At 38.0% G+C, this 288,358-nt stretch overlaps 18 protein-coding genes and 1 pseudogene across 28 annotated transcripts in view; 8 read left to right on the plus strand and 11 right to left on the minus strand.

The window, feature by feature from the left end:
* The first annotated feature begins 374 nt into the window (after positions 1 to 374).
* Positions 375 to 12,273, plus strand: LOC139971005 (uncharacterized). 3 transcript variants are annotated; one of them, XM_071977127.1, is made up of 7 exons: positions 375 to 543; positions 6,190 to 6,389; positions 6,813 to 6,909; positions 7,122 to 7,332; positions 9,161 to 9,369; positions 10,053 to 10,218; positions 10,698 to 12,273. In XM_071977127.1, exons 1-5 carry the CDS (start codon positions 530 to 532, stop codon positions 9,176 to 9,178), a joined length of 540 nt encoding a protein of 179 aa, XP_071833228.1. In that variant the 5' UTR covers positions 375 to 529; the 3' UTR covers positions 9,179 to 9,369; positions 10,053 to 10,218; positions 10,698 to 12,273. The 3 variants fall into 3 exon arrangements, with proteins under 3 accessions (XP_071833228.1, XP_071833229.1, XP_071833227.1); XM_071977128.1 differs by lacking the exon at positions 375 to 543 and adding an exon at positions 1,043 to 3,191; XM_071977126.1 differs by lacking the exon at positions 375 to 543 and having other exon boundaries at positions 1,991 to 6,389.
* A 135-nt stretch (positions 12,274 to 12,408) lies between these two features.
* LOC139971007 (solute carrier family 35 member G1-like) lies at positions 12,409 to 16,714 on the minus strand. The gene has a single exon (XM_071977129.1). The coding sequence runs from the start codon at positions 16,182 to 16,184 to the stop codon at positions 15,111 to 15,113; it is 1,074 nt and encodes a 357-aa protein (XP_071833230.1). The 5' UTR covers positions 16,185 to 16,714; the 3' UTR covers positions 12,409 to 15,110.
* Positions 16,715 to 24,504: 7,790 nt separating this feature from the next.
* On the plus strand, positions 24,505 to 33,066 carry LOC139970980 (uncharacterized). Of its 2 annotated transcripts, none has more exons than XM_071977088.1 (10): positions 24,505 to 24,660; positions 25,198 to 25,324; positions 25,924 to 25,976; positions 26,763 to 26,874; positions 27,452 to 27,688; positions 28,522 to 28,688; positions 29,736 to 29,834; positions 30,448 to 30,555; positions 31,112 to 31,205; positions 31,661 to 33,066. In XM_071977088.1, the coding sequence occupies exons 2-10, from the start codon at positions 25,205 to 25,207 to the stop codon at positions 31,688 to 31,690; spliced, it is 1,020 nt and encodes a 339-aa protein (XP_071833189.1). In that variant the 5' UTR covers positions 24,505 to 24,660; positions 25,198 to 25,204; the 3' UTR covers positions 31,691 to 33,066. The 2 variants fall into 2 exon arrangements, with proteins under 2 accessions (XP_071833189.1, XP_071833190.1); XM_071977089.1 differs by having other exon boundaries at positions 26,766 to 26,874.
* On the minus strand, positions 31,913 to 46,419 carry LOC139970982 (protein MEMO1-like). Its single transcript, XM_071977096.1, has 10 exons — positions 46,261 to 46,419; positions 45,100 to 45,181; positions 44,594 to 44,662; positions 43,915 to 44,027; positions 42,204 to 42,315; positions 40,145 to 40,287; positions 39,964 to 40,040; positions 39,180 to 39,284; positions 38,468 to 38,625; positions 31,913 to 36,947 (listed from the first exon to the last, which is right to left on the minus strand). The coding sequence occupies exons 1-9, from the start codon at positions 46,307 to 46,309 to the stop codon at positions 38,485 to 38,487; spliced, it is 891 nt and encodes a 296-aa protein (XP_071833197.1). The 5' UTR covers positions 46,310 to 46,419; the 3' UTR covers positions 31,913 to 36,947; positions 38,468 to 38,484.
* A 1,261-nt stretch (positions 46,420 to 47,680) lies between these two features.
* LOC139970981 (enoyl-CoA delta isomerase 1, mitochondrial-like) lies at positions 47,681 to 56,658 on the plus strand. Of its 6 annotated transcripts, none has more exons than XM_071977092.1 (8): positions 47,681 to 47,815; positions 48,595 to 48,759; positions 50,117 to 50,244; positions 50,912 to 51,058; positions 51,687 to 51,785; positions 52,668 to 52,749; positions 53,366 to 53,482; positions 55,608 to 56,658. In XM_071977092.1, the coding sequence occupies exons 2-8, from the start codon at positions 48,618 to 48,620 to the stop codon at positions 55,784 to 55,786; spliced, it is 894 nt and encodes a 297-aa protein (XP_071833193.1). In that variant the 5' UTR covers positions 47,681 to 47,815; positions 48,595 to 48,617; the 3' UTR covers positions 55,787 to 56,658. The 6 variants fall into 6 exon arrangements, with proteins under 6 accessions (XP_071833193.1, XP_071833196.1, XP_071833191.1 ...); XM_071977095.1 differs by having other exon boundaries at positions 47,708 to 47,726; XM_071977090.1 differs by having other exon boundaries at positions 47,712 to 47,852.
* LOC139970978 (CCAAT/enhancer-binding protein zeta-like) lies at positions 55,986 to 83,248 on the minus strand. Its single transcript, XM_071977086.1, has 24 exons — positions 83,039 to 83,248; positions 82,121 to 82,293; positions 81,264 to 81,639; positions 79,664 to 79,772; positions 79,051 to 79,307; positions 78,009 to 78,125; positions 77,519 to 77,608; positions 76,716 to 76,800; positions 75,817 to 75,901; positions 72,323 to 72,419; positions 71,056 to 71,149; positions 70,011 to 70,125; positions 68,678 to 68,819; positions 66,918 to 67,049; positions 65,019 to 65,139; positions 64,057 to 64,139; positions 63,074 to 63,233; positions 62,360 to 62,474; positions 61,571 to 61,710; positions 60,134 to 60,281; positions 59,551 to 59,774; positions 58,062 to 58,216; positions 57,354 to 57,435; positions 55,986 to 56,883 (listed from the first exon to the last, which is right to left on the minus strand). The coding sequence occupies exons 1-24, from the start codon at positions 83,129 to 83,131 to the stop codon at positions 56,729 to 56,731; spliced, it is 3,348 nt and encodes a 1,115-aa protein (XP_071833187.1). The 5' UTR covers positions 83,132 to 83,248; the 3' UTR covers positions 55,986 to 56,728.
* A 5,088-nt stretch (positions 83,249 to 88,336) lies between these two features.
* LOC139970531 (protein yippee-like 5) lies at positions 88,337 to 90,296 on the minus strand. The gene is made up of 3 exons (XM_071976310.1): positions 90,263 to 90,296; positions 89,021 to 89,208; positions 88,337 to 88,555 (listed from the first exon to the last, which is right to left on the minus strand). Exons 1-3 carry the CDS (start codon positions 90,294 to 90,296, stop codon positions 88,337 to 88,339), a joined length of 441 nt encoding a protein of 146 aa, XP_071832411.1.
* Positions 90,297 to 94,292: 3,996 nt separating this feature from the next.
* On the plus strand, positions 94,293 to 112,109 carry LOC139970994 (zinc transporter 6-like). Its single transcript, XM_071977114.1, has 10 exons — positions 94,293 to 94,758; positions 96,565 to 96,701; positions 97,560 to 97,644; positions 98,250 to 98,358; positions 98,913 to 98,993; positions 99,472 to 99,651; positions 105,164 to 105,283; positions 106,072 to 106,222; positions 106,795 to 106,908; positions 109,140 to 112,109. Exons 1-10 carry the CDS (start codon positions 94,572 to 94,574, stop codon positions 109,728 to 109,730), a joined length of 1,755 nt encoding a protein of 584 aa, XP_071833215.1. The 5' UTR covers positions 94,293 to 94,571; the 3' UTR covers positions 109,731 to 112,109.
* On the plus strand, positions 99,666 to 105,147 carry LOC139970995 (zinc finger protein 862-like). Its single transcript, XM_071977115.1, has 6 exons — positions 99,666 to 101,571; positions 102,576 to 102,735; positions 102,854 to 103,077; positions 103,197 to 103,411; positions 103,532 to 103,655; positions 103,824 to 105,147. The coding sequence occupies exons 1-6, from the start codon at positions 100,895 to 100,897 to the stop codon at positions 103,873 to 103,875; spliced, it is 1,452 nt and encodes a 483-aa protein (XP_071833216.1). The 5' UTR covers positions 99,666 to 100,894; the 3' UTR covers positions 103,876 to 105,147.
* Positions 112,110 to 115,674: 3,565 nt separating the features above from the next.
* LOC139970999 (E3 ubiquitin-protein ligase NRDP1-like) lies at positions 115,675 to 117,720 on the minus strand. Its single transcript, XM_071977118.1, has one exon. It carries the CDS (start codon positions 117,396 to 117,398, stop codon positions 116,412 to 116,414), a length of 987 nt encoding a protein of 328 aa, XP_071833219.1. The 5' UTR covers positions 117,399 to 117,720; the 3' UTR covers positions 115,675 to 116,411.
* Positions 117,721 to 138,091: 20,371 nt separating this feature from the next.
* On the plus strand, positions 138,092 to 146,174 carry LOC139971001 (uncharacterized). Of its 2 annotated transcripts, XM_071977122.1 has the most exons (4): positions 138,107 to 138,306; positions 139,612 to 139,729; positions 140,437 to 140,528; positions 141,144 to 146,174. In XM_071977122.1, the coding sequence occupies exons 1-4, from the start codon at positions 138,302 to 138,304 to the stop codon at positions 141,319 to 141,321; spliced, it is 393 nt and encodes a 130-aa protein (XP_071833223.1). In that variant the 5' UTR covers positions 138,107 to 138,301; the 3' UTR covers positions 141,322 to 146,174. The 2 variants fall into 2 exon arrangements, 1 of the variants encoding a protein (XP_071833223.1); XR_011794277.1 differs by lacking the exon at positions 140,437 to 140,528 and having other exon boundaries at positions 138,092 to 138,306.
* Positions 146,175 to 146,307: 133 nt separating this feature from the next.
* Positions 146,308 to 162,329, minus strand: LOC139970996 (uncharacterized). The gene is made up of 11 exons (XM_071977116.1): positions 162,136 to 162,329; positions 159,519 to 159,707; positions 159,212 to 159,290; positions 157,698 to 157,824; positions 157,419 to 157,494; positions 156,422 to 156,628; positions 151,946 to 152,075; positions 151,121 to 151,234; positions 149,054 to 149,109; positions 148,549 to 148,670; positions 146,308 to 146,976 (listed from the first exon to the last, which is right to left on the minus strand). Exons 1-11 carry the CDS (start codon positions 162,244 to 162,246, stop codon positions 146,853 to 146,855), a joined length of 1,335 nt encoding a protein of 444 aa, XP_071833217.1. The 5' UTR covers positions 162,247 to 162,329; the 3' UTR covers positions 146,308 to 146,852.
* Positions 162,330 to 177,237: 14,908 nt separating this feature from the next.
* Positions 177,238 to 208,580, minus strand: LOC139970988 (neuroendocrine convertase 2-like). Its single transcript, XM_071977107.1, has 10 exons — positions 208,171 to 208,580; positions 194,075 to 194,182; positions 191,006 to 191,191; positions 189,809 to 189,917; positions 189,266 to 189,469; positions 188,140 to 188,315; positions 186,821 to 187,036; positions 185,854 to 185,954; positions 181,527 to 181,754; positions 177,238 to 180,986 (listed from the first exon to the last, which is right to left on the minus strand). Exons 1-10 carry the CDS (start codon positions 208,330 to 208,332, stop codon positions 180,308 to 180,310), a joined length of 2,169 nt encoding a protein of 722 aa, XP_071833208.1. The 5' UTR covers positions 208,333 to 208,580; the 3' UTR covers positions 177,238 to 180,307.
* Positions 208,581 to 212,323: 3,743 nt separating this feature from the next.
* Positions 212,324 to 218,271, plus strand: LOC139972150 (sodium/bile acid cotransporter 5-like). The gene is made up of 3 exons (XM_071979125.1): positions 212,324 to 212,427; positions 214,926 to 216,340; positions 217,866 to 218,271. Exons 1-3 carry the CDS (start codon positions 212,377 to 212,379, stop codon positions 218,245 to 218,247), a joined length of 1,848 nt encoding a protein of 615 aa, XP_071835226.1. The 5' UTR covers positions 212,324 to 212,376; the 3' UTR covers positions 218,248 to 218,271.
* A 5,516-nt stretch (positions 218,272 to 223,787) lies between these two features.
* Positions 223,788 to 238,719, plus strand: LOC139970992 (transforming growth factor-beta-induced protein ig-h3-like). The gene is made up of 13 exons (XM_071977111.1): positions 223,788 to 224,017; positions 226,092 to 226,256; positions 227,070 to 227,170; positions 228,334 to 228,500; positions 230,110 to 230,268; positions 230,892 to 231,045; positions 231,976 to 232,113; positions 232,731 to 232,940; positions 233,745 to 233,875; positions 234,165 to 234,332; positions 235,907 to 236,002; positions 236,843 to 237,077; positions 237,823 to 238,719. The coding sequence occupies exons 1-13, from the start codon at positions 223,887 to 223,889 to the stop codon at positions 238,092 to 238,094; spliced, it is 2,127 nt and encodes a 708-aa protein (XP_071833212.1). The 5' UTR covers positions 223,788 to 223,886; the 3' UTR covers positions 238,095 to 238,719.
* LOC139972679 (U2 spliceosomal RNA) lies at positions 235,412 to 235,628 on the minus strand (annotated as a pseudogene).
* A 6,382-nt stretch (positions 238,720 to 245,101) lies between the features above and the next one.
* On the minus strand, positions 245,102 to 254,547 carry LOC139970990 (sushi domain-containing protein 2-like). Its single transcript, XM_071977109.1, has 2 exons — positions 254,453 to 254,547; positions 245,102 to 250,495 (listed from the first exon to the last, which is right to left on the minus strand). The coding sequence occupies exon 2, from the start codon at positions 250,480 to 250,482 to the stop codon at positions 246,961 to 246,963; it is 3,522 nt and encodes a 1,173-aa protein (XP_071833210.1). The 5' UTR covers positions 250,483 to 250,495; positions 254,453 to 254,547; the 3' UTR covers positions 245,102 to 246,960.
* Positions 254,548 to 257,237: 2,690 nt separating this feature from the next.
* Positions 257,238 to 288,358, minus strand: part of LOC139971000 (copper chaperone for superoxide dismutase-like) — an 82,465-nt gene continuing 51,344 nt past the window's right edge. Inside the window, exons 5-8 of one of the 2 annotated variants that reach the window (XM_071977121.1) lie at positions 261,841 to 261,901; positions 260,980 to 261,057; positions 259,278 to 259,381; positions 257,238 to 258,822 (exon numbers count right to left, since the gene is read on the minus strand). In XM_071977121.1, coding sequence (XP_071833222.1) covers positions 258,666 to 258,822; positions 259,278 to 259,381; positions 260,980 to 261,057; positions 261,841 to 261,901 — 400 coding nt within the window. In that variant the 3' untranslated portion in view covers positions 257,238 to 258,665. Of the gene's footprint in view, positions 258,823 to 259,277; positions 259,382 to 260,979; positions 261,058 to 261,840; positions 261,902 to 287,052 lie in introns of those variants that run through there. The other variant, XM_071977120.1, reaches the window with a different exon arrangement.
* On the minus strand, positions 270,997 to 277,381 carry LOC139970991 (sushi domain-containing protein 2-like). Its single transcript, XM_071977110.1, has 2 exons — positions 277,254 to 277,381; positions 270,997 to 276,609 (listed from the first exon to the last, which is right to left on the minus strand). Exon 2 carries the CDS (start codon positions 276,597 to 276,599, stop codon positions 273,084 to 273,086), a length of 3,516 nt encoding a protein of 1,171 aa, XP_071833211.1. The 5' UTR covers positions 276,600 to 276,609; positions 277,254 to 277,381; the 3' UTR covers positions 270,997 to 273,083.

The following is a 288,358-nucleotide window of genomic DNA, read 5'->3' on the forward strand; positions in this document are numbered from 1 at the left end:
AAGAATATACTAATCATAAACGGTTCGTTGGATCGACGTCGGTTCAACTACGGACAGGCGACGTCGCACGGTAAATGTCTCTCCGACTTAATCATTGATATAGTTGGTTGGATCGACGTCGAATGAAGTGTCGACAAGAGACGCCATATTAAACGACGTTAAAACAACAATTCAAAATAGACTAATCATAAACGATTCGTTGGATCGACGTCGGCTGAACTAGTTCGGTGTTGGAACGGCATTGGCGGTAGAAGTATATAAGCTTCCATCTTTATACGCTCCAATGACTATCTAGAAATATACTATATCATAAACAGTTCGTTGGATCGGTGTCGAATCAATTATGAACAGCGGGCGCTTACGTGAATACGTATACCTTCGACGTTTAATACAGTTTGTAAATATAACGTAAAATAAACATTTCGAAATACGTGTATCCGTGACATCCAACTTAACACTGGCAATCATATGCGACTCAGACGAAAGCTGTGAAAGTACCGTCAGTATATACAACAACTTCTCGCTTATCATGCCGTTATTAAGGTAAGTAAAACTTAAATGAATCCAATAAAAGGAGACATATTTTCAGTAAAATGAAACTATAGAGCAATGTTAAACATGTTAACAAGTATATTGCAAATCTACACTCGTTTTCTTCCATAACACTTGCACTGCGAGTGAAAGAAAGAACCATATCTGGTGCAGTAATATTGAGGTAACGTTTAACTTAAATAATTGATTCGGCCATGGCAGCTCCATATAACAATTATGAATCAAGTAATCGTTTGACGCACTAGAGCATACCTCGTTATGCCCCATCCCATATCCTCACAAACACATCCCCGACTACGCTTTTATAACACTTCCGTAGACAAATGTGCGTCGGCAGCGCTTTCATCTTCTGCTGAGCCAACGTGAAAGAGGAATGTCAGTTTTCCTAATATGCGCTGTCCAAGACTATGGTAGCGCAGAAGGGACATTGCATTGAACAGTTACCGACTTTTCTAAACCACAAACAACGGTAAAATTGTCGAGTTGACGAGACGATAACGTCATAAAATTCACAAACTTGGTATTGAATGTTGTTAATTTATTAATTTTCTGTAATTTGCTGAGTCGCACACTGAGTTGCTACTATCTCAAAAATGACAGAAATCGGAAAATGTTGACGAGATAAAGTATCTCCTTCAAGTTTCTGCAAATTGGCAGGTTACCAACTTTAACAAAACTACAAATATCTGAAAAATGTTGAGATGGTAACGTGATTCTAGAAATTGCCGTTTTGACCGTACAACCGACGGATCTCATCAACGGATTAATTTTCTGTAATTTGAAGAGTGCCAAACTTTTTCAAAGAAAGTCGGGAAATTAAAAAGAAAATTACTCTTCAATGATTTGACGAATTGCACTATACTAATCTCGCGAACATAGCATTATATAATTGCGTTGAATTTTGGTTGCTCCATAGTGGAATTCAGTGTTGTTGCTTGTTCATTTTTTTAATAATATTTACGAGTTGTAATTGTGCAACACGACACTTTAACGGTGGTCATAAGGGGACATGTCTCACACATTATAGAATAACTCAACTTCTTGCCAAAACTCGTGGTTCTGTCGGGTACCGACGCTTTCTTGACATGTCTGTCAAAAAGCTTATACCTGTACCATTGGTTTAATTCTAGGTAGACTGGCCACTGTTTAGCCATGTAGTGCCCCCCCCCCCCCACACACACACACAGAAACACTCATTTATAGGGAGTTTCATCCGCCATTTCCGGTCACAATCTGTTTGTTAATTTGGTGTGGGCGCTAGGGCTGTTGCCACGGCAACTCAATTTTAAATTGGAATTAATGTAAACAACATAAAAACAGTACGACTCTTTCATACCGTTTTATATTTTCACAGCACAGCAGACTACCCCCAACCTCCGCATTAAATCTCATGTATAGGCTGGGTCATGTAATGTACGATTAGCCATGACCCATGATAATTGGTCATATAGGCCCAATAATCACGTGCAAATAAACAAAGGGTCAAGTTTTTAATGCTTTAGTATAGGTCAGGCCCATCTTTTAAGTGTTGCCGAGGCTGAAACTTCTAGAGTGTGGGACCTCCTTTATAGCTACTGGTTATCTGCTAACTTAGGTAGATCAAACATAGCTCCTGCGCCAGAATGCGATCTATTTTCGCGGTTATAAAACACTACCGTATTTTATTCTTAAATACGATCGTGCAAATGCCGAACCTGGCTTAAGAAATAGAAAAAAATTGACTTCTCGTTCAAAACGGTCTTTTAATGAGTCAACCATTCGGACAATTGAAAATACAAAAGATTACATTTTCTTAGCACAAAGTACGTCAGTACAAAACTGTAAACATGCAAAATAAAGCCTACATATAACGTTCGGACATTCGGTGAATTAAAGGCTGTTGACAAAAGGATCCAAACTAAATTAGAATAAATTACTTCCAAATATTTCTTGTGCAAATAGTGTGAGCTATATCACACTAAAATTTGATAAAGATCTAAGCCTTAATAGCACGATTCTGTAGAGCTGTTACTGTTGAGTACTTGAGGCAAATTAAATTTTCCTTGACGGGGGGGGGGGGGGGTAGTATAGCGATTACATGGGGGGAGTGCCTCTTCGACTTGCAAAATGTGTGCAAGCAAAAAGTCAAACAAAAGGTTTCATTCGACAATATTTCACACCTGCAACTTTCCATATTACACTACTTGTATAATATTTGGATCAGTATCAAATCTTTAGTTAATTCTAATTTATTCAGTTTCCGGAAACGGGGACCAAATATGCTACGTGTATCATCCCTTGCTCGTATAACTGATATGAATCCCACACGTTAGATAAGTCACATATTCCCTTTAGTGCAAACACACGCCCTCACATATTCAACATTGAAGGTTTCCCGCGTAAATATTAACATAAATAATCACTCTCCTACACAATGACCGGCTGGTCGAATCGTACGTACGTACAAGTATGATAAGTTGCTGTAATCATACACGTTTTACATGCACGTGTTTGATCTCGCAGCTTGCGAGGCATGGACTATACATTGTATATATGACAAACATTCCACGTCTAACATACATTAACCGGCCGTTATAGCTATAACAAATTGATCAGCATCAAACAGGGATTTGCGGTTACGAGATTTTTCGGAGTACAAGGTTTTTATATAATAAATGCAAAACTAGTGGCAGCGGTCTCAAAAAAACAAAACTGCCAAGGATTCGATATAATTTGTTGAAAATAAGGACCTTGCTCTGTATACTTATGTTGTTATACTATGTATAGCCTATAGGCTCAGATTTATTTACCAACCTAGTGTATGCTGTTGTATATACTGCACAGGCGGTAGGATGTTATAGCCTAGGCCTTGTCTGTTTTTTGTTGATTCCTCGAATTAAGTTATAACCTATACTGGAGTATAGCAGAAACTGAAATGATAACGTCCTCATTGTGTTCCTCTTTATGAAGTCGGACAAGGCCTAGACGTAGGAGGTCAATTTTATTTTTTCAAACATTAAAAGGCTAGGGCCTAGGTCTATTCTTCGAACGGTATAACAATAAAGGTAAATAATTGAGCTTAGGCCCAGGGGTTGCTACAATTTTCGTCCCACTCCCAGTTTCAAACTGCCCCAAGCTAGGATCACCCCCCCCCCCCTCCTATATCGTATTCTTAAACATTACCAAAAAAGGCACCAAAAGTGTTTTTTACCATATTCGATACTATCCTAGACTAGGGCCTAGAGGCTAGTTCACAATCCCAAAGAAGAGAATGCCCAGGGACACTGGGATATTAATTTAACAATAACAGTTTAGGAAAGACAAAATCCCCACACCTGTCTTGAATACTCAATATAGTTCCCTCTGAGACTAAGAGGATATTTTAGGCCAGTTGAGCACAACTGCCCGTAGCTTAAGTCTCGAATTTTCAACATTTCTTCTTTGCTATGGCTTATGTAAAACCAATATCGTATTGGAAAATAAGACGTAATGTACAATTTCAACTAAAGCACCACCCCTATCTCAAAATAGATAAGAGTAAAGTTCCTAAACAGATTCAAGAGCCCAGCAACTTAGACATTCCAGTCACAAATACTGCACTAAATTTTACTTCTAGCCCCACAGTATCACAAACAGGCCATGACAATGTTAGGCTTAGCACTAGGCCTTCTGAAAGCAAACACCTCTTCAACAATACATTAAACAATCCTGGAGTTACCCACAGGCCTAGTAGTAATTCTGAAAGTGAATTTGAAGAGCTTTCACAATGTTCTAGTAGCCAGTCAGATGTTGATGAAATGAGCCTCTCTGATCAGTTGGGGGAATGGGCTACATCAAACAACATATCACAAACAGCAGTATCTAGTTTGTTAAACATTTTAAAACCATACCACATAGATTTGCCAAAGGATCCAAGATCACTTCTAAAGCCCATTAAAGACATTTCTTTTGAAAACATAGCAGGGGGCAAGTACTATCACTTTGGCATTGCTAACTACATTAAATCAAAAATGCAGTTATCACAGCCATGTAAAGAATCTATCTCAATTAAAATTAACATTGATGGTCTACCCCTGTTTCGCAGTTCAAATATGCAGTTCTGGCCAATTTTGGGGATCACTGATCAAATTTTTGACAGTACACCATTTCCAATTGGAATATTTTCTGGAATGTCGAAACCATCTCCAGTTAATGAATTCTTAAAACCATTAATTGACGAGGTTACAAGTCTCGAAGAACATGGTATTGAGCATTGTGGGGCAAAATACCAATTTTCAATATCTGCTGTTATTTGTGATGCCCCGGCTCGTGCCTTAATAAAGCGTGTAAAAGGGCACTCCTCCTACAAAGGCTGTGATCGGTGCATACAAACTGGAACTTGGATGGGAAAAATGGTGTACAAAGAAAGTGCAGATAGTTTAAGAACTGACGAAAGTTTCCAACAAATGCTTGACGAAGATCACCACCTTGAACAATCTCCATTTTCATCTACTTCTATAGGATTAGTTTCCCAATTTCCATTAGATTATATGCATCTGGTGTGTCTGGGTGTTACTCGTAAACTGCTGGGTTTGTGGATGAAAGGTCCGCTCAAAACTAGAATGCCAACCAGAGTGATCAATGCAATTTCTGAGAAGATGATTTCACTTAGAGAGTTCATGCCAAGAGAGTTTTCAAGAAAACCTAGATCACTCCGAGAAGTTGATAGATGGAAGGCTACGGAGTTCCGTCAATTCTTAGTCTACACTGGTCCATTAGTCCTTTCTAGCCAAATACCAGTGAACCTTTACCACAACTTCATGCTGCTTTCCGTTGCAGTTCAAATTCTGTTGTCACCAAGGCTTTGTAACCAATCATCATTGATTGATTATTCTGAAGAATTATTAAAACTGTTTGTTGCACATTTCTCCAAATTGTATGGCAAGGAAATGGTAGTGTACAATGTACATTGTTTGCTTCATCTTGCTGATGATGCACGTAAATATGGTCCACTAGATAATGTTTCTGCATTTCCATTTGAAAGTTATTTGGGCACATTGAAGAAAATGGTGAAAAAGCCATCACTGCCACTGCGGCAAGTAGTTGGGCATCTGTTGAGAAAGGGGGAAATTCAGAAAAGCATGAAGAACAATGAGTGCACTATCCTCAAACAAGAACATTCAAATGGGCCAGTGCCAGAAGGACATTTAGCTATGTCACAGTATGCCTACTTTTATCACAAAGATTTGAATGTCCATATAACTCTTTGCACTGGGGACAATTGTGTTCAAATAGGGAATGATGTGTGCCTAGTGCAAAACTTTTTTGTTACCAATGATGATTTGTATGTGGTTTATCGATCATTCACTCACAAGGAAAATTATTTTAGCTATCCTTGTGAATCAAAGTGTATAGGAATTTTACAAGTTGACAGTATAAGTGAAAATCTACAGGTATCACATTCGAGGGAAATTTTCAAAAAATATGTACTTTTACCGCATAGAAATTGGTTCATTGCAATGCCTATCCTTCATTAAAGAGCAAGTTTATATTAAGGAGACTTGAGGCCAGTTACTGTTAGTTTAAGTTTAATGTTAAATACATTTTAACACTTCATTTACTTACATATATGATCATCACTTTAACATAAATTAGAAAAATTATATTACTCAATCTTAGCATGGACCCATTGTATCACATTGTGGAGTTTACGGACTCTAAGGAGATAGCCATCATCAATGAGAAATGGATGGTTTCTGAGGGTACTTGTTTGTGGCCCCCCTTCAAATCTTCAGCAAGTTTGGCAAAGGCTCTGAAGACTACCACAGAGCCCGAGACAAGTTGGAAGGCTTTTAAAATAAGAAAACTATATGCAACAAGTAAGTAAAAATTATGTTAAATATAATTGAAGGGTGTGTCTTCATACTCTCTATTTGCCCCCATTTCTAAGTACTGGTTTTAATACTTGTTGCTAATATGCTACACAGCCCAGCCCAGAAGTTTGAGATGAAATGTTGGAGAACAGTAATAAATTAATGCAGTAACTACCATTGAACGCACTGTTTCACCACGATGGGCTATGAACTCACAAGTGCTCTGTCCAGTGGTTACCTAATCTATAAGGACCCCCTCCCCCTCACCCTGTCTCATGCCCTTTGTTTATCCTTCTCATTTTGGCTGGGTTATCCAACTGTTTCCTGATATTTTTCAATTTACCAAGGAATAAAATAAAAATGTAACTTCACAAATTCAAAGTAAAGGTATTCAAATACATGGGGCATATTTTATATTATTCCATACAGATTCATATGACAAGGCAGTTTCCAAACTAAGGCAGGCTGAAGATGAGTCAGACCTGCAGACAGGAGATGAGGAAGTAACCATAGGAAGAAAACAAAAGTAAGTCCCAACACAGCAAAAAGACTGATAGAGTCACACATGTATACAAAGCAGTGAAGCACCAAAGTATAATTATCACCAAGTTTCTCTTTTCAACTGGGGTGGGAGGGTGATTTGTTAGCGTAAAAGTGGTCAAAGTAAGATAGATTTTAGGTTATCATTATTGTATTATGGTAATTTAATTTTTATTTTATTTTTTTATTTTATTGCAGACCTAATCAATGTTATATGGTTGAAAGCTCGAGTGATGAGGAGTTTCCTGCCTCACCAAAGCGACCCAGACCACCATCATTTCCATCAACTTCAACACCTGTAACTCCGCTTGCTCTATCTCCTGCCCACCGCGCTCTCCAACTTGAACCCCACCTTGCTTCCTCAACCAAACTTTGGACAATAGTGCAGCCTCTTCTTTCCATTGCCCTGGTAATTTTCTTTTAACTCTTTTCAATTATTTGCAAGCATTGTACATTAGCTCTATTGATTTACAGAATTTTCAGCTTCATTAAATTAAAGCAATTGACACATGTTTCAATTGTTTCAATTAAAACCAGAATGCAAAATGCATTGAGGTTTCGATGACTTCAATGCACTAGACTTCTGCTTGTTAGTATATAACCAGAACTAGCTGTTACAATAACACTATGGCATGCTAACACAGGTCAGTCTGTACGTGGTTATACACACCTCCATCAAAAACAGTAGGGTTCTTGTACTCAATGTTATGAATCCGCACACCAAGTATTACAAACCAAACCAAATCGCTAATAACTTTGCACATTAAGGTTGCAGAGGAGTCCACTTATGGACAATTTAGATTGGAATATGCCCACGAAACTTGAAAGAATCAACTTGAAAGAAGCTAACACAGGTCACTGGAGGTCAACCTGAGGTCAAAGGTCACCCAAATGCAGGTCGACTATTGTATTACAATAGCGTAACTCCCAACCTTGATGGACATTTGGTTCTCAAGTTATTGCAAAAATACTAGTTTTTGACCCCTGATTGACCTTTGTTGACATTGGATCACATGACTGTTATGTTTTGAAACAATCCCTTACCCCATTCACAACTAGTCCCAAAATATCAACCTTGTTGGAACCTGTCAATGGTAGTTTCACAAGTTGAGAAAAACTAGGCCAACATTACAGCCAACTCCATGAAGTGAAAACAAATCTCAAGTTCACAGGTGCTTGACCTAGTTTCTCCTTGGCAGCTGGCCAAGAAATGTTTTGAAATTCGTGGTACCTGTGCAACTTACATCCAACCAGAACTACCAATGATCTACAAATATTTTCTAGAGAAGGCATGCTTCGCCATTCAAATGCACTATTCCATCAAAATCACATCAACTTTTTAGCAAAATATCCATACGGATGAGTGACAAGTGTTGCAGTAGCTCTAGCACTTTTATATATCTATGGTCTGCAAGCAAGCCTTGGAAGACACTGTTTTACACACACACACACATGTATGTAGCTATGTACATAGTAATTCAGGACTTCTAGCGACACACTTAAGTCAATGGGGATATTGTCGCGAGTTCGGATTCAAATCTACGGATGCCCGTAAGATCATTTTCAATTGTCAATAGGCTCTCCTATTCTTATGAGGCGAATCGCCCATGTCATCTACTTATAGGCTGGACGATGGGAGATACCTATATTATGAAAAGGTTTTTACAAGTTGACCCCTGGTGACCCTAAATGACCTTCGACATCCACCAAAAACGATAGGCTTTTTGTACTTAATGTGGTCAACCTAGATACCAAATATGAAATCAATCCAAGCTTTGCTTCTTGAGATATCATGTTTACAAGCTTCTCACTATTTGACCCCTGGTGACCTTAAATGACCTCTGACCTACACCAAAAACAATAGGCTTCTTGTACTCAATAAGGTACTCCTATGTACCAAATATGAGAACTGTCCAAGCTTCCCTTCTTGAGATATCGTGTTTACAAGCTGGGCGTCACAAACGCACACACACACGCATGATTGCAAATGTTACGATTATCATCGAAACCAAAAATGCTAAGGTATGAAGACAAAGTAATATTTGTTACTATTTAATATTATTTATTTATATTCTTGTGAATTGTTATTTATTATTAAATTGATGCTAAATATGCAACAACAAAAAATGAAAGACCTAATGTACAGTATAATTTTTAAGGGAACACAGTTTTACTATGACACATGGAGTTTATAGGAATGTAACTAAGTTTATTTTGTTGTTGTCAACTTTTATTAGATTTTGAAAAAAGGGTAATCTCGATGCTGACGGAGATTAAGGCGGAGGTTCAGCACAACAAGTTGCTGCTAAAAACACTGACTGAGGCAAACGTCCTACCAGAGAGTGAAGAAGACGATTGGCTAAATGAATTTCCTCTAAAGTCCCTTGAAGGTATAACTTCTTTGGAGGAAAAACTTAAAAATGACACAGGATCAAGGAAAAAACTGGTAAGAAATGTTTTTTGTGTGTTTTTGATTGCACGTTTTTAAAGAAACCAGTAGTGTAAGCGTTCTATGATTGAGTTTTTGACTAATTTTAACTTGCTGTAATTTCGTGCTCCATCAATTTGTAATATAAAGTTAATGAAAACCTTTTCACAGCCATATTAAATAGACATATGATGCTATGTGGTCTATAAGTCTCATATTTCAACCCAAGTTATAAGTGTAGATGGCACAGTTTAAAATTTGCTCTATGAGCCTTATAATTGCATATTGCTTTAAAAATTGCACTACTTTTTTTTCAACTGGGAGTGGTAGGAGTCTTACAGTTTTAAACAATCTTGCCAAACTCTTAGATACTTATGCACCCAGTGACCCCACTCCTGTCATACGTGGTATGTCATAAGTCATACCTCTATCTGAGATATATTTGCATTATTTTTTTGAAAAAATTGTATCTCTGTTAACTACATACATTTTGAAATATATTACTTTTTAATTATACTTCTTGTAGTAATGTTTACCAAATACATATTTTTAGAAAATAAATTAATTACAACTAATGTAATACTAATAGTAGTGTGGTGGTAAATAACAAGTAAACAATTCATAACTTATTACAACTGGATAACATAAACTTTGTTCCTTAATAAATTTCATTTTTTTTTCGCAATCACCTCCTTATATAGGTCCAGAAGCTGTCTATGATAGGTGGGACCAACTTGGATAGTAGTGTGAGAAGGATTTTATCATTCCTAATGAGCAGTGCCTTGGCCACAAAATTCAACTGGTTAGGCAGGGGGAGTGCCGAAAAGAAAGCCTTTTCTACCCTTCTTCTGAAAGATTTGATTTTTAGTAAGTATACAAATGCCTATAATAAAAAAAATAAAATCGTCCCAGTTGTTCAAATGGTATATATACTGTGACAAACTAACAGTGCTTCAATGATGCATCATGTTACATGTAGAAAAGCTTCACACTGAACTACACACAAACATTATGCATTGTATACATCTTTCCCAAAAGGCCAAGGCCCATATTTTAACCATCAAGCAACTTTGTGTAGATTTAATGGTTTTGTCAGACTGCAATGTGTGACTGTAATTCATATAAGATAATGTACTCATCTTTGCAAAGCGCTGAGCAGAGCAGTAAAATTGGACCAAGTTGATAAGTATCATCAATGCCCTCCAATCATTTGGGATGAGACTTGCCTGAAATAAACAACATAATATCAATTAAGCCATGCGGTCAGTCATTAGATTACATTTTCTCTTGGTTTATTCATGTGATTATACTTATAATTGCTCTTCGTTTTTTCCTATTGTCCCTAGGGGCCATCTCAAGAAACCCTTTGACAAAAACAGCAACCCAGTCACAGGTGGAAGCAGTCATTAAATTATGGCCAAAACATGCTGCAGACCGGACTGGTGCCCGCAAGGACAGGCAGGCACAACAGCCAGATTGTCAGCTTGATTAAAGTCAAATACTTTAAATTCAACATAAGCCTAGATCATCTTTCCATTATCAATATCAAGACTGCTTTCCCATTGTTTAACTTTAGTGTGACACTTTTGAACTGTCATTAAACTGTTCCTTTCACTTAACATGCCTTGTAAATATTAATGGCTATATTATAGTCTTCTAACACATTTTGAAGACTATAGCAGTAAAAGTAATCAGTAAAAAAATCTTGCAGGGTCTACATCCTTGCATCAAATGCAATTCCATTCTCCTAGTGAAAGATATTTTATTACAATTCAAAGTAGTCCTTAGCCTCATATCAGCCCAAAGTGCCTGCATGACATATAAACTACATGCTGGAGCCTGGTGGTATTCTGTTTGCTTCCTGGTTCCTCCAGTGCCTTTCCCAGAGGATGGTGCTACTTTTTTTCTTACAAATTAAGAGTGCTTAAATACAAAATGGTGAGTTATTATATAAGATTGGTAGTGACCAGAAGCCATTCTGGCAATTTTCTTATCCCACCATACTTTTGGTGACTATTATCAAGTTACCACCCCCAGTTTAAAAGTAGTCTGCATAGGCCCCAAATTATAGCACTTTATAATTGCTAGACATTTTCAAAAAGTATTTTCCTGGAGGTCGTTATTCTCCAAATTGTTCTCGGACATTTTCTTAATGAACACCCAAGACGAAAGAATTTCTCAGTGGGGTAAATTTCTTCGAAGGCGGTAATAAAAACAATTTAAGAATTATGACCAAAGGTGACCATATTTAAATTTCTGGCATAATTCGCGGAAATACTGCATACCTTTAAAATTAGCACTGCTACATGCTGGTCGATACGCAGACCGACTTTACAACAACAAAAAATTCTTACAAAGGAAATCCCGGCCTGAACTTTAATCTAAGTTAGAGGGTGTTGGGATTCAGGCATTAGCCAAATATGCTACAAATAAAAATAGTATATACAAATATTGTACTGCAACTATATACCAACTGCTATTGAAAACATCGGTTGATACTTGATAGGTCCACGGCATATGCCCTTCCCGTACCGACTGTAGTGTTATCCAGGGCATGATCAATTCGGTATCTTATTTCTACTCTGCAGTAATTGACTAAGCAACTGAGAACGAGTAACATGATAATTAAACAACTGATGGGATAAATATGTACTTACCTATCAACTCTATCGATACTGCTCATTCCGTGTTTTTGGTAGCACGATATCTGTATTATTGCGTTTATTCTCGTATTAATTGGAAAAAAAATTATTAGGCTGGAATGGCGATCCGTAACAAGTGTTATGAGGCGGTTTACTGCTACGAGTGTGACGACGCCTTGTGAGCTCGGTATAACTGGTATCTCGATTTCTCGCCCTTGCTCAAGTAAATGAGTCAAATATTCCGTTGATTATAAGATTACCTCTCTCGTCTCTAAATTAAAGTCCAATTAGCGTTGTTAAGTTACTTCAAGATACTGATAAGAAACCATGTTTACTTAAATAGCCGGTACGTCCGCAAACAACGATCACTAGCTAAGAGCGATTGTTTCGACTAACTTTTCCCTACTGACATGCCTCTGAAATAACAACTCTTGGGCTCACTCATGTTCGGGCATCTGGTCACTCATTGGTTCAATGTTACCTAATTCATCAAATCTGTCATTGAAAGGACCAACCAAGAGTGAGAAAGAAACGTCACGTGCTGTTTATCTTTTTATTGTTTTTTTTCTGAATTGACTAGACGTCTGAAATAGCGGGTCAAGCAATTTCTTATGTTTTTCTTTTTAAGGGATTGTGGGAACCAAGGGAATGTCAAAAGTGCAACGAGGTTAATGACCTTACATCTTGTAGATAGACAGAATGTGGTATATGCACAAAGGCACCGACATTTCCAATCTACGTGTGTCTAGTAACGACTCCAGAACTGATGTAAAAATATTTATATTTCGAAATTTCAGTTGTATTACAGACTAGGCAATCACTACTTGTTTTGGATTGCTGTTATGGGAAAATGCTCGTGGCTTTCAATATTTATTTTTTACATTGTTTTATTTTGTTGGTAATTTTCCTTTTTGTACTTCTCGAGTGTTTTCGGGATTTTCCCTACCTCTAGTGTAGTGAATGCGAGAAGGCATATTTTGATGGGAGATTAGTACCGTGACCTAGCGGTGTCAAACCTATTCTACTTGTAAAATGCGATACCAATAGGACTGCATGGACTATTTTCTTTACATTTGTGTAATGAACCGTAGGCGGTTGCAGTGATATTACGGTAAATCGTTACCGCCATAAGGGCGACAGAAATTTTTTGTTTCTTTCTTTCGATTGCGACAGCTTTTCTCCATAAAACCCACCTGGTCAGAGTGTATTTAGGTTAAGAAACGTTGGAATCTAATTCGGAAGTTTGTTTTCTGAAATTCATGAGGAAACTATGAATGGGACTTTAACATATGGCATTTCATCGGCGGTGGGGTGTAACTCGTACGACAATGTACATGTAGAGCGCTCCTTTTTACCACAACGGTTTATGTTGACAAGTTTGGAACAACAGTCAACAACTTCCATTGCCTTTTAATAAACATGCAGCTGTAGTAACATATAGTCTGTGCTATGTAGCGCATTTTACCTCTATTAACTTTATAGTAGACTTTTCTTGTGACTTTATCATATTATTGTAATCAAATATAAAAGGGCCGTTTTCTTTTAAAACGAAATATTTCAATCAACTCATGTTTTTCATTTTTCGATTTAAAACAAACTTACCATACATTGTTAGTAAACTATAAACCAAGCCAGAGTCAATCCGACGTTAAAATGATGTGTTACAAAGACGTCCACTTAACGTCGTTTGGTATATCGAAGAGACGGCCAAACGTCGGACCAACGAATAATGGACGGTTTCATCGACGTCAAATCAACGTCGACATTAAATGTTGGAAAAACGTCCAATGAACGTCGTTTGAACGGTATACCGAAGAGTCGGCCAAACGTCGGACCAACGAATATTGGACGGTTTCATCGACGTCGATTCGATGTCGACATTAAATGTTGGAAAGACGTCAAATGAACGTCGTTTGAAAGGTATACCAAAGAGTCGGCCAAAGGTCGGACCAACGAATTGTGGACGGTTTCATCGACGTCGATTCGACGTCGACATTAAATGTTGGAAAGACGTGAAATGAACGTCGTTTGAACGGTATAACGTAGAGTCGGCCAAACGTCGGACCGACGATTATTGGACGGTTTTATCGACGTCGTTTCGACGTCGACATTGAATGTTGGGAAGACGTCCAGTTAACGTCGTTTCAACGTATACCGAAGAGTCGACCAAACGTCGGACCTACGATTATTGGACGGTTTCATCGACGTCGAATCGACGTCGACATTAATTGTTGGAAAAACGTCCAATGTACGTCGTTTTAACTGTATACCGAAGAGTCGGCCAAACGTCGGACCAACGATTAATGGACGGTTTCATCGACGTCAAATCAACGTCGACATTAAATGTTGGCAAAACTTCCAATGAACGTCGTTTGAACGGTATACCGAAGAGTCGGCCAAACGTCGGACCAACGAATATTGGACGGTTTCATCGACGTCGATTCGACGTCGACATTAAATGTTGGAAAGACGTCAAATGAACGTCGTTTGAAAGGTATACCAAAGAGTCGGCAAAAGGTCGGACCAACGAATTTTGGACGGTTTCATCGACGTCGATTCGACGTCGACATTAAATGTTGGAAAGACGTGCAGTGAACGTCGTTTGAACGGTATAACGTAGAGTCGGCCAAACGTCGGACCGACGATTATTGGACGGTTTTATCGACGTCGTTTCGACGTCGACATTGAATGTTGGGAAGACGTCCAGTTAACGTCGTTTCAACGTATACCGAAGAGTCGGCCAAACGTCGGATCAACGAATATTGGACGGTTTCATCGACGTCGAATTGACGTCGACATTAATTGTTGGAAAGACGTCCAATGAACGTCGTTTGAACGGTATACCGAAGAGTCGGCCAAACGTCGGACCAACGAATATTGGACGTCTGAATCGACGTCGAATCGACGTTGCCCCACTTTGCAAACGGAAACGTGGGAGACGTCGGTCCGACCATTTCACGCGACCCAAACCCAACGTCGATCCGACGTCAAAATGTTTACTGGGATATAGACTACTTATGGAAGTTCTAAAAAGGAAAACTCGGAATTTAATGAAAAGAGCAAATACTACTGACATTAAAGGATGTTGGTATAACATAAACTGTGTAAAAGATTACTTTACAACTCGTCTACTTGCCGTGAAGACAATCCGATACACGACAGTAGAATACAAAAAGACCCTATCGCTGAAAACCAGTGCGGGATTATCTTAATAATCAATATCTGCAGGACAAACGTGAAAACTATTTCTGAAGTCAAAATGATTATAACCACGACAGCTCGTTCCATTTTGATTGCCAAGAACAAAGTTATCTGGCTAAAACATGAGAAAACCCCAGGTGTCAATGATACCGCCCAATAATATGATGGAGTGGGTGCACGCCATAGTTTCATTACAGTACAAATTGTAGCATTGATTAAAATCGTTAGTAAAGAATTAAAAAATAATATACACAGAATATGTATACCCATATCTTGGAGCTTTCTACCGGCTGTGATGGCAAATCCAAAGCAGCAAGCCGCTCCTATTGCAAACAATACGCCGATTAAATCTATCCCGTCGTTTTGACTCGATTCTGGAAAGATGAATGAAGGCCGTGCGATTAATACAACTCCTGCGATGCACAATATGCCAAAGATAATATCGAGTAACCGTAGCGACTGCTTCAATAGTATCCAACCAAAAATACCACCAAAAATGGGCATACAATTTAAAATGGCGACTGCGTCCCCAACGGGTATTTTACTGATTGATAATGTGATCAACGTTACACCAGTAGCGTAAACTCCAGCAGAGACTACAAGATAAAAATACTGCTTTTTGCTGTACAGTACTTTAACTCTTGTGGCAATTATGCAAATCAAAGAAATTATCATGGTGACGTTTGGATATATAGCTAAAAGAAGATGTGGATTAACTCGTTGTGTTGAAAGTTCGATCGATACATCCGCACAGGAATACAAAACGGACGACAATAGTGCCACCAAAATTCCTCGAGATGGAATGAATATTTTCAACAAGGATGAATGTCCTTTATTTTGAGCAGAAATGTCTTCGTTACCAGGGAGCTCCTTATCATCAGCAATGTCGTCATCGTCTTCGATGGGTCGGCTGGGACCTTCAGCTGTGTTCGTTCCATCTTCCACAATTGGTGTAGGAGCCAGCTCCAATTCTACAGCTGGATTATCCATGATTCTTAATATCTATTGGCTGTCCGTTTGTCATCAAACGAAAACGCTATATATTGTTAGTAAACAGTAATGCATCTGACCACGTACGAGAGATGATGTTCACAGTATGTAGTTTACATGCAAGTTAGGTATACTATTCATATATGCACTGGATACGTTTTGATATGTAGCCCTACTGTGGAAATTCCATGCCATCATAAAAACTTGCTGTTGCCACACATAATTGTGTTGCCGTGTATAGTAATACCAAAGTGTGTACACAAATTGTGCCGGTACGCGCCGAGTCGGCGGTTCAGTGATTTCAATCACCATCCGGCATGCATGTGTATAGCCTTCACTCAACTGGCAAGGCGCCCAATCCTACGTAAAGACAAAATCCATCGACCAAAATATAAGATCACGCCCTTTGACCTTCCTACATGGAACAGCTGTGTCATTATTCCTCATGGTAGTGGTAACGCTTCTAAAATATAAGTCTTTTTATGATGTTATTGCTGCCAGTTGGATACCTGGTCAGATGTGGGTCGGTGTAATTTGTTTACTAATAATAATAATATGTGCGATAGTTGTACAACGACACTCGACATCATGTCATCAATGTTGCAAGAAGTTTTACAAAATTGTGATGAAATATATTTAGTTTATGTAGCTTTACTGTATAGAAGAGTTAAAACAGAAGAGAAAAAGATGGTATTGTGGGTACATACTATCTTGCAAAAAGGACAGATCTCGGCTAATACCACAAACTGGTAGAAGACATTTCGTTTGGATGGAGGGCGGAATGTGTCAGGGACCGTTTAGTCCATCCATAATGAAGGCCGTATCTTTCGATATGATCCTTCAAAATTGACTTTTGATAATGAAAGCCTTCAACTTAAATGTATAGGTGTATGCACATATATTGGTATGTCGTTGAAATTTCCATTTCAAAATCTAATACGTTAGCTCAGCGCTTGTATTCAGCCTGTTTGCAATTTCTTTACAGACATTTCTTGCTCGGAGCCCCTGTATAATCTGCTGCGTACATATATCCTTGGGTAATCCTAAATAAACAGGATTATATTTTCTCAGAAGCAAGACTGGCAGTTGCTTATAGCTTACACGTGATTAGAAATATATTAACTTTTTAGCCTGCTAATCATGATGTGATCTTACGGAGGGTAATGATTGGTCACACGAAAGAAGTCGCTCGGCGACAAGAGTTTATTTTTTATTAACTCAATTGACCTCGCCACGTCGCGCCTAGTGTGCAAGTAATAACATTATCCCAACTTTTCTGTTTTCACGACGCGTCGCGTCTATGGCAAGCCACATGTGCGTTAATTCGATAAACCCAGTTTTTTGCCGTTAAACTCTGTTTTTCGATCGATAAACCGAGTTTATCGACTGGATAACCGTGTTTATCGATAAAAAAAATAGAGTTTACGGCCATAAACTCGGTTTATCGAATTATTGCACATATGGCTTGCCATACGCGTCTCGTCATGCCAAGTGTGAAAGGGCCTTTACACGGTACTTTTGGTTGTACCATATGTACCCGCTTAAATTTCTTTTATGATTTTTCAAATTGATATCAAACGCAATATAATAAAGGTCTATTAAAAATATGATAAAAATACCAAAAATTCTACTAAAACTTCCTGGCAGTAAATTGATTAGTATATAATAACGTTTGTGAAAAGCTTGTTCACTGCATAAACTGCGTATTACCTTTTTGCCCAGACTAAATGTATTCCACTTGTGTTACCAAATGGCGAATTCAATGTCTGAGCACGTACTTGATAATACTATATAAAAAAAAAGTAGGCCAAAACGCTACGATAGGAAACTTCAGCGAAACTTTGGTAGCAAACAATGCTCATTTATTGTCGAAATAGAAAATTGTGCATACACAAGATGATTCCAACTAATTATCAGTGAATCAATTTAGTGATTTAAACAAAGAGTGTCTGGTGAAAAAAAAAGCATGCATCAAGTACAGCTACAAGGTGGTCTGCTGATGCAGTTAAATATCAGTAATGATGTCAGTGGCGTAGGAAGGTACTTTTGAGTGGGGGGCTGAAGACTGATGGCCGGCCTGGGGGAGGGGTCTAAGGGGAGGGGGTGCCCCCTCCCCTTTGGATTTTTTTTGCATTTCCAGGTGGCCTCAGATGCAATTTGGTGCAATATAGCACACTTCAACCCACCCACTCCATTTTGTATATAATTTTGCATTTTCACCTGGCCTTAGATGCAATTTGGTGCTCCAAATGAGATTTTTTTCTCATTTGGAAATGAAAAAGGGGTTTTCTGACTTGCGAAGCGGGGGGGGGGGGCGGAATGATACTTCCGCCCCTCCATATTTTTCACTGGGGGGCTGGCGCCCCCAGCCCCCCGGTTCCTACGCCCTTGAATGATGTATCAAGACAAACTGAGTGAGCAAACTGTATAGGCTGAGCTGGATGCTTGATCATTCACTTTGTTTACTAAGTTCGTGTGTTTGGGCCTGTGGTCAGTTCTACGAGACTTTGAGATGCGTAATTTCACGAGCTAAACTGTATATTTCCATATACTCCAAGGCTCACTCAGGGACGTAGCTAAGGCCTGATGATTGGGGGGGTGTAGTGTCTGAAATTCCAACTGGATGGTTTTGGAGCAAGAAAATTCCGACTGCTGCCTTGTACCCATCCCCCCACCCCACCCCACCCCCCCCCGTACTACTCGTCAACATTAACATGTCGAACGCGCGCGTAGCGCGCGTAGCGCGCGGAAATTTTTTTCGATACATTTGTACACAGGCCCTCACTTCACAAACATATTAATCACTCTGGCTAAGCAAGTTAGCAACTGAGTAAAGTTATCTGCTTCTAGGCTACATAGACTACTAACTACAAAAGCTATGTTAATGTAACAAAGGGGAAATTGTTTTGCAACAAATTATATTCGACGACATAGTGAATTACCAAAAAATACAGTGCTTTTTACTAGCACGCTTAATATTGTTTTCTTGGGGAGGGGGGGGGGCTATTTATCACTCACATGAAAAACTTTCAATTGTGCACTTCATACCAACTGAGCATTCAGAATGAAGTGAACAATTAAACATTTTGCAGAAAAATGTTGAGTTGACGAGATATGATAAGTTGTCAATTAAACATTTTGCAGAAAAATGTCCAATTGACGAGATAGGCTATAATAAGTAATTGTCAATTAAACATTTTCAGAAATTTTTCAATTGCTCAGTTAAAGCAACTGAGCAATCCAACATTTTTCTGATTTTGATAAGATTTTATCTTGTTATCTAAACAATTTACTGAAAAATGTCAACTTATGGGGCAAAGTTTTTCTTATTGATGGCACTTTTAAGCTTCCGTAGATTAACATTGCGCGTTTTAATCGTATACCATACAATGTATATCCTGAACTTACTTGAAGCTAGCGCACAGGGTCAACCCAGCCAATAGCAAAATTAATACATGAATTAACCGAATTGAAGCTGGCAAACTTTGTACAGTAGTTCTATTAGAATTTTTTTTTTTTTTAGAGTATTCAAAATCATACGAAGTTTTGTATGGTGGAGTATAAGGATCGCGAGATACAATTTCTCAATGTGACAAGGAAAACGTGGTAAATATCACTGATCAAAGGTCAATTTTGACCAAAAATTTTAGGTCAATCAAAAATTACAAGAATATGTGAAAATGAGAGTGCGACAGTCGGAAAATTAGAGTGCGACAGTTGGAAAATTTAGAGTGCGACAGTCGGAAATTCCGACTGTGGCACTGAAATTTTCCAACTATCGTCAGTTTTACCAAGATTGGGGGGGTGAGACACCCCCACACCCCCCCTCTAGCGACGTCCCTGGGCTCACTCGATCATCTAAGCCAGGGGTTCCCTAACTGGGGTGCATGAACGCCCAGGTGGTGCGTGAGTCCATCCCAGGGGGTTCGTGAGACGTTTCTGAAAGTCAAAACTAGTACAGACTTTTGGTTCTAACTAAAATCTGATATATCATATAATTTAGTAATGTACAAAAGTCGTACCTATATCGACAATCTCTTTTCGTGTTCCATACGCATATGTTGCCATAGTATACCGTACCGTGCATGTGATTGAAAAACGGGAGCATCCGTCTTATCGTGTGTGATGGGTGATCGATGCGTGATATTATTCGTGATCTGATCTTTAAGTTTCCAAATAAATATTTGTTCATCTCTTGTTCTTTTTATTACAATATTCATCATAGGGAAAGTTATACCAGACCTTTTGGAAAAATAAACCAAGTCAGAAACATGAACACACAAACCAAATGAACATCACCAAACTGATACACCTTCAGCCCTGGTTTCCATACATTGGGATTGTATAGGTTGTTTGACATATGAAAGGAGAAGGCCCTTGCTGTTCCAGAACGGAGTATACAAGCCACTCGAAGAATCCATGTACTGCATACATCAAACATTTTATTAATCCATGATATTGTGTCTCATTTACATTGTAAGGAAACAACTATAACAAAGGGTCTTTTTTTTTTCTTGACTTTTCTTGCCAAATCAATTAATGAATGATCTTTCACGATTTATGAAAGAAACACGGCTTATTCATTGGCTGGCAAAATGTCTTCAAGGATGGTCCAGACATGTTAAGTTGAATAAGGGGTTATCGGAGATATCGGAAATAAAAGTTGTTGTGCCTCGGGAGGGGGGGGGGTAGGGGTGTCCATTATTTCCTATATTATTTACTATATATACTGATAAAATTAAGTCAAAATCACAGATTTCTGATACAAAATGTGCCAATGTTACTGCTGTATCATGCACAATTTCTAAGAGCTTTGTTGAAACTGACCAATTAAATTATCAGTGTACTGTAAATGACATAGTTCCAACATGTGACAGCAAGAATTTATTGCTTAACCCCCCCCCCCCTTCCCCCCCCAAAAAAAAATCAAAGGAAATATGTTTTGAGAATAAAAAACATAAAACATGATGGTCTCGTTAGACTCGTTCTATCAAAATCGCAACGTATTATTATGGGATCTGAGGTGGCTAGAAACCTCCAAAACTGAGTACTACATCGGAGTATATATATCGATGACAGTTTGACCTTTTCTTGTCATGTTTCAAAGGTATTATATTGCAAACAAAAAAGAAGAAGGGAAAAAAAGAAAGACAGAATAATGAAGTTCTTAAATACACATCAGTTACATTTAATTTTAGGTTACAATATACTTTTAGAAAAAAAAGTTAAATTCTGTTACAAGAATTTACAAGAGTTTACAAGAATTGCTAAAAAGATTTACAGTGATCAGAATCACCCTTAGTTTGTATACTGTATACTAAAAAGTCTCCTGCACAAATCGCACAGAAACCTAAGAAATCCCCACATCTTGCCAAAATACAGAACAAAAGTTTTACAGAATATCTTTTATATACTAAGTGCTCTGATGGAATGTATAAAGCAGCACTTTATACATTCCATCCGAGCACTTAAGAGTGTTTGTTGTGGTCTGTTGTTTGTTATATCGTTTTATGTATGAACTTTTGTATGTGTAGATTGTAGATTTTATATGATATCCTATTTTCCCCCTTTTATATTATAGTTGTTCTTCTTATTGACGTATTATATGACTCCTCTTTATCAATTTTATATGTATAATGGAAGGAATTAAATAAATAATAAAAAATAATAATAATATTAACTAGTCTTATATAGCTTTACGGGTGCTAAAGGTTGCAAAAACTAAAAGATTTGAGAGGTAAGAATTTTTTTAAGACAGCGCCTGAACTATAGAATCCAAAGTTCACCTTTAAGTTCAACCGGGACGGAGTTCCATAAACGCGGTGAAGCATTCAAAAAGCTACGGTCATCGAACGATCTTGTACGTGACATTGGAACATGAAGTTGAAATTGATAATGCGAACGTATATTGTTCTATATTTTAACTTGCTGATTTAAGAGAAAATTAATATAATAAAAACATAAATAAAAAGCAGGAGCCACATAATACATTACAACTTTGAAACACTTGAACAATGGCACAGTTGTTTCCTTCTTGAAATTTGAGGATTCATGCGAGGTTGGGTTGGATATTATGAATGTGCCTGTGAGCGTATAAGAACAATTTTACATCCCGTTTAAGGGGATATATATAGTATAGTGCAAAAGCTTCCTAAACGTTTGAAGGATACTTAGAAACTATTGTCAGAGATATTTCACGTAATACACTAAATTGAAAATGAAGAATTGCACACAATTTTTCCGTAGTCTGTGTGCTTCATAAGAGTTCCGACTTAACAGATTACGCCAATGCAACGTCACATTTTCATCACTAACGGAATAAAGAATACCACATTATGCTTTTACATAAATCTAAGCAATGAAATTGTTTATGATTTATCACGGATTTTTTTTTTAATCAATGAAATATTATTGAAAATAAATCAGAATATTTCTGTCTATACTTAAACTTTAGTTACATTTCATAAACAGGCGGTTACAAGCAAAAATTAATACATTTATCATGTTTAATCATGATGCGTTCCAATTACGTCATGTATATGTGTTCATCCACTGGGGTGCAGAACGTATAGGAAGAATAAAAAAGGATACATAAGTACTTTAGAAGTTATAAATAATATAACACTAATAGCACACCAACGATACAGAACTTGCGATATACATCATTAAAGGCACGGCGCGCGTATTTTTTTTTTCCCAGGACGAACGTGGGCATCGGCCAATCAAATCCCTGGATTCCAAACATGTGACGCTTTTTCAAAAAACATGTTGTGAATCTTTTTTCCTAGTTTTGACCCCAGATTATGAACGACAATCCTTCGTTTTCATTGAAACTGGAACCCTAACCCACTTTCTAAACCCTATCCCTGATTTCAAACGAATTTGTAAATTCCAGAAAAACCTGAAACCCACGTTCGTCCTGGGAAAAAAAATTACGCGCACGGCGCCTACCAATATAATGTTTACTGAGCATTATAAGGATCCACACCTTTACACCAGCGAGTATATACATCCCATCATGCCATGCAAATTGACTTCCTAAACATTTTCATACACAATGTCGTAAAGATGTAGGGTTTTCGGCCCAGAAATGGAACGTTAGAGCCGGGCGATGTGGGGGGGGGGGGAGGGGGGGGGGGGAGGGAACGATTACATAACATCATTGAACCGCATTAGGATTTGTTAATTAATATCTTAATGGATTAATTAACCTAGATAAGTGGTGACGAATTCCTATAGAGGTTCTTTTCAATGATACAGCACTGAACTGTTTTTGTTTTAAGATAGACTGATGTTAGGGGATAGTTGTATTAAAGTAGCGGCCTAACTGAATTTCACAACGACGTTAAATTAACGACGTTAAATCCATGTTTTACAAACTTATTCATTTCCTTGTCAGCAACCGGCTTTGTTTGCCCTCTATACCCCTTCCCCTCACCCTATCCAACCCCCTACATGCCACACAAGGAAAACATATACTAAAACACGTATGTTGATCTATGTGCATAGCCCATGCATGCAAAATCCCATGTCTATTTTTTATACATATTATATTTATATTTATACATTGTAGAAAATCGTGGGGGTTCTTTTAAAATAAGACCAACGTACCACCCCTTTCAGCAGCCGGAACTCCTTGCGAACTACTAACTTGTTGTAGCCTTGTATAAGTTTCGGGGTCAATCATAATTAATTGCAGCATAGTTTGATGACATAGATTTATAATATACATATTTGCTGGTTAAATTTGAAAAAGCGGAGTATAACAAAGAAATTAAGAACACCAACATAAACACTATAAAACGACTGCTGGAGAGGAGCAGAACCATGAATCGACCCCCCCCCCCCCCACGCCTCCCTCACACGACTCCATCAAGTCGCATGTTGAAGTGTGCAATTCAAGTCACAAGGAGATTTAAGGACCCGTGTGATCTACATATGTATACAGTGCACAACTGGTACTATCTGGAAAGATTCAGGCCCGTAGGCCACCCCTTTCTGAAGCTTCATACAGTATGTATGTTAACAGTACATGGCTCTAAATATGCTATCAAGTCAAATTGTGGTCACTCATCTTCGGAAGGCATCTTATATTACCGACCTCAAATTTGTTTCTTCTCAGACTGAGACACTGATTGTGTAAATTGCTACACTTCTTGAGATGTCGCATGAACATTGAACAATTTGCTGGGCATATGTATCAATCCAGATATGGTGCATGTCTTTGTTGTTGTTTTCGTTATAACCAGTCGAAATTATAAGAGCAATAATAAAGTATGTTCTCCATTGTTATTCTAAGGATAAACTACGCCGCATTGCGCACGCCTCGAAAACTTTTCAGTGCAAAGGTCAACTACGTCACTGAATTCAAATTTAACAGCTGAAAACTGTAAACAAACTAGGCACTGTTCGTATTCCTTTGAACTGATGTCGGACTCGCTAACTTGTGATATTAATAATTCCTCAGGTCTTCCAAGTTAGTTTTAAACATTTTAATATTTCATAAATCAATTTAAACCTTTTATGAGAACAGTTTAATGTGATAACATTCATAAAATTCACTGGCGAGAAACAGGTTAATCAAAGGTTTCTTATCATCGTGTTACCTGGTTACGTGACACAATGTCGCCTACCGTTGGGTCTACGCTTACCGTTTATATCATACCATGTAGGCCTAACGTTATTGACGACTGCCGTAGCTCTTCACTATGCGAACACTACACCGTCACATTTGTCTCTATTTTCATTCAGATTTATCCTTTCCTCAGAACAGTTGAACATGTCGCTTGTGAACGTTTTCACACAATTTTATTAAGGTACATTAACTCAGAAATCATTAAACAGTACTTAATCTCCCACATTTGAACCCAGAGCCGTACAGTATATATGTAAATTTATGGCTTTGTTAGAACCAATATGACAGTGCCCTAAACTGAATCGTTGGAGAGCCCTATTACACCAGGTGCCATTCATGGTTTAGACTCTCCTTAATATTACTTTGCCCTCCAATCAGATTATTAATGGCTGCTCCCAGGGACTACAAGAGTGTGATAGATGGTGGTGGAATGATCAGATGGGACTGGAAAAATAACAAATACGTTTTCATTAACAAAGACCAATTAAACAAGGAGTTGAACAAGGTACAGTACTTTTTAGTTTTAATATTCAAATATGTTATCAGCAAGAAACCAAATAACAATACAGTACAGTAGGTGTCAAAAGGAAATTGTCTTATGGTTTGCTGTTACAGGAAAATATATGTTTGTTGTCTTAACAGAATGTGTTGAGAAATAAAAATTCTGCTTAAATGTCATCCTCTAAGAAATTACCATGATCATTTTGACAAATTATCGAAAGACTACAAGTTTTCTTCCTCATAGTTTATAACTAAAAGATATTTTCTGTCAAAAGTGTTTGTTAAAATTATGTCAGAAATGAATGATCATTGGTTAACGCTGGTTCCTTCCAATCATAAGTTCCCCGGTTCGAGTCACGCCAAGATTAATGTATGTCGTCCAGTTACAGAGTTGTTGACAATTCATAATCATGGAGGTTAAATATGAATGTAAGACTTCGGTCAGCTTGCAGCTTTGATAAGCCAATGATGGCTTCTTCGTGAGTTCCTGCTTGCAGGAGGATCTAAAATACATACATACATAAATAATAGTCTAACATTAAAGTAGGATTGACGGTAATCAAACTAAATGTACATTGTGTTTTATTTTGTTAAATCCTTTAGCTTGAGGTTCATAAACCATCACCCTATGAAGCACATGCAAGAATACAGAAAAGGTGAGTCAGAATTCATACCACACTGTACAGAAAATAATTTATCTAGTATCGAATAGCAAAATGCTACGCTATATATGCAAAAATTCTGGGCAATTTAAGAGCTACTGCAAAGTGCGAAGATGTATATCTTGTATGTTCAGTACACACAGAAATTATATGAGATTTTATAAGAGACTATAAGAGATTCAAGAGTCTGTAAAACTGCTACATATAAATTTAACACCAAATTATTTCCTGGCATATTCTAGAAATATTGTCATCTTTTCTCTTCATATTCAATCCAATCAAATGCAGCTGGTTGCATTAACTTGTACATAGCATTATTTTTAGCCATCAAGTATAAAATCTCAAAATAATGCAAAGCTTTCACATTTTATACTTTTTTATACAGTAGTCACAATTTCCAGATGCTGACAACTGTTACGCCGCAACAAAAATTTCATTATGCCAAATTATAACAACAACAAAAACAATGTATGAAGAAAATAAAGACCTGTATCAAAACAAAAAACAGGAATAGCACTCATCAGTTTCACTGTTGTTTTCATCGTAAAGCACCATTTTACATCGTCAGCAGTTTGAGCGCAGTAATGGGAAATTGCCCGTACTGGCAAATGTTTGTCCGTACTGGCGAAGTTTGTGGGAAATTCAGTAAGGTTTTCCAATGCAGCCACGCACCTAAAAACTAATCTAGCTATAGATGTCTTTGGCCCAAACTCAGGTTGTCATCTGCTCACATATATAATTCTGTAAATAAGCCACCAAATTCCTTTCTGCTCTTCACAGCAGCAGTAATAGCAACAGATACAGAAGCAACCACAGACCATCTTATAGGATACAAGGCAAGCATGCCTGCAGACCTCTAAGACAGCAGAACAACAGATCTAGGAATGATAAGGTGAGTACTTTCTTCAGATAAAAGGGATATAAATTGTTCAAAAGTTTGGATACGGTTTTTATTCTGATTTAAAAATGGAAAAATCATTTCACTGTCCTCCTGTTATTGTAAACAGTCGCTATTACTGAGAATCATTCATTCCACTTTAGCCACGACTTGCTAAAAACCCTGTCGCAAATTTAATAATTTGGCACGGTACGCTTAAAATACGTAAATCATTGTCTAAAATTTAGTATTACCAGGAGTGGATCTAGGATTTAACAAAGGATGGGTGTACATCCCCACCCATCCACTAGATTTGTTCAGTTTTTGAAATTTTAGACATCAAATTGGACATTCTGAGGGATATTTAGAATATAAATTTGGTGTAAATGCAAGCTTGTGTGTGATTGAAAAGGTCGTGATGGTGGGGGGGGGGGGGGTGGGTGGGGTACACCTGTCAATCCTCCCCCTCTCACTGGATCCTTGCCTGGTTTTTGGAGTTAAGTAGAGTCTGGGAAATTTAATGAGTTTACTGATATTTTATCATTACCAAGGTTATGATCTTCATTATGTTCATCATTTTTTTTTTTCCCAGCTTCTGTCGTCATCAGGGAAAATAAAGTTGAAAGTCCACAGCCCAAAGAAACAACTGGCTGTGTTCAAAAAACCACCAGCAGTTCCTGATATCAAACCAGTCCAGAAGAAAGACAGAATAATCGTGCACGGTAAAGAAAATATGCCACTGGTGCATGATGGGAAAGGAGATGGACCTGACGCGGTGGAGAGAGTCAGCAAGCCTCGTCAGAGTGGAATTGGAAGACCTCCTAAAGAGGTATTGTATAACAGCACAGCATCGATATCTGCAAAGACCTCCTAGAGAGGTATTGTATAACAGCACAGCATCGATATCTGCAAAGACCTCCTAGAGAGGTATTGTATAACAGCACAGCATCCATATCTGCCAAGACCTCCTAGAAAGGTATTGTATAACAGCACAGCATCGATATCTGCCAAGACCTCCTAGAGAGGTATTGTATAACAGCACAGCATCCATATCTGCCAAGACCTCCTAGAAAGGTATTGTATAACAGCACAGCATCGATATCTGCCAAGACCTCCTAGAGAGGTATTGTATAACAGCACAGCATTGATATCTGCCAAGACCTCCTAGAGAGGTATTGTATAACAGCACAGCATCGATATCTGCCAAGACCTCCTAGAGAGGTATTGTATAACAGCACAGCATTGATATCTGCGAAGACCTCCTAGAGAGGTATTGTATAACAGCACAGCATCGATGTCTGCTTTCTTTTGAGCAGTTAGTATAGCCAGAGGAACGTTTCTTTGAAATATAAATTGATCTATCTTCCCAAAGAGGTTTCCAGATTTGTAGTTAGTATTCAGGAAAATGTTCAATTTTGATGTTTTGGTACAATATCTAATATAGCATATGTATGGTTGGGGTATGGGGGTTGCTGTGGGGGATTCCCCCCCCCCCCCCCCTTGAACTTTGGAAGGTCTTCATCTGTTTAAAGTATATAACATAACATACAAAATGATAGCATTTGTCAAGTTTGTTCAAGACACAGCCAGGTAAATTAGTCCCTGGTGGCACATAGCACTTAAACTTCTCTAAATCACCTATCGTCTGTTTTTTCTTTCTAGCTTTCCTGTGAACATGCTACCTTCACCTCAATTATATCCAGTCGACTAATTCACATCAAAGCAGCTAAGACCTTCTGGAGACAGTCACCGGACGCCTTCCTCTCGTACCTCGTCAAGACGGAAGATGATGCGGTCACAGTGGATGTGCTACCCGTTATTATACACCAGTGAGTACATTAGACCGACAGAAGATGTAATCATAACGGCCAGATATGTTCCAATGAGACTCTCTCGGTTTAACTCGCGTCATTAAAGGAGTCCAGAACTAAGCATTCAAACCTAAAGTATCTTGTCATTGGCAGTTTTCTCTGTTACTTCTACATCGTTTCTTTTTTAAGTATTGAATATTGGAAGAGAAAGTATTTCGACCAAGTACTCGATCAAACAATTTATAATATGTGCTCATTTTATAGTAATATGGCGGGTAATAATTTCTCCGGTATCGCATAGCGGAATGCTCAGTAAAATTGGGATTTTACTATACTAAGTGCAAACATGTATGTAGCGGATTTTGTACATAGGATGAAAGGAAACAGTATTTTAAAATAGAAGGTAAACTGCTTTGAAGCCTGCTTTTACAAAGATTAAACACTAAATTATTCTGTGTCATGGTTGCTACTTTATTTAAAATTCAATTGCAAGTTTCTTAAATCTGAAGACCAACTACTTTATTCAAACTTTGCAGTAAAATCTGATATTCATGGGGCTGTCAAGTTTCACATCTATAAATGTATTTAGTTCATCTATGTTTTGTGTTAAATTTATGAAATTCTGCAAAAACTAATCCCCCCTGCATTGTCATTCCAAAGCAAACTTGACAGTCACAATTTCCAAAAGACAATTTGAAATGCAAATATATCGTGCAACCTTAAAGGAAAAATGAATGGCATGAATCGAGGAATTAGTTTTCTTACGTTGTTATATGTTACAAAAGTTGAGCTTTGAACCCAGTATTGTGTTCTAAAGTAATGCGGACTGATTTTGACAGCTATGGTTCGAAATATAATGGTATTTTTGTAGCCTTGTTTTAATAAAGAAGTCACCTTTTCACTGGTGATTGAGGGTATTTATACAGCCCTGCAAAGGGATATATAATTTTTCTTCTTAATTCATACCTTATACCCCATTGAAATTTAATTTATATTTCTTTCTTTTTGGTGCTAATTTTGAATTAACATATTTTTCTTTCCCTTTTTTGTTGTTGTAAATAACAGTTTACAGAATGGCACTAGCACTGCAGAGTTGGTAACGATGGGGGTATGTTTAGAGCTCATCCCTACTTTAAGGAGGTTATTGGACAGCAAGATAGAAGAGTGAGTATATTTAAACTTCAAACACTTACAACAAGAGGCACAGCATCATCCCGGTTATTATAGAATTTTTTTATTTTTATAGATTGCTAACTAGCATGAACGCTTTGGGAATTCTGCAAATTTCTCCCATTTTGGGCTCCCATGACAATTTGAAACAGGCACTTGTGTACCTACCCCCTCCTTCAGATTACAAAATATAACCAGACTAACTTTGGTGTCTCAATTAACCCCATGTGGTTAAAGTTACAGTACATTATATAAGCAACAGAGTACCTCCAAATATAATCATCACACATGTAGCCATTTTTGCTTTTTCATCACCATTTCATTGTCCTAGTTATTAACGTTCTGTGAGTCACAGAATTTTATTTGTGTATTAGCCATAACCTATTTAATATCAAAAGTATGAAATATGGGATTGGTGGGATCACAGGTCATTTGACAAATTTATAAAATATGATCACTTTAGGTTTTAATAATGTATTTCATATAGCCAAATCTGTTGGCAATATTTTTTAACTTACTACAAAAGTCATGATTTAAAATTGTGATTCATTTTCCTGTTCATATTTACGTTATACTTTATGCTGTTTTCTTTTTTTTTTTACTGCAGCTATGTAAAGACCAGCTTAGATATGCTGAGAACTATCCTGAGATACTGGTGGAACGATCTGAAGACTATGAACAAGGAAAAACCGGGACAGAATCTGTTACAGAGCAGGTTTGTACTTTATTACAATTTAGCATTATTTTGGGATTTAAGAAGAATAATGTTTACTATTGATTTGTTTAACTAGTAAGTTACCTAAAAACTGATAGGATCTGCATCTGACAATTCACTCTGTACATGGGAGTAGAATGAGTCATATGTTGAGACCAAGGGGGTGGGTGGGGGGTGGGGGAAGAATCTGAGCTGGTGTTATCATTACTTAGAAGTGTAGAATATTCCACGTTATGTTCTTGGTTCCTTTGTTTATATTGCAAGTGTTCTGTGACACTATCTGATCTATCATCGTGTTTAAGAACTCAAGAATTGAAATTCTCCCTTAATGATGTGGTGCATTTAAGAAGCTCGATTGTGTATATGTAGGTTTAATAGCTAAATAATTTTCTTTTCTTTTCTGTTTTGTTACATACGGCATGTTGAGAACATTGTACAATAAGATGTATCGAGTTAGGAAAACATTGCAAGATGAAGAAAAGTAAAAATTTTTAACTTAACCTGGAAACTGTAACCTCGACTTAAATGCAGCCTGGCATTTGATTGTAATTCACAGGAGTATTCCAGAAATCTACACATCAATAACAGCTATGCTTGATAAAGTCCATTCATTAACCAAGAGGAAAGCTGAAGTGGCTTCGAAAGCGAAGGTATGTAGTTACACCAACCTACTGTACAGGCAGTTAAAGTAACCGGCAATCTGTCAATATTAATTCCTATAGTATGCTGGGCTGTGTATACTTCTAATGCGCTGATGATATAGTTTACTGTTCTCTGTCTCTAGTTGGTCTTCTCTATCAAAGCAAGGGTGTCTCCAACCTCAAATACTTTGATGTTTTCAGATAAAATATACTGTCACTCCCAAATATGCTCATCGATTATACACACAATATTTATGGCACAGTCTCAACTCAAGGAATTCACCAAGCGATGATCTGTCGACCGATTCAAAAGCAGCTATACTCATTCTGAACCACATAGAAATATATACAAAAAAAAATTATGGAAATGATAACTCTTCAATGTGCTATTCATTGAAAAGTTTGTTATTAAAACCGGTTAATTTCCCCTGGGTGCTGACAATTTCTTCTCACTTTGTTTGCAGATCGTCGAAGAATTACTCCAACGGCTGTAACCGGATCGTAGCTTCGGTCTTCCATTTTGTCTGTGCCTCATCACATTCGTCCGTCCCAGAGCGCAATTTATTTAACATTCCAACATACTGCCATGCCTTGTTAAGACCGTTTAAATATCTATAATATATCTATCTGATTTATTGTTAATTTGGGTTAATTTCTTCTAAAGTGGAAGCTTTTTCCTTTTTCTTCTGTTTGGCAATTTTCTTTAAGAGAAAGAATCAGTGAGATGAAAATGCTTTTCAAACCGTATGGTCCAAGTTTGAAACTTTTTTCCGGAGTACCTAGAAAGTTTGTCAGCTTATACTGCTTACATACAGTTAAGGGACAATTTGTGGCTGTAAAAATATGACAAATTTGTTAATCTCTTTTCTTGATTCTGAGGGTTTGTGTATTAACAAACAAATTCTTCACACAAAGACTTTGTCGCAGCGATACAGCAATTGATGATTGTATAGACCTCTTTATCTGCTAGATTGTAACTTAAAATATTCATGATATTATAAATAAGCTAAGTTTAGGGAGTCTCTCTTTGTGTGTGTTTTCAGAAAATGTTAGATTTTTAGTATTATACTTTGTTTTCCTTTCAGCTGCTGTAGTTCATTTTTATGATCTTATGTAAATAATAAAATTTCTTTGATCATGTACTTAACATGGTTATGGCCAGGCTTTACCTTTAACTAAGAACAATTAAGTCCAATGTTTCTACTTTGACAAACACAGAGTGATATAACAACAACTTCATGATGAGCTCTTAGTCTGTGATTAATACTAATAAGATGAAGAAATGTTACAGTTAAAATCTGTCTTGATAATGAAAACGAGTCATTGATTACTAGCTAATTATCATTGTTCTAGTGAGAAAGTCTTGAAGCATGACTGTCTTAGGTCAATCCATCGCCAGTTTTATTTTGATTAGTACTAGGCGGGTCTGGTGTTGAAAATTGGCAATTGCAAAAATGTAATTTGAAGAACAACTGATGCCAATTGAAATGTTAAATTTCTTCTATGCAAATTTTTTTTAACCATTTGTACATAATTCTTGTTTATTAAGTGATAGCTTGCCAACTCATCTACTGAAGGATAAGAAATATTTCAAAAAATTAAACAAAATTTGATGGTCCCACTGTGTGCAAGAATGTCATTAAGTGAAATTGTTAATTTACATATTTTTCGTTATTTATTTGTTATCGCAAAGTAAGGATAGTATTGTATGTATCTTATAGTATCCTTCGTTAAAATCAATGTAAATACAGAACACTGAAGATGGTGTTGTCATTGTCTGTTCATTCATACTTAGTAAAGATTCCTAAATCCTATTGGTCCACTCAGGTCAGCTGACCGTGGTTAATCCTGTGAGTAGCGCACGGTAAAATTACAGGGCATCACTTTAATAAATCTTTGGTTATATATATGTAACCAAAAATGTTTTGTTTTATGATTTTTCCCCCACACAAATGGTAGTGTATGAATGAACGGGGTTAATCAACGGTCTAGCGTGCGTTACTCACATGATTAATGCACTCCGGGTGTTAATGCTATCGCTGGATGCACTCCGGCTCCGCCCTCGTGCATCGCTTGCATTATCCCCCGATCGTGCATTAATCCTGTGAGTAACGCACGCTAGACCGTTGATTAACCCCTTATTGCTGTATCGATAGAAGTACAGAATCCATCTATAAAATGTATCAATGTTTTTCAGTCTTAATAAATCATTTCATCTTTTTGAATCTATTTATATTGCCAGTCATAGGTCAAACTAAAATGTGTGATTTTCTGCATTGACCAGGGAAAAACCAGAAGATTAATTTTCTTTGATGCAAAATCTTTTATGTTATGTCATATAGATTATGATCATGTTGGATTGTTTGTCCATATATAAATATTATTTGGCATTGAATATAATACATTTCATGTTATTCCACTTCATATAATTGCATTTCATATAAGAAAAAATAAGTCTTAAGCTTTTCTGTTTACTACACAATGTCATTCAATATCCTGCTAGGTTGGATGGTAGTTTTAGCTAATTCTTGTCTTTTAGGGAGGGAAACTTAGTTGGAGAAACCAAAGTATGCAGAATCTGTAAAAATTTTGAAAGTACACCCAGACAAAGAGGGGGCATGGCTGGCACAATTTGGACATTTGGTGACCCTCCTTAAAGGGGTTATGCGGGGTGAAACTGACACTTTTCTGAATTAAGATGACGTGTTTCATTTTAAACAGGTAATCACTTATTAGCACACTAAAATAAAGAAGGAAAGTAAAATATTCAATTTGGTTTTGTAACATTCTTTATTCTCGAAGCCACCCAATTTCAAATTTGCATAAAGTACTTAGTTAACGGGTCCACATTATGAATATTCATGAAGGTAATCACTCTTTATTAAACATCTCTACTGGTAATCTGCAATATATGTCAACTTTTGAACTACGTTGTTGGCTTTGATGTTGTACATAATAGGCGAAAATTCTGCCCCCGGCTTAAAATCGAGACTTTTTAAAGTCGAACGAAACTCCTTTATTTAGGATACGAAAATAACAGCAATATCATCAGAGCCTGCAGGCAGCCTCTGATTCCATTTCATAACTGAGATCATATCAATCCTACTTCATACAAATCCAACCCATTTCTAATTCTCATAAGAATTACTACTGAAATTCTCTTTAATATCTGAAATGACACATTGTGGTCTTATGGCATTAAACATCTCTTGCAACAATAACGGAAGAAACTAAATATTTTCTTGGTGGTAGCTTAGTTAGTGGGTCAGGAAACATTTCACTGCAATAAAGCTGTAACCAAGCTGTAGGTTAGTTCGAAAACCCTGTAAAACCTTAGAAAATTTCAAACAACCAAATCCATACTTTATGTATTGCATCATGTTGTGCATTTTCTCATTTTTTTTTGGTCATTTCTCTTGGAGAGAGAGCTAACAACCCGCACTTAGTGGTAATAAATATTATATGAAGTTATACTTCAAAGATTCCATAAGTAACAAAACTCTTTAAGCAGCAATTGAAAATTATTTGCCAAAACCACTTTACTTCCGAAAAATATCCAGCTAGGTTTGAAATGTAGGGCCATCTTAACGTTGTGCTCGAAAAGCTATTTTATAGAGTCAATATAAAAGCTTGATGGTAACTGCAAATCTGCCTTTCACTTTGGTTGCTACAAGAGAACATTAAAAGTAAAACAGTAAACCAACACATGTGAACTAAAATTTCAATGACTAGTGTACAAGCATGTCTGTAACAACTTCCGTATTGACACTTCCACACTTTAGAAACTTAACTTCGGGGACTTGAGAAAAATAACTTCTGTAACTTCAGAAATAAAACTTCCATACGTCAGAATTATAACTTCCATCCTTCAGAAATGTCACTTCCATTTTTCAGAAACAAAACTTTCAATATTGAAAACAACTAAATCATAACTAACCTCCATACTTGAGGATAAGAACTTCCATACTTCAGAGACAACTCCCCCGCCCCCACCCCCCCCAAATCTTCTCTTACGTGCTACAGTTTTACAAACTGTATATTTGCCATGACGTCACTACAAAATTCTCGAGCTGGATACCTAATGAATTTTAAAATTGTGCTTCTCATGGTTCTCGTGCACTCTTTGAGACTATTAATGTCGTACGTAAATCAATTATTCAATGTAAACTACTGGAAATATGAAATCATAAGAAAAAAGGAAACAAAATTGATATGCTACACAGAAAGAGGTTACTGTATATCACACACACACACACACACATACATGCGGAAGGGGAATAAGAATCATAATTTGGTATGAGTCAACTCCAAAGGGAAAGCGAACCCAAACATCATCATTAATGTTACTTGATTAAAAAGATCTTATTCTGTTTGGGAGGTTTACAAGTTTATACTAGATTGGAAGACATCATCAGAAAGTTTTAACATGATATCAATGGTGGTTGAAGATTTTAATATTTTCTTTTAATAATCTTGGTTCACAGTAGCATACTTTTCAAATGTTGACGATAACATGGATGAAGCATTTTTTGCATTTTAATTTACTTTCAAAACCAATACAGCTTGTTTTATAATGCCCAATAATTTTTTTATTAGAAAAGCCTAACGAGAGTTTGTTAACATTTCAAATCAAGATGATGATTGGGTTTGCTGCTCCACTTTTGTCAGTCTAAGGATTTTATCAAATTGGTGTAAAGCTATTCAAGAGCTTGGGTTTCTTAGTTTGAGCAATTTTTAAAGAAACCATGATTGCACTTCTGAACAGGGTGGGTATTTGAAGGAAAGTGTAACTCTAACAAATTCATTTTTAACTACAGGCTGGACATAAATTGTATTCCAGTTTTTTTTCTTTCATTTTGTTAAAAGTTTGATATAAACATACAACGTTTTAGGATGGTGGAGAAATAAATTTAAAAATGACATCCTGAAAAGAACAGAGGACCACATTCACTATTCAATAATTCACAGGAGATGGAATTTCATGCAATGAATAGTCAAAGCCAATTAATAAGCATTTTTGCTGTCACCAAGGAAGTTAATCCAAAGGTTGTCCTGATCAGCCTCTAAATAAATAAATAAATAATTTAATAGGAGCTCAATTTACGTATATATATATATATTCATATATATATATATATATTCATATATATATATATATATATACAGTGGAATTACGACCTACCTTACCGGTTTCGAACCTCTGGACATACAACCAGCGTCCATAGCCTAGTTGGTTAGGGTGTCCGCGTACAGAGCGGGAGGCCCGGGTTCGAATCCCGGTGGAGGCTGTAAGTTTTTTCACTGTTCTTGATTTTCCAACTCATTACGATTTTCATTAAAATATATATATATATATCTATATCTATATATATATATATATATGCGTGTCATCAATGACAGACCTTCCGACTTGCAATCAAAATCAACTGGTTCAACAGTGTGATTGAATACTTTGAAATATTACACTCACTAAAAATTATCAAGTTAAAATTTAACACTCCCCAGTGGGTGACAAGAAATCTGATTCCATTGGTCCCGAAAAAAGAGGGACGATTAGCTCTAAATGGTTGCATCTGTGACATCAGCCGTGGGCTAGAGAGTAACTCAAGTTAGAATGTTGGATGTAAGAAATGAAAAGAGCATTTTGTACATCAGATGGCAAAATAATCCCAGATTGGTTCAGAGGTTTGCTACTCGGGGCCTTTGAAGTTGATTTCTACCATAATGTTGTCCAAGGAGAATGACACCAATCTAGGTTGAACCAGCAGGAAAAAATTGATAGAAATTAAAGCAGATGTTTGCAGTACATTTAATCAATATTTTGACTTGGAAATATCGTTATATATATATATTTATATATATATATATATATGTATATATATATATATATATGTATATATATATATATATATATATATATATATATATATATATATATATATATGTATATATATATATATATATGTATATATATATATATATATATATATATATCCCATAATAGTAAAGGTTTGGTAGCTCGACATAGTCGAGGTCCGATATGAAGAAAGCAAAATTGTCTTGATTGTTAATTTTTTTTTTTTATCATTTGCACACTCAAGAAAACAAAGGGCTCTGGGTGACAAAACAATATCTTAACAGTTATAGATAGAGCTCTATCATTACTTATTTATTACCTAAAATTCATCTGGAAATACAGGAGTAAAAGTAGGCTTTCTTAGTTCAACAGCAACCTCATTTGGGAGATATACAAAACCATTCTCCATCCGTAGTCCCATAGGGGGCATCTTTCCTGGTGCGATATACAATTTCGGAAAAGCGGTGCCTAAGTACTGAAGATTACAACATGACAATATTACTGTTCATGAGAGCAAAGTAAGAGTCACAGTTCCACCAATTTTAAACAAGTGGCACTCCAGAATTTTTATCAAGACAAAAACACATTCTATGGTTTGTTATGAAAGACTATGAACTAATGATGACCTAATGTTAAGCTTGCTTTTAGTAAGTCTACAACTGTAACTCTTGCAAAATGTATGCTACCCTTATTCATTAGGTTTTGGTGTGGGGTGACATTTAAATAGCCAAGAACCTCAAACAACCCAAAATGGTTGTACCCAAACCGTTGCACCACACTTAAAAAATCTTGCTTGTGTAAGTCAAACCGTATAAAGAGACTGAAGAGTTCAAAGGAGGATTTTACCCACTTTTCCAAACTATACGACAAAATTTCAAGGACTTTCAAGAACTAGAAAACAGCCTTTCCTATACCCTTACCTTACCCCATTTTCCAGATCACTTTGGAAACATGCAGAACAATTCATCAATTTCAAGACCAGAATTCACAGTCAGAGAGTATGGTAGTCAGAGAGACTATTTTCCTGCCTCACAACACAAATGTGGACTCCCCGTCATTTTTTTGTTTTTTGGATGAGGGGGGGAGGCTGTATTTTCTTAATGATAGAGAAAGTCTGTGTCTACTTATCTTTCAATTACTAGAAATCAAAATAAAATAAAACTGTTAGCAGACTGCCTATCCACTAGAGAGCCTGTGTAAGAGAATGTGTAAAAGTAAGTTGGCCTGACGTTTCGATCCTAGCAGGATCTTCTTCAAAAGCTAAAAAAAGTCAGGTTAAGAAATGTCAGGCCAACTTACTTTTACACAATTACTAGAAATGTTAAAGATACACACAATGACAATTTACAAACCATCTGCAACTTCTCCTGGAAATTAATCTCAGTTGACAAACACCAGTACGCTGTTTTCTTACCTGTTGCTTGGCAACTCTCAGCTGAAGACCAATGAAGCTGCTCCATAACTAACAGAGCTGTCCTGCATAGACTTCACCTGATTGCTTTGGGCATACTTCAAAAATTTCATTTCCAAATTGAGCCCGTTTTTTTGGCCAGAACGAATTGTTTCTACTGCCTGTCATTTGCACACACACACAAAAAAAAAGAGAAAAAAAAAGCTGTAATAATCAAGATCATAAAAAGTTCCTTGCTTTATTACCACGACAAAATTGGAGTGTATTGTCAAAGATATTTCCTAGCGTAACTATTTGACAAATGGTGAAAGATGATTTTATTTGACAGCAGTAACAGATAAAATACCACACCGGGTTGCTAGAAATAGTCAGAGGTCTACTTTTTGTTTAACTTATTTTCACAGGTAAGTTCAGCCGACATAAAGCACTCAACTTGCCCTTGTACACAGAACAACATTAGCAACAAAGTGGGTTCCTTTTCTTCCAAAAATTAATGACCGATCTCCGGCCTCAGAATTCTAAGCATCGCTATTTGAATAGACAAGGGTCAACTATTACATTGAAAACTTCACGCCCTTTCAGTAAATATGAAAACTGATTTCCCATTTCCATGTCAAAACAAAACGTCTGAAAGTAATACAACCTTTTCCAAGCAAGAGAGTGACAATTCTTTTTTTTAATCTTACAAATTGGATTGTTATGAATGGTGACTCACATGAAGTAGCACTGAGATTGGATGGCGCCCACAGATAGTATTTTCATATTTCTTGAGGTAAGCGTGAAAACTTTGAGGATCAAGTTTCTCGATCAAAGCCATACCCTGGTGAAATGAATGAATTTAGAAACGAGGAAAGAATGTAACTGAAAAATAAAAGTCGCGGTAGAGAAAAATATAATGCCTTTAAGAGACAAAGGAAAACAAAAGAAAAGGTTTTTTTGCTTTGAAATTTAAAAAGGACCTGTCTGGTGGCAACATTTAATTGGTCTACTATAAAGATCAAAGTTTGTGGGAGACTTTTGATGCTGGAAGAATGGAACTGCCACATAATTAAAAATAAGTGAGAGATGATAACGAAACACATTTTTCAATTTTTTTGACTAAAATTCACGTTTGCTCTTCAACTTTATGCGACACATCAGCTTATTCAAGACATGGTCCAGTATTTCCCTTCTCAGACGAGAAGAGAAGAGTTATTTCGATTCTCGATAGTGACTACTTGAGGATGATGATTCTCGATAGTGACTACTTGAGGATGATAACAGTTATTGGTCTGTTCTTCTTACTGAAGTGACATGTTCTCACTTGACATTTATCACAATACATAAAACAATATGAAATATTAAACAATTTTCTACTTAAATTTGTTCTTGAAAATATATGACTATGGCCATGTATACGTACAGAACTAAAACATTTGCGAAGTAAAACACACGGTGCTATTTCTTGGTTTATAAAATTTCTTAAAACATCATATTAACCACCGGTAGAGGTAACTGACCTGTTTATCCAATTGTTCTATGGACTCGTAAATTTTGGAAAATGATTTGTCATAATACTGATAACTGAATCGTCGTCCTGAAAGACAAAGAACAGACAGAAAGGAGAAAGTTAATTGCTCGAGTTAATTAGCGACGTGATCATCGAGCGAGTTCTCCCCCCAAAGTACCGACTTTACTTACCCCAATGGCAGAAATCTGACGAGACGACAAACAAGTTAGTAGGATCCTCTAAGTACTTGCTGAATATTCGACCATACTTGGCTTCTTTGTCCGGTTTCAAGGCACCGACCAGGACTGGAATGATGGTGAAACTACCACGTTTCCTGTCAAATGATTAAGGAGGGGGTTTTCCATTACTAATAAATTACCCAAAAACAATCGGCCAAAAAGGAAGCTTAATTTCACACTACCACCCCCCCAAAAAAAAACGAAAAAAAAAATTCTATTCTTAGTGTGTTTTCTTAAGATTAACTAAACTTTATGTATGTTGACATCAAAAGAATAGATATAAATAGATATGAACAGATGATACGACGAGAGAATACTTTAAATAATCTCACCAACCAGGGTTTTTAGCATACTACTAAAGCTACTAGAACCAATATCCAAGAGTGTAGATAATATATATGTGTATGTAAATAAATACATACTACTAATTTTCTATTTAACTACTAGTTTATAGCCACAGTGTAGGATGGTTTACAGTAAATTTGTGTTTGTTGATAACAGAACAAGTGCTGTCTTTATAGGTCAAAGGTAATCATGATAAACGTCTTTGATTTTTACTCTGTGGCTTTAAACAGGTTTATTCTTCAACTTAGTCATTTCATCAAATTTTGATCACATTTCACCACAATTTCAAATTTCAACTTTACATGAATACTGGAATTTTCAGGAACCCCTCTCCCCCCCCCCCCCCCGCACCTGTCTAGAAGGATTTAAATCATTGTAGAATAGGGAATATGCAATCAATTAGCGAAATTTTTTCAAGTTTCACCCAGTCCAGGGTTTGTTGTTTACATTTACTGCAGCCAGCTAGTGCAACAGTGCAACACGCCATCGCAGTGGAATCAATTTGCAAACTGACCAGGAACCCTGTTTTTTCTGTAGCATGGATCCCCTTTATTATATACTAGGACCAATCATCAACTTTCAACTGACTTAGCCTAAAGGGCTTTTTAAGTAGAAGTCATTCTACTCCCAAATAATCGAAACCATTCTGTCTTCACATTCTTTAGTACTTGAGTCCCATTCCTTTAGAAATATCTTCCTCACTGGCTCTTTTGTCTCCTGACCTTGGGTACATTCATGGCTCTCTATGCATTGCAATGGTAACAATGCTTCACTTATGGAGTGGAGTGTTTCACTAGTGGAGTGTTAGTTCAGTTGTTAACGCCGGTGCCTTCCAATCATAAGGTCCCCGGTTCGAGTCACTCCCAAGATTAATGTATGTTGTCCATTTGCAGAGTTGTTGACAATTGACAATTCATAATCATGGACGTTAAATATGAATGTAAGAGACTGACTTTGGTCAGCTTGCGGCTTTGATAAGCCAATGAGGCTTCTTCACGAGTTCAGGAGGATCTAAAATACATACATCACATACATACATACTTATCAGCCATTCCCTGGCTCCTCAACATAGACAACTGATCCTCAAAATACACTAAAAAAAAGAAGAAAAAAAAAAAGAAAAAATATGTTGTCTATTCTTTCATAACACAGCTAATATCCCCCCACGGGACCTCTCGCGATGTCCATCGAGGGTTAGACTCCTTTAGTATTGATAGTATTCTATTCGCATCTAGGCTGAACTCCTTTAGTATTGATAGTATTCTATTCGCATCTAGGTTAAACTCCTTTAGTATTGATAGTATTATATTCGCATCTAGGTTAAACTCCTTTAGTATTGGTAGTATTCTATTCGCATCTAGGTTGAACTCCTTTAGTATTGGCAGTATTTCTATTCGCATCTAGGTTAAACTCCTTTAGTATTGGCAGTATTCTATTCGCATCTAGGTTTAACTCCTTTAGTATTGGCAGTATTCTATTCGCATCTAGGTTGAACTCCTTTAGTATTGGTAGTATTCTATTCGCATCGAGGGTTAAACTCCTTTAGTATTGATAGTATTCTATTCGCATCTAGGTTAAACTCCTTTAGTATTGATAGTATTCTATTCGCATCTAGGTTGAACTCCTTTAGTATTGATAGTATTTCTATTCGCATCTAGGTCTATACCTCTGCATGACTCTGGCTATGTACGGGAGATGCATCTCGATGCTATGCTCTTCTTCATCTACTTTGTGTTCCATCTCAACAAAGTCACCACAGCTAAGTAATTCGGCATTGACTGAAATAAACAAAACAGAAAAGCAATAACAAAACGAAAAGAAGAAAAAACACCGATGTTCATTCATACTTAGTAAAGATTCCTAAATCCTATTGGTCCATTCAGGTCAGCTGACCGTGGTTAATCCTGTGAGTAACGCACGGTAAAATTACGGGGCATCACTTTAATAAATCTTTGGTTACATGTAACCAAAAATGTTTTGTTTTATGATTTTTCCCCCACACAAATGGTAGTGTATGAATGAACGGGGTTAATCAACGGTCTAGCGTGCGTTACTCACATGATTAATGCACTCCGGGTGTTAATGCTATCGCAGGATGCACTCGGGCTCCGCCCTCGTGCATCGCTTGCATTATCCCCCGATCGTGCATTAATCCTGTGAGTAACGCACGCTAGACCGTTGATTAACCCCTTATTGATGTTCACCACTTCAAAGTGCTTTTTTTATGTTTTGACTTTGGGTTGTACAGTTTACCAAGCCATGTGATTATTTACAAGTAACAAAATACTTGGCAGCATACAGTAAGAACTCTATGTGGTTAAGACAATTTGGCTAGTCCTAATGCACCAGATCAATCAATCAATCAATCAGAAACATTTATATAGCACCAATATCAGCAGAAGTTGTTCAGAGCCGCTATGAGACAGTGACATGACTTTAATTATTGTATGCTTGTTCAAACAGGTAATGTTTTTAGCAGTTTCTTGAAAATATCAATAGTCTGAAAATTATTCAAATACAACAGAAAATGCTGTGCCCTGTCAGTTTAATGTCATGTTTTAGTAAATTGGCAAACGTGTGAAGTTTTACATAGATCTAATATCATCGTTTTTGGTGCATTTTGATGAATTGAGAGCTGATAAATAACTTTCTCTGGTATAATTATCGTAGGGGAAATATATACTTATAGTCCAGCAAATATTTATTTTTCACATTTTTTTTTTTTTTTAAAAAAACATTTAGGCAACCTCCACTCTAAAAGAATAGAAAGGTTTAGTATATATATTCCCCTAATTACTGTCGCCATACCTTTTAAAAAACAAAGGCTTCATTATTACTAGAACTAGTGCAAAAATTCTGTATACTGTACAATAAAACAATGCCCAAATGTCCATACTGTATGTAGTGCAGCAAACCTTTTGCACGAAAATAAATTTGGTCACTGATGTTGGTCTTTTTACTATACACACAAAGTTTCCAAGTTTCACAAGAGAGCTTTTGGCTTGAGCATGCAACATAATTCTAGAACCTGTAGTTTTTGGCGAACACAAAAAACGTTATTAGGTCCCCCACCTTCAATAAAATGGCAGAGTCTGGTTGGAAACAAAGCTTGAAAAGAGACAAAGGCAAATATTTATCACTGAAATGGACCACAGCTCAGCCTGGACCCAATAGGGTACACCAAGTATGATATGAGCCACTCGGTTAATTTTGATGGAACAAACTGAATACCTGAACTGCAACAAAATTAATTTGTCAGAGACAATGACATTCGATCAAGAAAACATCTTTGTAAAGCATTGGTGTACACTTTTTCACTCATGTTCGTGAATAAAAAGTAAGAAGTTAACAGTGATCTGACAGATTTGATATCTTACTTTCTCTGTCCACGTCAAGGTCATACAGGGGTGTTCGATATTTGACACAGCGAGTGATAGCACAGCCTGGTAAGTAGGCATGGTGAGACGGTCCTAAAATGAAGACACGCTTGCTGCAAGAGATGTCATTGAGACAGAATCAAATGGATGCACAAATGGTTTTAAATAGACAAATTATTTACAAGACAACCAGGGCAAATTTTTAAGGCTCGTCACTGGTTGTCCCATTGACCATCCAGGCCTTACATTTCGGTTGTCCAAACAGCAAATTTGGTTGTCAAAAAAAAAGGGTAGTAAAACGAAAATAACCAAAATGTCAATGTAGGATGTACACAGTAGTAGAGCTGTGTACAGTAGGATGGTGAACAGAACATCAGCTTTGGGGGGGTGATAGCAATTTATCAATCTACTTCTATGGGGGGTAAGGTCTTCTTTAGTTATAATGCAATCTGAATTTGAACTAGTCGTTCGCCAGACAACCTCCACAACAGATTCTGGTTGTCCCAAAGAGAGATTTGGTAGTCTGGCACTATCGCACTCTCAATAAAAAAATTTGTTTGCAATTGAGAAAGAGTAACTTATGGTCTTGATTACAAATTTGGACCAGCTACTCTGCAACTGTCCTAAACATTATCATGACATATAAAAGAATATTACTGCATAGGCCTGTAGTACTCACATGTTAGAAGGGTCAACTTGTTTATAAGCATGTCCACCACATGCACCACAATAGCTGTATCCAGCATGACTGACGAGAAAAGAATAAAACAAACACTTTACTTGTCAATTCACTTCACTTGTGATGCAATCACTGTTGCACACCAATTGTCAATTATTACTCACTGAAATATTATGCTTTCTGTCATCAAATATGTCATACCTGTAAATAGATCTTTTTCATGTTGAATTACAAAGTTTCACATGAAACTATGTGTTGGCATGTAAATTGACAGTAAATTTCATTTTCCATACCTCTATTTTTCATTCTTGGTTTATATAACATTTAGTTTCCTCTAATTCATTGCTGATTGGTCCAGTTTAACTGTCTGTCAATCTGTGTCTCTTACTGTTTTCTTAGTTTGTTTTTCGAATCCAGTCAGCCTAGCTGAGAAGATCCTACGAGGATCGAAACACCAGGCCCTCTGACTTTTGAAAATGAATAATTTGTTCACAGACATGACTTACGGAGCAATTATAGCCCTTGCTGGACGATGCTCGGTGTTGGCTGCTGCCAACCAACCATCTAATTCCGAGCCCAACGTTGTTCCTAAATGGAAAAAAAAGAAGAACAAGAAGCAAAAGCACAATGCAATGAATTATAGTACAACATTTGGAAATATTTAAACTTTAATTCCAAGTATCTGACTTCTTGAATTGATTTGCTTTCATAAGTTGACTTTTATCTTGCTTTACACAGAATTGGCATACTGTACAAGGGCGAATGCTACTGGCTCTAATGGATATATATATATATGTAATAGAACATACATAAACAGTACCAAATATGTTCCATGCATATAAATCTAAGTAAGAGCTCTCTTTGAATGTGCCAGAACTTTTTAATCTATTCATGCCTCTTTTTCACTTTAACTGAGCTACATACTGAACTTGTAATGTGTACAGCTCAGAGTTGATTTATCATCAACAGTGACCTACACTCGGTGATATGGCTTCACTGGGCCTACAGTATGTGTAAGTCTTTTTATCACTCACCAGTCAGTATACAAATAATGCGCCTCGTTGAATGGAACAAATTACATCTTTCAACGAATGAAATATTTGCACTATTGCACGAATGGAAACCATTCATTATTTGTTTTACACAACACCTTCAAATTTGGATATAATTGGATGTAAAATGCACTCATGCAACAGATTGTTTTGAACAGACAGGTTTCTCTGCTCTCTTACCATTGAAAAAAGTGCTATCAAAGAAGTATAACCCATGGTTCTATTTCATAGAGTGGAATAGAGCGGATTTTGCATGCAATCAACGAGCAATTGACTAATCAAATGACCAGAATACAATTAGGTGTTGTATAATGGTGGATACCGCATGGGCGCTATGCCTCACGTCTGGCTTCACTCGGCCTTCTATCAGATACCATCAATACAGATAACACTAAGGTTTGCCTAACTAAATGTTCTGCCTCCGGCCTTACGTTAGACCAAGCCGACTTAGTCTAGGCTTATGTAGTGTAGGTTGGCTAGGCCTAGCCTTGTAGTTACAGTAGGATTATTATTGTAAACACTACAAAGATCGGTAAACAATGGTTCAGTTGAACTTGAGTCTTGCTTTCTGTCTTTAGCCCTTTGAGATACAACACGAAAGAAAGTCAAACGAACCTGAGCTTGAATACCAACTACCAGCATGATAAGCAGATCTAACCGACATGATTGGGTTTTGTGGGTTTTGTTGTGAAACTACCTGGAGGACAATGTAGTTCAATAATGTATCATACTGATTCACAATGTACTGAATCAGCTGATGGGATCAAAACAACGACAAATGGCGCCCTCAATAGGTGACTATCGCTCTCTCATACCTTTGTCATTTGGTTCGAAAACTGACGATATATATTGCACTCTGTTCTGTTTCACATCTCAAGGCCAAACTGTAGGTGTAGTTCTGTTTTCTTTAGTTCTAAGCTATCGATGTGAGCTGTAATGAGGTCGATCTCAGAATGCTGACAGTTAGTGTCACGATAAACCATTGACAACCTTTTGCAGTTTGGAATGTTTCCGAGGGACAGAGACACACATCGAAGTTAAACGGCCTTACGGTTTAGGAGTAGTTCACAACACATTGTTTTGATTAAAAGGTGTGAAGACTCGCGCAAAAAGAAACGTCTAATGCCGGTAATCTGACCTAGTTTCGAATGAGGTGTAACAGAAGTGTAAGACACCACCATCGATCCCAGGAAATACACACACAGCTTGCTACCGTCGGTAATTAGACACAAGTGTACAGTCAGTAAATACAGCTGCGGTCAATACCCACAGCACAGTGTACAAACGATACCGCGATGGACATCTAAGGTCCAGCTAAAGATAACAAGGTATCACGTTTCATTACTGTCTGCATTTTGTAGCGACAAGAGAAAAACTTCACTTGCAAGCAACGGAAAGTTAACTTTTTCAGAGCTCAGCACACGGTTTGGGGCAAGTCTTCAATGCCTTTAAGCATGACAAGAACTGGTTTGCAGAATAATACCCCATATCGCAAAAGCTTAAGAATGATAACAAATATTTTCTAACATTTGGTTATATTCTTACCATAGGCATAGCAGTTGGCGGTTCATTGAACTAGGGCCCGATGTCCACGGGCCTCATTGTCATTGAATGGTTCCGATATTTTGTTTCGGTTAACATGATTGCCAGTAATGTAAGATAGAAAAGACAGAACTTTTCACATTGATGGTTTTGTATATATATATATACATACATACATATATATATATATATATATATATATATATATATATATATATATATATATATATATATATATATATTTTGTCACGGTAGCAACTGTGCAACTCGTCAATTTGCAGAAAATTGATGCATTGACGAGATCCGTTATCTATTCAAAATGTCAATTTTCTGAATTTTGTCACGTTAACATCTCGTCAACTCATCAATTTGCAGATAATTGTCGTTTTGTCAAGTCGGTAACTCGTCAATGCAAAGTTCCTTATATGCTTCCGTAGATATGCCAGAAAGTGTCCGTACCAATTGCGCGACATGAAACAGCTGATGGGGTGCAGTAAGCCTACAGTAACCCAGGGTAGTCCAATCGTAACGTTGAGCTTGTGAGCGAATCAGCTAAATGTTATGAGGGTACGGGTGGAATGGCTGGAGTAGGCTACATTTTGCACCTCTGGCAGACTTTTTGTAACACGTATCTACATTTCCTTTCCGTGACTTAACTTAGTACAGTACGTAGTCATATGGACAGTTGCTAATTTACACGTTCAAAATCAAAGTGAGAGAAGTGCTTACTGTACTAGCCTAGTAATTAGTTGCATACTGTGTCTGGACTATGCATTGTGCTGTACGGTATATTTAAATGTTTCTGATTGAATTAATTTAGGGCTAGAAAACATATCGATAGGGTAAGGGGGGGGGGGGGCGGGTGGTGTAGGCAGCCAGTTCGATACTTCATTAATTAACAGATTTCCTTAATGGCACATGCTAAAAGTTATTCTTTGAAAACAGAATGGGGCTCTCGACCATTTCAACAGAGAGTGTTGTCAAAGATTCTAATGTGTTTTGTCTGTACTGTTTTCAGATCTCAGACTCAAAGTAACATGATTGCATAAAAATGTTCATATGTATGGGAACACACCAGGTGAACCTGCTTACCTATGATCAGGGTGATTGACCAGTTGAAGATACCCCTTGTGTCAGCTGTTTTGCCAAAGAAAGCGGCTTAGAAAACACAACTTTATGATTATTCTTACAATACGTTGATAAGTTATGCTTACTGTAAATGCTATGAAAATAGGTGTAATTATGTTTAAAAGAAAACATGACGTATAGCATATGATCCATCGGCTGTTATACTAATGGCACAAGGTACTGTAGAAATGTTTGATGCAGTATATCCATGATCCAAGATGTTAAAACTGCTTTAATACCATTAAATATCTGAACTGTATTTTTCTCAACATATGCCAGCCTCATACAGATTACCACTCAAAATGGTTCCGCATCAATTCAGCAGGTGTCATAGCATTTTGAAGATGTTAGAAAGAAGTACTTCAACGACTAATTCATTCACACGGAAGCTGTCTTCGGATAGCAGTTCCTATGTTTCAGTCCAAGATGATGAAGAGATTAAAGGTCAGAACTTGAGATGTGACCAGAAGAGGACATGTCAGTAAATATGCCAGATTTTGATCAAGGGTTTTGCCAAGCCCAGACTGCTTTTGTAGTAACCCAAAAAATGTATTGAGGGATTATGACAGGCCTACTGCATATTCCCCATTTTACAAATGAAGATTATAGAAGTTTACTCTTCTTCTTTTTCTTGGGGGGGGGGGGGGGGTCAGTTGTGGGTAGCAATATCAAATTTGATGCACCATTTGCTATCAGTACTTTGATCACTAATTATTTCAAGAAATTCAGAGTGTAATGCATGATCATCAAGATAGTTTTGTGCTTGGGCAATCTGCAACAATATCCACAATGTTAGTCAATTAAGTGTATAAACTTGCTGGTGTGTAATGGATACATAATAGGCGTCTGTTATATATATGTAGGTCACTGTAATATTATTGAAGCTAGACTAAAGTATCTGCAAATTTACATTTCACCCTAAATGAGAGGAATCTTTAGAAAACACATAGGATACGTTTGCTTTTTTTTAAAACGTATGTCTTCGATGCCTGGTATGTCAATGCATACTATGAAGATTAGTAGCGTTGATGCAGTCTTCATTTTGTTTTCCCTGTTATTTATATGGCTTTGAATTAGGTGATTGTCATTTCAAGAACAGTGTTTTTAACTTCTAACCAGATTCATTCAAGTTTCTTGACTAATTCTAGATGTAAAGTAGTGTAGGTTTCATCCAATTAGCAAATATTTAGGGCTATAAAATTTAATGAAAATAATGATTCACAAGCTTCAATTCTTGTATGCAAAATAGGATAGGTAACTCAAGTACGAAAATTTGGTAGGTATAAAAGAAGCGTCTATTTTTAATGTTGCAAAAAAAAACAGCAGAAGTTACCAAGACTTTTTACATATTTTAGTAGTTTTAAATTCATTAATCATTTAAGCAACACTTACAAAAAATGCTGTTCCTGAAGGTATATTTCATCGGAAGAAAAGAGTAAGCAGTTTCAACCAAATGTGTTAAGTAACTATCGTTAAACGTGTTTGTTTTTTCAAAAACCTATATGAAGAAGTATTCAACTGTGGACAGGTGTGTGATGTGTTGAATGCATGTATTACAGTAGGCTATGTATTCAACACACTATAACCACATACATGAATAATTGAACAGACTGTGTCATGGCATATATTTTATCCAGTACTGCAGTATTGATTTGCAAATTGATATGTACATATTATGCAAAAATTTTGAACACAGGAACTATAGTATTTTATAAGACATGCATTTTAGAGTCTTCAAACTGCTAGACGAAAATCTGAACACTAAAAATGATTACCCTGAGTCTATCTTTCTCTCCGATAGAGTTGGCCATTCTAACTCTTCAGAAGAAACCAATTAACACTTTTTGTCCAAATTTATTGAGAGATTTCACTATTGCTATCAAGAACATAGAGCAGGATAAAATCAAGAGGGCAGTTATCATCACTTCTGTGAGTATATGAATTTTTTTCTTTTCACTTTGCAGGCAGGGTGGGGGAGGAGGGGTGGGTGGGTGGGGAAAGGCAGGTATAGGGATATAGGATGAATGTACCTTGATTGATATCAATGGATATCGACTGGATCCTTCCATCTTTGGACTGTTTGTTTGAGCATCAGCAGAAATTTACTTCTTGGGCCATGTATCACATGACTTTGTTTCAAATTGATGGCTTTCAATTGTAGAATTGATTTCCTGCTTGTGTTGAATATTCGGATTTAATTATACTCAACATTCAGAGGTTGGTTCCTTATTGAGGACCATAAAGAGGAGGTTTTACTTTCTGTGATGGAAATTTCATCCAAATTGTTGTTTCATTAATGGTATTTTGTTAAAAGTCATTTTATCAAATTTTTGAGACCAAAATGGAAATTTGTCAGATTATGGGATATGTAAATCAAAAATTTCTCATTTTTATGTACCTGTCACTATTCTTGCTAATATTAATTTGTAAAGGATCTTACTGATTGTCTAGTGCTACCATGGAAGGGAGGGCAGAAACAACCCCTTCCCATCTCCATCCTGAAAATCAGGGGGAGGATGGAAGCAGCCACTTCTTGCCCCCCCCCCCAAGTGTGTGAAAATTTATATCTAATTGCTTTGCTGTCCTTTACATACAGGCTTTTCCTGGGCAATTTTCGGCAGGCATAGACCTGCCCTCTCTCCTGGGAAAGACATTGGAAGAAGTAAAGGAACTTTGGAGGTGGCTTCAAGCTTCTTGGTTGTCTGTTTATGGAACGAGATTGGTGACAATAGCAGCTATAAATGTGAGTAATCAATTTTAAAAAAGAGAACATTTCCCAGCATCACAAAAAAAGCTACCCAGCTGGTGAGAGTTTAACCAATTGATTGTGTTTCACCAAATTACTCTGTTTCAGTTTCAGAGCTTGCTCTGTAGTGTATCCTTAAATCTCAGACCTTTAAAGAAAAAGAATGACTATATAGATTAAGGGGTATCTGTACTTTAGGCCACAATGCCCAAGTGTTTAAAGCTTGAGTTTCATTATCCATCAGGTTTTCAGGTTTGCTTAGTATATTTAACAGTCTTTTTTCTTCTTCTTTCTTGTCTGTTTTTTCTCTACCAATGCAGTATTACTGAAAATAAGTATTGAACTGGATCAAATTGCTCCTGGGCCTTTTTACACATTATGAATGTTAATTACGGCCATAAGTTTCTAAAAAATGGATTCTTAAAATTCTGTCACCAAGATATATCTTCATGCCAGTACTTAAATGATACATAGTAATCAAATTGGAATTTATAAAGCAGAAAAATTAGTGTCTCTATATTGTTTCAAATGTCTTGTTTACAGAACTGTATTCTCCTGGGATTTTTTAGCATCAAAAAGCCTTGAAAAGGTGCTTGAGTGTTTGGTTTTGTATTATTTTTTGAAGGGTCATGCCATTGCAGCTGGGACTGCTTTTGCTATTGGATGCGACTACAGAATCATGGCAGAGGAGGACTACTTGGCCGGCTTGACAGTTATAAGAATGGTATTTCTTTCGATTTTGATCAGTGGTGTGCACCAAGGTGGTGTGGGGGGGGGGGGGGAGGTGGGTTGACTAAGGGTAAGGCTACAAAATCTACAACCCACAGCTTTGAAACTCCAAAATAGTGGGAGTTGACTTTGCCATGGAGTTTCATTTTCTTCTTCACTCTTAAATAATGTAGAATTATAATAGTAATAATAGCAATAATGTTGATTTATGAAGCGCTTTATACCAAGGTTTCAAAGTGCTTTTTAAAGATGTTATATTACCCCTGGTCAATGATAACCTGTCCTGGAGACAATCTCTCCAGTCGGCTGCAGTTGTATACTGCGCCCAGTGACAAGTTACCCCACAGGTACCACTTTAACCCCTGGGTGGAGAGAGGCAATTGAGATAAAGCATCTTGCCCAAGGACACAACGTAATGAACTAGGCAGGAATCGAACCAGAAAATCTTGAATCACTAGTCCGACGACGCCTTAGCTAATTGGGCTCATCAGCAAGAATAATTGTAAAAAGATTAATGAAATGATTACTATATAGATATAATATAGTGAATAAATTGTATGTCCATTGCTTGTTAAACATTTAATAATTAGGCCCTCTGATTCTGGAGCTAAACTCTGATCTGTTCAAGGTTAGGGTTAACTGCAAAATATCTTGCAGCTCCATGGGAGACTACTCTTATGGGATGTTATTTAAAGGGCTGTCCTTATTAATTAAAGGACACCCACTTAATTCCCTTAAAATTAGTACTGTTAAGGAGGAAGATGCTGAACAGGGTTTAAAAAAAAAAAAGAGTAGGAAAAAAAAAAACGGTGTTGAAGGCCTAGAAAAGACAAAATGTGTTGATATTTCTGTGTACGTTTGATCTCATTCTCTATAGGGAATACCTGTTCCATTCTGGCTTTCAACTCAGATGGCAAATCTTCTCGGCAAACAGGAGGCAGCCAAGGCAGTTCAACTGGGTGTGTGGCAATATCAACTGGTCTTATCTAAAAACAACTAATGTCATTTTTCATTTAGCAGAACACATTGTCAAAGGTTTAATGGTTAATGAGTTTGAATTTTTGAACAAAACCTCTTTTTTTTTAAAAGTGATTCTGTACGAACAATTTTTCGTTTTGTTTTTAAATTTAGCGACCTCCCTGGCTATCTAATTTATGGTTATTATAAAGCCTAGTCTAGTGTTCAAAGCCTAGTGTTCAAAACCTAGTGTTCAAAGCCTAGTGTTCAAAACAATGCTCAATGAAAGGATGAGGATGGGTAGATTGACATGGGAGGAGGAATAAAATTGGGATCATTCTAAAGGGATCATTCCGAAGGGTGACCCTGCATCATGTCGGGTGCCTCTGCATCATGTAGAGTGACCATGTGTTATAAAGGGTTATCCTACATTACATAGGGTCACCCTGCATTATGGAGGGTGGCCCTGCATTACAAAGGGTGAGCCTTCATAAGGTTTAATGAATATCATTATGCATGGGAATGAATAGATCACCTTCTATAATTTTGAACAGTTTCAAATCACCATTCAATACTCAATCTGAACGTGCATAGCTTTTAACTTCTCTGTTTCTCCAGGAACTCTGTTTACAAGCCATCAAGCTTTGGAAAATGGTTTAGTGGATGAAATTGTGCCGTTGAACCGAGTATTTGAAAAAGCAAGACAGGAGGTGCCAAGATGGCTAGAAATACCAGGTAAAAATAATAAACATCAAATGTCTCAAACCAAATTACAAAATTTATTTCGCTTTATGTCAGACGGTCACTCTTTTAAAAGTTAAATCATTCAAGGGCAGTCCCTTATTTTTCTCCAAACATTCTTGATTATCATTTTAAAAATTATTAGTGAACAATTGTTATGAAATAGTGATACCATCTCTTTGATGTTACCGAAAAACTCCATCGAGACACCTTACAGGCCTCTTATGTATTTATCTAGGTCATGGATTCAGTTTTCCCACGAGAAGTTTTTAACTATCTTATTGAATCTTGGTACAGGGCCTTTTCCCAAAATAGATTCCATTATGTCTGTGGAACATTCGAGAAGGTTCTCTCACGTGGTATGGAAGTTTCCATAGAAAGGGGATGGACTTCCAAACTCCCAACCAATCAGGGCAGATCAGTGCCAGCGCACTTATTTTTATATCGTTAAGTTAATACAGGATGGTCAGGTTATTGGCTGCCTACTGATTATGCGCAGTGAGATTTTATGGAAGTAAGGTTTAAAAGTAAAAGGGGGCCGAAAGTTTCATCACTCCGTCAGCGCTCCGTGATCAGCTCGTCGCTTCGTTACCATTTCATCACTCCTTTTAATTGCTTAATTGACGGAGTCAAGTCAAGTCAAGTCAAATCATTGTAATTTAGTTTTATTTGTAAAGAGAATCGACAGAGAAGAAATTATACCGAATCATTAATCAAATCCTATCTCGTCAAATTGCTTTTCTGTGAACTCATTGTTTTCTTCCGTTCGAGACATCTCCTGAAGAAGCATAAATACGGCATCAAGATATCCCAGTACCTTTCTATCGCGAGTCCCGATATAGTTTTACTATCGGAGGAAGCGGGCTCGTCACAATATTACACAATATGGAAGGTCTTGTAAATCATCCTTTGGGATTACCAAGACGAGTGCAAGACATTCATGAGCTATGATTAAGAGAGAGGATTTGATTCTGCAATTCTAAAATAAAATATATCCCAAGTGCATTGTCTTCCAGATGATTGTGTCTTTGTTTTGTAGCAAAGTTAACTTGTTGACTTTCACAATAAAACTTCATTTTCCATAACTCATGTTACAAATGCACCATAGTGTACAAAGTCTGGTAAACTTTTATTCTTATCCAAAAAGACTCAAATTGGTGTATGTAATAAGCAGTGGTAATCTCTCCCCTCCCCCCTCCGATCCCCCCTCCCCTCCCCCACCCCCCAACAAGAGAAACAAACTAGACATTTAGCTCTAATTCATGTATGCTGAGTAAAACACTTTCTCAAAATTGTACATATTTGATATAATGCAATTATCAGTAGGCTCAAACAGTGTTATTTCACACTGCAAACACATCCAACTGCTTACTGGCAACTGGTGTCCTGTTGTATGCAAATGCTGTTCTCACCAACTCCCTAGACTCCCAACCCAGCCCTGCAACCCCCCCCCCTCCAACCCACACCAAATTGGTGCAGATCACTTAGAATTAGCCAGATGGTTTACTGCCATCCAATTTTCTCAAAGGCTACTCATAGCTGACCCTAGGTAAATATTCTGTGAAAGTTTTTTGAGAACTTCATGAGTTAAGAAATGTCAGATATCAATTTTTAATACATTTTCAAGAATACAAGTAACCTTTACAGGCAGCCCAGGGAACACAGACAGACAGTGCTAATGTCTTTGACACAGTCTATATTATTGCAGAGAGGTGATATATATGTAAGACCCAACAATTGTTTCTACGAATGTAACTTTTTAAATCGCTCTCTCACCTTGTAAGCTCAGATCAGTACAGGTGAGGGGAGTGCTCAAAATTATAGAATTACTGAAGCTAGATGCTGAAATAAAATGTGTTGCCACTCTTATTTTAAATGAACCTTTTTCGGGAACAAGCTAACGATCTGAAATCTTTCTTCAAATTTTTGTAAGGGTCAGCTCTGATGCTTAAGATGATATATCTAGGCACCTTCCAAATGTCTTGATAACCTTAATACAGATGAAAGCTGAAATAACCTTCTTCCATATTTTGCCACAAATAATATATTTTTGGTTATCATGGTTATCTCTAAAAATAACTGCTGATTATTATCATTATTATTATCTCTCTCCGTTCAGATCATGCCAGAGTGGCCATAAAGCAGGATCTCAGACAAAGTTTGATCGACCGAGTCAACGAGGTAAAAGATGTAGAAGTAGATCAAAATGCTGCATTGGTAATGCAGCCTAATATACAAAGGAATATAGCTCGGGCTTTGAAAAGACTGAAGGAGAGGAAGAACAACAAACCTAGTTAATGAATATCCAAACAACGTTTGGTACAAGGAGTTTGAGAGCCTGGCGTTTTCGATTCCAGCAAGATCTTCTTCTAAGTTGAACTGAAATAAACACAGTCCTTTTCTATCATTTCCTACTGACTAGGATTTTATAATCAACTATTCTAAGTGCCTAGAAGCATTGAAATTAATTGACTACATTTTTACTATTTGTTAGATAAAAGTATTTGTTTGATCAATATAACAGACTGAGTGTAATTGTGTTCTCATCTTTCTTTTATGCATTTTTGTCATCATTGGTAGATTTTGACCCCAGCAAAAAAGTATCAGAGGATACAAACTTGGGGGGTGGGGTGGGGGGAACCCTTCTGAAATGGCAATGTGCATTAGAAAGCAAGTATGATATATTTGAGCCAACCAAAAAGATCTCATTTGTTTTAATATCATGATGATGTTAGCATCAATCTAAGAAAAGCTAGTCGTTGCAAATAGTTTTCTATTCTCAGAGGATTTTGTTCAAACTAGAGCACTGTTGATGCCCATTATTCATCAGTAAGACGACTTGAGCAGGATGCCATAAAATCATCTGTTAGGGTTAAACAGTTATTTTCAGTTTTTCATATTCTATCATTTAATTCTCAGTTAGGGTCGTTGATATAACGTTGTTGTGACGGCTTCTCTATGTGTACAAAACTGTAGCATGATGTTGAAATAGTTTGCTAGCTTCAAACCAGAACTGACTTCATGTACCATGATGTTCGACACATCTTCTTGCTTCAAAACTGCGACTTCTTACAATTCCAGTCTACATGTATATATATTACCATCTGTAATCATCGCTTTGGTTCCATCATTGACAAAATTTAAATGTCCTTTTCAACAGCTATGGAGACGATGCAGCATAATACCTCTCGTATCTTCAGCTAGAAATGATTGCGACAAAGTCTAGAATCCAAGATTCCTTCATTTCTTGTTGCCCTTGGGTTTGCCGCCCTTTCCCTTCTTACTGAACCATCGGTGTCGTTTGTTGCCGCTTTTCTTGGCAGCGATGATTGATTTGGTGTCTCGACCCTTGATCCACTTGTGTCGATCCATTTCCCATTTGAGCTGTTTACGGTCTGCGTGAGGAAAAATTAAAGGTAGTGGAAAGGTGCACATCTCTCTTTCTGTTCATAGAAAAGACTTAACCAGTCGCACCAACGTTACAGATCATCAAGCAGGCAGTAACAGATTTTCCATACAGATTTTATCTCATTTCTCTTTCCCTCACAAACTTATGACGATCAAAGTTGGCGTCCCACAATCACACAACTGAACTCTGCTAAACAATATTAGTTACATATGAAAAGTAATAGGAAAGTATCTATTCTTCACAAATGTAAAATTCATATACAAAACACCCAAAAAATGCAATTCTTAAAAAAATGAAAAAAATTAATTATCATAGTAAGTAAAACATGAACAATCTTCAGCAAAACAAGTATTTCACAAAAAGGCAATGCCCTGCAGAGGGCAAAAATGCTGCAGTTCTATGAGTAATCTGGTAAATTATACACACACAAAACTTAAAAAGTGAAACAGCACTTACTTGCATTGTCCTTGTTAGATAATGCTTCCATGGTCATGTGATCAAACTTAGCACTGACATTCTCATCAATCAAGGAAGAGAACTGTGGATTCAAAAAAAATGAAATGAAAAAAAAAAGTCAACAATAAATCTTTGTATCGTAAACAGATGATCACTAGTTTTAGTTTTTACTCCAGTAGTTGTTACTGCAAGGTTTCACATGAACCACATGAAAAAAAAAATACACTTACTCCTCCCCCACTCCCCAAACATCCAAGAAGGAACAAAATAACTGGAAATGTTAGCCCTATTGCTGAAAAACCAATGCACAGACACATGTACTAAAATAAAAGCCTTTGTAGACCCAAGTATAAATTATCAAGTATCTTGTGAAAGGAAGAGGCTGCTGATACTGTTGAAAAAACAACAACCCCAACCAGTGAAGTAATTATTCATATTTGTGGATATCAGATTGAATTTAGATCTATCATTAAAATGCACAATTGAAGGCATCAACAGTTCTCTTGGGGAAATCCAAAGGGAATCGTAATTGCTGGGATGTTTAATCAATATTAATGACAGTGACAGAATCTGCATATTTCTGATTTTAACATGCACTGTAGGTTATTCTGCAATGGACTTGAATAGTAGTAGTAGGGTATTTCTACCGATGTTAAAATGATAATAATACGACCAACGAATCAGTTTCTGTTCAAGGAGTTCTCTAACCTTGTCAGCGTTATCTTGGAGCTCTGGGTCTTCACCGACGGTCGTCGTCGTCTTCTTTTTCCGTTTTTTCTGTCCTCCCTTTTTCTTGTTTCCACCTTTGTCAATGTTTGGGTTTGTTTTAGTTTTCTTCTTTGGTGGAGGAAGATCTTTAGTTTCTAAAGTAACAAACAAGTGAGATACATTTGAGGAATGAAGTATAACACCGTGATTAAGTAGCAGTGCTACCTCCTGTCTAATATTTTCCCCACATTGGAAAGAAATTTGCTCTTTGCAACTTATACAGGGTCCATTAAGTTTACCCATCATACTGACAGTGCTGTTCTCTCTCTCTCCCCCCCCCCCCCCCTTCCTATGAGGTTTACATGGCTAGTGAAGCATGATCAGCAGTGCCGAGTAAAGCACACAAAAATGTCTGAAGTCTGATCCACGCTCAGTTGAAGAAGTTGACATTTCACCAACTTTTTATAACTTACTGAAAATATTTGCATTTTATATATTTTTGTCAAGAATAGCTGTTCTATCTTGGAGGTAATCGTAGACGTTGGGAATCCTCATCGTTCTAGATTTGTAATTCATTTTTGGTTTCTATGATAATCGTAACCTTTGCATTCATGATGGCATATGTGTGTGTCTATGGGAGTGTTTGAGTGCGTTTGTGATGCCCAGCTTGTAAACACGATATCTCAAGAAGGGAAGGTCAGACCAGCCTTATAGTTAGTGTGTAGAAGTACCACATTGAGTTCAAGAGGCCTATTGCTTTTGATGGAGGTCAAAAGTCATTTGGGGTCACCAGGGGTTAAAATGTGAAAACCTTCTTAAACACGGTATCTCAAGAAGGAAAGCTTGGGAGGACCTCATATTTAATGTGTAGAAGTACCACATTAAGTACAAGAAGCCTATTGTTTTTGGTGGAGGTCAAAGGGTCATTTGGGGTCACCAGGGGTCAAATTGTGAAAACCTCGTAAACACGATATCTCAAGAAGGGAACCATGGGCAGACCTCATATTTGTGTAGGAGTACCACATTGTGTAAAGGAAGCCTATCGTTTTTGGTGGGGGTCAAAGGTCATTTAGGGTCATCAGAGGTCAAATCGTGAAACCCTTGTAAACATGTACACCCTCACTATACATTACGTCAGATTCATGAAGAAACTGCTCATGTAACATCATCGAAACCACAATGCATTTTTGCATTCTGTTTTTTAATTTTTTATCGTTGAAAATTGAATATGAGACGCCAAATGACTTGCGTGAAGTCATTGGCTAAAGACACTACTGTATTATAAATATCTATTGGTAAGAAAAACTTGACTGACTTTTCTGAGTCACTTCACTCTTGTAAATGAGCAAACTCACAGTCACGACTCCTCATCATCACAACACTGCAAATTCCTGACCAATTTCAGAATGACAAATTTTTTCATTTAACGCACAAATCTCTTCCAGGAGGAGAATAGATTTTGACATCTATTGTTCAATGCAACACTTACCTTCATCATCCGACTCTGCAAAGCCCTCCTCATCAAACTCTGGTTCATCTTCGTTGTTGCCTTTGACGACGGCAAAAGTGCCCTTTTCACAGTCACCGCCTTCGTCAACGTCACTCTGGTCAAAGTCATCCTCTGAGAGGACAGAGTCATCTTCGCTCTCTTCATCTGAAGAACTCCCATCTTCTGCCCCCTTCTTCTTCTTTGCTCTCTTTGTACTGAGGTCTCTGTTAGAGAAAGGGAGGACAACAACAAGTTCTAAGCAATAAGAACATTTCCATCTTTATGTTATTCTATGTATAGAGAAACCCAACTACTATGAGGGTAATGAGTTAACAATTCATCGCAGAAAGTTTCTTTGCTGTTTGGTATATATTGCTACTCCAATCTGCGGATTCTGCGCATAGAATGGCAAATCTTACCACACGTATTACTTCATTGACTTAAGATCTTCTACTATTTTGATGTCAATAAACCCCCCAACAAAAGGTGAGAGGGCAACTATCAACTTAGACCTCTCCCCCAAGCCTAGACAAGCTGACCATCAGATAAAAAATGGTATTCTTATGAATGGTTGCTCTCTTACCGGGCAAAGTCCAAGCCATCTTCCAGGTCATCTTCATTTGCAAAGTTCTTAAAGTCATCAATAACTTTATCCTCATCTTCATCATCGTTGCTTTCACCTGCTGCATCATCAGAGTCGACCTCTTCCATCAAATTATCCAGCTCTTCCTCTGTGAGTGACAAACATGTTAATTTCATCTACAGAGCTCTCAAACGTCTGCCTATGTCGAGACATTTTACAATACCTACGATGTGTCTAAATTGCACAGTTCACACGTAACCTGTACCAACATCTATATATAAATATATATGGCTAAAATATGACACATGTCGACATCTTTCTATACGTACGGTTCAATGTGACATTTATGCCAAATCTCTAAATATATATATATATATATATATATACATATATATATATATATATATATGACTTATATATGATTCATGTCCACATCTTTCTATATGTGTGGTTTACAGGTGACTTATAAGCCAAACATAAGCCCCTCTTTAAATATATAGATATATACATATGTGTGTGACATAAGTCAACATGTTTCTATATATATATGGTTTAGATGTGACCTATACCAACATCTTCCTATGTGCATAGTTCATATGTGACCTATGCAACATCTGTCAACTAATATCCAAGTCGTGCATATGACTTTTAAACAGGTGACGTACATGCCGACATCTTTCAAAGAATACACAATTTACATGTGACCTCCCACACCACCTTTTCTATGTAACCATTTTACATTTGATCAGGAGCAACGAACCAGATCAACGTCTCAAAATGTTCAATGTTATCAACAGTGTGCTAGGTTTTAAGTTTACTTAGTGTTATGATGTTATCGATAAGTGTAGCTGAAGAATGTGGCCATGCAAGGTCATTGAATGTTTTTGAGATAATGACAGTGGCTGGAATCCCTTGTTCCTGGAATCTTGTCTCTTAAAATAGAAAACACATTGGATTACTGTCTGGTTCTATTCTATTGTATATTTGTATTGTTGCAAATGTAAATATATTTATGTAAATATATGTAAATATATTTAAATATTTATAAATATATTTAAATTCAATGAATACCATGAAAACAAAACTCTACTTTAGTATCTCTGTAGTTATACTATCTAAGAACCTCATCTCAGTAGACAGGGAACCATTATAAGAGTTCAAATTTTGCGTAGCAGTTAATTGAAAGCTCTGATTTTTGTCTCTTAGTAAATGCTATGGTTCAATTTTGCATAGCGTTTGGCAATGCAGTACCTGGATAAATTATTCCTGGTAGATGTAAATTTGCTTTGAATTAATTTGCTTTGCCTCTTCGTTTTCCTCTTTGTGGTTGAATGTAAACACAGTTTACAGTATCATCCTGCCTATCTAGATTTCGAATCACATTTCACAGAGTCACCCATACGGCCAGTCTCTTCAAAGAAAGCTTAAAAAGCTCACCCATGAATTCCTCAAACTCTTCATCTGCTACGCTGGAAGCTCCGCTATCATCGTCAGAGCCGACCTCTCCTTCATCCAGCCTTCTTTCTCTGGCCTGTTCCTTCTTCTTCTCCGCAAGTTCTTTCTTCTCGGAGAAATATCTGATCGGATGGAATCGATAGTGAGTGAATCAAATCTTGTTACATCATGGATGGCTTGCAGTACTAGTGTCATACAATTCCAACACTTTGATGCACAGATTTCAATGCTTGGGCAATCATATCAAAACAGTGCGTACACCGGTGTTACCACACAAACAAGACTCACGGTGAAGGTAACTTCCGTGCATTCCCCATCGACTACACAACATTAAGCTCTGAAGGTTAGCAACGACATGTTCAATTTTCTCAAGAATTGATCACATGGTATTTAACATAACCAACATAGGTATTGAATGATGACAAAATGAAAGAATTTTAGCCTTCCTTTCATATAAGATGGAACTTTGTGACCCTCTGCCAGATATGTTTGCCTGTTCAACAGCTTCTGTCAGCTTCAAGTCAATGGTGTGAATCTTATTATTATTATTATTATGACTCTTATGCTTTCAAACCAATATAAATATCACTATGTTTTAAATATTTAAGGAACTCCCTGTCGCACTTAACTATGCTCCATGTCGGTTCCTTCAGGAAGAAACAATTTCCATGACTTCCTGCAATATTCCAATTTTTTGTCCCCTCCTTCCCACCTCCCCACCCACCCCCCAACTTCACACCCTCGGTCATCAACTGATTGCACAAAACTCACTTGTGGAAAAACTGGACATCCATCGGTATGCTGTCCTGTGGCAAAGTCAAGAGTTTCGAACTGTTCACTGGAGCTTGGTCTTTGGACACGGCAGCCTTCTTCTCAAAAGGTGCAGCTACATAAGCACAAAATAGACAACGGTCATAGTTAAATGAAACCAAATTTGCTAAAACCTTGACCAGAAAAAAATTCGGTTTGGACAAAGGCATAGTGAGAGTTTTTCAATTGACAAAGAAGCCAGCAATTCCTGGTCGAACCTGTTGCGTTACTCAAAGACCAAGGCATGTTAATCTTTGCACAAGACGTGGACTGTGACCTTCATTCGAACTTAAGAGATCTACGTGGCTGCAAACATTCCATTGTTTCTCATTAGCGAGTTATGGATAAATCAAATCTACTAATTAAACTAGAGTGTCCCACTAACCGACTAATAATGGTTTGAATATTTTCAGACGGAATTCTATGAAGTTTACTGTACATCTCACATTTATCATTCCTGGTGCGAATTCTGGAGGAAGAAAGAGATGGATTTACGTTTCCTTCGGGTAACCTTAAAGTTTCTGCCGATAATGGTTGCGTGTGGTACCGTCGAACCGTTTTACTATGAGTTCAACACAAGACACGACTTTAAAAAGGCTAAAACTCTATGACAAAACCATATCATTGCGAAATTAGGTCTCTTTATGACAGAGGGTGAAGAAGGTCTTTACCAACCTGCAGTTTCCGATCTAGATTTGGGGTTTTTATACACAAATCTGTTGAGAAATTTCATGATGGTGAAATCGTCCAATGGGTTGCCGTCGTACATGATCGTCTCGCCAGTCAGGATCTTCTCAGCAAATTGAGATACAGACGGATGAAAGTGTCCTGCCAACTGTGAAATCATTCAAAGAAATTTATTTCAGGATTAATTGTTGCTCTTAAATCAGTCGTGAGTACATCAAAGTGTTACAGACACTGTAGCCAGTTTGCCCCATATTCAGTACATCTGTTGTTGTGTGTGTGATAATCTCATTCAAATTCTGTTGAAATTTTTTTGAAAAGCTCTTTTTCGTTTCCAAGATATGCACATTTGAAGTTTTGATAAATCTGGGAAACTCATTACATATGTGCAAACTATGAGGTAGGAATGTTGCGCTCATCAAAATTTTCTCATTTTAGCCCTTAATGAGTTATTGTCTTGGATTGATGATAAATTGGTACTTTCTTTTAAGTAAGTCTTAGGTAGGTTTGCTTTAATATTGTTAAAATTTCTGACCAAACTCAAAGAACTGCAAGGAAGCACACATACAGAACAAACTGATACAAAGTATTGTTAACTCGTTAAGGATTAATTAACATAAGAAAATCATGCAAAAGACTACATTGCAATTCACTGGGTAGATCTACTCATCCAACTAGTGTGTGCTGACTATTATAATAGAGAGTTTTTTGCCAGCTTGGAGCATTCTTGTTTCAGACAAAGAAAGACACAATTTCTTCATAATTTTGAATTGCATTCAAGGTTCATCATTTGAAATTCAATCGAAATATGTATTGTAAATATTGTTTTTTTTTTCAATAAATTGTGTTGTATCATAACGGCTTCTGGTGTCATGCCACGACTTCCTCTCTCTTAGACACATCAATTTAACAAACTCTGTAGCTATAGCAAAAGAAAAGGGAATACCATAAGGTAAACCTGAGATCAACCTCACCTTCATTAATTCCCAGGGAATTGCCTTTTCTGAACCACTGAAAACAGGATTCCTCGCAAATGCATCATAGACCTTTGATTTACCTGAGAAATTAAAAAAACCAACGGCTGCTCTGACAAGTTGTCATAAAAATGCAGGGTCTTAAGGGGGCGGGGGATGGGGGCAAGACGAAACAGATGCTTTGTCGAAACTAACAAGATGAAGCTTGCTAAAGTTATGCCTTTCTAGGAAACAGCATGCAACCTTACCACAGTTCCAACTTATTGCTTCAACTTGCATCTCCCAAACTTCACAAATGCTAAAATAATTTTGTCAGCTGGACAACATAGGCTGCAGATTGGTTGCTCTCTTTGACAATATAATTCATGCCAACCAACTGTTTATCCACAGAAGAGACAGAAAGATACTCATCAAACTTAACCTACCTCTAAGCATTTGGCAATTTTTAATGAGATAAATAACAATAAATTCAGGAATAGCTGAACATGGATACAATCTAACATGTTTGTCAGCAAAATCAGGAATTATTTTTTTCAAGTTTGAGCAAAGTTGATGATCAATGGAAAAAAACAATATATTTCTGACATTTCCCCCACTTTGCTATTAATTTGGAATGGACGATGGATCACTTAGAGTCGGTTGCCGTGTCGCAAAGTGCAACCGCCAACCCATGAGGGGGTCTTAATTGTACCAGTGACTAACAAAGACAGTTTCATGTGTTGTCCATGTATTACATTGTAAAATATGGTGCAAAAAAGGAATGATTTCAGGTCAAAAAGAATGAAGCAAATTTAGCAGTTTCATCTCAGCAACTGAACAAGCTTGGAAAAACAGGTCCTAACTACTTCTGTACTCTTTTAAACCTCAGACTGCTTCCTGTAGGTTTATAAAAAGAGAAATAAAACACAGAGCAAAATATCTTACAAAATATCTGATTACAAATCGTCAAGCAGGCTACTTACATTTCACCATGGGTTGTTTATGTACCCAAGATGAGGTTCCCTGCCTCTCTGGTTTGCTCTCAGTTTGGTTCCCCTCGTCCTCAGATTTAACGTCTTTAAAGGTTTCCTCTTCGTCTGAATCCTGCGGGTTGGAAGACAATGAGACAAGCCGGTAGAAAAGACAATAAGAATTAAAAATATAAAAGGTCTACGTTCCCTCGGCAACGTCTAGAGTGAGGGTTCTCGAGTCACGTTCCTACAAGGGTCAGAGATAAACATCGCTCGAAGCGATGTGTGTCAAAACAGAATCAAAATTTCAAAACTGAAAGTGAGCAAACCTGTAGGGTAGGATGGTAAGGTGCTGCATATTCAGCATATTCAGATTAGGGCAAGGGTTTGGGCTGATATTTCTGCCGGCTGGGTTGAGATCTGTAACAGACCCAGATACAACCGGCAGGCTGCTCAGTAGGAACCTCAGTCCTAAAGTGATACCAGGCACAAGCATACATAGCATATACAAGCATACACAAGCATACCAGGCACAAGCCAAAAATGTATGTTAAATCGGCTAACACTTGAAATGATTTCATCGTTAGTTAGATAAACAACATGATTGCATTTATTTTACAATCATACTATCTTAACGCATTTCCATATTGATTATTTGATTCCATATCTTATAGTATTTGACAGTTTGGTTGCATCTCAGAAACAAGTTAACCATTCAATTGCATCCAATTTATATCATACTATCTTAGCACATTTCCATATTGATTATATGATTCCATATCTTATAGTAATTGACACAGTTTGGTTGCATCTCAGAAACAAGTCAAACATTCAGTTGCATCCAATGCACTATCATACTATCTTAGTGCATTATCATATTGATTATTTGATTCCATATCTTATAGTATTTGACAGTTTGGTCGCATCTCAGAAACAAGTCAAACATTCAATTGCATCCAATGTTCTATCATACTATCTTAGCACATTTCCATATTGATTATTTGATTCCATATCTTATAGTAATTGACAGTTTGGTTGCATCTCAGAAACAAGTCAAACATTCAATTGCATTCAATGTACTATCATACTATCTTAGTGCATTATCATATTGATTATTTGATTACATATCTTATAGTATTTGACAGTTTGGTTGCATCTCAGATACAAATTAACCATTCAATTGCATCCAATGTATTATCATACTATCTTAGTGCATTATCATATTGACTATTTGATTACATATCTTATAGTATTTGACAGTTTGGTTGCATCTCAGATACAAATTAACCATTCAATTGCATCCAATGTATTATCATACTATCTTAGTGCAATATCATATTGACTATATGATTCCATATCCTACAGCCATTGACTAATTGATTGCATCACCTGCAAAGAGTTAATCAATTGATTGCAGCTCACACAGAAGTTACTGACCATCAACTCTCTTCTCTCAATTTACATGATGGCTTGACAGCATCACAAACATGTTTATGTTTGGATGCAGCATGATTGAAGAAACCAATTGTATACAGATTGACCATTTGATGACATATCTTATAAAAGCTTATCTATTCTCTATATTTTGTCTTCTATCATATTCATATATCTGATCTGTTTTGATAGCATCTACAATAACACAGTACAGTATTTCACAGTACCTTAAATATTTTGATAGCGTCTGTTATAGCAGTTGGTTATTTCACTGCCTCTTTTGAACAGCTGTTACAAAGCATACCTACTATTTCCATGCAGATTTCATAACAGCATAAAAATTCTCTTTTTTGATATCTTCAGTCCTTTGCAAACCCTAAAGGTTTCATTGGAGAAGAGTCTTCATACAAAACAAATACAAAAACTACATTCCACACAAAAACAAGGTATTAAAAACCATGAAAATGATTTACTTACATCTTCTTCAATGATATCAAATAATTTCAAGTTTGGTTTATTCCTCACAACTTCAGATATCATAAACAAAGCTCCACAGATGAAGGGCGGTGACTGACCGTGGCACACCTGCAGAGTCCGCTTGATGAAGGCCTATACATATATGAAAAAACAAAATAAGATATTGACCATACTTTACAACTGTTAATGACTTCGATGCAATAAAATTGGCAAGTGCTTACTATATATAATCTGCAGTAATCTAGGCTAGGCTAAGGGGGTGATGAGGCTTTATGTAATTTAGGCTAGGCTAAGGGGCTGGTGAGGCTCAATGAATACTAGGCTAGTCTAAGGGGCTGGTGAGGCTCAAAGAAATCTAAGCTAGGCTAAGGGGGCTGGTGAGGCTCAGTGAAATATAGGCTAGGCTAAGGGGCTGGTGAGGCTCAATGAAATATAGGCTAGGCTAAGGGGCTGGTGAGGCTCAATGAAATCTAGGCTAGGCTAAGGGGCTGGTGAGGCTCAATGAAATCTAGGCTAGGCTAAGGGGGCTGGTGAGGCTCAGTGAAATATAGGCTAGGCTAAGGGGGCTGGTGAGGCTCAGTGAAATATAGGCTAGTCTAAGAGGCTGGTGAGGCTCAACTAAATCTTTCTTAAATTTTGTACACAACTTTCAAAACAGTTAAAGTTTAACCAGGTACTGGGCCTACTAAATGAAAACATATGATATGAATCAGTAACTAAAAGGCGGTCATTTAATGAATCAACTACCGAAAATTGAACATTTAGCTGACACGATACACCATGGGCATTGCTTCAAGTTAGATGTTGTATTGGACAGGTGTAAAGATTAACTGTAAAGGTAAGCTGAAAGGTATTAAACATATGCTCACTTCACTGCTGTAGTGAATCTACCAGAGTAACAGGCTAGACAACCACCATACGAGATCATGTATGAAGCAAGTACTCTCTTATCTCCTTCATCTCAACCTAACAGGGGAAGGGGGGGTGGTGGGGGAGATATGTCAGGGCAATCATGAAGGGACCTATGTCATACTCCCCCTGTCCAGGGGGGGTTGGTCTGTGAATATTTCTTCAACATTCCTAAGGGTGGATGGTAAAAAGTTTGACAACCTAGGCTTTAATTTAAAGCTGAGCAGTCACATATACTTGGACAGGCTCAAACTTGATACAGAATGGACAGTCGAGAGAATTGTCAAACACGGTAGTGGTAATTTTTTTATACAAGGTGCACAAGTGCTGTGCATTGTAATTGAAATATTCTACACAACTCAAGACTTAAAGGGTGTGATGACTCGCGCAAAAAGAAACGTCTAATGCCGGTAATTTGACCTAGTTTCGAATGACGTGTAACAGAAGTGTTAAACACCACCATCGATCCCAGAAAATACACAAACATCTTGCTACCGTTGGTAATTAGCCACTAGTGTACAGTCATTACATACAGCTGCGGTCAATACCCACAGCACAGTGTACAAACGATACAGCGATGGACATTTCAGGTCCAGCTAAAGATAACAAGGTATCACGTTTCATTACTGTCTGCATTTTGTAGCAACACAAACAAAACGTCACTTGCAAGCAACAGAAATTTAACTTTTTCAGATGGCCGCACGCGGTTTGGGGCGAGTCTTCAATGCCTTTAATATGGAGGAAGCCACTACTGTGACTCATAACTGGCAACTCAGTGGTTTTAGGAATGTTTAGAGAAATGCTAGAATGCAGTCATACTTTTTAAGCTAAAAACACTTTCTTTCGCTCACCCTGACTCTCTTCAGATCTTCGTCATCTTTCGTGGCTTGGAAGATCAAATTGAGGAACATCGCCTGCCGATGCGATGTCGCTAATCCTGGGTCCAACAGTTTCCGATAGAGCGCTGAATAGAACCGATCCGTCATAGAATGCCTGCATGTGACAGAGAAATACCATATGTTTTCATTGCTTAATCTTTACAACTGTGAAATTTCACAGCTATGATACCTCAATCTAGATTAGCAATGTAAATAATGATAATAATAATACATTTATACAGCACAAAACTCTGCCGAGCATTCTTATGTGAGTTAAAATCAAATGAAACAAAATGTTCTTCAACTGCAAGGCAAAAGGAAACAAGTGTATCTGGAGCTTGGACTTGAACAAGCTCTGAGTGTCAATGGAAAAACGTATAGAAGCGCAGTGAGTATCACTCCAAAGGGTAGGTCCTGCATAATAGAAGCTAGGATCGCCGAGAGTCGTATATTTCACTTTAGGGATGAATAGAGCAGGCGATACATCGTAGTGCAGCGAGGGGCACATGCGTTTGGACAGATAATACGGAACTTCATCGAGCAACGATAAAGAACAAAAACTAGAATTTCAAATTTGAGCCCATATTTCACGAAGAGTGTTTTATCCATTAATCATAATTTAACCGGTATTAGGTGGAAGAACCAGTGGGAATGCAAAAGCCTATTACACGGGTAGGCCTTAACATACACAGTTATAGTCCATCTTTGGATACTTTAATCAACCTCTGGATAGAAGAAGTAGGCCAATGCATTACCTTCCTGTAACTACATACTTGTCTACATAACTAACTTCTTCTTAACTAACTTCTCTTGACAATATTTGGGCTACTCCTGGCTTTTGACGGTTATTGTGAGAGATTTGGAACAAGTCATTACTCCAAGGACCAAAGTTCAAGTCATAAACGCTGTACCAAAGGACGATACTACTTTCATAGCAAATGTAGGTAATTAGCTTACTTTTACATATAAGTATCAGGAGAGAGATTGTTTTTACAGATTGCTGAAGGTTAACCAGTTTGTGCAGATAGCAAAATTTCATTGCAGTCATACTAAACGAGGCCTCACGGTGCATTACTTTTGACGATGTTTGTCCAAATCGATATTAAAAATGAAACAAAATGCAGCTGTTCAATATTTGCATGATAATTGCTTTAAGGTGGCAAGGATTATACATAGCAACCGACATAGGTACTCCTATCGTCCTGGAAGCGAAGATGAAACAAAATGCAGCTGTTCCATATTTGTATGATAATTGCTTTAAGGTGGAAAGAATTATTCATAGCAACCGACATAGGTACTCCTTTACCTGGAAGCTAAGACTTGTTTTAACAACATCAGAGCCTGCAATCCAGTATTAAAGGTCGACTGTTGAGCTACTTTAAAGAGGAGGTCCATCTGCTCGTTGACCTTCTCATCGTCCACTGTGATCATGAAAACAAAAAATATTCACCTGATAACATCATGACAGAAAACATTTCAAAATGTTGCATTGCTGTCAGAACTACGCCATAATTTGAAAATACACCCTAGGTATCCTTTCAATAAACTTGCATACCGAGCTTCACAAACTACGGGCCCGGAAAATGGCTTAATGTTAGATCATCGAGCTTGTACGGTGGGTTGTCACCCGGGTAACAGAACACAGACAACTATTTGATTGGTTTAACGTGTCTGATGGAATTTGATGGTGACCATCCAGTGATTTTTTTCCCCTAAGTATTTATACATTTAGTGTGATACAAGGTTGTTAGTGAGCATTTAATCAATGTGCAGTCCATTGCTATTATCAATGCAGTCAATTTCCAGTTAAATCATCAACACCACCAGGGAGTATATATATTGGGCAAGCTCTAATAGGTATTACAAACTCCATGGCCGGCCTAGGGAAATCTAAAAAGGGGTTACCAAGGAAGAAATTTATTGAGTGGGAATTTTAGCAGGTTTAATAAATGGGTCAAATTGTCAGGATTACCAAATTTCGGACGTAAAAACAAGAATGCCCATGTGGCCAAGGAGCTTTAAAGTTCACATCATTTCTTTTGGTTTTTGATGGGTTTTCACAGTTCTGGTTTAGGTGTTACTGTCACAGCTTTTATAAGGAAAAAATCTAAAGCAACAAACTATTTCTATTTAAAACAAATAATATTATATATATAATATAATATATTATAATATATATAAAATATAAAATTATATTGTTTTATTACCAACGATTGTACTTAACTTTCTAGCAATTGTAAAAAAATTCATGGCAAAGTTATCATCTGACACAAAAATAAATGCTGTAGTCATAATCTTACATCCAACCCCCCCCCCTCACCCTACCCAATTCTTCATGGTTACGATCTTACCTCTAGAGAAAGGATAGGCTCTGTTTACTCCTGTTAGGAGAGCGCTCAACATCTTCTGGTTATCTTCTGTCCGTTTTTTCTTTTGTAAAGATAACTAAAAAAGTCAAATGGGGGGAAAATGGAGAATAGTCAATACTTAGGAAGAAACAAATTTTTATATTGGATTTGACATAGAGCCCTTCACACTCAAAACAATTGAAAGTATCTTGCAAGTGATTGACTACACCTATTTTGCAGTTATGAAGATTTTACACCTTCACTGTCAGCTGCAAAGCAGAAAAGGTTACAAAATCAAGATCTAACTATTACAACAGACCACCAGATCTCCCTGACTTCCTGGATCAGTCCTCAGATTCCATGGATGGTATCAGGTTGAAAATGTCCTCAAATTGTCTCCAGATTTCATCTACTATTACTCCAATTATCACAATAATAATATTTTAATATTTGCATTTTATATAGCGCTTTATACCAGCGATAGGTCTCAAAGTGCTTTACAGACGTTATATTACCCCGGGTCAATGATAACCTGTCCCAGAGACAATCCCTCCAGTCGGCAGCAGATATATACTGCGCCCAATGACAATTTACCTCACAGGTACCCATTTAACCCCTGGGTAGAGAGAGGCAAGTGAGATAAAGCATCTTGCCCAAGGACACAACGTAATGAACTAGGCAGGAATCGAACCAGGTATCGAACCAGCAATCCTTGGATCACGAGTCCGACGTCTTAGCCAATTGGCCACCAACACTCCCTGGAACTGTTCCCAGATTTGTAAAAGCCCCTCGATAGTTTAAGTCAGACCTGCTTGGTCTTCCCCTGACAGAGACAGCTCAACCGTAAGCTACAGAGACTTACAGTTACAACGGTAATATTCATTCACACTCACGAATGGAGGTCGTCTAATTATTTCAGCCTAAAAATTTAAGGTACTACAAAAACTTGACCGTTTGGACATCATCCTTAGAAACATTTATCATTGTTTGAGATTCAAGATGCAATTTCTCATTGGTCATCCCATCCCTGTAAGCATACAGTATGGATATAACCGCCTGATGTCAACATGAGGTACTCAACATGGATACCCAACGCCCCTGGATTTTTGTGAATAAATTACGGGTCACCCAACGCCCATGGATTTTTGTGAATAAGCTATGGGTCACCCAACGCCCCTGGATTTTTGTGAATAAATTATGGGTCACACCTGCCACAGCTGACTATTTAAAAGAAAACTTGAAAACAAAATTCCAAAGAAACTTCACTTACGTTGAAGAATTTGAAATAGATTGCAATCAGGTTTGTTGCTAACTCGTCTTCTCTGGCTGACATCAATAACTGATTTAAGAAACAGATACTGTGATACCTGACGGAAAGAGCGACAAAAATGAGGTTAGTTTGCATCTACAGGATGTCAAATTCAACAAGGTCGTACGGCCAAAAGAGCCCGTTAAATAATCCCCGAGATATTTTATTATGGTAAAGATAAAGACTCTGCACCATAAACGCATTACACTACTACGGAAATAAAGTCCAGTTCATTACGCTGCCAGGTACTTAATTAAATTGTATCGCTCCGTTTGTAAGGTCTTAAAACCTTCAGGCACATTCAGTTTTAGTGTATGTGTTCTTAAAGCATTCCAAACATTTCAGAATTGATGATGCAATAAGTCAGCAGGAAGGAGCAGGTAAGACTGTTTCAAAATCATAAATTTGAAAAAAGCAATGGACATATAAATTTGATGAGTGTTAGAGGAATCGTGCGTTGCATGTCGCAGGGAAAGATTTTAGCCTTCGATATCTGTGTGACAGGATTGTATGCTCTGAATATATTAATTACATAAAGTACTGTGGTTCCTGGGTAAAAAAAGGAAACCAAAAACAAAAGGACGGCTATACATCTTTGGATTTGTACAGGACTCTGACCACTGTGCATGGCATTTTGCGGGGAGGGAGAAGGTGGCGTGGACTGAGACCCATCAAAAGGGTCATTTTGTCTCTTCCAGGCTAATTGTGTATATATGATTATGAAAGTGCACCATGTTCAACCAGTATGCTTCACAATTATGTTGCCATGGAAACCACTGTGATTTAAATATCTGTTCTTGTATGATTTAAGAAGCCAGTTTCAGGGAGATCAAAACTATGTTCTCAAATACACACAGAGAGACTGTAGGAATATGTTACACAGGCCTGCTATTTTTTTCAGTGAAGATATGATCTGAAAGTTTGACAATTAAATTGTAGTTTTAAGTTCAACTGTTGTGTTGCGCAGTATTGCGGGCAGCTCAACTTTTTCTGATGAAACAATAAAAAACTGATATGTACATCTTTGCACTTGTGTAGCAATTTTCCACTTTCGCATAGCATTATGCTGGAAAAATTAGCACCGGATAAATCACTCCCTGCAAAGCTCCACAATATTCACGTAGATGCTTTAAGTTGAGACTGGCAACTTTTGACAATGTTGTTCAATATGTGTGATTACCAATATAAACATTCACTTCCATCTAACCTCAAACTTGATAACATTGATATCACAGCAACCATATATTTATTATTTACGTGTATTTAAGAGGCTAAATATTCGGTAGTCCTGTATTAACACATACTCGTGCATGCTTCCGCATAAATGATTTACATTAACTTGAACGTCGTCACAAAAGGTTTCTCCATATTTAATACATCTCCGTATTAAGCAATGCAAGTATAAAGTTTGTCTAAGGCAGTTGGGATAATTTCCTAATGCTAATACCACTCAATACTGTCCTCCCATATCTTGCTTCAGAGCACTCATATTGACAGTACCAACAGTTCCTTACCTTTTATCTAATAGGAACATAATATTCATGCAGCTAATACTATCAATACAAGTGATGTGAAGCAAGACATGAAAAGTACAGAACCAAAGAAAAAAAAAAAAAAATTAACAAATAACAAATTGGCCCAACTATAAATATTCATCAGGATATATAAATATTCATTGCATCTCTAAACATTACACCTTTTCACCTCAGTTAAGCTTTATTGTATGGGAATATCCGGTGGAAAGTACATTTCCATGAACAAAAGAACACACTTCCTCCTATATATCCTTAAAACAAAGAAGAACATGGAAGAACAAAACTGGTGCTCTTCAGTTTACGTCAGCCGACAATTTCTGTATGATAATTTAAAATCCGCGTTTTGGAACGCTTTAGTGTCACGACAAAAGGAAAATGCAATCCTAACACACTGCATGAACCTGTTCCAGTTTTTTCACATCTATGTAAGGAAAATAAATGGAATTGTCACTGATATGTACACACCGTGTTCCTCTTTGATGCTGTCATCATTGGCGCATGCTTTGTACGTGTGTCCCTTGAAGCCAAAACCAACCCTGATTTCTGCTCTGTAAGTTTGACAACAGATGACCAGCATTGGTCTGACCTCTAACTTATATAATATCTACTTGTCAACACTGATGATAATCTTGAACGGCTATACATCTTTGGATTTGTACAGGACTCTGACCACTGTGCATGGCATTTTGCGGGGAGGGAGAAGGTGGCGTGGACTGAGACCCATCAAAAGGGTCATTTTGTCTCTTCCAGGCTAATTGTGTATATATGATTATGAAAGTGCACCATGTTCAACCAGTATGCTTCACAATTATGTTGCCATGGAAACCACTGTGATTTAAATATCTGTTCTTGTATGATTTAAGAAGCCAGTTTCAGGGAGATCAAAACTATGTTCTCAAATACACACAGAGAGACTGTAGGAATATGTTACACAGGCCTGCTATTTTTTTCAGTGAAGATATGATCTGAAAGTTTGACAATTAAATTGTAGTTTTAAGTTCAACTGTTGTGTTGCGCAGTATTGCGGGCAGCTCAACTTTTTCTGATGAAACAATAAAAAACTGATATGTACATCTTTGCACTTGTGTAGCAATTTTCCACTTTCGCATAGCATTATGCTGGAAAAATTAGCACCGGATAAATCACTCCCTGCAAAGCTCCACAATATTCACGTAGATGCTTTAAGTTGAGACTGGCAACTTTTGACAATGTTGTTCAATATGTGTGATTACCAATATAAACATTCACTTCCATCTAACCTCAAACTTGATAACATTGATATCACAGCAACCATATATTTATTATTTACGTGTATTTAAGAGGCTAAATATTCGGTAGTCCTGTATTAACACATACTCGTGCATGCTTCCGCATAAATGATTTACATTAACTTGAACGTCGTCACAAAAGGTTTCTCCATATTTAATACATCTCCGTATTAAGCAATGCAAGTATAAAGTTTGTCTAAGGCAGTTGGGATAATTTCCTAATGCTAATACCACTCAATACTGTCCTCCCATATCTTGCTTCAGAGCACTCATATTGACAGTACCAACAGTTCCTTACCTTTTATCTAATAGGAACATAATATTCATGCAGCTAATACTATCAATACAAGTGATGTGAAGCAAGACATGAAAAGTACAGAACCAAAGAAAAAAAAAAAAAATTAACAAATAACAAATTGGCCCAACTATAAATATTCATCAGGATATATAAATATTCATTGCATCTCTAAACATTACACCTTTTCACCTCAGTTAAGCTTTATTGTATGGGAATATCCGGTGGAAAGTACATTTCCATGAACAAAAGAACACACTTCCTCCTATATATCCTTAAAACAAAGAAGAACATTTCCTATAGATATGTCCTCATGAGGGAATGGATAATCGGGTGCAGAAGATTACAATCACTTACTGTGTCTTTTTACTTGTATTCGGTCTATACAATAGCTGTTTGACCTCTCTGACCACAACGGCATTCATCCTTGGATGATTTTTCACTGAAAGTGAAAAATAAACAAAGAAACAAGAAATCTTCAGCACACATGATCTCGACACATTACTGTTTTCAGCGCCACCACCACCCACTCTGACCGCAACTTGATATGACCAAGTTTTCCATCAGGTCAACAATCACAAGACTTTTCTTCACTGGAGTGTAAAACAAGTCTGGATGTGACAACATGGGGTGCAAGAACAGACACCATCCTTTACTAAAAGAATATACCTTCCTATTCACCAAATCTTTTAGCTTATGCAGTAGAAAAAATTGTCGGTATAATCTCAACAATCCTTTCAAGAATTTGCAGCAAATTTTTGGCCGGTGGTTCCATTCGCATTTATCATAATAGTGGATATAGTTTGCTTCGCTTCTCATTATACCACTGGATATCATGCCCTTGGAACAGCACGTGACCCTGGACCCTGACCAAAAATCAGGCTTCAATCCTTTCCCGTGGTTCATGATTGCTTACTACCAGGCCCGATATTCCTAGAACGACTTTGGAACCCCTGGGTGATGATATCAAATGTCAGATGATGATGTCACATTATTTTTTAACTTAAACGAGCAGAGAGAAGTTTCTACCAGAGTCGTAACTGCCACAAGTTACTCGTTCTCCGAAATGAGAAGACTTGAGAACATTTTTGTGACTTATTTCAATGTATAGAGATTGTACGGTGACTTGAGTCAGGAAAATAACTGGAGGTGACTCGACTGGAACCACAGAAAAAAGTGACTTGTTTACAACTCTGGGTTTCTCGATAGCAGATAGAAGCATAACATTCAGTATACAGAAAAAGCTAATGTCTTACCCAGACTTTTCAGCCAGTGAACTACTCTTGTTGCCACCTTGTAGTCAGGATCACCAAGTTTGTTGACAAGCAAAGAGAGAATTTTCTACGGAGAAGGAGAGGCAGAGAAAACCGATACAAAATACTGTACGTCCAACATGCTTGTCTTTGTCGTCAAATACTAACAACACAACAAGCACAGCCAAGTATTATTTATATATCCTTTGGCAATCAGGAGATAATTCCTGCACGGTGGCACCGCAAAAAAATCAGCTAAATGTTGGATTCAAAGAATAAACTAATATACATACAAATACATAATATACACACAGCTGTGATTATTTGCACCTCGTCTGTAGCCAAAGTAGCAGCACACAGCAGAAACAAATTTCTTGTTCAGAAATAATTGCATCAGTTTATAAATTGAATAAGATTAATTTCATAGCAGCAAGTTATACTGTAACAAAACTGGTGCTCTTCAGTTTACGTCAGCCGACAATTTCTGTATGATAATTTAAAATCCGCGTTTTGGAACGCTTTAGTGTCACGACAAAAGGAAAATGCAATCCTAACACACTGCATGAACCTGTTCCAGTTTTTTCACATCTATGTAAGGAAAATAAATGGAATTGTCACTGATATGTACACACCGTGTTCCTCTTTGATGCTGTCATCATTGGCGCATGCTTTGTACGTGTGTCCCTTGAAGCCAAAACCAACCCTGATTTCTGCTCTGTAAGTTTGACAACAGATGACCAGCATTGGTCTGACCTCTAACTTATATAATATCTACTTGTCAACACTGATGATAATCTTGAACTTACCTGTTCCAGTTCGGGTCTGTTGACCAGTAACTCGTACATCGTGGTGATTGCCTGGATTTTAACAGCAGCCAATGTGTCTACAGCTAGATTCTATACAAGACATAATAATAAAAAATATGAATCTGAGGAATATAATGTCTTTTGAGATTTGTATTCACGGCAATCTAACTAAGTTACCCAAAATCAATATACCAACCAACTAAGTTGTCAAATCTATCTTTTTCTAGACAGAAACTATTTGCTTCTTTGCAAAGAAGCTTCGATCCGACTTTAAAAAATGGGTTGGATAAGAAAGCCTCACAGTAAGATTTTGTCATGAGATCCAAACAGAAGTTACTGTCATTAAAGATAGGTCAAATGAAACACACATTGTCCTTGAATATAAACCAAAGCCAAACTGCCAATGGTATAAAGCTTCAAATGATGAACCAAATTGAGGAACACATGTAAAAATTTGAAACAATAAATAAAAAAAACAAAAAATTTATACCTGCTGTATGTTTACAAAATCTTCATATTTGTTCTTGAGCTGACCCTCGTAGTACCACAGCAGGAGACGTCGATTACGATCGGTCTTGGACATTGAGACAAGTTCATCGAAACCGTGCTGAAAATAGACAAACATTTCAAGCTTTATTCTTTTCTTGAAATTTTGACTAACCCACAAATCTCTTTCATCTCTGTGTTACATCACTTGACTACAATGCAACACGGTCAAACAAGACAAAGGAAAGAGCGTTGCATGCAAGATGCAAAACTAGATGGTTTGTATTTGCAAAGAATGTCTCCTAATGGATTTTAACAGTAAACTTTACAAGGGGAGGGGTGGGAGGGGGGGATGGCCATGCCTTCTCACCTTCATTTTCAGTCAGGGGTAAAATATCCAGTCAAAGACTGTTTAACATTCAGTTGGGTAAGAAGCCCCACCAGAACCTGTTAAAGCCCCTAATGTAATCAGTTTCGGATATTTCAAATTTATCTCTGACCCCTACCTTTGAAATCCTTTGTAACATACTTGAAAGATAAACATACACACATAGCATAGGTCATCCTTCACATTACAAGCATATGCACCTAGCCTAGCATTAATTTACATACTTTAAAATTCCAGGAAGAAGTTACATTTGTCATAAACTGGTCATTTCTCTATGCTCTATGCATTTCTCTATGCTTACAGTATGTACTATGTCTATTGTGGCATATTCGTCATACAGGATGTATATATGTCACTATATACTCCATAGTTGGTATTCTTAGGGTGAAAACACAACCTGGAAGTAGTCTAAGCTTGAAGAATTTCTAAAAAAATCTTCACCGAGGTGTCACCAAACACCTTGGTTCGTCAAACAGGGGAGGGGATGGAGGAGGGGAGGAAGATGTGGAGGGGAGGGAAGGGAGGGGAGGGAGAAGGGGGAGTGGATTGAGACCCATCACAAGGGTAATTTTGTCTCTTCCAGACTACTAACACATCAATGATAATACCCTTAAAAGTTTGAAACAAACTTCCATGTCTGTAATAAGTATCTGTTTACCTTTTCAAATCTTCTCAGTTTTCTCTGCTTAGGGAGCAGATCTTCCAGGAAGAGATGCTTGAGGGCGTCCACTGCCAATCCTGCCTCTCGTCGCCCTTTCTTCTTCCCCATCGCCAGGAGCTGCTCTAGGTACTGGAGGGTATGGACTGGAGCTTCTTGGATCTGCATTCCCAAAGCTGCAACCTTGTCAGCTAGGACACCAGAGGAAACTACGGTCTTCATCCACTCGGCATGGCTTTTTTCTTCTCTTAAACATTCTGAGTAAACCGATAGAGAAATCGATATTTAACCTGAAAACTGTTTAGCGTATTTGATAAAAGGTTATCCACCAAACGTACAAGAGATGATTTAGGCCTGTGACAAATTTTCTGCAGCTCGCAAGAAAAGTTAATGCTCACACCTGATTTATGCAGACACAGAGTGGATGATGTCCATTATTCTGAAATGCAATGCATGATCAGACTTTCATACCAAATCTATTTTGGTTACCTAAAGCTTCTTTTCCTTGACGATGACAAGACAAGTAAAACCCTGATATGACAAAAATGAAAATCAAAGTCTGCTTTAGCATTGATCAAGAAAGTTTTGGTGAAATGCTCACAAAATATCTTACCTTTTTCATAAATGCTGACCTCCTTTTCGTAGAGCTTCTTTGCAAGGTCGGCATATCTGGATACCGTGGTATCATCTGAGGGTTCCTTCATTTCACTCCCTGCAGTGAGCTGTGCAAATGCGGGTGAAATTATAACATATTTACAAAGTTTTATCGCAGCTTTATCACAGTAAAAATTCACTTCCTGCAGTGTGCTGTGCAAATGGGAGTGAAATTATTACATTTAAAATTTTTTATCGCAGTTTTATTAAAGTAAAAAAGAATGAATGAAAGTTGATCTAAAATCACAACTTCGAAATGAATGGAACGTATGAAACCGAAAAAAAAGACGTCATGTAAAACGGACGATTTCTACAACAGAGAGGATAATAACATAATTCCACATTCGACAGAGAGGATAATAACATAATTCCACATTCTTCAATGCAGGTGAATTTAAATTTCAGGGATCTTTTATATCTTACAGTCTTCCACATTGGATCTGACCTTTTATTAAACTGGATGACTGTTTTAAAAACAGGGATCAATGTCAGCTTCACATGATAGATCTACAGCAAAAGTATGCATAACTTCATGCGCCAAAGTGAACTTACATTATTATTACTTTGCTTTGGAAGCTATGGATCCTCTGAAGTGATACTGCAGATCTTGGTCAGAGAGTCAAACATGTATTTATATATTTTAGCATGTATGTATTTATGTGTAAGGAGTGTTAGCTCAGTGGTTAACGCCGGCGCCTTTCAATCATAAGGTCCCGAGTTCGAGTCACTCCAAGATTAATGTATGTTGTCTAGTTACAAAGTTGTTGACTGTTGACAATTGATAATCATGGACGTTAAATATGAATCTAAGAGACAGACTTCGGTCAGCTTGCGGCTTTGATAAGCCAATGAGTTCCTGCTTGCAGGAGGATCTAATATACATACAAACATTAAACAGGAAACTCTCATTCAATCCACACTGAAACGCCTGTTTCTTTCTCTCTTTCTACAGATTGTACAGAATCTTATTTTTTGTCAAAGCAAGTTAATCAGATTGCACATGGAGAAGATACTCTAACATTCAAAGGGGAAACTTGTGACAATTAAGATATTTAGGTATTCATCATTTTTGTGTCAATCATTATGTTCACAAGTTTTCATGGTGTCATACTATGAAGTCAGTACTATCAAAAGCTGCTGTCTTCACTGCACTTTGGCACCATCAAGTGATGCTTTTCTTATCTAAGTCCATTTAACAGCAGCAACAAATGAAAAGATCTCTGATACTGTACAAGAATGAATGTTTTAAGTCTTAACTGATTTCATACTTCACCATGTTTATTAAGTAGTACAGTACATACTTTTTATATTATTGAAGAGAAGTTTACAAAAGGAAACAAAAGTTGTCTGTGTGTTATTGTATTAGACTTTAAGATTGAAGCTATGTTTAGTACTGTACATAGTGTAAGATGCTTTCTGTTTTATTTAGTTAACAATAGCAATTGAATTCTGTATTCTTTCATATCACACAGGAAACTTGGGTTTTTCTAGGTCATGATATTTAAATATATATTAAAAAAAAAAATGAACAAAAGACTTTGCATTTATAAGTGACTTACTTCAAATTCAAACCACTTTCCTGTCAGCTGGATGATACATCTTGAGGGAAGAGCTGATGAACTTGAAATCTCTTCATCTTGGACAGGATTTTCTACCACTAACTTCTGATTAATGACACTAGCCTGCTGAATAGGCTGCTGCTGCTGCTGTGTCTTTTTTTCTTTTACTCCTTTTTTAGCCTTTAACTTTGCTGTAAAGGTTCCATCGCCAGCCTTTGCATCTCCACCTAGTTGGGATACTTTCTTCTTTTTCTTTGACTTGTCAAGCTTGTTCCTCTTGGATGTTAATGAAACACCTTCAACACCATGATCGTAATCATCACCACCTTCATCATCTCCCGCCTGATATTCATCGTCCCCTTCATCTCCAGACATGCTGAATAAAAAATAACAAGTCACAGATGAAGACATTTTTAAGAAGAGGTTGGCAATTAAGTTTCATTTCGCTGTCATTACTTAGCTGAACCTGCGTGCTGGTCGACACCCTAACAAAATTCGCATCCTCATGCAAACAGTGGTTCTTCGACAGGAAGAGAATTTGTTTCTTTCAATTCAGCTAAAGGAGACAAAACCAGGACAATATGGGAAAGTAGTTCAAGGAGGTGCAATCTCAAACTGCAACATGTTACATTAATCTCATTTCCACATTGTTCCTTGCTTATAGTTCAAATTTCTAGAAACAACTAAACAATGTGAAAGGTTTGCATACTATTGCTTTTAAAGGGAAAAGCAACTGGCGACTTGAGCCCAAGGGTACATGTAGTTTCAATTAGTATCTCTTCCAGAATATAATCTCCTTTAAATCTTCTTCTTTTAGGGTAAAAGCCTGAATCATTGACCCACGTAGGGTAACTTACCCTTGATCTTCATATTTATCAAGTCCAAGCTTTTTGATGAAATTTTCAATTTCTTGATTATCAACATCTCCCATCTCTTCACCCTCTTCATCTCTTATATTAATGCCAATATCATCGTCATTATGGTCATCACTATCCAAAAATCTAATTTTCTTGCCTTCTTTCAGCTCTTTCTGCAAAAAAAATTGATGAAACTGTCAATTCATTATGTTAGATGAATGTACTTTTGAATAACTTTAAGCATTTTACAAAACCAACATGAGCAATCAGTGTTTTTACAACACATTTTAGAGACAAGCCTGAGCACAGGTAGTCCATTGAGGAATAACACAAAACACAATTATTCTAGCCAACAACACACTTTAAATCTTGTTGGAAAGTAAAGAATCACAATTCATAATGCCAGAAGTTTAATATTATTTTACATTCTGCATACAACATGATATTTCATTTCGCCCAGCAGAAAGAACATTTACCATTCATGTCTAGTTCTAAGATAAGTAACACAACATTTTCTTATTCACCAGACAACCAAACACACAGAACTTGAATCAGTCCTTCATTATGCATGTTTGTCTACTGGAAGAATATGAAGTATTTTCTTATTCACTTTGCAACCATGAATGATGCAAATCCTTATTCCCCCACATTGGGGTAAATAGACAGAACAAAATCAGAAACTGCTTGCCAAAAACGTTTGAAAGACATCCTTGGACATATAGAACATGATTTTCCCTCATTTCCTTCTTTTACACGATATTGATTAATAGGCCTATGTTAGTGGAATGCATATAATTATGTGGGAGTTTGCGGAAAAACTCGTGGAACTGAACCTTGTATCGTAATACTATCCATTAGTTAAGTTAGGCCTAGCCTAGGCTATTTCTCAATTCAACGTGAACGAAAACAAAAAATCACCACGTCTTCCGCGCTAACAAAATCTGATAATTGGTTGCTTTTAACATCTTTGGGTTCAGACGTCGGCTTCTTTCGCTTCCTTCTTCTCTCCATGAGGTTATTGGTTGCTGCCGTTCGATATACGATAAAAAATCCTACAAACGGAAAGACTTGGGTTCTGAACTAGATGCCGACGACCATAGTTTGGGCATTCGCACATGGACGTGGTAGCTATCATATAATATTTCCCCCTCTCTTTCGTTTGCCAAGGTTAACCATGAGCAATACCAAAATAAGTGAAATCAGTGATCGCGGGAAAGAAAATGCAAGGGCGTAGGAACCGGGGGGCTGGGGGCGCCAGCCCCCCAGTGAAAAATATGGGGGGGGGGGGTCGGAATTATCATTCCGCCCCCCGCTTCGCAAGTCAGAAAACCCCTTTTTCATTTCTCAATAAATGATAATTAAAAAAAAATCACATTTGGACCACCAAATTGCATCTAAGGCCAGGTGAAAATGCAAAATTATTTACAAAATGGAGTGGGTGTTGAAGTGTGCTATATTACACCAAATTGCATCTGAGGCCACCTGGAAATGAAAAAAAAATTAGACCCCTCCCCAGGCCGGCCATCAGTCTCCAGCCCCCCCCCCCAGTGGCGGAGCTAGGGGTATTGGTCAGGAGGGGCGAGAGCTGTAGGGGCGCTTTCGATACTCTCTAAGCGAAGCGCCACCACAGGTTGGCGCGTAGCGTACAGAAATTTTGTGGGTAAAGATACGCCCTAGATCGCCGGAAATGACCCTTTCCGGGCCTGGCTAATTTGCATATAAACGAAGAATAAATAGGTGTCATCGCAAAATTACACCAACAAAATGTGAAAAATGTCAATAGCTAGATGAGAGCGCAATAAAAAAGTCAATAATCGCGAATAAGTAAAGGTGGTAAAGAGCTGAAAAGGGCGCCAGCAGTTCATTTGATTCCGTCAGGGGGGGGCATACGCCCCCTGACTGTATGGACGCCCCGCCACTGCCTCCCCCCCGACGCTCCGCCACTGCCTCCCCCCCCCCCCCCCCCCCACTCAAAAGTACCTTCCTACGCCACTGAGAAAATGGAATAGTTTTAAGTTTATAGGTTTTAAAAGGGAAAGCAATGAGCCATCTTCTCTTCTCCTATAGCATTAAACAAAAACATCGTTGTAGGTAATTTGTTTTTGCTAACTTAAGCTGTCGTTAAGGGGGAAAAATGCTCAGCCCGTCAACAATGCATAATGCATAATTAAAACTCCACCCATTATGCATTCACTCTCTACGGTCTAAACAATCTTTTCTTCACTGACGGTACTCAGTATTGTGTAGTAAATAAAATGATGTGATCATTTACTGTGAACAGTACAAAAACGATTATAGAGTAAAGGGATCGGTTAGTTGGTGTTTACAATTGAATGAATAATGGAGCTTTAATCTTGAACATAAGCTTTGATGGAGTCGTATAACGTAATTGTCCCTTCAATATATTATACATTTCGACGATTTTTTTCGTTTTTGAACATTTTTCACTATTAATTCAGCTTCAACTTTGAAAAGCTTTCTTATTATGGTAAATAATCTTCAGTAAAAAAAATTGATGTAGGACACGGTCGCTTATTTTTCGCGTATGCATGTGTTTTCACTTCGATCGATGTTTTATGCCTGATTAAAATCATAATCACTACTTGGGAAAGTTGAGACGAGCAACAGAGTTGCAAGTTTGGTATAAAATGCTCTACCCCAACCCATGCTGCCCATTCTCCCCACACCGTTTGAAGATGCATCCTCTCCCAAACCTTACAAACTAGGAATGCATTCCACTGCATAACTCGATCATCATTCTCCTTGAGCCTTTGCAAATTGAACGGTATGTTACCACATTAACGTTTTATTAACTACTACCATGGGCAGGCCTAGGTATCAGCAATTACACAAGGAATAAGATTCGTACCAGCCTGTTCGGAAAGAGTCCCAACCGTAGCCAGTTTCATTTCAACCCCCCCCCCCTCCCCACCAACCCTCAGCCATCCACTGCTTGATGTAAGCATCCTAAGCGGATGTCAACCATGGGAATTGTGGATCATACTTCCCTTCCCAACAGGAGGGAAGCCATCATTCACAATACTGTTGGGGAGGAGAGGGGAACCATAGGTTTATTTTTGCATCTTCCTCATTGCATGAAAAATGTATTTTGTTAATCTGAGACATGCTCTTCATTGGGTCCGAAGCATTGAAGAGTCCATTTGCCAGAGAAGTTATTTCAGAGTCACATAACGCAATGATGTACTATTTGACAAGTTGATAGCGTGATGCTTATCCAGTGCTCTGCGATTCTAGCGGGTTGGGAAATTAATCACGAAAGCTTCAATGTTTGAGAGCAGGTGGTGAGTAAGATCATAACATACTGAAAGCTAACAACTTAATAATAATTTATCGGATCAGCCCATCCATGGCAGTACTATACTACAGCCAAGGGTTTGCGGTGCTAAACTTTGGGGCCAAAATTGCTCTCCTATTAGGCAAAGTTAAACACAGACAGGAACAACAACACAGCAAACAGTGAAAGCAATTGGTAACAAAATAAACGTTTTTATTATACATCAGGAACACTTTTATGGTCATCTTCTCTCAATAAAAGAAAATACTTTATTACTAACAATTCTCCATTATACCTGTCAGCGAATGACTACTCCCTCCCCCACCCCCCACAAAAAAAGGGAGAACAAGTAATGAGAAACTTTCTTTACAAAATAGCTGTGCATAATAGCAATTACTTAATTCTTTTAAAGTAACTTTTCATATTTACATATATACACACATGTTTCTGATGTAATTTTACATCACATAATCATTCACCTAAACATAATAAAGTAAACAATTCCATTAATATTTAGCATATACAGACATGGACTCAAGTAAGTTTAGTATATTCTTGGGGGGGGGGGGTTTGTGGGGGAGGTACATGTATAGAAAAGGAAAGAGGGAAAGCGGAGTGAAGTGCCATATTTACAGATGTCAAGTCACGACCTTCAACCTCTTTTGTAGAAGACGACAAATTTGCAAATATCAGAGCCTTAATAATTGAAATCTACAATAGTCATTCAACTTAAGAGGGTACTTCACTGCGAGATCTTTCATTAGGTTTAGTAAATTGTTAACCCTGAAACCCACCTACCCCCCACTGCCTCTTACCCCTGACTTCCTAAAATGGTTTATAATTATGAATTGTAGATACTATGGATATAGACCTGCTCTTCAACTAATTAAAGGTCTCAAGGCCTTAGGTCGGGGCTGCAAAAACCCATTCTGCTTCGAAAACTATCACCAGTAAGTCTTAGCAGAGGATGCAAGTCACTATGCATATATGTGACATCACTTGCAAAACATTTCAGAAGGGTCATTCCAGTCCTTCTAACTTTGGAGAAATTCTTGAACCATGAATACATAATACAGTCATCTCCTCAACCAACAGTACACAACAGACTGTTGATCTGGACACATTTAAAATCACTATAAGGCCCTGTTCTGTCTCTTATTGGATTTTAAATAAACAAGTTTCCTTGCCACATATGTGGTAATCAACACCTGCTATGCCCTTTTACCAGGTCATTGATGATCCAGGTTAAATTTGAATGATACATTTTCATCCTTTCATCCACACACTGCCAAGTCCGGGGTCCCTATCTGCCAAAATCACAACAGAACGAGCATCCCCTTTACCCTAAACAACATATTTCTATGATCTGAACTGAATAATAATTGCATTCAAACCACAATTGGGATGTATGGTAAAAGCACCCTACAAACATAACTCCACTCTCAACATGCTTTAACAGGGTCATATAGTTTTCAAAATCAACCAAACCTGAAGACTTTGCATTGGAAACAAGAGTATCAGTGAAACACATGATGAGAAGACAGGTAAGTTAGAAAAGATGAAGCAGGTAAGGATAGAAGAGGCAGAGGCGATGCATGAGAGATTGGGTGAAGAGGCAAGTAGGAATGGGATATGTTGTGCTGAGACAGGCATAGGGTTGAGATATGACAATGAAACACACAGCATGAAGATGAGACGCATAAGGGTGTGACAGGTAAATGATGCAGCAGGTAAAGATAAGGCATGAGACAAGGGTGATAAAGCAATCATTACTGGGACACATGATGATGAGATGGCTGAGATATGACAACGAAACACACAGCGTGAAGACGAGATGGTACAGGTGAGGAGACGTGCAGGTAAGAATGAGATCATACAATGATATGGTGAGATATGAGAGTGACCCAGGGAATGGGTGAGACATAATATGGTGAGACATGTAAAGATTAGTCACAAAATAGAGAAGTGGAAAAGATGGGGGATTCGGGGGGGGGGGGAAGTGAGCACTTAATAGATAGATAGGATGAGATGAAAGATGGGTCAGGTGATATTTAGACAACTGTGGTGAGACGAGTGAGTTGATGAAATAGGTAAACAGAAGATTGGTAAATGAGGATGAGTTCAGTTACTGTTACAGTACCAACAAGTAAAGACCACAAGATGGGGCTGGTAACGATGTTTACAACTAATGATATGTCACTAACCATTCATGAGACATGTGATGATGGGACTGGCTGGTAGAAGACATGGTTATAGTGAAGGATGAAATATAGGAAAGCAAATAACTTTTTAACTTTAGAAAATATTATGTCAACCTAATTATGTATTGTTTGCTCATGTAATGAACAGAGAAAATATAACTAGAGATTCAATTCTGAAGTTGCACCAACTTCAAAACAGTCAATTTTGTAATGTTGTTCTTGCAATTAACTTGTAAATACAGACAAGTTTCAAAATAACTTTACCATAAGAAATTGTAGATGGTGGGGCAAGCAAAAGGGCTAGATACACAAGGGACACCTTTGATCCAAAAAAAATTTCAATATGACATACTTAGCCTATAATTTAATGTGATATATGGTATCCTATTAATTTCTCAAAATCGCAGTAGCGACTAACCTCAATATTGAATATGAATGATTTTCAAACAAGTCAATTTTCATACATTTTATATGCAGCACTAATTTCTCTTTGAATTGTTCTTTCATATTAAAAACTCTATTGTGGGACCCCTCTGGACTGACTTTAACAAATATGATGGGTACTGAATAAGCTCATTATGTACAAATTAGATTTTATATCTATATACAAGAACTTAAATGGCAGTACAAATGAAAAGCTTTGTTTATGCATCCCATGTTTCCCCCCTACTTTGTTATTTTTATCTACTGTTTCTTATTATTGTTGTCACTGTCAGCTATTTACTCGTCCCTTTCTTGTTCCTCAAATCCTTCCCTCTCTGTGATCAGAGCTCTCTCCAAGATGACCCTCCCTTCCTTATACCTTTGGTTGTCCTCTGTGGCGAACTCGTACATCCATCCAAGTTTGGTCTCGCAGCTCTTACAGAAAACGTCTCGGACCATGTGCCTCCCAGTTATCATCATCCTGTCCTGGATGTCACTATACTGCAGGTTAACCACCTGCAACAAGATAATTGTGAGACTTGATTAGCATTCTGAAGATACATCAGGACCCTAACACCAGGGTTTTTGGGTAGCTGAAGGGTCTCCTCCTCCACCCCTAGAGAACAACTTTCCCATAGATGATCTCCTAATGATGATAACCTAATGTACAATGGTACTGGCATTTATGACCATCATATTGGCAATACTGAAAGGATTCACTGAGTATGGTATGCTAGTGTACAACTTAGACAGCAGTTCCTGATTCTTATATACCTTCAAAGAATTCATACAATGCAACACAAAGAATTCTCTGTAATGGTACTTTTGTATATTGTACTCTAGAATCACATTTTTTTCCACTTGCAAATGGAAAGGGGCCTTTTTGCTCTCTGTATGCTGTTATTCATTAAGTTTTAGTTTTTGTCAATCTGCTTTCCCCAAATCCAAAACGGTACTAAGATTAACTGGCCAAGTCTTTACCTTGTTAAATAAGAAAGCTCTTCCAGTTGACCCTGTGAAACGGGTGGAAAGAAGTTCAGTTCTGTTTGTCAAGTTTGTGTCACACTTGCCACAAGAAAACAATCTCCGACCTCCCATGTGCGCCAAGAAAATACGACCCATGATACCAACATTCAGTTGAAAGGATTGGCATGGAGCATAGAGAGCATCTACAAGGAGAAGAATGGAAAATATATAGATGACTTCAAACTTTGACATCTACAGACCTAGGAATACATCAGATGATCAGAGACTTAAAAATATATCATGAGCCTATTGTACCTTCCTGAATAGATGATCATGTTTGTTTCTCTTGCAGATGGCAATGTACAGTGGGCTAGTTGAGTCATAGTTTGTAACATTGAAATTCAGGTTTCAATGCTTTGAGTTAACCCCTTAGGTCTCATTCTTATAATTATAATGAATAGGCTAGTAAAATATGGGAGTTCCCATGCATTATGCTTAAGTTATGTTAGGCTACTGGTAGGGAAGCTGGTCACTTCACCCATTTTGCCCAACTGCCATTTCGACCAACCTTACCATTTTGACCAACCTCGATGGTCATTTCACCCAACCAGCTGGGTCATTTCACCCAACCTTGCTGGTTATTTTGCCCAACATTGATTAAATATTATATACTGCAATATAACGGACGGGGATACTTCTATGGGTTTGGTCAATTTATTAAGGAAACGTTCAGGATACGAACAGAATATTAAGAAAACTTGAAGTCGTGGTTACAGTCTGTAGGATGGATCAGTGTTTTAGGGGTCAGGTTTGATAGGTTTTTATGGAGACCGATTCCCCTTTGTATAATATTAGATTAACACTATGTAGAACTAGATTAACACCTAACTGCTGTGAACAATACCCGTGATTAACGCCTGGCAGACTTGATAAGGTAGTGTAATCCTTATACCCGAAATAACTGCTCAGACAATGATCGATATCGAACGGACATCACTTTATTTACCTACCACGAAGTAACATAACCCAAAATAAATCAAACTGAACTAGTGAAATAGAAAAAGTAATATTATTCTGACTGAATATGAGTAAAAAAATGGTTGGACGAAATGACCAACAAGGTTAAGCGAAATGACCATGCTGGTTGGACGAAATGACCATGCTGGTTGGGCGAAATGACCATGCTTGCTAATTGGGCGAAATGGCTGTTGGGCAAAGTGACCAGAAAGCACTTGTAGCAGTAATGTCCTAACTTACATGCCCTAAGTTCGCCACCTGCACTGCAGTACATTACTATAAGTACATTAGATAAACATAGGCATAGTCACTAGTGTTAAGTACATGTAGGCCTAGCATATTTACTAACACTAACAGTGAAGTTACACTAGTACTAGTAGTATAGTAAAAGCTTCATAATTGACGCACCCCTGTAATTGACGCATCTTCAATTATTACTAGCAACGATACAGCAGGCCACCTAAACTTTTTGCTGTCATGTAGAATTACATATTTCATGAGTTTGAATCCATTTCAGCTATTTGCTGACCAAATTGTGGTATTTTTTAAGCTTTTAACACCTTCCCCCCAGTTTTGCAAATTTTTTTTGCATTTGGAAATCTTACACCCTAAAAGTAACCAACAATACCTCAGTATGATAAAACCTCTCTCTGGGACTTGACCTGTCTGAGCTTAGAGGCTCAGAGCATAACAATCAGCATCTAAAGTCAATGGATGTATACTAAGGCCTACAGTACAGTTAGCTTATCGAAGGATGTGTCAATTTAGGGGTATGAAAGAACTTGACACGGCAGACATTTTGTGGTCAAATTCTGCTCAATTGTACGGTGCACAAGCACAGAACCTTAAATATTTTGAGATCATAACATTTCTGAGGAACTACACATATGAAAAACACATACAGTTGAGTGATTTGGTTTTTTCCTTGATAGACATCGTTGATCAAATCCTTAAGTGCGTCAATTATGAGCCCACCATGCTACTAGTAGTATAGTACTATAGTAATTTAGTACGTAGTACGTAGTACTACTACTACTAGGAATAACAATAACATTCGCCTTGGTACTGAACATTATGCGTTCAGATGCCTAACCTTATCGTGACATTTGGCATTGGATTAACTTTACAACCTTACTTCTTCCAGGCTTAGGTTACACACAAATGTAATTTTCAACATCTAACGTTGACTAGTGTAACTTCGGCTAGGTCTTACTTTGCATTTAGGCCTAACGTTGAACATAGGCCTATATCTTAGGCTAATGCTATGGCGTAGCGAACTAATTCTCGGGACCTTTAAATTTTAAAGCCTATGATAAAGAAACGTAACACTAAGTAACAGTAACACTACTAACAGTGTCAAACTATTCCTCGAATACGTTCTGATCAGCTCTGTATGATATTGTTAGTAACTATGAAACCTATTTACTTCGAGGCTGGAACGTCAAGATTCCTTTTTTTAAATCAGATTTCACACTAGTTTACAATTCGTGACGTTACGGTGCTTCTGATGTGTTGTTGTTCTGCACGTTCTCCCCGTGTATTCCCGCGTTTGTGCAGTTTACGTCACATGTCATGTCAGAAATTGGTTATGGCCGTTCATAGTTTTCGCGAGTAACAAACGATCCAAGAAACCAAATGAATTTGTGACTTATTGCTTGACACTCGTGTTATAAGAGTATTTACAGAAAAGATCTAGATTTTTTAAGAGAATAAAACTGAGTCATAACAAATAATGTGACTCTAATTTGTCAGTACTTCGAGTTGAAACAATATTCTGTAGGCCTTATAGACGGAGCTACTCAGCATCTTTGTACTGGCTGCAGGTAGCTTCCGTAGTTTTTTTCACGAAAAATTCAGCATCAATTTATTTCTCATTACTTAAAATTAAAGGACGCAGTGAGCTAGATTCTTCTTTAATTAATAATTATCTCCTCAAGTTACTCATTACTAGTTTTGTAAATCTATATAAAAATAGAAATCAACTACGTAAGTTAACTTACAAAATGAACTTTAGGTAACAAAACACTATACATAATATATATTGTAACACTAGGTCTTTTCGATCGTCAAAACGGTATAATTTGTAACACAATAAGTACCGTCACGATATTAACGGAGTTGTTTAAATATATCCACAATTTCTCTATTCATATCTACCGTTTTCCAGACAGGGGTTATAGGATCCAGATTTAGTAATACCTTGAAAGTATACTTCCATTGTATGATAGGTCGGTCTTGAACTTTCCATATGACAGTTTTAATAATGGTAACCTCAATCTTGATAGGGCTCGTATATGGAAATACGGAATTGCGGAACAACATGACAATTATGTAACCGGCAATATTTCAAACCATTTACCTGTAAATATATAAAGTGTCACCATAAATACGTATTATTGTTTATAACAAAGCGCTTAAGAAGTCAAGTGAAGTATAATTACTTGCTAAAGAGAGCCCGTCACTCACTTTTATGTCACTGAGTAGGCTATCTTTACTAAGTGACTCCCCTGTTTTTGTGAATGAGTCAGCTTTCGGCATAACGAGTGAATCGAACGAATCCAAGTTTTAATCAGTGTAAAGAATTTTGAATGGCAAAACTTCAGGCATTGAAGACTCGCACCAAACCGCGTGCGGCCACCTGAAAAAGTTAACTTTCTGTTGCTTGCAAGTGATGTTTTGTTCGTGTCGCTACAAAATGCAGATAGTAATGAAACGTGATACCGTACCTTGTTATCTTTAGCTGGACCTGAGATTTCCATCGCTGTATCGTTTGTAACCTGTGCTGTGGGTATTGACCGCATCTGTATGTACTGACTGTACACTATAGTGTCTAATTACCGACGTAGCAAGCTGTGTGTGTATTTTCTGGGATCGATGGTGGTGTCTAACACTTGCTGTTACACCTCATTCGAAACTAGGTCAGATTACCGGCATTAGACGTTTCTTTTTGCGCGAGTCTTCACATCCCTTAAGGTGTTAAATTATGACGTATTGTTGCAACCATAAGTTTGCCTTCAAATACATGTAACGTACGTGATACAGTTTGCGAGATAGCCTGAATGAGAGCGAGTTTCTTGCAATTAAGAATGGGAACCGGTGTACTTTTTGAAAAAGTCACCCAAGATGGAAAGCATGGGCACGAAACCAAATAGCTAATTGATCCACTCTCAAACCCATGAGTCCCTTTACATCGAGATTGTAACCGTCTCGGATCATGACGATGTTCTGTCAAGTGAATACCGTATTGGTCCCAAATATGCTAGATATTCAAATATGGTCACCTTTGGTCAAAATTCTTAGACTGTCTTAATTACAACCTTCTATGAAATTTTCCTCACTGGGACATTCATCTTGTGTCGGTTCCTTTAAAATTTCTGAGAACAATTTGGACCTCCAGGAAAGTACTTTTGAAAACTTCTAGCAATGATATCCTGCTATAATGAATTTGGGGCCTAAACTGACTACCTTTAAGGTTGAATCAGTTGGATTTTAACATTAAAAATACATACTTCAGAAAACTAGTAATAAAAATGAAGTTTTACATTAAGCATATAATGCACGTTATAGACAGCAATGCCCATATATAACAAGTTGAAAAAAAGGGCAATTCCTATACAACTTTGACATTTATTTATTAGAAAATATATACGGTGGTAGGTAAAGTCACATACTTTCTGTGTTTGAATATTGATCACATGCAAACGTCAGATTGGAAATCTTCATTACATGCTAATCTGAAGCTATGATAACGAACGGCATTGTTAGCCTCGCAAAATCAAGAATTCTGCTTTAACAATAAGCAATGATCGACAAAGGCATGCCAAAGATGGGAATAATTGAATTGAAAATGTAACCTGTCAATGACGTAAGTTAACTTTGTTTCACCGGGTCTTATAGAATACGAAGAAAATTGGAAGCTCGTGTAAAAGAAAGATAAAACAGCTTTCAATATTGACAATTGTTTATATTAAGCTGGTCCCTTTTCAAGCTTTTTACGTACCCTAGCTGATGACTGAACTGGCAGGAAATGCCTTTGCATTTAAAATATGAAGATTGTATATGAATACATATCAAGTGAACCTAGTGTATATATCTGTCAAAATTCTAAATCTGCGTTTAATTTGTTATAGTGGTATCCCATATTGCTTATGAAAATCACACCTGTTTTTGACAGTTTGAAGTGTTGAATATTTTGCTGACTGATGTAATCTAGCATCAAGATAGTTGTTGTATTAGGCCAGGAACATGATAACAGAACTATGGCCACGAAACAACTTACAGCACAACGTAAACGGATGTAGGCACACTGCATGCACAATATTACACTAGCCTGGGTCGACCACGAAGAATTGTACTACTAGTATTATGCAGATTGTACTTGATCACTAGTTAGTTACTACCACGGACATAGCCGTTCTCATCATTCCTTCACACTTTCATACGTCAGAAGCGACGTTTTGTTCCTCGGGCCAGTATATGTGTTTTTTGCCCGTTGTCTTCTGTCAATCAGAAATTGGAACTGAAATGATAAGCCCCTTCATAAAGCAAAATGACGAGTAACCATACAGAGAGTTCTCATGTACAAATACAACAGAGTAATGGTATTGGCAGACCGTCATGGAGGGCTGGATCAGTTCATGTGGACATCGATGCATTTGATGTGTCGATGGATATCGGCCATCGTCAAGCGAAAATTGGCAGTAGCAGCAATGTTAGGTCTGCCACTGGTAAAGCAGGTAGGCTGACAGTTCGAACAATTTAGGTCTAGCCTATTGGGCCTAGCCTTACTTTAGAGAATGAGACCTAGTCCTACTGTACAGTGCTGTGGGCTTAATGTTAGGCCTACTCTATTATTACTAGAGGCCTATAGTAGTGGAACCATAATGCATTTAAACAAAGTTAACCATAATTTAGTAAAACACTATAGTTCCGACACTGATGTCCAGGACCATGTTTTCAAAGAAATTCTCCATATATTGATCCGTTATCTTCCACATTATGTCTGTTATCTGGCATGTTATTTGTACCAGTTGCAAAACAGTGCTCATGTGGAAACCAGACTTATTCTATCAAACATTATATAAGCAGTCCCAAGGTTTACAATACTAACTGCGACCAGATCAAGGGCGGCGGAACCGAGGGCACGGAACCGGGGGCACCGGGGAATCAAGGGCGGGGGAACAGGGGGCACGTGCCCCCCACTTTTCCTCAGGATAAAAATGTGCCCTTTTTCTACATAAAAAATTGTACTCTTCATCACCTTATTAGGTCAGCGAAATTTCAGTAAGAGATCTAATCCTAATTTAGAAGTATTAATGAATTTCTGTGAGTCTCACTCAAATGTTTACTACCACAAGGCTTCTAACATTCTGGTGAGTGCCATTATGCATATTCAATTTGTCAAAAAAATCCTAATACATTTCCAAATATACATTGCTATATTACATTGTGACTTTGTAATAAGCAGAAGCCATATATACAGTAGCCTTCTATGAATAATGAGTTTAGTTTTAATATCCCATAACCTACCCCATCCTTTTGTATTTTGACATACAGTATTTCATTTGCTTTCATGCATGTATCGATCGCGTTTGTATGGACTTGGACTTTATAATGATTTCACCTCATTTTGTCTTGAAAGAAAACTTGTTCCTTGTTTCCAATTTGCACATTGGATATTGCAGTGCTAGTATGCATTTTTTCCTTGAGGGGGGGGGGGGCAGTGGCAGAGCGTCCATACAGTCAGAGGGGGCGGATGCCCCCCTGACGGACTCAAAATGACTGCTGGCGCCCTTTTCAGCTTTTTACCACTATTTACTTATTCAAGAATTATTGACTATTTTACTGCGCTCTCAATTACCTATTGACATTTGTCACATTTTGTTGGTGTAATTTTCTGACAAAATGGCGATGACACCTATTAATTCTTCGTTTATCTGCAAATTAGCAAGGCCCAGAAAGGGTCATTTCCGGCGATCTAGGGAGTATCTTTACTCAAAAAATTTCTGTACGCTCCGCGCCAACCTGTGGTGACGCTCCGCTTAGATAGTGTCAAAAGCGCCACCGGCCTACAGACCATTCTCGCCCCCTGATCATCACCCCTAGCTCCGCCACTGAGGAGGGGGGGCGTTGATGGAGTGATGTGTATACGCAAATAAGATAATACAATAAGAGTTATAAAGGGTACTAAATATCAGACTGCATCAGTCCAATCGAATTTCTGCAAAGTGCCCTTAGACGTCGGTGCCCCCCCCCCCCCCAGATTAAAAGTGCTTCCGCCGCCCTTGGACCAGATGCAGTGTAGTGAAAGGTTGAGCATTTGTTTGCAATCCAAGTAGGCTGTAACATTATTAACATTGAAAGAACACATTTTGAATTCTTCCATGACCCTGCAACTTCATAAGTGAAAGGCAAAGTGGGTGTCACAGTAACTGCTCCTCAGATCAAAGATAAGAATGTTGAACAGATAATTTTGTTTCCTTCATTCCATTTGAATGATACAATGTGAAGCCTTACGTTGTGTTTTCTCATTTCATATCAAGATTTGAGGCAAAGATCAGCAGTCCCCATTGACAGTAAAGAGTTTGTGTACAGCACAATACAACCATTCACAAGGCCACCACAAACACTGATTGGAAGAATATTGGCAGAACTGAAAGGTGTATTGGGGGAGAGTCAGGTATGAAACAGTCTATTGATATTTATAGCAAAACTGATAAATATGTCAATGTCCCTCCTCCCCCCCCCCCCACACCCTTTCTCTTTCTTGTTTTGAATGATTCATTTATTGTAACATAGCATTTGAGGTATGTATACTACAACAATAAGATGCAGAACCACTTGAAAGATGAATCCTAGCTTCAATATATGCATGGATGCCAAGTAGACTCTTTCCCACTCCACATTGGAGCATCCACTTATCCAAGTGCTTCAAAATATTAGCCATCTGTTGTTTGGAGAGTGAATATTCATGAGTTATTATGCCCTTCACTATATAAACTATATAATCAATTATTATGTAAGCAACGGTACATCATTGGTTAGGGAAGGGGGTTGTTTTCAACTGGTATATATCTTTTCCATGCCCTTTCTTGGGATGACACATAAACATTATATACTTACATTCAATATAAGAAATTAAAAAAGCACTGACTTGAGAAGGAAACACAGGTCAACCAATTTTGACATCTGATCCAGTGATCCCATTCCCATCACCAATCATATTCAACCACAAATGTGATCATGGTGTTGTCATTCAGATTGTTAAATTACCTAAAAATGTACACATCCCAACAGAGCATGTGTTGTTACATTTCCTCCATACGGTGGAGTAAATTTAGTTAGGTACACAGCTGTGTTATTTTATTGCATTATACTGTACAGGTTGTTTCATCTTAAATGTTTCGTAGCGGGGTTGTATCATTGAATACTGAATACTGTATGAATCGTTTAAATCAGTTGGAAACGAGAACATGTAATGTATGGACTGTATTTTTTTATATATTTTTTTCTGTTTGTTTTCTTATTTTGTTCACAGTCCTACAGGATATTATTTCTTGGACTTCTTACTCTTCTTTGTATGTTTATCTTGCTTCTTTGGTCTCAGTCTACAGACAGTATGGGTAAGTCAGAATGAATATCTATGAAATCAATGTACTTCCTCTAAAAGGAGGCACCCTCATAAATACTGTAGATGACTTTGGGTAGAATGTTAGGCTTGCTTTGTTCTAGTCAAAGGAACAAGAACATTTTTAGTGGTAGTGTTTCTACATGGAATGCTCTGTGAAAGCAAAATTGATGACGACGTTGGCTCCACTATATTGTAAAAGATGACCCCTGGTTTACACTCTTTTCAGTGAAAATAAGGGTCAAATGGGTGTAACCAGACCTGTGCCAATTGGAGCTTGCTGTGTTGTAATCTATCATTCATTCATACTTAGTAAAGATTCCTAAATCCTATTGGTCCATTCAGGTCAGCTGACCGTGGTTAATCTTTATGTCTGCTGGAAGGAAAAGCCAGTGCCTTTTGCACTGGAAAATGGTGATATCCACTGGCACTTAGCCAGTTAATAGCCTGAATTTAGATGCCCGCTAGTGTAACAAAATATGGCCTAATTGGAGAAGGATTCCTTTACCATATATATATATATAGACTTACACTACGTGCACTATGTTTTTCAATTAGTAATGTTCACTTTAATCATCTCTTTTTTTTTTCTCTAATCAGCCCTCACAGCTTACTCAAGTCTGCTACTGTTTGACCTTCTCTCTCTCTGTACCTGTCTGGTTACCATTTGGGTCACAAGGCAGAAACCAAGTAGTGCATACTCATTCGGGTAAAAAACAAAAATTGAAATATTTTAAAAGCTCAGAGAAACTTAGTTGACTTACTAGTGCATTACACACCTCCTTCCACACAAACAAATGAGCATATTTATATACCTATATATATCTATGTATGTATGTATATTTATCTATATATATATATATCACATAATGTACTTAACTAAAATACCATCATACTGCTAGTCTGCTACTTTGAGTTTCAAGGGTACGGCTCGCGTACCGATCATCAAGCAACTCAACCCGATCATCAGGTTGCCTGATGATCGGTACGCGAGCCGTACCCGTGAAACTCAAAGTAGCAGACTAGCAGTATGATGGTATTTTAGTTAAGTACATTATGTGATATATATATATATATAGATAAATATACATACTCCGAGTAGCAGTATGATGGTATTTTAGTTAAGTACATTATGTGATATTCTAGCTCTGCCTTATCATAGAGCACTCTTTGTGAATATTGGCCAGCATTATATGTGATGTTGAACTGTAGTGAAATCCATGTAATGTTCCTTTGGTGTGATTCATTTGCCTTTTCCTCCAGGTATGAGAGGTTCGAAGTATTAGCAGTCTTCACTTCCACGATGCTAGCAAGTTTTAGTGCAATATTTATCATAAAGGAATGGTAAGTTCCTCTACTCCCAAATTACTTACAGTAAAAATTACAACCCAAGTGAAAATGAGGTCATGTGGATTCATGAGTTTTTTTAATTTTTTATCTTTGATTCTCATTTCTTAGGCCTGGCTAATTAATCCCTCGCCTTTGAATGGAATCATCAATCCATGATATAAATATGAAAGACCTGAACTTTTCTTTAAATAATGCTTGAGAATACAACTGTGGATGCAGAATTGCTTGGAGTGGGGGTGAGAGACAAGTATCATGAATGCTTGTGCTCAAAGCATACTGGAAGTTTCCAATATGTACCTTGTTTGAGCAAAATTGTGTTGGCTGATAATTTCTAGGGCTCAAAAGTTTTTCAAAAGACCCCCCTCCCCCCCAAAGATTCCCTCTCTGAATCCACTTCCTGTAACAAATATTACCAGATTGTAGCTAATTCAACACAAACTGATGCGTTTCAGCTTTTGATTTGTCCATACAGTACAGAGAGAATATTCAGTCAGCCTGACATTCACACAGGTCGACTGATGCTTGGGGCTGCTCTTGGTCTTTTCTGTCACATGGTGGTTACCTACGGCAATCGAAACAGCGCCCTCAATCATGTCAGTACCTCCTCTAAGTCCAGCTGGTTACAAGAACACTTTGCCGATATCTGCAAAAGGTAGTTTTAGCCCTGAGGAATTATTTTATTTTCTCTCTCTCACTCTATTTTTCCTCCTTAACTATATTTCCTTGGCAGTGAATAATTTTAACGGTCGTCCGGGCGTCCGAGACGACCAGAAACATCGTCGGGCTACCAAACTTTTTAAAAATAATAAGGCAGGTAGTCCGGCGGGACTACCTCATAATTTAAACAACAACAGACTCAACTGCTGTTGAAATAAAGAAAAAAATGTCCCAAGTTACTGCCGAATGCATTCAAATATTTTATATTCTACCGCGATCACACCCCCAGGCCATATGCCTCCCCCCTCCACCAAAAAGTTTCGTACATCGGCCCCTCCACCAAAAAGTTTTGTACATCGGCATCGACAAGCCTAACACACACACGTATATAGACATTGCAACGTTTCGGTGCCGACAGCAGCTCAGTAAAATTCAAGCAGTTGTCTTAAAGTTAATGCCTTTTTGTTTACCTTCGTTGCTTCCCCCACCAGTTGCTAATTCATCATAATTATTTAGGGACTGTTTTATTTAATTTCAGCAAATGTTTTATACCTTGAATCAGTAATAGTTTATCATCCTCTTCGCTTCGCGCTGCCCGCGGCGAATGATCGATCTTTTATTTTTACACAGTGAGTCAATGGAACTCTCGTATTGACTTAACTGTATGTGAGAGAAATCACACACTAAATCTCCATTGACTTGGTCGCCGTGAAGCAGGCCATCGACTTGCCTAAAGTCGATTTAATTATGTGCGATCCAGATAGCCCTGTTGATGCAAAGTAGTGGGATCCAATTCACAAAGTTACTTTAACAAACTAATGACATAACATGACGTTTAGCATATACCACTTTAGAAACAGGAGTAATTGTCAATCTGGTAGTAAAACTTTTTTATGAATGGAAAGTTTTTTTTATTAATTTTAATTTGATTGCACGTGTTGCGGTCGATCACATCATCACAGTATGGTTGTAGGCTACTTATAAAGCCTATCTAGAGAGAAATGTCATGATTCATCCATAATAAATAAATAAAAAAATAAAAAAAACCGCGAATAAGTTTAAATCGCGAAGTTTTTTGGCGGGATTTTTTTCCAGCGTTCGTAATACACAAGTTGCGAATAGCTTATGCCTTGTTTTTGTTGGATTAAGGAGTTCGTTATTACTATTACAATTGACACACCTAGTTGAATAAAGCACCGTCGTATGAAGTAAATATTTGTGAATAACTGTATTGGAAAATGTGGCGATTTTTGAATAATGTAGAGCCGCCAAAGAAGAAGAGCAAATCGGCAGAGGAAAAGAGAGCGGCAGGTAAAGAATATGACCAGACGAAGCGTCAGCGTTCATTTCAGAACTCCTGGCAGGCTCACCCTAATTTCAAGTTATGGCTACGCTACGATAAGGAAACAGCGCTGATGTTCTGCAACATCTGTGAGCAATGGGCTACATCAACAGGCCAAGCCATGGGCAAAACCGAGTTTGTGAAAGGGTGTTCATCACTGAGAATCGAAAGCCTCCACAAACATGCCAAGAGCGAAACCCACACCGGAGCGGTGGCCGCGAAAGGCGCTGCCGAGGCCCCTCCCGGTACGTCAACGGCCGACAAGCTGCTCCGGCAGATGAATCAAACGGTAATCAACCGACTGGAAGTCATGTTTCGTACATGCCATTTCTTGGCTAAAAAGGCACGCCCATTCGCGGATTTTGTGGAGCAGTGTGACCTGGATGAGGCAAAGGGGGTAGATGTTGGTCAGACCTACAGAACCGAACCAAAATGCAGGGAATTCACTGACGCGATCTCGGAGATCCAGCGGCAAAACCTCGAGAAAGAAATTTCAGACTCCAAATTCTTCTCTGTGATGTGTGATGAAGCCACGGATGCGGCTGTAGTGGAGCAGATCATTTTATTTGTACGGTAAGCATCTCTCATGTGCGGTGACTGAAAGACGTGGTGTGTTGGGGGGGGGGGGGGGTGGTTGGATGTTTGGCAGACCTGCGTTCTAATCAATAACCATACAGTAGGCTATAGGCCCAATTCATTTTCAGTGCTAATATCAATGTGAATAAGTCAACCTGTCCTAAATTTGGAGCCTATAGTATAGGCCTACTGAATTTTTTTAAACAGATTAATGATTTGCAATTTAAATAAGTTTACATGCTGTGTGAGATTCTGTAAAATTTGCAAATTCCGGGCCAATACCGATAATTTTTTACAGATGAATGTTATTTTCATGAAACTGATTTTACATGCCAGGATCGGGGGGGCTCAAAATAGCCTACCACACTGTAGTATATGCGAATTTCGAGCCTATACCGAAATTTTTTAATTAAACTGGTTATACATCTCGGGGTTATTCTAAATAGCCTAACACACTGTAGTTTATGCATATTTCGAGCCTATACCAGTATTTTTTCATAAACAAATCAAATCAAATTTTATTCTTGCAATTTATTGTTAGGTTTCAAAATGATGGTTAGTTTTTCATTTTATCCATTCACGATCCCAAAGAAACTAAGCATTATACTGATGTGTAGCTCATATTTCTGTTATATTTGTTATTTCAGGTATTCAAACTATGGAAAGGTAACAACCAGATTCCTCAGCATTCAGAAGTTGGAGAGGGCCACTGCTGCTAACTGTTATGGAGAGATCATAGCTGCACTTCACGAGTATTGTGGTATCCAGGAGCCAGAACTTTGGAGCAAACTGGTCGGATTTGGGAGTGATGGGGCATTGGTCATGACTGGAAGGTGGAGTGGTGTGGGAGCACGCATGAAGGAACATCAACCAAAGCTTCAGACAGTACACTGCATTGCTCATCGTCTTGAGCTAGCAATAAAGCAGGCATCCAAGAATGTCCCGATGGTGTGCAAGATGGACCAGTTCCTGATCAACATCTTATTATTCTACCATAACAGTACTCTGAATAGAGGTCTGCTAAGACGCACAGCAGAAGCGTTAGGAGTTACCAGGTTCATACCAACCAGAACAGGTGGAACAAGATGGATTGGTCACACACAGAATGCACTGACCAACTTGTTGTCTGGTTATCCTGCGATTGTGCAACATCTCCTGGAGGTAATCATTGCTTTGTACTTAATGCTTAAGCTTGTCACCAACAACATCACCATTATCATAACTTCAACAAACTTAGGCCTATTGTATTTTCATGCAATTATTTATTTAACACTCTCAGATCAAAGAACACAACCAGACAAGCAATGATTCCAAAGGAAAGAGTGCTGGCTTCCTCAAGTTATTGCTATCCAGGCCATTCCTTGGGTTTCTCCACTTCATGGTAGATGTAACCAACATCCTGGGACGACTCTCTCGTACTTTCCAGAGAATGGACATGAATTTACCTGAAATGCCCAAACTTGTGAAAGACACGGTGACCTCTCTTGACAAGTTGAAATCACAGTAAGTGACTGACAATTACCTCCACTACTTTCTTATCCTTAGTTATCAGAACTTGTTTGGTTTTGATTTTGAATGTATACGCTCAAATTACTGAAGTTTCACTTTTCTTTCTGTTAAAGACAAGGACCTGCATTGAGACAGTTCCAGAGGGCAGCCACTGACGGTACGTTCCATGGCCACAAGATCGAGGGAGAGCCAATCAACAAAGCCGAGTGTGATCTTGCAGTCACCAGCATCACAGAGGCTATCAACATTAGATTTGACATTGATGCCATACAACTTGCAGTAGCCAAAGTCATCAATTTCAAGTCCTGGCCCATTGAGGCAGAAAGAGGTGGGTTTTTCGTGTGCATGATTGAATCATGTAACATGGTATGATGAACAAATTTGACATTTGATCAAATGTAGTTCAGTATTCCAAATCTCCAGTAGGTTTGTTTTTCTTTTCTTTCAGACTTTGGTGATGCTGAGATTGCAGAACTGGTGGATTACTTCAGCCCAGTCCTTGAAAAAGCTGGCACGAACACAAATTCAATCGAGATGGAATGGTCAAGTGTCAAAGAAAGTGCTTACACAGAGTGAGTTCTCAATTAACAAATCAAATGTTTTGTTTGTTTTATATAATAATTATATCACCCTGTCCCCCTATCTATGCAAACCAAGCTCTTTAGAACTATTCCTAGTGATGTAGTATAACAGCACCAACTCAGTCAGCTAACTTGAACTTATTCCATTTTTCTCCACAGCTACAAACCAGTGTACAATGCATCATGGGAGCAGCTTGGAGTCAAGTATTGAGTCGATGCTGAAAATCTATTTTCACTGGTGGATCTCATCCTGACAATCCCTGCTCACTCTGTGGAATGTGAGCGGGGATTTAGTCAGATGAAACGCGTGAAAACCGACTGGAGAAACCAGCTGACAAGTACCGCACTAACTAGTACCCTGAGGATACTGATGGAAGGGCCGAGCATTAAAGAGTTCGACCCGTTACCGGCGATTATCTTCTGGAACTCAGTTGCCAAACGTGTGAGACGCCCCTTCCAGCCCCCATATGGGAAGAGGACCCCCGCTGTGGAAGCTGAAAAGGAGATAGTAGAGAGTGATGATGGTGAATGATGATGATGAAAATCCTGTGGTTACAGTGCAGAGTGGTGATGATGATGGCGACGATCCTGTACCTGTAGTTTTGTAGAAAATCAATACATCACTGACTAGTCCCACATCTTGTCTAGTCCTTTATTCGAGTCATTGTCAAATCTACTCCGAAATTTGGAAGGACTACCTGGTTTTGCGCAGGACTACCAACCTTTCTTTGTTTGGTTGTCCTTCGGACTACCTCTTGAAATTGCTTAAAATTATTCACTGCTTGGTGATTAAGATATGTACTGTACGATGATAAACCATTGAATTTTTAAAACTAAATCAAAATGTTAGATAAGTTTGCTCTAAACAAAAGCACAGGAAAATGTGGAAAACACTTCAAGTATTTTAAAACAGTGGTTATTAATTTGCACTTCTTTTACAGTTTAAAAATTATTCTGCAGGCAAGATGGTTTGGAACTGAAAGGGATAAAAAAGCCCAAAGCATTCATTATCCATACTAGCATTTTGTTTACAAAAGGAATGGGTAAACATGCATCTTGAGAAACTAAAACGCAGTCAGTCTCATAAACGTTTGCGATACAAATATCTTTAGACAACCATGCATTCCATGTTGAAAGGACTTTTGGCCATCCCTTGCCCAAGTTAAAATAATATTACAGAGACCAAAAGATTTAAGTCAGAGAATTGGTTGATCATTTCAATAATTATTCTTGTTCAACTCACTGGGGCAAACAACTGTTTTTTTTTGTAATTTGACTAGGGTTGTAGGAAATTCCAAAAGAAGTGGCAATAATTGTAAAATTGGCCCATTTTTTACCTTGGAAAAGTGTACTAGGATGATAACTTTGTAATATTTTGTACTTTGTGAACTTTGAACCCTGTTCAATAGCTATCAAGTCAGATAATAAATGTGGTGGTTTTGGTTTGGTCTCTGATTTTGCCATCTGTTTGACTGTATGCCCCAATTTGTCTTCTTCAGCTTTTGTACTGTCGTGCCTGGTCTAGACCATCTGCTCCTACCTCGGATCAACCCATTTGCATTGGTAGGCTTCGGTGGCGCCACAGCGCTCACCTTGGCCGATTTTCTAATCGATGTCAAGTGAGTATTGGGTTTGTTCTGCTCTCAGACGAAGTGCGATTTTTAAAGCACATCAGGATTCTGTCAATGTGAAAAATATAGAAAACATACGAAAAAAGAAAGAAAGAAGGAAATTGAAAAGCAAAATGGATAGATATTAAATTATGGAAAAGGAAAATATAGACGATATGATTTGACCCTTTGGGACACGAAATCAGCAAATGTATTAGACACCCAAAGTAAAGTCAGGAACCACCCGCTGCCGCCTGCCTGCCCACCCACCCACTACCACTCCCTCTCTGTCCAGCCCAACAGTTTTATTACTTCAAAAGTTGTCTTGCTAATGCAGCTGGTCATGTTTGCCTTGAACAGTTTCCTGCAATAATTTAAGCACAAAACACCCGTTACTTTGGCGGGGTGTACAACTTTGCACCATGTTGCGTTTAGACCTAATTGCAGGCCTAATATATGATCTGACTATGTGTCAGAATGCACCATTTTGACATCTAATTAATTTTTATTTTGTGAGAGGACTCCCCAGGTCCCCCTACCTGAGAGTCATGTCCTAGGGCCTTCCCCCTTCTCCAAGAAATCCTACAAACGTCGGTACGTACTATGTAATGCAACACTTTGTTTTAGGCAAAATTGTTTATCATTGCAATTAACAGAACAGGAAAACAACACAAACATGCATCTGGTCTGTCAAGCTGATAAGATAGGTCTCCACTTTTGCACAAATTCTCAAAAGTTTTATGAATTTTTTGGTGCATTTTCTTGGCCTTCAACTTCTTGTTTTTGTTAACCTACAGTAACTACCATGCTGCTGACACATGGGCATCATATGGGATAGCTTTCATGTTAATTGGTACCATGTTCCCTTTAAGTGTCTACAGCGGCACAATATTACTCCAGACAACACCAGCTTACATCCTTGGGCAACTGGACAAATGTCTCAGAGAGGTATGAGCAAATTCTTTCTCCATATTGCCTCGTAAGTGTAAACGTAGTGCCTACAAATATGCTATCTAGAACAAGAATGGTCACATTGGAACAAATATGGCTCATGAGCTCTGTTTTACTACCACCATCATTGTTTTTGTGTGTTTGTGTTTTGGGGCTCTTCTCATGAGAAGTTAAATTTGTTGCTTCTTGTATGAAATAATGTGAAGGAAAATGGAACTAAAACAAAGTTTGTATCATAAGATTACAGTTTTTGTTATCCCAATCATCTCCACCTTCCATACTCACTAATTTGTGGCCCTGGATTTATTCTCATCCCAAATTTCTTTTCACCACTTACTTTGAACCTTAACAAATTTGTAGTCTATATAGCAAACCTTTTCCTATCTTTTAGTTCCTGGAAAGAACGATTCTATATTCCCTGAATCCTCCTTGGACGCATTCACTCCGCAGGCCTTGGTAGTGACGTCTCGTGTCGATCCTTTCAATATGAACTGTCTTCATGTCTAGGTCTGCTAGAACTTTTTAGAAACCCTTGTTAAAGTTTTTTTATTCAATTTACTCATTTGCAGGCTTCTACATTAGATGGTGTTTTGGAGTTTAGAAATGAGCATTTCTGGACGTTATCGTACGGTACTCTTGCCGGCAGCCTTCATGTCAGGGTCAGAAGGGATGCAGATGAACAGGTATTGTGAAGTGACTTTTCTCAGACTACATTAAAATCCATTTGAATGCTTGCTTTCTGCATTTGGATTTATATTGTTTTATCAAGTGTTTTGGTACTATTCTTTTCCAATATTTCATAGCCATGCATATTATCAAGGCTAAAAAGTAGTCCAGTCTCAGTTCACATATTCATGACAGAAAGCTTTGAAACATCGCAAAAACAGTTGATGAAATTTGATACTGATATAGGGAAAAAAAAAATTAAAAATTGAATGGAAGTAGTATAATTGCTCACACACACTTACCATTTTCATTTGTCTAAGTTTGATCAATCAATCTTAATTTTATTTCTATGTGAACATGTCAAAAGTAACACAGGTGACACTGCAGCTGAAAGTTTACCCTGCTTCATTTAAAGTGTTACTTCAATTTCCGGGTAATATGTTTGCATCCATGGTCAAATTTCAAAATCAGGATTAAAGTCTTGTTGCTCACAGCACTAACATGTGTACCAGGCTTAGGTCATCGTCATGGCAAGCTCACTAATACTGGCATTTTCCTGTGTGGCTGCAATGACAACAGACTATTGTAAAGATTGTTCGGAGATGTAGATACTGCCTGTGACATGAACAGGAATCCTGTTTCGCAGTAGACCATTTTCAAATTTCTCTACGATCCAATCTTCAGATTTCCCACGGGTACCTTAAAGTCCTTGATATCCTTGGAAAAACTTGGTACTGGAATTTTGATATTTTCCAAGAAAGTCCTTGGAAGTTGACATTCAAGGCAAAAAGTACCTGAAAAGTCCTTGAATTACGTTATTATGCCATGTACTGTGAGGTTGTTAAAGGCTATGGCAGTCTTCCAGTTAAGTTAGTTCTGCGCTGTTCTGAACTCTTACTTGACCTTTTTTTGTGAGGGCCTATTCATATTTGGAGACCTACATGTTTATGTGTCTATAGTCTCTTGTAATGGGCTTCAACCTGCTAAAGAACTGGAAGTCGGTAAGGGGGGTAGCATCCCTTGCTGCCAGAGATAATATGATCCCCTTCCGGCCTTCCAGTACATTGGAGGTTACATCCACAGATCATCATATGGTAAACTGGTGACTGCCCGGTGTTGTGACGTTTGTATGTTCCGAAGTCTTTATGATCATATTGTACAAGGAGGAGAAAGAAATAATAACCATAAATCAGCTGAAATTTCAAAGGAAAATGTTTTAAAAATTTATTTATTTAGATTGACATGTCTCTAGTAAGTCATGGCAGGACTTTTGAGGACTAGTTCATCTTCAAAATGGTGTCAGATGGTCCTTGAAAACAGGCTTATTTTGTCCTTGAAAAGTCCTTTAATTATGTTTTCAATATTGTGTGGGGAACCCTGAGTCTTATTTGATGGCCTAGCAGTCGCTGACAAAGGCCTTAACACTTAGGCCATGAATGTTTTGGCCTGCGGCAGTTGCAAACAAAGGAGAATATTGTCTATTAAAGTAATTCATTTAATTTGGAAATGAAACAATCAAATATGTCAGACTTATTTATTTAGGTCATGTTTTGGTCAAGTTAATGCCATAGCAAAGTGTCTATCAGTAGGTGTGTCTATCTGTCTGTCAATCTTGCTCGCAGGCCATTTGCTCTGTCCTGAAGAAAGCTTGTCCAAGTTGTTGCCCTTATCAAAGGGCTCCATTAAAATTTTACACATAAAGTAGCTCTATAAAGGTCTGCAGGTTGTTTAAATTAAGAAGAAGAATGGGCAAGAGGGAGTTTTGTAAGGTAACCTAAAACTGTTGCCCCGGTGTCAGTATGGATTCACTACATGGTTAACTAGTTAACTACTTAACATGGTTAACTAGATGGTAAATATCTGTAGGTCAGATTTCCATGATATCCATGAATAGAGAACTCCAAGCCAACCACAAAACACTTGGCAAACTTTGCTGTTTACAAAGGAGGTTTCTTACCAAGAACCTCTAATTTATTTTGATACTGCAGGGAATGATTTTAGTGTTCCAATTATCGAGTAGCAGTTTTGAGAGCTTGTAACTCTGTCTGTTGTAAATCAAAACTACAATGCATCATTTGCACTTGTACAGCAATTTGCCCATCCTGTGTAGAATCTTGCAATGCTTAACTGGATCCGTTTTTTTTCCCTGTACTGTACTCATAGCCATAGCATTGTACTTTTGTGTGGAAAGGCATCCACAAATGTACTGTTCCATAATTAGGTTTAATACAAATACTTCTCTTTGCAGCTGGTCTTGGCCCATGTTACCAACAAGTTGTCCCACTTGGTGTCCCCGCTCACAATTCAGATTATTAAAGATGACTGGACCAGGGTTTCAGCAATGTCTTCCTTCAGTAGTGGACACCTCGATCCAAAAGTAGCACCCCCTGCGCCCCTACCTAGCCAATACTCCGCTATAGCTGTTCCGAACAATACCCACCACGGACAGATGAGTGCTCAACATCTTCTACAGCAGAAGAGGCTTGGCTCGTTGGATTCTTTCAAGTACCCAAGAGCTGCCAGTACGCCGTTTACAACTCCGAGTAAAGATTCTGCCTTCAGTCTTAGTATGACAGAGCCGAGCCCAATTCTTCCTAATACCGGGGCTAGCGTTCCTCGAAGGACCACCGTCGAGGACAGTAAACTGAGAGGAATTTTGAGGTCCGCACCCTACTCTAACGTTCCGCTGGCTCCCCCCAGTCAGGGTGAACGATCAGTTAACCACAGAACAGAAAGACAGGCCGATGGCAGCGCCTTCCTGGACGTCGGTCCAGAGTCTGATATTTCATTGACAGGGAACAGCCAGTATAGAAAAATGGATCATGCTCCACAAAGGTGAAACAATGCAGAGATGATGATTTGCTCTGGTCTGGATGCATCGCATCCAGCGCCTTCCGGGACATCGGTCCAGAGTCTGATATTTCATTGACAGGGAACAGCCAGTATAGAAAAATGGATCATGCTCCACAAAGGTGAAACAATGCAGAGATGATGATTTGCTCTGGTCTGGATGCATCGCTCCACAATGAACTGCATGTGTGGCATTACGTAGATTACTGAACTGATTGAAAAATATCCACAACTCCTCTAGAGGTTGACATTCAAAATCAGGAGTTGAAAAATATTTAATGTAGTCATTGAAAAATATCTTCATTATACTTAAGCTAGGTAATCTTTCTGGACATTCCATAACTTTGGACTTTGTGATACGTTCTGCAATTTTACAAGACTGCTTCTCAGCTAAAATGTCATTATTTTTTATCTTTAAAAATTGTGAAGAAGTGTTTCGGTGAAAATGTGTTACATTCATAAAGGAGATAACACCTAGGTATGCATGCATCCTTCGTTCCGATATTGCAATCCACTGTAGCTCGGGCACAGGAAATGGTTTGGGGGGGCGGGTGGGGGGCAGTGAGGGGAATGGCAAAGAGGAATCACAGTCAGACTGTTGCGTTGTGCCAAGTCCAGATGTTCCTGTATCCATTTGAAAAGTAACAATTTTGCCAAGGTATTACATTAATAACGAGACAGATGGTACTGTACCTGGTGTTTCCTGATCTATTATAAACCAACTTTGTTTTTTTATGTTCCATTTACAAAGGCATGCAGTCGAACACAATAACCAGGTAACACGGGACAGTCATGTGTTATGTAACAAACATATAATTTTTATTTAAATGAAATTAATTAACAGTTAAATAATTCTCACTGATCTGTTCATTTGTGTATTTACTTAAAAGTCATTCAAATAATAATAATGCAAAATTTTTCGATAAAAGTGGCGGTGCTGACCTGGAAAAAACAAATTACGATCCTCTGTTTTAACTGCTTTGATTCTCATTGTAACAGAAGATAGAGAGAAAGAGAGAGATAGGTAGTATGATGTGGGTGTGTGAAGTTTGTGTAAGTAAGCTCTCTAACAGATCCTCTGTGGAGCCTTTATAACACATTCATCTGATGGTGATATCCATATATTGAACAAAACATATTTAGATATTAAGAGCTCTATATTGCCCATAAAAAAGTGTACAGAGGGTACGAGATTATCAAAGTAGTCTTACTACTAATCTGATATCTGATATTCAACTGTTTTCTAAAAAACAAAGCTCATTGAGGACTCTTTCCAGTCCAAACTGGAATTAATTAGATATTATTATATCTATCTTTTTCTGTGAGTAAATTTCAAATAATTTCAATGGTTAGTTTTTACTTAAAACACAGATTGATAAAAATAGCACTGCTGACATAATGGACCAGCAGTTCATTCGTTCTGTATGTCTTATACTGTCTTTTCCACTGCACTGTCCAACACAATCACATCAAGTGAACAATTCTGTTGAGAGGTTTCAGAATACTGCTGCTCAGTGGCGTAGGAAGGTACTTTTGAGTGTGGGGGGGGGGCTGAAAGCTGATGCCTGGGGAGGGGTCTAAGGGGAGGGGGTGTCCCTCTCCCCTTTGGAAATTTTTTGCATTCCCAGGTGGCCTCGGATGCAATTTGGTGCAATATAGCACACTTCAACCCACCCACTCCATTTTGTATATAATTTTGCATTTCCACCTGGCCTTAGATGCAAGTTGGTGCTCCAAATGAGATTTTTTTCTCATTTGGAAATGAAAAAGGGGTTTTCTGACTTGCGAAGCGGGGGGGGGGGGGGGCGGAATCATACTTCCGCCCCTCCATATTTTTCACTGGGGGGGCTGGCGCCCCCAGCCCCCGGTTCCTACGCCCTTGCTGCTGCTTTGTTATATGACTATTTTAGCGTAAACTCAAAACCAAATCATTAATAAAAATGTTCTTGTTTTTATGTATGTGTAAATCCATCAATTTGATGTACACCATCAAATTACAGATTACTGAACATGAAATGTTTTGAATCACTGTAAAAATTAACTTTATAAAGTCATGGATCTTCTTCTTTTTTTTGGGGGGGGGGGGGGCAAAATATTAAACCAAGAGTAAATTAAGTATTTATTGCAAAATGTGTTAAATCAATGAAACGAAAGATATTTTATATTTTAGCAAATTGATAGATATCGCACATTTGAAGCTCAATTTGGTGATCTTATAAATTGTTAAAGAAAGTGGTATTGTTTTCATGCTTTTTTTTCATGCAAACCGTTTCATTAACGATGACCTAAATGCAATCAATTTTTGTTGAATTGATACTGTTTGCGAGCAATTCATACACTCCTTAAAATATATTCAAGCAACTGCTGATATTAACTATTCAACAAATTTTTCCTTATATGTGTGGTACCCACTTCTTGATCAAAGTAATTGAAGTAAGTAAACTTCCAGAATATTTTTCGTAGAGATTTTGGTGATTTGCTTTTCTGAACAAATATTGAGTTATCAAAAATGGAAATAATAGTTGAAGTTAATTAAAATGTATAAAGTCAGCAATGTTCCCACCTAAAGTTATGATTTAAATTAAAGGCATTGAAGACTCGCCCCAAACCGCGTGCCTCGCTCTGAAAAAGTTAATTTTCCGTTGCTTGCAATTGAAATTTTCTGCTTGTCGCTACAAAATGCAGACAGTAATGAAACGTGATACCTTGTTATCTTCAGCTGGACCTGAGATGTCCATCGCTGTATCGTTTTTACACTGTGCTGTGGGTATTGACCGCAGCTGTATGTACTGACTGTACACTAGTGTCTAATTACCAAAGGTAGCAAGCTGTGTGCGTATTTTCTGAAATCGATGGTGGTGTCTAACACTTCTGTTACATCTCATTCGAAACTAGGTCAGATTACCGGCATGAGACGTTTCTTTTTGCGTGAGTCTTCACACCCATTAAGTGATATGAATTTATTTCAAATGTTTTTGTTGAATTCTGTAACTGCAAGATTCATAAGAAGGTAACCAAAGAACGGGAAGGAGGCAAGGGCGGCGGAAGCACTTTTAATCTGGGGGGGGGGGGGCACCGACATCAAAGGGCACTTTGCAGAAATTCGATTGGACTAATGCAGCCTTACATTTAGAACCCTTTATAACTCTTATTGTATTGTATTATCTTATCACATCACTCCATCAACGCCCCCCCTCCCCTAAAGGAAAATATGCATACTAGCACTGCAATATCAAATGCGCAAATTGGCAAACAAGGAACAAGTTTTCTTTTGAGACAAAATGAGGTGAAATCATGCTAGTTGCTAATGTAGGAATCTTCCAAATTAGAGTTTTTTTCTTGTTAATATCTTAACAAAATTTTTCCATTCGAAATAGCTTTGAGTTTGACCCACAGAAATTCATTAAAAGTCACGGGCTTAGCCAGGATTTGCAAAGTTGTATGCACGACTATCTGAGCGGAGCGCCACCATTGGTTGGCGCGGAGCGTACTATAAAATTTTTGGTTTTACAAACCCCTCAGATGGCCGGAAACGGCCCTTCCCGAGTGTTCATTCTGGTTCCCTGGCCTCTTGCTAACTTGAGGCACCTCAATTTTTGTGTAGAAAAAAGGCACATTTTTAACCTGAGGAAAAGTGGGGGGGGGGCACGTGCCCCCTGTGCCCCCCCCCGGTTCCGCCGCCCTTGGAAGGAGGACCTACTCTCAGATTACAATGAAAACGAACCTTGCTCCGAACAGGAGTCAATGTTTGACTTGGATCCAACAATGGTACTAACAAGCATATTGCAATGTGTCCGCAGCAAGAACATTGTTTCCTAATGAGGGGAATGACACATTATTGGAAAACTCAAAGAAAACTTAGATGAGACATCGTATGATAGAATAATGATAATGTTTAAGGTACCTGAAACTGAAGGATATCAGAGTGGACGGGGTTGGGGGTTTGATGGGGGGGGGGGGGGAGATAGGCAGTTTAGGTCAATAAGAGGAATGCATCAGCTTTTGGGTGTTAGAGGACAGGAAGTCCTGCAAAGAGATAAATTGCTGGTGAAAGGGCGTTCCTGTAGATTACCATCTTTCGCCTTATTGATATAAACTGGTCATAAAGTTAAGCCTGTCGGTAAATACGAAATAGATTTTGAAGTTGAATATTTGAGTAAAAAAAAGCATTTTGTTTCCTATTTGACTTGTTCCTGATCAAAGTTGAATTGATGAAGAATTGATGAAGAATTAGAATGTCATCGTCATATACTCTGGAGGCGTGAAAAGGAAATGGAAAGACCTCCCACTTCCTCCACTCCCCCCCCCCCCAACCCCCATAAATTACTTGTCGCTTTTGTAGATCAAGCCAAGCTGCGGATCCACTTACCTCCCAAATTCTCAACCCTATGCCTCGTCGTCGAAACATGTACAAAAGCTATGTTAGAAAACATACAAATTAAACCGTTGTATAAACTCTTACACATCTGATTATTGTTCTTCTACGTTCTTAAATAAGAAAGGCTGAAAAGTTTCGAAAATCTCACAAAAGTGAACTAACTACAACTCTTCTGAATTGGTTTGTTTGTGGTGGCCCGTGTATGCATCGGTGGCATGCACAGGATTTCAAATGTAGGGGGGAGGGGGGGTGAGTGAGGGGTGAGGAGATCAAATAATGGGACTTACAAAAATTAATAGTAAACGCATGATTAAGCTTATAATAAATAAACTCCAAAATGATTTAGTTAGTGACATCAAACTTTATGAGAGGCTCATGTATGGGGAGGTGGGGGGGGAGGGGGTTGCATGGCGTCCTCCCCTGTTAAAGTATCGTAGGGACCTGAAATTTTATGGAAGAGGCGAATGAAGGATTTTACCATAGAGTCGGTGTTGCCCTGGGGTCCATGAAACTGTCACCTTTGTAAGGACAAAACATACTAAGACGTTAAGTGGCGCATTCTGAAGCATATTTAGGCTATACGTTTAATATACAGAAGTAGCTATAAACTCAAGATTTTGCTAACAAATTAACTTTGGGTGAATTTGAAAGAGGGATGGGGAGGTATGCACTCTTTGTAGTTGGTCTATTCTTCCTCGGCAAAATGAACCCCCCCCCCCACTGAACCATTTCCTCCAACTGACGATCAGAGGAATGGGGAGGGGCAATGCGTCCACCCCCACCTCTCCCGTTTGTACACACCAACTGGTATGCACCCATTCTGGTTTTTTGTACGGCATGGCGAACTATTATATCTGGTTATTGACAGCTCCCTTGTTAAACTGTTACATATATTGCGATATCGGGAGTATAACATAATATACTCTTTCCATTGTCTCATTCCATATTGATTGTTCTCATAACAAACACAAAGCCAATCGACGCGTGTCCTTGAGCCTGTATGATTTTAAAGTTTCAGTCAATTAAACGTGTTGGATGAGTAATGTCTGGACGTATTAAAATAGACAGATGGAAGGGAGAATCAGAGGTGAGTCGGTATAGGCATATGGGGAATGTCAGCATATGGGGAATGTCAGCATATGTTGAATTAGCTGTTGTTTAAGCAGGTGTTATGAAGTGTGGTTAGAAATATATGTACTGAAAAAGGCGTACTCATAGTAGCTGTAATAGAGGGGGGGGGGGGGTGGGCGGGACAATCTAAAAGAGGGAAGGGTTATCAACATTAATAATACCACAAGAACACTACAATCTAACCTAGCTACTGAACCCTATCGAAGTCACGTCAACAGAAGATAGACATTAAAAAGGAAATACAAAGTTACTTTTGAACTCAGCTGAACACTGATACTTGAACTTTAAGTTATCTAAGAATTGTTATATTTCGAATTCCCGGTGAATTATGAACTGCAAGTGAAGTTAAGGACCTTCTATATCTATCTATCTAACTATATATATATATATATATATATATATATATATATATATATATATATATATATATATATATATATATATATATTGTCATGATCAAGAGAAAGACTGGTCGCGAAAGACATGCTGTAGTGAAAGTGACAAACATTGATGAAAATGGTGAAAAATCGATTGGGTGCCATGTCAGTTGACAAATTATACCTATATCTCTGGCTACAAGAAATTGTCAACGAAAATCAGTTCACATAGATGCATACAAAAATTGTGGTTGAAAAATTCTATGCCGAAACACATTATCTCAGTCTTGAAATAAACTTCTTCGTTATACCAATAGCCTCACAGAGACCATTTCATTTCATCCGAACAACCCTTGATGTCTAGGAGTACTTTGAAGGGGTCGGATTAAAACGGATAGTTGATTTGTTAACGTTTTTTGCTTGACTTTTCATTAACCCGACGTTTGAAAACTGTAAGCCGTGTTGATTTAATTAAACCAGTTTTATGGATACGGAGAACACGGCGACATAATGATCCCTTTTCACATTTTCGATCCAAGTATATTATTGGTATAATGACCAATAGCATCACCCGTTTTAGATGACTCTGAAGCGTATCATTTAGGACACATCAGAGGGCCTCTATACACACATTGCACATTTAATTCCTGGCAGCCTTCTGGACCTTCACACCCGTTGACATCAGAAATTCATAGCCAAACATTCAATCGAATGTTAGGCCTTATATATTGACTGAACTTGTCCCATGCATATTTCATACATTTGGAAGAAAACACACCGAAGATTACACCGACGACGTATTGCGAACTGGGCCAAGTTGCACATTTGCAATGCTCGTCCTCATGTTAACATATTTCCTGTACCTCGCAATGCTCTCCAGCCAGTGATGCAAGAGCACTCTCTGTTCACCGGTAAACCAGTTACTGGCGTAAGCGGTGGCTATCATCATATGCACGTCATACTCGTAACATGTACCGCATCTGGCGTATTTTTCATAGTGACGCTTTATAAGCAAAAAGATTCGATCGACGTTAACGTGCACTGGTTTCACGCGCAAAGAAGATGTGATTAAAAGCGATAACTCAGATATCGTGTCTGGTGACACGTCATCCACAGATACCGGCTTTGTCAGATTTAAAATAGGTGCAGTGATTTCATTGAAAGAAATTTCCCTTGAAAGACTTTGGATCTCCGCTTTCGCTGTCGATAATTCTCTCTTAAGTTTCCTGTTATCTGCATCGCAAAGCTCCAACTTCTTTCTGGTATGTTTCAGTTGAATTTCCAATATGCCCATCTTCTTTTCTAGAATCCCATTTTTCTGATGAATGTCTTCCGCCGTATATCCTATGATGCTTCGATTTATGTTTCTTCCATGACAAAAATCGCGGTGCTCTACAAAGTCTCTCCGGTTCAAGGTGTCCCCGCATTCATCACACTTTTTGGCAGCATAACCACAATGCGTTGTATGTGTTTTGACATCTTCTAGACGTGAAATAAATGTGCAACCACGTGGTCGATTTTCGCAGTAAATACAAATTTTATTCACCACTTGGCGCAAGGAAAAAATTGGTATTACTTCACAACCTGTCAAAGTCTTGCGGCATTGTGGACATGTCTTCCTACAAGCTCTGTCAAGCCAAGTTTGAATACATACTGCGCAAAAAGTATGTCCACACGAGGTGGCCACTGCATCTTGATAAACTCCTTTGCATATCCCACACAACAAGTCTTGATCAGGTTTCGATGGAAATCTCTCGATAAGCCAACCCATTTCACAGTTGTAGCAGATTCACTACAGGCTAAATCCTAAATTGTATAGGATATATACGATATATTCCATAACATGTTCTCACTTGTAAATGCACACGGTGATGTAATGGACGAGTCGAGTAATTTCTACCACACCTGCTGTCTATATTTCTTTATTAACAGTTGGAACAAACTGATCAATTTCACAACGTTTTCTGAGCGAGTTGCGCTAAATTATTGCTGAAATCATAATACAAACGACAACACATATATACCGTTCGTAACACGTAAGTAATGTTTGTTTTGTTCCTGCACTTACTATACCGTATTGATTTTGTAGCAGAAGTGGCAGCTGCACTGTTTCATTTATCAACACAAGTAATAAAGAGGCGGAGCTTTTATTATATCACGCAGACGATCTCGTAGCAACCTCGCATCAAGTTCTCATGGCAACCATCCTACCGCGCCCAAATTATCATCATGAGATGAACATCGTAATTAATCAAGCGAACGGCAAGCGACGACAGCAACAGATATTCCCATTAAGATATCCGCGCGGTTATACCGACAGAAACGTTATAAGTATATGACAACCACTTTAATACTTTCACTTCATTAACAAGAAGAAGAAGAAGAAAAGGGGAAAAAACCCAATGTGAACTGAGTTCTACTTAATGATATAAGTGTATGTTGGTAACATTCCTTGTGTCTGTAAGTGGTTCATTTAAATACAGAAAATTAGAAACTATTACCGTAAGTGATAAAATACATATATAAAACAACGTAGCGATGATGCAAATTAACTAATTAGAATATTCGTTGAGTCTACACTTGGACTCTACATGAATTTACTTCTGGTATTTGAAAGGTAATACCTTCTATTCTATAGTATATTAAAAATATATTTTCAAATAAATTCATAACGTTCAAGTGTCATTTGACAGTATTTCTATAATGAATTTCTAACCTGATGGTAAGGCTTCCAGTCAATGCCAAGAACCTCTGAAGCAGGTATATATGAACTGAATATGGACTGATATATTGCAATGTTATATATGAATAGGGCCAACGAAGGATATTCACAAAAGGATGTCAATTGACTGATCTTTACAAAACGTTTTAAAAGGTTTTTCTTTGCAAGATAAATGTTACTTACATATAGACCGGTTGACTTCGCAGTGATATGTATAGGAAAAAACATGTAGGAGAACATGCCAATTGAAAGTCATTTAATGTTTGAACTATACGAAATGAAAACAATCAATCAAACAAACGCACAATTTCTTCAACTTATGAAGGCGATGAATTTTCTCCCCCCCCCCCCTCCCCCCCCTCCCAAAAAAAATGAAATCTACACATTTAATGTGAAAATTGATTGACATTAATATCCTCTTTTATAAAGAGTATAGGCCTAGTTATAATGGGAAAATAAAGTTGGACTGTTTTCAAATTGAAACCAATGTTTAGTTATACGATATGAGTCTATTCCTTACAGGGAAGAATTCTTTTTTCGTGTTTGATAAGTGATTTCCCAAATAAACACAATACTAAGAAAAAAAAAATATACTGAAATTATTAGCATACAACAATTCTATACATACAAATATCAAGAGACGAATGCAACAGTATCAAGTGGGACTTTCCATCACGTGTATTATACTCCTATTATTTATTTGGCTTTCTTTATACTGCATGCACATTATCGGAATAAATACGGTGACCTATAAGGGTCACAGTTTACACTTGTTACAGTTCGCTTATTAAAAACGACTGAAAACATCATGCCGGATTATAAGCCTTTGCTAAGGTACTTCACTGTGAAATTCATACCATGCCTTACACTTGTTAATTCCACACGTTTCACTTACCTTTCATTTCTATAAGTCAGTTTTAAACTGAATTGGTGAAAGAACAGGTCAGACAGACAAAATGGCAGCCCCCAGTATACAGGTTAAAGGTCATCAGAATAGGTCCCATATTTTGGTACGCTGAAACTGTATCATCATGATCATCGTGATCGTGATGATCAGATCACGATGATCATCGTCATCATCATAATCATCATCATAATTCAGTACGGACTTACTTCCAGTTATATAAACATAATGACATCAAACATAATGACAATTTTCTCAAGAAAAAAAAAAAAAAACAGGAAATAATAAAAAGGATTGACTAAGACGAAAGGAAGCCTCTTCCACCTTAGTGTAAAATGAAAAACGTTTATTTTTGTTTGCATTATTGAATGATAATAATTAAGCCTTTCGACTAATTGTAGGACAATTTTAAATTTGTAGTAATAATAATAATAATAACAGCAACAAGTTCCTCTCATCGCCAGTAAGCATTTCGAATAAACAGATGAATTATTAGCTACGCAAAAAAAAAAAAAAAAAAAAAAATCACACACACAAACACAAAAAATGACCTTTAACCTCTGACCTTTGGTACCTTTCCAATAAGTTTGAAAACAACCATGCAGAATGCAAAATGCATTGAGGTTTCGATGAATTTAATGCACTAGACTTCTGCTTGTTAGTATAACCAGAACGAGCTGTTTCAATAACACTATGGCATGATAACACAGGTCAGTCTATACTGTACGTGGCTATATACACCTCCATCAACAACAATAGGGGTCTTGTGCTCAATGTTATGAATCCACACACCAAGTATTAGAGGTATCCACGATTTCCATCGTTAGATATCATGTAAAAGGTTTTCAGAGTTTGACCTCTGGTGACTTATAGGAGATTTGACCTCACAAGCAATAGGATTCTTGTACTCGATATCATGGCAAATCCATATACCATGTATGAAAAGTATCCATGATTTCTACCATGTTTGAAGGTTTACAGGCCTCGACAAATATTTTTAAAAGTAATCGCTATTTGGCGACCGTGACTAAAAATCTTCTCGCCAAATTCCACTCGCCACTAGCCTTATTAGTGTTGTTTAAGTCTCCAAAGTACAGATCTGCAACATCAATACTTTCAATGAACAAAGGTTAGGCAGTTAGGAAGATACACGGTGCTACGTAATTGCGCATTGGAAAGTCACGTTTCTCTGCATTATGAAATTTAAACTCTTTCCAACAAAAGTAAGTGTTCAACAAAGTAAAACATGTCGCAGAATCATAAATAAGCAGCTAGGCCTACTATAATGACTTTGAACAATTAAAAGTCAAACGTCTGTAAAAACACCTAGCAGCAACAACAGCAAACTTGTCTCAAAACTCCTTTGATTGTTCTATACTTTGCGAATTATGACTGGTATCCAGTAGGAAAATGCCTTTCCGAAATAATTAAGGAGATGTGTTTCCATCTTAAGTGTATTGGTATTCTGACTGGTATTCTTCACTTTGTTGTGTTAACGAACCCTATTCGACCCAACCGTTGCAGGCCTAGACAACATAAATTGCTCATAGGCCTAGCCAGGTTTGTTCAAGTTGTCCCATAATCATAAACGTGACGAAAGTCGAACGTTACTTTTAAGGCCTAGCTATGCTGAAACTGGTGGAAGAGACTACACAAATTGAGGTCAACAGCCGATCCAGACAAAAGCTCGTGAACTCACTGCCAAATTAAGACCGTTTTACACAATTATTTTCGCATTGAGATTGGTCATAGAAAAACATCTAACTAGACGAACTGTTAAGCTTCATAAACGCTGCCTGGTCACAACGAAACTACATCCAACCTGAAATAAATACAACGGAAAACGTCCAACATAGTACACCTTTCTGCACGCAAAATAAGGCTTCCGAGCGGCACGTTGAAACCAATGCAAATATGTTTGTGGTTTCAGTTTTAGATGCTGCGGATGCCCATAAGCTCATATCCAATTGTCAATAGCCTCCTATTCGTATATGAGGCGTTACGCACATGTTATCTGATAGGCTGGTTTGTGGGAGATACGGTAGCTTATAAAACAACGTTTGCACAATTTGGCGTCTGGTGACTCCAACTGACCTTTGCCCTCAATAAAATCTTGTACTGGACGTGTACCAACAACATACTAAATATGAGATTCGTCCAACCTTCCCTTCTTGAGATATCGTGTTTACAAGGTTTTCACTATTTGGCCCCTGGTGACCCCAAATGACCTTTGACCTTCCCACAAAACAATCGGATTCTTCTACTCAATGTGGTACTCATATACACCAAATATAAGATTGATCCAAGCTTTTCTCCTTGAGATATCGTGTTTACAAGGTTGACTCAATTTGACCCCTGGTGACCCCAAATGACCTTTGATCTCCAAACAAAAACTATACGCTGTTGCTCCAAAATATGGTCTTCCTACTCACGAAATATGAGATTGGTCCAAGTTTACCTCTTTGAGATATCGTGTTTACAATGTTTTCACTATTTGGCCCATGGTAATTTGACCTCCCCACAAAACAATTACATTCTTCTACTCAATGTGGTACTCATATACACCAAATATTAGATTGATCCTAGCTTTTCTTCGTAAGATATCGTGTTTACAAAGTTTACTCAATTTGACCTCTGGTGACCCCAAATGACCTTTGATCTCCGACAAAAACTGTAGGCTGTTGCTCCTAAATGTGGTTTTCCTACTAACGAAATATGAGATTGGTCCAAGTTTACCTCTTTGAGATATCGTGTTTACAAAGTTTTCACTATTTGGCCCCTGATGACGCCACATGACCTTTGACCTCCCCGCAAAACAATAGGGTTCTTTGATTCAATGTGGTACTCATATACACCAAATATTAGATTGATCCAAGCTTCTCTTCTTGAGATATCGTGTTCACAGGCGAGGTGTCACACACACAAGACGTAAAATGATCCTAGGCCCGTATAAAAATTCCACCTTGGCGATGCCATTGTGTTGAACAAAGCAGTGTCTGTCATCCGATCGGCGCGATTCACACAGCCTGACAACAAACACCGACGCGCAGTGCTGTCTTCCTATTGTTCAGGCCACCACGCCAGCCTGGTGATTCTTGGGTCGAAATAATACTTAGAGTTCCAGATTGTCCCAAAACAATGTGATATGATTGAATAAAGATACCATGCCCTAATTGGAGTATTGTACATTCGCACAATAGTTTAACCGTGAAAAAAAAAAATGAAAAAAAGAGAAAAGAAAAGAAAAAGAAAAGCGCACACAGACACGCGCACACACACACTCTGCCTGCATGTGTGCATTGGTTACGATTATCATGGAAACAAAATATCGGTCACGCTGTTTAGGTAAACTTTTTGACACAAAATGCGCTAAAAGTATATATTTGACCTTAAACCACGTGACCTTTGATCTGGGTTCCCATGGAAACCACATATTTTGATAGCACTGGACATTTCCATTATTACCTGTGAAGGTTCCATGTTCATAACAATATTAGTACAAATGATACTGTACAAATGTTTACCTTAACAATAAGTAACATTTGCATCCACAAGATAGATGATGTAAAATGTCTCAGTGTCGTTATTGATTTGAGCGTAACTTGTAAAAGTCATATTGACCCTAGTTCCACTGCAGGTGAACTGTTATTCTCTAAAAGTTAAAACATTTCCTTCCAAAAATTATTCCTCGCTCTTTGTATCTTACATTCATTTTTACCACAGTTGACATACTGCTTAACTGTCTGGTCAGGTGCATACAATGTTCACCTCAACAAATTAATACTTTAGTACAAAAGAAAGCAATTCGTCACATACCACATGCTAAACATATATACTGATCATAATAAGTTGATTTCTTCTCTTCATTTTCTCAAGCTTGATGCTATCATATATGTCAATATAGAGGGCTAGCTATACTTTTGCTTACCGCATTGTTCATAATCTACTCCCAGCAAATTTCACAAATTTCTTTACCTACAATTACGAAATCCATAATTATAATATTAGGTCAGCTGATTACATCCACACTTCACGTTTTAGAACTAATACTGCCAAACATTGTTAGAGAATTCGCCCAAAGTCTCTCTAGAACTCATTGCCACAGGATATTAAAACATTATAGCACTCTTTCATCTTTCAGAAGAAAATGAAGAAATAGCTATACTTGAGATGTTACTGACTATTACCACATTTCCCTCTTTTGCATTGCTTCATTTTATTGATTGTTTTGTTTTTAATCTTTGTATATATAGTTTTGTCCATGTGTTATAAGCTTAACTGTGTTATACGGGGAGTGACTTACTACATATAAAGCCAACCTACAAAGGTTCTTAGGTCACTCATTTACTGCAATGTACGTCATCAGATACTAATTAATATAGACTTGTTGCAATTTTGTACGTTGTCATAGAACATATAAACGAAAGTGAAAATGAAAAATGAAAATTCGTTGTTTCCCCTTGGAGTTATAGCAAGGAAGTAAATATCATTTTTCACTCAATTTTACTTTTGACCTCTGACCTTTGGTTCCGGGGGCCATGCGAGACACAATGGGTCACCCTGGGGTACCTTCCCACCAAGTTTGAAGATATTCGACTCAACTGTTTAGGAGGAGGTTTGACACAGAATTGTGCTAAAAATATATACTTCTGAGCTTTAACCACGTGACCTATGACCTCGGTTTCCATGTCAGTCACATATTTTGATAATACTTGCATTTCCATTATACCTGTGAAGGTTTCATGTCAATTCAGTGTTTCCCCTTGGAAATACAGCAAAAATGAGATTTTCTCTAAATGTGACCTTTGACCTCTGGTTCCAGGGGCCTGCGTGACACAAGGGTGCACCCTGGATTCCCTTCCCACCAAGTATTGAAAAAAAATCGGCCCAACAGTTTCGGAGGAGTATTTGACACACAATTGGACTCCGCCCCCCAAACACACACACGGACCCGTTTTGACCTCTCCCTCAGTCAGAGACTTCCAGTCACGCTGGGATACCCCACAACGGGTGACCCCCCCCCCCGAGTAGGAATAGTCTATGGTAGATATAACCAGGAAAGCCTGGTTAAATTTCGTGGTGAAATTTTGACACTGTCCTGGTTAATATCAATGGGTATTCACCTCATTCCTTGTGATATTAACCAACATTTCCTGGTTGATGCTAATACTATCCTGGTTAATATCACAGAATGTTCCGCCCCTTTCTGGTTAAATTAAACAACATTTCCTGGTTGATGTCACCATTATCCTGGTTAATATTAAACTGATTTTCCACCTCATTCCTGGTTAAATCACCCCTTTCCTTGTTAATATGCCACCTTATTCTCCATTTAAGTTGCAATGCATTCAAATTGAGAAAAAGCAGAACATAAATTATAAAACAACATCATCAATGTTACTGATAGCTAACTTTATTTGCATCTCCATTACTTTTGAATTTTGAGTAATAAGTGAACTTTTGCAATTTAATTTAATTAATTCCTCAAATATTAATACAATGAATTAATATAAGAAATGCAATACTGAAATCAAAATTTTGAGGACATATTTACAGCATAACCATCGTCACATGCTGAAGCTCTGATTGCTCGACATCAACTGTGAAATGTAACAGGGATACCAAGACCTTGATCAGCACTTTTGCACAAGGATTCAACTTGGAAATCACTTGAACAGTTTTCAGTACAGAACAAGAAATGGACCCTATACCTGTCTCTTGAAATACTTGATCAAAGCCTCTCTCCCAATAACCTTTGTTAAGACAAAATTCAGCCCTGTGTCAGTAGCTTTTTTTCTTTAAAGGTATGCTGTATTAGCCCCAAATATGCTAGATATTCAAATGTGGTCACCTTTGGTCAGAATTCTACTGTTTTTATTACAACCTTTGAGGAAATTTTCCCATTCAGTCATCTTGTGTGTCCTTAAAAATGTCTGAGAACAATTGGAAGATACTTTTTGAAACTTCTTGCCATTATAGCGTGCTATAATTTGGGGCATATCCCGACTACCATTAAACTAGATAGGAAGGTCTTAGAAGATCTTTGTTCACATTGTTAATGATAGGGATGACCTAATACCAAATTTATTTGTTTAATTTAATTATTTAATTATTGGTAATTAATTCATATTTTTAATTTAATTACAATTATATTTGACCACTTTGCACAGACAAACCGAACATCTGCAAGACAATAATTAGGCTTCCAACGATACCATAAATGTTTTAGTAATAAGCTCATCCTTGGACCTCACATACTTGTGCAAATTATTTTAACTCCAATAGAAAGTGGTAAGTTAAGCTTATTATAATCACAAGAAAGATTCATTTGAAAAGATTTTGAGCTAACAGTTAAGTAGTTAAAGTATAAACCAAAGTGTCCTTGAACATGAAATTTCTGATACTCCGAGCCCGAATGACCATAATTATGATCACGTTTTGCATACATCCACATGTCCATCCGTGGACTCAGGAAGAAGCGTTTCCAAACAATTAACTTAACCGACCCCTAAATGACCTTTGACATAAAATTCCTGAGCACTTCCACAAGTCTTTTCATCACAGGCCACCTCTATGCAAGTTTCATTGAAGTTGTACCAACAGGTATTATCAATTGTGGACAGAGAGATGAATTGAAATGCAAAACATCAAATTGTTTCTCATAAAAACAGCGACAATCACATTCTTGATGTGCAGCATCCAAGCTACAGACATCCTTCTACTATTGCAAACCTGTGTTACTTGGTAGCCTCTCTCAATTTCTCATTTTCACCTCTTCCAGTGTGTACCAATCTAGGAAAGGAATGAAACAATTAAAGTATTAAATGGTGTGTTAACGAACTAGAATGAAAAGAAGATTAATCGCTTTCTTCAGACTAATAGTTTGTGCCATGCTTTTTGAAAACCTAACCCTTACCCTAATTTAATCTTGGAATAATTCTCTCAGTTGGTCAGTCTTATTTCTGTTTGCAGGGGATTGTTTTCCACAGGGCATTTTATGTGGTTTTTAACCCTAGGCTCCTTTGACATTTAGTAACCTGTTAGGTTAGGTTTGTGTGTAAAGTAGGCTAACCTTATACTAATACTAGCTGATACAATGTAGTGATTTGAGATTAGCAACTAACCTTAATTGAATTGAATTTGACGTGGTAGTTATTATAATAAATGGGCTAGATGTTGATGCAGGAGGGCTACACAATATGATTATCAACATACAATTCCACGTTTATACTTTTAAAATCAATTTCAAGGCTCAAAATAAACCTCAAACAATTATCTGTAGTGTAGGGTAGTCCTGTCCTACCCTTACCTAGCCTATAAATTTTGAGTTCAATCAGGGAGTTGTTCGAACAAATACCTTCGCCCATCTACGTATTACCCTGGCTATATGTGCATAGGCTGGGGAGTTTAAGTGATCTACCAGGGAGTTGCCGTAACATCATCTTGGATCGACAGCGGCAATAGACACTACACAGGCCTTATCACTGGCCTAGCCCTTGACCTATCCACGTGAGATTCAATGAACACAAGCTTAACGTGAGGCCTAGGTCTAACATACGCCAGACCTATTTATGAATTAATTGAGCCTAGGACTAATGATCCGGGAATGAGTTCCAGCACAAAATTGTGGCGGCTTAAGTACAGGCATACCTGTGGTGTTACTGTTAGTCGAACGAACGTACCGTAATTGTCTGTCTCCGGCATTTTTGAGTTAACTAGTCTATAGGCTGCATAAGCTTGACTTCTGACTTCTTGCATGTAGACAAATGTGTTACAGTATATACGTACCGCGTACCGCCACTTCTTACTATCTTCGGTATAGAACGTAAAATTATCACGTACGTACGTAATAAATATTACGTACGTACGTAATAAATATATTTTTTTACCATGTCCTCTCTAGGTCTTCGTACTATTCGACATTAGCGATTACAAATTTCCAGAACATGCGGGAAGATATTTTTAGCAGGTGACCAGATATCGTCGACCAATGAACGTTGAACTATCAGTCGTATCTTCGAGACATGGATGATTCTCGATGTTATTCCGTCAGGATTCCTGGAAAAGAACTTTCGGGAGATTCTACCCCGGCTATATATAAGAAGAAATATTTTCGGTGATGAGGAGTTTTTCCGATCTAATTATCCAGTCGAGTCAGAATTAACATGTTTACTCACTAAACCTAGGGAGGAGAATTGTGAGAAGAAATTCATCTGAGATAAGAGATTAATTATCGAGGGGACGGACGGAGGAACCGGTGGACTGTTCGTTTATCAGATTGGTGCGTCGTTTAACCGGGACAGGCGTGACTTCGGCAGAGTTTTTCGGAGTTCACCCAGGAGGAAGCCATCCTTGGGAAACAAACGTTGAGTCGAATTGGACCAGCGGGGAACGGTTTTGCTCCTGACCAAGTCACGGGATACTAGCCTACGAGGGATACTCCCGACATCGTTGTTGGTGACGCAAGGAGGTCAGCACAGCTACGAAAGGAACCGGGAGCCGGCACGCGCCGCGAAAGATAAGTTAAGTAATCTTTTAAGTATTTAACGGCCGTATAATATTGTAAAATCTGTCTGTGATATTCCAAATTTCTAGTACCAAGAATCCTTGTACAAATCAGTAGAGATCGTATCATTGTTAATATATCGTTTTTGTTAACTTTCAGAAACCTCTCAGTAGTCTTTTGGTCCTTTGAGTTTACTTCCCTGAATCTATCTAAAATTGTATTTTATCGGCTTTGAAGGCCAAAGGAAAACCCGGGGTCGCAATAGAAGGGGGGGGGGGCGCTAGAGGGTGCCATTTTGCAGAGCCGTATATAGAGAGAGTTTGGCCAACCATGTAACCGATTTGGATTGGTCGAGAGGGAAAACGCCCACACAGGGTGGTAAAATAGGTCCACCTGAAAACTTTATAGCAGGCGACACGCGTACTCACAGTGTATGACTATCGTTTGTGTACACGAAAAAAGTACGAAATTATGAAAGAAATGGTGCTGGGGATGCTGCAATCGGTCAGAACATGGATATTGTTGTTTGATTTTCCGACTGACCATAAAAGAAGAGGAATTTTGTGGAAGTAGAAAGAACAAGATGGAGATCTAATGAAAAAAGTCTGTGTAGCCTAGGCCCATATTAGCCATAGGCCCTAGTGTAATACGAGTAATGTACAAGCAATGCGAGAATTTTACGTTCAGACTGGTTTCTGTAATTACATTCATGGCTATTCTCTCTCGTTTTACGATCCAAAAATTCGATTTCATTATGCCAGCTCTCCTAATCATAGGCATGGCAGTTTCAGTCGCACATATAGTTATCCTAATTCTTAGTTATTGTATGTCTAGGCTATGCCTAGCCTAAAAAAGTATCACTTTTAGTTTAATGTAAAAGGGTGGGCTAGCCTCTAGGCATCACGTAAAGCCCTAATCCTTAGTTAAGCCCGAAGCATAAGTTAAGCCTGGGCTTAGTTAGACCTGGACCATTCTTGCTATTACTACAACTGTTATAGCACATTACATAATATGGCACAGTATAAGGCCCAATTTAACTAGGCCTAAGGAAAACAAAGTAGCCTAGGCCTAAACTAGTTAGGCTAGGTCTATACTCATTGGCAACTTGTGGGTTGTGTACACATACAGGCCTAATTATATAGACCCTTTTAGTATGCCATAAACAAGTGCCCAAATGGTTAAATGATCTTGGTTTGTGTTAATTGTCAGCATTGGCCTAGCCTTTTTAGGCTAACATGAATTCAGCCTAATTTTTTCTTCTTCAAAAGTATAGCCTAGGCCTTGGTTTAATTTGGATGCAGTCAACTATCATTTATCAAAGTAGCAGGGGCCTAGGCTACATTTCAAAGACCACTAGGCCAAGGCTAATTATGGTACTGGTAGCCTAGCCTTAGTCATGCTTATTGCAAAGACTACCCTACACTCTTGTCTTGGTCACTGCATTATCTTAAGAGCCCTGTCACCACATGTTGATAAAGAAATGTTCAAACTATTGCGTAGGCCTAGTTTAGGCAATGCACGGTTTCGTTTGACTGTTTTAAAGGAAGACTTGAAAATTTAGTGTTAACTGGTATTTCATTAATAAGCAAAACTGTCTGTGCATTCCAACGGAGTGCAAATTAAGAGGGGGGGGGGGGGATGCAGTATGATACACCTTTCAAGTTTTAACACATTATAAATGCACTTATGCCAGAAAGTCATTGCATCAGTAGCTCCTTATTCCCTTAATTGACACCCACATTGATGATTGAAGTTAATAAAAAATCTTTTTAAATTATCTTTAGACAGTACATTTTAACCCCCTGAATTTCAGGACTTTTTTTACAAATCAAAGGTGACATGTGCTCTGAAGAAAACTCCTAACATAAAAAGCCACAGTTAGCAGACTGATAAAGACGAACCTGGTGAGTGACTACTAGACTGAAATCCAGTTCCTGCAACCACAGCAATAAAGTCTTTGTTTTAATCAATGCAATTGTGTGTTTGAAACTTTCAAATGGACACTCAATGGCAGTTGGTTAAGATATAAGGTTTTACCTTCATCATGGAGTGTTGAAGGGAATCTGCCTCATCATCTGAATAATGGACTCAAGGATAGCAACAAATCATGATTGGATAATGATTTTGAGCAAGTAAATATCTGGCAATTTGAAAGTTTGTATTATTTTTTTACATATTATTTAAGCTGTTTAGCTCACACACAAGCAAATGATCAAGGGACAACAACCGATGCAGTATATTTAAAGGTATTGAAGACTCGCCCTAAACCGCATGCCACGCTCTGAAAAAGTTTACTTTCCGTTGCTTGCAAGTGAAGTTTTTTTGTGTCGCTACAAAATGCAGACAGTAATGAAACCTGATACCTTGTTATCTTTTATCTAGACCTGAGATGTCCACGCTGCTATGTGCACTGTGTTGTGGGTATTGACCGTGATGTTTGTATTGACTGTACATTAATGTCTATTTACAGATGGTAGCAAGCTGTGTGGGTACTTTCTGGGATCAATGGTGGTGTCTAACACTTCTGTTACACCGCATTCGAAACTAGGTCAGATAACCGGCATGAGACGTTTCTTTGTGCGGGAGTCTTCACACCCTTTAAGGAGAAGCATTTATATCCCATTAATAGAGAAAGAATTATGTTTCAATTGGTAGCATGCAACTTAAAATTTTGCAAACATCAGATACAATCAAACAATAACAAGGTTCATTTACAAGGTAATCTACTGCCCTTTATTTCACATTAGTCTGTCACATCAGAAGGTCACAGCTTTCAATAATGATACAAACAAATTTCCTTGATGGGTGCTTGGTTTAGATTCCTGCAATTTTCAAGTTTATCAATGTAATAAGTTCTGAATGTGGCAATGTGGAGAAGCTTTGGGATAATCTGTGGATAAGACTGCCAGACTATCAACAAGATTCCACATCCATGCAACTCCAACTGCTTCCTTCACCTCCTTGCAGATGTACCACATGTCCAAAAAAAAGTCAGCATTGGTTAATGTAATTAAAATCTGGCTTCCTCCTGAGCTGGCAAATACACATGAATTGTCAAGCACAGAGGTCAGTGTGAAACCACTGAAAGATCTTCTCAGCTTTCAAGAAAACAAAGACTTGAAGCCAAATTGACAGAGGCCACACTGATACCATTCCACTCTCATAAGATGAAGGTATCACACACACTTCATTTTGCTTCTGCGATGCAGTGCCTGGTAGACTGTGAGGGTCACCCAATGGATGTTTTAACAACTGCCTGGTTTATAGAGCTCTGCAACAGATAATTCATCCTGATGTCTAGTCGGAATCCTGTCATGGCCTTGAGCAAGTTGAACCCACTTCAACACAAAGCAGCTATTGAATTCTTGTCTAGGTACTGTCAAATCCACATCACCATCATTGCTGGTTCCAGCTACGCCGACCGTAATAAAAGAGTACAATGAGGGTTTTTTAATTCACCCAACAGAGCTTGCATTCCAGTACCTTTGGGCAGCTGAAAAGATATTCAGAAATTTATATGAGTGTGTTTGTATGCATGCATATGTGTGACAGTTTTCTTGCTTTACAGAACAGCTCCATTTTGATAAGCTATGTAACGTGGAAACCTGCCAATCATATGTTTGAAATAGGATAGGCTGAAACGATTCTTAAATGAAAGGCTTAACAACTTATTGCATTTTTATACATCGCTGTTCAGGTAAGGCCAGTAAGGGCAGTATGAAGAATAAGTAACAATTAATAATTATCATTATGGCCATTTGCTGTCTGCATAATAACAAACTGAATGATGTCATCAGCCCTGTGCTCAGTTGACAACACTGACAAGTAGGCACACTATGTCAGTGTGATCCATGAAACCTTATTAAGGACATGACCGTATAGTATATATGTTAATGGAAAATACATAAGCTACAAGATACACCAGTATTCAGTTGTTGCAGCTTTTTTTTTCTCGACAGACCCATTCAATCTGTTGCACCTACTATAGCCTAGTACTACATTCCTGAGAAATTAACACCACAATATCAGTCTTAGGTTTGCCAATAGACTCCCAACTATTGCTAACTCCTACACTCAAGTATATAGTTTAGTTTAGTAGAAAACAAGACCAGGAGAGACATTCAAGTCCCCATTAAGGACCCTAAGGCTATATGAGAGGAATAAAACCGAGGACATCAAATGTCATACCCAATTACAATGCTTAATGTACTCATCCAAAGTATTCTTAAACCCATTCACACTACTTGCAATTCAACCTTCTAAGGCAAACCATTCCATCCATTCACAACCCTTGTATAAGTTGTATTAGACTTTAGAGAAAAAGTTATGCCGAATATTAATCCTACTATGTAACTTCTGGAGTTTAATACAATGACCTCTGGTACAACTACTTTTGGCAAACCTGAAAAGATCTGTGAAGCATAAATTGTCATTTTATGTGTAGGCCTACTTTATTTAATTGAAGGATCTATTAATGTAGGCCTGATGCTATAGTTGTGCGTCTGTAATCTAGCCTAGCCAGGACTGTGATGTGTGCTTTTCGTTTGTATGACTGAAGTAGGACTAGTAGTATGAAGCGTAAAATGAAACAAGTGTAATGACAGGTTTTCAGCTAGTTTTCTATGCATTTCTGGTGTGAAGATTAACGTAAATGTCATTAACTAACGCATACTCTAATTCATTACCTGATATCCATTTTGTTCCTCGTATGCCTGTCAAAATCTGACATTCTGAGTCGCTTCGTTTGTTCGCAACGAGCACAGTGTGCAAAGCTGCTATATATTGTGTGTGGTGTTTTTCGTGTTTCGCGCAACTGGTAACGACAACTGGACCTATTTTGATGCCCATGGTTTGCGTGTGACGTCACAAATCGCCAGTTGGCCAAACTCTCTCTATATACGGCTCTGCCATTTTGTTTCATCCCACGGAAGTTGTGACAGTTTATTTCATCTTATTCAATATTCAAGCATCAACAATAATAATAATCACAAAAAAACACACACACAACTAAAAACTTGATGGCATCCAAACGAAATTGTCTGGTGTGTGTGTGTGTGTGTGTGTGTGTGTGTGTGTGTGTGCATAGAGCTTAGATTCTCGGTAAAGTGGCAATCACACTATTTTCTTACACTTTCAACAAACGGACGAATTTTCTTCAGTACAACTTTGTAGAGTTTGTCCAAAAAAAAGACCACATTTTAACTACTAACAAATAGTAACAGGGTACGGTACGTTTTACCGAAACGGGGCACTCCTTATAGCTAGGACTATTGAAGGAGGTACTTTGGAGACTTTTAACAAAACTGGAGTTGGGGGGGGGGGGAGGAGCTACGTATCCCTTGTTTCAATTGTTACCTTATACCAGGCTGGCTAAAAGAAAGACCTGATATTATTGTTGCTCGATCATTGTATGTATTGGGTGAGTGGCTTTGTTTTGATGCCAAGTAATGATGAAGCAAGTTTTACATATCTGCTTTGCAAATATGGCTAGCAGAACATACCCTGGCCTGAATAGAGAAAGAGACAAGGGGTGGGGGGGTGGGTAGGGGTGACGGTAGGCTCAGGGAAAACTATAGTCCCGGGGCCCGGGGTTCATTAGGCGACCCGAGCAAATATGAGATGAAGAATAATATAGGTTATATTTATTTTCAGCGTATACACTCTAAAAACAACCTGGTGAAAATTCCCTGGTTAACAATTTGCTAACATTATCCTGGTTATTGGCTACGTGAGTTAACGTCATCCTGGTTACGATCCATTCGTCCTGGCGTAAACTTGATCTTAACCTGTTTGAACGTAGCAGCCACTAACAGCAGCCACTAACAGCAGCCAATAGTGTATACATCAACGTTACACGCCGTTGGCCACTGATGTTTGTACACTGTGACGAGCGCTGGGTACGCTGTGGCGGAAAGTGGATCCCCAGCAGCCACTAAGGGCAGCCTAAATTAGCGGACAATAACAAGACTGTTACTTTTTCGTACCTGTTTTAAAGCGACAATAATTAACGCTATGCATACTGTAAAATGCCAATAATTGCACCATAAGAGAGATGAGATGCTGCTCTTTCATGTGATATAATTTTGGAATTTAATGGTGAACGATTTCTGCATCCATTTTGAATGAAACTTGTGATCCTACCAAATCTTGTGGAGAAAGGCGTAAATTGCGGCAATTTTCATACCATTTTTTTTTCAAATGTCTAAACAATTAATTTATGAGAATATGCAACAGTCAAAAGAGGTACAACGACGATGTTAAGTTTTTCCTCGTACACGTGCAGGCGCGGATCCAGGGGGGGGGGTCCAGGGGGTCCGGACCCCCCTGCTCTTGGCCAAAAAAAAAAGAGAGAAAAAATAATTAAATTAAACGCCAATTTTAAACATGTAGGACGTCAGAAGGGCGGTTATCCTTACAAGTCAGCCAGGTGTATCTTTTCCGTCAAATGAACTATAGTGTGCACGCGTGCTACATGTGCAAAAAATGCCTAAAAATCTCAATTTTCAGACCGAAAAGTTTCAAAATTGAGGTGGTGTTCGAATTGTTTTGGGCGGTGAGGTGGCAGAGCGGTAGGCTGCATAGGATGCGCCGACGAATTCTTCATGAGAGATCGTTTTCTGCGGTGAGAAGGCATAAAACTGTTCTCCGATCAACAATGTGCAAGAAACGTCTCACAGCTCTTGTTCTCATGAACACGTATTATAACACTCCTATCGACACTGACGAAGTGGTCCGAAAGTTCACTGAGAAACATCCACGGCGTTTGTTCTCTCTAATCTACCATGAATAGATCATCAATAAAACTAGCTACAGTAACTCGTACTGATGCAGATACATTTCGAGTGAGTTTTTGTCGGTGCTTTGAATGGCTAAATTGAAGGGGGTTCCCTGTTGTACTTAAATATCCAAGAATTTCACAATGGATAGAGGGAAACCCACTCCCCTTAGACCCTAGGATCACTGGAGGCCAAACCCCTCACCCTTCCAGAATCCTGGATCCGGCCCTGCATCAAACAGTGGTGACGGAACGGGAGGGGGATTGGTGGCTAAAAGCGTTATGATTTTTGTATCATCTCAACTCATCTGATATGTATTACCATATTTCATAGATTGTTTTTTTCTCATCAATTGAGAAATTGCAGACATGAGATCCATATTTTCAGGCTAGGTACATGGAGCTTAGAATACTCGGGAAGTGCCGTTTCCGGCCATCTGGGGGGGGGGGGGGGGTTGTAAAGCCAAAAATTTTCTGGTACGCTCCGCGCCAACCGATGGTGGCGCTCCGCTTAGATAGTCTTTCGATCAGGTGTGGCTGGACCAGTCAGACCCCCCCCTGTCAAAAATCCTGCATCCGCCCCTGACGTGGTATGAAACAAACAGTCAGTAACACTTTGATTTATTGAAATTCGATGGCTACAAACCGTTCGATCCTAACAGGAGTGGGGGATGAAGATGGGAAAATTAGCTCGAAACGCACGGTAATGTGTTATGATCCAAACGTATTATTTTTTTCAAAATCGATTAATTTGAGTTATCGACCTAGTGAGGAAGTCCGGTTAGCATTACATCAAAGAATAAAATTTCTTCTTTCACGTGTTATACCTACTATCGGTAACAAAGCCGATTTCTTTGACCAAAAGTGGCCTAAAAGTTTTCAAATATTGAATAATTTTTCTCTTCTTCAAAATCGATTAATTTGAGTTATGGAGCCTATTGAGATGTCCGATTAGCACCACATTAAAGTAGACAAAAAAATAAAAAATTTAAACAGTTTTCTGATCAATACACATTACGTATATACATTACGTATATACAGCGCGTTTAGAGATGTCCGTATCGGGGTTAAAACTTTATGGCCACTTTTGGTCAAGAAATCATTTTGTTACCGATAGTAGAGGTATACCACGTGAAAGAGGAACCTTTCTACTTTAATGTGGTGCTAACCGGACATTCCAGTAGGCTCCATAACTAAAATTAATCGATTTTGAAGGAAAAAAATCATTTTTTTGGATCATTACACATTACGTATATACAGCGCGTTTAGAGATGTCCGTATCGGGGTTTAAACTTTGAGGCCACTTTTGGTCAAGAAATCATTTTTGTTACCGATAGTAGAGGTATACCACGTGAAAGAGGAACCTTTCTACTTCAATGTGGTGCTATCTGGACATGCCAGTAGGCTCCATAACTAATATTAATCGATTTTGAAGAAAAAAAACCTTTCTTATTTATGCAGTAATTGAACACCACACTCGACCGCAGCGTCAGTTATAACAAACACACACGACCGCAGTTGTAGAACTGTGTGTCATGTCTTACCAGGTGCGTATCCAGGGGGGGGGGGCGTTGGGGGCGCGCGCCCCCCGGGTAAGAAAAAGAGGAGAGAAATAAAGAGAAGAAAAAAGGGAAAAGGAGGGGGAAAAAGAAAAGGAGGAGAGAAAGGAAGGGAAAAGAAGAAGAAAAAAGAGAGAAAAAGGAGAAAGGGAGGGAGTAGAAGATAGCCAAGACTTCGGGAAGAGAAAGACGAACAGTCATAGTTAAAGCGCTTTTCCCTATTATATACACAGGGTAGCCAGTGACAGATCAAGGATTACGGAGGGGGTGTGCGCCTCACCCTACCCCTTACACCAACAACTCCATTTTTGACGTTTCCATGTTTCCTCTCTCACTAATGTATCTATATAAATACTATATATGATCTATCATAACGCGTGTGTGTGTATGGACGCCTTAAACAATTGCACAATTGTGCTATATGGAACCAACTGTGGCTGGTTTTGAACTCGACGGGGTCGTCGGGAACATGACGCATTTCGGGAAGGGGGCGACCGCCCCCCCCCCGAGCAAATTTTCTTTATGACATCGCTAGTAATTTCAAAATAGACAATGCTTAGATGCAACTTACAAGGCCTGGGAAGTGTCATTTCCAGCGATCTGGGAGGCATTTTCGGCGAAAATTTTTCTTGTACGCTTCGCGCCAACTCATGGTGGCGCTTCGCTTAGATAGTTTGCATACAGGCTTCGCCCCTCCCTTGGCAATTACTCGCTACACGCCTGTTCGAATTTGTAAAGCAAAGAGCAGATATAACATCATATCAGTGAGCATTGAAATGCCTGTTCCACGATGAACAGCCTCAAAAACTGTCTATGTGTGTAGTCGAAGGCGTAGCCCAATTGGATTTGGGGCTGTAACGACTTGCCCAAAAAAAAAGCCAAAATTTTTCGCGCGCGAAGCGCGCGTTCAACATATCGATGCCAATATCATATAAGCAAGCATCGGTCATACATCAAATGGCATCGTGTACCGCACGGTCCGTCAAAGTAGCACAGTATACCGCCGGATGCTAATGTAAACAACCAAATGTCTTATGTAGATGGAGAAAAACCATACAGATCCATTTATGTCAAACTCTCTTTTACAGTAGTAATGTCGGCCAATCTTAGAACTTTATTTTAATTACCAGGAGATCATTTTTAAGCTATTCATTGCTATTTATTTTTCTTTCAGTAGGTTCCCGAAAAAAATGGTTGCGGGGGGGGGGGGGGGGTGGGGGCTGCAGCCCCGCCTCCTACGGGACCTACGTCTATGTGTGTAATGTTCGGTTTCGATATACCTGATATCGGAAATATCTGCTATTTTTCATTTCCTTCAACCAAGTTTTATAATAGCCATAATAAGAGGTTGCAATATTTGTACACCAACAAATTAACTGTGTCGGAATTTTCGAAAATTTCCTCACCAACATTCTTCATCATACTTTCCTCTACTCGTGCAATTTGTACCTGTCTATTAGGGGTTCAAGGAGGTTTTTCCCTATTGGTTGTCCATAGATTGAATTTTCTGCAACATTATGGGTATGTTTTCAAGTGATTTTTATTCACCAGAAATGTGAATTTTCAAATTCTCAACAAATAATCGGCTTAAAACCTTGAAAAGTCGGGCTTTCGGATATTGTGGGCCGTGACGTAGAATCGCCTACAAAAGCAATCATCCATAGGACATGCAATCAGGTCGAACATGATGTGTGACTGGTGACAATCTTCAAAAAGGTTATGGATGGAAACAAAATTGGGAAATACTTGGTTCTCAGGCAAAAGTGTACATTTGGTTGGTCATTTTCAAGCCCGAGAAGTGTCATTTCTGGTGATCTGGGGGGTATCAAAACCAGAAATTTTCTTGTACGCTCCGCGCCAACCGATGGTGGCGCTCCGCTTAGATAGTAATTCGCGCCCCCCGGGTTAGAAAATCCTGGATACGCGCCTGCTTACTGTCCTTTTTTCTCAGAGCCTGCTGTTAGTGTCTGCTCTTAGTGGCTGCTACCTTCAATGAGGCTTGATCTTAACATAACCCTGGTGAAAATAGAATATTTGCATGTTGTAATCCTCGCCTCTGATTGGTTGGTAGTCGCGACTCAAGACGTTCGATCTAGCAGCTTCCTAAGACGACAATCGCAAGCAGGAGAAACATTCAAATACAACGAAGAAATGTGCAAATAACCATCTTATTATTGCAGATGACGAAGTCAAATTCTTGCTAGACCAATGGGGTATGAGTAACCTTAAATCAGTGTTTAAATGTAAAGGTGAAATACCGGGATCATGTCGATTTTGTCATTTCTGTGATACAGTCAGTACGCGCGATATTGAAGTAGGCTATAAACTAACGTTATCCCTTACGTTGTTAGGCTAGGTCAGATTCATTCACTGATGTAGTAAGTACACTGTACTGGCTATGAGATAGTATAGGCTTGTATTTGTATAGTAAGTCAGGACCTGGCCTAAGTCTGGACCTAAGTAAGTATATTCCTACTGTGTGTCATACTCAAACCAAGACCTTCCTAATAACGGCCGCTTCTAGTGACTACTTCTACCAAATTCGTGTAATTGTGGTGTACGGTAGCTTCTGAGGACAGACCTAATCAAAGGCACACATTAAAAGTGAAATTATGCATAGACCGTTGTGCTCTTGGGTCAGTACACTTTAGTCTTAGACTAGTCTTAGGCTTGCCTTCGCTTTTAAAAGACTAGGCCTAGGCTATACCACTAGTGGTCTACATGTTCGGGAACTGGCTATTAGTGATTGCCGACAGTGAAAGAAGAGATTGCTTAAAATTGCAAGTGATGCATTTATTGTAGTGGCCTAGACTCTGACTCTGAGTGTAAACTTACCCAGGCTAGACTATAACCAGTTAAGCGTTATTTGTAAATTTAGGTTATATGCATTGATAATATGAAATTTAATTTAAAAAATGATAATTTTGTACTATTCATTTATAAAAACCAAGAAACCTGTGTATGGTTAATCTCAATATAGACTTTTAAATCTCATGTTGTTCTTATTCTACAATTATACTCCCCAGAGGTAGGTTTTGAAGTACTGTCAGTGAGGCAGATTATATTCCATATTATGCACAGCAGATCATGAATTTGGTGTAAATCTCAATAAACTGAACTGCCCATAGCAGGGACTCCTTATAGCATTGATTTTCTGAACATTAGAAAAGGGACACACTTACAGTAAGGCATATTATGGTTCCATATATATCACAGCAGATCATGAAATTGGTGTAAATCTCAAATTAACCGAACTGCCCATAACAGTTTTCCTTATGGCATTGATTTTCTGAACATTCAAAAAGGGACACATATACAGTTTTCATGGGAGAGAATGTTTGTATAGATACAAACTGGTAAGTATTTAAACATGGTACAAAACTCAAATAAAGACCGTTTATGTACCTGTAATTGATTTTGTTTCACTTTGAAACTATTTTCTAACAAAGGTGATCGGCTTCTGTTAGGTGCAGAAATAAATAACTCTTTTTGCTGCTATGTGTTATTTTGTTTGGCAGAAATGGAAGATTTGTACCAAGAGGAGCTAACAGACATGACAGAGTACAAGAAACACACAACCTTGAGCCTTCCATTACCGAAAAATCTGTAGGCTGCAGTTTACTTAGCCCTATGATGGTAAGTGTTGTACAATGTAATTGCAACTGAATACTGTTGAGTATTACTATTATGTAAAATATCTCTATACACAAGTTGAGCAACTACAACTCATACCATCAAGTCAAAAGTCCAACACAAAAATGAGTTGCAAGGTGATTGATACCATGTATAAGTTATGCATGTAGAGGTCAATTGAGGTCACTGCGATCATTGCAATATATCACTATCTCGATCATACTTCCATACACTTCCTCCTATTAAAGTGTTAAAAGATATCGATTTATCTTTGTACAAGATTGATCTCTTACTCTCTGCAAATTGTGAAAGCATAACTTGAAGCCACTGCGAAGTCATCAATTTTATATTAGATGAATTTTCTTGTGATAGTGAAATTCAGTTAAATTAAAGTGCATGTATCTTAGAAATTTCAAAACAGAAAGGCCAAATCAGGACTGTACAACATATAATTGTACACTATTCTAAGCATATCCTACATTCTGCATTGCAGATGGCAAGTCTCTGGTTTTATTTCTCCATGGTATAAACAAAAAGTGTGACCATAAGTGTCAGTCCTTTTTAAACTTGTTGTCATAGAGCAGTGAGATTCCTTGGCTATCTTGGAAAGGGGGGAGGGGGGAGGGGAAGATTGGGAGAAGATGTAAACTTTCAGTGAATGTTATTTTACTATATCAAATTTAAACAATTTCACAAATCTTTTGTTGCAGATGAACTTGGCATTTTCTCTTGTCACTCTGTTGTTTTGGGGAATTTCAACATCGAAGAGTGCAAGGGTGCATCCTTGCAATCATTCATACATGTAAAACAAGAAAGTTTTATTTTTTAGACTTATGTTTAATCTACATGGAATGTGCTAGCTGATAGCCCACTGATTATAGGTAAAGTGGATCCAGTTAAGATCTGTTTGCTTGATAGAGAGCTTTCAGTGCTCCTACCTTCATCTACCATAAAATGACAACAAAAGCAATGTTGAACCAGTATCACACCCTTTGGTTTGACTATAGGCTAAGTGCTGTAAATAACACTATTGACTCATTTTGCTCCAAGCGACTATCGTGTAATGCACATTTACACATTTGACCTTCGCCTATTATGCAATTAGTATGTCAAAGTTCACGAACACAGGCTGTGTGTTCTTAAATCTCCATTTTCTTGTTTGTCGAAAAAGATCTGAGGCAACGACCGTGAAGAATCTTTAATCTTTAATTGGCTGCCAACACAGTCTGTTACTGCACTTGCTATAAAAGACAGGCTAATGCAATTTATTCCTTTTCTACTACTGAAACTGATAAAAAATAAGGTTTTCAAAAAGTTTGGCACAAACTAGTAGACTGAAGAAAGCGATTAATCTTCTTTTTCATTCTAGTTCGTTAACACACCATTTAATACTTTCATTGTTTCTTTCCTTTCCCAGATTGGTACACACTGGAAGAGGTGAAAAATGTGAAATTGAGAGAGGCTACCAAGTAACACAGCTTTGCAGTAGTAGAAGGATGTCTTTGGCTTGGATGATCAAGAATGTGATTGTAGCTGTTTTTATGAGAAACAATTTGATGTTTTGCATTTCAATTCATCTCTCTGTCCACAATTGATAATACCTGTTGGTACAACTTCAATGAAACTTGCATAGAGATGGCCTGTGATGAAGAGACATGTGGAAGTGCTCAGGAATTTTATGTCAAAGGTCATTTAGGGGTCGGTTAAGTTAATTGTTTGGAAACGCTTCTTCCTGAGTCCACGGATGGACATGTGGATGTATGCAAAACGTGATCATAATTATGGTCATATAGGGTCGGAGTTTCAGAAATTTCATGTTCAAGGAAACTTTGGTCTATTCTTTAACTACTTAACTGTTAGCTCCAAATCTTTTCAAATGAATCTTTCTTATGATTAATAAGCTTAACTTACCACTTTCTATTGGAGTTAAAATAGTTTACACAAGTATGTGAGGTCCAAGGATGAGTTTATGACTAAAACATTAATGGTATCGTTGGAAGCCGAATCATTGTCTTGCAGATGTTCGGTTTGCCTGTGCAAAGTGGTCAAATATAATTGTAATTAAATTAAAAATATCAATTTCCAATAAGTAAATAATTAAATTAAGAAAATAAATTTGGTATTAGGTCATCCTTATCAACAACAATGTGAACATAGATCTTCTAAGACCTTCCTAAGTAGTTTAATGGTAGTCAGTATAGGCCCCAAATTATAGCACACTTTAATGGCAAGAAGTTTCAAAAAGTACCTTCCTGGAGGTCTTTACTCTACAATTGTTCTCAGACGTTTTTAAGGAACACACAAGATGACTGAATGGGAAAATTTCCTCAAAGGTTGTAATAAAAACAGTTTAAGAATTCTGACCAAAGGTGACCACATTTGAATATCTAGCATATTTGGGGCTAATACAGCATACCATTAAAGAAAAGAAGCTACTGACACAGGGCTGAATTTTGTCTTAACAAAGGTTATTGGGATAGAGGCTTTGATCAAGTTTTTCAAGTAACAGGTATAGGGTCCATTTCTTGTTCTGTACTGAAAACTGTTCAAGTGATTTTCAAGTTGTATCCTTGTGCAAAAGTGCTGATCAAGGTCTTGGTATCCCTGTTACATTTCACAGTTGATGTCGAGCAATCAGAGATCCAGCATGTGACGATGGTTATGCTGTAAATATGTCCTCAAAATTTTGATTTCAGTATTGCATTTCTTATATTAGTTCATTGTATATGTATTTGAGGAATTATTTAAACTAAATTGCAAAAGTTCACTTATTACTCAAAATTCAAAAGTAATGGAGATGCAAATTAAGTTAGCTATCAGTAACATTGATGATGTTGTTTTATAATTTATGTTGCTTTTTCTCAATTTGAATGCATTGCAACTTAAATGGAGAATAAAGTGGCATACCAAATAGTATTAACAAGGAAAGGGGTGATTTAACCAGGAATGAGGTGGAAAATCAGTTTAATATTAACCAGGATAATGGTGACATCAACCAGGAAATGTTGTTTAATTTAACCAGAAAGGGGTGGAACATTCTGTGATATTAACCAGGATAGTATTAGCACCAACCAGGAAAAGTGGTAAATTTGACCAGGAAAGAGGTGAAATATTTCATGATATTAACCAGGATAGTATTAGCATCAACCAGGAAATGTTGGTTAATTTGACCAGGAAAGAGGTGAAATATTTCATGATATCAACCAGGATAGCATTAGCATCAACCAGGAAATGTTGGTTAATATCACCAGGAATAAGGTGAATACCCATTGATATTAACCAGGACAGTATTAGCATCAACCAGGAAATGTTGGTAAATATCACCAGGAATAAGGTGAAATAACCATTGATATTAACCAGGACAGTGTAAAATTTCACCACGAAATTTAACCAGGCTTTCCTGGTTATATCTACCAGGATTTTGTTAAAATCTCATTCACCAGGCAAGTTGGTGATGATCACCAGGATATATAGGGTAGCATATAAACGCAATTCCTGGTGAAAATTTCACCAGGAACTGGTGAAATTTCACCAGGGTGTTTTTAGAGTGTACTTAAGGCAAATTGAAGACTTCTAACGAGGGAACCATGTCGGGCCCGTAGCAAGGCCGAGGCACAAGAGGCTGGCCCCTCATGCATAATTTTGTGCTACCCTCCCCTTCCACCACCTGTGCCACCATCAAGTAGTGGCCCTCCTTAATATGTTGGTGCTCCCTTCTCGCAACGTTGGTGCCCGTCTAACTCAGAATTCCTGCAAACGGACCTGTGTCCTGGGCCAGATCTCACTCCTGATTCCCCTGTATGGATTACTTGATCCCAACCACTGCGGTTCTCCTTTATTTCAAAACAAGCATTTGTAACTTGTGGGAGAAATATCAACATGGTAATGAGTTTTGATGACATATCGTATAGATGTATGCTTGAATACGTTCTACTGACGGGTTGGGTATAGAGTTCTAAAAAAGAAAAAAAAAATGTATAAGCATGCATGAAAGCTGAAATTACTGGCGGAAAATGTGATTCCCTACTTAAAGGTGATGACTTCGTACTCCGCTATTGTATGCTCAACTTATATGTAGTTACATATAAGTAGTTATATATAGTCTGGTTCCACCAAATAAAGGGGCTGACATTATATAAAACATTCAGGGAACTGTTTTAATTGAGGTCATATGTAGGCGCGGATCCAGAGGATGCACTCCCCTTAAAGGGTGTGAAGACTCGCGCAAAAAGAAACGCCCAATGCCGGTAATCTGACCTAATTTCGAATGACGTGTAACAGAAGTGTTAGACACCACCATCGATCCCAGAAAATACACACACACAGCTTGCTACCATCGGTAATTAGACACTAGTCAGTACATACAGCTGCGGTCAATAGTGTACAAACAATACAGCGATGGACATTTCAGGTCCAGCTAAAGATAACAAGGTATCACGTCATTGCTGTATTGTCTGCATTTTGTAGCGACACGAACAAAACGTCACTTGCAAGCAACAGATGGCCGCACGCGGTTTGGGGAGAGTCTTCAATGAGGAGATACCCCACACCCCAACTTGTGTGCGATTGTGCGGACTTGTGTGCGGTTGCTTCTTTCTTCAGCAATCCAACAACGAATCAGTTAATTGAATGTATAGCAACCGACTTCGTTCAGTACAGACAGAGACCAAGCAACTATGCAAAGCCTTCTTACTATGTACGCTCTATATGCATGGGCGGGATTACGGGGGGGGGGGGCAAGAGGGGGCATTTGCCCCCCCACTTTTTCCCAGACTTTAGTTCACTTTTTTGTCGCTTTTGGCAGACAAATGTGCACAACCCTAATCGAAATTATTCCCCCACAACAGCTATCCAATAGGCCTATTTGTTTCGAATCTAAGTCGAATTTGTTTTCATTCATACTTAGTAAAGATTCCTAAATCCTATTGGTCCATTCAGGTCAGCTGACCGTGGTTAATCCTGTGAGTAACGCACGGTAAAATTACGGGGCATCACGTTAATAAATCTTTGGTTATATGTAACCAAAAATGTTTTGTTTTATGATTTTCCCCCCACACAAATGGTAGTGTATGAATGAACGGGGTTAATCAACGTTCTAGCGTGCGTTACTCACATGATTAATGAATGCACTCCGGGTGTTAATGCTATCGCTGGATGCACTCGGGCTCCGCCCTCGTGCATCGTTTGCATTATCCCCCGATCGTGCATTAATCCTGTGAGTAACGCACGCTAGACCGTTGATTAACCCCTTATTTAACATAGTAACATGAAGCATGCAGAATAACTGGAGCTGGAGTTAGCACATGGTTCACAGCACAGTTTACGAATCCTGGAGCTAACAAACTAGCGATTCAATTCTGCATGCGATGAATCCGCGGCATGTGCTACAGTGCTAGCTTCAGGAATTGATTTTCAACGTTGCTGCTCTACTGAATGCGTTGAATAACTAAATCCAGAGAAACGATTTACGAAAGCCAGATTTGCATATTGGGTATATCAATAATTAAATTCAATACACTGACACATGACACCCCCCCCCCCCCCGTGTCAACAATATGCAATGGCAATGCCGATGTAATTTCTTTACTGCTCGAAATCCTGGAATGATGCATGCAAATCGAATAATGTAAATTACAAATTGGCACTAACACAGTAACACATTAAATCCATTGTTACAGTATAGGCCTACAGCACTCGGCAGTTTCGGTAGGAGGGGGGGGGGGGGGTGTAAAGGTATGTTCATACCCCGATATTTGCCAAGTGCTCCAAGAAGTGGGGACCGCGGGAAGAATTTCGAAGTGGGTGCTGAACATATTCTTGATCGGTCCAATGCACAATATACTAATAATTTTAGGGGGAAAGAACTGTCTAGATGCGATTTATTGTTACCAGAGGTGTCATTTTTGCTGATCTAGGATTTCCTTTTTGCTTAAATTTCGACGCGCCGCGCCAACTGATGGTGGTGCACCGCCTAAATAGTGACGTATAAGCTTCAGTTGTACATTACCATATAAGTTCTTCTATCCGTCCTCCCTAAATTTACACACGTTCATTGATTGTTTAGATGCAATTTAAAGCCTATATGGGTGTTAATTTTACCGATCTAAGGGTACCTTTCATCGAAAATTTCGACGCTCCTTGCCAACCGATGATGGCGCTCCGCTTAGATAGTGACGTATAACAAAAGTTGTACATCACCATCTGACCATATGTTCGACTATCAATCCTCTTCAAATTTTTAAACGATAGTTTACTATCTAGATACAATTGCAGACATGAGATCCATATTTCAAGGATGGGTACATGCAGCTTAGAGCACTCGGGAAGTGCCGTTTCCGGCCATCTGGAGGGTTTATAAAGCCAAAAAATTTCTTGTACGCTACGCGCCAACCGATGGTGGCGCTCCGCTTAGATAGTCTTGCTGGCAGGTTTGCCCCCCCCCCCCCACTTTCACAACTCAAATCCCGCCCCTGTCTATATGTATATAAAAGGCGGAGTCTTTCACGTATAATTTAATGTGAACTATATGATTTATATAAAAGACGGAGAACACGACATTTAGAAGAGAAACAACAAGGTACTTATCGTGGTTATATGCATCTAATTCTATTACAGACAACAAACATTTTAACATTTGAATGCAGCAATGAAGAGTACAACTCACTGTAGGTCCCAAAAGACAGTTCAACCATCCGACGGGGGTAGTTTTACGAGATTAATTTGATAATTTCTGTTTTCTTGGCAATTTTGATTTCTGTTTCTGTCACCGTGATGAACGGAGACTAATAAATCTCGTGTGTGCAAATGTTTGCTATATATGATTGATATTGTACACCGATAATGGAAGAAAACGGGTGATCAGCTGCAAGGATAAAACATGCACAGCTCCGAAACGGCTCAGTCTGATCTCGCAGTTGAGAAAGTGAATGTATTCGAATTTTCAACTTATTGATTACACAATATATCTTAACGAAAATATAATAATTCTTCTTCAAATCTGTAGTAGATTTTGACGACAATAAACGGCAATGGTATCCATTAAGAAAGAAAAAAAAATGGTTAATCATAAACGGTAAGCCTTTGTCCGACAATCACACAGTCATCTTATGCATGGTTTTCGGACGATTTAGTCGGAGCAGGTTATTACCATGTCCAGACCTCCACTTCCAATTGAAGATGTGTCGGCCACAAACTTCTCGCCTGAATTAAGGCTATGGACTGTTGTATCCGTATCAGTACTGCCGCACTGACTGTAAAAATTATAAAATGGAGAATTCAGCGTAGAATTATACAATGAGCATAATTGATGTCTAAAAAGATAATAAATCTACCTTATACTCAAGTTCCCCGTTTATGATACAGTCAATTTTCCTACACTATATGTCTTGAGTTGTCTCATATCGTGCTTCAAAGCACTTGTATTAAAAAGCATGACAATTTTCTAACATCATATAGGCCTATATATATATATAAATATATATATATATATATATATATATATATATATATATATATATATATATATATATATATATACGTACTATATGTACCTTAGGTCGACAGTTTATGGTAAAAAAGTGTACCTTAGGTCGACATTTCAGTGTCGACCTATTGTTTAATATATATATATATATACTATGTGCCACCAAAACAGAACTAATATTGTTCGATACAGGTGACAAACGCCTACAGTGGATCCGACGACCTTCCTTACCGGTTTCGAACCTCTGGACATACAATCAGCGTCCATAGCCTAGTGGTTAGGGTGTCCGCGTACATAGCGGAAGGCCCGGGTTCGAATCCCGGTGCAGGCTTTTTCACTGTTCTTGTTTTTTCACTGTTCTTGATTTTCCAACTCATTACGATTTTCATTTAATATATATTCATTTGCCCTTGTCGTTTACCTCCATTGCATTAACATAAAGTCTGTTCAAAGTATCTCTTTCGAGATCCGGCTTTAGGAATCACAAATGATTTCGAGTTGGTTAGCATCATGTTTGATCTCTAGAGTAAGGCGAAATATTTCACCAAAACAGAACTAGTATTGTTCGATACAGCTGACAAACGCCTACAGTGGAATTACGACCTTCCTTACCGGTTTCGAACCTCTGGACAATCAGCGTCCATAGCCTAGTGGTTAGGGTGTCCGCGTACAGAGCGGAAGGCCCGGGTTCGAATCCCGGTGGAGGATTCTCTCGGTCTCTTTTGCGTCCGTTCTGTTGTTGGGGTTTTTTGCCTTCCTTCGGTGCTCGCTCCTTAGTTGTGTGTGGTTCTCTTGACGGTGTTTGGTGGTTGGACTGGAGTTGTTTATGTAGAACTTGTTTTCGTGGCGACACTTCGATATGAGCTCTGGGCGTTTGTTCAGGAGGGTCCGTTTGTCTGCGTTGATAATGATGAGTTTTTCAGTGAGACAGAGGTTGCACCGCTTAGACTCGTTGCTGTAGGCTTTGGCTCTGCTGGCGATCGACCAATTGATAGTGAATGGCTGGTTGTTCTGTTTCAGCTGCCAGATGTGCCAAAACGCAACGGAACTCTCGAAGCAGAAACACGCCCAGAGCTCATATCGCCACGAAAACAAGTTCTACATAAACAACTCCAGTCCAACCACCAAACACCGTCAAGAGAACCACACACAACTAAGGAGCGAGCACCGAAGGAAGGCAAAAAAACCCAACAACAGAACGGACGCAAAAGAGAATACACCAACAGTCGAACACCGATATGATATGATAAGATATGATACACCTCGTATTACGCTTCCACCCGTTATTTACTCATTGTACACGGTAAAATCACTATAATAGTATATCATGTATACTTACAACATTAAAGAGTCCATTACGTCAGGCTCGGTCTTGAATACCTTTATAGCTCCCCCTCTGCACTTCCCGGAGTTTGGGGCGGTCCATGACAATTCAAGTATCTGGAAGTTACTTGCACTGCACTGCAAAGGAACGGTTCACAAAGAAATCAGTCGAATCGTTCAAGAGGTCAGAGGGGAGGGAAGAGAAGAGAAGGGAAGAGGGAGGTTGGCTTATGGAGACAGTCTGATAGGTAAAAAAGATGTATGACGGATTGCCTTTCAGTGAGGTTCTAAAATATTATGTAGACAGAGGTGAATTTAGGTAATGTAGAAGCTTCAAACTTACAAAGTAATGAAATATTCAGTACCGTGGTTTCAATGAGGGGGGGGGGGGCTAAAGAAAATAAAAAACAATAGGTTATGGTAATGAATTGTATTTGTTGAGGATACGATTACAACCCTCAAGGCCCCAACAAAATTATTTCTTTTTTTCCCCTCAAGATTATAATGACTTCTACACTTACTGAATATTGTACGGTATTTCCGGGCGCTAGGCTTTCGGAAATAGTGTCGGTCCATGCTATCAGAAAAGAGAGAAAAATACTGTATAAACGTCCATGAAGAAATCTTAAAACCAATTAAAAGTATAATTCCCCTGGTATACGCTATAGGCAGTCAAAGAATAATCATGAAACCTGTGATGTCATATAGTGACGCGAGATTCAGACAACAATTTTCTCTAGTTTGTTATTTATGGTCGTATTTCTACAATAGAATGTTTACAGGGTTGACACTGTTCCCCTTAAATATCACATGATTAATGTTCCTTCACACCATCAATGTTCAAGTCTACATATGATATCGAGGCCCATGTAGCTCAGTTTTATGTTATTCTTTTGTTTAGTGCAGCGGTCATTCTCTTTGATGATGATGGGCTTTGTAAATGGTGTATATCTAAAACTATAGAGGCGATCCTAACATGACATAATGATGGCGTTGTTTTCATGCATGGCAGTATACTGTTAACATTCTTCATAAACAAAGAGAAAGTAAAAAATGTTCCAGATCCTACTCTCATTATGGCATCACTTAAATGAAGATAACCAGAAGACAGCTCACAGATGGCGACTGTAAGCTTAAGATATTTCCTAAACGGAGCGAAACAGTTTCTTAGCTGTATGGTGGAGTTTTGTTCATCGCAAAGATATCTGTCATTATAATCCAATGATGAGGGTCGTTTATTTACTCCTTTTAAAATGATGACCTCTAGAAGAGGGGGGGGGGAGGCAAAATAAATTAAAAAGTTGTAGACAGCTAAAAAAAACACTGTTATTTTGCAGTCCAGGTTGTTATTCTATACCACTTTTCTTCTTATTATTATTTTTTCATCGATTAAATTGTCTGAACGCTGTCTAAGTGTTACACACAGACCATTAGATCAGAAGCAACACGAAACCTCAATAAGAAAAGATTTAGGCAAAGATTTGTATTTCCTCACATGATTTAGTTTTTATACAATTAAAATCTGTATACGATGGAATACCGATAGCCGGTATTTGTAGAAAACAGTGTGACGTTTATTAACGGGTTACCTTAAAGTCTTGAATTTACGATACAGCGGTACTTTTACCATTATAACGTCCTATTACTTTACAGAACGGACAAAGATCATTTAAGTATCGATGAATGCACCGGTTATATCACGGTTCCCATTATTTTAGCCTTAAAACACACTGTTATAATTGTACAAACGGCGTACCAAAGTAATATTACGTCAAAATTTCACCTTAAATTTACGTGTTTTTTTAAATTTTTATTTCTTCACAGTGTATATTTACAAAACATCAATTTTGCCAGGGACAATTGATGTAGAATGCTGGTGCAGGATTACTTATATGCAATTAAAAGGGCATGATTTAGTTGAGACATTGGGATTTATAAAGACAATGGAGCAATATTCACATGTACACCTGCACGGGAGGAGCCGACGTCTTTGTCAGTTTCTTCTTAAATGAACATTCCAGAGATTAAACATATTTTAAAGCTGATATTTGGAAACCGGAATAGCTATACGAACATTACCGACACTTAATCTCTCCTTTCCGTTTTAGCTTGAACTATACGACGTATCCAAGTCTAAACGGTTACTTCAAGTCACCCTTCAATGTGTAACAAACCACACAACTAATTGATGAGCGAAAATAAAAAACTGAAAACCATGGTAATGTTTTGAACGGAAGATGAAAACGTATCAATAAATTTTTCAAATGATGGTAACTATGTTATTTCGAGAATTGTCAGATAAAGATGAAAGAATAACAAACATTGGAAGCAATTTACGCATACATAAAAGATGACATTTGCATAGTGTGACAAAGTGTCAACCTTATAGGTGTAGGTTTTGTAAAGAACTATACCAGAATTCGCCGCCTGAAATATAATAAATTTAAAACATTTTTTTTTTAAGTCTCTAGAATATAGGAAGAAAATATTGAGATATTGGGATTTTCCTCTACATTAATAAAGGATATGTTCGTCTGCGCACGTACCAATACTCACATATACATTTAAAGAAAAACCTCAAACCTTACATCCAACTGCCAATTCACGATTCTCTACCGTTGTGGGAGCGAACGTGAAAACGTTGCATCCGTCTGATCCTCCCCAATATTCGTTACTCTCTAGACCACTTTCATCGTCACAAACTATAAATAAAACATACAATAATATACAGTATTAGTGCATTAAAACGTACTTTACCAATTTTCGGTTCATATCATTTCGCCTATAACTTCATGGTTTAATTTATGCGTAGAATTAGGAGAACCTTTACAAGACAAGATATTTCGGTTTGACATAATAAAGCCTCTAACCATTTCAAATCAAAGCCCTCCTTTACCGTCAACAGTAATGGGTACACAATTTAACAGGCTAAAAAACCTACAAGTTTTCGAGAATTGTGATCTATAATATAGTAATTAAAACAATGGTCACTCACTATTTAACTTAGTTTGCACATTGTTTCTGCTGTTATAATCCAAGCAGTTGCCCTCAGTTGATGTATAACCATCTTGCTGATTACTTTACATTGTCTAGGAAAAACCGTCGAGGGTCTTTATAGAAAGAACGTTTGATCAATACCATCAAATTCGAAAACTTGGATTCATCTTAAATACGAGGACGAGGATGATGACATTTAGAAATAGGTTCAAGTATGTCCGGCCCAAAACATTTGAGTGGTACAAATCAAAATTACTATGCTCAGGGTTTGGATGGAAATCTATGAGGTTGAGTAAGAAGGTTTTTACATGTGGCTGGTCGATAGCGGTAAGAGAAACGGGTGGTTTAGCTGAGAACGGGAGAGGGTAAGTAGGAGGGCAGTCGTTGATAATTGTTTGTGTTTCTATTATACGTACCCTTGTTTCTGGATATTCTGATCTTCTTCACTTCATGGAAGTAAATTGATTTGTAAGATGCGAACGCTTTATCTGGTAACGTCTTGCTTTTGGATAAGATGTTCACAGAGCAAGCGGGGTCCAAGAAAGCCTATACAAGAACATTGCATAAAGTGCAATTATTGCAGAACAAAATAATGCAAGGAAGGGCATCATTAAAATAAACAAGAAAGAAACTAAAGATAAAGCAAACGAGAAACGCGTCCAAGTTTTCTTCCTTCATATATATCATCACTAATTGTAGCCGGGTGACAACAGACTTCAATTATTGCAAGTACTTTAATTGTTTCCCTAGCTCTTTCATGCATTGTCCCAACTGACACCTCGCATTACTCCGGCCGCAAAATGTCAGCTAAATCTTCCTTTACGGTGCTGCTCAGTATAGCCTATTATTAGATTGAATAATGGCCATTACATTCTCAAGCGTACGCTATGAAGACTAGTGTTGTGCGTGTCTGAGTGTTGGGTGTGGCTCTGTGGTTCTGTGTTAGTGTTAGTGTGCCTTTACGAGATAAGCTTTCACATTACTTCCGTGCCACAGCTCGAAGCTAATATACAGTGTAATGTGACTCATGTGTTTGTCGTTATTCACAAAAGGAAACAAACTGTACAGGCTCAGGACTGTAAGTCTGTTTTACTTCAAGTTATTCTATAACTTCAAGAGTTCTAGCAAAGTTATCCCGATAGTATTTATGTTAAATTAGGCCTATATGTTATAGCGGCTGTCTAATTTTCTTGCTTCGATTAAATTTATCTTACAATTAATAAGAGAAAGGAAGAAGAACAATAAATGAAAAGTAGGGAAGTTTTAATCGCTTTTCGTGAGAAATCTTTAGTAGTAATTTACATGCTTCGTAGCCAAACATTTAATCATGCCCCAGCTGGGCAAGACCCATATTTTATGACCTTCACCCCGCGACAACATGGGCCTTTGCCCCTACCCCCACCCGCACACTGCAGGTACATCTCCACCCTGTACCAAAATCGTGTTAAAACAATTAATTGTGTAACGCCCCCCCCCCCCTTCCCCTCCCTATAAGTCCTCAACAGGATAGGCAATGGCTGATGTCTCAAGGAAGGGAGGGCAAAGTGCACAAATATGCCAACTGAAACAAGCGATTACAATTGACACAGTATATGATAGAAATTAAGATATTGACACATGAGAAAAGTTACATGATAGATCAAGATTCAGAAAAGATATACAACTGGACCCATTTATGACTGTAACAGTGCTAGTGACATGGCAGAAGAAGTTTGCGTGCATGGGTGATATCTACGTGTTGGGACGCACGCACTCCTTGAGTAGCAAAACAGTCTGTAGACGGACGCACTATTTGCCGTAGTCCCGGAACTCACGCACCCATGAGAGGGAAAGACTTCTTGGAAGACGCACGCACCCCAGAGAGAGGAAGGCTACTCCACGACGCACGCACCCTCAGTTAGACTTCACGACGCACGCACCCTCAATTTCTTTCCACGACGCACGTATGGCAAGCCGTTTAACTTGTTATTCGATATTTGATGATATCAGCAATTATTTGCTGCTATTAGCCATTATGTATGGCTATCACCAATTCATTGCCGATATCATCATATCATTTGATGATGTCATCAAGTAATGGCTGATATCACCAAATATTTACTGATATCAACATTATATATATATTGTGGATATCAGCAATTCATTTGCTTATATCAAAAATTTCGTTTTCTGATATCAATAATTCACATGCTGATATCAACACACATGATATGCTGATATCAACAATTATATGCTGATATCTTCAAATGATAGCTGATATCAACAAATGATTACTGATATTAGCAAATGAATTGCTGATATCAACAATACCAGCATATCACTAATTACTTGGTGATATGAGGTACCGAATTTTTGAAATAAGCAAATGATTTGGTGATATCAGCAATTCGTTTTGCTGATATCAGTCATTCAAACCGTAACGACCTAACGTGTCTTGTTACTACTAGAGTTCCTCTCTATAAATGAACTCTAGTTACTATCAGAGCCGTCTCTATATAGGCCTAAGGCTCTGGTTACTATCAGAGCCATATACGACTCTGGTTACTATTACAGACGGGCGCCACCACAAAACAAAGTGGCGCGTTCTTTAAGTCTCAATGTGTGTTGCCAAATTTTAACTTCCAGCTTTGACCTTCCAGCTTACTGCCCTAAAAGCTCAGTGAAACTAACACCATTCTATGCAGTTTTCATATTAATAATCATTATTTTTATTGACTTATCTGTCGTTAAACATTTTGAGCTGAATAAAATTCGCCAGATTTTTTAACGAGTCCGTATAGATTCTACAAACTTCAATCAAAATTTGCAAGCCTCGCCCAACAGATCATGCGCCAATAAAAGCTCTCTGTTTGTTTACGACCATTAGGCCTGTGTGCTAGCCTGTGTTAGGTCCATATTTGAATAGTATCTTTCTTTCAGTCTAACCGATGTAGCTTGCGAAATTGGGCCATTTCCTTTCATTGGAAGTGAAAAACTGGTGTTTTTAGACGTTTCCTCCGTGAAATTGGGTAAAAAAAAAGTGGACGATACGAGTATATGTAGGTTAGATCTGTATAATGAACATGCTGGTAAGGGCGGTTGCAGTGATTTTACGGTAAATCGTTGCCATAAGGGCAACAGAATTTTCTTTCGATTTCGACAGCTTTTTTCCATTATACCCACCTGGTCAGAATACATTTAGAATAAGAAACATCTGCCTCGGAAGTTTGTTTTCCTAAAATTATTCAGCAAACACACATTGAGACTTTAAGTATAAGATATATATATATATATATATATATATATATATATATATATATATATACATATAATATATGAAAGACAAAGGGTAAAAAAAAAACAGTGTCTGCGTGGTTTTAACAAACAGTCTGGTGCAATTAGACTGGTAGGAGTCAACGTAAAACACGCGGCCCAAGTGGCCGGAAAAAGAAGACAGACCCCTGACCCGATAGTCCCCGAGTCTATGTGGAATAAACACCCCCCCCCACCCCTGGTAACCCATGCACCGGCACCCTCGAGCTGGACCATTAGCAATCGTCGGTAACTAATCTCAGTTCAATATTATATTTACGAATCTGTACATGCCCCTATAGGTTTAGAATCCCATGTTATTGCTACAAATTTATTTAAAAATGTATTTTTTTCAGATTGACTGCTATTACCACCCACACTAAGATTTTAAGATCCCTGGTGTGGCATATTGCATACAAAGAACGACTGATGTCATTAGTCTACTAAGCGACTGAACACAAGTCTATGCATCACCTTGTATGTTTGACCCAATGTCATCTCGTTGTAAAAATCAGTCCGGCATTTTGTTCGTATTAATAATTACGTTGAAATATAAGTCCTGTCTCATTTCATTATTTACGAGGCCTTTTCAAGCGGGGATTGCCGCCGTAACACCTGGGACTCCTCTGGTCATTTTATCCTCCCCCATCCAACTCTTTCTTCCCTTCCCAAATCGAGCAGCTGATTGCGAATGTTTTGTTCAAATTAGATAAAGACTATACAAATAAGATTGTTTTCTCGCACCCAATACCACTTGAAGACAACTGAAGCGAAATTTTAAAGTCAATAACTTTGGCAAATACCTCAGAGCATGTCGGGGCCCGATAGCCCCCTTACCGGACAGTGGCCCAATGGATCACAAATGCTCCCTTAGCATCTTTCACATGTGGGGTTTGTTCCGCTCGCTTCGCACGCATAGTTTATTTTTGTGCGCTTTTCAGCCAATACCAGCTGGAATTATTGTTCTCAAAGTTTTCCTTAAAAGCTCCGGAACTCCCCCAATAACTTATCCCTACTATCCTAATCATCGAGTAGTAGATACGATTTATTCTTTAAAATCTGGTTAAAATTTGTTGCACGCTGAGCGCACACCCAGTGACAGTTAAAAGCTGCACTTTAATGTCCAGAATGATTCAATTGTCACTATATTTCAGAGCTCAGGGGGCTTCGCCACTGGGATCATGATCAAGTCGTGGCCCCGCAGGACCGTCACCCAACGAATGCTTGGGCGCCGCTAAGCTCAACCTCCCACGTACCAGCTCTGACGCCCCCTTCCGATAAATCCTTTTTGTACCCCGACACTGAAGATTTCTTAACAAAGGCTATGCCCCATGCGGTGAGCCAAGTCTGTCTACCGTACCACACCATGACCGGATTTGACTTAAAACATGCAATTTATCGTTTCATTTGTTTTACTCAAATTCAGTATAGGGAGGTACCCCGTGCTAAAGGGCCTTATGCCTTGAGACCTTCACCATGCAAGCTATGAATACAATGACAAATGTTGAACAGACTTAATTATAAAATAACGATATATAGTTGACAATGATGACTGCATCAAGAGATATTAGCAACAATTTATTCATAGTGTAGTGACTTACGTCGGGTGGGTACATCAGGGAAGATTGTTCACAGATATCCGCTCCCGTTGGTGATGTATGGTAGGCAGTATCTACTTGCGTATACTGTGACCAATATTCAGGAAGAATGCAATCTAAGTCAATTTCTAGCAACGCTGATGCACCTTCCTCTTGATGTGGATGCCACATTCCGCATGTATGCAAACATTCGTGTGAGATGATATTTCTCTATAGATAAATATGTAAGAAAAAAACGTAAATTAATTATTGGTTGTACATCCATACATCGTTTGCTACTATGCGTACACGAAATGTAGAAGAATAATTTGGTTTTTCTTTAAGTTTCTTTAATATTGTCATGGAGATGGGAGGGGGTCGGGTAACAGACGAAGTTGGTTGGGTAATGGTGGGTGGGGGAAGTGGGGGGGGGATGGGGTGAGGTCAGTTACAAGGTTTAAATAAGGAGAGCTAATTAAGAGAATACTAGCAAGCCCATTATCACGTATGCAATGATACAAGTAGGTAAGCATGTCTTTGATTTGTAATATCTGTCATCTATAACCATCTTGGTGAGATGTTGTGGGATTTACTTTTAATTCCTACTACTGCATGCCGTTTTCGAGATGAAGTCATATGCAAGTGACATGTTACCTTTCGAACCGTGATGTCATAGCAGCATATGTACAAAAGAAGTTTCTTATTCTTTCTTTGGCTTGCCTTAAAATGTGGTTACTCTGTGTACATTTGTCAGATTCACAAGACACCATGTTCAATCGAAACACGTGCTCCCAATGACAGTTATGGAAGGCATTCACACCAATAGAATCACTGTGGCTACTGAGTGATACGAACTTAGGTCTGGTAACACGTTCGTGGTTCGATTCCCACTTCGCCTATTGGTCTGTAATACTTTATTATACTATAGGTCCTAAACCTATCTGTCATACCATATCCATTACACACATCCATGGATGGATGGCGGATAGATGGATGGATGGATATATAATGTACTTCTTACCGGAGCCACGCCGTTTATTTCTTGGACATTAACTGACTTGAAACTCTCATGGAATGGTGGAATTGGTGCATAATTTCTAGGCAAGAAAAAGGGAGAAATCCATTGGTGACATAAAGCAAATACTGGTATGGCTTTTAGGGTAATCCCTGAAAGGATCAAATATAAGAGCGGTTCTTTGTTGGTTTCATAATCCGTATGGTACACTAATGATAGGTCTATTTGTGTGACGTCAGGGTACTCGATAATCTGAACTCGAAGTCAAGAAAACCACATACTCACCCATCATTAGCGCAAGCAATTTCAATATTGGCAATTGCTTCTACAGCTTCGGTAAAATGGCAAAGAGAAAGATGACCAAATTCGAAGAACTTTTCTAAGAATCTATCCTTTGTCTCCTGGGTACATTCTGTTGGTCAAGCGGGAGAGTGGTTTACATTTGTGCTGGAAAGGTATATTTTATGGTGAGTTGTGATTTTCCTTCGGTTTATGACCAAACCATGTAATACTCAAACATAATTTGATACTATAGTCAGTCTGTTTGTCTTACCATGAATGTCTAAGTACAGCTATTTTTAACTAGTTTTTTTTTGGCGCAAGGGTTCTTCATGAGTTGTTTCTTAAAGTAGCATATTGCGTTTGGTCGCCGTTTTCTACTTTTTTGACATGTCCATCGAGTTTTTACATATATCAATCACAAAACAGCAAACTAAGATATTAGCCAAGTTTTTCCCTGCCAACAACGTTAATTGGCGAGTAATTAAGGATATTTGAAGATAATGAGAAAAGTGTCCACGACAAATTGCACATTTCAAAATAAACGCATACAGTTTCCCCAAACCCACTAGTTTGAATTCAACCAATCAGAGATGCAGGTTTAGTTATGAGCCGTTGCAAAAAATAGATTCAAGACTTTGCGTTGGTACAACCAGTGAGTTGTAATGGAACTCCCTGGTACAACTACCGTATAGACTGTACACAAATCAAGCATGGTGTTGTATTACGTCAATTGGTCAATGACGTTCGTAGTGTTTAAATATTCATATTATGGGCGACGTATATTGAGATCCCAACGGAAAAATCTTGGAGAAAAACAAAGTTGAAAGTTGCAAATTTTTCGACTTTATGCAACCAATTGAAGTAAGATTTAAATAGATAAGCTAGTTATTTTCTTCGTTATGGCATAGTGGAGTCAGTGAGGTTGAGACAAATCATAGAAAAGGACGCAAAATGCTGCTTTAAAAAGAAATGAAAACTACACTGGTATGTTTCTGGGTTTATCAATATCATATAGATGCACAGATAGGCCTACATATATCATGTAGTTACACAGATACCTATCATGTAGATACATAAGTACATATCATGTAGATACACATATACCTATCATGTAGATACACAGATACATATCATGTAGATACACATATACCTATCATGTAGATACACAGATACATATCATGTAGATACACAGATACATATCATGTAGATACACAGATACATATCATGTAGATACATAAGTACATATCATGTAGATACACAGATACATATCATGTAGATAAACAGATACATATCATGTAGATACACATATACCTATCATGTAGATACACAGATACATATCATGTAGATACACAGATACATATCATGTAGATACACATATACCTTTCATGTAGATACATATCATGTAGATACATAGATAACTATAACATGTACATACATAGATAACTATATAATGTAGATACACAGATACATATCATGTAGATACATATCATGTAGATACACATATACATGTAACTTACCGACATCCCCTGTTTTAAAAGTATATTTCACGGGATCCATACTGATTGTACCAGTTGCTCTTTTCATGTCGTTCATTTCCTACACAGAAACATGAAAGGAATGTTTAGATACGGATCGTTAAGAACCCAGAGGGTTATATGCTATATGTATCTTCAATTGCGAAGCCGTGTGCGCGCGTATGTGTGTGTATGTATGATTTCATACAAAAATGAGTCAATAGCAAAAGGCATTTTTTCAATATTGTGATACTTTTGTTTTATTTCCCCAAACAAAATACAAGTGACGGATGATATTTTTGCTGCTTACATGAGCTCTGCAGTTGAAGGGTCCATCTTCTTCATCATCTTCTTGAAGACTTTTCCTCACTCTCTTCAGATCTTCTGACATGTTCTCTTCATTAGATCGACGCTGTCTGTCAACTGCTCGTGACTGGGCAGCATGTTTATTCCCATCTTTAAAGAACTCTTCCATTTCCAAGTCACGTTTGGCTCTCAGCTATATGTTAGTAATAATAATAATCATCATCATCATCATCATCATCATCATCATCATCATCATCATCATCATCATCATCATCATCATCATCATCATCATCATCATCATCATCATCATCATCATCATCATCATCATCATCATCATCATCATCATCATCATCATCATCATCATCATCATCATCATCATCATCATCATCATCATCATCATCATCATCTATATAATTATAATAATTATAAACATCATAATCATAATCTGTCACCTCTGCGATTGTCCACTATTTGTTTCGCATGAAACAAATAGTTTAGTAATCAACACAGATTTCACTCACAGAAATCGTGGAATCAAGAGGTTGCTATGCACGGTATTCAAAGACAAATCCTGCGAGAACTTCACGTCTCTAAAAAATAAATGATATTTGCGTCGCGCGCAATTTGCACTACAGTTTTCTGTTACGCGCACGAAACCTGTTCCCTTTTATGATAGCTATATATAGTCACCCGTAGACGATAATCTTCCCTGTTACATTTAATTACCGCTCAGAATACGCGAAAGGCATACACGACAACGTGTCACAATCGTGTTGATATTTGGAGATGTTTCGATTTTACTTTAAATCGTTATATTTATTTTTTATTTTCTGTTTTGAATTTCATTCAAATTGTGGCTTTTTTATTAGAAAAATTTCCCCAAATTCGTCAAGATTCTTTCTTTCACCTTTCGTCGATTGTTCGAGAAATCAAAGATTCGACGGATTATGTGGTGACTGGAACGACAACTGCATCCTGTGTTGCCCTTCACCCTGTTTGCTAGGACAAAGATACAACTGAAAGATTAAGCACTGTCGTGGGGCGCATCGGTATAGTTGATAAAGTGTATCAGCTAAATGTATACATGCATGCATCCTTGGCATTTCACAAAGCTGGGAATCCATTCATTCAATCAATACTATTTCAAAACGGTTCACGGAGGGAAGGGTGATTTAAAATACTGTATTTCAGTGAAAGTACGGGAAGTTGATTTGTTATGTCTGGTATAATACCAGTTGTCATCAAAATAAGGATATGGCAATGATCTGTAGGTACCGTACTAATTCAATTATTCATATATGGCCGTTGTGATGTCGTAACATGCGGTGGCCCCTGCTAATGGGAGGTTGGGCGGGGGGGGGGGGGGTTGGGGGCAATGAAACACCTGAACCACAATTAGGTACGCCTCGGAACTTAATTGTAGCCAAGATTCATTTCAAAATAATGAAATTGAAGAAGAAAGCTTCTAAAATTGAACAATTAGATCGAAGGATATTCAATTATTTTGTTAATATCCTCGTTCCTTCTTTTGATTTACCTGAGTTATACCATGGAGCTATCTGTTTATAGCTCCATGGTTATACCAGCAAAGGCCTTTACCAGAGATCTTTTTGCGACATTTCCGGTGTTGCTTATATAGCAAAACTCCTGGATTTTTTTTGCAAATGTGTTTTTTTTTCTTAATTCTTTTTATATATTTTTTATGGTGAAAGAAATAATTTTTTTCTTTTACCTTTTGGTGATTTTGTACTGATTGCCTCCTGCACAGCAGAGTGTATGATATCATCATAACATTTGCAACTCAAGAGTTTTTTCACCCCTTTATAATGTTTTAAATCATTTATCCACAAAGGGGAAAAAAAGTATTTCTACAAATTCTGATGAAATTTTACGAACAGAGAATAATGAGAGCTATAAACAAACATTCGAAATGTATGTCAGGTTTAAAGCATATGCAAAAAAAAAAACATGAAGTTTATAGGTTAGAATATAAAACTTTTGAAAACTACAAATGTTTATGATGATATACCACGGACCGCCTACGTTGATCAAATTCCTGAAGTGAGGCAAGGTTTTATCCAATAACAAACATACTGTTACATTGGCATTTTCTTTTCCTTCTCAATAATGATAAACGTTATATTACCGCCACTCTATAGTAAAAGAATGTATATTAGACTGACTATAAAATATATCAACAGAATTTCCTAACGCGACCAATGGTGCCGTAAGAAAGCTACCGAAACGTGCTGGTGTGGCAGTTATGAGTGTCCGTGCGTCTCACGGACACTCTTTACTAGGATATAGTGTGTCCGCGGTCTGGAGTCTTCCGCCAGAGGAATTTTAGTTTCACAGCGGCTGCTATGGTAGTCCAGATGGGACATTAATTTTTTTCTACTTTTTGCTAGCTGTATCAATTCCATTGCTTCATCGAAATTTCGACACTTCAACTTTTTTTTTAGCACTACCGTGGAACGCATTCCTAATTGCAATGAGGGGGTTGGAGAGGGATGGGGGGGGGGGGAGGTGCAGCGGTCACCTCTGCTGGCCTGTCTCTACTTTAATGCACGTATCCCGTCTGATGTATAGAGGAAGAGAAAGAGAAAGAGAAAACTACTTACAGATGGAAACATGACAAAATCATCGAACATGTTGCCATAAGCATCGATCCATTGAACTTGGACCACCAACACAGTCACCGCCACGAAGCACAATGCAAGAAACTTGTTCATTTTTCCGGCAAACAAATACCGTAGTATAGGTCAGGATGATAAAGCAAAGCTGGTTTCTTTTCCTACCAAAACCTAGCATATGACTGGTAAATAACGGATGTATCCACTTTATATAAGTCGCTAAAAATATCGACGGAGTCTATTATGAAGCTCGGGGATTCAGTTTATGTCTGAGGATGGGTAGAATACGTATTTGAAACATTTGAAATTTGGTTGTAACTTCATTTTATGTTTATCTTGGTCTTTCAAGTTCCTATCCTGTTTACTTTTTTGTTTTCTTTTTTTTTTAATAAGCCGATCAGACGGAAAGACACTTTTTTATATATTTTTTTTATATGAGGTTAGTTTTGTACAGGTTGACCTTTTTGTTTTCGTGCTTGTTCCTCTCTAGATTGAAGATTATGCTTAAATTAATCAGATATAAGTGGTAAATCAGAAACTTATATGTATTTCTAACTCCAAGCGAGTTGAAATTATGGGAAGAGAATTGGTCATGTTCCATTTTCTGGATTTTGTAAAAGAGGCGTGGCTGTTGGGATGGCAACTTTGAAACTGAATCCCATGTAGGGTGCCTTGGGGGTCCATCCTTATATAAGAAACAATAACATTTTACACGGCAAATGAAGCATTCTGGGGAATATATAGACTATGATTCACTTATATCTTTAGGTCTTACCGCAGTTTTGTGCTAATAACCGCTATTGTATATTTGTGTGAGATTTAATTTGCGGGTTGTCGCCGCCGGCGGGAGAGGGGATGGGGATGGGGGGAGGGTACACCAAATACATAAAAAACTGTAAAACTGCGAGACCTTTTTATCACGCTTCCCAGTTTTATGTAGAAATGTATACCCCGGGTCGCTCCTCTGTGACGTTGGATGTAATTAAATTCTCTTACTTTTTGCTTCAGAAGAGAGAGAAAGAGAGAAGCGAACAGTTTTAATTATAGCGTGTTTGTTAAACAAAACAGTAGCTATTCTATAAATAAAGGTATTATAAATCCAATAAAGATTTTTTAATTAAGTGACAAAACTAATTAAACGCTATTGAAATGTGGACTATGAGTATTACAGTTTGGAGTAAGAGTATTACCAAGCGAAAGTGGAAACGCTGTTTGTTATCCATTACATATATTACGAATTAGAAGAAAAAAAATCACAATGATATTTTCAAAATGATTTTTTTTTTCAACGGTATACAAGTCGCCATTTCCTCCCCCTTCCATCTGTGCAATCTTCGAATGTCAAACTCACATATGATCTTTTTTTCTTAATTATATTATTTACTATTGTATTAATTATATAAACTATTGTCCAGTCTTGCTTGTGTAAATTGCCATTTGTTGTTTATAGTTCCTGGGATCAGATACCGTGGGAATAGGTTTAATAGCAAATTATAGGCTTCGAAAGGCAGGAAAAGTAGTTTTGTCAGCATTTGTACTCATTCGTTCATCTTTATGATTATGGAAATGAAATTTAGTGAAAGTGCGGTTTATTTGGAGCATTTATGAAATAAGGTCTCTCGGGCATTTTTAATTGGGTCATTTGAGGTCGTTCTTGAAAAAAAAAATGTAAACGTGGTAGTCGCACTGCTCTTGGTCAAATTATGGCTTTGTCGTAGCCAGAGGGGGGCCAGGGGGCAATATCTCATTTGGAGCACCAAATTGCATCTAAGGTGAAAATGCAAAATTATGTACAAAATGGAGTGGGTGGGTTGAAGTATGCTATATTGCACCAAATTGCATCTGAGGCCACCTGGAAATGCAAAAAAATTCCAAAGGGGAGGGGGGCACCCCCCTTAGACCCCTCCCCAGGCCAGCCATCAGTCTTCAGCCCCCCCCCACTCAAAAGTACCTTCCTACGCCACTGATTACAACTTACACGTCGGGTAGCTTCCAATTCAACATTTTAAACTCAATTTTGGAACCTTTTAAATTTAGAAAGTCATTTATCTGACTTTTGAAATCGTATATCAATGTCATTGGATAACCATAGATATCTACGGTAACATCTTGCAAGAACTTTTGAAGATAAAAAACCCCAAAAGCAGTTAATAAGTTGCCTTTACGTGATCTTGAAATATTTTTAAAGGAAATTAAAGTTCTTACCTTGATACTTACACAACCGTATACGGTTATACCTATATACCATATGTAATGATTTCTTCTTCAAAGTGTCTATTGATGTTGATATTATCTATAAAGTTAATTAGCAATCTATTATTCGATGTTGATGTTAGTGGTAATGGTTTCGACATGAGTCGGCAATTGATGAAATTCATAAACTGGGGATGTGGTGCTTTCATCGATGATACAGGGGTAATATATAAAATGATCATAGTTTGCAAGTATGGTGTGGGAGCGGGAAAGGAGGAGGTGGGGGGGGGGAGCAGGGGATGTAAACCTAGGATTACGAAGTGGACAGAATGGATTGCCTTCTGGGTGCTTTGGTTTTCCTTTCGACCGGCTCTTATCTTATCTCTTATCGTTAAAAAAAAACTAAATGCAAACAAATGGTTCTTACAACTGCAGAGAATATTTATTTTCAATATCTTTCTTCCCTACCTTTTGCTTTGTCTTTGCTTATGCACATGAATAGAAAATTTAATTTGTTTAATACAAAGCCTTATGGACGCATACAACGACTTGAAGAAAGTCAATTGAATTCAAGTTACCATCCATCCTTCTGATGTCCGCTATACACTACCCTGAGAAACTGGAAATGTTGTTCCAGACGGGAGAAACTCAAGCTGGGAATATAAAAATGACGCGCAGAGTGAAGACACAAAGGTGAAGACACAAAGGTGAAGACACAAAGGCGAAGAGACAAATTAATCATCTGAGACGGGTTTACCTCTTCTTCATCACTCATGTGAGTCTTCTAAGATGTTTTCGAACCTTCGTAAAAACTTTCTCGCTTCCGTGCACTAATTAAGCAATGCAAAAATTCATACAATTGTAGAATCGCTTCACAGCTTCCGCCTCAGTCTGCAGTCTGTGACGGATGGAGGGAGGCAGTGATCTAGGGGAGTGGTTATGTTGTGTGAGTACATCCCCTCCCCCAAGTGGAATTACGACCACCCTTACCGATGTTGAACCTCTGGAATTGTTTGAAGCAACCCACACTATTTTCTCAAAAGAAATAAATTCACACAAACAACCTAAATGTTTTTAACTATCTGTAGAAAGCTCGTTCGATTATTTATACGCTCTTTGGTTTGTAAAGATGTGTTACCACTCATTACATCCGGAAAAAATTAATTTCACTTCATGGCCTGAATTCGTGGATGTTATTAAGGTCAGAATCTATTTATACGTATACAAGGACTTTTCGTAATAGCAAATATTGGAAAAGAGACATTACAACAACAACAACAACAAAGTAAATAACAATTAAAACTAATTAAAAAGTTTTTTGTCAATACGTTAACTGACGTCACCATTACTTGGTCCTTTCTATTTAATTAACGAGTGTTATTGTCTTGCATGTAATGAATTCCATGTGAAGTATATTGGAAGCCCTCTATATATTGTCATAATGATCAGCGTAGATTTAATATTGGAAAAGAGACATTACAACAACAACAACAAAGTAAATAACAATTAAAACTAATTAAAAAAGTTTTTTTGTCAATACGTTAACTGACGTCACCATTACTTGGTCCTTTCTATTTAATTAACGAGTGTTATTGTCTTGCATGTAATGAATCCCATGTGAAGTATATTGGAAGCCCTCTATATATTGTCATAATGATCAGCGTAGATTAAATATTGGAAAAGAGACATTACCAAAAAAAAAAAAAAAAAAAATATATATATATATATATATATATATATATATATATATATATATATATAAATAAAAAAAAACAAATAGTTTAGACTAATTAAGAGTTCGTTTTCTCAATACGTTTACTGACGTCATCATTCATATTGGTTATAAGAGAATAGAGATTTGATTGGCCACTTTTTAGCTCCCAGTTCCGCCTTTTTGTTGTTCTGTTTTTTTTCTCTGTTTGCCAAACAAAACAGCCGAACGTACGTCAGAAGTATAAAGTAAATCAATTGGCTGAAATGAATCAAGAAGCTGTCCTTTTCATTTCATTAACAAGCCATATTGTCTTGAAAGTACTGAATCACATGTAAAGTATTTTGGAAGCCCTCTATATATTGTCTAGTGATCAGCGTAGATTGAATATTATATATATATATATATATATATATATATATATATATATATATATATATATATATATATATATATATATATATATGTATAGAGTAGGTTGGCGTCTATCTTGGCGCAGAGTGCTCTATGTCCATTGGACAGAGCGGAATATATGTTGATACTAGATGAGACTAGTGGAACACTAGTAGTTGTAACTCGGAGTTTCACGCTTTGTAGCGATCTTCAGACAACTGGTAGCTTCAACAACAATAAAGGAATTTACCCCTGTTCGACCTCGCAAGAGGTCCTACGGGGGATAATATTTAAGTTTTGTAGAATAGACACTTTTTTTTTTTTTTTTTTTTTTTTTTTTTCTAGGGAAAGTTGTCTATTATTCAAACAGGGAGATGCTGAGAAGTGAAGTATTGTTCGATTAACATTGTTAAGAAGCCATAAGTACACAGGAGGTCGGAGCTGAGGAGCCAATTAGGTATGGATCACTAAAGGGGGAGGAATTTCTATTTAAATGGGATAAAGAAGACAGAGCGGATTCTATTGTTTTGGTCGGAAGTGGTTGCTACTTAGTGGGATTAATGGAGTTGTACTTAGAGTATAAGTACACCTGGAGTTTGTGGTTAGACCCACTTAGGAAATGGACTTTCTAAAGAGGAGAGGCTTTAGGTAAGAAGTTTGAATACAGAGAGGTGGTGGTTTTTACGGAAGTAAGTTAATGCTACATTATGTTTCAATAGAAGTTTATTGATCAATGGATCATTCTCTAGGTTGTTTTTGTATAGTTTGGTATTAAATTCTAAGAGTAGGGTGAATAAGGATTTTGTATTTCCTGCGAGGAGAACGTGAGAGGTAGCTATATAAGAAGGGATTTTTAGGGCAAGTCGGTAAGCTGTAGTGTGGATTCTACTTAGGATTTGTTTATTGGAGTCTGAGATGGTAAGCAGAGAGATGCTTCCGTAACTGAGAATTGGTTTTATTTTGGAGTTGTAGATTTGGATAGTGGTTTTCGCAGGGAAATTATACTTATGTGAGAGGATTTGGATGTATTTAAGGTGGGACCAGCAGCGGCCTGCGGTTCTAGTACAGTGTAGGTTAAAGGATAGTTTATTATCAAAAGTGATACCAAGGAAGGTTGCATTGGGAGAGGCAGTGATTGGGGAGTTGAACAGGTTAATTTTGGAAATATAGTTACGAAGTTTTGAGTTTTTAAAGGAGAAATTGACTAAGTTAGATTTTGAGGGGTTTATTTTTATTCTCCACATTGAGCACCAGTTTTCGAGATGTGTAATTGCTTTTTTGAGATTAAGTTCCGTTATATGAATATTTTTACTGGTGCTCCAGATGGCTATATCGTCAGCGTACTGACTATAGTTGCAGTTTGAGAGAGGGGGGATGTTTAGATCATTTACAAACAGGGTGTAGAGGAGGGGACTGAGAACAGCGCCCTGAGGGGTGCCTGCACGAAGTGGAATGGGGTTAGAATGATGGTTTTTGTAGTAAATTTTTGTGTTGCGATCTTTAAGGAAAGAGGAAAGGAGTCTGGTGTAATTGGGGGGAAGATTATAGTTTAGTAGCTTAATTCTTATGCCGTTGTGCCAGGTTTTGTCAAATGCTTTTTCGGCATCAAGGAAGAGGGCAGTGGTATATTGTTTTTTAATGAATCCGATTCGGATTTCTTCGGAAAGACGAAAAGTTTGATTTAAGGTAGATTTGTGTGTACGGAAACCTGATTGAGATGGGGAGAAATAATCATTTAGTTCTAAGTGAGTTCTAGTGCGGTTATCTATTATTCTTTCAAAAATTTTGCCAAGGGCTGGGAGGAGGCTAATTGGGCGGTAGTTTTGTATTTTGGTGCGGTCTTTATTTGGTTTAGGTATTAGAATCATTTTTGCGTATTTCCACGGGGTTGGGAAATAGCCCAGTCTAAGTAAATCGTTAAAAAGAGGGATAATATGAGAGTTGATGAAAATTGGTGGGGATTTTTTAAGCATTAAGTAATTAATATTGTCAAGACCAGGGGAGGAGGTATTTTTGCATTTTTTTGTGGCGCTATACCAATCGTTTAAGTCTATTTTTTTTAGTAGAGGGATGTTATCGTTGAGATATCCTGAGGAGTTGGGGGTAAAGCTGATTGCATTTCTGCTAATTGTTTGGTCTATTTCTTGTTTGAAATTGTTATCGTAAGGGGGGCCATCAAAGATATTAAAAATATTTTTAAAGTGTGATTCAATTAGCTTAATTTGATCTTGTGTATTTGTGATCAGGTTACCTGCATCATCTTTAATGCCTTGGTCTGAATTACCAGTGTTTGGGGTTAGAATGGGATTTATGATGTTTTTTAAGTTTTTCCAGAAGTGTTTTGGGTTTTTTTCATTTATGATCGAATCGCATTTGTTTTGGACTCGTTTTTGGTCGTCCGCCAAAATTTGTCTATTTATTTGTTTTTTAAGTTGGTTAATTTGGGTTTTTAGAGTTGGATCTCGAGAGATCATATAGGTTCTGCGAAGACGGCGTCTGAGTTTAATTAGTGTAAGAATATTCCTATTTAGTTTTCGATTTTTGTTTTGTTTTGTTTTTAACGGACAATGTTTTTTGAAGATATTGAAGATATGTTGGGCAATGCTGTCACAGTAGTTGTCAATATAATTTAGATCGTTGTTGTGGTTTTTGTAAATGGGGATAGTGTTATATGTTACAAGTTCCTTTTTAAATGTTGTCCAGTTTGTTTTATTGTAGTTATATGTTAAATCGTTATTTTGAATGCGATTTAGGTTTAAGTCTAGCTCAAAGAGGAGTGGAAGATGGTCACTAATTAGGTTATCTTCTAGGATTTGAGTTGAATGAGTTTTAGTTGCGAGGTGGTTTGAGGTTATGGCGTAGTCCAGTAGTTCAGTATTATTGTTTATTGGGTTTATCCTAGTTTTGGTATTTTGGTTTATTATAGTTAAGTTGTGTTTATCACACAATTCTAAGAGGGATATGCCCTTTTCAGTTATTTTGGAGCTGCCAAAAATGATGTGGTGGGCGTTTAGATCTCCTAGTAGAATTGTGTTTTTGTTAGAGCATTTTTTTATTATATCAGTTGATATGGGCTCTCTTGGGGGACTATAGTAGCTAATAATGTGGAGAGGCTTATTATCTCTTTCGAGTACGATTTCAATTATTTGATTATTTGTTTGAGTTGGGTTGGAGAGGAGAGTGGCATTGAGATTAGTTTTTACAGCTATAAGTACTCCTCCTCTAGAGCGGGAGATATCATTTCTAAAAATTTGGTAACCTGGGATGTTCAGGTGGGATTTTGGGTTTAGTTTAGTTTCATTTAGCGAAATGACATCAGGGGAGTGGTTGGTAATTAAACTTAGTAGGAGACTCAGTTTTGGAAGGATACTGTTTATGTTTAGGTGGAGGAACTTAATCGAAGGTGGGAGGTTGTTTGTCATTTTGGTGATTGAGGAGGGCTGAATATTGAAGGTTGATGGAGACGTTCCATAATTAAAGTTTTCGGGATATTTAAGTTGAGGTGTTTTAATGCTAGAACGGTGGAGTAGCTAGCAAGGTCTTCAGGTTTTATGCTGATGTTGGCTTTTTGAAAGGTATATTGAACTAATTCAATTACAAATGTAGTGATATTAAGTTTTTCTTCGGTTGCGATTTTGTTTGTAATTTCGATTTTAGGGGCAGCTTTTGTGACATTTGCATAAGTTTTCTGTACTTGTTGTTTGTTAATTGCTTCTGTTTTGGCTTCTTTAAATTTGGGGCAGCCTTTGTAAAGGGCGGCATGACTCCCTGAACAGTTTGCGCATTTCGTATTTTCTTTTTGTACTGGGCATTCTTTGACCCGGTGGTTTTCTCCACATCTTAGGCATCTGGTTTGATTTTTGCAGGTGTGATGAGTGTGCCCAAAGAGCTGGCATTTGAAGCATTGGGTTACTTGGGGGGGTTCGTTATATTCTTCAGTTTTGTGTTTGGAATATCCTAGGTAAAGGCCTTGTTTGATCAGTGTTTGTTGCTGTTCTTTATCTTCGAAAGTTATTTTTACCTTCCAGGTAGGGTTGTTTGTTGCTCGACTGATTAATCTTTTTGTTTGGGTTGGTGAGTATTCTTGTTCTTTTAGTTCCTCTTCGATATCTTTAATTTGGATTTCGGGGTTTATACCGCAGGCAACTACTGAGAAATTTCTTGATCTTGTTTTTTGGGGGATTCTAGGTTTGGGGTTTCCTAATTTAGTATTTTGTGTCCATGGTTGAAGGAGAATATTTGCCGATTTAGGGTCATGGGGGGTAATTAGTATGTCGTTACTGCGGAGACGGTTTATGTTTAGTATCATGGCGTTTGGTTTCTCTTCGTTGATTAGTTTAGCTAGGGTTATAGGGTTATTTGATATTTCTGGGAGGATACCTGAGACGATGATTGATTGGGCGGATTTTTTTGGGGCTGTCTTGGAGTTTGGGGATGGGTTTGCCTCAACGGAATTAGGGCGTTGTCTTTTCCTACTGTTTTGAACTGGGATCCAGTCATTTATATCAAAGTCAAGAAGGTTAAGGTTGTCATCAAGGGGGTCAGTTAAAGTTGGGTTAGGGGTTGCCATAATGGCAAAACAGCCCCTCCCTTTTGGATCTAAATGGCTTCTTGTACAATGAAAAATCGAGCAAAACTTCACTTACCAGAGAAAATTTGTCTCCAGCCTAAGGCGGCGGACGGAAAAAATAAAAAACTCCTTATGATGAGGCACTTATGGATTGAGATTGGCTTCGTAGCACAGTAATGGTAGCAAAGGACGCGTATTGGAGAAAGTGGCGGGTAAGTCCGGAGTGAAGGCTCACGGGACGGTGTATAATACTGCTGACGTGAACGTAACCATGACAACAAAATATATATGCTCCATGAATATATAGGATCCTCGTCGGGATTACCGGGGATTATGCGGTTGTTGGTGTATTGTTCTGCCTGAGTATTCTCTTTCGCGTCCGTTCTGTTTGTGGGTTTGTAAGACTTTCTTCGGTGTTCGGCTGTTGGTGTATTCTCTTTTGCGTCCGATCTGTTGTTGGGGTTTTTTGCCTTCCTTCGGGGCTCGCTCCTTAGTTGTGTGTGGTTCTCTTGACGGTGTTTGGTGGCGGGACTGGAGTTGTTTATGTAGAACTTGTTTTCGTGGCGACACTTCGATATGAGCTCTGGGCGTTTGTTCAGGAGGGTCCGTTTGTCTGTGTTGATAATGATGAGTTTTTCAGTGAGGCAGAGGTTGCACCGCTTCGACTCGTTGCTGTAGGCTTTGGCTCTGCTGGCGATCGACCAATTGATAGTGAATGGCTGGTTGTTCTGTTTCAGCTGCCAGATGTGCTTCGAGAGTTCCGTTGCGTTTTGGTGTTTTTCGTGGTTGAGCGACATCTTGTGGTTACCGTATCTGAGCTTGAAGGGGGGTTCTGTTAGGCCGATGTATGTCTTGCAGTTGTCGGTGGTTTTCACTTCGGCCTTGTATATGATGTTAGATGCCTGGCAGTTTCCATTTAGTGGGCATGTGGAAAAGGCACAGAACATGCAAACAGATTCTCCACCGTCAACCGATACCAGTTCCCTGTCGTCATCACCAACCTACCTGATTCACTTCGAACTCCACAAACCTTCGCCAGATACATCGAACAGGAATTCCCGACAGTCTCCTTCACTGGGATACAGACCACAATCAAGAAAGACATCATCATCGGCGCCACCAACATCACCTCACAGTCCACGCTCCTGAAACCATGGCAACCAACAGAAGGCCGTACGCCAATCGCCAGACTACCGGTCTCCACAACTCCAGTTCAGAGAAAACCAGAAGTCATCGTGACTCGCATCCACCCCAACATCCCAGCAGAAGAGATCCTCCAGGAGATCCAAAGCCAGGGTTACAAGGCCAAAGCTTGTAGACGATTTTTCCGCAAAGGCACCGATACACCGATTTGGAAAGTGGCTGTCACACTCTCCACCACGGCAGAATGTAAAGACCTCGTGTTTAATGGCATCACCATCCTCGCAAGCAGATACAACATTGAGCACGTAAAAGACACCCAAGCTGCCATCCAGTGCCACAACTGCCAGAAATTTGGGCACTACGCCTCATCATGTACGAACCCCAAGACATGTCTACGTTGCGGAGGTACGCACAGTCTTGCAGAGTGCACAACACCTCGTGAACAGCCAAATTGCGCAAATTGCAATCAACAACACATTGCCAGTTACAAAGGATGTCCCAGCTATCTCAAAACAGCCAAGAACCAACAACTGAAGTCAACGAGAAACCCGGCCTCCTCTCCACGCTCCAACGTGATAACCAACCAAGAAGATATCATCAAACAACTACAAGACCAACATGATAAACAACTCATAGAAATCAACCTGAAACACCAACGAGAGATAGCAGACCTGAAAGCCAAGCACGACGCCTTACTGAAGAAAACGCATGAGGACAACGCTGCGTTCTTCCACCAAATGCGAGAACACACCACCAAACAGATAGAGATCATCAAAGAAGACATCTCCTACTTCACCGCCGACATACTCATGACCATCGCCACATCAGGGACCAAAGAACCAGACCGGGATACTCACCTACACTCCATCATCACTCAGAAAATGAAGTCGCATCTTGGTCTCATCATCTCCAAAGAAACTCTCCGGACCAAAATTAGCAAAAGATCGATGGATAAACTCACCTCCACCAGCTCCCACAAGACACATTAAGTGACGGCCACAAACAGAAACTCTACCATCCACCAACATGGAAAACAGATAAAGCTGAAGAAATGGATGAACAACGACTACGAATTATGCAGTTCAACGCTAACTCCATCAACAACAAAATACAAGAAAAACAGGATTACCTTAACGCTGAAAATATCGACATAGCATGCTTCAACGAAACCCGTCACAAACGCAGACCATATTTTGCAGATTTCAACATCATAGCCAGTCAGCACACCAATACAAGAGGAGTAGTCATCGCAATCAGAAACAGCATCATTTACTCGGAAGTCAGCACAAACCAACTAATCAACAATCACAATCAACTGGGAGGAGAGGCTCTAGCAATCAATATTACCTTCAACAACGGGAAAAAAGTCATGGTACTATATATCTACTGTAGTCCTACCAAGGCCTTCCCACACCAATTTCTCAACGACATCAGCAATTCCACAAAGCACATCATCATTACCGGAGATCTCAACGCCAAACACACAACATTAGGGTGTCGCTCCACCAACCTTGCAGGAAAACAGCTCATCAACTTACTCTCAACCAGCAACCTCATTTGCCTCAACACCGGTGAACCTACAAGGTACCCATCTACAGATTATGGCACCCCCGAACAACTGGACTACTTTCTCATCTCTACCAACATCTATCAACTGTTCCACACCCTCAACACCGGTAAAGACCTCGGATCGGACCATTTTCCAGTCATCCTCCAACTCAACACCACAACCAAGAAAACCGTTTTACAGCCCAGACCGAATTACAAGGAAGCAGATTGGTCCCTTTATAGGATCCACATCCAGACCAATACTAAAAATTACAAGAACATCACCACTATACAACAAATCGACAATGCAGCGGAAGAAATAACCAAAGTTATCACTAACGCCAACACAATCGCAGTTCCCGCGCATCCGCCAATCAGAAGATTTCAACTCCCAAGACATATCATCCACCTCATCAAACAACGGAGACAACTTCGGAAAGCATTCCAGCGTTCCAAGAATGCAGACATCAAAGCAAAACACAACAACATGAAGAAGAAAATCACGGAACTCATCCGCAAGCACAAGGAGGATCAGTACAACAACAGAAGTAAACAACTCTCCAACAACAAAGATGCCAAAGATTTCTGGAAGACAGTCAACAAAATTTTCAACATCAAATCGAAGCACAGGAATATTCCCACTCTTAACTACGAGGGTCACGCTGCAACAACAGACCAAGAAAAAGCAGAAACCATCAGGAACTACTTCAGCACAGTCCACTCGATTCCGGATAAACCACAATACAACAAAAACATCTACAAACTAGCCCACTTCATCAAACGAGGATACCACTCCACCTACCATCCACAAGAAGATGTTTCAGATGAAGAAGACCAAGGACATGAAGAATACACCCGAGAAATTACACCTGATGACATCCGCAATATACTTAAACATGCATCCAACACATCTCCAGGCAGGGATGGTATCCAGTACCTGCACCTTAAAGCAGCTCCACCGATACTCCTCGAAGCACTCAGCATGATATACACAGCCTCATTCAAGATCGGACACATTCCACAAATCTGGAAGTCAGCCACCACCATCGTAATTCCAAAACCAGGCAAAGACCACAAACATCCAGGCAGCTACAGACCGATCAGCCTCCTTCCAGTCCTTGGGAAATGCCTAGAAAAAATCATATCCAGACGCCTCTACAAGTTCATTGAAGATTACAACATCATCCCAGACAGCCAGGCAGGATTTCGTCGTAATAGAAGCACAACAGATCAACTATTCCACTTCCTACAACACACTTCAACCCATAGAACCAAAGGTCACCACACCATTGCTGCTTTCTTCGATGCAGAAAAGGCCTTCGACAGAATGTGGCACGAAGGGCTCTTACTGAAACTCAGGAAATACAACTTACCGACCAAACTCACAAGATGGATCGCCAGTTTCCTGTCACACCGAACTACCAACTTCAAAATAGGATCATCGTTCTCTTCACCACTACACATCACCACCGGAACCCCTCAAGGCAGCACAATCAGCCCAATCCTCTACATCATGTACGTCGGAGACATCCCACAACCGGAAAACCGCTTCACACAGATCTCCCAATACGCAGACGATATCGCCATCTGGACCAGCCACATCAATCCGGTTAGGACAGAAGAATACTTACAGCAGTACATCAACAGTATCAACCAATGGTGCCATGATTGGAGATTAGAACTAAACCCGAAGAAATCACAGATACTCTACATCGCCAAACATAACAGACTTAGAAGACAGCCATATCTCACACTCAACAACACCGTAATACCAGTCACCAACCAAGTGCGTTTCTTAGGAATACATATCGACAGAGGGCTAACACTTGGATACCAACATCGCCTCACCCACAGAAAAGTTAAACAACGTGTTAGACTACTCTTCAGAATCGCCGGAACTACAGATAACCCTCTTGCATCACCAAGTACAACGATGAAGATCTATAAGATGATGATTAGACCACTCATCGAATATGCAGCACCAGCCATGGCTCACATCACCACAAACAACATAGAACAACTCGAAGCCACACAACGCAGAGCATGCAGAATAGCCTACCACATGTCACAGGACACAGACAGTGAAACAATAACAGCCATCGCCGACATTCCATCAGTCATCGAAAGATTAAACCAACTAAGGGATAAATTCCTAGACAGAGTCGCAGTTCCTACACACCACCTACACCAATTCACCAAGAATCAGCTGAAACAAACACCGTTCGTCCTTGATGCAAGTCCACTGACCGGCCTGGATCTTGAAATTTGGGACCCCCAACCCTCAGAAGACATTTAATTCCATCTCAGAAACCAGCCAAGTACATCACCAGCCAAGTTCAAATTGTATCCTCTGTGACGTCCGTCCGTACCATCCGAAGAACCAACCATCCCGTTCATGTATCTTTCCTCCTTGTCAGCTTCCAGAAATGTTTCTCCGACCCGGCCCACAAAGTTCATATTTTCCATAATCTCAAAATTTTCAGTTCTCTCAAACCTTGGAGTCTAATTTTTACCGGCCAGGGGCTTTCGCCCTTGGCTTGCTGAAGCACCTTACGGTGGAAACAGCGTAATACTAGACATAAGTAAGTAAGCTTGAAGCTACCAGTTGTCTGAAGATCGCTACAAAGCGTGAAACTCCGAGTTACAACTACTAGTGTTCCACTAGTCTCATCTAGTATCAACATATATATATATATATATATATATATATATATATATATATATATATATATATATATGTATATAAATATTAATATATAAATATATATATATATATATATATATAAATAAATATATAAAAATAAATATATATAAATAAATATATTTATATATATAAATATATACTGTGTTTAATATGTGCACAGTAATCAAAGCCAAGGAACCATCAGAGGTGTGGCGACAACCTCTTAACGGAACGAACGGATAGGGCGCTCAATCGGGCGTCTGCGGCTTTTATACCCGGAGTGTAAAGGAATGTTCTAGTAGGCTATGAAAATTCACGAAGTCTGCGAAACACTTTGTTGGCGAGTCCCAGTTATGTAGAATGCGTGAGCGCATCTGTGATCGTAACAATTGGAAGACTAGGAGACTTGAATGGTAACTTATGTTACGTAATAGGGTAGATGAATAAGTGGGTTATAACAATATATATGAGTTGAGACAACAGGGGTGCCCTAATAAAACATCAGTGGTGGATTCAGGATTTCTTAGAAGAGGATGGGGGGGGGGGTGGGGCCAACCGGGGGTTCTCTTCCCCTCCCAGGATCCGCTCCAGCAATTGAAACACTTATCCCATACCCACAACCATAAATTACTCCTTCACACCAGATGAAGGACCGTGGGTAAACATTATTGTTTGAAGTCTATGACACTATGTCCACATCCAATTGCCCTTCTTAATTAAGAATGGTGTTGATGAGCAGAGACCGTAGACAGTCCTACTTAAAGTAAACAACAAATACGAACAAGAACATATTACAACATAAAACATACAAAATAGAATCTTTCGAAAGGATAAAAAACACGAGATTAATATATTCCTACATATATATTTATTTAGATAATTGCTTTCTTTTCTTTACGCTTACTTTTATAACAACATAAAATATTACTATTACACAAATACATCATCATGAAAGTTACGTAACTGTTCGATTCTCGTCCTGTCGTGGTTTTAAGTATTGTTAGTGTTGTTATTCTGATTATCGTTGTTGTAACTATTGCAAGTACATATCTAATGGCACCTGTAGAACACCTTACTTCTTGTCGTATTTGAACAGAGTAACATATAATAATTCAATCTGAATCTGCAATTAAATTTGGGTGGTGTCGCTGTTTTTTTTCTGATATCGCAACATGGCGTATAACGTCAAACATACTTCATTGCCCGCTCGCTCTTTGTCACAATGTTTAAAATAGTAAAATGCGTTTTCTTCACATGGAGCATACAGGCTACAGTAAGAATATTGAAGGTAAGCCCAAACTTATAAGTTACATTTGCGTCTAAACTTTCTGAATGCGGCGTGACTAGCAAATTCATCATAAGTTACACCATATATACAGTAATAGCTTAATTCTATGTTAGGCCTCCCTTCATTGGGACGACCTTTTAGGCTGAACTGTACTTCAAATCACTTTTCTATTCAAGGTTCACAATGTCAGTAAAATTACTTTGAAGCATGATATAAGAAAACAGCAAAGATTGATTTAAACAATTCAAAAAATTGTCCTCATTGGCGGTGCCACCCGAATTAGGACAATTAATATGCCTCCCCCGCCTGAAAATACGTTACACAAGTTACAGACCTAACGAGAACCGAACAGTTAATTCGAAAGGGAAGAAAAAAAAATGTCACGTAGTTTTTTTTCTCAGTTGTTCTCAAATTGTTAACTTTACTTATAATGGTTGTCAGTACAGCAGGAGATAACACCAAATAGTCAATTTCTACCTTAATTGTAAGAGTTTTAATAATGCGCCTAAGTGACGATCAGCGACTACTGCTACTGTCATTTTCTTCCATTTAAGTGGTAACATTTATAACGTACTAGTGCAGCAATGACATGATGAGGAGGAACCTTTTTAACTATGATTGGTTTTATTGGTCTTATGACGTAATAGTTCTTTTGGGTATACATACGGATATTGGAATGTATGTTTTAAGTAATAATTAGAGTCTTTCATATACTTTGTTGAAGATAACATATTGCACTGTGCATTTCGTTAAAATTTATTAAATTAAAACCCTAGAGAGGTAGAAATATTGTTTCTTGACAGTTGAAATCTTTCATGTGTAATCATTTCACAACCCAACCGAAACCCTCTTGCCAAACCTAATCCAGTCCATGCGCTTCAAAATAAAGGTTTATATAACATACACACAGAATGCTAAGCTTCTCGTCAGAGGGTTTGCCTTATTCGAAATCCCGGGCAATGACATCAACTTGATAAATAGATAACTAATATATAGTGTTTAAATAAGTAGGTTTGCTTTCCTGGTCATTCCCACACAAAACGGTTAGTGTTTTAACTTTCTTTGGAAGAAATAGGTTTTATTATATATGCAACTTTTCCGCTGCTTGGTCTGCTACAGATTAAAGAAACACGCAGGCGAGAGTCAATATTGGACAAATTGACACAAAGCTGTCTATCTCTCTCTCTCTTCCCCTTCCTTCTTTTTGTCATCAATTTCATTGCAATTAGTTAATGTCACCTTTTTTTTCATTATGAATGCATTATTTTTATTTATTTATTTACTTACTTATTTTATGATAACATTGAAATTTCCTCTCATGTAAGACTTATTCACAGCCTACCTTAAGTTAGAGCGACTGGTAACGAATGAAACGGCTGAGGCTGCAAACTACAACACACCAAATTTAGTGATCAAATTGTACAGTGGAATGAAGAAAATAAGTCATACTAACATATGATAACACGTGCTAAATTGCGAAACAATAACTTCAACTAAATGTTTAATTACTGTTTTTTCTTTGTTATCAGAGAACACGTAGTTTGCGAATGCCTTTTATCACAAACTCTCGGAAGAAGGAGAAAAAAAGCGATATTCGTATAGTGTAAGGACAACAAGATTACAAGACAACAATATATATATATATATATATATATATATATATATATATATATTGTAAGGAAAGTATTTTCTTGTGGGATTTCAAATAAATAATATTTGCTCACATATAGTTCTTTAACCACCACCAAAAGCACAGTATCAGAACAAATATGAGGTAATCTTAAGAAAAAAAGAAACCTTACCCAAAAAAGCTATCGAATTGAAAACGAATCACGTCATAAACAAAAATATAATAATAATACTAATATTACTTTAAACAAAACAAAGTTGGCCACTATATATATATATATATATATATATATATATATATATATATATATATATATATATATATATATTATGTGTGTGTGCTTGTCGCTTTTTAATATTGCCAAATCGACTAAGTCAGTGTGTACATATGGTTTGGACAGAATCGCAAAATGTTCAGTGCCATAAGTAGTCGTTAAGGTACAGTTATTGTATGTGTGTTAAAAACTTGCAACAACATGTTAATTGCAAAGAAAGTAAAAGATTCATCTAAATTGTAAATGTGAGCAAACTTTGTAGTTGATGTAAATGAATGTATATTGTCATATACCGTATACGGGTTGCTTACACGAATGCGCAAATCAAATTTTTACACACATGCATAATTGATTTCCTATTATCGATTCGATCGTATCGACTAATATCGACTTTTGCATAGTGAACCTACCATATTTATTCAATTTTCGATGTTACCCGGGAATTCTTTGGTTCAAGTACATGAAAATGCGCATGCGTGCTAGCAATGATGTGATTAATGTCCAAAAAGTCTTTCTACAGGTTCTAGAACACTTAGTGGAATGCCTCTTTTTTTTCGTCTTCTTTTTGTTGTTGCTAAAGATCGAGCTGTTCTTAATTACCACATGTGACACACTCCAGGTTCATTATGGAGCTAATTTTAATCTATGTAATGGGTCTATAATGTGGGATTAACAGAAGATGTGAGATTTGACCAAAGGAGTAATATATAGACATCACTAAGTAACTTTACTTGCCAAAGAGCTTCCCGAGGGTTCTTAGACTGTCCATGGTGTAATCATAATACGATTCCTCAGATGGATAGTAGCTTTCGTCGAAGTTTTCTCCGAACATATCTTCTGGTATTCTTGGATAATCTTCGTCATCTTCTTCTTCTTCTTCTTTTGTTTCTTCACTGGACACAGACTTGTCAAAATCTTCGTTCGGTACGACAATCGGAAGACCGTTTTCATCCAGTGTCGTGATGTTTTTAGCTTCGTAAACCTCTTCTTTATTTTTCACGCAGCTGGACGCGGGCTTTAAATCTTCAATGTAAGGAGCCTCCTGTGTGCCATGTAAGATCAAAGTCCACTCTGTCAGCGTGGCGGTTTTGTCTGAGCCGGGTGTCATGGCTATCTCTAATGTCCATTCGCCAGTTGGGTCTTCACCCCAGGTATGAGTGGTCATGAAAGGCCAGTGTCGGAACCCGTCCTCGGAGTCGTAATCTTCGATACGTTCACTCAACAGGATCGACCTAGTTCCCATCGGTGACGTCAGGAAAATAGTGACGTCTCCTCGTTTTGTACTGTTAAGACTGACGATGGCTTGAGCATGCTCTAGATATCTCACGTAACCTTCCTGTCCTTTACAGGCATCCGTATTCAGCTTGATCACCGTTGATTCTCCTGTCAGGCCACTGGGGATTTCCCTGTTACAAGAATAATTCAAGTTAAGTTCAATTAAAAGGAATAATATGAAAATGATTACCAAGCTAAATCTCATGTTGCGGCATGTTTTTATTGTTTGGGGTCAGGTTGACCAAAATAATTGTTTTGCGGGATAAGAAAAGATGTTTGAGTTAATTATACTTGGAAAAACAACTTCTTTTGTTCATAAAATTTACAAATTTAATATCAATCTTGCCAATTTATAGGATTCCACGAAGTGGTGGATGGGCAAGTGAGTGTGTCTTTATTGATTGCAGCTCGCTTTCCCACAAGATCAGCGGCCTCCTTGATATATGTCAAATATTCGATTACCTTATATCGTACTCCACCAAACCCTTTCGCTCCTCAACACACACACACACACACACACACACACACACACACACATATATATATATATATATATATATATATATATACGGGTTTGACAGCCACAAAAGAGAGAATTTTACAGCATTATGAAACGTTAAGGTAAGCTGTAACCTTATTCCAATGCACAGCAACAAAACCTAAATCCTCACCTAACGTCGTCAAAGGATGCGCCTGTACAATGGAATCTTTCCGGGACACTTTGCCATTTCTCTGCAAGGGTGACCATTGCACCGGCATCTAATACGCCAAAGCCGAACAGATGGTTAAATTCCAGACCGATGCCATTACATTGCCATTTGTAGTTTTCGTCGTAAAGCTTATTTTGCTTCGAGGTGAGAACAATGAGATGTTGAATGTCCCTCCAAGTCAGATTCGGACTGAAACAAATGAAATGGAACTAATCAAACTTGGCTAAAATGTTTACAAGTAGGTTTAGAAAGAGTAAAAAGGAGAAGGAGAAGTAGAAGGAGAAGTAGAAGGAGAAGGAGAAGGAGAAGGAGAAGGAGAAGGAGAAGGAGAAGGAGAAGGAGAAGGAGAAGGAGAAGGAGAAGAAGAAGGAGAAGGAGAAGAAAAGCACTTCCACCAGATTTTAACTCTATTGAAGTAGCACCCCCTCTTATTTCTTTTCGTTTTGTTCATATAATTCCAGAAAAATGCAGTCTATTATCTTGGTTGCTCAAGTATAACAATAGTTCAATTATCACACACGTGTACGTTTTACGTTCAGACCGAGGACCGCATTATTTTGTCGTCCATTGTTCCAACCTAACATTTTACAATAGAATTCTTCTGAGGACGTGGTGATTCTTTTCAAATAACATCCGAGGACTTGAAATATCCCAGTTTGTAATACGAGTTGAATTATCTGCAATTGGAAAGAATTCTTTAAATAGAACGGAATAGTTGATTTCTTTCTAGTAAATTTAGATTGACGATTAATATCTTGGGGGCGTCTTTCTATTTTGAAAAACTGTCGTATTAATTTGGGTTATACTCGATAGACTCAGCCAACGAACCCAAACAGCGACCAAAATTACAAGGTTGCTTTAATTGCTGTGTCCTTATTACACCGCAATGTGAGTATATAGTGCACATCCGTCTGCAAGGTTAACCCAATGTCGACAAAAGAATTACTGAAGTGACTTTTGTTTTGATGTGTTTGCAGCTACTTCTACCACTATTATTATTATTATTTTTTTCAGGATCTTTAATTTTTATTATCATTCCATCAAGTGTCTAAACAATGTATAGTTCATAATAACATATACTTTATGACCATTAGTCAATATTATCCACAACAACCGATAAATCATTAAACTTCAAATAAAGATTTCCAGTTATGCCATCTGATATCAAAAGCATTGTTCTTACAATTAGTTTGATACATAAACTTTTCTTTTAGATAAAAATTCTTTAGATCAATTTTACCATAGCTAAAGGAAGGTTTCTCTTTTTTAACCTTACTTTTGTAAACAAAAAACTTCAGAACCAGAAGGATGTTATTAAACACATAGTCTTTGTACAAATAATTTCCAAACAGAACAAGCTCTTTACTAACTGCAATATTGATATTCAATTTGATTTGAACCTGGTTTTAAAATCCCTCCATACTTTCTGGGTGTAGCCGCATTCCCAAAATGAATCATCTGCCACACCACAAAAAGTGCACAATGGATCATTGGTTTTGCCAAATTTAACCTTGAGAGTATTTGTCCCTAAAATTCTGTTAAGAAGACGAAATTGGAACCAACGAAGCTTCACCTCAGAAGTACAATTCCAGTTGTATGAACACACATTATACCAATCTACTTCAGAAAGAAGTGGGGACAAGAGCATGTTCCATTTGTGAATACATCTATATTGGACCTTAGGCCTATTATTTGTTAATAAAATAATATAAAACCCTTTACACCCTTTTGGATCCATAGAACAGTTTTTATGTGAAAGCCTTGAAATGGTAGTGCAGGAGAATTATTTCTCTGGCCAAAAAGATCAGAAAAGGATTTCTCTATTGCCTTTTCAATACCATGCAAGTGAAAAAAATTTGTTCTCACATCATATTTTGTATAAATCTCATCAGCAGATAAGAACTCACCCTTTGAGTTTATCAGATCGTTAACATATAATATACCATGTCTTTGGCAATCTACAAAATGCATATATTACCCACCCTAATGTTTCATTGTGCCAAATACTGGAACTTAAAACATCATGAATATTTTGGGGATTGAGCGCAACGGTGAAATCCTTCCAGGCTGAATAAACACTTTTCCAAAAGGTATTTTTACTTTCTTTAATAACTCTATCCCAATATGTACCAGAAGAGTAATCAAGATTACAATTAGGAGTATTCACTTTATATAAATTATACACCTTACTGTCAATGTTGTTTTTAAGCAATCTACGAATCCAAGTAATCTTAAGTGCCTTCTCGAAATGTTCAAATTGAATCATGCCAGCACCACCTTTTGTAACGGGAAGCGCCATTTGATTTATACTGATCCTATCAACTTTACCTCCCCATACAAAGTTATAAAACTTGGAATTAATCTCCTTGATAATTTCTTTACTTGGGGTTGGAAGTGAAAGAACGAGATGGTTCAATTTTGGCAACAAAAGGGATTAAACCACAACCCTTCTACCTAAAGCTGTCAGAAACTTCTTTGACCAGTGGTGAATTTGTTTTGTAATAGCTTGCATAGTAGTAACATAATTTACATTCACAATAACATCCAATTGTGTACACAATGTTGCCCCAAGATAACTGAATATATTATCTCCAACCCAAGATAATTTATCATTCCTACATAAAACATCATCACTACCTTTTTTTGATCATATCCAAACAGCACTAGTTTTATCCATGTTAATTTTCAAACCAGATACATTATGGAAATTTTCCATAAGCTTGAAAGTTTGTGAAAGAGAATTTTTAGTGCCATCTAAAATAATAGTTGTGTCATCGGCATATTGTAAAACTTTATATTCCATATCACCTATGGTAATACCCTTAATATCCACACAATTATTAATGGTTATGTTTAAAATCTGAGAACACAGAAGAAAAATATAAGGTGAAAGACCATCCCCTTGACGGCATCCCGATTTAATAAAAAAAAAAAAATCGGGTCATGTGGCCATTGACTAAGACTGAAGATTGTGCATTTTTGTAAAAAACTGAGATCCATCTTTTAAAGCCTTCCCCAAAATTAAACAAATCTAGCGTTTTGAAAATAAATTCATGTGAAACTGAGTCGAATGCTTTTTCAAAATCAATTAAAAGTAAGAGACCTGGAATATTATTTAACTCGGTGTAACTCATAATATCGTAAACCTGTCTTATATTCTCCCCAATGAATCTACCTGCCATAAACCCTGACTGATCAGAACTAATCAAATGAGGTAAAACTTGCTTTAACCTGTTGGCAATACATGATGATGCAAGCTTGTAGGATACATTACAATAGGAGAGAGATTGGACGCCAGTTTTTTAAGAGATGGCGTGGCTTTTGCCCTTTTGGAGGCAATTGTAATTATACCACGTCTTTGTGTGATTGAAAGACAACCAGTATCATAGGATTCATTCAGTGACCTTCATAAAAACCATGAGAGATCGTTAAAAAACACTTTATAGAATTCAACAGTATAACCATCTAAACCAGGACTCTTATTATTTACTCATCTTTTTTGAGGGCACTTAGAAGTTCCTCATGCTGAATTGGGCCACCAAGACCCTCACTTTGTTCATCATGTAAACAAGTAAAATTATCAGTTTTTACAAAGTCTTGAAACATAACATCATGGGTATTTCTTGTATCATACAACTTTTTGTAAAAGCCAGTTTCATCTAAAATGGCCTTGTTGGTAAATTTACGAGTACCATCCTAGCCATTTGACCCTGGACCGCAACATGGCCCCCTCCATCTTTGTTTTACGCAAAGATTCAAGCTCGTTATTTTTGTCTTTGAAAAACTATTATTATTTTGTGTTTGGTTGTAGGAGAGGATGAAATAAACTACTGAAGGTTTAGCAATCGGTACGGTTGAAGGTGATATAAAGTACCGGTATTTAAGAAATTCGTTGGAAAAAAAAGGGTATAGGTTCCGCAACAAGAGCTGACTCGTGCATGGGGTGGGAGTTGCTATGCGAAACTTCAAAATCTAAACGAGCATGGTGGTTCAATTTTGAAAGTGCCATATTCGCCCACGCCATCAGATGTCTTATTGGTTGGGGGGGGATAGGACAATTGAAAAAAACTTTTTATCTACGCCTTAGTGATATTGAAAAATGACGAATTAAAGAACTTATCAACAAGCTTACTAACTCATAGTCATCATCCATGCATTTATGAATTGCGCCATCTATATGCTCACACATAGTTGTGGCACAGATGGGGAAGGGTAGCACATTAGCCTGTAGTTTAGAAGGGAAGAAGTGGGGAGGGTGCCCGGTTGAACAGATAAACGGGAAACTTACTTTGCTTCTAAAGCCAGGGCAAAGACGGCAGCTGCCTCTGGTGCCGCAGCCGAGGTGCCAGAGTGGGCTAAGGTACAGTTACCGTAGAGGTCGGTGGTAGCCTATAAATGAGAAATACATATTCTATTTTATTTTCAATTTTGCAAAATACCAGATGCATTACTATTTCTGCATAATTTTCGATTTTTGCTTGATGTTGAATGTTATATTTTGCCAAAACATCAACAACGACAAAGCAAATTCATTGTTTGTTTTTTGCTGTGTGGTTTCTATGGACACCTATGAACAACACTGTTCTTATCACTTTAACAGAAAGTAGAAAACATGAAAAAAGCTGCAGCCCATCAAAATACATCAAAGATTGACCATTTTACAAGACTTTTCTTAATTCTAGTTTAATTTATGAAGAAACATTTTAGCTCATTACGCACATTGATGATGTAATAGGGAGTGACTGCCGAACTTTCTGTTATGTTATTCTTTTGTTTTAACAACCTGTAGCCTATCAGATGTTTTTGAAATATTGAATTGTCTTCCTTGAAAAGAGGAACATCGCATTATTCAAATGATATATGTGGGCTTGTAATTATGGGTTAACTAATTATCGGCTAAAAGAAATTTTGATGATCACAAACACTCCACGGCATAGCTTGCACATGTTGTTTTGTTTTTTGTTGCTTGGTTTTATTAAGGAGAAGGCAACGGTAGCTCGGGTGCTTTCTATTGAACAGACTTATGACACTGAAACTGTCGAGCTTTGGTAGACCCACTCTTTCCCCCCCCCCCCCCCGCTCGTCGCACAAGTCTAGAAATATCAAATGAAGCCTACAAACTAACAGATACTGATGCAATCGGAAAATCTCCACGATCGGAGGAATACAGTAATATTTGTCTCCGGCTACCCATAACAATGGAGACTCTTAAGGATATCAGTGGGACGAATAGGATGAAATCATCTCATTCTTACCACTCCCGCCTCTGGATGTCTGTTTCGACCATTACTGAAGGTAGATGCGAGCGTTGACGAACACGATTCGTCGTAAAGAGCCGTGCGTCCGTCATTAATGGCGGAGTTGATGGAAATAGTCCACATACTGGAGGCGTAACCATCACAGTTACAGTCGTCAGTCGGTCCTCCATCTCCGGAAGCCCAAACATAGATGGAGCCTTTACCACCACGTCCCTGTGGATACAGAAAAAAGCAGTCTCCCATTCAATGCAAGTAAATTGAGTGGGTAGGAGATTGGGGGTGGGGTGGAGGGGGGGGGTGTGGGGGATTTAGACTACCGGGTATTTTATTCTTCCCTTGAACTGAATTGACTGTAATTCTATAACATTTTTTAAACATGATTATTGTAGTGCGCATGCGCGCTACAATATTGGGATTCCTAGCCCGCTCCATCATCTACATGGCTGGCTGGTGAATGCCAGCTGAACATGCACTCTTCATAAAACTCTCAATATTTATAGGTTGGCCACGCAGGCAAAAATCTAGACTCAGATTTGGATATTCCGTATGTTCGTAAAAATATCGCTAACTATAGGAGAGGATACAGTATAACGTTAAAAGGTTGTTCAATTTGACCAATCAGTGTCAGGGCTCTGTGTATACTCTGTTACGTCCGAAACACATGATTCGATAGAGTTGGACGGGTCACGTAAAAAGCACTGTTTATAAACATTACACAATATAGACTAGCTTTGGTGTACGTTAAAGAACCACACGTCGAACTTGCTTCTTCGTGACCGAAATAACTTCCAAAGGGTTGTTGTAAAAAATATCCCTGCATTGAATATTAACAACAACTTACTAACTTTTACCTTCACCACGCACTACAATGGCAAGTGTTTGAATACAAATACAGTTGTTCTAGTTTTTTGTGTGTGGCAGATTTCGCTCATTTGAACGTGCTGCTTCAATAACACGAGGACTGGGCTTATTATATATTGCAATAAGATGGTGGATATGTTTATGGACAGCGCCATCTATTATCGAATTATTTCGGATGAAAGGGTTTCTTCTCTGGAAGATCAAAAGGGATATTAAAACGGTGCAAGAATTATTATTATGTTATTATTATTATTATCATAATTATCATATATATATATATATATATATATATATATATATATATATATATATATATATATATATATATATATATATATATATATATATATATATATACACACACACACACACATACACCCATACTTACACACAAAGTACATATAAAGTATAGTGCATTAGGTAATACAGTAGAAGTAAATCCGTTATATACACACTTTGTTAACCCCCTCAGCGATGGCATTGAGAGTAAGATCACGTGGTCCATCTACAGTGCGACCATTATCCTGAGGTCCCCAGCTAGCACTGTAAATATCAATCAACTGGGGTTTATGTCTCATAGACGAGGCCTCGATGAGATCTGTCATAAAGGGTTGGTCCAACATACGGATACCTATAAGTTACAAAGAGGAAATTCAAGACATTTACGATGCCATCTTGCAACTGTATTATTGAACGCACACTGGAAGCGATTCAAACTATTTCCCATTATACTTTCCATGCATTGTTCACACGAGAAGTATGAGATACGGTATATTCCTTCCATACTGAGAAGCAGCCTCCCTTTTAAAAATATAGACATAGTTTAAGTCGTTCTTCTCTTTCCGTTTTGATGGTAGGCACAGATCCGGGAGGAGGTATAGGAGAAGGGGGGGGGCAGCACGCTTTTCATCCTCGCACAGAATCTGAAACGTATTGCTATGAGCACAAGCGATTTACCCAACAATTTAAGCCTAATTTGTTCTTTTTAAATATACCTCTGAATGCGCCATTTGACTTCTTCTATCTTCTTCTTTTTCTTTCTGGAAGAGGACTTTTATATCCCCTTTACATCCAGGAGTCGGTTTCAGAGACCCTGTATAGGGCCATACGCCCTCTTTTATCAAATCCTGGATCCTCCGCCTTTGGAAAGTTGGTCAATCATGATTACCTTGAACACATCGTTTCCTAACGTTTTGGTTTTTTTGTAAAAATTATCAAACATTCAAAGTGAGCAATTTAACAAAGTACTGACTGTCCTTGAATGTTCACTAATCGGATCATCCATCACTTACGATTTTTGAATTTTTAGATAACTATCCCATTTGGAAAAAAAAAATGAAAAAAAATGTTGAACAATGCGAAGTGATATCTACATGTAGCCTATGATATGGTAGGGTGTAACTATACCGTATATCCTACCAAGGAGAAGTTTTTCATTGCAGACGTGAAATAAGTGAAAGTTTCAATGTCGAATCTCCGTCATGACGCAGTTGTGACGTCAGATATCGCATATTGGTCACGATTTTGGTCACGATTTTATATTAGAAAACCATAATTTACTTTTCTTCTCTTTCAACTTACCTGCAACTTTGGAATTGTAAGCAATTCCAACTCCACATATCCCGTTGTCGGCGACGGCGGAGACTTCTCCGGCACATCTCGTACCGTGGCTGTTAAACCAGTCGTCTGTATAACGAGGGTACGGTAGCGCATCGTCACTGCTAAAGTCGTAACTTGCTTGCTCGTTATAATTCTCCGCCAAGTCGGGATGAAGATAGTCAATGCCTGTTTGACAAACCCATAAAATGACGCAAAATTGATGAAAGTTTGCCTTGCATCATGGAGCTTGTATAAGATACATCTCATAAACGGCAATGAACTTAAGATCCAAGGATACACACTGAGTGGGCTATATATCTGTAATGAAACCCTAAAATTCAGAATCACTCAAAAAGATTTTAGGACAATGTTTTCTTTGATGTGGAGGTGGTGGGGTGGGGGTGAGGGTGAGGGGGGGTTTGGGGTGTTATATGATTTCACCTAGTGATCTATAATATCACACGCATATTTATGACCAATTTATAATACATGACGTAATCCCGTAATCATGATTATGGCACTTACCGTCATCCATGATAGCGATTGTTACACCTTTTCCAGTGTATCCTTTGGCCCAGGCCGCTTCAACGTTCAAATCAAGACCAGGTTGGCCATCTGCTTGGCCCGTGTTTTTCTGGATAGAATACAGGGACACATATAAAGCATTAATAACTGTTTACAAAACAACTTCGGTTGATATAACACCCATATATGATAACGTATCCATGCATTACCTTTTCACAGACATATCCAAATATGTCTCCCTTTTTTCTTACGTCATAAACAGGGAACATAAGTATCATTACTATATTAGAAGTATTTTATGAATGAATGATTGTGAAGTGATTTGTTCATTCGACACTGCTATAGCCTTGTATCCTTACAGTTATATGTAGTGTAAAAGACTATAAGACGAAAGATTTGGATCAATACTGCCAGGCGCGTAGCCAAGGGGGGGGGGGCGAAGGGTGCAGCCGCCCTTCCCCCCTTGAGGATATATTAAAAAAAAAATTTAATGTTTTTATGATATCGCTAGTATTTTCAACAGAGAAACTGCTAAGATGCAACTTACAAGGCCTGGGAAGTGCCATTTCCAGCGATCTGGGAGGCATTTTCAGCCAAAATTTTCTTGTACGCTTCGCGCCAATTATGGTGGCGCTACGCTTAGATAGTTTGCAATGCCGAATCTACAGTTTCTCCCCTCCCTTGGCAAATTCCTGGCTACGCGCCTGAATACTGCCTCTGATATCAGCAGAAGGAAGTGAACTGGTTGTTAGCTTACACTATATCTGTATTCACGTCGGGTTCACGTAATTAGAAAGGATACCTCTAGCTCAGTGAGAATTTTTTTTTTCGGCTTATGAAAGAAGAACGTAAACTAAGCATCACGGCTGAACTTTTCATGCAATTCCTACATTAGGTTTTCAAGATATTGATACTAGAAAATGTCACAGTTAATACCACAGTGAAATTGCACCAAACAGGTCGGTGTGATATCACAGTAAGAAGTTGATTGGATGAACATTTTAAAATAAAATAAAAGAAAAATTACAAAATTCGTACGTCTCGCATGTCTCTTCACGGGAACATTAACACGATTATCATTTTATGTATACTATTGTACTTTCAATGAGTGCTAGCAAAAACTACCCGATAACCCCCCCCCCCTTGCTCCTCCCCCTTACCACCACTGTATTCGTATAGTATAACTATAGTACTCACCAGGTACCACTGTTTGGACAGCAGGGGGTCATTGAAGTTAGACCATGAAGCACTTTCTGGGTTGTTGTTGTTGTTGTTGTCCCTGTTTGGGTTCGCCCTCCAAACCTCATCCTTAAATAATTCCTTTAGATTCTTGAAACCTCTCTTATGACGAACGAAACCTGTTAGTTGGTTGACATTAATGATCTGAATAAAAAAAAAAAAAAAATGCAGGCTACGCAAATTGGTTTCAACTTTCCAATCGCAAAAGACCGATGTTCTGGCAATATCCTATACTTAGGCAATAGCCTATACCGACTGGTTAGCCTTTAGTGGTTAGAGCATTCGCTTATCAGCCAGAAGGTTCGGGGTTCGACTCCGGGCCGAGTCATACCAAAGACTTTAAAAATAGAACCTACTGCCAACTTCCTTGGTGCTCAGCATATAAGTATGGAGTGGGGGAATATGTGTGTCTGATCGGTAAATACGATGTAGCGCCGCCCTTTGTGGCAGCTCATCGTGTATAGTCCACAGTGACTTGAGAACGGTTATGGAATGATAATAGACAGTTGGTTATAGGCACTGCGCCATGAGCGTCTTCGGACGGATACCGGCGCAATACCAATGTACACATTATTATTATTATTAATCATTTGTGCAATTTACGGACTGGACCCTGAAATCAGCGACGGAGAGTTTAATTGGAAGGGTGTGGGATGGTGGTGGTTAAGTGTCATCATCAGAATTTCGTTCATTTCGTCACAAAATTTCGTTTATACTTGAATATTGAACAATGGCTCCCACCTGGGAAGAGACCATCCTGTAAAGTGTGACACACATGTTTCCCCCTTCAATTCCCCTTTAACCCACACGGTACCTTCCCTGGAACCATCTGAGCGACCGACATACCTTATGCTAAAATAAATCACAATTACCCCCCCCCCCCCCTCTCCCAAAGAAATAGCTAAAATGAGAAAAAGCTAAAAGAAGTATAAACCTACCACGTCAGCCCTATCCAAACTGCTACACACACACCCCGTCTCTTCAAACAAACACATCCCCAGAACACACACACACTTAAAAACAAAAACACGGTATATATAGTCACTGGTTCAAAATGTCCTAAATATTCTATAACTTATCCTATACCATAATACGGACTTCTACTCTGTTTCCCGATTGCAAAACATCGCCGCAAAGGAAGCCATAAAGGAAAAAGAAGAAGGCCCCATATACATATTAAGAAAAACACGACGATTTTAAAATGTCACCACTCTTGGTAATTGTCTCCCGAGACTATGCTAATTAGACGAGTTGCTGAGAGTGAGTTTTATACACGTCAAGGTATTGTCGACTTTGCAAATGATGTTTTGTGTAAGGGTCAATGGAGAGAACAATAGAGACTGAATGGACTATTAGATCTCTTTTTTTTTGGAAACCTTTCTATTCAGAGATTTCTTCCCCTTCGTTTTTCCTCCTGAGGCTAAAATTTTTGCTTCTCTTCGGATTGAAATTAGTAATTCAGTTCAAGGATTTCCTACTTTATGTTTTTATTTTTATGATGAATCCTATATTATTTGACATTTTAAGGGAAATATATACATACCAAACAGAATACTGTTATATTATGTAAATGTTAAACTGGAACATGAAGAATTTGTTTTAACTTTGGTACGAATTTCACTTTTTTTTCCTTTCTTTAAAAAAAAAAAAAAAACTGTTTCACCTTTAGAGACGGTGTGTCAATGAAACATAGCAGACAACGTTAAGCGCGGTTATATCAATTGGTATATAACATTGCACTAGCACATTAAGCATTACTTTGTTAGCGCAAACTTGATCATGCCGAGTATTAAGACAAAAAAAAAAGACAAAAGGGGATACGTTTAAGGTTCATCAATAGTTCGCACACGATCCCAGCCACGTCCCCGCCCCGCCCGCCCCCAATAACGCAGGATTCTTTCCAAGCGCATCTGCAATCACACTAGTCAGGTCAACTGAGATTAACGCTACCAAGTACGACATTATTTTATGGGGGATACTATATCAGAGGTAGACAATGCCCCCGAGCCAATATCATATTGCCCATGAGAAAGGTTTCAACACCCAGAACATGATACTCGTAACCCCTCCCCCCCACCGTGCCCCAGGCCAAGCCCATAAATGTTACGAGATTCTACCCTTATACGAATGTGCAGTCACGCCGTTCAGGTAAATTGATGAAAACACAACCACCTTGCCATATAGGGTTGTACCGACGATTAAAACACATAGGGTGCTTTAAGAAGCCATGTAGGTTTGTACCGACGATTCAAACACAAAGGTGCTTTAAGAAGCCATGTAGGTTTGTACCGACAATTAAAACACATAGGGTGCTTTAGGAAGCCATGTAGGTTTGTATCGACAATTAAAACACATAGGGTGCTTTAAGAAGCCATGAAGGTTTGTACCGACTATTAAAACACATAGGGTGCTTTAAGAAGCCATGTAGGTTTGTACCGACAATTAAAACACATAGGGTGCTTAAAGAAAATAGAAGACGGTTCGCTCGTTCTACTGAACACCGAAGTTTACACACCAATATGATAGAAATATTCACAGCTGCTGGGATTACCCTATGCTCAAATCTTTGCTGTGAGGCCAACCAAAGGTCAAAGCTTCATGAACAAAAAAAAGTTGGATGTCTAATTTATCTTCCTTTGCATAACTTTCGAGGCAAATGTTTATGGTAAGATAGCTCAGGGTAAAGGTTTTGATAAATTTTTCTTTGCTATTTTGGGAGCGGGGCGTATAACGTGTGACCTCTCTCATTCTCATGACACGTCAAACGGGATAAGCCCTACACAGCCCCTTCCTCCATTCTGGGGTATATATGATGCTTATACAATTACAGTATCTATGAACCAAACATATAGTAGCCGTTTCTATTCATAGCAGTTTAAATTTCTCGACGGTATACGTATATATATATATATATATATATATATATATATATATATATATACATAGACTGACAGGTATAAAAATATAGATTGAAACAATGTTTCAGAATGATATATAACTTATCCATGGTTAATGGTGTAAACCTACATCTTGGTCGGATTCTAGAAGCTGGTGATGTTCGACACTCCGTCTGCTTCGGTGACTATCCAAATCTCTCCGAACGAAGTGATGCAGATTTTCAGCTGCGTCGAGTACCTGATAGAGAAAAAATATGCAAGAATTTTGTTCTTAAATGTTGATCCTGTGATATGAACTGTCTAGAGTATCATTCTGAGTAGATGTCGGACTATATATAGATAAAAATAAATCCCAGTATTGAGCAGATAAAGATAAACCCCATTCTTGAGTAGATAAGATAAACCCCAGTCTTGAGTAGATAAGATAAACCCCAGTCTTGAGTAGATAAAAATAACCCCGAGTCTTGATGATATAAAGATAAACCCCAGTCTTGAGCAGAAAAATATAAAACTCCAGTCGTTAGTAGATAAAGATAAAACTCCAGTCGTGAGTAGATAAAGATAACCCCCAGTCTTGAGTATATAAAGATAAACCCCAGTCTTGAGCAGATAAATATAAATCCCCAGTCTTGAGTAGATAAAGATAAACCCCAGTCCTGATAATATAAAGATAAACCCCAGTCTTGAGCAGATAAAGATAAACCCCATTCTTGAGTAGATAAACATAAACCCCAGTCTTGAGTAGATAAAGATAACCCCCAGTCTTGAGTAGATAAAGATAAACCCCAGTCTTGAGCAGATAAATATAAAACCCCAGTCTTGAGCAGATAAATATAAAAACCCAGTCTTGAGTAGATAAATATAAAACCCCAGTCTTGAGTAGATAAAGATAAAACTCCAGTCGTGAGTAGATAAAGATAACCCCCAGTCTTGAGTAGATAAAGATAAACCCCAGTCCTGATAACATAAAGATAAACCCCAGTCTTGAGCAGATAAAGATAAACCCCATTCTTGAGTAGATAAACATAAAACCCCAGTCTTGAGCAGATAAAGATAAACCCCAGTCTTGAGTAGATAAAGATAAACCCCAGTCTTGAGTAGATAAGTATAAAGCCCAGTCTTGAGTAGATAAAGATAAACCCCAGTCTTGAGTAGATAAAGATAAACCCCAGTCTTGAGTAGATAAATATAAAGCCCAGTCTTGAGTAGATAAAGATAAACCCCAGTCTTGAGTCTTGTAATCAAAGTGGGCTATATATATGCTTGATTTCTCTGCTATGAAAGCGTGTTCAATACTCAAATATACTATGATAGCATACCGGCGCGATGGTGGGGAGTAACCCTTTCCATACGTTATTCATCATGCTTTGTGAACAGTTCAGTATTAAGTCTCAACATTTGGATACGTTTTAGATATTTTCGTCATCACAAGAGTATAAGCAACTTTGAAAGATGTATGAAAGTAAGCGGTAATGTTGATGGTCAGTATAAACTATTCAGTTATTCTCACGTTTCTTTTAAAATAAATCTCGATTTGATAACAAAACATTCAGAACCAGACTATCGCCGATACCCTTGTCTTCTCTTAAAAGACAACAGGCAAAATGGAAGATTAAAATCATGGTTGATAGAGTTTATGCGGATTTAAGAAAAGATCTTTGTAAGACACACCCCACTCGAGTATACATTCAGGTGAGCCATTTCATTGGTGAGTGAAATCATGAGATGCCAGATATGCCCAGTTTAGATCATTTTGGTATAGTTGCATTTACTCACACATAGCGCCATCGTTTATGCTTGATATTATACCATCGAAGATTGAACATAAACGTTTCATAAGTATAAGTTTTTTTTTATGGCAAAGTATAACATTGTTTATTTGTGTTTAAACAAAAACAATTGTGATAAAATCCAAATCTGTAACAGATTTGTTAACCAATATTGAACCATTTTGCTATCAGTTGCTAAACGCTTTAGATGTTTTCCCCTTGATTTGCCTTTGAAGTTTATTAGTGACACCTAACCATACATTACGTATGTTTAGTTCACGATAGGCTGCAATTTATACATCCACTATCGGTAATGGACAAAATATAAGGTTTCAGATACAAAAGGGAAGATTTACGCGACACGATTCCTGGGTGAAATATTGCCCGCTAGCACTACATAACAGCTGTTGGCTAATTTTGCTTAAAGGTCAAGAGTTATGCATTAGCAGGTATAGTGTGCTGAACCAAAGACGTTGTCATGACAACAGTTCAGGCAATGTGCAGATTGTAAGGTTTCCTAATTTATTTTAAGCTACTCTGCGTATTATGTTGCAATCTCAAACAATCTCTTAAAGGTGCAAACAGTGTTTGTGAAATCTTTCAATTCTATTGCGTTATGAAATATTTTATACAGTGTAAAAAAATGTCAGAAATGGTCTCATCTTATAATTAATCACAACAAAAAAAAACAGAAGAAAAATTTAGAAGAACTTTAGCAGATTAATTAAGTGAATGGCCGTGATCCTTTCTTTTGATACCAAAAATTCGAAGAAAAATGTTTGCAGGTATAATTACAGGCTGTATAGGCTGTCGCCGTGTAATCTTTGCAAGAAAGTAAATTTGTTCTCCGGCTTGCGCTCCTTCCTTTTAAATAATCATAACTAATAATTAAATCATTTACGTATATGAATAATGGAAAACTAACTGAGAAGTGTTTAATCTCCCTTTTGCAGTTGCGAACGTTTGACTTGTCTTTGGCTTTGCATGGGTAATGATATAATGACAAAGTAGAACAGCGTGGGCGAAGTGGGTAAAAATGGATAAAATGGGTAAGGTATAGACTGGTAAATGTTGATGAAATATTTATTCGGAGGAAGCTATTAAATAAACGCGAGAATGCCTACAAAATTGTCGGCTGTACGTTCTCATCATTCTGGACTAAGATTCTCAGGAAATACACCTCTTTCGATAGACAAAGTGGCAATTGTGTAACTCGTATCTAACTTTTACCTTCAAACATGTTCTATATTTGCTTAAGAGTACAATGTTTCATCCATTTTACCAAATGTGATTAAACTAAGACATACGTTATAGGTAAGTACTAAGTAGTGAATTTAAACAAACATGATTTTTTTATTACTTGTCAAATGAAAAAAGGAATCAGAAACTTTCAAAGACCTTACTTTCTCATTTTATTTTAAAGATTTTGTGGACATTATATATTGACTTTTTGTCCGACCATTAGTCACACTACCAGTAAACTGCATTTGTATATATATATATATATATATATATAAATATATATATATATATATATATATATATATATATATATATATATATATATTAATTATGAATCTTGCGCATCTCACGAGGGTAAAATTTCACACTTCTCTGGCATATCTGAAGAGTTTCTTCAGAAGAAAAGCTTCATAAAGCGTATTATATTTACAATATTGAGTGTATAATGACCATTAGGAAAACGGCTTCGATTTCAAACCAAGGTTTACCCCTATATACCTCTTCAATTAATTCTTAAACAAAGAAAACGTGATCTAAAGATATAATAAATGCTCTTAGTGAATTATAAAAAAGTGATACAAATACGACGAATGGACTGTTATTGATTTCATTTACATAAAAGGTCGTGATTACTGATAAGAATGGGCGTTATACATGGGTTACTATATACGACAAAAATGAACGGGACTAGGAAACATTGTCCTTTGTTAAAGTGTACCTAGTTATTGAAGGCTTACAGTTCCTTAAATTGGCGTGCACAAGGGGTGTGAAAAGTGTGGGGTTGGGGGGTGGGTGGGAGGGACATGCCCCCATTTTTTTTTTGCTGGGAAAGACCCCCAGAGACACCCCTACATGAGAAGTCTGCTTCAAAGACTCAATACTGCAGCCCCCCCCCCCACCCCTTCATTTGTTATAAGCCTTGATTCGTCTCTGGTCCTTCTGTAAAGGTTCAAGCTCCTACCTAAACCAGTCAGGGAAATTCTGAAGAAAAAAAAAGCTAGCAAAAAAAGAATATCACATTTGTCAGCATCACAAGAGTTCCAGCGGTATGAGAAAGAAGGATTCGGAAATGATATACGGTATTATAGAATACATTACATGAATAAACCAACGCAGTAATTAATGACAGAAACAACAGAAAAAAAAGTACTAAACAACAATCCTGACAAAAGAAAGGCGAAACGTTGGATTCGGGTCGCGTCGCTACAGGATTGCTTGCTTTATTCCTAACTGCCTCAGGCTATACTGGTTCAAATCATCTTCTTCTTCGAATCACGAAATCAAGACACCTCTTTTGCTCGCTCAGATAATCATTATGCAATCGTCTACATATTCGCTGCCTGCTTAGGGTTTGGATTCTTCCCAAAGAAGAAAAAAAAACCCTGAATATAAACACAAATCTATAGTGTTAAAATTCTCTACAGAGCGAGCGTTCATTTTCGCAACAATGAACGCTCGGCGACGCTATTATTCTTTCAACTTAAAAGTGTAGGTTTACGTTTTTCGCCCATCTATTGGCATCTTTGTTTGGGGAAACAGACATTTTAGTATAGAATAATAATTATATAATAGGAAAATAAAATAGAAATGATAATGTCCTAACTTATGCCTCAGATATGCTATAAAGTCCAACAAGAGTCAGTCATATTCCAAAATCAACAGACAGTTTACTATAAACGACCGCCAAATTATTCCCCGTTTTACCTATTAACCCTCCCACCCCCACCCCTCGCCTGCTCCACCTCTCTCTCTCTCTCTTAGTTTCTCTTAGGGTCAGACCCTCCAGAAAAGTACTTTTGTAACATCACTTGCTAAAGTTTGGGGTAAGCACTGATGAATGTCATCTTATAAATGAGAAAAAAATATGTCAAGATTTGATTGAAACAATATACCTGTTATAGTTATCGAGTATAATTATCACGTAAACTATAGCAGTAATTGCTTCATATCTATATTTATGTTATTTGTAACGTTTCTATTGATATCATTTCTCCTCTATTGTTATACAACTAAGGTTATCGATATAGTCCAAAGAGTGACCCCCCCCCCCAAAAAAAACCCGAGGATGTTTCACACTACTGGTATTTAATATGGAGAAGTATATAGGCATGTTCACAGGTATCAACCAAATTATAAATAGCTTGAGTTTAGTCACGTGCAAGGCAGAAAAAGTCTTTAAATTACATTGGCTATAGTCTGTGTATATTAACATACATTTTAATACCAACCAAGAATACAATACAAATCATCATTATTAATTACTATATTAATACAATGTATTTTATCATTAGATAATATATTAATACAATCAAATACGTTCTTAATATTTATTTAAAGTATATTTTTTTATTGTATATTATATACTGACTAAAATGAACCAATTAGTAAGCCTATATATTCGAGTTAAAATGTAGTGAGTGTTAATTTCTAAACGGCGTTCACAATAAAGGTAGCAGTTCCACATTTCCGCATTTCTCGTGTACATCCTTTCGTGTTTTATTTGAAATTTCTCTTAACAAATATTATTTTTATTTATAAATAAATATAAGAAAGTAGTAAACAAGCTAAAATAAGTTAAAGGAACGAACGACTCCAAATGAATTATCCACATATAAGCAAAACTAAAATGGTTGCCAACTTATGTTAATATTTCAGTTGTAATGTTTAACAGTTCCATATGTTCCCTATACGTAAAATGGTGTGAACTGCAAATACAGACTGCTAAAATTATAGCTAATCTTTGTAGGTGTTACATTCTATTACGTAATGTGATATAAATATACCGGAGGTTCATAGTCAAGGTGTGTAACCTTTACAAGCGCAGTCCTCTGTATTTCATTGAGAGTCGACGTCAATGCAATAATTTAAACAATTTAAACAGTAGATTTTCCAGATAATCGAGAGAGACTCGCGCGGTACGAATCTGTAGAAATCCACACTGAAAACTGATACAGTGGTTTAAAATGTATGAATTTGCGAGTCGAAAGTTAAATTGGGCGTCGAGTCCGTACTGAAGCATAAACATGTTTAATGGCGGCAGTTCAAATCAACTTTGAAAGCACCATTCAAGGGATGTTATGTTATGTTCAATATTACAATGAAGATCAGAATGTTTCACGTCGAGAAGAATTAATGTACAAATTGTAATGATACGGAGGGAAAAAGAGAATTGTCTCTCACCATTTATCGGCAAAAGCTTTCGCTTGTCGCCTTTAACATAATATGGGCTTATGTCTGCAAAACATAATATGTATGTATGTATGTATGTATGTATGTATGTATGTATGTATGTATGTATGTATGTATGTATGTATGTATGTATGTATGTATGTATGTATGTATGTATGTATGTATGTATGTATGTATGTATGTATGTATGTATGTGTGTGTGTGTGTGTGTGTGTGTGTATGTATGTATGTATGTATGTATGTATGTATGTATGTATGTATGTATGTATGTATGTATGTATGTATGTATGTATGTATGTATGTATGTATGTATGTATGTATGTATGTATGTATGTATGTATGTATGTATGTATGTATGTATGTATGTATGTATGTATGTATGTATGTATGTATGTATATATATATATATATAAATATAAATATTTATATATATATATATATATGTATATATATATATGTTGATATGTATATATGTTGATGCATGTTTGTTACTTTTGTGTGGTCTAACCAGCAATGCTGTGAGATGTATTATATCACATTACTGATGTGTTGTCAAACGGTGCCGCCGGCAAAGAGATGTTTTATGCTACATTACTTTGCTGTTTTGCAAATGGTGTAGAGAAATTGTTTGCGGTACATTCCTATGTATTGTCAAAACTGCATGTACAGAGAGATGTCGTCTGTATGCCATATTTCCTTTCTGTTTTCAAACAGTAAGTGATATGTCTGACTGCACAGTACTGTATGGTATTGTCAAAAGATACAAAGACATTTATATATATATATATATATATATATATATATATATATATATATATACATATATAAAGATATTTATATTTATGCTTCATTACTGTTCTGTTTTCAAAGAGCGCAGAGAGATTTATTTCCGGTACATTACTGAATTGTCTTGAAACGTCACGCAGAGAGGTCGTTTTGCTAAGTTACTGTATGATGTTGTCAAACGACAAAGGGAGATGTCTACGTTCTACATTTACTTTAGTGTTGTCAACTTACGGTACAGATATATGTCTTTATAATACATTAATGTTCGGTTGCAAGCAGTCTTAGTGGCTTAGTGGCTTAGTGTCTTATGTGGCTGTCTTATGTTATTCCCACAACATTCCATAACCGTTAACCGTTAACCCCACCAAGAAGGAACGATTAAATTAAATTGGCATAAGATATGAATACTTTTATATGACTCAGATGATTTCTGGAAAAGCCCCCAAAAAAAAAGAAAATGAAAAGGAAGAAGGACAAACGACAACTTTAACATCAATAAAAACAATTGTGGCAAATACAACAGCAACGATGACACATTATGCCCAGTTCTATAGGGGATTCTATATTAAACTATATATGTTCCCCAGTTTTATTCATATATTCAGCGTCAAGTTTCTATGACCTTCACACACGATAGCGCGGTATCACGATCTTTTACCCTGAGTGACACCTGGTAAAGACTGGATGACAGCGAACCAATCAATGTGATTACTGCATAGTCTCAGTACCTCTTCCAGAAGTAACAGCAGGTAATTCAGCCAAGATCAAGAGAAATCACGTCTTTATTATCGTAACATATATTACAAGAAGAAAGGAATGAAATGGGCTTTAACATAGTTGGTTGAAGTTGGAAGACGTATTGGCAACAATTTTGATCACATTCTATCAAGGTTTAGCTGACAATAACGTAAAAACCAAAAAGAAAAAAAATTGTTATTGAATTTCTATTCTCTCTCTCTCTCAACCAGTCATTATTTGATAACCTAAAGATTAACAACCATACTCGAGGTTTATGACACATTCGCAGCCGGCAAGTTATGTTTTCTTTTCATTTCCTTAAAGCGTTAACAGTCCAAACCAATCATAATCCAACTCTGAGCCCTTTACATGGATTAGAACATCTACTTTAAAAGGCTGTGCAAAAAATGATTCCTCGTGACGTGCAGCAGCAGCTGGTGGCTTATATCTTTGTTCATATTATCCTCAGAACAATTCTAGGTTTTACTGACAAAAAACGAAAACAACAACAACAATATTGTCGCAACTAGAATGCAATTTACCACGAAAGAGCTAATAGAAGTTCATATTGTAACTTACTAACTGCATGACTAAGTGTATATTTGCCCAAATACACATGGCAATTTTGCCCGATAGATGGCGCAACATGATCCTGTGGCTTTCCAGACTTGTAATTATAGGCCTACGTGTACGGCCCAGCCATAGCTATAGTAGATGTTTGAGCGGCGCATATACACAGATGAAGGCGGCTGGAACTTTATAAAGAAATTTATATATTTTTGCAAATACTGCGATCATATCTGGATTTATGGTTCCAAAGCGAAGACTATACAATTTTGTCCAGGTACAAACTACGAAAATATCGCATTACAAACTGTGGCATGAATTATAATGCCATTATAAACAACAATGCATCCTTTGTAATTGTGTTTCTTGAAATGTATGCTCAATCTCCTTCGATCTCTGGAACTAATTCTTTGGACACATACAAATGGGTTATTTAAACATATATGACAGTGACTATAATGGGTTGTCTCTCTGCTTCACATTATATTGTGAATTGTAATGTAATTAAAGTCCCGATTGGAGTCGACGCTCCGACCTAATTGACATCCGGAGACAGTGACATGTTTTCCAAACAATATCCACCACTGAGCGTCGATGTTCAAAGAGTATAGCTATTTTTGTCGAAACTCATTAACAGTGTAAACCAACACAAGGTTTATTGAAAAAATTAGGAAAAAAATACAAATATTTCTTACTTTTAAGTGTCCTAAAATGTTAGATGTGGTCCACGCCTGCTCCTATTCTTCTGGTTACACAACGTTGAACCTATTGATTGCCATATTGTGACTTTCATGGACGTTTTAATGGTTTTGAATACTGTATAACAAAACCTTAGAAAGAGATGAGAATTTTTGGATTCGTCTGAGTGAAGATACGACGGAAAGGGTGCTCGAAGACTGAGGCGTGCCAGGGAAGCTTCCATTAATTTTGTATTCAGTTCTCATTTATTCATTCTTAACTCAATTGATAACTCAGTCAAACATTGCCCTAGAGATTATGATCGTTCATCTGCATCTAAGAGTTATCTTGTCTCTGGCAAAACTTCCCTAGGTAATTTCTTGTCTTTCCATATATGTGAAGAAATTCCCTATCAGCCTCGCTCCCCCCCCCCACCCCCCAAAATGTCGATTTGGGTATGGCTGAAAGCGTGACTTTAAGGGAGTATCTGTATTTCACGAGAGCTATATGTCTTTATTCACGAGTGCATGCATGCCGTGTCCGTAACCTCTCGCTGTTTTAGAAATGCAGTGACTGTCCATATGGATCTTAACAATGCGTGTTCTTAACGATTTCTTCAGCAACTAAGTAACGAGCAATTGACGTTTGTAACACACGTCACACGTAGAAGAATAACTATAACCTTGCAAAGCAATGGTTGCGACCGGCTTGTATACGGAACCTTCTTAGCTAATGGGCGATGTGCTTTATATGATTAAACTGTTAAAAGGTGGCGTTATTACATTATTCTTCGTCGAATGGACATGATAAAAAAGAATACAGACACAAACCTAATCAAAACCATAGCTAAAGAGAGACAGAGAGACAGAGAGAGAGACAGAGAGGTGGAGAGCGATTCAAGTGTGACCTTTCATCTTGTCATGCTCAGTTACGCATGAATGATCTTTGACATTTCAACGTTTCCTGTGTAGAACAACATATGGTTACATCTTCATAAGATAGCATATGGTATATGAATTATTTCAAGTTGTAGAGAGTAATAATCTTTTGAAACTCATCACTTTTCCATACTTTCTATTTATAAATGATCTGTCGCTCAAAAGCAAAGAAGGATAGTATGTAAATCTGATAACAAATCAGCCATTATGAGCAAGTTTACACCATTTTTGTTTACAGAATCCTAAAATGTTTTGCTTTTCTCTGTGTTTTGGTGAGTGTGTAAATGATAATGTATACGTCAGCCGGTGTGTGAACCGTGAAATGTTCCCTCTCCTATTACAATCAAATTATTAAAAGTGCAGATATATTGAAATTGTGTTACGTCAACTTGCCACAACTCATGTTAAATATCAATATAAAGCCTATCGGCAAACAATGATTCGACGCCATGTATTACCTGTTTCTAATATCGTCCATGCTTTGCATTAAAGTCGACGAGACGGTGAGGTGATGGGTAGGGGTGGGGCAAATATTATCGAATTTAACCCCTATTGGCATTAAACAAAACCTCATAACACTCGATTCACTGTTTTATTTTAATTCATCTCTTTAAAATGGTGTATATTTATATAAAATGGTTATGTGAAAGGGCTTGTAATTATCAAACATGAAATCCATCCAATTATTTACAAAATACCTAATACCTTAGAAACTACTGAAATTGGAATATGTTTTTCACAGCCTAACTTAGCTATGCGATATGGTTTTGGAATGGTTAGTTATGTAATCTATGCGACTGTTTTACAACACACCCGGATACTTTTAACACTAAACACGCTGCAAAGATAATAGGTTTAAAGAAGATGGAATTTCAATATGGCTTTGCTTTCTCAAAGCAATATAAACCAGTGTATTACAAAATACCTACAAACATTACAGCACTGAAGAATTACATTTGTTCATATAAAACGGTTATGTTCTGTGGCTTTGTAATATTCAGTGATAAAGCTTTGCGATAGTTAATAGAACTGTACATCAATACACACACTAAACCACTGAAAATTGAATTTGTTTATAACACAGGCCTATAATGTATCTTTGCAACTGCTTTACAATATAAATACAAACAATACGCAATGAACTGTCTTGCTTATGTATTCATTTAATTAAGACCAGTCTTTTAACTGGTTTGTTTTTGAAACAAGAAAATCAAATCGTTACTTGATCTCTCTGCTTCAATCAAGTCGCTTATGTCTTACTCCTCGTGATACTGTGTACCATATTTTCTGATTACCAAATATTGGCTACCTTTTTCCACCCTCATAATTGCTCTCTTGTCAGGAATGTTGTATGATAAAGTCAAACTGGTACGTGCTTTCACAAAAATTACAGGAAATTCCAGCTTAGTTGCTTCCTTTACGAAATTTTTTTATGCCCTGTTTTATCTCAATAAATGAAATAATTTTAAAGCAATAAGTTAATAAATTGACGTCAATTTCAATGTCAAATTTGAACTGTTTGTGTTTTATTTGACTGAGGTTAGTATTTCTTAAATGTATTAATTTAATACAATTGACGTATAAAAACAAAAATTAAAAAATAATATTTGAGTAAAGAACGTGTAGGATAAAAGAAAATTGTTTGTAGATAGTTTAGACAACAACTTTTAGAACATAAATTCAAGTCTCTCATGGCAAATTTTATAAACTAAATGTATAAAAATATTTGGTTATAAACGGATTAGTAGCAACCTATAACGGGGACACAAAAAACGGAAAGGCCACAATTTTAGAAACGAGGACTTGTTTGCAAAGATTCAATATGTATATCATTTCATAATTATGTATTTATGTAAAAAGAAATTAATGTTTTCACTAGAGTTATTCACAAATATGTATATACGTGTGTTTGTGCATGTGTTGTGTTTCTCAACTCTTCCTCGTTTATTGCTGCAAAGTTGACAAAAAATCGGTTAGCTCTTAATTTTTTTTTAATATGAACAGCCAACGCAATGCATTATATAAACTTTTCTTGTATGGACTATTTATCAACAATTTTTTATAAGTCATATAATCAAAATATGTAAAGGTCTTACTCGAAAGTAAAAAAAACCTACCGCACAATCAGATTCCGAACTTTCAAGCTCTCTTCTGATTTTAATTCCGTCAGAGTATATCGTGGACAAAAAATGCATGCTCCTTTAGATATTTAATAATTATAACTTAAGAAAAATGTAAAAAATAAAATAAAAATCTGTGAGATATTAATTAATTCTATAGAGTGCTATTCAGTATCTAATTGCCAAATTTGGCCCAAAGCTATCAAACATACAAAGGGGAGCTAATCGAAATTCGTGCGGAGATGAATTAGCCTATGTAGCACAAAAGACGAAATCTTTATCACGTTTTAAGATCTTAATGCTCAGTCAACGAACACTTACTCAAACTAAATATATCAACGAATAAACTGAACATCCAGGAAGATATTATCTATCAAATATCTATGTATAAATGATTATAGCACATACGCTTTTTAGAAGATAGTAAACGGTAATTAAAATAAAGTTTTTTTTCGGGGAAGAAGGCAACCCGACGTATAATATTTATCTTTCATATCAGGGCGTATAACCCCAAAGTGTTATGATTGTACAGAGTGCACCCCTGGTGAATTTTGAATCGGAAAATTTACTCGGCACTATACCCTTTATACGACCACGCTTCGGTATAATTAGATAGTCACGTTAGGTCTGCTGCTTGAAAACAAAATACTAGGTTATGTAAAATTAAATATTATTGAATTATTCACATAACAACTGAAGGAATCCTTCAAAGAAAAAAAAGCAGATAGTAAATAATGTTTGTGCTTTGAGTTTATGCTATTAGTACTTTCATCTCGCATATTAATAACTCATATGTGATGTAAACACACTACAGTCCAATTTAAACCTATATGTTTGCACATAAGGATCCCTATATCCAACTCCCCAACAAGTAGTTTACGGTAAACCGATAATATCGATTCATTGTCACCCATATTCAAATTTCAATGAGCCATATGTATCAAACGCACGTACCAAATCATTTCTCTCACTGAAGATATTGTATTGTAATTAACACTCTGTACCTCGCTAAGACATTCAACTGTCTACTTAAACTTACCCTCAATGCGTCGTTTATGAGGGTGGGGAATTAGCATAGACGAAAATTGTATCCGCCAAACTTCTTAGTAAATTTTATATTATTTCAAAATGTGGACTAACCATGTAAAAATAATCGACTGAATTGTATCCTTTGTGAACAATTTGATGTCAAATTAATTAAATTTCTCCGTGATATTAATATGACGAGAGGACATAATAGACGAACGAAGTTGCACAAGTTCATCGCCATATTTTGACATTTGCATTTTGTGTTTATATTTATAATTTCCACCATATAGCCTAATTTTACGTAATTCCGTCTTCATACCAACAAGCCTAAATAACTTCATAGGAGTAACATGTAGACAAACAGAAATTAAATATTAAAGGAAAACGTTCTTGGATACACCGCTATGTCGAGTCCTTTACGTCATCATGACGTGTTAACCACATTCAGATGATTGTTATCAAAGCGTCGCACCTCCATATATATTCTTATTCCAATGTACTTCAAAGTTGCTATATGGTATTTACATAAAGTTGGTTATGATATGCTTTGTGGTAAATATACCGAAAATAGTTTCGTGAAGCGTGGGATATAAACTTACGTCATAAGACAAATATCCGTGGATAACGACTTAAAATATTAGTCATGCACTGTAATTGATTTGATACAGTGATTTTTTTCCAATATTGAAAAGAAAACATATGCCAGATGACTTATGGCTTTGTCGCTGCAACTCAATTTGCTGCAAATTTGCCTTATAGCTGATTACGTATGCGATCATTGTTCCCGCACCATTTGATATTCAAGCGGTTTTTTTATCTTGGAGGAACTGGGGTGGGGTAAATATATATATATATATATATATATATATATATGTATGTATATATATATATATTTACAGTGAGATAATTGTGTTTATGCACATCATGAAATGATCGTCACCGTCGATCTTCAGTATAGATGAATTGTAAAGCCTATCTCTAGCTTATCCCATTACAGATTCTACGATAGGGTAATAATTCTAATGTACCGTTTGTCGACTATGGCGCTTTCCTAGCGCTATCCTAACATGTTAATCTGTGAGGTTGACTTGTAAAAGTCGAACCTATATATAAATCCAAGACGAATACGTCTTAACATAAATGTTGCAGTATATAAACAGTATATCTTACCTGTCCTTTGTAGTCATATCCGTTTCGTTTGGCTATAGAATGTGGATCACTGCCGTCTCGTATCTGGACTACGAAGCTATTTGTGAAGACATCTTTACTATGGATGGATTGAAACCAGACGACAAGTAGTACAACTCCCGTCCACCCCTGCAAAAAACCCATCTCGAGAAGATAGCCCTTGTATATACCCTATGTTGATCCTACAACAACTGCACGATTTTCTTGGGGAAAAGAGATTCAGTCACAATATTTTAATCCAAATAAATCTAGTAAAAGTAGTTTGCCTATCGATGTTCAAGCTTAAAGTCTCCGTCGTTCCTGTCCAACACAAATAGATGTCTCCACACAGTTCCTTATGGTACTGATTGCATGCTCACCCGAAATTTGTCGGTATATTGACTGCACACCATAGTTAAAGCTATACACTTATTTTTGCGCACATAATGAGTTAATTATTTTTTCCATGACGTTTGACGTAATTTACGTCATTCATACTCACCCAATGACTACACTCGACCAACTCCATCTGCCACTGCCTCTATTCACGAAGTTCCTCCAGGTTGCCATGGATATGAGATCAAGGCGATTTCTCATTTAGGCTGTGCAGGATCGTATAGTTGATTGTGTATGGTATGACGTTTGGAAGAAGATAATTAAGTGTAAAGGAGGGTTACCATGGTGAACGTCGTCAGAGACGAGTTAGAGAACTAAGTCCTTCTTTCAAACAAAGTAAACATTGCGGATATTCGTGCAATTTCCTACAAAGACAGCCAAAAAAGTCCACATTACTAGGGCTTGCGTTGTGTATACAGAGCGATGTGTTGGTAATATTTGGTGTAAGGGCATGCGATGTGCCATGTATGGGGAATTAATTGCACCTTAATTTGCAGTGCGAAAGTAGAAAATGTTAAAGGATCATGTTTTTAGTGGTAATGTTGTTGATTTGTTATCAAAGTGAGATAAGGAGTTCGTGAGGAGAAGGTGAGGGCTAGGGTGGGCTAGAGTGGGTAAAGTAATAGGTAATAATGCAATAATGATTAAGTAATTATGATTTTTCCAAATAAAGTTTCTTGTTTAAACAAATGGCGTTAACGGCGGGAAAGAAGAATGAATGTACAACGTTTCAATTTCGTAAAGCCAATATGGAAAAGCAGCGACTGTGGGGAGAACGGACAATATGCTCTATTATCTATCAGAATACGTAATTTGCCGAACGCTCAACCGATGGTATTCTGTGCTTATACGTAACGTTATCCATATCTCAATATGACAGCAGTTACAAGATATTTTAGTAACCACCAAAAATGGTATTGAACTTAAACTGATAGCAATGTGTTGTGACTGTCTATACGATTTATATCATATCACTTTTTGTGCATAAAGTCATCCGACTCATAGAGTCCAAACTGATTTGTTCATCACACTCATACTGCAGTATATATATTCATATATATATTCATATATATATATATTTATATATATATATATATATATATATATATATATATATATATATATATATATTCATATATATATATTTATATGTATAAATATATAAATATATATATATATATATCTATATATCTATATATATATATATATATATATATATATATATATATATAACGTCGCGTTTATGACGTCATTGTCGGCACCTAGGTCGTCTTTACTGTAAAAATATATATACTAATGAGCTGTATAGACAAGTCCAACAAACTTCTTGTAAGGACAAAAGATTGTTTACTCAATCCGAGGGTTAAAGGTCATTATGTCATTGGGTCACGGAGATGATGGCGTCTTTATCGAACAACTGATTGTCTTCTGATTATCTTGTAGAATGTGATTAAATGTCCATGTTATACTTAGCGCTTTGGGAAAGATAACGATGTTAAGACTACAGCCGTATTTATCAACTTATAAACTGACAGTGTTTTTTTTCTCTCTAAAGTTGTCACCACTATCACTGGACTTTCCGAAACACATATGCGGCTGCTTTAAACTATTAAAATTATTCATTTTTCTTGTCAGGTCAATTGGTAAGGCCTTCATGGCAATACAACCATTTAAATTGACAATTTCCACCTTTCAGTTGGTCATTCCCCGATTCAAGTCAGTATATTGGGCTGCAGATAGCGGTCGGAAGCACGTAAACTCTGCTCTCGCATCGCAACACATTTGATAAAAGTCAAATTCAAACGTCTGCAGGAAGATATTCGTGTTGCAGCTTAACGATTCCATGCATATGAAACGGAATAATGACTCGAGCGTAAAATATATTGATGCAGTTTGCCACCACTTATAATGCATAACATAATATATACATAGACCAACAACACGTTATAATCAGTGCAAATGCGCCTTACCTATAAAGGCCTAACTCTGCGAGCCTTTTTGGTTAGATGTATATGTGTATGTATGTATGTATGTATGTATGTATGTATGTATGTATGTACTTTACATCCTCCTGCAAGCATGAAAACGAGAAGAAGTCTCATTGGCTTATCAAAGCCGCTAGCTGACCGAAGTCAGTCTCTTACATTCATATTTAACGTCCATGATTATGAATTGTCAACAACTCTGTTACTGGAAGACACACATTAATCTTGGAGTGACTCGAACCGGGGACCTTATCATTGGAAGGCACTGTTTTCAATTGATGGTGTTTTTAAACCAGAAACCTGAATGCACCAGCAGTTGCACCATGATCACAGTTCCAGTGTCCGAAAACTAACGGGCTGAAAGAGCTTGTCTGTTGGATCTATCTCAGGTGACCGTTTATCAGGAAGTAGCTTTACATAACGCATACGGGCTCTTTACTTTTAGGATTACAGAAGCAAAAAACCAACAACACAACAACACCTATACCGGTATTCTAACACCTATTTCTCAACTTCGGATTCGTGGACACCTATAGGTGATCCGTGACAGGACATGGGGGTGGGAGTGGGGGTGTTGGTGGGGGTGGGGGTGGGGGGGTCAGGGTTCGTATTCATCAATACTTATATACGCTGTCACGACAGGCAGAACAAGTATAATGAGAGATGTACCTCGAGCAATTAAAACTGACATGTTTCTGACATCAGCCTCAACAATGGTGGTACTCCCTATAAGTCTGGGATCCTTGAAATTTACTTCATTGTCCTCAGTGGTCCCTGGATGGAAAAGGTTGGCAACATATTGGTACTCAAAATAATTTAGGAGATGATGGGAGGGACGATTTGGTCAGGAAAGAATAGGCATTGCGGGGGGGGGGGGGGTCGGGTTTGTGAAATTCCAAATGGAATATACGTCATAACTTGTGCTAAAAAGTGCAACACGATGCGGGACAGGAAGTAAGCCGGGGGGGGGGGGAGGAATTTTGTCTTCACGTAGATAAAGCTTTGAAAGAATATAAAACCCAATTAGTCTACTTGATCTTAAAATTGTCTTCAACTTTATACGCCACGAGTATATAACGTAAGCTCTCCATATATTGCATATAAACATGTAAACGGTGATAACAGACGACACTCGGATTACTGATTTTTTGACATAAATTTTCTATATAGGCTTTATATTTTCCATATATTTGATAATACAGTAGTCTTTCTGAGCGTTTGCATAACACTTGGTGTAATAACTGTGTGTTTTATTATCTTTCTTGGGTGAATTAGGGAGGTGTAGGGGATGGAGTTGGAGGCGGGTTAGAGACCATTCTACCCTTCACCGTCCCTTACAAAAGCACATCATTCACGCGTACAATAATTCTTGTTTTCTGTGTCTTTTATATCGAATAACAAGAACTTTTATTTCTTCTACTAGTCAAGTTCATTCCAAAACGAACCATACGACTTCTTTTCTGAACAAATCACTCAGCGGATAAACACCGAACCGATACAAGAATAACTGTTGGAACTATACTCTTTGTCCATATATGTTTACGTCCATTCAATATCCTCCGCGAAAGATAAGAAAACCCCTCTGTCAATCCTAAAAGTTTATAGTCCTTCATGAATACATTCCCGTCGTTAAGTTCGTGAAAATTTACTTTGCGATTTGTGATTTATCTCTATTGTGTTAGCATTTCGCATTAGTGACCATTCTGTTGTTTCAGTTTTCCTACTACACATCATCAATGTTACAAGGAAGAGATTAGATCAAATTTATAAAGCAATCGACAAAGAACGCAAGGAGGGTTTTAATTGGTTACTACTCGTTATAAAGTCGATGCACCCTTCAGGGAAACTACTTCACTCAAGGGTTTGTTGCGGTAAGAAGGTAAGTTAGATTTCTTGGTAAACTCTTTAAAGAAACGTTTGTTTGTCGTTTACCAATTCAAATAGTTTTCTATATAGTTTTCTGATCTGAGTAAGTATGAAAAACTAAACACTAATAATTAAAAAGAAAACATAACTGCCTTAAAATATTTTCGATCATGTTTGTCTAATTAGCAATTTGATATTACCATTTCCTAAATTTGTATCGATTGAAAAATCGAATTCGAATTAATTGATATGTCGATTGCTCTTACATCATAGCAAAATCATTTGTTTGTAGAAGCAAGCAAGAACATTAACCTATACATTCGGTGATAATATGAAACGTTTATAGATTTAGGTTTGTGTATATGAACGATTGTCCAATCAAATGGAAAAGTCAATCTTTTAGGTTACACTATTGCTTGATTCCGATCTGTTAGATTGAAACAATAATCAATTAGACCATTAACAACTACACATCTCCAAGGAGTAGATATAAATATGAACAGGAAAAAACAGTATTGAATTCAACGTTTATTACTATCATCTTTGCTTCCTGTCTTTATTTACTGCCATAGTAAACCATCTTAACGGTTATGTCGAATTATACAGACAATCTTTTTTGTCCCCAATTTGTGTGCCTAATATATACAGATTATATACATGGTGTCTATTTGTTCTATTGAAAGGGACATTACATTGTTTCATGAGACATATCTTGAAGTATAAGTCATGTACTCGTACCGAATAAAAAACATCTAAAGATACTAAATCTTATCATAATATTCATCAACTTGATTGTAAATTTGAAAAGACAGGTGTTGGTGGTGTTTTGAATTGAGACTTTCCTTGAGTATTTATTCATAACAGTTCCGAGGGCCGTAGCCTGTGAGGAGGGGGGGCGGGTGGGGGGTGGACAGGGGGCAGCTGTCTCCCCTGAGATTGCCACTTTTTTAATGAAGGTAGGCCTACGATAATGTGAACGCCTGGATAGTATGCGCTATTTAAGTTACTTGTAGCAAAATGTGCATATCATTTCTTGTAATTTCATTAGTCAGTAGTGTGCAAACCTCAATATTATAGTCACGTATTGTAGGAATGGCATTAAAAAAGAACACACGGTTTAATTTCACCGCTCATCACGTATATGCACGATCGCCGATACGACGACAATGCGTTTGTTTTGGGTTTTTTTACGAGATTTGTTCGAATAACAATAAACGTAGAGAGCTCCTAATATTTAACTTGCATGCGTAAACAATGTAACAATCTACTGTGAAACTACGGTTCATAAATATATTTATCACATCTATGGGTTTTTATGTAGAGATATCAATTTCATTGATATCCCCTTTATCAGTGCCCCAATGTTTTATCTAGCAATATTGAGGCACTTTGCATATACAGCAGGGCCTTTTAAAACATACTAACTATGGGGAGATGCGGGCGCCACCAGTCCCATACACGGCCCACCCACTCAGCTCATTTGGTCACCTGTAGGTCCCATCTTGGCATATACAACAAATAATGATAACACAAACCTAACAATAACTTTGCACCTGAATTCTCCATATGGCTTCCCCTCAGCATTAGGCTACGGCTACCATCGGCAGTCCCTATCCTGCTTCTATATCTCCAATTACCAATGTTATGCTATGAATAAAGCAGAGCTTATAAAGTAACGCAAAGTCGTATTTTCTCACTAAAAAGTAATTTTACCGAATGAAACTGTTTGAGTGTAAATTTCTAAAACATGAGATCTCAAAATAAAGAATGTTCAGATGCAACTTACAAGACCTGTGAAGTGCCATTTACGGCAATCTGGCAGGCAATTTTGGGCAAAAATATTTTCGTTCCGCTTAGAAAGTGTCACGACGGTCCCTTTTGGGAAATGCCTCCCCCCCCCCCCCTCACTAAAATCTTCTAGCAAAGGTTCTCGTATATATGCACATTAAGACATTACTATTTAATATTTGGAAGATACAAAACGTTTCTCGATGTTCCTTAACTGCCCCCCCCCCCCCCTAAAGATTCTACACAGGTTACTGATCTGAACTTAATACTCACATTTAAAGATTTCAATGACATAAATTTGTGAAGGGCTTCAAATTGTTTAATTTAGTATAAACATTAAATCAATCGCAAACATTTCAGGCTAGAATATTACAAAAATAATGTAGTAATGGTACATAAGAAATCATTTCCATACATCGTAAAAATTGCGTTATCTGTCAGAATTATGTTATTTTTTCTAATTGGGGTGATGTAACGTACAGCACCTGCATTCACAGATAGTTCTTATTTTATAATTTTTTAAAAATAGTTTTTAAATTAAAATTTCAATAAAATGCAAAACATTCATGCCAAATTATATTTATAATGATTCAATGTGCATTCCGCAAACGAGCATTCTTATTTTGCTGTTACAGCAATAATTCAATGAATAATTACAAGCACTTCTTGTCCAATTCCTTGAACATACCTTTCATATGTTAGTTCATCATTTTGTTTCAACAGAAGTATATAGTATCGTCTAAGAAAAGAGACATCATTATGAAGAGGAACGATATCGCTCATTGGATGGGATGTGTCATCGTATTATTGACCATCTCACGTAGTGCAGCATTTGGTAAATTTGGTGATGAACATGTTCTCGACTTGGTTCGTCGACAAGTCAACAAGGAGACAGAAAACAGCAGCGACTACACCTCAGTGATCACACTGTCCAGCACTGGGTCATTGGTCAGCTCAACAACGGCCTCCGTCAGTACAAAAGCTCCATCCTCGGTTGCATCATCGACCAAAGAGGAAGAGACGAACGCCACCGAGCTAGGGATCTTGGGATTACCAACCAACTACCCGCAGGAAGAGAATGACGTCGTCTATTGCAGGCCAGCTCCAACACCCAGTGACGTTCTGCTAGAGTACGGAAACTTCAGTATGGAAATCGATGATCAATTCGTGAAGATATATGAAGGAAACGATGGACATGTAGATATCAGAATCACTGGCTTAAAAAAGATCGTTAAGATCGAGCTGAGGAGTAACGACGAATTGGTCTTTGAGGTCGTCAATGGTAGTGTTCATCACGACCCAGATAACTATGAGATCCACAATGGGACGTTGACTATCCATCTGAAAGGGTTGCAGCTTGGCGTTTCTCGAATGGTCCTTACCATCTACGATCAACACGGTGCGATCGTTATCAAAGAAGATGTCAGGTTCACAGTCAAGACTCTAAGAGTTCCGAGACTGATAGACACAATCTTCAACTATCTTCTGCTTCCGTTGATCGTTGTATCCTGTGCCGGTATGGGCTGTAAGATGGAGATTGAAATCATCAAAATGAAACTGAAGAAACCTATCAGCATTTTGGTAGGACCAGTATGCCAATTCATCTGTCAACCTTTGTTTGCCTTTTCGATTGCCAAGTTGATGAAGTTTGATGGTCTGAGTGCCCTCGGGTTGGTAACAGTTGGGTCATGTCCAGGTGGCGGTATGAGTAACATGATCACGCTCCTGATCGGCGCCGATCTCATCCAAAGCGTCACTATGACATTTACGTCCAACATCTGTGCGTTAGCAATGTTACCTCTGAATATGTTCATCTACGGGAGTCATTTTATGAAAATAATCGTGGAAGAAGGTGGCGGTGGAGCGAGTTTCAAAATCCCCATAACAGATATTATGTTCCAGATTGCGATGTTAGCTGGTCCCGTCTTGATCGGTATGGCAGTTCGTTGGAAACTGCCTAAAGTTGCCTATTATGTCAACAAGTCCTTGGGTGTTTTATCCATGACACTCCTCCTACTTACTCTGGGCATCGGGGTCTATTCAAATATATACGTGTTTACCTCATCGGGATGGAGAATGATGGTTGGTGCTGCACTGCTACCAAATTGCGGTTTCATCACGGGATTTCTTGTAGCCAGGTAAGCCATGTTGGTCATTTCTACGAAGGTACATCGACATATGCCCTTGATAGTGAATATCATATCATATGATGAACATGTTACCATAAACGCTGCGTTATGATGAAATCTTCGCGGTAAGAACCAGTTTATTTGCTCCGCATTCTAAGATATTTACCTGAAAAGTAAAATTTTGTTGTAATAGCTTTGGGCACAATTAAAACATGTCAGTTTCCCAAGAAGAACCATTATTGGCTACGTTTAAAAAGTAATATGCGACTATTGAACATTTACACTTTGTCATTTCTGTAATTATACCTGGAAGTGTCACATCATGTGAAAACATCCCGTGTCATTCTATGCCCGTATAAAGGAGCGGGTAGGCACTTAGGGTTTGAACGGACCTTCCCTCCACCCCTCAAAAAAACAAAAAAAAAACACGCAATTCCATGTTTATAGAGGCTGATCGTTCAAATCAGTTTACATTTACTTCCATATCGAAATTCTTCAATTCTTTGAACATGCAGCAATATATATATATATATATATATATATATATATATATATATTGTTTTTTTTTTAAAAACTGTTATTAGATTTAATGATGCATTGCAATTTCTTGAAAGTTAATATTCTATGTTAATCGATCGCACCATTTTACATTTAACCTTTCTTATACAAAATTTTCTCGCCATCCCCTCATAGACCCCTCCCCATGTATGCAGTCTTTAACTTATGAAAATCACCCAACACCCCCCCTTCCTCTTAGAAAAAAAGGGGGGGCTTGTTCTGAAATTTCCTATGCCTGATTTTTAGTCTCAATCAGTGAATGGGTGAAATATAGTTAAACCAGCACACGGTTTGAAGTCATCTTTCAGGTTGAATGTGAACATAATTATGTAACTTGTCATGACAGTATCGCTGAATCTCGTTTCTACGGAAGCACTGAAGGGTTCAACTTCGTCAAAGTTTAACTTAAATCTATACTTTCAGTATTTCTTAAATTCACATATCCACTTTTCCCAGGCATTTTTTTAAATTTAAAATGTCTGAATTTAAGTTTATAATGTGTGAATTTAAGTTTATAATGTGTGAATTTAAGAAAAAAGTGGATTTGTGAGGGTTTAACAGAGGGGGTTAACAGAGGTAAATAAACGTCATGGGGTAGTGCGGTAAATAATTTGGAAAGCAGGTAAACAATTTTTGTTGTTGTGATACACTCAACTAAACAAATCTATATAGTACGACACTCTACTTTCATCGGTTAGAAGTAAGATGAATAAATTGGAGACTATTAATACTTTACAATGATCACACAGTGGCCAGTAAGAGTTGAATGTCTAGACAATGGCTTCTGACAGAAAAGCCTGAGAATATCTAGTAGTTCTTTTTTGTTTTGTTTTTTGATCATGTTAAGTGTGTTTGTTTATCTATTAAATGGGATAGGCTATTGTGTTAATCGTTGTAAAGCATGTGATCATATATAATGGTTTGTCATTAAACAATTGAGCATTTTCATTCCCCCATTTTATTTTTTGGTAATCAGATTTGTAACTCGGCAACCTTTAGATTCATCGATGACTGTCTGTGTGGAGACTGGTGTTCAAAACAATCTCATTGCCATCTCTATGATTAAGCTAGCCTATCCGCAGCCGGAAGCAGACATGATGGCCCGTTTACCAATCGTGGTTTCGATAACGGCATTGAGTGTCGGGGTTGGTATGGTACTAGCGTCATTCCCTATTCATCGACTCAGAAGAGACAGAAAGGAGAAGAGAGAGACCGTGAAAGATTTGGATGATCGATACGAAGGTGTCAACTATAAAAACGTATCCACAAATGACGGGAAGATTCACATGGAATGTGAAATACCACCATCTTATCACGACGCGAAAAAGGGGTTTCATGACAAAGAAACAGACGTATGACTGTCTGTATAGAGCGGGGAGGAATGAACAAAATAATTTCCCCCCAAAAAGAACGACTAGTTGGTTTGGTTTGCTTCTATAGCTAAACGAATAGCTGCGGGTAATTACGCAAAGTTGTCAATAAGCTTGGTTCATGGGCTATCGTGCCGGACAGTCTTTATGTCTGTCAACAAAGAGCGATTTTCATATCCTCTGCCAGGAAGCTCAATGTTGAAAACAAGAAGACAAGACCGGCGCGTTTTGTAAAACATTCAGGTCTTTTCACATTCGTGTAAGTTGAGGATAAAGACATGGGGGGATAGGAAGCAGGTGACTATTATACAAATAATGAATGGTTATGAGTGCAATAGTGCAAATACTTCATGAGCTGAAAGATGTAATTTGTTCCATTCAACGAGGCGCAGCCGAGTTGAATGGAACAAATTACATCTTTCAACGAATGAAATATTTGCACTATTGCACGAATGGAAACCATTCATTAATTGTTTTATACAAAATATTATATTAAGATGGGTAAAATGCACTCATGCAACAGATTGTTTTGAACAGACAGGTTTCTCTGCTCTCTTACCATTGAAAAAAGTGATACCAAAAAAGTATAACCCATGGTTCTATTTCATAGAGTGGAATAGAGCGGATTTTGCATGCAATCAACGAACAATTGACCAATCAAATGACCAGAATACAATTAGGTGTTGTATAAACTGTTATAACAAATGTTTGATATGTATGGACCTATTGTTAGCAATTAACTTTGTATGACTAACGCTATCTCCTGTAAGTTCATGTATAATGTATCACTTTATTTAATAAGGCTCGTTGCAAGTATACTGTCATACATCGATTCATCAAGACTTTTGGACATATCTTATTCGAAAAATAACTAAACTACAACCTTTTGGGGTAAATCTTTTTTAATGGTGTTAGATGGTATGAAATATTTTTAATTATGTCAATGCCACTGGGTATTAAGAATTGACCGCAGTCACAATATCAGAAACTATAGCAGTATAAACAGAAGAATGTATAGTAATTAAATTATATACGAAAGAAATATCATGTATGATAGGACGTGTTTGTAGCGTGAGTATATGCAAACCTATTGACAGTGCATACTGATCTATATCTTAGCAACATAACTAAGAATTTCAGTGATTAATAAATGTTCAAATCTTTTTACTTCATTATGCACTTTCGAAATAATTTACCCTTATTACCCTCTGCACACTTCGCTGGTGTCGAGTTCGAATTGATCCGATATGTAAAACTTCTATGGACAAGTTTTCTTCTTCTTTCATTCTTCATAAAAATGAAATGTATATTTTGCTGTAAATGTCGATTAATGAACGTTTTAATTTTCGATACAGTATAGGTTACCATTGAAGGGATGTATTCAAAATACAACATTACTGTCATAATTGCAATAAAAAAAATGTGTTCTTAACTGGCAGCCTGAAGATAATAAAAATAAAGAAATACGATCGATGTCTTCGCAATAATATGATTTATAAAGGCATGAAACTTTATGTAGGGTACTAGATGTTCCTATAGGGCTGTTAGAAACTGACTCCCATGCAGGCTAGGCTATATATATATATAGGCTATATATATAGGCTATATATATAAAGGCTATATATATAAAGGCTATATATAACCTATAGGCTATATATAACCTATAGGCTATATATAACCTATAGGCTATATATAACCTATAGGCTATATATAGGCTATATATATAGGCTATATATATAGGCTATATATATAGGCTATATATAGGCTATATATAGGCTATATATATAGGCTATATATAGGCTATATATATATATATATATATGCTTGACATTTTCAAATCAATTCACAGATTTCGGTTTCATCAATAACAGTTGGCCTTCGTCGACTTATACAGTATCACTGTATAGCCTCTGTTCCCACGATACCCTTTATTTTCCTATAGTAACGGTTCTTATAGCTTCTGCTACTTTCCGAAAAAGTAAACGAACCCTGACCAACTATGATACGAATTAAACTTAATCCGATTAAGCCAGAATAAACTTGCTCTTATCCATTGATTCATTAAAACTGCTTTTCGCACTCCGCTTTAATCCGCTTCACAAATACGGATTATAACTTGTTGTGTTCTATGGGCCCACATCACACATACTGCTTATTGTAGATGTTAATACACTTGTGTAGTAATGGTAATATTGTCAACATTTATCCAAAATTTCGATCAAAAAAAAAAAATCGATCAGCGTCTTCACGTCATCACCGAGTTTCGATATTATAATGATCTTACATGAGATGACAAATTGTAAGTCACAGATAATTTGTATCAGCATGACGTTTTGTTTTGACGAAATGGACAAATTAAATATAACTGAGGATAATGGGCTAATAGATCTTCATTTTTAATTAATAGTTCGTTAATTGTTTTAATTGCCTTTGCTCACATTGATTGTGTGATGTAAATCATTCCCTTTTATTTGGAGACTATCCGTATATACAGTGCGGGCGGAATTACAGTCTGCGTCACAGGTGCAATGTGCCCCATCCACCAGTTTTCTGTAAAAGCACAAAATTTCCTTCATAAATTCCTACTTACTAGTAAATTTTCAGTGTTTTATTGCAATTAAAAAGACACATAATGTAATGTAAAAAAAAAAAATGATGAAATAATGATAAAATGATTCAGTTTTGTGATTAAGAAAAAAGGAACCTTTTCATAAACTAAAAGTGCGCCCTTTTGTTCATGCAAAGGTGCATATATACACCTTTTCTATATAGTACCTGGAAGACATTCAACTATTTATTGTTTTTAGTTGTTTTTATTTATTTATTTTTTTTGCCACAAGAGTACAACGTGGAGGGAAGTCTTCCATAAAGCTTAAAAGCTTAATAATGTGGAAGACTCCCACATTAAAATACACTACTTTTGTGGGGCCTTTTTGAGAGAATATCACGGTAAGTTTGCTTCCTCAAATCAAAGTCGCGTACTCCCATTGCCCTTCGAAGTTCGCCCCCCCCCCCACCCAAACACCTCAGCCCCTCCCGCTTCCTCTGTTGCCTCTGTTTGAAAGGATACAAATAGAAGGAGAAAATGATGAACGCCGTGTTGTGGTTGAAATGTCGGTTCTTTCTTAAGAAGAGTGAACGAGAGTTAACTTTGCGGCGCTATTAATTTCTCTGTTAAACCACTTGTGCCTTTCACCGGCGATATCCCAGACATCCCAACATGTTACATGCGGGTTATAAGTTCGTAAATAAGGGCTGAAGGTTCGACTTGAAGAATGCTCACAATAATACAACGTATGACACGAATGATACCCACTGACTAGATTTAGCTATATCCATTTATACTTTTTCTCGGATTTTTCTGAACAGAGAAAATTTCTCCCAAAATAAAAAATGAAAATAACAAAACTCATTTGAGCCAGGACTTCGGAACGCTATTGGAAGATCTTTGGCCCGTCGATGAGATGCCAAAAGATGTAACTACTTTATTAATTTTCGGCCACTTATAACGCAGCATATCTGTCAACTTGACACTCCTGGCCCAGGTTTACAGTCTTGTTCAAGGCCAAGGCCCTCTCACACGACTTTACAACTTAACCCTGGTCATTGGACTCATTTGGTTACTTGTCACACCTACACACCAAAGTGTGCACAATTCAATCAATCTCTCCTGTGGCACCACAGTGCACCACAACTACGTGTCCCCCGGGGACCTCTCATATGGTGCAGCCACAAACCGGCGCACATAACTGTATTTACAAGTTACCTCGCAGGTCCCAAGGTGAAGAGAGGCAATGGAGATAAAGTGCCTTGCTCAAGGACACAACGCAATGATATGGCCAGGACTCGAACCTGTAATGCTTAGATCACAAGTCCACTGCCTTAACCACTTGACCACACAACGCTCTCTGTAGAAGGGAAACGGTGACAGATGAACAAAATGCCCCCCCCCCCCCGTGTTTACCCTCAGTTTGTACGTGCTTCAAAGTTAAAATAAAAGTTGAGATTAATTCTCAGTCTGAAGTGTAGCTTAGAGTGAAATTCTTGTAGGTGTCACAAAAGATTTTATTTTTCTAGTTTATTTGGTTAAAGAAGTAAGATTTGGTAAGTATTAGCAGTTAACAATGCAAACATCTGCATTATTCAGTAGAAATGAAACCCTGTGAATATGAGACATTATCCAAAGGAAATATTCAGAGGTGATTCATTCTCCACAAAACTGAGAGGATTCCCATGAACTCACACTATGCAACATTTCAAAGTGTATATGTTAAGGACGGCTGTATATTTGTTAGACCTTAAAAGTCAGATTTAGTCCTAAGGAAATCAAACCAAAATCAAAGGGTGAAATGTTTCAGTCTTTGCTTCTTCATTTGTCCTTAGCATAAGTTACGAAAATAAGATAACATTATTATTATTATTTTTTATCACAAAATTTCCCCCAGGCCCCATTATAGATCCAGGGCCCCAGGAATGTATAGTCCCACTTACCTCCAGTCATGCACCACCTGTAAGGAAAATATGACACGTGGTCCTAGGTCACAAACATACGTTATACCACCGAGGTGTATTTTATTTGAACGTGCCTTGCACTTTGGCACGGTTTATACCATTATCTTGAGTTTAGTCTTTATTTCCTACTCACTTTGAAGTAATCTCTACCTCAGATGTAGTTCAAAGCTAATTTGACAATTTTCTGAGAAATCGGCTGCGTAGGCGAACTTTACTTTGTTATATATCATCAATGAGATTTTGATCAAGAAACATCAACCTATACCAAGTCTCTGCACCCTGTACTATTTGTCACCTAATATGTTCTTTCTTTTGTAATCTTTTCCAGTTTAATGCAACAATGTGTTATCTGCAAATTACAGAAATTACAGAAATTTTACCTTCGAAATAGCTGTTGCGAGAGTTCCTTGGCTAGCTTCGAATAGTCGGTATTTCACCCCTAGTTAAGTAATGCGCTCTGATTGGCTACACGATGAAAACTGAGTGACGTAATGATTAGGAAGCTTAGATCGCCTAATGGAGTCCATAACATATAACAATATCATGTCTATTATATTACAGGTCAAGGTACTCAGCGATGCCTGAGTTTGAGATTACAATGTAAACACAATGGTTTGATCTTTGTATTATTTAACAAGTTTTAGCACAACGTATATACCAGTAGCGGCAGAGGGAAAGAAGAAGGTATATATTTACTTATAATTTTTTTTACGTTTGTGAAATTTTTAACGTGCAAAACGTAAATATGTAAATATATGTAGATATATGCGTGGACTACTTTGCATTTAATACTCAACGCGATATGATCTACGTTAATGCTATAGCTAATAAAGGCAAAGGAAATAAGGCACACATTGTTAATAGATACCTTGTCCAAACACCCAAAGTAGCTCCACCAAAGAAACATGTTAGTGCTACAATTTACGGTTAGACTAAGTCATAGAGAACAGATGGACCTCTGGCACTTCCGTAACTTGATGGTTCAAACTTTTGTTGCGCAGTTATAATTTCTATATGTATATAGTTAGATATAGATAGGCACAGAGAACCAACACGTTAGTTTTAAACGTTTGAAGATCTGAACACATACAGCAGGGTGAAAGAGGTCTTCGAAAATGATATTTCAGCAGGCAGTGATCACATTTAGTCTACTGTCTCTGGTATGTGCGGGAAAGTTTTCGTTCAAGGAGAGAAGTTCATTTCAACTACACCGTCTTGGTGACATTAATGTTGAAGTTAGCATTGTGTAAGTATAGATGATCGCCATCTTTCAAACCAATCTCCGAGTATTCATGTCGAATTGCAAAACTTACGTAGGCCCCAGTAGTGAATTTATATGTTGCAGAAAGTTTGTTTACAAATTAGCAGACTTTTTTTGTGGGCGATAAAATACCGTCAGAAATCGTTTGATGTACGCTGTACGCACCTATAACAACGTATTATTGTAGGAGAATTAACTTTCAGTAATACAACTATTACGTATTGGTTGTGCATTCGAGGATTACATAATTTAATTCGTCACCCACCAGATGCCCATCCCCCCAGCCCCACCTTCCTCTTTCTTAATGTCGGCCAATGGCTCCTCCAACGAGGTGCTTGCTCAAACAGGTGAGGAAGGTACTAGTACCCACTGAGAGTGGAGGCAAAAATTTTAAATTTAGATACCGACCTGTGATCTGTGTTTCCTTCAAGTTAACTGATAGGACATGTTTAAACCAAGTTGCCAGCTGCTAAACAATTCAAACCACCTTACCATTTGGATTTAGTTATAGGTTACTTCATATGTGTACTGTTTGTTAATATATATACCCGATAAGGAAAGAAGGCCGCTTTATTCACAATATTTCGTTACTAAGGTAGTCACCATCATCCTTCGACCTGCTGAAATTTTCAGTCTTAATGATACATCTGTAGAACTCCCGGTTTATTGTCAATATCAAAAACACAGTTACACGCCTATACGTGTACATCCGCCATTGTACAACGCAGTATGTAAAGGGAAGTTGTTGTAACCTTTACGACATCCTGGCTTTAATCCAAACACGAGTCAGAATTGCAGAGAACCATAATCGAACTTGTAATAAACGAACAAAGTCTGCCATTATGGTTCTTATATACCAAAGAAATAGAAAGTCATGGTCCTTTTCCAGTTCATTGGTTCGTATTTCAATGGTTATATGTTATGTTGAAGTCAAAATGTTAAGTTGAAGTTAACAAAGAGGGGTCCTTCCTTGAAAGACATATATCGGGGATTACATTATATAGTGTCAAAGTTCATTTAAGAATAAACGTTCACTTTAGCTATCTTTATATCTGGAAACTCTGGAAAAATTCACACTATCTTCTCAATCTCCGTTCCTTACAAGTCCCAAATGTCATAGTGCATGAACTCTTCCAGGCGCGTAGCCAGGAATTTGCCAACGGAGGGGCGAACCTGTAGGCAAACTATCAGAGCCGTAGATTCTGCATTGAAAACTGTCTGAGCGTAGCGCCACCGTAAGTTGGCGCTACGCGTACAAACAAATTTTGGCTGAAAATGATTTCCAGATGGCTGGAAATGGCACTTCCCATGCCATGTAAGTTGCATCTAAGCTAGCAATAACATAAAAACATACAAAAAAATTCTGCTCAAAGGGGGAGGGGCGGTCGCCCCCTTCGCCCGCCCCCTTCGCCGACCCCCTTGGCTACCCGCCTGAACTCATCAGCTGTTTGTTGTAAGTTTACGCTAATTACTGCAGCGAGCAATTTATTGTTTCCAATGAACCCTATATATCCCAGACGCCTTTTGTTTTTTCTTAACTAAGAGAAGGTGCTTCCCTCGGGTAGTAGAAGCCGACTGACAATTAGAGCGTCTTATATTCTGCTCCAGAAATAAAATAAAATTTAATAAGATGCATGTGAAATGATGCATTCTGAGGCATAATTAAGCTATTAAATAGGTCTATGAGTATAGGTCTACCCGGAAGGGAGTGCTGTTAAAAACTTTAATTTTTTTTTTCGTGAGATTAGAAAGGATGGAGAGAAAGAGAGGGGGGGTGGGGGTGGGGATGGAACTCCCATATCCCCACTGGATCCGGGTCTGTATACATCTACATGGCAGGTATGAGTCAGTGCAAGTTTCACATCAAAGGGTAATTTTAAATCCAGACTGCTTCCTCGCCATTAGCTTATTGGATGATGTTATTTTGCATTCATTACAGTATACATTCAACGTTCTATTTTACAATAGTTAAATATCCTTCTGATGTATTTCATTGAATGTCATGACATTCATGTTTACCAGGTATATAAATAGCAGATGATATTTTATACTTATACAGACGCAATGAAACAGATGAAGAGAATGTGTGCCTAATGACCTATACCAATATGACTGCCTGGGAACGAGACAACATCATCACATTCTATGGATTCACGAGTGCTTTTAGTAATTTCAGGAGCAGCCTGTCTTGGATTCCTTGCTCTCGGGAGAAGTGCGATCCCGGGTAAGCAGCGTTATGATAAGCTGAAACGAGCAGGTTTTAATCAAGGTCCAGTGATTAGGGGAGTGTGGGGTGCGGGGCCAGGGGGTGTAGGCCTATATAGACTACATAATATGCTTTCGTGATAAAGATGCTAAACAAATATCGAGACTAAGCATTGCAAAATGGAATGTGTAGGATGTAAGGTCCAGGGATTTGGGAAGAGGTGGGTGGGGTGGTGAGGGGGTGCATGTAAGTCCATGGTTACATTGTATATTTCCGTGGTGACAAGGATAAGGAACAACATTCATAAAAAAAAAATTAGCCATTTCTAAAACCAAGAAAGTTTGTACTTGAGATGATTCAGTAGCACTGACGTGGGATTGCCGTCCATCTGTTATTGGTGAGAGGGTGGAACGAGGGGGGGGGGGGGTGGAGTAGGAGATGTCTTAGCTTGTTTAAGTCACTTTCGTTCTAATTTGCTTCCTAGTTGGTGAAATTTAATTTTTTTTCAGAGTAAACAAATGATTGTGAGATCGTCTTGCTTGATATCTCACCATATGTAAATTATCGTCTAACATAATTTAAACGAAAATCACTGGCAAGCCGAACTATATTACCCAATGCATACAGTAACTGACTAATCCGACATATACCCATTCTGAGATCTCTTTCCCGGATTATTGTAACATTACAACGAGTGTTTCTGGATGTTTCCCCGCTGTAACCTGTTTACAATATACCTTTGAGCTTTTGCGATACAATCTGTTATTTGATATCAAATGAAAGCTTAAAAACATGCGAACATTAAATCGCTTGATTTTTCAACGTATACAGGTTCAACTACCGCTTGTTTCGCGCAGTGACGTATTCCTCGTCCCCGCATTGTTGTCATGGTTACACGAAGGACTGGCATGACGGTAGCGGCTGTCCCATAGGTAGGTAATTAAAAAAGTTCCAATGGTTGTTCTTCATCAGATAACGATTTTAATGTAACGTATCCACGTTTATTCTATAAGCTGCACTTTATAACAACGGAAAAGAGGCTAATGGTTCATTTAGTTTTCTATTTTTATGCATAGGCGTTAATGGATATTTGCGAACTATTGCTTATAAAATTTGTAACAGATATGCTAACTGTTTTGTAAGGTTTCTACCGCGCGGGTACATATTTAAAGGCTTCTTGACGTTTGTATATGGGTGAACATTGACTTGACATTTAAAACCATTCGGGGTCAAGCTTGCAGGAATAGGCCTATATAGTCTTTGACTCAGGGCAATTTCGTACTACAAAGAAACAAATATCAGCGCGTTAGTGTCATGTACAAATCGGTGTGTCATGTAAAAAGTACGGCTTGTACGTACACTGTATCACATTGTAATTACACGGTCATATAAATGGTCGCTTAATGAGAGACAAATGCTTTAAAGGTGTCGTTTATGATTTAAATTTCTTTTATCCATTGATTTTACCGTTTTTGTTGCAGTTTGGCCGCACACTGCGCGACCGAACGCGATATACGTCTCAACGACGACCGGTGTCACTCGTGGAAAATCGTAAATAGTAGTCGGACATTCTGCGCTTGCTTAAGCCTATGCCTGATCAAGAATTTTGTCAGTTCTTATTAAGTCTCGTCGGCTTTAGAAAGGGGGAAGCGGGAACATGAAACGTTTCCCGAACGAGCAGTCGTCAGTGTGCGACTACAGCTGCACACAATGAGTTTAAACAAATGGAACCAATTAGGGAAAGATAACCTGTGACCTTAACCAACACCATCAGGCGATAAAAGAAAACAGCGGTGTTGTACGTTCATCAGTCGTCCCAGTGTGGGGGGGGGGTAAGGTGGGGTGGGTTCAGTATGAGGGTGAGGTTGGGCTTATTTTGTAAGACTATGGTTCTTGACAACTTCGTCCGTGGCCGGCATTTCATTTAGATCTGATTCAGGTTCAACAATCCCAGCGATGGCACACCCTTTACTTTGATAATTCTTGATTCAGGTATAGGGCCAGCCCCTACCTAACTCAGTCCACTGGCGGGATATGTATAAAGTCTAACTGATGAAAGTTACCATACATGTCAAATGTTTCTATTACTTTCTAGAAATCGAAAGGAAAACTATCTTGGACACCCTAATTGATATTCAAGCGACGTCTTTCCTTCGAACCATTCACGAGAGTGGCTCCAACGGCTTAAGAAAGATGCTAACAAATGGAGATAATCCTTTGACTGTATTTTACTTGGACAATGGAGGCATGGAATTCACACAGGTGGGTGTAAGTTAGATTAGGTGTGTAAGAAATATTTCTAGTCAGCCTCATTCCGCTATACATGTGCATGATGCTATGTTCCTTAACTTCTTCAATCATTTCCAGCAATTAAACCTCCCTCCTTAACCCCCCCCCCTACCCAGGGCCTCCAATTTCCATTACTTGTTCTACCCGCTCTTGCATTGATCGCTTGTTCAACGCAATTGAGAAGGACCTCCTACAAACTACCGCAACAGACAATCAACTCACTTCAACCAAATTAGGAGGAAAGATGGAATTTAGCTTAAAATCAATCACTTATAGACATTATTATCAGAAATGATGGAACCCAAATCTTCTAATCTGGTATGAATCAATATTTATATCGCTAATTAGTGTTATATGATGGCAATCTGTTAGAACCACATATGACTTATTTATATGGAGGTGTGTCCATGTTTTGGCAAACCGCGAGAACTTTAGCGTGGCTGGTGAAACTTTATAGATAACAGGAAAGGAAAACATGAAACATTTATATACGTTGGGGGATTTTGTACATCGGGCTTACTCTACCAACAAAACATGGAATGGGAAATGCGCATATCTATCCATCCATCCATCCATCCATCCATCCATCCATCCATCCATCCATCCATCCATCCATCCATCCATCCATCCATCCATCCATCCATCCATCCATCCATCCATCCATCCATCCATCCATCCATCCATCCATCCATCCATCCATCCATCCATCCATCCATCCATCCATCCATCCATCCATCCATCCATCCATCCATCCATCCATCCATCCATCCATCCATCCATCCATCCATCCATCCATCCATCCATCCATCCATCCATCCATCCATCCATCCATCCATCCATCCATCCATCCATCCATCCATCCATCCATCCATCCATCCATCCATCCATCCATCCATCCATCCATCCATCCATCCATCCATCCATCCATCCATCCATCCATCCATCCATCCATCCATCCATCCATCCATCCATCCATCCATCCATCCATCCATCCATCCATCCATCCATCCATCCATCCATCCATCCATCCATCCGTCCATCCGTCCATCCGTCCATCCGTCCATCCGTCCATCCGTCCATCCGTCCATCCGTCCATCCGTCCATCCGTCCATCCGTCCATCCGTCCATCCGTCCATCCGTCCATCCGTCCATCCGTCCATCCGTCCATCCGTCCATCCGTCCATCCGTCCATCCGTCCATCCGTCCATCCGTCCATCCGTCCATCCGTCCATCCGTCCATCCGTCCATCCGTCCATCCGTCCATCCGTCCATCCGTCCATCCGTCCATCCGCCCATCCGTCCATCCCTCCATCCGTCCATCCGTCCATCCGTCCATCCGTCCATCCGTCCATCCGTCCATCCGTCCATCCGTCCATCCGTCCATCCGTCCATCCGTCCATCCGTCCATCCGTCCATCCGTCCGTCCATCCGTCCGTCCGTCCATCCATCCATCCGTCCGTCCATCCGTCCGTCCGTCCGTCCATCCGTTCATCCGTCCATCCGTCCATCTGTCTATCTGTATACATATATACATATATATATAAGTGACTATTTGTTAAGTTTTATTCATTTCGGTCCATAGAATTATTCAAGTCGTACACTAACCTCGCCTCGTCGCTTCGTTAAAAGTCACATCACGAAAGGCCTTCGTTTCACGGAAACATTTAAGGACGAAGAGGTTATGACGTCACTGGCTGGAGGGCGCATACGTATTCGACATATTCTCGATGGCGGTGAACCGGTAAGTGGGATAGGTCATTAAATATATGTATACTTACTGCAGATTCTGATGAGAATATAATTGTGAATTTTTTTATTTTTTTTTATTTTGATTATTAAAGAAAATATGTGGAAATCAAGCATGTTAAGATGAATATTCCAAATAATATTGGTCGTATACATTGACAACCATTAATGAACAAAAAGTGTTTTGTCATTTCGTTCAACTCATACTAACCGATGCTTTAGATTGTTGTTTTAAGATTGACTGTTAGTTTTTCTTATTTTTCTCAAAGAAACATATGATACTACATCGACTACATTTGTTTAAAGGTCAATCTTTTCATTTTTATTATCTAAATTATACGCTTTTTTCATTTAACACGTTGATAAATTCTTTAACAATTAATTAAATCTTTGTCTTAAAGTAATTGGCATTCAGTTTTAAAATAATGTGAATTTAAACCTTTTTATTTTTATCCAATAATTATTTATCCTGATGCGAAAAGGCTGACATAATTATGGCAGAATCTGTCACAGATAAGTTCTTCATTCGTCAAGATAACACTTACATTTCGTCTCTTGTAGTTTCTAATAATTTAATTTATTGATAAAAAGGACATATTTAACTTTTGTCATTAATAGAGGATTTTAGCAAATTGTGTGTTAGTTACCGACATCATAGATCACGTGACACTAAACGGAGTTTTACATCAAGTTAAGAAACCGATTATAATTCCGAATGAGGACTTACTGAGTTGGCTAAAGAGACGCGGTGATTTAACTATATTGTCAAATGGTGAGTTGATCTACAGTTCTTGTTATTGTTATTGTTCTTGCTTTTGTTGTGTATTCTTGTTTTTAGTTCTTGTTCTTGTTCCTATTTCTGTTCCTGTTCCTATTCCTGTTCATGTTCCTTTTCATGTTCTTGTTCCTGTTCCTGTTCTTGTTGCTTTGTCGTAGTTGGGATACCCAAAACTGAGATTCCAAATTGAAAGTCAAACACCCTGCAGAAATTATGATCTGTATGACTGAGATTCTTCTTACATAGATTCGGTCTCAGTCACTTCCTGTCGAGCTATAGCACCAGAGTTGGCATAGTTTGAAGCCGTTCGCCACATGCTGCCTTTTGATAGTCGTGAAGACCCATGGTCTTACGATGGACCGCCAGAAATTAAGTTACTGGGATTTTTTTTTTAACAACCAGTACTCGCTAGGGTCACGTGCAGTATTGCATGCTCACGATTGGTTACATATTGTTCAAACTTGTCATTTGATCCACGCATTACTGCCCACTGCCCAGTCGTGAAACCGATGCGATTTAAAACTAGTGACAAGATCTTGATAAGTCATTGGAAAAATAAATATTCATAATTTATTCAGAAATTGGTGCTTGGTCCCTTAGGTTTGACGGTATGATCAGGTAATCGCTGAACCACTTGTAGTAACGTTACATATAGACATATACAGGAAATAGTAGACAATGTAGCGTTATAATGGCTGTGTAACACATGACATCAGAAGGTGACGTTATAAGACCGTTTCTTTGTTCTATGAAAAATGAAATGAATTACAGTCTGCGTAATATCTGCAAAGGAAGAAGATTATGAAAAGAGGATTCTTTACCATAGGCCTACCAGTGAGGTCTCATTGTAATACTGACTGTGTATCGTTATAGAGTATTTGAGATTAATTCATTTGTAAGCATGACTTCCTCATTCGGTTTCAGCCTTACAACAGTCAGGTGTTCTCGTTGATGCTTCCAAAGCAACTTCTTTCACGATATTTGCTCCAACAAATGCTGCCTTTGAGAAGTTACCCCAACAAACCATGAAGGCAATCTTTGCTTCACCAGCACGACTCTCAGGTAACAGGGTAGAATCATTTTATTTTTTATTATAACGATACGTTTCATCATAGCCTATAGATTCGTGGTATTACGGAAAGAGGAAGTGTAGCCAAATTTATAGCTGGAAATAATGCAGTCTAATGCAGTCAGTCTATCGCGACCGTGACCGGTAAATCAACCACATGAAAACACTCCATTTGAGTTCAATAAGAGTCGGAGAAGAAGAAGAATTTAACATGGTTATAGTGTTATTTTTTCCATTATGATGAATATGCTGCAAACGGCTAAGCTCAGAGCTATATGCAAAGGTGCAAATCTTGGTGGCACATCGGACTGAATGTTAGGGATAACAATGAGCGGATATGAGTTTCATGGTGACTCAGCGGGGGGAATTTTCATTTGATTTAACCCTTTAGTCTGTTTCGTTTAAGACTTAATGCGAATGATACAGTAACTTTGTCATACATTCATGTGATCTTATATTTACATGGTGGAGGCCAAATTTGATTTTTTTTTGTTACTGTACAGATGCATCTATAAATAGTTTCCAAATGAAAGGCACTCTTGCTCGACAAAAATATTTCCGTTTAAATTCTTTTCGTTTGTCTTATTTTCATTGAAAAAATAACCAACAGCGCTACTCAAACAGTACATTTCTGACTTTTCGATCTGTGACGTCATGTTGGACAGCCATTCATCACCTTGCACATTAGTCGGCAATCGTTTAGCGATTAACCGAACAGAAGACGGTCTTTTCGTCAACGGTGGTACCGTGCTTGAGTCTGACATTATCACCACAGACGGTGTCGTTCACGTGATTGATACCGCATTCATACCGGAGCAGGGTGAGTATATACTCCATAGAAAGATTACGGTAGGTAATAGGTATCCATAGATGCATGGTTAAGGGAGGAGTGGGGTGGCGGGGGGGGGCGACATATACCAATTTAAATCGACAAGGCTTAACATATACCGATTTAAATTGATATATATATATATATATCGATTTAACGAGATATAAAGATACCTAGCTATAATATATGATTCTGAAGGTTCTCCAAACAGTTTCTGTTCTAAAGTTGAATAATATCATAAAAAGCCGAAAGAATTAATGACATCATTATATTCAAAGTTAGCTCTCCATATAAAATGCAATGTGATTGGCTAAAATCCTAACTTTAAGATGCCGTTATCTCTCCTGTTTAAATCGTAAATATAAGCTACCAATTTATTCAAATTTTAGTCCTTACGGATATTTGTCCTTTACAGTCAACCGTAAAAGTCGTCGTCCATCGCCACGCCGTATCCCCGTTTAAGTTGAAAGGTCATGTGGGCTCCAAATTTCCTCAAAATTGTCAAAGGCCGCTCTTTAGTGGCTAAAGGTCTTTCCACTCATATGTATCCGCTGAAACTCATATGCGTTGTTTCTGTGAGGCCGATGTTACACATTCGTTTAAGTGGCAAAATTAGATAATCTGGACATTAAAGTTATCCTTACTCACAAGTTTACTTATTTACTCATGCAAGAAAGTAATCAAGAATTGATCCTACAAAAGTCATTGCGTGACGAGTTTTACTCATTTTGTGTATGTATGTATGTTATGTTATAAAATGTTTATTTATTTACTTTTTATTTTGCCTTAATATAGCTCTACTGATACCTGAGATCTTTCCTGACTCGTCGTTGGTATTATCTGTGGCCGAGGAAGCTGGTATTCTCTCTACACTTACTAATCAACATAACTTGACGTTTATTGCACCAGATACGAATGCACTGCAGGTATCCATAGCGACCCCATTCGACCTCCACGTTATTTGCATTTGCAAACGAGAAAAGGCTTTCTTTCGATAAGGAAGGTCTACTTGTGTAATTTTTGTTAACTATGTTATAGCTTCGTGTAAAGGCATGTATAACGGAATGATTAAAATACCTATCCTTAAATACAGAGCCCTCGACACCTCTTCAGTTTAGCACATGGCGTCCGATGTGATAGAATTACCAATAATGCAGTGCTGTTTTTTAGGGGCACAATACTGATGACCTTGAAACATTCTATTTATTAAAACAGATTAAATTCAATGATACACGAGCGACTGAAGCTGATTGGCTGACGAAAGTACTGAAGGGGCATATTATCTACGCCCCCTATATGTCACATGACTTCACGAGGGCTGATGGAACGCCACTCTCACGTTTTGAAGTGCCAGAACCTACAGACGACGAGAATATGGAACAGGTAAAAAAAATATCGTGACTTGTTTGTTTATAATCATAGAACGACCAAACAATGTGAGAGAGAAATCTCATCATTCTTGAAATGATCTTAAATGTCCTCGAATAATAAAATCACTTTACCTTGTTTTTATTGTTTGAATCTTTTGACATTATTGTTTTGAAAAGACAACTTTTTTCTCGAAATTTCAACATTTTATATCACTTTTGAGAAGAATAAAAATGTTTAAAAAAAAAATCGTAATTTCGAGTAAACACTTGCAATCGAAATGTTGAAATTTGAGATAAAGTGTCTAAATTTCGGTAATAATGGAACAATGTGAAATGTGGATAAACAAAGTCAAAAGTTGACTTTAAGTAGGGACTAGTCGAATCTTTGAGATGAAAAGCTGATACTTTCAGTGCCTCATCTGGCCACTGTAGCATCTACAAAAGTTATGTTGGAGAAGATCTCCCAAAGCCATCACAAGATATGTTTCCCGCCACTTTTGTTGGCATACTACGCCACTGTGTATAAGGGAGACTTCACTTGGAACAGGAAGGAGGATGTGCACATCGAAGGTAGGGAGGGGGTAGAGGAGGAGGTAATGTATGGACTACCAGTAGAGAACGAAGTAGATGACGATTTATTATATAGCTTTAAGATAATAAAACGGTTGTATACGTCCGCCATCAATATGATGTAACAGGGATCAAGAGCTTCTTAGAATCGCTTAAAATATAAGCACGTGACACGAGATGCGTTCTAAAGAGAAAAATGCGGCACACTTAATATGAATCCATTTTATTGACCACCATAAGATATAAGATGTTTGTGTATCACCAATCGTGTTCTTTATATAAGAACAAATTGATGATAGTGGTACCAGTTGTATGCATGACGGCGTGCGAACCGGGAGGCTAACAATATGCTAAGCTTGGGGAAAATTCATAGCAATTTTTCTTTTAGATTCTCACATGTAGGTTTGTACTTGAAAATCGCTACCAGAGAATAGTCACCACATATCTGAAAATATTGCAGGTCTCATCTCTTGGGCAGATCCAGCACTCCCAGACAATAGTAGCACCCCCACTTTTGATAAAGAGAATTACTCTCCTTTAGTAATACTTTTTAAGAAAAAGTCGCCCAGGAAAGAACCTGGACACGAAAACCAAACTACTGAACGACTGATCCGCTTCCAACCCCAGTCCCCTTGCATCGGGACTGTGACTGTGTGATCATCGTCAGATGTGCATCACCATTCCCCTCGAAAGGGAACAGATACTACACATGATCTTAGCCAAAAGGCCGAGAAGCGATCCTTTAATAATATATATACGAAGCTAGCCATGCATATAATATGGCGACTGAACCTCATTTTTACAACATGTAAGTCTGACATGATTCAACTTATTTACGTTGTTGACGCGATCTTACTCAAATGATTTATGAAGATGATATTTCCTACGATTATCAGGAGTATCAACTTTTAAACTCTATCTTTCCCATAAAGCTCCGATTATACTTCATATACATGTTCATATTATCGTTTAAGGCTTGAAGTAATTGGCCAAAGGTAACTGGATTTTATCTTACAGCTCAGGCGGACAGTCGGACTGATGAAACTGCAGTGTGCTCGTCTTGTTCGGTCGGACGTCGAGGCCTTTAATGGACACATTCATGAAATAGATAAGGTAGGATAACATTAACTTGATAGATATACACTTACACTTTTAATAATTAAATCTGTTTCGTTGAGTTCCCAACACACGATTATCATATGTATTGGTGCTAAAGGTCACGTGTGCTAATACACTGACACGACGACCAAGGAAGAGAATGGGTTACGGTGTCATGTGAGTAGAGGTGTGGTGGGGTGGGGGGGGGGGTGTGCACAAACCCACTGGAACACCGTTGCTTTTCCACCCTTCGACACCTCAGTATTGGGAGTCATCAATCCATGTAAAGATCAAAATTTTGGCTTGATACCAGGGTTGACAACTTTTCAACCAAATTTGTAATGATACACATACACATGACGGGATGAGTGGTCTCTGTTACAAAGTACAAAGTTATAACAAAGCGGGAGGCCCCGGTTCGCGTCCGGGTGGAGGCTGGAAGTTTATTCACTGTTCTGGATTTTCTTTCTCATTACGTTTTTAATTATATATATATATATATATATATATATATATATATATATATATATTTATATACATTACGATTTTCATTTATGTATATATATATACATATATAAATATATATATATAGTAAGGGACAAGACGAATGAGCGAGATGAGGAGGCGCATGAGGAGGGGAAGGGGGAATAAACAATCGTATACCTTGGCAATTTTATCACGTGCCTCGTGTTCCCCCCCCCCCTTCCCCAGTGATCCATATAATGCCTTCAAAAGTTGGTATTATCACTAAAGCTGTTGTTTTTATGTTTCGTTGCGTTAGAGAAGTAGCTTTTGTATTCTCCAATAGCATGATGCCATGAAATGACGTATTAACGACAAATTTATTCATCACAGGTTCTTGTGACCCCTACGGAAAGTGCTTGGGACGTACTGAATCAACATCCCAGATTTTCAATATTTGTGAAATTTGCCAGAAGGGTCGGTCTAGAATCCTTGCTCCAAACGGATAATATTACCGTCTTTGTACCAGAGAATACGATATTCCACAATTTCCTACCAGAGGATTTTAACCGGCTTGTGACAGATGAAAGTCATCTTGAGGATTTTATTCGTTATCACATAGCGAAAGGTAAGCAGAAGAATCATGTGTCGGTCAACTCTAGTATAGGCTTAATTTATATATATATGTTGTATAAGTGTTTCAAGAAGGGACATAAACGCAGTTAAGTTCAGGCTTGAATATATCTTTAGCTAATTATGTTTTATAAAGCTTATGGTTTAATCATATACATCAATTAATGTCAAAAATTTGAGTTGGGTTAACAACAAAAATTAATCCTGTTTGATACTAAATTCCAATAAAAAAATATGTTGCACTAGCTTGACTAGCCAAGTTTCATTTCAATGCTTACTTTGAAAGTGTCAGAACGACAAAAAATGTCCATAATAATTGCATCAAGTTCTTTAATAAATCTAACTCTTTAACCATAATTTTTTTGAGGCTATGGGTGCATGACTTATTTTAACCTTATTTTGAGTTGCCCTCTGAGCAGTTTTGGGAAAATTACTAACCAAACTTAAAAAGCTGCTATAAAATAGAGGGCGTTACTTACAGGTAGTTTTCTTGAGGTCGTTCTATGTATATATATCGAATATGAGTGCACCAGCAGTTTGAAGGAAGCAGGAGCGGTAAAAGCAGGAATAAAGGGGTGTACAATAGAATGGGTAGGTAACGATGGGGTGGGGTGCACTGGGGGTGTTTGAAGGAGCAGTAGTTTTGGGAGGTTTTCACTTCATTTTAGTTTTCTCAGCAAGAGAAACGTTAAGTTGTAAGACTAACTTTTGGTACCATTTCATCTTTATCTACCGACTAGGGCGCATGTGTATGAGTGACGTCAAACACCTTGGCTATCCGCCACCGTGGTATTGGTTCCTCACAGGACACGTGGAGACGTATCTTGAAGACAGACACTTACGAGTGGTATCTGGGAGAGATGCGACGACGATTAATAATGTCGATATCGCAGAAACCGACATCGTCAGTTTAAACGGTGTGATACATGTTATCAACGGTATCCTCATACCGCCATCAATACCGCCCAGGCTTGGCGAAGAACTAGTAGAAATCGTAGGACTTGGTAAATAAGGTTCGATCCTGTCAGACGAGACAGGTGTGAGAGTCTATATATGGTGTCAAGTAATTCGCCATTCCGTTGCCCGGTAACCGTAGCCGATGAGTCTGAAAGCCAATGATGAATATCAGATCTCATGAATAGTCATAATCCATATGATAACCATGCATGTTAGTTAGTCTGTTAGTTTGTATCAAAAGAACGTGCTTTTAGCACACGTCCGTGCTAATGGATTTTATTTAGGTTTTATCAATTTTTTACAAGCATGTTTATAATAATACATAATTTTTATATAGCGCCAAACAAACTATGAAATCATTCTCGTAGCGCTTAACATAATAATAACAACAATTATAACATATATGCTTTGGTGAAAAGATACGTTTTGATTGCTGATTTGAAACCGTTCACAGTATTGCACATTTTTAAATGTTCTGGAAGTGAGTTCCACAGGCACAGTGCACTGGATGCGAACGTTCTCAAGCCGTAAGTCTGTGTTTTTAATCTAGGGATGAGTAACATCAGTGATGAATTAGAGCGAAGGTGAGCGTGTGGATGATGGTCCGAGCTCAAACAAGTTGGTGAGGTAGGTTGTCACAAAATGATTGAAAAACTAAATAAAGTCCAGTCTAAAACATATATATTTTTGTCTTCTTTTGTGTACGTTTTTATCTTTCCTCAGTTTAATCAAGTGTTGCTTCTGGAAAATTATTTTGGGGTCATTTTTAAAGGATTATTGTAACCTACAAAATTAAGAATATAGCACCATTTTGCATCTTAACTTCAAAACACTTTCAATGGGGAGGGGGAAACCCTTCTTTCATTTCAAGCTGAATTGACACACTTGACATTGAAGAATGAAAGCATATACAGTTGCCAGTATAGTAGCGGCGAATTATGTATAGGAGGCTGAAATTTTATGGAAACAGCCAGATGCGATCGAAGGATCTTGTGGAAGAGGGGGCATTCCAGCCCTCTCTCCTTGCACACGCCATTGGATTTTAGTGCTGTTGCCAGATAATGGTAGCGCTTAGAACCACATCGTGGCCGGGTTTGCGTTACTTTGACCAAACAGCGAAATACAAAAACATAAGTGGATCTATTCACTTGTAAAATAACGATGTGTAAACGAATTTAATTTCAGTCTTTTATTTTGCTCATTTGGAACCCATGAAAGGGGTTTTCTTATATAGTCGTCCCTGGTCCTACCGAGTGGATACCATTAAACGGTGCTTTTTCAGGGACCTTAAGTTTTCTTGAAGAGGTCGAGTTTGATTTTCCAGGTTGCGAAAATTTGCTACCAAAGTTGATTTTGCAGCAAATGATAATAATGAAAGCCAATGAGCCTCACGGACGTACCTCAAGTAAGAGTAAATTAATGTCCATATGCTGAATGTCTTTTTGTCGTTATATATACATCCATTGAATGTTTGATACGTGTTACCGGAAGCCGATTAAAGCGTTCACAGTGAATTCTCGACTGCTCATATAGTGTAAACATCTTGTCGTCTAGGTTTGAGAAGTGGACCACTTGAATGGCATTAATCTCTATTCTTAGAAATTTGTTTCAAATAAGGCAGATGTGGTTCGTCATTGACTATCGATAAAGTCCATTTAGTGAGTTACGTGTTCGACATAACGGGGACTACTTGGTATTCCAGAAATGGCAGTTATCTTCATCTCTTCATTGTTCATCCATTGACTTATGAAACAAATAGAATAAAGAACAAGGAATCGGATAACATTCTTCTGAGATTAAACTAGTTTTATCCTGAATCGTGTACAACTAACAGATCGACCGAAGAGTTGAAGACATCCCGAAGATAATAGTAACTGTTCCCTTTCGAGGAGAATTGTGATACACACCTGACGATGATCACACAGTCACAGTCTCGATGCAAGGGGACTGGGGTTGAGAGCGGATCAGACGTTTGGTAGTTTGGTTTTCGTGCCCAGGTTCTTTCCTGGGTGACTTTTCTTAAAAGTATCCCCGGTATTCAATCATGGGAGAATGATCGACAGATAGATTTTGCTGACACTTTATAACTCAATTAAATAATGAATAAGGCAGAACTTTAGTTTTGATATGTTATAATACCCCCCCCCCCCCCAAAAAAAAGCAGACAACTTTGAGTCCAATAATGTTTCTGTAGCTATTCCAGTATTTTCAAGATATGTTTCGTTAAAGATACTTATTTCTGGAATATTCGTTTTAGGCTAAACTTAATGGTGACGTCGGCTTCTTGTGGTAGTTATTATAGTTAATGTCAATCCGTTGGATTTGAGGTCAACCAGAATACGTTCGTTAAACTTCATATTAGCAACAGAGCACCCTTGGATGGCATTTAACATCATTTGTCCTTAATAAATTTGTAATAATTATAAACATGTCATTTTAGACCACATAATCTTAATTTTTGTCATTGAGCTTTGTAGTGCAAGTGAGGAACTAGTTAACTAAAAGGTCCAGTCACTTTAACTAGTGAAACTCAACTGTTTAAAAGGTCATTCCAAAAACAAACAAAAAATAACTTGAGTAATTGTGTTATAGGAATACAACCCTAGCTAAACTGAGAGCAGTGGTTTCTAACGGTCCACGGCATATCAGAGTTAATTTTGTTCCTGAAGTTATCAAAACACAATACGGGGTATTTTTTTTTGGTGAATCTCAAACAAAGTTCTTAAGAATCACTGTTTCCGAAACTACCTACTATCCGGTATGAGAATTTGCTACAACACTGTGGCTTAGAATGGGACCATATTGACAATTTTGTTATCTTGATAAAGTGATATAGATTGAATTCTATGTATATTAAATTTTATCTCATGGTCTTGCTGGCTTGTATGTCTCTGGCACTGCAACGAATATAATACTTGTTTTGGTGTAGGTAGTGTAAATCTTTGCCAACACATTTATGTCTAACAATGAGTTTAATTAAGTTCCTGCAAACCCTTGTGAACCGCATGGCTGTGCTTGGCTTGCCACAAATAACCGATTACAATAAAATTCGTTCCACCTCCATAGTGACAAGAAAAAAAAACGGCTTTCAAGGAATGTAATGGCGCTGGTTTGAAACAGGGTGTTTTTTAATATAAAATAAGCATATGGCTCTTAAAGGCATCCGTAGATTCACTTTTAGGAGAATAGCGCCTCATCAGGCCACGTATTCAGTGGACGGTGGCTGCAAGCATGCCGGTCGCAGAGATGTCACCACCTCTGGCCAAAGGCAAGGATTCACGCACGCCACCTAGTACGCTTCTGGTCGATTTGACCGACCCTCTGCGCATCCTCCCGGGTTCTTTTGCGACAACAAGGGAGACATGGTACGGGATCCTAGGCCACAAAAAAGCACCATCCCACAGCCAGAGGTATTATCGCCAGAGGCCTGTCTTGAACCCTAGCCACGATTTACACGACCGACGAGGAATGAGTCTTTCGTCACCCTCTATAGCATCGGCCACCACATCAGCTAGTAAATTATATGGTTGAATTAATATATCAAGACTTCAGCGAGGACTGATGAAAGAGCAAAAGAATTTTTAAACTGTATAATCATTGATGGAGTCGAACTCAGTACATCCGGGTTATCAGTCCACTGCTCTACCCTCTGAGCCATTTGATGAGTTAACTTTCTACAAGCTTAAATTGGTATTGTCGGTTGGATACAATATATTGTGAACGACACTGCCTTCAACGAAATCTCTATTCATCCTGTTTTACTCTCAATAGAACAACGGATCTGAATATCTCTATTAACAAGAAGCTCACGCTTGTCTTTGTTTACATTGCAGCAAGCAGTAAGAATGTCGTTTCCTTCCAAGACGTTAATGTACAATAGGCTTTTGGCACCGATACTATCAATATCTTCGAAGCAAGCAGTAAAAGACAAACGGATTCCGTGAAATCTTCTTATTCACAAAAGGATGCTTAAGATTATGCTCGCAAGAGAGGTCTTGCTGTAAGTTGTGTTCTTCAGAACTATATTCTATGCAGACGATCATTCTATGCAGACGATCAACTGGAATAAGCCTGAAATTTCAACAAACAAATATCTATTCACATTTCAGTTCCGTTTTGAATGAGGAAGGGGCAGCCTATTAAGTCAAACACGTTAACTTCATTTGACTAATCTTATTTAGGGATTTGAATGGATGGAAATAGCACGGTTATTCGAAACCCGAAACATAATTCATAGGGCTTTGAGTTTATGCAAGTAGATTTGGGAAACACGGGGATCGCGAATTCTTCAACTATAAGACTGTTTATTCCGCAGTGACTTGATGTGCTTATTGATCCTCTGAAACTGCGGTATTTGCGTGGATAGGTCCCCCACCCCCCCCCCCCCCGCCCCAAATCACTGTGTTCCACACATATACAGAAGTGTGTATTTAGCTTAATACAAAATATTAGAATCATCTTTATAAATATCAAATTTTGATCTATTAGCAGCCAACTTGATCAACTTGTTGCATTTTGAAAGACTGAATGGTAATGAGGTTGGGACGGTGACGAGAACGAGGGTTTGGATGTTTTGAAAGCCTTTTTATGTGAAATACAAGTCAACACTATGACAAGGTCGACTACATCAACAGCTATAATCACTCATATAAAACATTAGTTATAAGAGGCAATAACATCCCTTTCATGGTCATAGTTACCCTCCCTTCACCGTCGCCCCTCCTCCCCATACCATTTGCCGGTACGTTACTGAAACATGAACATTGTATATTTTAGATCTCCATGAAAATGAAATATTCAATTGCACAAGTCTCCGATGAACAGAATAAAGATAAAGTTTCCTCCCTTTTCTGCTGATTTGAAAAGAAGTATTTGAATCGCCTCTCATATAGAGTATGGGTTGAAAATTATTCCAAAACGCATCCAGAACTCTGCTTTACTTTCACTTCATCACTTGACCACAATTATTCATGCAACTAATTTAATCTTGAAAAAAACATCATGTTACAAAGTATTCTTTGAGCTTTTGTAAGTCTAAATCAAAAGGAAGGAATAAACCAATGAGAACATGTGAACTATAGAAACATTCTTTGCATTCCTTTCAAGTCATTGGAGGATTAGAGATTACGTTGATCCAAGAATTATCCTCCATGAAATGGGAAGAAATGCTAAAAGGGAAATCATTCTTGTAAGATAATCCAACTGAAAAATAAACCCTCTTTACATGCTGCTTGATTCTTTCTGTGGATTTAAAATTAACGACATTAGATCGAAAGAAAGTGAATAATACAATCGTAGCCCACCTCTTTTCAATCTTTCAATCGCAAGAAATACGATTGGCAGAGGCTCACTAGTAGGGGATTCTCCCTAGCAGGGATTCTCTCTTTGTGCGAATGAGTGAGGGGTAAACTAATGTACGTCACCATGGTATTAGGAACTGGTATTACCATTGGGTAACAAGCAGATGTGTCACGCTCACTCCAATGCATGATAAGCAATTATTGGTTTGTTATGAGATTGAATCGTACTATTGTTCCAAATTAGTTGACAAAGAAATAAAGAATTCTTGTAGCTAAGTTTACAATTGAAATTCAACAGATAGTAGTACACTTTTCATATGTAAAACATGATCCCGCCAGAAAGAATTCAAATCACTGAAATACTTATCCTAACACACACTCAGACAACACACGCACACAAAATAACGAATTTAATGTTGTTTTGTTTTTTTACTGTTTGAATGGGTAAATCTTTGATAATATTACCGTCGATCTGCCCGACGTTTCACTGAGTGGCGTCACGCACTAAATTGTTATCAGGTTCCTTATTTTTTGAGTAACGTTTCAATGTGTTTCTGTGAGGATGTTTAGAATTCAACGCAAAAACAAAATGCAGTTTTCACATTACCACGTGTGATTGAACAATCAGGCTGATAGAAATTTTACCAGAAAATTTCACTTTCTGTCAAAGCCGACATAATTATAGATAAACAAACTTTTATAATCAGAAAATCAGTTTTCATATCTGGGCTTAATATGACATAATTTCGTTACGTAACTAACCTAACTGTACATTTCGAAGCGGTTATAGATAGATCATCTATAAAGGAGGTCGAGTCGTCTCCAAGTTTTTTGCTAAAAAACATCTCAATAGCATAGTACCAAACGTTTTGAATAACAGTTGGGAGAGGTGAGGTTGTCAAACGTTCTCTAATATCTTCTCCCCCATCCCCCATGCACACCCTCCCCCTCCCCGTCTCCTCTCTCTCTCTCTATACAACTATTCATGTCAGAAGGCAAAATGTATGTCTTAAATGTGAACTAACGGAAATATGGTTGTTGTTGGTTGGTTGCTTTCTCTGAGATATAATGGCAGCTTGTATCTTTCTGGCCCCATTCTTCTGCTCAGAAAATTGCTCGTTTCAGAAATCAGACATGGATACAGGTACTTAGTACCACCCTAGGGAACTGGTCATGACTTCAGTACTTTCGCCGAGTTGATAAAAAACCGCAAATTGTATATCAGCAGCTGATATACTCAGTCCCTACGTACCTATGTCAACATGTTTATATATAGGACGTATCATAACCTCGTGTAAATACACAACTGACGAAAGCGTAGGCAGTAAAAGCAAATGATGCGGGTGTTTGGTATTTTATATAGAGTAGATAACTCCCGCGCATCATATTTCCATACGATAGTAATATACTATAGAATTGCGGAGTAAATTTCAGCTGGGTTATACATGGGGTCGAACTATACGGGCAGTGGCGGACTGGCCACACGGGCATTTGGGCAATATCTTGTGGGCCGGTGGCCCGGTATGCCGGTGGGCTGGGGAGCCTGGTAAAAATTACAGCCCATTTTCACGGTAGTTAATAGAATACAGACGGGCTGTGTAGAAACATATTTTTAACTGTGGGAATCAGCTCATGAAATCACCATGTTAGTTAGTTCGTGACAAAAAAAAACGTGCTATTAGCAACCCGTCCGTGCTAATGTATTTTATTTAGTTGTTTTTCCATTTTGTTCAAGAATGTTGTCACAAAATACATATATTTTTGTCTATTTTTATTTACGGTTTAATTTGTTCCTCAGTTTAATCAAGTGTTGCTTCTGGAAAATTATTTTTTGGTCATTTTTAAAGGATTATTGTAACCTACAAAATTGAGAAATATAGCACCATTTTGCATTTTAACTTCCAAAAACTTTCAATGGTGAGGGGCGATCACTATGTAAGTATCATATCAATGAATAATGGGCCGGTCTAGCTGGAAAATGCCCGGGCCGGTTTTAAGACCCAGTCTGCACCTGCTTATGATTGAAAGCTACCGGCGTTAACACTGAGCTAACCCTCCTCATGTTAGATTCAGTCTGCATCTTATTATCATATAGCACATCTCAATTACCGTACATAGACATCGTAATAAATAAATCAGGACAAAATGACGCACGTGTCTCTACGATGACGTCATATTTATACTTGATCAAGTCTTCAGCCATATGGGTGATGGACCTTGGAATCTGAGATATCTCCCAACATGGAGTCATATTTTTCTGGGTTTTTTTGGGGGGAAAGTCGTTCGGAACAATTAGTTCTATAACGTTGATCAATTACGATGATTGCTTTGGTGTCTCCTTTAAGACTTTTAATTAATTAATTTTAATGCCTTTAATGAATGCTTTAATTACTTTTAAGAGCAACGTTCCTCTCTGTGGATAAATGAATTGCAAAATTTAAAAATGACAATTTTTGAGTAGAATTTTTTCCCCGTCATGATTATATTGTTTGAAAACTTCACTAGCTATGAAAACAAACGGAATAATTAAGTCTATCTGGTTAATAGTTTTGGTAATGAATACTAAGAAGTTGGAAATAATGTGAGAATACAATGCATTCGTATATACATTTTAAAGGATGGCTTACAGCAGCATTCTTGGGTTGATTTTAATTTGTTTTCAATGTTGTTTTTAACTAGAATCTCATATCAGTATAACTCATTATCATGACTGGCCAAGAGGTATTTCCAAGAGAGGCGCAAAGATCCAAACTTTGGAAACTACATGCAATTTTTAAGCTGTGTCTCCATGCCATTATGAAACAGAAGACGAAATGTTTAGGACTAAATCAAGTTTATTAATTGATTACATGAACATTCATTTGGGTAAAATCTAGGCTAGGTCTTAGTTTGATCAAGCACAGTCTTAATATGAGTAATAGTCAGATGTCGGAACATTGAAAACCAAACTCAAAGGCTGCTTTAATGTACACATATTATGTTGATATGCTGTAGATCTTTTAAAGAAAAATATATACTGCTGTATATGTCCAGGCTATATTCCTATTCCACTTGAGAAGTGACCTTTTAATTAATTATACAACTGAGGCTCATCGAATACACCGACTGGGTAACTAAGTCTATAGACAGATTTAACAACTTTTAAAAGTTTAGGTTTATACCCCATTACCATCGAATATCTAATTTACTGATCATTTAACAATATTTACAAAATATTCCGAAACAAGCTAAATGCGATCGGGCCTGGGAAAGTTTGAAAATATACAAATTGTACTTTGAAATTGTCACAAACACTATCTCCTAGCCTTCCTTGACACTGACTAAAAATATATACACAGCAGAACTTGTTTAAATAAAATAAAGCTCAATCGCAAATTAAGATCCGATTGTAAAACATGATTATGGTAGGACTGGAGTTGTCCAGGAGTCGCACTTCACTTGAACTCGGTCAGCTTTACCCTCGGACTGAGCAAAGTGTTAATCAGAGTGCTTTCATCAATTTAAAGTGTTATGGGCTTAGAACACACTCTACTGTTTTAAAGTTAGTAAATCATAGTTATTGCGGTCTTACAACAATCCTGACCTTAGCAGATAAATAATATGTTGTTCTCTGTTCATCTTTTAAACTATTTGTTTCGATGAGCTGCACATTCGCTTAGCACAAATTGCACAGGTAAGCAGAAGTACAAGTGAACATACAGCACCCACGGGTAACCCAATGACAAGCCAGTTGTTCACACATGAAGGTAATTCAGTTCTCCATCTACCATTATCTTCACATTTCACAATATCTGATCCAAAAAGGAAAAAACCTGGCTCGCAAATGCTCTGGTAAGTCGAATTTACATAGTAAACTGTTTCGTTGAGTTTTCCATTGATGAAATCGTTCGGGAATTCGCAAGTGACTACTTCATCAAACACCTTCTTTCTTTCTTGGTAGTCCGACAAACTCATACGTGTTTCGTTTGCAAAGTCCAAGCTGCCAGTATTTACAGCGTCGAACAAGCATGGAAGATTGTCCCCGCATAGGTTCTGTATATCTTGACTGACTCTGCTCGATTCGGGAAAATCAAAGTTAGGAGTAAACTTTGGCTTGGTGTAGAATTTATTATTGGTTGATGCGAAGTACGTAAAAATAGTGTTCGATGTATCTACCATCCATTTCAAGCCGAAGTTGTGATGGATACTTTCCATACTGGAGTCCAAAGCCAGCACGGTGCCATTTGGGAGCATCAAGTCGTCCGTTGGGTCATCATTAAAGTTCCCCAATAATCCATTAATATTACCCTTAAATTTGTCTTCGAGATATACAGTGTAAGACATCATGTTTCGCGAAATGGTAATTGTGATCGTAAAGCCAAAAGAAAGCGCGATGGTTAAAATGGATTTGTCTGGATTGAAGTTAACTTGCGCCTCTCCGAAGGTAAAAGATGGTACGAATTTACCCTGATAGTCGTCCATGAGTTCCTTACCATCTATAAGTATTAATGTCTGGTTGAGAAGGGAACGCTGGACTTGAATCACTGGTAGGTTTTCACCTCTCAAGGCAAAAGCAGAAAATACCGATGCATTAAAACCAGGAACTTGCTCCATACGACCTTGAAGGGTAATGTTGTGCAGTCTTGTTTCAAGAAGTGTGAACTCACCAACAGCGTTGAAAGTATATTTGGCCTGATCCAGCGTTATGAAGTGAGGGTCACCGGTACCAGTGGCTGGTCTAGGTGGCTCGTATCTACTACAGTCGTCCGATGGCCTGAATTGGTAATATTTTAGACAATCCTTTGTCTTTTCCCTGCGATAGCAACATGCGATCCACGGCAAAACATCGTACTTTATATGTTTGCTGGCGCTTCTGTCGGGAGCGTACGCATCGGCAGTACCTCCACCCGGTGGACCACGCAGTAACTGCCCATCATTATTACCGTAGCAACATTGCTGCCCAGCTTGTGAGGCTTCGGCATTCCTTCGATAACACGCAAGAGCGCCTGGGTGAAAAATGTCAATAGCAGCATTCGATTCCTTATACCTCGAGTCAACACGAGCTTGTGCTAAGGTACATGGGCATGGTGGTAATACTGGTAGTGGAGAAGCTGATTCTAGAATTGTGCACCATTTTGAACAATCAAGTTTACTTGTATTCACGAAGGCAAGTTGAACCTGAAACGAAGTTCGGACGATATGCTCTTTCAAAGGTTCGACAATCATTTGTTTATATGCACTCTTTACTTGAAATATTAAATTACTTAATGTGTTAATTGAATAATTGATGTCTGTCTCCTTTACTTTGTGAACACCTTCATTAGGTATCTGTTTTACAAGTGACTTTTCTCCCGACCAGCCATTATCTTCGTTATCGTTGGCTACAATCACACTAATATCAACGTTCGGTGCATTATACAAATCATCAGGATCCCATACAAGGAAAAATTCTCTTTTCTCTGACAAATCAATGAGTCCAAAATCGAGCGTGACATTCATGACGGACACTTTTGGCGGTACCATGTACTGCGAAACTACGTAAACTGTGTCAATATACGGATACGTTTCTCCCCCATCGAGAGACACATCAATAGTTGTGAATCCAGTGTTGCTAAAAACAGAAGTAGGACAAATTACTTTATCAAAGTCTTCTAGAAAGCCTTTTCTTTCTACCTCCAAAGCATTCTGTCGAAATCGACAGATAATTTTTTCCTCTTCAACTTTTGGCCGTCGGCAAGGAAGTGTAGTAGTAATGACATCACCACCATTTTCACGGACCAAGAACGGTTTCGCACTAAGGAGCCGTCCCTCACTTGGTAAGGACAATCCTGCCGCATAACCATATGTTTCGGCTCTTTCGTAACCGTAAACAATAACAGACATTTGGGAAGTAGAACTCGACTCCCCTTGCTCTATGAAATACACACCTTCACCTCTGTGCAGCTCTTGTCTAAACATCACATACTCAGTCCCTGGTATATCAACGACTGATGTGTTGCACTGAATTGGACGGCCGTTCAACAAGACAGTATTGCATTCATCGTGCCTGACAACTATATTGACAAAATTAAAGAAACCACGAGTATCTGCCGTTGATTCTGGAGGAGTCACAAATCCAAACTTGAAGGCAAATTGCTCTTCTGCGGGGACTTGAATGATGGAAGGATCAACATTTTCACCGTCAATACTCCGCAATATCTGCGTGACTGAAATGGGTAAGGATGAGGAAATAACCCCATTTCCTGCTAGAGAAACTTCCCAAAACTCACCTGCATTCAGTGTTCTATTCTCAAGTCCCGGTACCGAGACAACTGTGTCTCCAAAGAAAGAAACTATTCGATAAATTGAAACATCAATAGAACTGCCGGTTTGTGTGTAGATGTGCCTGCTACCCCAGCTGTCAACTGGTATCAACTGCTCAGATAATATATCACAAGTTGTTCCTAAAGTATGCGCGCAGCTGTGACCGCCATAAGCTGCTACGGGACGATTGCTTCTTATGATACTGCCAGTTAAATCGGTCCCCATCGCTCCTAGTACTTGAATTATCTCGTGACTATCTAACTGGAACGATATAATATCTCCGGCACTGTAATCCTGATTTTCGAAGGATGCACTTTCCGCAATAGTGATATCTACGTTAGTACCATCTTCCACCCCAACAACCGAAAGAAGCGATGCTTCTCTTCCTCCCTGTAATGTCATGACACTTGCTACTACGTAACTCATTCCTAGTTGATCATTTGGTATCGCAAGAAATCCGTCTGTGGTGTAACTCGCATAGTTCATACCGTAGAGAGACACATCACTCGATGCGGTGACAATCAGCACCTTGTCACTGCGACCACTTACAAACTCCAATACAAAGTCATTGGGTATTGTTATCCTGCGATACCCGCGTGCTGGAAGTTCAAAATTAACCTCATATTTACCACCTTCTACTTCCCTTCTACTGCTGATAGTTACCGTGGTTGGATCGTCGCTAAACGCAACAACGAGAATATGCACCTCACCGATCGATGAGGAACGTCCATGATTAAAGGTGAATCCTACAACAAACTCCCTCCCTCTTGATATTCCTCTGCATACTTGTGACGAAGAGTTCTCATCTTGTGCATAGACAATGCTCAGACATACCGCCAGGTTGATTAAAGTAAACCGCATAGTGATAATGTAGCTGGAGAAATGTGAAAAGAAGAACGAGGTGCAAATGATTTGAAGTACTTTTCGTGTACATGCATGCTTCTTGAGGAATGCGAAAGCATTTATTACGTTCATTAAATTCTTTTAAACCGTTTATTTGACTGAATGTTTGACATTACCAATGAAAAAAATCAACATGACCAACAGTAAAGGTCAAGCATCATATAACAGTGACTATTCATAATTTCATTTGGAATACTAACATTGCGAAAATAATCCATGCGTTTTCTAACTGTGGCTTAGAAAGCACCGTTACCGTACCGATATCACATTAAACGATTCGGCATGAAAAGAAAAGAATAAGGGAGTGGCAATGTTTGCTTTAAGTACTATTTAACTAGTTCCTTGTTCATGTATTTTTCACCCAATATGCATGGTTTGATCAGTGTGTACTGTGAATAAGAAAGAAAACGTTAATCAGTATAAACTGAAGTGTGCTATAACACCGTAACACATTTTAGCCCTTGCAGCAGATGCTACTGTGTAAAATTACTAAATGACGAAGTTATTACTCCAAGGCTGTTTCAGGTGATGACTGGCTGGGAGTCTAAACATCTGTTCCTATGTTTGACTAGTTAGTATACTTTGTAAAGATGGTTCATATTGTATATTTTAAGCGTTCACATGCAGGTTGGGATTAAATTGTCGTCCACTTTCTGTTCAAATGTGGACGAAATTATTTTCGAACCTTTTAGAGTAGTCTGGTTAGACCAGTCAATCATTATGCATAGCATTGTGTGTCTAGTATTTTCTAATCGTAAGTCCTCAGTAGCAACACATGTTAAGAAATTAAAACACACATCAGTGTTAACTGATTAACGGCTACTCGCCTTTACCAGTTTTAACTGATCAAGCCATGAGAATCGGGTGCATATTTTATACAAAAAGAAGAACTAACAGCTGCGGTCGAAGCAATCTAAAGTTATCAGTGCTACCTAATCAAATCAGGTCTAGACGCAACGACCTGTAGATATGATGGATGGCGCATTAAAACCAAGATGCCAGCCAGGAATAATATATAATAGCTCCTCCACCTGTATAGATGTAGACGATTAGCACCAACAGGAGAGCATCTAAAACACTATAGCAACACTGATAAAGACTGTGGAGTGTTAGCTCAGTGGTTAGCGCTGGTGCCTTTCAATCAAAAGGTCCCCGGTTCGAGTCACTCCCAGATTAAAGACCAAATATGGAGGCAATTTTTGTTGTTGAGATTTTCCATTAATTTAGGAGTTTACATACCCATAATCAACATGTGTAAAAAATAATCTTCGCAAACCTACTATAACCCATCAAAAACGACCACGAAAATGGACATTTTGGGTAGTCACGTGACATGAACCTCTGGAATGTCTGAAAACAGAGATTGACCCAAAGGAGCCTCTGGTCACCGTGTGACGTCAAAGTTTGTATACCGCGAAAATCAAACGCTGATATAGGCACTGTTTGTACACAGATAGCGAACAATTGTACTGTTTTTGACTTCCAATTTCGAGCGTTTGAAAAGCTGTTAGCTTAAAACAAGAACACATGAAGGTTAACAACAAGTTTTAAGACAATTATAAGCAGAAATTTTAGTTAAATTGCTTATTTTATTAGCAAAATTTCCACTCAAATGGAGGCATCTTTTACATAGCGTAGCGTCAATAGGTCCGTACGGTACAATATACTTACATAGTACTTACTCGTTTTAATATCCAAAAGTATACAAACACAGAAAAAGTATCCTGTCAATAAACAAATTTAGCAGTGAATATCCTAATCCACGTTTCTTGTTCAATCCTGGGCGAAAAACTACCGTGAGTCTGTGTAATTCCATAGAGTTAGGTCTAGTTGAAACAGGCCTTGGCCAGTACTAACATCCCACAATCACAAGACAGTCACTAACGAAATAAAACGTCCGATCGCTACATACGACCGTTTTTATTCAACTCCTCGGACCATGCAGATGTCGGAATAAACAGAACGGACAATATTACACATATCACGAACTCACGATACTGGAATACAACAAATGAAATAGATAAATCCTAACATGGCTATTTACACATGCTGTGAGCCAACGCCGGCGAGAGTTGTAATTAACTACCGTACATGTACTAACAATGCTATACCCTTGGCACGGTATATATATACGGTCATCTCTTACAGTAAATATATTACTGTCAATTGCGTGATATGATGTTACATGTAAGGACGTCCAGGGACGACCATGGTCCGACACAGCTATCGACAGTATATAATTTTCACAGAATGAGACATTTGCAGCATACACAGAAGCAGGGTTATGCATGTGGACATGGGCATGAGATACTCCGGGTGCTGAAAAATCTTTCCACGTGGATCTCAAAAAATTGATCCAAAGTCTGCGGCGTTTTACGTCGGTTCTTTTACTCGGAAATCTAAAAAAGCTGATGCTTTTGTTGGATGAGGTATAACTGCAACCTCCAACAACACAGAATTGTGACATTTTGGGGAAAAAGGAGTAATATCGTTGATGTTTTTGGCAGCTCAAGTATACGACTTTACACACTAAAAGTATAGTTGTGAGTGAGGTATACAAACGTTGACGTCACATGGTCACCTGATGTCTTAGGAATGTTTCAGGAATGTCTGAAATAGAAGCTGATTTTTCGTCCCATTTTTCACTTATTTAACGTCCGAAATTGGTAAAGTTGATTACAGCAATGTAATTGGAGTCAGTTAAGGATTACATACATGAAAAATGGTGGGATTTTATGTTCATCGAAAAGTCTCCATAGTTGGTCTTTAATGTAGGTCGTCCAGTTACAGAGTTGTTGACAATTAACAATTCATACTCATGGACGTTCAATATGAATGTAAGAGACTGGCTTCGGTCAGCTTGCGACTTTGATAGGCCAATTAGGCTTCTTCGCGAGTTCCTGCTTGCAGGAGGATCTAATATACATACATAAAGGCAAGAATGATACAACGGGATAGGCGCCTTCCTATCTTCGATCGATAGTAATTTGCTGAGAATTTCTTTCATAAGAGTGAAAGAACTTGATCGTTCCTCTCGGTCACAGCTTACACAGCAACGATATAAATTTGCCAGAAAGCTAAACCACAGTGTTCACCATGCAGAGACAATTTCTTTATTACATCTTTCTAATTAAGGATTATATCTTCCATATTCACCTTTATGCAGTGGCGGAACGTCCATACAGTCAGGGGCCGGATGACCCCTGACGGATTCAAATGGACTGCTGGCGCCCTTTTCAGCTTTTTTACCACTTTTTACTTATTCGCGATTATTGAATTCTTTTTTGCGCTCTCATCTACCTATTGACTTGTCACATTTAATTGGTGTAATTTGGTGATATCAAAGGGAAGGAAATGAAGCTCAGATGATACTTTCTGTGCTTGTCGGATGAATGATTGTTTGTTGAGGTATGCTTCTTTTTTCAATTTATAGTAGTATATTTTAGGTATCCTAATATCATAATATGACATATTTCTGCCAATATAGGTGTTGGCAAAATGTCGTCCACCATAATGTGGTATTGTTGGCATTTACAGGTCCAGAATACCTAATAGGCACAACAGGCATTGTGTCAGAGCACTCACAAAGATACCACAGGGATTGTGATGTAGCGCATGTACTTTCAACACCCATATAAACTTCCGAGTTGTCACAAATGGCGATGACACCTATTTATTCTTCGTTTATCTGCAAGTTTGCAAGGCCCGGAAAGGGTCATTTCCGGCGATCTAGAGTGTATCTTTACTCAAAAAATGTCTGTACGCTCCGCGCCAACCTGTGGTGGCGCTCCGCTTAGATAGTGTCGAAAGCGCACCGACAAACCACTCTCGCGCCCGCCTCCCCACTGACCAATACCCCTAGCTCGGCCACTGCCTTCATGTCTATGCCAATGACATGTAGAAATCATGAAAAAATTGTGCAACTTACCGTTATACTTGACGGTATAAATATGATATCATACTAAGAAATCAGCCCCATTTGTTTGAAAGTTGACGTGTCTTCGTTACACCGTAACATGGAACCTGAAATATTTGCGAGTGTCACTTTTTTAAGCTGAATAATTGTCTCTATCCGTCGTAATTCACAGATACGGTTGAATAATTTCTGTATTAGGAAGACAGCTAACAAACAACATGGGGAATCAAACTGATTTACTTTGGGTGAACGTCAACATACAACGTCTAGCTAGCTTTTTGGTTCAAATCGGGAGCCATACCCCCTAATTGAACTATTCCAATATAAAGAATGGCTGCTCTACCAAGTTGATGAATGGAGTTTTCCGTGGACTTTATCTTTCTGGTTTGCGAATTGGTGTTTCGAAACAACTTTGTAAACCATGGTTGCAGTGTTGTGATGATGAGTAGAGTGCCTTTACTTCCTCCATTATTTAATGGAAGGGTCCGACGCTGAGGTACACTCTCGCCAGTATAGTAGGTACTGAACAAGACTGTACGAAAATTAACTTAGCTTACGCGAAACGAAACAAGCCAGACCGATACGGAACTAAACTAAAGCTAAGTAGTCTTAATTAATAGTAAACGAAACGAAACGAAACGAAACCTAACCAAACCAATCCAAACCAAACCAAACCTAACCAAACCAATCCAAACCAAACCAACCCAAACCAAACCAATCCAATCCAAACCTAACCGAGCCGAACCAAACCAAACCAATCCAATTTTAACCAAACCAGGCCAAGCCAAACCAAACCAATCCAATCTAAACCAGGCCAAGCCAAACCAAACCGAATCCAATCTAAACCAATCCAATCCAAGCCTAACCGAACCAAACCAATCCCAACCAACCAACCCAAACCAAACCAATCCAATCTAAACCAGGCCAAGCCAAACCAAACCGAATCAATCCAATCTAAACCAGGCCAAGCCAAACCGAATCAATCCAAACCAATCCAATTTAAAGCAAATCAAACCAAACAAGGCCAAACCAAACCGAAGCAATCCAATCCGTCCAAACCAAAGCAGACCAATCCAAACCAAGCCAAGTCAAACCAAGGCAATCCGAACCAGCTAAGCCAAACCAAGCTAAGCTAATATAAGATAAGCTAAGCCAGGCTAAGCCAATACATCATCTATGTCTTACTTATCATATAGTTATGTATTTTTCTTATGTCAATTATTGTTTGACCTTCCCCGTTTCGTACCTGAAAATGTCTGTGTGTGAGGGGAAGCTTGGTCCCACTGCCCTCCCTCCTCTTACTTCGCAACTGAGTCAGACCAAACCAAGTCACACTAAATTCAGCTAACATGATGCAGTTGTAGATTTCACCGCGCTATTAACTTTGTACCAGTTCGAAAAGGATACACATGAACGAGGGTCATATTAAGAAAGATCAATAAATGTGGCAGTAAGTAGGAATTTTCTAATGCCGGTAGATGTGCAATTCCCCTATTAAGGATCACAATGAGTCATAGCATTGCTACATATAGGTTACCAATATGTAGAATACTTCCTCTAATACTCATTGTGCCTGATATCGGTGTGAATAATTTCCTGAAGTTAATTCAGTGTTAAGTTAAAACAGTGAGGGGGTGTGTGGGGCGTAGAGCCCCACATAATTTTTGGTATTGATGATGGGAGGGTCAAATAATATAGAGAATGTAATGAAAAGTCACTTCAAGAATATGTGTGCTACGTGCGGGGTGGGGGGGGTCCACCACGAAATAGAATGTAATGAACGGTCACCTCAAAAAATGTGTGCTACGCGGGCAGTTGCAGTGTCTCTCTGAGTGGCAATATTTTTGTTTTCTCATATATTTTTTTTTCAATATGTGATATAACCGGATGGTTTTCGACCGCGCAGGCTCGCACATTAGGTTTTTTCCCAAAAAATTGGTAAAGTTTTTCTACCCAAAAAAAAGGAACATTTTAGACCCGACTGCAGTTTAAAAAACAAAAATGGAAATGATAGCACCATTTTGCATCTAAGTCCTTTTCTAAAACAACATTTTCAAGAGGGGGCCATACCCTCCCCTTATACCCCTTCCCCAGGACGGTGATCCATTGCTATGTGCATAAAAATGGGAACAGAAATTCAACTTTATAGCCATTCAACATATCATTTTAACACTGTTAGCTATCTACAATTTGCATGGCTGCACTCAACTTTTTCTCTAATCTCTCTCTCTCTCCACCTCTCGACATCTTTCTACCTATATCTTGTTTTCTTGTCATATTTGTATGTTTCTCTCAATTAATGTTACCGAATTCACCTGATCATCTTTTTGTTCCTCAACTAAGTGTTAATTTCTATCATCTTCCCTTGAACTGTTCTATGCAATTACTACTTTTGACTTCAATAGGTGTGTACCAAACTCAAACTAAACTCATTGTAAATGTTGAATCGTTTTTTTTATTCTGTTTGTTATTTATAAGTAAAAGTTAAGATCATCCCTTTCAATACATTATTTCAATCATTCATACCTGTGTCAAGATGTCAGTTTCAAGGCCAACCATACAGGCAACCAAAGTTTAGCGAGCTCAAACTTGTTAGAATTGCTTCCAAAGACATTTTCTGAAGATTCAGATTCTCTTATGAGCATTTGGCATTTTCACAGGACATTCTGGCATTTTTATTGGGGGTGGGTGGGGTGGGGGTCGGGTGGGGGATACTGCTGACCTATAACTGAAGAAAACAGTTGAGTAGTTATTAAATTCTAAGAAAAAAATAATTGAGAGTAATTTGTTTAATATCTTGAATTTCATGTTTTTATTTTATTTATAAATAATTATGGTAATAAATGTACCTCTTTATACATATAGATTCTCTGCATAAACAATGCCCAACTTTGTAAAGCAAGTTACCCACAACTTTCTTCTCGGATAAATATATCACAACAAATTACATAATTTCAACTTAATACGGTGCCTGCCATGAAACTATGAGATACATACTTTAATCATTATTACAGAGCAATGAATCATTGAGCTGTGATGTATACTGCATGGTTTATTGTTTTTACATAGAGATCAGAAGAGGTAATAATTGATGTCTACTGCATATCTTATAAGCCACACCAACTTCCCCTCCCATTGCTCCACCCCCTTTACCCCTTTTTCGGAAAATGAGATATTTATTTTTAAAAAAAAATCATATTTCAGGCTTATCCTTTGTCATCCAAATACACATTTATCAGGTTTTTGTGATTTTAGCCACAAAATTAAGTTTGTTATGATGTAGACTGTTACAAAAAAACCATTGCTACCAGGTCCAGGTTGTATTTCTATAACACTTTTAAGTTATGAGAAATGACATTTATCATGCATTTATCATGCATTTATCATGCATTATCATGCATCTGAGTGACTAGATGATAAAGTCTAATAAAGAGACCGTTCAGGTCAAATCCTCAGATACAACACCAAAACACATAACTCATCAAACATAAGCCTTCATGGCCTCAAAATAACACCTTTACAATACATTGCACCTTTGTCTACGACAATTATGTTGTGGTTCAAAGGTGCTCTATAGTTGTTAATATACAATTAAAAAGACCATGTTTTTGATTGAGCTACTGAATGGTGTAAAACAAAGGATTATCATTAAACGTTGATCACTGCACTGAGATGCCGACGTCATCATCAACTGAGGCTCCTTGACGAAAATGACATCAATTCCTTGGTGCAGGCTCAAATTTATTTGTTTAATCGACTATTTTATAAATCCTTATTACTCAATCCATAACATATCCTTTTCAGCTGATATAGACAACAGAGCCCTATTTGATGACATTGAATATACATCGGTCCTTGACAAAAACTTGGTAAACACATTGTAAACATATTATCAGAGGCCAATAAAGTCTTTGAATGCTTTCATATTGCGTTGTGTGATGCTGCATCTGAGGAACTAGCCTACGATGGCTGTGTTAGACTTTGCTGTCCAGCCAATTTACCTGATGAGCCACAGATGTTGAATAAAGGGACATTTAAAGGGACATTAAAGCAGTAATTAAAAAAATACAACCAGGGCTAGCAGCGTGTTTTAATGTTTTAATTAATTTTGTGCCAAAAGTCAAGTAAAATTTGTGGAACAACCAGAGATTAAGTAGATCATGATGTCTTAGAAAACTACCGATGGAACATTACAATATGTGGTGGTGAGAGCCAAAACTTGTCCTTAAAGGTTGCTCTGGGCAGATGAAGGGTGCTGTTGTCTGTCCGGTCCAGCTAATGGAACGTCCCGCTCATCCCAGAGACTGACCCCGTCACAGGCACAAATACGTTTGTTGTTCTCAAACAGACCAGCTGATCGGGCAATGATTCCACAAGCCAGTCTGTCACGACAAAAAGCAGAGAGAAGGTACTTGATTAATTATTCTGCAAACTGGTTCATTTTAGATCAGCCTTTCTGCTATTCGTTAGCAATTTTACCAACCCTATCGATTATTAGTGAAGATCAGATTGCAATTTGAAAAAATCAAGTTGACACACCTTGGTATATGTTTTCCCATTCTAACCAAACGTAGCTTTGTCAAAACTCCTTCAAAAGGAAATTGACACGGGAAATTATACACCAAATGCAGACAGGCAGGTGAAAATGTTCCCCTAATGCTTTCATATGTAGTTTCTTCTGATTATATTCAGTCCATATTCACTCTCAACTTAGCAAATTATGGACCAAAACAAATACCTCCCGCAAAAAAACACACAATCACTGGATTTTTATCTTTCTTTCAGGAATGACTACCATTAGGAGAAATGATTTTTCTATTTTATAAGGTGAACTTACCCTGGCCCTGAGTTACCATCTATCTTGGACTGGGGTGTCTCCCCTTGACCTAGGTCATCTTCTCTCTCATGAACAACAAAGGATCTACCAATCACATCCCAGACCTGTAAAAGAAACATGAACTTTTTCAACCGATTGATGGTACACGACACCAACTCCCTCCTTATTTTACAACAGTCATGAGTTGAGGTAGTATTAACCTGCACATGATCAGAATCCAGTTCATAGTTTCAGTGCATCATAAATGTATTGAACTCTTTCCTATTTATTAAACACATCAAAGACACATGTATATGTATATATATTTCAGTGGGGGATCACATATATGTATGGTAACCCCAGAGCGGATCAAATATGTATGGTAAAAAGTGGGGATCACATATGTATGGTAAACCCCAGAGGGGGACCACATATATGTATAGTAAACCCCAGTGGGGATGACATGGTAAACCCCAGTGGGAATCACATATGTATGATAAGCCCAGTGTGTATCAAATATGCAAGGTAAACTCCAGTGGGGATAACATATCTATGGTAAACCCATGTGGGGATCACATATGTATGGTAAACCCCAGTGGGATCACATATGTGTGATAAACCCCAGTGGGGATTTCATATGTATGGTAGACCCCAGTGGGGGATCACATGGAAAACCCCAGTGGGGGATCACATATGTATGGTAAGCCCAGTGTGGATCAAAAATGAATGGTAAACTCCAGTGGGGAGAACATACAGTATGTATGGTAAACCCCAGAGGGATCACATATGTATGGTAAACCCCAGTGGGGATAACATTTGTATGGTGAACCCCAGTGGCAGATCACATATGTATGGTAAACCCCAGTGGGGACCACATACATGTATGGTAGACCCCAGTGGGGGATCACATGGAAAACCCCAGTGGGGGATCACATATATATGGTTAACCCCAGTGTGGATCAAGTATGTATGGTAAACCCCAGTGGGAATCGAAAATGTATGGTAAATACCAGTGGAGACCATATATATATATATTTATATATGGTAAACCCCAGTGGGGATCAAATATGTATGAAAAACCCCAGTGGGGGACCATATATATATGGTTAACCCCAGTGGGGATCACATATGCAGGGATGTGCCCACGCTGGGCGGCACTGGGCGGCCCCGCCCAGCACTAAAAATTACTGCCCAGCACCGTCTTAAAAATCGTGAATCCCGCCCAGCACTATTTTCATCTAAAATCCCGACATTCCTAACAATATATTCAACATAAATTGGGCCTAGCCTATGCCAAAATCATACAGACAAATAATGCATCAGTTACGCATGCGAGAAACATTACTTACGGCTTTCAATCGGTCCCTTGTAAAATCTCTTTGAAACAAACTAATAACTTTTACCAGGTACTTAATATATTTCACTAAAAGAATAAAATAAAATGTAAATTGTTGTGCTTAAAAAGCTACACAAGTGCCACCTTTTGGCATCTGAGCACCTCAAAATTCAAAGGGGATGGGGACACCCCCTCCCCATTAGACCCCTCCCCTACTACGGCGATCAGTATAACCGGCACTCAGAAAATCCTGGGCAAATCCCTGCATATGTATGGTAAACCCCAGTGTGGGATCACATATGGACATGGCACTAGGGAGAGGGGGAGGGTGAAGCAGCATTAACAAGGAGAAATGTGAAATTAGGCCACACAAGAACCATTCCTTACCTTCAGTTGATCATTTTCGATTCTAAATCTTGCTCTACCATTTTCAGCAGCACTGATATTACCGAGGTCTCCAACATGCTGACAAATGAAGTAAACATGAGCAACTGTTTATCGTGTCTTCTATTGTTTTTGTGCAACATTGCTGTTTAAACATCCAATGAAGATCAAAAATGAGCCAATCGTGTCTGCAATGTAGGTTTTCTCATCATGCTAAGACTTGTTAACAATTTTATGCTATTTGTATGTCAATATACTTAAGCAGCTTTAGCATTTAACCACGTCAATATGTTGAAAATATATACAATACTTTCCCAGTAGGTGAAGCAAGTTCTCACCCTATTTGCACAAAGCTTAACGTAAAAGTTGTTTTTACCATCAACTCATACGAATTTGATTCGCATTCAATTCAATTTGAACTTGATTCAACTCAATTCAATCCAATTTTTTACCAGTGAATATTGGTTTCATCTCTTTTGAGTAAAAAAACAGTCATGCTGAGTTGCATTTTGTTGAATGTAATTTCCAGCAATACCAAATTCATTCCAAAGTCAAGTCAATTGATAGAATTACTTGCAAGATTAAATGTCAGAAACAATGTTGGTGTTTTTTTTTTTCATATCACATCAGACTTGGTGGCCTTATATAAACTGTACCCACTTTGTGAAATAATGTTTGGTTTATTTTTTCCCAAATTTCTACAGATTATGTTCCTCGGTTTGATACTACCAAATTTGATAGAAAGCTCCTTAGATCGATTCTGAAAGCTGAATGAAAACTTTTAATCCTACTTTGAAGCATATGGACGAGCGACTTGTTGTCACAATCAGGATTTTCTCAAGAAAATTACAAAACTCTGCTTACCCTCTGTATTGCTGAAGGTCCTCCGTGTTCCGAGTTGAAAGGATTGAAATGTCCTCCACAGCTGCAAATCAAGAGTGAAAAATCAGGGTCTAGTAAATTAATTTCCAGTTATCATCTAGTTTTTCTGCCTCCTTTGGTTTTTGAATTTGTTTTCAAGTTCAGTATTACTTGTGAAAAACAGTCCAGAAAAAAAATAACCACAGTTAGATGTCATTTAACTGCCCACCCAAATTAAGTGTGGTGAATAACAGTAATGGAACTGCAAAACAGACATTTACATCACAGCCATAAACCAAGTGAATCATGTATTACTTTGAATTTCCATGCCTTTTGCAAGATTTCTAACATGCAGGATTTGTCCGCCGTGTTGGATGCTGTCAACCCTCTGTATTATGTCTGTGGAGGGATGTTCCGGTGGTTGCCGTCGATTGATTGTTCAATAAACTGCCGAATATTTGCCGCATTTTTAGGTCAAAAACACATCCTCACAGCAGTTTGTAAGTCCAATATATAATTTTTTTTCAAATATGAAGGTGTTTTATTATTTATGCATCTGGCAACAGAAGAGTGAGCGATGTCAACGCATCAATATCAGCTGAAAATGGTTTTGTGTCTCTTTAAAATATGGGATTCACTTATTTACAAAGGGAAAAATAACATTTCTAAAAAAACATTGCATTTTGATGAAATTCTAAAGACAGAGAAACATTATTCTGCGAAGTCACTCAATATTCCTTATGTATCAGATTTCAAGGCTAAATCGACAAGCAGATTATAATAACTTATAATAAGCTTTAAAGAACCTCGATCCTGATGACATCACAGACCACCTACTGAGCTTCACTTTCTGGAGTAAGAGAAGGATTAATTGGGCCAAACTAGATTATATTCAATCAGTCATATCTTGACTTAGGGACCAGATGAACACTTACAGTGTGCAATTTATCTGCCCCATAGAGTATCCCTTCAATCCACAATCGCAATGCAATGTATGATGAAAGGTTTAGTACAAACAGGTGTTTTATGCTAGGGTATCATCACCCAGCTACAATTTCTGGCACCTTTACTGTATTGATTGTAATGAAGTTGCCAACCAACCAATCAATCGATTGATCAAACAATGATCTAGATTAGTAACTAACACATCCTTGGCAATTCCATATATGATCCTCACAAATATGCCGCCCTTACGTAATACCGTTTGCCAAGTTACCATTTTGAAATGCAAAAAACAAGGTTTCGATTGTCTGGATCCTACTAGAATAGTTCTGGGAAGAATTTCAAGGCTCGATTCGAAATGCTTCAAAATGAGTAAATGTGGCTAAACATTGAGAGATATGTTAAAGCTTGAGTTCAAAGAAAGTACTCTGCCTGGGAACATTATATTGATGTTGACCGACGCCTGATGTTGACATCAATCCCCACAAAAGTTGAAGGTGAACTGGAAGTCTCATTTCTGATCAAGTGCAAAAGATGTTTTCCATGTGAATTCAATAACCTGGGTTACTTTTATCTGTTTTTTTAAATATATTTTATGAATGAACCTAAGGCTTCAAGTTGTAAAACAATCACAGCGTATATTCAAGCTGTTTCTACAAGGAGAAGACCAGAAAGGTAAAAATTAAAAGTATTTAGATCTGTTTACAAATTTGGCAATATTCCTGGAATAGTACATACCTTAAGGGGACATTTCGGAAGACATTTTTAGTCTCTTTGTTTGGAGACTATGAGTGATTGTCTTATATTAACCTTATTTTGAGTTTCGCTCTGAGCAGTTTTGGGAAAATTACTAACCAAACTTAAAAAGCTGCTATAAAATTGAGGGCGTTACTTACAGATATTTTTCTTGAGGACGTACTATATATATATATATATATATATATATATATATATATATATATATATATATCGATTACCAGTGCATCAGCAGTTTGAGGGTAAGAAGGAGCAATGTAAGCAGGAATGAAGGGATGGACAATGTAATGTGAGGGTAACGATGGGCTAGAGGTGGGGGCTGGAAGGAGCAGTAGTTTTGGGGGGTTTCTCTTCATTTTAGTTTTCTCAGCAAGAGTAACGTAAGTTGTAAGACTAACTTTTGGTACCATTTCATCTTTATCTACCGACTAGGGCGCATGTGTATGAGTGACGTCAAACACCTTGGCTATCCGCCACCGTGGTATTGGTTCCTCACAGGACACGTGGAGACGTATCTTGAAGACAGACATTAACGAGTGGTATCTGAGAGAGATGCGACGACGATTAATAATGTCGATATCGCAGAAACCGACATCGTCAGTTTAAACGGGGTGATACATGTTATCAACGGTATCCTCATACCGCCATCAATACCGCCCAGGCTTGGCGAAGAACTAGTAGAAATCGTAGGACTTGGTAAATAAGGTTCGATCCTGTCAGACGAGACAGGTGTGAGAGTCTATATATGGTGTCACGTAATTCGCCATTCCGTTGCCAGGTAACCGTAGCCGATGGGTCTGCCGGCAAGCCAATGATGAATATCAGATCTCATGAATAGTCATAATCCATATGATAACCATGCATGTTAGTTAGTATGTTAGTTTGTAACAAAAGAACGTGCTTTTAGCAACCCGTCCGTGCTAATGGATTTTATTTAGGGTTTTTTTCAATTTTTTACAAGCATGTTTATAATAATACATAATTTTTATATAGCGCCAAACAAACTATGAAATAATTCTCGTGGCGCTTAACATAATAATAACAATTATAACATATATGCTTTGGTGAAAAGATACGTTTTGAGTGCTGATTTGAAACCGTTCACAGTATGGCACATTTTGAAATGTTCTGGAAGTGAGTTCCACAGGCACGGTGCAGTGGATGCGAACGTTCTCAAGCCGTACGTCTGTGTTTTTAATCTAGGGATGAGTAACATCAGTGATGAATTAGAGCGAAGGTGAGCGTGTGGATGATGGTCCGAACTGAAACAAGTTGTGAGGTAGGTTGTAATAAAATGATTAAAAACTAAATGAAATCCAGTTTAAAACATATATTTTTGTCTTCTTTTGTTTACGTTTTTATCTTTCCTCAGTTTAATCAAGTGTTGCTTCTGGAAAATTATTTTTGGGGTCATTTTTAAAGGATTATTGTAACCTACAAAATTGAGAAATGTAGCACCGTTTTGCATATTAACTTCAAAAAACTTTCAATGGGGAGGGGGAAACCCTTCTTTCATTTCAAGCTGAATTGACACACTTGACACTGAAGAATGAAAGCATATACAGTTGCCAGTATAGTAGCGGGGAATTATGTATAGGAGGCTGAAATTTTATGCAAACTCCCAGATGCGATTGAAGGATCTTGTGGAGGAGGGGGCATTCCAGCCCTCTCTCCTTGCGCACGCCATTGGATTTTAGTGCTGTTGCCAGATGGTAGCGCTTGAAATCACATCGTGTCCAGGTTTGCGTTACTTTGACCAAACAGCGAAATACAAAAAGACAAGTGGATATATTCACTTGTAAAATAACGAATTGAAAACGAAATTAATTTTCAGTCTTTTATTTTGCTCATTTGGAACCCATGAAAGGGGTTTTCTTATATAATCGTCCCTGGTCCTACCGAGGGGATACCATTACACGGTGCTTTTTCAGGGACCTTAAGTTTTCTTGAAGAGGTCGAGTTTGATTTTCCAGATCGCGAAAATTTGCTACCAAAGTTGATTTTGCAGCAAATGATAATAATGAAAGCAAATGAGCCTCACGGACGTACCTCAAGTAAGAGTAAATTAATGTCCATATGCTTCATGTCTTTTCGTCGTTATATATACATCCATTGAATGTTTGATATACGTGTTACCGATTAAAGCGCTAAACGTTCACAGTGAATTCTCGACTGCTCATATAGTGTAAACATCTTGTCGTACAGGTTTGAGAAGTGGACCACTTGAATGGCATTAATCTCTATTCTTAGGAATTTGTTTCAAATAAGGCAGATGTGGTTCGTCATTGACTATCGATAAAGTCCATTTAGTGAGTTACGTGTTCGACATAACGGGGACTACTTGGTATTCCAGAAATGGCAGTTATCTTCATCTGTTCATTGTTCATCCGAATGTTGTCCATTGACTTATGAAACAAATAGAATAAAGAACAAAGAATCGGATAACATTCTCCTGAGATTAAACTAGTTTTATCCTGAATCGTGTACAACTAACAGATCGACCGAAGAGTTGAAGACATCCCCGAAGATAATAGTAACTGTTCCCTTTCGAGGAGAATTGTGATACACACCTGACGATGATCACACAGTCAGTCTCGATGCAAGGGGACTGGGGTTGAGAGCGGATCAGACGTTCGGTAGTTTGGTTTTCGTGCCCAGGTTCTTTCCTGGGTGACTTTTCTTAAAAGTATCCCCGGTATTCAATCATGGGAGAATGATCGACAGATAGATTTTGCTGACACTTTATAACTCAATTAAATAATGAATAAGGCAGAACTTTAGTTTTGATATGTTATAATACCCCCCCCCCCCCAAAAAAAAACAGACAACTTTGAGTCCAATAATGTTTCTGTAGCTATTCCAGTATTTTTCAAGATATGTTTCGTTAAAGATACTTTTTTTCTGGAATATTCGTTTTAGGCTAAACTTAATGGTGACGTCGGCTTCTTGTGGTAGTTATTATAGTTAATGTCAATCCGTTGGATTTGAGGTCAACCAGAATACGTTCGTTAAACTTCATATTAGCAACAGAGCACCCTTGGATGGCATTTAACATCATTTGTCCTTAATAAATTTGTAATAATTATAAACATGTCATTTTAGACCACATAATCTTAATTTTTGTCATTGAGCTTTGTAGTGCAACTGAGGAACTAGTTAACTAAAAGGTCCAGTCACTTTAACTAGTGAAACTCAACTGTTTAAAAGGTCATTCCAAAAACAAACAAAAAATAACTTGAGTAATTGTGTTATAGGAATACAACCCTAGCTAAACTGAGAGCAGTGGTTTCTAACGGTCCACGGCATATCAGAGTTAATTTTGTTCCTGAAGTTATCAAAACACAATACGGGGTATTTTTTTTTGGTGAATCTCAAACAAAGTTCTTAAGAATAACTGTTTCCGAAACTACCTACTATCCGGTATGAGAATTTGCTACAACACTGTGGCTTAGAATGGGACCATATTGACAATTTTGTTATCTTGATAAAGTGATATAGATTGAATTCTATGTATATTAAATTTTATCTCATGGTCTTGCTGGCTTGTATGTCTCTGGCACTGCAACGAATATAATACTTGTTTTGGTGTAGGTATTGTAAATCTTTGCCAACACATTTATGTCTAACAATGAGTTTAATTAAGTTCCTGCAAACCCTTGTGAACCGCATGGCTGTGCTTGGCTTGCCACAAATAACCGATTACAATAAAATTCGTTCCACCTCCATAGTGACAAGAAAAAAAAACGGCTTTCAAGGAATGTAATGGCGCTGGTTTGAAACAGGGTGTTTTTTAATATAAAATAAGCATATGGCTCTTAAAGGCATCCGTAGATTCACTTTTAGGAGAATAGCGCCTCATCAAGCCACGTATTCAGTGGACGGTGGCTGCAAGCATGCCGGTCGCAGAGATGTCACCACCTCTGGCCAAAGGCAAGGATTCACGCACGCCACCTAGTACGCTTCTGGTCGATTTGACCGACCCTCTGCGCATCCTCCCGGGTTCTTTTGCGACAACAAGGGAGACATGGTACGGGATCCTAGGCCACAAAAAAGCACCATCCCACAGCCAGAGGTATTATCGCCAGAGGCCTGTCTTGAACCCTAGCCACGATTTACACGACCGACGAGGAATGAGTCTTTCGTCACCCTCTATAGCATCGGCCACCACATCAGCTAGTAAATTATATGGTTGAATTAATATATCAAGACTTCAGCGAGGACTGATGAAAGAGCAAAAGAATTTTTAAACTGTATAATCATTGATGGAGTCGAACTCAGTACATCCGGGTTATCAGTCCACTGCTCTACCCTCTGAGCCATTTGATGAGTTAACTTTCTACAAGCTTAAATTGGTATTGTCGGTTGGATACAATATATTGTGAACGACACTGCCTTCAACGAAATCTCTATTCATCCTGTTTTACTCTCAATAGAACAACGGATCTGAATATCTCTATTAACAAGAAGCTCACGCTTGTCTTTGTTTACATTGCAGCAAGCAGTAAGAATGTCGTTTCCTTCCAAGACGTTAATGTACAATAGGCTTTTGGCACCGATACTATCAATATCTTCGAAGCAAGCAGTAAAAGACAAACGGATTCCGTGAAATCTTCTTATTCACAAAAGGATGCTTAAGATTATGCTCGCAAGAGAGGTCTTGCTGTAAGTTGTGTTCTTCAGAACTATATTCTATGCAGACGATCATTCTATGCAGACGATCAACTGGAATAAGCCTGAAATTTCAACAAACAAATATCTATTCACATTTCAGTTCCGTTTTGAATGAGGAAGGGGCAGCCTATTAAGTCAAACACGTTAACTTCATTTGACTAATCTTATTTAGGGATTTGAATGGATGGAAATAGCACGGTTATTCGAAACCCGAAACATAATTCATAGGGCTTTGAGTTTATGCAAGTAGATTTGGGAAACACGGGGATCGGGAATTCTTCAACTATAAGACTGTTTATTCCGCAGTGACTTGATGTGCTTATTGATCCTCTGAAACTGCGGTATTTGCGTGGATAGGTCCCCCACCCCCCCCCCGCCCCAAATCACTGTGTTCCACACATATACAGAAGTGTGTATTTAGCTTAATACAAAATATTAGAATCATCTTTATAAATATCAAATTTTGATCTATTAGCAGCCAACTTGATCAACTTGTTGCATTTTGAAAGACTGAATGGTAATGAGGTTGGGACGGTGACGAGAACGAGGGTTTGGATGTTTTGAAAGCCTTTTTATGTGAAATACAAGTCAACACTATGACAAGGTCGACTACATCAACAGCTATAATCACTCATATAAAACATTAGTTATAAGAGGCAATAACATCCCTTTCATGGTCATAGTTACCCTCCCTTCACCGTCGCCCCTCCTCCCCATACCATTTGCCGGTACGTTACTGAAACATGAACATTGTATATTTTAGATCTCCATGAAAATGAAATATTCAATTGCACAAGTCTCCGATGAACAGAATAAAGATAAAGTTTCCTCCCTTTTCTGCTGATTTGAAAAGAAGTATTTGAATCGCCTCTCATATAGAGTATGGGTTGAAAATTATTCCAAAACGCATCCAGAACTCTGCTTTACTTTCACTTCATCACTTGACCAAAATTATTCATGCAACTAATTTAATCTTGAAAAAAACATCATGTTACAAAGTATTCTTTGAGCTTTTGTAAGTCTAAATCAAAAGGAAGGAATAAACCAATGAGAACATGTGAACTATAGAAACATTCTTTGCATTCCTTTCAAGTCATTGGAGGATTACAGATTACGTTGATCCAAGAATTATCCTCCATGAAATGGCAAGAAATGCTAAAAGGGAAATCATTCTTGTAAGATATTCCAACTGAAAAATAAACCCTCTTTACATGCTGCTTGATTCTTTCTGTGGATTTAAAATTAACGACATTAGATCGAAAGAAAGTGAATAGTACAATCGTAGCCCACCTCTTTTCAATCTTTCAATCGCAAGAAATACGATTGGCAGAGGCTCACTAGTAGGGGATTCTCCCTAGCAGGGATTCTCTCTTTGTGCGAATGAGTGAGGGGTAAACTAATGTACGTCACCATGGTATTAGGAACTGGTATTACCATTGGGTAACAAGCAAATGTGTCACGCTCACTCCAATGCATGATAAGCAATTATTGGTTTGTTATGAGATTGAATCGTACTATTGTTCCAAATTAGTTGACAAAGAAATAAAGAATTCTTGTAGCTAAGTTTACAATTGAAATTCAACAGATAGTAGTACACTTTTCATATGTAAAACATGATCCCGCCAGAAAGAATTCAAATCACTGAAATACTTATCCTAACACACACTCAGACAACACACGCACACAAAATAACGAATTTAATGTTGTTTTGTTTTTTTACTGTTTGAATGGGTAAATCTTTGATAATATTACCGTCGATCTGCCCGACGTTTCACTGAGTGGCGTCACGCACTAAATTGTTATCAGGTTCCTTATTTTTTGAGTAACGTTTCAATGTGTTTCTGTGAGGATGTTTAGAATTCAACGCAAAAACAAAATGCAGTTTTCACATTACCACGTGTGATTGAACAATCAGGCTGATAGAAATTTTACCAGAAAATTTCACTTTCTGTCAAAGCCGACATAATTATAGATAAACAAACTTTTATAATCAGAAAATCAGTTTTCATATCTGGGCTTAATATGACATAATTTCGTTACGTAACTAACCTAACTGTACATTTCGAAGCGGTTATAGATAGATCATCTATAAAGGAGGTCGAGTCGTCTCCAAGTTTTTTGCTAAAAAACATCTCAATAGCATAGTACCAAACGTTTTGAATAACAGTTGGGAGAGGTGAGGTTGTCAAACGTTCTCTAATATCTTCTCCCCCATCCCCCATGCACACCCTCCCCCTCCCCGTCTCCTCTCTCTCTATACAACTATTCATGTCAGAAGGCAAAATGTATGTCTTAAATGTGAACTAACGGAAATATGGTTGTTGTTGGTTGGTTGCTTTCTCTGAGATATAATGGCAGCTTGTATCTTTCTGGCCCCATTCTTCTGCTCAGAAAATTGCTCGTTTCAGAAATCAGACATGGATACAGGTACTTAGTACCACCCTAGGGAACTGGTCATGACTTCAGTACTTTCGCCGAGTTGATAAAAAACCGCAAATTGTATATCAGCAGCTGATATACTCAGTCCCTACGTACCTATGTCAACATGTTTATATATAGGACGTATCATAACCTCGTGTAAATACACAACTGACGAAAGCGTAGGCAGTAAAAGCAAATGATGCGGGTGTTTGGTATTTTATATAGAGTAGATAACTCCCGCGCATCAAATTTCCATACGATAGTAATATACTATAGAATTGCGGAGTAAATTTCAGCATGGGTTATACATGGGGTCGAACTATACGGGCAGTGGCGGACTGGCCACACGGGCATTTGGGCAATATCTTGTGGGCCGGTGGCCCGGTATGCCGGTGGGCTGGGGAGCCTGGTAAAAATTACAGCCCATTTTCACGGTAGTTAATAGAATACAGACGGGCTGTGTAGAAACATATTTTTAACTGTGGGAATCAGCTCATGAAATCACCATGTTAGTTAGTTCGTGACAAAAAAAAAACGTGCTATTAGCAACCCGTTCGTGCTAATGTATTTTATTTAGTTGTTTTTCCATATTTTCAAGAATGTTGTCACAAAATACATATATTTTTGTCTATTTTTGTTTACGTTTTAATTTGTTCCTCAGTTTAATCAAGTGTTGCTTCTGGAAAATTATTTTTTGGTCATTTTTAAAGGATTATTGTAACCTACAAAATTGAGAAATATAGCACCATTTTGCATTTTAACTTCCAAAAACTTTCAATGGTGAGGGGCGATCACTATGTAAGTATCATATCAATGAATAATGGGCCGGTCTAGCTGGAAAATGCCCGGGCCGGTTTTAAGACCCAGTCTGCCCCTGCTTATGATTGAAAGGCACCGGCGTTAACCACTGAGCTAACCCTCCTCATATTAGATTCAGTCTGCATCTTATTATCATATAGCACGTCTCAATTACCGTACATAGACATCGTAATAAATAAATCAGGAAAAATTAACGCACGTGTCTCTACGATGACGTCATAATTAGACTTGATCAAGTCTTCAGCCTTCTGGGTAAATGATCTTGGAATCTGAGATATCTCCCAAAATGGAGTCATATTTTTTGGGAAAGTCGTTCGTGACAGTTAGCTCTATAACGTTGATCAATTACGATGAATGCTCTGGTGTCTCCATTAAGACTTTTAATTAATTTTAATGCTTTTAATGAATGCTTTAATTACTTTTTAAGAGCAGCGTTTCATTTCCTCACTGTGGATAAATGATTTGCCAAATTTAAAAATGACAATTTTGGGGTAAAAATTTTTCCCCGTCATGATTATATTGTTTGAAAAATTTACTAGCTATGAAAACAAACGGAAAAATTAAGTCTAACTGATTAATAGGTTTGGTAATGAATACTTAGAATTTAGAAATAATGTGAGAATACATGCATTCGTATATACATTTTAAAGGATGGCTTACAGCAGCGTTCCTGGGTTGACTTTAATTTGTTTTTAATGTTGTTTTTAACTAGAATCTCATATCAGTATAATTCATTACCATGACTGGCCAAGACGTATTTCCAAGAGAGGCGCAAAGATTCAAACTTTGGAAACCTCCATGCAAGTTTTAGACTGTGTCTCCATGCCATTATGAAACAGAAGACGAAATGTTGAGGACTAAATCAAGTTTACTAATTGATTACCCATGAACATTCATTTGGGTAAAATCTAGGCTAGGTCTTAGTCTGATCAATCACAGTCTTAATATGAGTAATAGTCAGATGTCGGAACATTGAAAACCAAACTCAAAGGCTGCTTTAATGTACAAAAATTATGTTGATATGATGAAAATCTATAAGTCCAGGCTATATTCCTATTCCACTTTTTAATTTTTGAGAAGTGACCCTTTAATTATACTCATCGAATACACGGAATGGGTAACTAGGTCTATAGACAGATTTAACAACTTTTAAAAGTTTAGTTTTATACCCCATTACCATCGAATATCTAATTTCCTGATCATTTAACAATATTTACAAAATATACCGAAACAAGTTAAATGCGACCGGGCCTGGGTAAGTTTGAAATATACAATACTTTGAAATTGTCACAAACACTATCTCGTACCCTTCCTTGACACTGACTAAAAATATATACACAGCAGAACTTTTTCATTAATACAATAGCTCAATTGTAAATTATAAGATCCGATTGTAAAACATGATTATGGTAGGACTGGAGTTGCCCCGGAGTCGCATTTCACTTGAACTCGGTCAGGACTGAACACACATCACCTCACGCAAACACACAATGTTAAGCAGAGTGCGTTTATCAATTTGAAGTCTTATGGGCTTAGAACACACTCTACTCTTTTAAAGTTAGTAAATAATAGCTATTGCAGTCTTACAACAATCCTGACCTTAGCAGACAAATAATCTTTTGTTCTCTGTTCATCTTCTAAACTATTTGTTTCGATGAGCTGCACATTCGCTTAGCATAAATTGCACAGGTAAGCAGAAGAAGTACAAGTGAACATACAGCACCTACGGGTAACCCAATGACAAGCCAATTGTTCACACATAAAGGTAATTCAGTTCCCCATTTACCATTATCTTCACATTTTACAAGATCTGATCCAAAAAGGAAAAATCCAGGTTCGCAAATGCTCTGGTAAGTCGAATTTACATAGTAAACTGTTTCGTTGAGTTGTCCATTGATGAAATCGTTCGGGAATTCGCAAGTGACTACTTTATCAAACACCTTCTTCCTTTCTTGGTAGTCCGACATACTCATACGTGTTTCGTTTGCAAACTCCAAGCTGCCAGTATTTACAGCGTCGAACAAGCATGGAAGATTGTCCCCGCACAGGTTCTGTATATCTTGACTGACTCTGCTCGATTCGGGGAAATCAAAGTTAGGAGTAAACTCTGGCTTGGTGTAGAATTTATTATTGGCTGATGCGAAGTACGTAAAAATAGTGTTCGATGTATCTACCATCCACTTCAAGCCGAAGTTGTGATGGATACTTTCCATACTGGAGTCCAAAGCCAGCACGGTGCTATTTGGGAGCATCAAGTCGTCCGTTGGGTCATCATTAAAGTTTCCCAATAATCCATTAATATTTCCCTTAAATTTATCTTCGAGATATACAATGTATGACATCATGTTTCGCGAAATGGTAATTGTGATCGTAAAGCCAAAAGAAAGCGCGATGGTTAAGTTGGATTTGTCTGGATTGAAGTTAACTTGCGCCTCTCCGAAGGTAAAAGATGGTACGAACTTACCCTGATAGTCGTCCATGAGTTCCTTACCATCTATAAGTATTAATGTCTGGTTGAGAAGGGAACGCTGGACTTGAATCACTGGTAGGTTTTCACCTCTCACGGCAAAAGCAGAAAATACCGATGCATTAAAACCAGGAACTTGCTCCATACGACCTTGAAGGGTAATGTTGTGCAGTCTTGTTTCAAGAAGTGTGAACTCACCAACAGCGTTGAATGTATATTTGGCCTGATCCAGCGTTATGAAGTGAGGGTCACCGATACCAATGGCTGGTCTAGGTGGCTCATATCTAGTACAGTCGTCAGATGGTCTGAATTGGTAATATTTTAGACAATCATTTGTCTTTTCCCTGCGATAACAACATGCGATCCACGGCAAAACATCGTACTTTATATGTTTGCTGGCGCTTCTGTCGGGAGCGTACGCATCGGCAGTCCCTCCACCCGGTGGTCCACGCAGTAACTGCCCATTATTATTACCGTAGCAACATTGTTGCCCAGCTTGTGAGTCTTCGGCATTCCTTCCATAACACGCAACAGCGCCTGGGTGAAAAATGTCAATAGCAGCATTCGATTCCTTATATCTCGAGTCAACACGAGCTTGTGCTAAGGTACATGGGCAAGGTGGTAATGCTGGTAGTGGAGAAGCTGATTCTAGAATTGTTGAACAATCAAGTTTACTTGTATTCACGAAGGCAAGTTGAACCTGAAACGAAGTTCGGACGATATGCTCTTTCAAAGGTTCGACAATCATTTGTTTATATACACTCTTTACTTGAAAAATTAAATTACTTAATGTGTTAATTGAAAAATTGATGTCTGTCTCCTTTACTCTGTGAACACCTTCATTAGGTATCTGTTTTAGTGGTATTTCTCTCGACCAGCCAATATCTTCGTTATCGTTGGCTACAATCACACTAATATCAACGTACGGTGCATTGTAAAAATCATCAGGATCCCATACAAGGAAGAATTCTCTTTTCTCTGACAAATCAATGAGTCCAAAATCGACCGTGACATTCATGACGGACACTTTTGGCAGTACCATGTACTGCGAAACTACGTAAACGGTGTCAATATACGGATATGTTTCTCCCCCATCGAGAGATATATCAATTGTTGTGAATCCAGTGTTGCTAAAAACAGAAGTAGGACAAATTACTCTATCAAAGTCTTCTAGAAAGCCTTTTCTTACTACCTCCGAAGCATTCTGTCGAAATCGACAGATAATTTTTTCCTCTTCAACTTTTGGCTGTTGGCAAGGAAGTGTAGTAGTAATGACATCACCACCATTTTCACGGACCAAAAACGGTTTCGCACTAAGGATCCGTCCCTCACTGGGTAAGGACAACCCTGCCGCATAACCGTATGATTCTTTTCTTTCGTAACCGTAAACAATAACAGACATTCGGGAAGTAGAACTTGAATCCCCTTGCTCTATGAAATACACCCCTTCACCTCTTTGCAGCTCTTGTCTAAACATCACATACTCAGTTCCTGGTATATCAACGACTGATGTGCTGCACTCAATTGGACTGCCGTTGAACAAGACAGTATTGCATTCATCGTGTCTGACAACTATATTGACGAAATTAAGGAAACCACGAGTATCTTCCGTTGAATTTGGAGGAGTCACAAATCCAAACTTGAAGGCAAATTGCTCTTCTGCAGGGACTTGAATGATGGAAGGATCAACATTTCCACCGTCAATACTCCGCAGTATCTGCGTGACTGAAATGGGTAAGGATGAGGAAATAACCCCATTTCCTGCTAGAGAAACTTCCCAAAACTCACCTGCATTCAGTGTTCTATTCTCAAGTCCCGGTACCGAGACAACTGTGTCTCCAAAGAAAGAAACTATTCGATAAATTGAAACATCAATAGAACTGCCGGTTTGTGTGTAGATGTGCCTGCTACCCCAGCTGTCAACTGGTATCAACTGTTCAGATAATGTATCACAAGTTGTTCCTAAAGTATTCGCGCAGCTGTGACCGCCATAAGCTGCTACGGGACGATTGCTTCTTATGATACTGCCAGTTAAATCGGTCCCCATCGCTCCTAGTACTTGAATGATCTCGTGACTATCTAACTGGAACGATATAATGTCTCCAGGACTATAATCCTGATTTTCGAAGGATGCACTTTCCGCAATAGTGATATCTACGTTAGTACCATCTTCCACCCCAACAACCGAAAGAAGCGATGCTGCAATTGCTGTCTGTAATGTCATGACACTGGCTACTACGTAACTCATCCCTAGTTCTTCATTAGGTATCGCAAGAAATCCGTCTGTGGTGTAACGCGCATAGTTCATACCGTAGACAGACACATCACTCGATGCGTTGACAATCAGCACCTTGTCACTGCGACCACTTATAAACTCCAATAAAAAGTCTCTGGGTATTGTTATCCTGCGATACTCGCGTGCTGCAAGTTCGAAATTAACCTCATATTTACCACCTTCTACTTCCCTTCGACTGCTGATATTCACCGTAGTTAGATCTTCGTTAAACGCAACAACGAGAATATGCACCTCACCGATCCATGAGGAACCTCTAAAATTATTGGTGAATCCTACAACAAACTCCCTTCCTCTTGAATTTCCTCTGCATACTGGTGACGAAGAGTTCTCATCTTGTGCGTAGACAATGCTTAGACATAACGCCAGGTTGATTAAAGTAAACCGCATCATGTTAATGTAGCTGGAGAAATTTAAAAAGAAGAACGAGGTGCAAATGATTTGAAGTACTTTTCGTGTCCATGCATGCTTGCTTCTTGAGGGATGCGAAAGCATTTATTACGTTCATTAAAAACTTTTAAATCGTTTATTGAACTGAATGCTCGACATTACCAATGAAACTACCAACGATCAACATTACCAACATCCAATACATTACCAAGCATCATGTAAACAGTGACTGTTCATAATTTCATTGAATACTAACAGTGCGAAAATAATCCATGCGTTTTCTAACTGTGGCTTAGAAAGCACCGTAACCGTACCGATATCACATTATACGATTCGGCATGAAAAGAAAAAACTAAGGGAGTGGCAATGTTTACTATAAGTACTAATTAACTAGTTCCTTGTTCATATATTTTTAGCTTTTTCCTTCTTCATATCTTTCTTCAGTTTGCTTCGTTATCATACATGAATAACAAATCAAAAGCGAATGTCAAATTATCAACGTTCCCTTTGTCAATGCATGTGAACATTGAACCGTTTGCAGTCTGTTTGATCTCTCGTCAACAAGACGAAAATGTGGCAAAGGATTATATATTCCACATTCACCTTCATGTCTAAGCCAACGACATGTAGAAATCATGAGAAAATTATGCAACTTACCGTTATACTTCACGGTATTAATATGATATCATTAGTAAGAAATCCACCGCAATTGTTTGAAAGTTGACGTGTCTTCGTTTACATCATAACATGGAACTAACCTGAAATATCTGCCAGTGTCACTTTTTAAGCTGAATAATTGTCTCTATTTGTCGTAATTCACAGTTACGGTTGAATAATTTCTGTATTAGGAAGACAGCTAACAAACAATATTGGGAATCAAACTGATTTACCTTGTGTGAAACGCTTGGCGTATCGGCTTGAGTCTCCGCCTCCATACAACGTCAAGCTATAGCTTTTTGGTTCACATCGGGAACCAGACCCCCAATAGAACTATAGAATATAAAGAATGACTGCTCTACAATGTTGATGAATGCAGTTTTCCGTTGACTTTATGTTTCTGGTTATGCGAATTGGAAATGGGGGTTTTCTACACAACCATGTTAACCATTGTTGCAGTGTTGTGATGATGAATAGAGTGCCTTTACTTCATTATATAGTCCGACGCTGAGGTACACTCTCGCCAGTATAGTAGGAACTGAACTAGACTGTACGAAAATTAACTAGACCATTACGGAACTAAACTAAAGTTAAGCAGTCTAAACTTATAGTAAACGAAACCTAGCCGAACCAATCCAATCCAAACTAAACCTAACCAAACCAAACCAAACCAAACCAATCCAAACCAAACTAAACCTAACCGAGCCGAACCAAACCGAACCAAATCAAATCAAACCAATCCAATCCAATCCAAACCTAACCGAACCAATCCAATCCAATCCAATCTAAACCAGGCCAAGCCAAACCAAACCAAACCGAATCAATTCAATCTAAACCAATCCAAACCTAACCGAACTAAACTTAACCAACCCAAACCAAACCAAAACCAACCCAATCTAAACCAGGCCAAGCCAAACCAAACCAAATCAATCTAATCTAAACCAGGCCAAGCCAAACCAAACCGAATCAATCCAAACCAATCCAATCTTAACCTAACCAAACCAAACCAGGCTAAACCGAATCAATCCAATCCATCCAAACCAAAGCAGACCAATCCAAACCAAGCCAAGTCAAACCAAGGCAATTTGAACCAGCTTAGCCAAACCAAGCTAAGCTAAGATAAGATAAGCTAAGCTAAGCCAAGCCAATATATCATGTATGTCTTACTTATCATATAGTTATGTATTTTTCCTATGTCAATTATTGTTGGACCGTCCCCGTTTCGTCCCTGAAAATGTCTGTGTGTGAGGGGAAGCTTGGTCCCACTGCCCTCCCTCCCCTTGCTTCGCAACTGAGTCAGGCCAAACCAAATATCACTAAATTAAGCTAAAATAATGCAGTTGTAGATTTCACCGCGCTATTAACTTTGTACCAGTGCGAAAAGGATACGCATGAATGAGGGCCATATATTTAGAAAGATCAACAAATGTGGCAATAAGTAGGAATTTCCTAATGCCGGTATATGTGCAATTCCCCTATAAAGGATTACAATGAGTCATAGCATTACTACATATAGGTTACCAATATGTAGAATACTTCCTCCACTACTCATTGTGCCTGAATAATTTCCTTAAGTTAAGAAAAGTGCGACAAAAGTGCCTAATATATAATTTACACTAAGGCGATGTTGGGGCATGTTTTATAATCAATATACATGTATTGTAAAGAGCATAAACAAATGGTATGACAATAGGCTAGCTTGAAGATGATTTCAAATATTTCAGATCAAGGGAAAACCATGACTACCAATTTAAATCGATATATAACAAGTTAATTCGACAAACCGAGTCTCAGATGTCACCAGTCGCTACTGGCAGAGTTCCTCGATCGAAAAAGGGACAGGGCGGATTAAAGCAGTGCCTTCGGTGGCACGGACCCAGCGGAGCACCGTTTCCGATTCGTGATTTCGGTTGGTCAAACCTCCCCTGCAGTGGGCGAATGTTTCAAACAAAGTTTCCAGATCATTAAAAGCACTCATAGTTGGCTTTTGTTCTTATAAGAAGGCATTTTTCTGTAAATATGGATTTTAATATTTTCAATGAACTGTTTATTGTGGTTGATCTCCTGGGTACGATCCAGATTGGTACCAAAGTAAGTTGATCCTTGTCTTTATTATGCAAAACTGTTTAAGAGGTTGGATTTGTACTAAATCAGTAGAACCAATAGTCAAACGTACAGTGCGGTATTTTCATTTCGTTCTTGCTGAACGTTCCTGTCGTCACCGTGACGTATATCGCTGGGTTCGACAACGCTAAGACATTATAAAACAGTGTTTGTATGTTAGTCATTGGCAACCATTGTGCTAGGTGTAACCCATAGATTGAATAAGAAATTGCTCAAGCGTTGAAACAGGGAGTAACATATGAGTTTCTCAGAAGGCAACCTTTGAATGCGAACTGTGCAAATAAGGAAGATAAATAGAGAATATTATTTAAAGACGACAATACTTAAACACCGTGGTGGTTATGAAACGTTTTCTAGCAAAAGTTCACCATAATAACGAAGCCGTTCAGTAAGGTATGGTGTGTCAACGATATATTGAAGAGAACTTAGACTCAGTTGTTGTTAAAAGACATTGTCAGAGGGTTGCGTGCATGATGTGCCATAATGCTTTTGTCAAACGAATGGAAGTATTTACCTTGACCTTGCAATAATGCGTTGATTTATATACTTTCACACCGAGTTAAGAAACTGTGACAGAATGATAGTTGATTCAGATATGCCATGGCGACACCCTTCCTTTTAAAAGGTGTAAGAATACACTGCAAAGTAAAAGGACTATTGCTCATTCCTTTACACCGATTGGTGTAAGTTTAGTGTAGTCTGTAATATTGGTCAATGTTGCAATATTCTAACATGTTTCCGTCAGTCTGTAAAAATATTATTCATCATTCCATTGTTTTGATTTGGTATAATTAGCTTGTTACAACCCGTTATTGGTTTTCGTGTTTATATGATTTACAAAGAACAAGTTATATATTCATGAAGTAAACCATTGCTCAATGCAGTAGCCTGATGTGCAGTGGCGTAGCCAGTGAGAGGGGGGGGGGGAGGGGGTGTAGAGCCCCACATAATTTGGGGGTTGATGATGGGAGGGTCAAATAATAAAGAGAATTTAGTGAGAAGTCACCTCAAAAATACGTGCGCTACGCGCGCGGTTGCAGTGTCTCTCTGAGTGGCCATATTTTTGTTTTCGCATATATTTTTTTCAATATGTGATATAACCGGATGGTCTTCGACCGCGTAGGCGCGCACATTAGGTTTTTTCCCCAAAACTTGGTAACGTTTTGCTACCAAAAACGGTACATTTTAGACTCGACTGTATAGTTAAAAAAATGGAAATGATAGCACCATTTTGCATCTAAGTCCTTTTTTAAAAACAACATTTTCAATAGGGGGTCACACCCTCCCCTTATACCCTCCCCCAGAACGGTGATCAACCGCTATGTGCATAAAGATGGGGACAGAAATGCAACTTTGTCCTACGCCACCCCCCCCCCCCCTTCGGGTGACACATGCATTCATCTCGGCGTTTCCATCTTTCAAAGACGTTGTGATTATTCGTCGAACGCAGGGCCGTCTTAAGAGATCACCGGGCCCTGGGCCTGGCAATGGAGCGGGGCCCATCAATCAAGTGAGTTCGAAAAAAGTTGCGTGAAAAATTGACATCCTTGACAATCGCTCAAGCATAGACATGCCTGCATTTACCACCCCTCCCTATGTCGCGCATAAAGCATAAAACTTTAGCTGAACAACATATATCTAAAAAATGATATACATTATAGAAGAGAAATCTTCCAGTTGCCCTCCATCCCTTCCCTAACAATACTGGACTTACCATTTGTAACACCCTTGTGTTGAGTCTTTCAACCGAGAGGGAGGTGTAGGCGGTTAACGCAACGTAGTCGCCAAGAACATGAATTATTTTTAAGGGAGGGCCCGAGGAACATGAACTCATAGCATGCTCCTCATGGTGAAACATAATTGCACCTATTAGGTGAATTGAGTGTACTGTTAATAGTAGGAGAGACTAGCGTAGGTTCTTATGACCAACTAGATCGGTTTCTGCTTTCAAACTTCATAGGAGGAGCTTCATCAGTAGTAGCCGTTGAATATTTTATATTCGGCCTGGGCGTCTCATTCTCAAAATGCATCTATTTTCTGTGCACAAGTTTTTATGGACTCATGGTGCAGCTATAAGAGCATCTAAAAGAGCTTCGAGTGAACCTTGAGAGTCAGCTGATTCTTCGTTAGTACGAAACCTTGAGTTAACAAGTAAATCTTTGAGATTTTGGGCCCTATTGTAGGCTAGAATCGGTTCTTTTGGAAACAGTTTGGATAATTGTTGCGTGTTGCGAGATTAAGTGCCAATGTTTCTAAAGTGTTTTTCAAATGCGTGGTTTTGATATGGGGTGTAAAGGTGAGCTTGAACACAAGTGGTGGTTACTTTTGTTTAGGTTTGGTAGTGAGGTATTGCCCACGGTTTTCAAATTTTATGCTTTTCGTGGCTGAGGTAATTTCCTCTTTCTTATAGTTACGGAGTAACAGTTTCTCTGTGTAAGCCTTCGGGGCATTGTATATTCCAGGGTTGCTAACTCAGATTTGAATATTTAATGTCAAACTCTCAAGTGTTTCACCAACTCTCGTCACAAGTTGTCAAGTATCGAATTCAATCAGGCCTAATGGCCTATTCAATAAGTTTTCCTCCCAGATTAAGACACGGGGTTACTGTGATTGCGGGGCCCCTGACATCGCGGGGCCCTGGGTCAGGGCCCAGTGGGCCCATGCGTTAAGACGGCCCTGGTCGAACGGGCCCTGATGCATGGACTAATTCTGAATGTAAACCATTCCGTGCGCGCAAGTGTCCGCATACTAACATACATAATGTAGGCTGAGTACCACGCATGGGTATCACTAAGCTTCGACGATTGGTGGAGGAGGGTGCTCCCGACCAGGGACGTAGCTAAGGCCTGATGATTGGGGGTGTAGTGGCTGAAATTCCAACTGGATGGGTTTTGGAGTCAGAAAATTCCGACTGCTGCCTTGTACCCCCCCCCCCCCCCCGCACTCATCGTCAACGATACGGTCAGTGTCAGTCAGACACCCCATCTTTCGCGACTGCACTTTTGTTCCGAACTTTTTTCAATACATTTGTACCTTATGGGGCAAAGTTTTTGCTTATGTTGATGGCACTTTTAAACTTCCGTAGATTAGTATTGAGTGTTTTAATTGTATACCATAGAGACAATGTATATCCCAACGTCGTAGCCAGGAATTTGAAAGGGGAAGCACTTTTTGCGATTGATATGGGGTAGGGGTCTAAGGGGAGGGGGTGTCCCCCTCCCCTTTGAGATTTTTTTGAACAATTGAAGGTCCTTAGATGCAATCTGGTGCAATTTGTTGCCAGTTTCATCATTATCATATGATATCATATTATCAGCAGATTTTGTTTCCTGTTTGAATTCTTTTACATGTTCTTTTACATAATATATCAAAAAGAAAAACATAGTGCTTTTTTACAATATTTCCAGAAGGATGATTCTTGTTTATTGTCCAATGTCTGGACTTTAATACATTTGACGAACTTAATTGATGGACAATATAAACTTTCATATTTTGTAAGACAGCCAGATTTGCAGTGGCCTAAAAAAATATCGTTATCTCCGTGTATTAACAGTGTAATAATTATTTATAGGAAGTGCGTATCACGTACGATTGCTAGCTTAGCTTCATAACATGCTGTTCGTGCAACAACTTAGGACGAATCATAGAACGGATGAGAACGAACTTATCGTCGTCCTTGTGCGTACGGTTCGTGACATTCCATCGAGTGAGGTTAGGTAGGCAATATGTATTTTATTACGCAGTGGCCAACTGTAGGTTTGAAATAGGCTATAGGCTAAATTTATCTAATTGCATCTGCCAAACTAAGTAGGCCTAAGTAGTTGAATCAGTAGGCCTGCATGTTATTACGATTATAATCGAGTTAACGGAGCTGACGAGTATTCAAGATCAAAAGAGCACTGACAAAATACCATGCCAAAAAAAACAACAGTTTGTAAACATTTTTTTCGACACTCAAAGGGGGGGGGGAGCGGTCGCTCCCCTGCTCCCCCTGGCTACGTCCCTGGTATATCCTGAACTTACTTTAAGCTAGCGAACAGGGTCGACCCACCCAATAGCAAAATTAATACATAAATTTTCCGAATTGAAGCTGGCGAACGTTGTAATTTTTTTTAGAGTATTCAAAATCATACGAAGTTTTGTATGGTGGAGTATAAGGATCGCGAGATACAATTTCTCAATGTGACGAGGAAAACGTGGTAAATATGACTGATTAAAGGTCAATTTTGATCGAAACTTTTATGTCACTCACAAATTACAAGAACATATGAAAATAAGAGTGCGACAGTCAGAAAAATTAGAGCGCGACAGTCGGAAATTCCGAATTGAAGCTGGCGACAGTCGGAAATTCCGACAGTCGGAAATTTCGACTGTCGCACTCAAATTTTCCAACTATCGTCATTTTTACCAAGATTGGGGGGTGAGACACCCCCCCCCACACCCCCCTCTAGCGACGTCCCTGCTCCCGACAAACACAGTCGAATTTCCCGTAATGTCGACGACGAGCTCAAGCGTCGTGGACAGCACAGTGCAATATGAACAATAACTTGTACAATCACGTGATCCATTTTCATTCCCCACAATTAGCTGAAAATCCGAAATTTAAAAAAAAAAACGACTTTACGAGATAACTTGACGCCAGATTGTTATGGTACATCATCGAAATTTGGAAATTAAAACGTCAACCTTTTTAGATCAAAGGTAAAAATTTCGACATAAAATTGAACGGGATTCGAACCAGTGACCTCTGGATTACAAGCCGAACGCACTATGCTAACCAAAGACTGGAGAGCTCAGAACGCTTTCCGCGCTAGCTGTACATTTCTCTGCTCTTTTCCAACTATTTGCTACATCCGCCCCCCCCCCCTCCCCAATCAGAAGACCATAGTAATGCCTCTGCATGAGGGGTGCTTCAAATACAAAACTGATCTTCGTTCAAGTTAGTCCTTTGCGCTATAGGATTGTAGATTAACATTGTATTCAGAAAAGAGTGTTTGCAATTTGACGACCAAACACTGCTTCTACACCTGTGGCAGTCAGTGCAGCTATATATGTATCACACAGTTTGCGGTGTTAGGGAATATGTACAGGGACCGTACACCGCCAGCATATTATTTAAGAAAGATAAATTATATTGCAATACTGGGCCAACACTATAGAATGCTATTCCGGCCCCGTTCAGTACCGGAATTCTTTATAGCCATTCAACAAAACATGTTAACACTGTTAGATATGTACAATTTGCAGGCTGCATTCTAAGTTTTATATATCAAGTTAATTCGACAAACCGAGTCCCAGATGTCACCAGTTCGTTACTGGCAGAGTTCCTCGATCGACAAAGGGGACAGGGCGGATTGGGGCAGTGCCTTCGGTGGCACGGACCCAGCGGAGCACCGTTTCCGATTCGTGATGACGGTTGGTCAACCCTCCCCTGCAGTGTGCGAATTGTTCAAACAGTGTTATCATTAAGTTTCCAGATCATTATAAGCACTCATAGGCTAGTAGGCCTTTGTTCTGAAGAAGGCATTTTTCTGTGGATATGGATTTTAATATTTTCATGAACTGTTTATTGTGATTGATCTCCTGGGTACGATCTAGATTGGTACCAAAGTATGTTGATCCTTGTCTTTATTATGCAAAGCTGTTTAAGAGGTTGGATTTGTGCTAAATCAGTAGAACCAATAGTCAAACGTAAAGTGCGGAATTTTATTTTCGTTCTTGCTGAACATCAGGGTTCGACAACGCTAAGACATTAGGTGTAACCCATAGATGGAATAAGAAATATCGAATAAGAAATTGCTCAAGAGTTGAAACAGGGAGTGACATATGGTTTCTCAAAAGACAACCTTTGAAGACGAACTGTGCCAATAAGGTAGTTAAATGCAGAATATTATTTACAGACGACAATACTTTAACACCGTGGTGGATATGAAACGTTTCATAGCAAAATGTCACCATAATACGAGGCCGTTCAATAATGTATGGTGTGTCAAGCAGTTGTTGTTAAAGGGGTCACATAAAGAAATTGTCAGAGGGTTGCTTGCATGATGTGCCATAATGCTTTTGTCAAACGAATGGAAGTATTTTTACATTGACCTTGCAATAATGCGTTGATTTATATACTTTCACACCGAGTTAAGAAACTGTGAAAGAATGATAGTTGATTCAGATATGCCATAGCGACACCTTTCCTTTTAAAAGGTGTAAGAATACACTACAAAGTAAAAAGACTATTGCTCATTCCTTTAATCCGATTGGTGTAAGTTTAGTGTAAACAGTAATATTGGTCAGTGTTGCAATATTCTAACATGTTTCCGTCAGTCTGTAAAAATATTATTCATCATTCCATTGTTTCGATTTGGTATAATTAGCTTGTTACAACCTGTTATTGATTTTCGTATTTACATGATTTACAAAGAACAAGTTAAAATATATTCATGAAGTAAAGCATTGCTTAATGCAGTAGCCTTCTGTGCAGTGGCGTTGCAAGTGAGATGGGGGGGGGGGGGGGTCGTAGAGCCGCCACATAATTTTTGGATTGATGATGGGAGGGTAAAAAAATAAAGAGAATTTAATGAAAAGTGACCTCAAGAATATGTGTGCTACGTACGGGGGGGGGGGGGTGGGTCAACCACGAAATATAATGTAATGAACAGTCACCTCAAAGATAAGTGCGCTACGCGCGCGGTTGCAGTGTCTCTCTGAGTGGCCATATTTTTATTATCACATATATTTTTTTTTCAATATGTGATATTACCGGATGGTTTTCGACCCCGCAGGAGCGCACATTTGCTTTTTGGTTTTTCCCCAAATATTGGTTTTTCTACCAAAACAGGAACATTTTAGACCGACTGTAATTTAAAAAAAATGAAAATGATAGCACCATTTTGCATCTTAGTCCTTTTCGAAAAACATTTTCAAGAGGGGACCACACCCTCCCCTTATACCCCTCCCCCAGGACGGTGATCCACTGCTACGTGCATAAAAATGGGGAAAGAACTTCAACTTTATAGCCATTTAACATATCATTTAACCCCGTTAGCTATCTACAATTTGCATGGCTGCTTTCAACTTTTTCTCTGATCTCTCTCTCTCTCCACGTCTCGACATCTTTCTACCTATATCTTGTTTTCTTGTCATATTGGTATGTTTCTCTCAATTAATGTTACCGAATTCACCTGATCATCTTTTCGTTCCTCAACTAAATATCAACTTCCATTTTCTGCCCGTTAACTGTTCTATGCAATTACTGCTTTTGACTTCAATTAGTGTGTACGAAACTCAAACTAAACTCATTGTTAATGTTGAATCTTCAATACAACAATTTTTCTAAAAATTTTGTTGTCATTTCTTTCATTCTATTTGTTATTTATAAGTTGAAGTTAAGATAATCCCTTTCAAAACCTTATTTCATCGATTCATACCTGCATCAAGATGTCAGTTTGAAGGCCAACCATACAGGCCCCAAAGTTTAGCGAGCTAAAACTTGTTAGAATTGCTTCCAAAGACATTTTCTGAAGATTCAGATTCTCTGATGAGCATTCGGGCATCATCACGGGACTTCTGGTATTTTATTGGGGGTGTGGGGGGGGGGGGATACTGCGGACCTATAACTGAAGAAATAAACAGTTGAGTAGATATTAAAATCTACTAAAAAATCATTCAGAGTAATATGTTTAATATCTTGAATTTCATGTTTTTATTTTTATTATAAATAATAATGGTAATAAATGTACCTCTTTATACATATAGATTCTCTGCATAAACAATGCCCAACTTCGTAAAGCAAGTTACCCACAACTTCTTCTTGGATAAATATATCACAACAAATTACATAATTTCAATTTAATAGGGTGCCTGCTATGAAACTATGAAATACATACTTTAATCATTATTACAGAGCAATGAATCATTGAGCTGTGATGTATATGCATGGTTTATTGTTTTTACATAGAGATCAGAAGAGATAATTATTGATGTCTACTGCATATCTTATATGCCACACCCACTTCCCCTCCCATTGCTCCACCCCCTTTACCCCTTTTTCAAAAAATGACATATTTATTTTAAGAACAATAAGTCATATTTCAGGCTTATCCTTCGTCATCCACATACACATTTATTTAGGTTTTTGTGATTTTAGCCACAAAATTAAGTTTGTTATGATGTAGACTGTTTACAAAAAAAACCCATTGCTACCAGGTCTATAACACTTTTAAGTTATGAGAAATGACATTTATCATGCATTTATCATGCATCTGAGTGTTATCAACCAAAGGGTGACTACATGATAAAGTCTAATAAAGAGACCGTTCAGGTCAAATCCTCAGATACAACACCAAAACACATAACTCATCAAACATAAGACTTCATGGCCTCAAAATAACACCTTTACAATACATTGCACCTTTGTCTACGACAATTATGTTGTGGTTCAAAGGTGCTCTATAGTTGTTAATATACAATTAAAAAGACCATGTTTTTGATTGAGCTACTGAATGGTGTAAAACAAAGGATTATCATTAAACGTTGATCACTGCACTGAGAAGCGGACATCATCAACTTCTGCTCCTTGACGAAAATGACATCAATTCCTTGGTGCAGGCTCAAAGCTTTTGTTTAATCGACTATTTTATAAATCCTTATAACTCAATCCATACATGATCCTTTTCAGTTGATATTGACAACAGAGCACTATTTGATGACATTGAATATACATTGGTCCTTGACAAAAACTTGTAATTACATTGTAAACATATTATCAGAGGCCAATAAAGTCTTTGAATGCTTTCATATTGCGTTGTGTGATGCTGCATCTGAGGAACTAGCCTACGATGGCTGTGTTAGACTTTGCTGTCCAGCCAATTTACCTGATGAGCCACAGATGTTGAATAAAGGGACATTTCTCAAAAAATTAAAGGAGTAATTAAAAAAATACAACCAGGGCTAGCAGCATGTTTTAATGTTTTAATTAATTTTGT

Source organism: Apostichopus japonicus, chromosome 8 (assembly GCF_037975245.1).
Source record: "Apostichopus japonicus isolate 1M-3 chromosome 8, ASM3797524v1, whole genome shotgun sequence".
In the NCBI taxonomy this organism is placed as follows: Eukaryota; Metazoa; Echinodermata; class Holothuroidea; order Aspidochirotida; family Stichopodidae; genus Apostichopus; species Apostichopus japonicus.

Excerpts from the sequence above, each read along its gene's own strand:
- LOC139971005 (XM_071977126.1), top strand. The coding sequence starts at position 3,978 with ATGGCTTATGTAAAACCAATATCGTATTGGAAAATAAGACGTAATGTA.
- LOC139971007 (XM_071977129.1), bottom strand. The coding sequence starts at position 16,184 with ATGGATAATCCAGCTGTAGAATTGGAGCTGGCTCCTACACCAATTGTG.
- LOC139970980 (XM_071977088.1), top strand. The coding sequence starts at position 25,205 with ATGGCTGCTCCCAGGGACTACAAGAGTGTGATAGATGGTGGTGGAATG. Across the intron at positions 25,325-25,923 it reads TAAACAAGGAGTTGAACAAG|CTTGAGGTTCATAAACCATC; the intron begins GTACAGTACTTT and ends TAAATCCTTTAG. Across the intron at positions 26,875-27,451 it reads ACAGATCTAGGAATGATAAG|CTTCTGTCGTCATCAGGGAA; the intron begins GTGAGTACTTTC and ends TTTTTTTCCCAG.
- LOC139970982 (XM_071977096.1), bottom strand. The coding sequence starts at position 46,309 with ATGTCGGTTAGATCTGCTTATCATGCTGGTAGTTGGTATTCAAGCTCA. Across the intron at positions 45,182-46,260 it reads TAGTTGGTATTCAAGCTCAG|GAACAACGTTGGGCTCGGAA; the intron begins GTTCGTTTGACT and ends TTTTCCATTTAG. Across the intron at positions 40,288-42,203 it reads ATAGCCAGAGTCATGCAGAG|GAAACGTGGTAGTTTCACCA; the intron begins GTATAGACCTAG and ends ATCATTTGACAG.
- LOC139970981 (XM_071977092.1), top strand. The coding sequence starts at position 48,618 with ATGGTTCCGCATCAATTCAGCAGGTGTCATAGCATTTTGAAGATGTTA. Across the intron at positions 48,760-50,116 it reads AGATGATGAAGAGATTAAAG|AGTTGGCCATTCTAACTCTT; the intron begins GTCAGAACTTGA and ends TCTCTCCGATAG. Across the intron at positions 51,786-52,667 it reads GCTTGACAGTTATAAGAATG|GGAATACCTGTTCCATTCTG; the intron begins GTATTTCTTTCG and ends CATTCTCTATAG.
- LOC139970978 (XM_071977086.1), bottom strand. The coding sequence starts at position 83,131 with ATGGAGAGAAGAAGGAAGCGAAAGAAGCCGACGTCTGAACCCAAAGAT. Across the intron at positions 81,640-82,120 it reads GATAAATATGAAGATCAAGG|CATGTCTGGAGATGAAGGGG; the intron begins GTAAGTTACCCT and ends TTTTTTATTCAG. Across the intron at positions 57,436-58,061 it reads TCCAAGATAACGCTGACAAG|TTCTCTTCCTTGATTGATGA; the intron begins GTTAGAGAACTC and ends TTGAATCCACAG.
- LOC139970531 (XM_071976310.1), bottom strand. The coding sequence starts at position 90,296 with ATGTACTGCAGTGCAGGTGGCGAACTTAGGGCAT. Across the intron at positions 89,209-90,262 it reads AGGTGGCGAACTTAGGGCAT|ATGCTCTCTATGCTCCATGC; the intron begins GTAAGTTAGGAC and ends TTCTCCTTGTAG. Across the intron at positions 88,556-89,020 it reads GAGCTTTCTTATTTAACAAG|GTGGTTAACCTGCAGTATAG; the intron begins GTAAAGACTTGG and ends ATCTTGTTGCAG.
- LOC139970994 (XM_071977114.1), top strand. The coding sequence starts at position 94,572 with ATGACGAGTAACCATACAGAGAGTTCTCATGTACAAATACAACAGAGT. Across the intron at positions 96,702-97,559 it reads GTGTATTGGGGGAGAGTCAG|TCCTACAGGATATTATTTCT; the intron begins GTATGAAACAGT and ends TTTTGTTCACAG. Across the intron at positions 106,909-109,139 it reads GAAGGGATGCAGATGAACAG|CTGGTCTTGGCCCATGTTAC; the intron begins GTATTGTGAAGT and ends TTCTCTTTGCAG.
- LOC139970995 (XM_071977115.1), top strand. The coding sequence starts at position 100,895 with ATGTGGCGATTTTTGAATAATGTAGAGCCGCCAAAGAAGAAGAGCAAA. Across the intron at positions 101,572-102,575 it reads CAGATCATTTTATTTGTACG|TACTCTGAATAGAGGTCTGC; the intron begins GTAAGCATCTCT and ends CTACCATAACAG. Across the intron at positions 102,736-102,853 it reads TTGTGCAACATCTCCTGGAG|ATCAAAGAACACAACCAGAC; the intron begins GTAATCATTGCT and ends TAACACTCTCAG.
- LOC139970999 (XM_071977118.1), bottom strand. The coding sequence starts at position 117,398 with ATGGGTTGGCTTATCGAGAGATTTCCATCGAAACCTGATCAAGACTTG.
- LOC139971001 (XM_071977122.1), top strand. Across the intron at positions 139,730-140,436 it reads GTTTACTTAGCCCTATGATG|ATGAACTTGGCATTTTCTCT; the intron begins GTAAGTGTTGTA and ends CTTTTGTTGCAG. Across the intron at positions 140,529-141,143 it reads CCTTGCAATCATTCATACAT|ATTGGTACACACTGGAAGAG; the intron begins GTAAAACAAGAA and ends TTCCTTTCCCAG.
- LOC139970996 (XM_071977116.1), bottom strand. The coding sequence starts at position 162,246 with ATGAACAAGTTTCTTGCATTGTGCTTCGTGGCGGTGACTGTGTTGGTG. Across the intron at positions 159,291-159,518 it reads CCTTCAACTGCAGAGCTCAT|GAAATGAACGACATGAAAAG; the intron begins GTAAGCAGCAAA and ends GTTTCTGTGTAG. Across the intron at positions 157,825-159,211 it reads TTTTAAAACAGGGGATGTCG|AATGTACCCAGGAGACAAAG; the intron begins GTAAGTTACATG and ends CTTGACCAACAG.
- LOC139970988 (XM_071977107.1), bottom strand. The coding sequence starts at position 208,332 with ATGGGTTTTTTGCAGGGGTGGACGGGAGTTGTACTACTTGTCGTCTGG. Across the intron at positions 194,183-208,170 it reads GATATGACTACAAAGGACAG|GTACTCGACGCAGCTGAAAA; the intron begins GTAAGATATACT and ends TTTCTCTATCAG. Across the intron at positions 187,037-188,139 it reads TCGCTGAGGGGGTTAACAAA|GGACGTGGTGGTAAAGGCTC; the intron begins GTGTGTATATAA and ends CTGTATCCACAG.
- LOC139972150 (XM_071979125.1), top strand. The coding sequence starts at position 212,377 with ATGCACCCTTCAGGGAAACTACTTCACTCAAGGGTTTGTTGCGGTAAG. Across the intron at positions 212,428-214,925 it reads GGGTTTGTTGCGGTAAGAAG|AAGTATATAGTATCGTCTAA; the intron begins GTAAGTTAGATT and ends TTGTTTCAACAG. Across the intron at positions 216,341-217,865 it reads ACGGGATTTCTTGTAGCCAG|ATTTGTAACTCGGCAACCTT; the intron begins GTAAGCCATGTT and ends TTTGGTAATCAG.
- LOC139970992 (XM_071977111.1), top strand. The coding sequence starts at position 223,887 with ATGATATTTCAGCAGGCAGTGATCACATTTAGTCTACTGTCTCTGGTA. Across the intron at positions 230,269-230,891 it reads TTCTCGATGGCGGTGAACCG|AGGATTTTAGCAAATTGTGT; the intron begins GTAAGTGGGATA and ends TGTCATTAATAG. Across the intron at positions 232,941-233,744 it reads CGCATTCATACCGGAGCAGG|CTCTACTGATACCTGAGATC; the intron begins GTGAGTATATAC and ends GCCTTAATATAG.
- LOC139970990 (XM_071977109.1), bottom strand. The coding sequence starts at position 250,482 with ATGCGGTTTACTTTAATCAACCTGGCGGTATGTCTGAGCATTGTCTAT.
- LOC139970991 (XM_071977110.1), bottom strand. The coding sequence starts at position 276,599 with ATGATGCGGTTTACTTTAATCAACCTGGCGTTATGTCTAAGCATTGTC.